Raw genomic sequence first — 288,358 nt, forward strand, 5'->3', positions numbered from 1 at the left:
CAAACGTCTGTACGTTCTTGAGAACGTTCTCATCCAGTGGCGAGCATCCAAGTCCGCTCAGAAGTTTATAATTTTCTTTGTTCTCCGATAGAAATAAAAACTACTCCAGTTCTTCGGCAACGGCTCGAATCGCCAACGGTTAGAATCAGTGATTTTCCTGCGGAAAGATGAATTATTTTGTGATCAAGCTGACTGCTTTATAAAAAGAATTTTAAGTCATGCATTTAAGTATTCAAAATTCAATAGATCTCGATGACGCTCCCCCAAATCAAGGCAAACCAAACCTTTCTGCGCCTTTTTATACCATGTATATATGAAATATACATAGTATATTAAGTTCAGTCCCAAGTTTGTAACGCTTAAAAATAATGATGCTAGGAAAAAAATTTTATCATAGGTGTTCATAAAATCGCCTAATGAGTCCATTTCCGGTTGTCCGTCAAATAACTCAAAAACGAAAAAGATATCGAGCTGAAATTTTTACAGCGTACTCAGGACGTAAAAAGTGAGGTGAAGTTCGTAAATGGGCATCATAGGTCAATTGGGTCTCGTAAATCTTGTAAACTCTTAGAGATAAAACAAAAGTTTAAATGTAAAAAATGTTCCTTATCAAAAATTAAACAACTTTTGTTTAAAACATTTTTTCGTAAACATCACTGTTTACCCGTAAGGGCGCCAATTAGGCGGAAATTTTATAATATGTACTATACTTGATTATCAGTTATGTATATATGTGTCACATGTTTGTATGTGTTATGTGATAAAGAAATCAACACTGACTATGCATGGCATTTCAACAATTAACTCAGTCAATTGTTTGTTTTCACTTGTTTTTCCAAAAATTAACTTGTATTTCAATAATCAACACTTAAAATGCAAATTTTTTTATCGCATTTGGTATTTTGCTCCCCTTGCAACCTAGAGCCTGGCGCCTGCTCCATACATCCACCCTTGGTCCGACGCTGTACGCATATATGCATTTTGAGAACTAAAAACAGCAAGATTTTGGTTGTCTGGTTGCACCGTTATATCTTTAGCAAAAATGTGAAGCCATAAGGAAATGAATTTCCCCAAACCTAACGTTTTACTAAAAATAAAATTAATTAAATATTAAAATGAAATTAATTTCCACAACAAAATTTTTCAATATATAAATTTACTATAGTTTATCGCTTGAAAACTATCTTGATTATGTTTAATATGATTTTTTTCGACATCGAAATTTATATGATTGATTTACCACATGCATAGTTTTCGGTTACTACAGGTAAAATGAAAGTATTTACATTTAGCAAAATTATTATTATAGAAAATTTTATTTACTTTGGCTAATTCTCTCAAATTTGAAATATTCCGATATTTATATGCATCATACATCATAAACCCTTAAATTTCGATTTTCACAAATTTCCTGGAATACAATTTACTAAATTTAATTGAACCGGTAATTTAATGTTTTAAAGTTTATACAAATAATAACGTAAAAATATGTTAAAAATATATCTATCACAGTGTGTAACTAATGAACACAAAGACAAAACTCAAATATAAAACTCAAGTACGCTCCGTCCAAATTTAATATTTTCAAAATTTTTTTGTATCGATTCGATTTTTCATGAAAAATGAATTGGCAATTATTACAAATATACATTTAAGTAATTTAAATAAGACTATTTTTTAATTTTTAAGAGCATTATTACAAACATTTTTGAATTATATGATCGTATCTAATTATCTGCACTAAAATTAATTTTTTGCTTTTATGGCATTGGGTAACCTTAGTCACAGCAGAGAGCGTCTCGTTTTAACTTTTATTTTTATATTTACCTATCTTATTCTAAACATGTTTTATACGTTATGATTAAGTGTTTTTTGTATGTGCTACATACTCTTATATATGTATATATATGCCTATCTCAACTAGAGTAACACTGTCTCGTTCTAAAATGTTACAACTTTGTGTGCTATTCGCGGAGTTAGTTTTATGAAATTTAGGGTATATAAGCATGTTTTTTACCGGCAGTAAGTATCGCTTCTCGGCTCTAATGAGCTAAGATCAAAGTGTAGTATCTGTTCTTATCACCCACTGAAAATCAAGTTCGGTGGCTTGCACTAATTAATAATGCCGCCAGCTGGGAAGAATTTGAAGAGGCTGTAGCTACAATTACTGCAGACTTTGCGAGAGGCAGTCCAGGCCATGTGGCTGAAAGACCACGACCACCACATCATGCGCAGCAATTCCAAAATAGACCTCGGCCTATTAGGAATCGCCCTCGTCGCGCGCAATACAACCCTGCGGACGCGGCGAAGATCCAGAAAATGTACCGCATAAATAAAAAAAAAGCCATGAACAGCATACTGAGTGAACCAGGTAGCTCACCATTCTGTCAGGTCGACACGGAAACGGTCCATGAACATTTCCGTGGAATATTTGCTTATAAGGATCAGGAACGATCACCAACCCCTGAGGAAATCCGGCAAATATTCGGGCCTGATCAAAATGATGGCGGAGATGGAGACGAACGCTTCACGTTCCTTCTGGACTCCATCTCAAAAGAATCAGTATGTGCGCGATTGGCCAAAACTTCTAACACCGCACCGGGTAAAGATGGTATAAGGTATTCGTGCCTTAAACGATCCGACCCCGGTTGCATCGTACTTTCTGCGATCTTCGACCGTTGTTTCCGTGAGGAAAAAACGCCACTGGCTTGGTCTGACTCCCGCACTGTTCTACTATACAAGAAGGGTAACCGTGATGAGTTGTCGAACTGGAGGCCTCTTACTTTGGGAGGGACAATCGCTAAATTATATGCCGGCGTATTAGCCGACCGCATCACCTGCTGGGCGAAGCTCTCCAACAATATCTCTCCAATGCAGAAAGGATTTCTGGAGTATGAGGGATGCTATGAGCATAACTTCATAGTCCAAAGTGCATTGGATGATGTGCGTCGAGATCGCAGACAGATCGCATTGGCGTGGCTTGACCTAGCCAATGCTTTCGGCTCTGTTCCACACGATCATATTCGGCGGGTATTGGAAGAGATGCGGCTGCCCAACAAGATGAAGAGTGTGATAGCTGAGCTTTACTCAAACTCAACAACCACCATCCGCACTAAAGACGGGGAAACCCGCCCAATTCCTATTCGTGCGGGAGTAAAGCAAGGCTGTCCACTCAGTCCTATCATTTTTAATTTAGCGATTGAGCCACTCATAAGGGTGGCCTCTGGATTGGCAACTGAGCATGGTTACAAACTTCATGACCACCACTTTTCAATACTTGCATACGCTGATGACATAGTTCTGCTCGGTAAAGATGCTGCATCCCTAAGAATTCTTTTGGATGCTGTAGGATCAACCGCTGAATGGATGGGCTTAAAGTTTCAACCACCGAAATGTGCCTCACTGCATGTAGACTGTAGACGACGTCGGGAAGTCTATCCCACAGAGTTTACTATTCAAGGAGGAGGACTGACGGTCCTAAAAGAGGGAGAAGAGTACCAACACCTAGGTGTACCCACGGGCTTCCGTGTTGCTCAGACCCCCTTTGATGCCATTCGGGCCATCAAAGTGGACGTTCAAAAGGTACACGAGTCTCTTCTCGCCCCCTGGCAAAAACTGGAAGCCACAAATATGTTCATCCTTTCTCGACTAGACTTTATACTGCGAGGCGGCAATGTCGCCAAAGGACCACTGACGGACGCAGACAAAACCATCAAAAGGCTAGCCAAGAAATGGATGAACCTACCACAACGTGGCTCTCCTGAGCTTCTATATATACCATCATACCAGGGTGGCGCAAATCTTTTACCGTTGGCCGATTCCGCGGATGTAAGCACTGTCGTACACGCATTTAGACTGCTGACCTGCAAAGACACCATTGTCAGGGAAACGGCGTGGTCGTGTTTGAAGCGAGCGGTGAGGCAACGTATCCGTGGCGATCCAACAGAGGATATGATAGCCGAATATCTGTCTGGCTCACTAGAAGGTCAATTGGCACGTGACCGCGGAGACATTTCTAGTCTGTGGACACAGGCTAGAAATGCATGTCGCCGTCTTAACAGCAAAATCGGAGTGGGTTTCCATTGGTGCGCCGAGAAACGTGATCTGTCTGTCACCATCAAACGACCTGGGCAAACACCTGAGCGTATCATTGTCCCAGAGACGGCGCGATCCATGATAGTCCGTATGCTTCGCTCAGCACTTCGGGCATACTACCTTTCTAAATTACTAGGAAAACCAGATCAGGGAAAGGCGTACTCATGTACTAATCTAAGGGAAGCGAGCAACCACTTCCTGTTGAATGGGCGGTACACTCGATTCTGCGATTATCGCTTTATCCACCGAGCTCGACTCGGCGTCGTTCCATTAAATGGAACACGGCGATTCGGGAACGGGGATAAACGATGCCGACGTTGTGGCTATGGCAATGAGACATTGCCACACGTACTGAATCATTGTACCATCCATTCAGCGGCGTGGCAACGGCGGCATAACGCCGTTCAAGACCGTCTTGCTCGCGGATCGCGTCTACCCCCGGGTGCTGTCTTAAACATCAACAGACAAGTACCCGGTGTACAGAGTACTCTTCGTCCTGATCTGGTGGTTCTGGATGAATCTAGCAAGGAAGTAAAGATCATCGACATTTGCATTCCATTTGAGGGTGCTCCAGATGCTCTAGAGGTTGCTCGGCAGCAAAAGCTCGAAAAATATAACCAACTTGCTGCTGAGTTAACCACGAAAGGCTACAGAGTCTCATTGGATGCATTTGTCGTTGGTTCGCTCGGGGCCTGGCTAGCTAATAACTATAGGATTGCGAAGTCTTTGGGAATAGCACCCAAATATACGCAGACCATGGCTCGATTGATGGTGTCGGACACGATCCGCTGGTCGCGCGACATCTACATCGAACACCTAACCAGACAGAGGCAGTACCATGATCAGCCCCCGTGACCAAGCACAAAGGTATTGGATGGCCCGAACATCTGAGCCACCCCCCCCCCATCATCAGTGCAAGTTAAGTGATGTGCATCTGTGATAAAATATGTTAATTTTTTTGTGATATTTTAAAACTGTGATATTGACACTTGCTATTTTGTTTGTAATTCCCTCTTTTTTTTTTTTTTTAATGTGTAAAATTCAGTGCTCTTTTTTAAATGTGTAGTCCTTTTATTTATTATATAAGTTTTAATTTATAACTATTTTTTTTTCAAATGTATTTTACTATATATTTTTTTAATCATACTACACTTACAATCGAATATTTCCTGTACACATTCAAATTTTAACTATGTATCTTTTAAAGATTATTTAAATAAAAAGCTTTAATCTGTTCTTATCAGCTTAATATCTGGTACGTCCTGCATTGCGGGACCAGTATATTAAACTGTTTTTTGGAACATGGCGGAGTGTTGGGGCTTGCTCCTCTTCTGCCGCGGGTTGGCCTGGTATTGCAGAGTCACTAGGATCGGCCCAATAAAATTAATCAAAAAAATTAATAAAACATTCGTGACAGAAATCGGTATTAGTTTTAATATGGATAACGACTTCGAACAGATAAAATACTATTCTGTAACTCCTCGCTCGATATGTTAAAGTATATAATATGTGGCACATGTTTACACCCCCAAATTAATTATAAGTTTGAAAATATTAAGCTCTTACTTTACTCTAACTTATGGAAATTTACGTGGGCACTATGTCGCAACAAGGTACCACCTGTTAAATAATTAATTAACACAGGTGGTTATATTTTGAAAATTTTCGAGTTTTTATTATTTTTACCCCTACTTATTGAAAATTACATGGGCACTTTGTCGCAACAAGTACCACATGTTCAATAATCAATTAACATACAATGATTATAATTAAAAAGTTTTCGAGTTTTTACTATTTTTACCTTTACTTATTTCAATGTACATGAACAACTATGTCTAAACAAGTATCGCATGTAAAATAATCAATTAACATACACAAATTATTAATTTGAAAATTTTGAAGTTTTTACTATTTTTACCCTTACTTATGGGCATTGGGAAACGTACATTTTTTTATCGAGTTAATTCACCAATTGGTTTTTTTTTTCTTCAAATCCGATTGTCTGCCCTACGCGCATCCTCCCATATTAAGGGCTAAGTTTTGTTGGAGGTACTAAGGAAGGTCCAAGGAACCACCCATATGTTAATCTGACTCGAGTTACTACCCCCTCTGGGGCTCATAATTTTTGGAAGAATTTTGGATCTATTTGTCTTATTTGATTATAATACTTAATACAAATTGTCAGTTTTTATAAGGTTTCGTATTTAAAATTAAAACAAGTGAAAACAAACAATTGACTCAATTAATTGTTGAAATACCATGTATAGACTGTATTCATTACGTACTCGTTTGTTTTTTTACCGTCATGTAAGTAAAGAAAGTATGTCACTAAGGTGGTGCAACGCACATAACTAATATTACCATATACTCGTGTCATTTTAGCATTTCAAAGAGAATTTTTTTATACTATCGTGCGTGCCAATTTTTTTTAAAAAATGTGCAGGATGGTACATATTTCAAAATTTACATCTAACTTCCGCTAGAAAGTTTGTTCATTGCTATGGGCCAAATAGGCCAATTATTAAAATCCATTTCTAAGGGGGTTTTTGAAAATTTTAACATCTTGAAATTATTTCACAAAATTGACCAGAAACGTATACTCGGCGGATTTTGGAGTTGCTGATCACTATCCCGAAGTCAGAATTTCGATATACTCCCCTCCCCCTTTTGGGGTAATTTGCCTCTCTGGTTCAAAATTGCAATATTCTGTAAATATTCAACAAAATGGACCAATAAAGTATACTCTGGGGTTTTTGGGGTCACTAATCACGATTACGAAGTTACAATGAGGATATACTCCTCTCTTCTGTAGTTATTCGTCCCCCCTTGCTGGTCCAAAACAACAGCATTCTGTAAATATTCTACAAAGTGTGCCAAAAAAGTATACTCGGGATTTTTTTTTGGGTCACAGAACACGATTCCGAAGTTGATCACTTCCACCGAATATGACTTTAACATTCGCCGCAACATCTTAAGTATTATTACCAGCGACGACGATAGCCAGCAACAACCACCCACCAACGGTGGATGCACCGGCGGATAACCAAACCGATTACGACCCACCGCCATCTAATAGGTTGGCTGGCATGGACTTTAGTCCACCAGGATCACTGTCCCAACCATTCAGCCGAACTCGATCGCCAATCGAACTGAACGATGGCATCAGCGAGATGCAACGTAGCCCTCCAACTGTAGTTGCACCTACTCAAACTCAACCAGACCTTGTCATCAACGATCCCAGTACTGCCTCGGTGGTTGCTGGAACCGATGATGACGATCTTACAACATCAACACAAGCCACTGAAAATCAAGTTCGGTGGCTTGCAATAATTAATAAGGCCGGCAGCTGGGAAGAATTTGAAGAGCCTGTAGCTATAATTTCCGCAGACTTTGCGAGAGGCATTCCAGGCCATGTGGCCGAAAGACCACGACCACCACATCATGCTCAGCAATTCTAAAATAGACCTCGGCCTACTAGGAATCGCCCTCGTCGCGCGCAATATTACCCTACGGACGCGGCGAAGATCCAGAAAATTTAATTTAATTTTTTATTTATTTATTAATAAAGGCCATGAAAATGATGGCGGAAATGGAGACGAATGCTTCACGTTCCTACTGAACTCCATCTCAAAAGAATCAGTATATGCGCGATTGGCCAAAACTTTTAACATCGCACCGGGTAACGATGGTATAAGGTACTCATGCCTTAAACGATCCGACCCCGGTAGCATCGTACTTTCTACGATCTTAGATCGTTGTTTCCGTGAGGAAAAAACGCCACTGACTTGGTCTGACTCCCGCACTGTTTTGCTATACAAGAAGGGTAACCGTGATTAGTTGTCGAACTGGAAGCCTCTTCCTTTTGGAGGAACAATCGCTAAGTTGTATGCTGGTGTATTAGCCGACCGCATCTCTTGTTGGGTGAAGCTCTCCAAAAATATCTCTCCAATGCAGAAGGAATTTCTCTAGTATGAGGGATGCTATGAGCATAACTTGATAGTCTAAAGTATATTGGATGATGTGCGTCGAGATCGCAGACAGATCGCATTGACGTGGCTTGACTTAGCCAATGCTTTCGGCTCTGTTCCATTCGATCATATTCAGAGGGTATTGGAAGAGATGCGGCTGCCCAACAAGATGAAGAGTGTGATAGCTGAGCTTTACACAAACTCAACAATTATTCGTGCAGGCGTAAAGCAAGGCTTTCCACTCAGTCCTATTATATTTAATTTAGCGATTGAGCCACTCATAAAGGTGGCCTTTAGATTGGCGACTGACCATGGTTACAAACTTCATGATCACCGCTTCTCAATAATTGCGTACGCTGATGACATAGTCCTGCTCGGGAAAGATGCTACATTCTTAAAAATTACTTTAGATGCTGTAGGATCAACCGCTGAATTGGTGGGCTTAAAGTTTCAACCACCAAACCAAATGTGCCTCACTACATGTAGGCTGTAGACGACGTCGGGAAGTCTATCCCACAGAGTTTACTATTCAAGCAGGAGGATTGACGGTCCTAAAAAATGAAAAAGAGTACCAACATCAGGTGTACCCACGGGCTTCCGTGTTGCTCAGACTCCCTTTGATGCCATTCGGTCCATCAAAACCATCAAAAGACTACCCAAGAAATGGATGAACCTACCGCAACGTGGCTCTCCTGAGCTTCTATATATACCATCATACCAGGGTGGCGCAAATCTTTTAGACTGCTGATCTGCAAGAACACCATTGTCAGGAAAACGGCATGATCGTGATTGGAAAGAGTGGTGAGGTAACGTATCCGTGGCGATCAAACAGAGGATATGATATATATATAGCCGAATATCTGTCTGGCTCACTAGAGGGTCAAATGGCATGTGACCGCGGTTACATTTCTAGTCTGTGGACACAAGCTAGAAATGCGTGTCGCCGTCTAAACAGCAAAATCGGAGTGGATTTCCATTGGTGCGCCAAGAAACGTGATCTGTTTGTCACCATCAAACGACCTGGACAAACACCTGAGCGTATCACTGTCCCAGAGAGGGCGCGATCCAAGATAGTCCGTATGCTACGCTCAGCACTTCTGGCATACTATCTTGCTAAATTACTATAAACATACAATGATTATAATTTAAAAAAATTAGAGTTTTTACTATTTTTACCTTTACTTATTTCAAAGTACATGGACAACTATGTCTAAACAACTATCGCATGGAAAATAATCAATTAACATAGACAAATTATTAATTTGAATATTTCGAAATTAAATCGAGCAGAATGCAAAAACACACGAACTGCAGCGTTCTTTTAGGCGGTAAATGAATAACGTCTTTGAGAAAGACTTCGTTTAAACAGCTGGGTTATACACTAATAGTATTGACTTCTTTTGCTGCAACTTATAGATCTTAAACCGAAGTTTAAAATTTAAAAAGTCTATGAATGCCTTGACGTGTTCAGTTAACATTTTTTTTTTTAATTTCTCTTAGAAATGAGAGAATAAATTAGAATCATTAAATTTGCTTAGTAAATGCGGTTCCACAATACTTTTTTGCGGGATGCGGTAAAAAAGAGATATTGAGAGTTCGGGAAATTCCCGTAAAAAGATTGGTACGGTAGGCAACTCTCGATGTCACGAAGTATTCGTACATTTACCGCCCGTCCAAGTAATTACCACAGAATTTGCTAGGATATAAAAAAATTAAATAAAATGACCAAGAAAATGAGATAAATGTAAACAAGCACTGGTATGAAAAACTAAATTGTATTTTCCGTAATATATAAAAACACAAACAACTAAATTACACTGTGGACCGTTGTGATGAAAAACTACTTTTATTTGAACGATTTGTAACTGAAGTGGCTGTAACAGATGATTTATATGTGGATCGATCTGTTGATACTCCACCATCAATATTGCAATGTTGAATTAAACGTGATGCTTTCTCAGCGACCCGTTTGTATGGTCGTATTGTTGGCATTCGTAATGGTTGTTTAAATTTTATTTCAAGCAAATCGTAAAGTTTTAACGCCGTGTATGGGGCACATTGTTGTACAGCTGGACGCATCTGAAAACAAAGCAGAAAATGTTCCTAAATTAGACGGGATTGACGCTTTGAAAACTTATTATAATAAAGACATTCCTTCCTAAAGTAAAAATTTTCAATAAGCAATTATATTTTCAATTACATCCAAAACAGAATAAAAATTTCTTGACATTTATAGTTTTGAAGGAGTTTCAAAATAAGCTTTTGAGGCAATTTGGAGCATTTGATTCAATCAAAATTTATATGATCGAGTCGCGGTATTTTAGTCAAAGGGTGGGTGCTAAATTTACAAAAATTAGTGCACCCAAGCCGTTTGGTGTCAATTTCAAGCTCAGGCATTTTTTGCAAGTGGAATGCAAATTTTAAAGTCATTTTTATTGAGAACAACATAGAAAAAAATTTGTTTAAAAATGTCAGTACTATATCCCTTTAACCCAAAAAAGATTGTCGATAGTGTAAAACATAAAGGTACTTTACTTTTAGGCAAAATATACATATTTTGAAAAACTCCGTATACGAATTGATGTCTGATTATTAACTTTTAGTTTTACATATTTCCGCGGTTTCAAGGCCGCAATATTCGAATCAAACCTTTTCAATGTGATGTTTGTTTATGTGTGTGTGTACGTATGTGCGTATGTTTGTTCGGATTCTTTCGCCTTGATTATTTCGCGAACCAATTATGACATTAAGACGTGGGCTTATTGGACACGTAATTGCGTATTTAAGAACTAAAAGAGGTTCCAGCAGAATTAGTTGAGCTGTTTTTTAATAGTAATAAAATAACTGGAATAAACAGAATCTGAAAAGTGGATAAAAATCATCATATATCTATGGAGATAATGATCGTGCCAGCATAAGCTGCAGTACATGTTCGAAGAATAATCTAGGAAGGCTAAGAAGCCCTTTTTTTAATGTTTTCCCTCTCTGGGAAGTTAGTCGTGTGGACTACAGGGGTCACACGACTTCAGTACCACACCGACTATTTATTTCATATTGCGTTCTAGACCATGCAGGACTTTTTATAAAAATAACTTTTTTCACAAAACATATAAAAAAGCCATTAAGATATATACCTACTAATTGAAGAAATTCAGTGTCAGAAATTCGATCAAAATTTGGCCGGCCTTATTCTAGGTATGGTACTATAGAACTCTAAGTCTACGAATTTTCAATTATTTATACTTACAGCCTCTTTTAAATCTTCTAATTTCGCTAATCGTTCATTCATTGAAAAATGAACATTTGATTTAATAAATTGTTTATTCATAATTTCATTAATATCTAACGTTTGAAAATTATTACAGACATCCGTTAGGCTCTTATCATTATCCAATTGTGGAGCGATTTGCACATCCTCATCGTCATCGTCATCATCATCTTCATCATTATTAGGATCTTCATCATCGATTCTTTGACTATTTTTATTCTCTTTTGATTTTTCCATTATTTCTCGCCATGATTGTGGTATCACAATTTCCTTATACATTGCAGGTGAATCAAATTGTGGTGAAGAGGTCTCATCCACATAGCCACTTGGTAATTTAAGGTCTAATAACGCTATATGATTATTGCATGATACAATAAAATTATTAAATGTCCATCCTGTTTGATTTTGAAAGTCACTTCCGTCACTTTCTACACTTTCTTTAGTAGACGTTTCTACACTGGGTTTAACACTTTCATTAAATGTTATATTTAACGATGGCTTGTAACATGAGATTTCATCCTGTTGTTTTAATAGATCCTTACTTTTTCCAGTTTCTAAGCCTGTTTGTGGAGGTAGAGGTGTAGTTGTGTAAATTAACATTGGTCCCGGATAAATACTTTTAACACCCCATTCAACAATGCGACCCAATATTGAAAATGATGGAAAATTTAAATGTATTGTTTGTAGACAAATATATTCAGTTAAGTGCCATGTTTTTAGTACCTAAAAACACAAAACAAATGGAATATTTGGATTTGAAAAAGGAATATTTCGAACCGTAAGTTTGAGATCAACGTTAAATCAAACTTCGGTTGCAATGCCAGTTTTGACACATGTTAACAAAAACGCGCTTCAAATGTGTTATCCATGTAGGAAATGTCAAGCTTGATAATATAATCGAGGTTGGGGCAGAATCGGTTTCTAAAGCATTGGTTTTCAAGCACTTGCCGAAGCCATATGGTTTACTAGCCATAGCCAAGGCCTGAACAAGGGTTGGCAAATCAAGGCTCGCCCAAGCTGTCACCAAGGTTAATGAACCAAGTTTGTTAATAAAGCATATTAACTTATTCGTTGTGTGCGTAGTCATGGTAGGGATAATAAAATCGATGCCAGCGCTTTAAGTGAAAAATTTTGGAGATAAAGTGGGCTGTTATGACTAATTTGCAATTATTTACATGTTAATGATATAGAAACTGTCAAATTAAAATGATTGAAAAACACTAATTAATTAAACTTAATGCATTAAAAATTGTGAAAATAAGAAATCAAATTGTACAAATATTATTTTTCAAATGTAAATTATCATAATTATTTATTTAAATTTGTGAAACAAGAATATTAAATTTTAAATGTAAGTTTTCAATGCAATCCATACAATTCTATATGCTACATTCTATATTCTATATAAAGTAGTGTATCGTTGTCATGGAAACGAAATTCACGCTCGGAGCGAATAGTACTAAATTGTAAATTTCGATTACTAATTATATTCCAATCATCTTATCTTAGGATTTCATCTCGGACTATAATGGAATAAGCTACATTTAAAAAATAAATTTAAATGTCAAGATTAATTTTTATGAAAACACAAAACAAATTTTTGGAAAAATTTGGTCGAAAACCGACTGCAAACGTATTTGAAAAGCGTATTTTACAAAATGGTACAACTAGTCTAGTTAACATCTACGATTTTTTCTAACTTTTTTGTATATTCTCCGAAAATTACGAAACAGGTGTCATTCGATTCGTAATTTTATGTAGAAAGTTTACTGAAAAATCCGAAATGGCGCTGAAAAAAATTGCAAAAGTTATAAACAATTAAGTGAAAAATAAAATAGGGGGCTCAGTTTTTTTTGAATAACTCTAAAAATTTTGAAAATTTTCAAAATCTAAAAAAAGATCCAAAAAGATGAAGAATTTCCTAAAATAAAGTTCCAACTGCCGAAATTGTATCTCCATATTTATAATTTTTACAGAGCCTTGAAAATAGCGCAAAATACGGCAAGTTTGGCTCTCGCGCGCGTTCTGTCTCTGAGACCTACTAACAAAAAAAATTATTTAAACATATAAAATTTGAATATTAATAAATAAAAAAATTAATGTAGTTTTAAGATACATGAATAAACAATAATCCGTGGTTTAAAAATTGTTTTCCCAATTTTTCCATTAGTTATGTAATTGTTAACTAACAATTTTTTCTATACAGAATGTTAACATAAAATCTCCGATAATTATTAAATTAAAACCCCATAATTTTTTTCCCTCCGTGAAGTTATTTTTATTAGGCTTACAAATAAATTATCGTTTTTAAAATTTTAAAATTTTGATTTTTCAATTTGTTATTAACATTTGAAAATTAACAAATGAAAAAAAGTAATGAAAAATAGATTTTTTTTTAAATTTTTTAATTGTTTTAATTTTTTATAGTTAAAAGCTACATAAAAATAATTTTTTCAAATTTTTTACAATTGTTGTTTAAAAAATTGTTATAAACAAATACATTGTTTATGACTATCGTAATTTTTTTTTTTTTGCAATATGTTCATTAACACTAATTATGATTTAAATTTAAAAAAATTTTTCTTAAAAAAATTTATTTGTTGCTTAAAAATGCGTTTGTTAATTAACAATCTTTTTTAGCTACTAATTATTAATATTAAGAAATATTAGATGTAAAAGGACTCTAATTGCGTTGGTATATAAAAATTCAAATTAGATTCATTTTCCTATTAAGAAATATTATTATTTTTTTAACTTTTTTAATTGTTTTAATTTTTTATAGTTAAGAGCTACATAAAAATAATTTTTTCAAATTTGTTACTCATAAACAATGTATTTGTTTATAACAATTTTTTAAAAAATAATTGTAAAAAATTTGAAAAAATTATTTTTATGTAGCTTTTAACTATAAAAAATTAAAACAATTAAAAAATTTAAAAAAATAATAATACAGTAGAATCTCGATAACTTAAACCTCGGTAACATAAAAACCTCTGTTACTTCAAAAAATACTATGTTCCCTTCCCATCAGAGCCCAAAACCTCTATAACTTAAAAGACGCAACCTCTATAACTTAAATAAATAATCTCTGAATAGGCCCTCAGTAACTACATAGAAACATGCACATACCTCTATATTAACTAGGGTACATAGAAACATGTACATACCTCTATATTAACCTTTACCTAACATAGACACTTGATAACTTAAAACCTCTATAACTTAAAATATTTTGTGTTTCCCTTGGACTTTAACTTATCGAGATTCTACTGTATTTCTTACGTGCGCAGGAATTATTCAAAGGAGGGGTTCAAACTTTTGTTCATCATGTTTGATCATATAGACAATAAAAACTCTTTTTTCGAATAAGAAGACTTTTTATAGGTCAAAATGTAGTATTCAGTCACTATTTTTCAATTAGTTATTCATCTTTATTACAAATATCGAGTGCTTCGAGTGAATTTCTGACGTCCCGTCCAGCAATGCGTTTTCACCAAAAAGTCGAGCACAAGAGTGTTTATCAAAATTTTTCATTTTTTTGAGAAAGAGAAAAGCAAAATTTGATAAAATATTCCAATGATTCAAAAATCGATCTATTCTTCTACTAAATCAGTCTGTATATTCGAGCGTTAATTTTGTTATGACTCGAGATTTGGCTTCCGCAATTCTATGTCATATTCATCGCAGATATCATTCGGGATTTTGAAAATGTTTCTAAATTTTTCTAATCCAGCGTTTCCTTTTCCTTCAATCAATGTCTTTTTCGCACCATCAACCAGTTCGGTGGCCTCGCCAAGAACCAGGTTTTTTGTTTGTAATCGATTCAAAGACAAAATCAAAGAAGTAGAAAGCTCAAAATATGCATTTATATATGACTAGTCAGTGGAAATGTGTCTCATAAATGGGTGGTGCATTTACAGGACTATATGGTTAATTCAATTTTATGTGGGGAAATTCTAAATGGGAGAGGTTTTGACTCCCCAAATCCCTCCCGTGCGCACGAGGCTGCAGGATCCCGTAACAAATATTTTTCAACGCTGCCTACATGACCACACGTAATTAAAACTGTATGGAGTGGGAGAAAAAATAGTGAATTTTTTTACGTAACTGCTTCTTCCGAAATACTGATAATTAATAAAAATGTCAGATTAATGCAAATATCAATTATGCGTCGCTTATGACCTTTTAACAATCCAATCGGTTGTTTATTAACATAACGATTCCACACACGTATAATACCATCATCACTCCCTGTTATTAGTAATTTAAGTTTGTCCTCCAAAAAGTAACAATTTACACCCTGGAACAAAATTATTTTAAGGGAATAAAGACAATTTTATTAGAATTCGAAACGGAAAAAAATTCATTAAAGATTTTTTGATAATTTGTTTTTAACTGAAATAATTTGTTTGTAACTAAAAAAGCTAGATATAATTTTAAAAACATTTTTTATGATTTTTGAACTAAATAGTTGAATAAATTCTATCGGATTGTCAAAAAGAATTCGATAAAGTTTTGCAAATGGTTAGTTTTTTTTATTTATTTTTTAATTGGTTTATTTTGTTGTAAAAAATACAGATCAGATAATAAAAAAAGAATCGTTTATTAAGAATTTCTGCATCGACCTTGATCTATGCTGCTATCGAATCCTGAACATAGTAAAACACCCTCAAAATCTTAAGAAAACCGCTGTAACTACATATTTTCAACTTTCTTTGATAACTTTTCGAAAAATGAAGGAATTGAGTTGAAATTCTGGAAAAGATGAAGCTTATGATCATAAAAAAGGGTGATAAATAAGCATGATACATAACATCAATTTTGAGAAAAACGAATTTTTCCCGAAAAAATCGAATTCTTTATCAAAATCCAGTAAATTTACTCAACTATAAAGCAATAAAATTTTCATTATTTAATAATCTGAAGTAATCCCCATATACTTGTATACATGGAGTTTTTTTAAATTGACATATGCTTGAAACTCTAAAAATAACTTTTATCGATATAAGTGTTTCAAGCAAAAAATGTTGGGTGTGTAGGCGCACATCTTACGCAGAAATTAAACTTTACCAGCGTTTTCAAGCTCAATGAAAAGATCACTCTATCCATGACTATTAATTTATAGATGAACACTTTAAATAAGAAAGTTTTTATTGATTAAAAAAGTAAAATTTTTTGTTTGAAACGTTTTTCCGCAAACCGTAGAGTTAAGTCAAAAACGGATTGAAAAGTTTTACCAAAATTGTTTTATCGTATCAAAATTGTTTTATCGTATCAAAATTGTTATTTCGTATAATTGTTTCTGCGAAATCTAGGCACTCTACGAAAAAAATTATCAAAGAAAAAAACAATAAAGTGGTAGCTTGTGTAATTTAAATAATTTTTGATATTACGATTAAAATGACGCATTTTTGAACAATAACACAACTGAATGCAATGAGTTTTGTACTATTAGATCATCTATTTTACTATTCAGGCCCATCGTGTACCAAGTGTGTACATTTTTGCTTCACAAAGAAAATTAACCAGGACAACAACACAATATTCAAACAGCTGACAGAGAAACACAATAACAGTGCATGGTATTCAATGAGCATGAACGTATTGACGGAAGTCAATTGCTTCAAAAGTTACTGTTTGTTTAATTAATTCTGTATAAAAGTTCTAAAAAAATGGTTAGATATTGTTATATTTGCAAGCAATATTTTATAGTAGACATGTATCACAGGTTAGTTATCTTTAATTATTAAATGGCAATTATTATGTTGTAAATACGCGCCAGCATATTATACCGTATTTTAAGACATGCGCATTAATAATCATGCTTCGTCATTTATTATCCTTCTAAATCTTCTTTGAAAAGTGGTTCTGACTCTGTCCCAATTCTTGTTAGTATATTTTCAAAGTTTGTATACTCACACGCGATATATTGAATGAATATGTATCAATACATCCAGCCAAATTCGTAAACATTATTGATTTAGGTGTTGCACGTGTTGATGTGATTAATGTGTCACTTGTATGTAAATAATTGATATAATTTATTCCACTTTCATGTAGACGTTGTGGCATTGAAACTAGAACATGTTCCGATTGTAAGTATAATTCCTAAAAATTTTTAAATAACTTTAAAAATATCCATTTTAATTATATTTACACATATTCTATAAGATGTGAAAAGTTTTCGATCAAAATTTTCGCTTCAGATTTTCTGGAGATATAAACTAAAACAAACAAGTGAAAACAAACAATTGACTGAGTTAATTGTTGAAATACCATGCTTGTTAGTGTTGATTTCTTTATACATTACACATACAAACATGTGACACATACATAACTGTTAATCAAGTATAGTACATATATTATTTATATATATGTTTACGAAAAAATGTTTCAAACAAAATTGTTTAATTTTTGATAAGGAACATTTTTTACATTTAAACTTTTGTTATATCTCTAACGGTTTACAAGATGGGTTCTACGGACCCAAGACCCAATTGACCTATGATGCTCATTTACGAACTTGACCTCACTTTTTACGTCCTGAGTACGCTGTAAATTTCAGCTCGATATCTTTTTTGTTTTTGAGTTATCGTGTTCACAGACGGACGGACGGACAACCGGAAATGGACTAATTAGGTGATTTTATGAACACCTATGACAAAATTTTTTTCCTCTAGCATCATTATTTTTAAGCGTTACAAACTTGGGACTACACTTAATATACTATGTATATTTCATATATACATGTTATAAAAACATTTTTGAAAAAATGAGTGATTTACAGATGTTTGGAACTAAGGCCAATTAAGTGTTTTTGTAAATTTTTTAAAATTCAAGCAAATGTCTATTTTCCAATGATGGCGTTTAATTTTTTTTAAACCTTTATTAGTTATTTATTGGCTGGCTATTGACACCTGAATAACAAACAACAGCAGGATACGTATTTTGTCCAGGCAAAATCCGTCATTGAGCATGGTTAATTTTCGCATGGAAAAATTTTGCAGGATCCTGTTTAAAACATGCTCCTGAACCTACAAGTGCAGGTTGCCCCAGATTTCGAGTAAAAATTCGTAAAATTTGAAAAAACGCAATTTTTACGATTTTCATCCCTAAAAAACTGTATGAAAAAATCACATTTTTAATATGTATAAAATTTTATTTGTAGCATAAAGCTTACTCAACAACATCCGGCAAAAATTTTTTGTTTAATTGTATTTTAAGTGCTTGATTGTTAAATGTTAAGTTAGCGCGCGAAAAAACACCCAACAATAACGATTTTGTAATCTATACATGCTAGAAAGATTAGATTTTCACCAATCGACTCGAAATAAAGTCAATTTTCAGAATATTTCATTTTCCATAACGCAACCCCACATTAAAGGGAAAAAACCGATTTTCCAGAAGGTTGCGTTGTGGAAAATTAAATTTTTCGAACTTTTTTGTTAATTTGACTTTATTTGGAGTCGATTGGTGAAAATGCCATCTTTCTAATATATAATGCCAAATGCATGAATAGAACAGAAAATCGTTACTGTTTAATCGTTATATAAAATTTAGGGATAACATTTCTCATAATTTCAACTCTCCGTGTAAAGCGGCAAGGGGTGATATAAATTTTTGAGCAATAGATTAAAAAACTACAAGTTTTCAAAGGAGCTATTGCAATTCGAAATTCGATGATTTTTCGCAGAGATGTTTAAAATTATGGTAAAATTTTGTGTTAAGCAAATTTTCCTTTTATACTTTAATTCTGTAAATAAACTTAGCGTATACAAAATTTAGTTGTGTTCAAAAATTGGTATACGTGCACTTAACATATTGTAAATGGCTAATAACGTATGTGTTTATAAACTTCGCTGGCCCCTCTAGAAAATCCAAAAGATAAATTTTGGTGTATAATATTTCGCATAATGTGACAATACGTGCAAAACTTAATAAACGAATGATTAAAATAATATTTACTCTCCAATAATAACAGGTTAATCGATCATTAATTTTTCGTGGTAGCAGAGCAATTTTTGCTTGTAACCATTGTAATTTATATATATTTCCAAAATCATCTCCAAAAAATAATAACGAATGTTTATCATCAAAATGGTATGCTAAGCACTAAAAAAAACAAATTCAAATTAAACAGCTGGGTTTTAAAATTACGGTCGAAGGGTGTCGAACAAATTAGCTGAGTTCTAACAACAAAGACAACTTGACCAATGTGTTTTGGTAATCTTAATCAATGTATAAATATTATCGAAGATAATAAATGAGAACTCTAGGATATGTCGAAATAAATTTCGATTTTTGCCCCAATTTCCTAGATCAGTTTCTTGTATTTTTAAAATACGTATTTTAATATTTTTTCGTTATTTATAAGAACATCGATTTGAAATTTTGCACAGTCATAAAGTGTGATTGGTTACATTTTTTAAACTCAGCCTGCTACAAATTGACAAATAGGGCAGATTCTTAATATTTTGACTAGCGTCAGAAATGGTTAGAGATATAAAAAAAAAAAAAATCATTAGAAAAAGTTGCTCATACTATTTTTTATACCCATATACCGATTTGCATGACAAAAAGATTCTGGTCTACACTCAAAATTATTACAAGTTTATTAAAATATTTGAATACAGAACAGTATTAAATTATCAATTTGTCCAGTTTTAACATTGCATAGCAAACTAGTTATAAAATTATAAACTTTTAAGTATTATTATTAATTTATTACTTAAATATATTGAAGAATATATAATTCAGACTAAATGTTGCTACTGCCTCTACGACCCGACTGGCATATTCTCCTTGCGTGTCTATAGATGTAGAAAAATCTACGGGCGATAAATCGGGAGATCGAGGTGGTCCTTTAATAGGACCAGAGATAGTGCCGTGCAATTTTGATTCATCTGTATATTTCTTTATGGCAAGCATTGATATTGTTATTATACTCCTTTTCTTTTACTCGTAGTATCTGTTTGTCAAAAATACTTTGCATCGCTTTTTAACACTTTTCCCGGGACCAAATCAAGTTTGTTTAAAAAAATTTAAACACAAAATGGGAGTATAATAAAAACTTGCTTTTCATGGGTTGATTTTTTTTATGACGACTTTATACGAAAAATAGTAATTAAATAAACGAAAATAATAATTATTCCCTACTTTTATATTTAATCCAATTTATTTATCGAAACATTGACTGTAGCATAAACATTGTCTCAATGCAGCCGAAGTTGTTTCTATTCTATTTGCGCTACAAGTACTATATTGCGTTAAACTCCTTACAATTCTTCGATAAAAAAAATTATGTCCGAGCTTGCAAATTGAAACATTGATCGTTCAATTATCCCAACAGGCAGATCAAAAAATGTAGGCTTATAATGCAATTTACCGCGGAATTTTTTTTCTTGTTGGAATATATTCAGAATTATCCCCCGAATGTAAACCCAAGGTTTCGAGATGAATAGGCCCAAGCTTCAGCCACTATCTTGGAAAACACAAATATTTATTATTATCAAATATTTCGTGAATCGCGCATCGTACGATAAAAATATTATTTATTATTTTATAAATAATATATAATAAGATATCATTTTTGTAAATAATAACATTTTCTATAACTTTTATTTGAAACTTTTTTCTGTAAAATGCATGTGTTTTTATTTACAGCGCAAGCGATCCGATACTTTAATGTATCATGAACCATTAACTGTATATTTACCAACAACCAAATTGAACATAGTTTGGAGCGCTATACATAAATATCCATGAATTATACAGAAAAAAGTTTCAAATAAAAGTTGTAGAAAATCTTACTATCTACAAAAATAATCCCAACTATTTTTGTCGTATGATGCATTCACGAGATATTGGATATAACGTGTTTTCCAAAATGGTGGATGAAGCTCGATCCAAGGTTATTGGCCTTAATGTAGCCGAAATCGTTTATATACTAATTACACTGATACGTATACGTACACAAATACGTATTTTAAAAATACAAAAAACTGATCTAGGAAATTGGGGCAAAAATCGAAATTTATTTCTTAATCAATGTGTTTTAAGCTGCAAACTCAGATATAGTTCTGTTTAATAAACTGTAAGAACGAGGATATCACAATCTAAAATTGCAGTGTAATTAGTATATAAACGATTTCGGCTACATTAAGGCCAATAACCTTGGATCGAGCTTCATCCACCATTTTGGAAAACACGTTATATCCAATATCTCGTGAATGCATCATACGACAAAAATAGTTGGGATTATTTTTGTAGATAGTAAGATTTTCTACAACTTTTATTTGAAACTTTTTTCTGTATAATTCATGGATATTTATGTATAGCGCTCCAAACTATGTTCAATTTGGTTGTTGGTAAATATACAGTTAATGGTTCATGATACATTAAAGTATCGGATCGCTTGCGCTGTAAATAAAAACACATGCATTTTACAGAAAAAAGTTTCAAATAAAAGTTATAGAAAATGTTATTATTTACAAAAATGATATCTTATTATATATTATTTATAAAATAATAAATAATATTTTTATCGTACGATGCGCGATTCACGAAATATTTGATAATAATAAATATTTGTGTTTTCCAAGATAGTGGCTGAAGCTTGGGCCTATTCATCTCGAAACCTTGGGTTTACATTCGGGGGATAATTCTGAATATATTCCAACAAGAAAAAAAATTCCGCGGTAAATTGCATTATAAGCCTACATTTTTTGATCTGCCTGTTGGGATAATTGAACGATCAATGTTTCAATTTGCAAGCTCGGACATAATTTTTTTTATCGAAGAATTGTAAGGAGTTTAACGCAATATAGTACTTGTAGCGCAAATAGAATAGAAACAACTTCGGCTGCATTGAGACAATGTTTATGCTACAGTCAATGTTTCGATAAATAAATTGGATTAAATATAAAAGTAGGGAATAATTATTATTTTCGTTTATTTAATTACTATTTTTCGTATAAAGTCGTCATAAAAAAAATCAACCCATGAAAAGCAAGTTTTTATTATACTCCCATTTTGTGTTTAAATTTTTTTAAACAAACTTGATTTGGTCCCGGGAAAAGGGTTAAAAAGCGATGCAAAGTATTTTTGACAAACAGATACTACGAGTAAAAGAAAAGGAGTATAATAACAATATCAATGCTTGCCATAAAGAAATATACAGATGAATCAAAATTGCACGGCACTATCTCTGGTCCTATTAAAGGACCACCTCGATCTCCCGATTTATCGCCCGTAGATTTTTCTACATCTATAGACACGCAAGGAGAATATGCCAGTCGGGTCGTAGAGGCAGTAGCAACATTTAGTCTGAATTATATATTCTTCAATATATTTAAGTAATAAATTAATAATAATACTTAAAAGTTTATAATTTTATAACTAGTTTGCTATGCAATGTTAAAACTGGACAAATTGATAATTTAATACTGTTCTGTATTCAAATATTTTAATAAACTTGTAATAATTTTGAGTGTAGACCAGAATCTTTTTGTCATGCAAATCGGTATATGGGTATAAAAAATAGTATGAGCAACTTTTTCTAATGATTTTTTTTTTTTTTATATCTCTAACCATTTCTGACGCTAGTCAAAATATTAAGAATCTGCCCTATTTGTCAATTTGTAGCAGGCTGAGTTTAAAAAATGTAACCAATCACACTTTATGACTGTGCAAAATTTCAAATCGATGTTCTTATAAATAACGAAAATATGAGGGCGTCTTCATCTTAAATGCAAGATGTGCAAGGGAACATCTACCTAAAATAGTACAGGAAAATTCTGAAACATCCTATATTGAAATTTTAGTGTAATCAATGAATGTTTGAGGTAGTAATTGACCCATTGAGACTTTTGTTGAGTATATAAAAAAGCACATTTGTCCAAAATATTATTTTTGACTGAAATTCATTTTCCATAAAGTTCGTTCATGGGTTAATAAAAATATGCTTACTTGTGGTGAATTCCGTATTCCAGATACAAACCAAATGGGTGTGTGATGCAATCTGGACGTATCATAAAATGTTAAGCATCGCGCTGAGGTGGCAATAACCAGAACATTTGCATTTGGCATATATAGTGCATCCGTTATCCATTTAATGTGTCGTCATTTATTTGAATAAAAACCTTTGGCACCAATTTCATCAAGTATTGCTGTATATTGCCATAATAAATTCCATTTACAATCATATACACCAACTTGACCATACTTAGAAATCACCACATAACAGAATGAATTATTTCTTGCAATTGTTATGATTTTAATAATTGCTTGATTCTAAAATATCAAATTTTAAGTCTTCAAAATTGGCCTTAAAAAGTAGAAGACTGTCAATTCGGTTTAAAGCATAGAATATTATACATAGAGAACGGGAGGGATCTGCTAGCCTGTAAGTGGATATGATGAATGAGAGAGAAGTCCGTCAGTGAGTTCCCCTGCGTCCATGTCATAATCATATGTACATGTATACTTATTATATGAATTAGTAAGTATAAGTATATGTATTAGACAAGGGCACAAGGGAACTTACCGACAGTCTTCTGTCTTGCTTCGCAAATCGCATCCACTTACAAGTTAACGTTCTCTATCTTCATATCTCTATGATTTAAAGTGTTTGTTTTCATAAAGCCTTGCTAACTCTGGTCGGTGGCTTGATGAGGTTGCTTATAAACATGTGATCTGTTGTTACATGTCATGGCTTGTTGAATTGCAACGTCGCGTCGAACCGTTCGAATTGCGCATGAAGGCTTATAGCTATGTAAATCTCAAGCGGCTCTAAACCACCAAAAGACATTTCAAAAAAACAAAATGACTTCAAAAAGCAGAACACAAACCAGAATAGATCGTGGGAAGGGATGCTCTAGCCCCACTGAAGCATCAGATAATACACGGGGAAGGTTGTGTCTCTACATGTTAAAAAAAAGTAACAAGTCTGAAAACATACTCGTCAAGAATAACGTTTACAGAACATCTTTTGCTTGAATTTGTTCGTAAACATCACTCTTTATTATAGGATAATAAAGCAAATTATAGGGTAAAACTTTGATGTCCATTTCCTCAAAAACTATAAGAGATAGGAAGTTGATAATTTGCAGATTGCTTCAACTAGCGGTCTTGTGAAACATTATCAGAAAACGAAAAAATTTTCTAGAAAATAACTTCGAAAAAATTTCAAAATTCTTGAAAATCAAATGTAATAAAAGACATTCAACAACTATTCAGGATATTTAAACAATTAATTCAATCAATTATTTGTTTTCACTTGTTTTATATATACCTTCATAGAATCTAACGTATACATTTTTTCCAATTCAATTTCAACACCATTTCGATCATAACTCGAATGTTCCAAAATAAATGATAATAATTGATCCCAAGTAATTTTATCATCGCATTCTTTATCGATTGCATTGAACATGCACAACGATTGAAATGAGTATTTACCCTTACCTAAAATATAAACAAAAGAATAGAATTAAATTTGTATTGCAAGAAGTAAGGATGAGTAAACAATATAATGCAAATCCTGAGGGATATAAGGACTACATCACAACAATTATATGAGTCGCTAATTGAATTAGGACCTTCAGAAATGATGAAAATGTTGCAGTTTATAATAATAAAACATACGAGGGATACCGCAAATGGGACTTTCTTAAGAATTTCTCCCTCCGCAAGAATTTCTCCCAGGATAGATGTATGCAAGGTTTAAGACTCAAACATTCTAATCCTGACGTGCAGGTTACAAAAGGAGCAAATAAAATGTATGGATCGTCCATACAGGGTGGGTCATTTTAATATATAATGGCTAGTAGCTAATTTTGTAGTTATCCAATCAAAACATAAATTTAAAAAAGTTGCAGAGTTTGATAGGGGACATCACTTTCTGACATCAGATTTGAACAAGTTCTTCGGGTATTTTTAATAGCCAATTTAGATCCTAAACGATAATAGATAGAATAACACTTTAAATTAGAAAGTTGATTCTCATAAAAAAACTAAAATTTTTTATCTAAAGCATTTTTTCGAAAAACGTTAGCTTTCAGAGGACATGCGATTATTGTATTTAATGGAAAGAAAAAAACGCTTAAAGTTGATCGATAATTGTAGGTCAAAGTCATGGACACTGACGAATGTACTCTATTGTCCTTGACAGCTTTTGGCTAAAGCGTTTTTCCCTAGTTAGCGTGTTTTCTTTCGATAAAATTCAATAATGCCATATTTTTTGTCGCATTTCCTCTGAAAGCTGACGATTTTCGAAAAAATGGTTTAAATGAAAAATGTTATTTTTTTTCTAAGTATCAATTTTGTAATTTAAAGTGTTATTCTATTTACCATTATCATTTAGGCTCAAAATTGGTACCAACTAGTAGCTTCAAACCGGCTCAGTGGTCGAGCGGTCTATAAGGCGCTAGTCTTTGACCGTCTGGCTACTGACTGGGAGGTTGCGGATTCGAGTTCAGGCAGCGGCAGTGTGAACAATAAATTGTTGGGGGCGGTAGAATTGGTCACATTGTCGTCGCTTGGATAAGAACGAAGTAACCGATTCCACCCAGATCATAAAATGTAATCACTACATATTATAAAACAAAGTGGCTTTTTCTGTCCCTATGTCCCTATGTCCCTATGTACGTTTAAATCTTTGAAACTACGCAACGGATTTTGATGCAATTTTTTTTAATAGATAGAGTGATTCAAGAGGAAGGTTTTTATGTATAATACATCCATATTATAGTAGAGTAAGGGGTTGAAATAGGGGTTGAAAGGGATATGCTTCAAAAAATAAAAAAGTTGTGCATTGATTAAGCTAAAATATTGACACGATATACAACCAGCTTAAAAGATCTATTGTTTTTATCTACTTTTAACCTTCGGAGGGTAGAAAGGTGTAGCGAGAAAGTGGGAAGGAATTATCGAATATTTACAAATATACCTAAGTGGGGTATCAAATAAAAGAGCATGACGTGTACATTACAAAACTGTTATCCCACGCAAGGAAATGTGGAGGGAGGGGTGCAAGTGGGGATGTTGCCCAGCAAAGCGGGTAGTTCACAGCTAGTTGTATATATACGGATGTAATTAAAATAAATAAAGATTAACAAATAATGATGTGGATAACCTCTGTTATAGTCGTATGTCACAAAAACGGAGGTTTAACCCCCTTTCTTCTAGTAGCTTCAACTAATGGTCTTATAAAACATTCTCGAAAAACGAAAAAAAATTCTAGAAAATACTTTATTTTCGAAAACCAAATAAATTTTTTAATTAATATTTAATTTAATTTGTTTAATTTTCATTTTTAATTCATTTAATACCTTAAAAGAATTACTAAAATGACGCAAAAGACCTATTTTTTGCATTAAATTAAAATTATAAATAATGGAGATAAACTTCCGAAAGTAGGAGTTTTTTATTGGAAGTTTCCTCCTCTTTAAGAATCTTTTCATAAATATGTTTTTTCATAAATAATAGTTTATGAAATATTGCCGAAAAATTTTATACCTTTTTTGATTTTGTTTTTGAATGAAGTTTTGCAATTTTTTTTTGTGTGATAAATTCTCTTCTGACACAACAATGTTTTAGATAAACCACAGTAGCTTCTCTGCGTTGCCTTTAACTTGTGCGCAAAACACTGCCTTTTTAGCCAAGGCGAAGGGAGGACAAGGAAGACAAAACAAGTATCATCTCCACTGTAGAGGAAGCTTTATACATTTATTGCTATACAAAATCTATGAAGTATCACTTACCAAAAATTGTATCAATTGCATTTAAAAAATCATCTTTTTTAATTGTATAAAATTCATAAGATATGTTATGCATTTCATTTTTCTTTTCCAATGTAAAATATTTTTGTAAAATTTCTAATTTTTTTACAGTTAAACTATTTAACAGTTCATTCCAAAATTCACCATATTCTTGTTCTTCAGTATCCAAACTATAAACCATATAATTTTATTAAAATTCTTAAAAAAAAAAAATATTATAGAATGTTTTTTTATGTAACAAACCTAAAACTTTCTTGGTAGATTAATGAAGTTCTATTTGAGTCCATTTTTGTTTGATTTGGAAGTAAAATATTCCAATATTATGTTTATTTTTAAGTAAACAACATGAATATATTCGTAAATATAATAATGTAAAATGTAAATTATATTACATTTTTGTACCAAGCAGGTATATTATATTGATTTAATAATAATAATAGTAACTATATATTTTAGTTTATTTTCATGGTTTAAATAAGTACACCGCTTAGATACGGAATTCATTAACTTTATTTAAATCAATAAATACATTTGTATTATCTTAGGGCAGGCATGGACAAACGGCACTTGGAGAAGTCCCTCGGACTTTTTACTTACTTTTTTTCTACCTATCTCATTACTATTAGAGAAACTGAAATAGGTAGCAGAGTCGTATACCCGTCTCGCTTGCTCCTAAGTTGGGGGGGGGGGGGGGTAGTCAAGAAAATTTCACCAAATCTCATTGGAACGAAGGGAGGGGGGGGGGGTTTAATCGAAAAATCTAAATAATTTTACAGATAATAAAAAAAAATGTTGTGTTGATTTTGCCCGCTTAAAAGAATCTCATGGCTATTACTAAAATTGCTTAATATCGAGAGTAGCAAAAAACGCAGCTTATAAACGTATGCATTCAATAAAAATTTCTGTAAATCTCAGCGTTATCTGAGCGGGGGAGGGGTCCCAATAAATCACACTAAATCTCACCTAAAAGGGATGGGGGTCTACATTGAATAAAAAACGTAATTTATTGATGTCCTCAAACGGTTTAATATTATTAACTCTAAAAAGTTATAAAATAGAGGACAGTGTCGCGTATACAGGCATAGGTGGGTCATTTTAATTTATAATGGCTAATAACACGTTTTGTAGCTAACAAATCAAAAAATAACTTGAGCGAAAGTTGCAGATGTTCTGATATAAGATTAGACCTAGTTCTTCGGGTTTCTTTACTCAATTTAGATCCTAAATGGTAAGAGATAGATAACGTTTTAAATTGGAAAGTTGATCTTCATAAAAAAAATAGCAATTTTAATTCAAAACATTTTTTCCAAAAATGTTATCTTTCGGAGGAAATGCGACTTAAAAATATGTCATTATTTAATCGAAACAAAACATGTTTTAACCAAAAGTTAAAGTTGACCTACAATTATCGATATACTTTAAGCGTATTTTCTTTCGATTAGATGCAATAATGACATATTTTTCAGTCGCATTTCCTCCGAAAGCTGACGATTTTCGAAAAAATGATTTAGATGAAAAATGTTAGTTTTTATACGAGGATCAACTTTCTAATTTAAAGTGTGATTCTATCTCTTATTATATCTAAATTGGCTATTGAAGGAACTCGAAGAACTAGATCTAATCTGATGTTCCCCCATCAAACTCTACAATCTTTGCATAAGTTATTTTTTAATTGCTTAGCAACAAAACGATCTGTAAGTTATTATATAACAATATGATCAATATATACACCAGGGTCGAAGCATTTGAAAATGGTAAAAAGTGAAACAAAATTATAGTAGGATGAAAACCATTGGAAAAGGAAGAATATATAACAAAAATGAAAGGAAAAATAAATTACGGGCGATCTGAGGTCGGGAAGTGGAAGGGGTGAGTTTTTAAGGGTACTGAACAGTTTATCTTGATTTTCGGCAAAACTACAAGTCCTATAAAAAAAATTAAATAGCAAAGTTGTAGGTAATGAAAACATCTACAACTTTTGTTCATACACTTTTTCACATAACCTCAAAATTTATGTGAAAAATTCAAATAACCAAGTTTTTGGTTTTTCATTTTTATCTTTTACAAAATAAATTTTGTTTTTCACGAAATTTGGTAAAAACTTTCCTTTTTATGTTTCAAAACACATTGTAATTTTGTTTATTTAAAATATTTATTTTTTCACCTTATTTTGAATTAATATCGAAAAAGTACCCCTAATTTTCAATCGAAAATTCTGGCGTCAAAATATTTCCTTTTTTAAAAAAGTTGATGGGCTTTTTGTTCGCTGAAATCTCTACTTTATAATGGTGTAAAAAAAATACATTACTATGGTAAATGTTCTCAGAAAATACAAAGAAACGAATTGTGGATAAAGAACCAATGCAGACTAGAAATAATATTGGAGACGAAGACGGCAATGGTCTTGAAGATTTAGAAGATCTACTAGAATCAGGGAGGTTTGTCGAATCTAACGTTGAAGAAATGTCATCAAAGTGACCAAAACTAATGGATAAGTGATAAGAATTCAAGATAAGGTATTTATAAATAACAAAATTGATGTATTTATGAATATTATAATGTTCTTCTGTTGTGTGCCTGTAGAGAGTGGGGCTCAACACATGTATATAATACTTCTCACTTAGATGCATTTTTTAACGCATGTATGTGTCAAGAACACGTCTTCATGCCATCAGTACTGCTAATGCCGCGGTCGTGTAATTTACCTCTCTCTGCAACGGTGTGAAGTCCAATTATTTTTGTTTCCGAGTGTTTTCGCTGAGATACAAAACAATCCTTCTGGAAAAAAATCAATCCTGGAACTCTCTCATATCTCTCACAATCTCTTCAGTACGAGGGCCAATTGTCTTTTTTTCATTAACCTTGGGCCTACTGTACAGATTTTTTGAACATATATCGTGGTATTGACAATCAGTATCCACCATATATGTTATCGGCTGGATCCTCTTGATAACTGCTGCACTGAAATCATCTCCGTAGTTGAGCCTGTTTCATTACTGTATCTTTCATTTCTATTTTCATCACCTGATGTACCAAATTACGTTTATTTTGAGGCAGTTGTTGTTGCGACCTTGTGTTATCTCCAGGAATACGGGTTCGACAGTCAAAACAATCTGTTTTGAAGTAAAAGTCAGAGAATGATCTTAGTTTTCCAGAAGATGTGCTTGGTTGAGCAGCCTTCTTCAGGTAGGCAGCTATCATTTTTGTGTTTTGTGACATGAAACATGTATGTATATAGATGTTTTACCCGCCAAAACAACTCCCTTCCTATCATTTTTTTACTAGCATCATGTAAAGCTTCTATTCCTTTTTCCTTTACAACTTTCACTGGACCCTCTCAAATATTTTACAAAAATAAACACTTATCACTGGACATTGTGAAGAGTTTTTCCTTTGTGAAAATATATCTGTTTTGGAACACTGGAGAAAAAAAATATGAGAAGTAAAAGTATCTCTGAAAAATTCTAAAAATATCAAATAGATTGAGACTCGAAAGAAATATTTTGAGTTCTCTTAAAATACTTTTTCAGAATTAATCAGAGATATTATGAAAATTTATTTAGAAAATAAAGTAATAGGTAGTAAGATTTTTTCTGAATTTGTCAGAATTAACCAGTAAAATTTAAAACATCTCCCATTTTCGAAAAATTCATTACTGCAGATTTTACTTTTATAATATTGAGTACTTCCTCTTAAAGAATATAAAAAATTTTCCAAGAAATTATTTTGAGTTTTTCTGACTCATTTATTAACTCTGAAGAGAAACGAGAGTGATATTCCATGTATATTCAATATACACATTATGTCGATATTTCTATTGTAATTATAATGACCATATATTTAATATAAAAACGAAATATTCAGTACATTCATTCATTCAAGGACCATAATTTCGAAAATGTAAGAAAGCTAAAATATTTTACCGTTACCTAAAAGGGCTCGTACAAGTGCATAGATAGATACTTATAAATTGATATTTTTCATATCTATTAAATAAATTGTTGAATATTTTGCAATTAAGTCAATGTCTTTAACCCGGTGTGTAAGTGGGCTCGTCTTAGGTCATAAATACTGAATTTTACTGAAATTTAACTAATTAATCTATCAAATAATGTTCACCTACATAAAATACTAATGATGAGTTCTACTATTTTTTTTAAATGCTAATTTCTCCCATATTTCGGCACTCTTTTGCGTGGAAACCATATGACATTCGAAAAAATGTTAAGTGACATAAATTAAAGGAAATTCTCTTCTTTATTTTACTACGCAAACACTTTTTGCATGAATTGTTTGCTTTGCAAGTCATAAAAACAAACCCCTAAAAGACATTATTTTTAGTGGTTTTTTGATGATTTCTCATATTTGCCGAGAAAATTTTTGTTGGACAACTTCAGATACGTGTTCAGCACCCCTAAAAACATAGAATAAACCAATCAAAATAATTACACCAAATCTTTCCACTTCAAACTACCGTTTTATTGGGCTATAACTATATATTTAGCAATATTAGCAATATCCATATTAAGAAAAGTTTGTAGCGGTATAAATATAAACCTATGTATTATACAGAAAAAAATTTTAAATAAAAGTTATAGAAAATATTATTCTCTATGAAAATGATCCCTACTATTTTTATTGATGCTCGGTTCACGAGATATTTGGTAAAACGTGTTTTCCAAGATGACGGCTTAAGCTCACATCCCTCCGTCCCGCCAACATTTATAAGGGGAAAGCCTAATAAGGAAACTTTGAAGAAATATTAGGTACTTAAATTTACTTAATCAGTGTGCCAGGAATATAAAGAAAATACTGTTGTATAATATTTGTAAAATATGAGTTCAAACATCAACCAAAATCACTGTTAATTTTTTGTTCACATCAATAAAATTCATACCACTTACATTTATGTATAGTTTAACCAAAAATGTATCTAAAACGCGTGTATGTAACATTAAAATGTGTATAACATTACTTTGGATAACATACATGCAATACAAATTGCCTAATTTTTTTAATCAATTCCGTATGGACTATTTCACTAAGAAACAATTTATTATTTATTAACAAATAGAAAAATTTGCGGTACTAAAGCTCAAGGCTTATTATTAGACGAATCATTTTAGAAGAAAAAAGTGTAAAATAAAGAATTTTTTTGTACCTCAACCTATCGGGCCATTTTATTTTTTTAAATCATAAATCAAAATCTACATCTGACTTGTTGCCGCTAGAAAGTTTGGCCATTGCTATGGGCCAAATAAGCCAATTATTAGAATTAGGTTATTTTTGAAAATTTTTTATAAATGAAAATATTCAACAAAACGGGTCAAAAATTTGTACTCGGAGGTTTTCGTGGTCGCTGATCACTTTTCCGAATTTAGAATGGGGATATAATCCCTCTCTTTGGGTTATTTGCCACTCGCTGGCCCAACACAGCAATGGGGATGAACAATCGAATTTTTTCAAGTCTGCTATCAAATAAAAGGGCATGATGTGTACATTAAAAAACTGTAAGTGAACTGAACATGAAAATTAGTTTAGCCGTTTAAAAGTTGTTTAAATTCTTTTAGCGAGAGTTTAACAAATTTCTTAAAATTTACTAGATACTTCATCATATACTCATGTACATCTAATAATCCAAAGCTACCCCAAAAACCCCCGAGTGTACTTTTTTTGGTCCATTTTGTTGAATATTTACAGAATATTGCTATTGGGCCAGCGAAGGTCGAAAAACCCCAGGAGGGAAGAGTATATCTTCATTCCAACTTCGGAATCGTGATCAGTGATTCCAAAAACCCCTGAGTATACTTTTTTGATCCATTTTGTTGAATATTACAGAATATTGCAATTTTGAACCAGCGCGCAGCGAGGTGAATTACCCCAGGAGGGGGGTAATATCATTAGGGGGTATACGTGTCTGGCCCATATTTTCAAGGTTTTAAATGTTACAAAAATCACCTCAGAAATGAATTCTAATGATTGGTCTATTTGGCGCCATAGCAATCACCAAACTTTCTAGCGGCAAAAAGTTAGATGTAGATTTAAAAAAAAAAAAAAACTGGCCCGATAGGTTACCTAAGAAAGACATTGCACCAGGTTTTAGCGAAAAGCTAGAGGGGGGTATGGGTCTTGGGTCCGTAGGAACCCATCTTGAAAACCGTTAGGAAAAAAATTTAAATGGAAAAAATGTTCCTGATAAAAAAATATAAAACAATTTTTGCCTGAAACATTTTTTCGTAAACGTCACTGTTTATCCTTGAGGGCGCAAATTAGGGCACAACTTTTGTGTCTATTTTCTCCAAACCCATAAAAGATAGAGAGTTGAAAATCTAGTGGTCTTGTAAAGCATTCGAAGGACCAAAAAAAATTTTTTAATAGAAAGAAAATGCTTTCGAAATTTTCGAAAACCAAATAAATGTACAGCAATTGTATTACAGCCCCTATAAAAATTTTCAGCTTTAGTAAATTTTTTTAATTATACCACGGAAATCATAACCGTTTCGATAGCATATATCCGACCCTTGTTCTATCGTACGCTTGACTGACGGCAGTATGTTTGTGTACACAAATACTAAAAGCCACCCTCAAATGATTAGCTTTAGTAAATTCAAAGAATTTCTTTTGGCCTGGCTCTTAATCCATGTAGCGACTTTCAAGTAGCTTTTTGACGTCAGATGAAACAGTGCGCGAAAATGACTTTTCTGGTCTAGGGCGAGAAATTTACTTTCACCAACTGTTATTTGTTTTATTTAAAATACCAGAAAAGCAGGTTTTTTGGCGTCAAAACGCTACTTGATAGTTGCCATTGTGTCACAATTTCAAAAAAAAAAAACAATTTTTTAAAGAATAGTATTGAATTATAAAATTAATAATCTTATATCTAATACTGTAGTTATTTGGTTCAAAAAATAGGGGTTACCTGGGAAGTTTTCCGGGAGTTTTCAAAATGAGTAATTTTATAGATTTTGAAGTGCTCTTTTTGAATTGCCTCTTTGCTAACTCGTATCCTTGCTGTATCCATATTGGAAAATGGCATCGAAAAGCAGTTTTTTAAAGGTATCTACTTTCCGAGCCCGAGAAAAAAGTTTCAAGGCATTTACACAATAATTAACGGACTTACAGTAAAAAGAAAGTTTCTCGTACCATTTTATGTTTTATTCAGCACAAAAACTGATGAATACACCACAGGAACTAAAATTAATGCTTGCCACTTTCCAATTTACTTTATTAAGGTACCTACTGACAACATGCTCAAAAATTTCTAGCAGTTTCGGAGCTTTTATGACGCCAGACGAACATCTGATATTTTAAACGGTTGTCCGGGCAATGTCTAAATTAATAATTAAATGTGGTAAGACAGTACGAGAAAATTACTGTTCTGGTTTAGGACGAAAAATTTACTTTCCCGTTCTGTTATTTGTTATTTGTTGTTGCCTGGTTTTCTGCCGTCAATACGCCACTTGAAAGTCGTTATTGATTAATAATTTCAACAACAAAATTTTTTTTAAATAAGTATTAAATTATAAAATTAATATAATCTTATCTAACTACAAAATCTATTTAATTATAATAGGATCAAATTATCGTATGCCACTAGATGTTCTTAGATTTTAATTTAGCTGAAAATTATTTTTAAAAAAAACATAGATACAGTTGGTCCGCGAACGAAGACTAATGACAAAATCCTAAAAAATAACACTGATCACCAAGCATTATGCATTAGATCTACCAAAATTTTGAAAAACGGATACCACTCTTTTTTAAGGACAAAATTTTGAAAATCTAAATAACTTCAAAAATCTTTAAGGTATAGAAAAAACTGAATTTCAAACAAAAATAATCGATATTATTTTATTGAATATTTATAAACGTTTAGTTTATTTCCGAAACAAATTTTTCATGAAAAACAAATGCTTTTTTTATCAGTTTTTATACCATGTATATGAAATATCCTAAGGTATACTTAGGGTCAATATTTATAAATATATGGTATTAAATAATTATGTAGAATTTAATGAATAATTAAGGAAAAAAACCGCATTTAATAGACTAGGATTCACGATTGACCCTGACTATTATGCGGTTTTTTCAGTTAATTATCGATTAAATACTATTTAAATAATTATTTAATACCTTATATTTATAAATATTGACTCTGCACTAAGGTAAGTATCGCTTAGATAATGTTTATCTGAAAGCTTTTTTTATACGTTGGACCTTTTTTTGAAATAGAGGGAGCAGAAGATGGAGTGCTGAGCTATACGTACCTTAGTGCAGGGTCAATATTTATATATATATATGGCATAAAAAAAATTATTTGAGTAATCGATAATTAAGTGAAAAAACCGTATAATAGATAAGGTCAATCGTGAATTCCAGTCTATTATGCGGTTTTTTTCCATAATTATTCATTAAATATTACTTAAATGATTATTTAATACCTTTTATTTGTAAATATTGACCAAGAACTAAAGTACGTTAAGCTGAGTGTAACACCTTCTGGACCCCTCTATTTCAAACGCAAAAGAAACGAGATATTTACAAAAAACTGATTTTCGATACCTTTGACCTTGAATATCTAACGACGCGAACGCGTTATCATTTGTGACTTTTGAGACAACATTTGTACCATCAAAATAAAGGTTTGTACAAATAATTAGCTTATTCCGTTAGATTCCGAGGCTGATTACTTATTTTGACTAAGATGATCGGGTTATTTTTCGTTTAAATTATTTTGTCTCGAGTGTTTTTTCCTAAGCGGTACATTTTTAGACCGTCAGTATATTTTTCGTCAAACCTAGACATAATAAGCTTGAAAATGAGGGATGAATCATGGAATTTGATAAGGGAAAAAGGAAGATAATTGTAGGACAGGTAAAACTTGCTAGAGTAATAATATAAGACTAGCCCGACCCGCGAGGAACTCTGCTCCTATATTTATCGTAACACGTGGCTACCCTTTACCTGTGGCTAAAAACAACCAACAACAAATTTTGTAGAAACGTGGTGAAAAAAATCAAAAGTTCTTAAAATAATATTAGGAGAACATGTATTAAAAAAAAATTATGTCTAGAGTACTAGGAGAGCATATGTAAAAACTATCATGCTTGTTTCATAATGTTTTGAGTATTATATATCGAATATTATTAGGTATTAAAAGAGCATCTGTAAAAACTAACATGTTTTCCTGATAAATTTATTATTTAAATTTACGTTATTTTTTCTTTCAAATTATTTTGTATAGCGTGTTTTTTCCTAAACGGTACATTTTTAGACCGTGAGTTCATTTTTCGATTGCTTCAAAACAGTTTCATTTCATTTCAATACAAATTCTCTTTCATTCTTAATTTTTATACCATGTATATATGAAATATACATAGTATATTAAGTTTAGTCCCAAGTTTGTAACGCTTAAAAATATTGATGCAACGAAAAAAATTTTGGTATAGGTGTTAATTTAATTATCTAATTAGTCCATAACGCGATAACTCCTAAACGAAAAAAAGATATCAAGCTTTTTACAGCCCACTGAGGACGTAAAAAGTGAGGTCGAGTTCGTAAATGAGCAACATAGGTCAATTAGGTCTTGGGTCCTACGGATCCATATATTGTAAACCGTTAGAGATAGAGCGAAAGTTTAATCGTAAAAAATGTTCCTTATTAAAAAATAAACAACTTTTGTTTGAAACATTTTTTTGTAAACATCACTGTTTACTCACGAGGGCACCCATTAGATGCAAATTTTATAGTATGTATTAATATGGGATTATCAGTTATGTATGTGTGACATGTATAGGTATGTGTAATATGATAGAGTAATCAACACCGTCTATACATGGTATTTCAACAATTAACTCAGTCAATTGTTTGTTTTCACTTGTTATTTTATACATATTTTAATTTGTAAACTTCTACCCATTCATTGATGGTTATTCTACCAATTGAATGTTAGTAAATTGTTTCTACATAATTATAATTTTTTATTTTACCAACGGATATAATTAGCGCTTACTTACTTTGACCTAAGTCAAAGTAAGTAAGCTCATTGCTTTATGATAAAAAGTGGGATTTTAATCACATTGCTTTGGTTTCAAAAATTTTAAAAGGTCGGCTAGGCACCAAAAGGTTTATAGCTACCGACTGGAGAGCTCCTCTGGCTTTATGTAGAATTGAGACAGGTGCGAGTTGGTCATGACTAGTTCAATATATAGATCGACAAAACAATGATATAAAATTGTAAAGATAACTTCTACAATTGAAGAAAAATCACAACTAATTTTTTACTACTTATTCCCTAAGAAATACGCCAGTCAAATCCTACATTAAAATCGCAAAGCGCGATGTGAGCTACTTTCTTGGTATGTTGTTTGGACCCCATAGGGTGCAAACAAAAAAAGTTGTGCTTTCTGCATAATACGTGAAAAGCTGCAAAATTTTCGGACTTTTTTCAGTTTTTGCATTTTAATTCAAAAATTATAAACTTTTGGCTTAAAATGCTGGTATAAGATGCTAGTGGCATAAGATGCTAACAGAAAAAGTATACTAAATATGTAACAATTGAAGTATACAGTTCCGTATGTCTAAAAGTTTTTGAGAAATGATGCTTGAAAAATTGCATAAATGCTAAAATTTTTAGTTTTGCTTATGTTAAACCGTTAGAGATAGAACGAAAATTTAAATGTAACAAATGTTCCTTATATACCAAAATAGAGAACTTTTGTTTAAAAAAATTTTTCGTAAACATCATTCTTTTCTTGTGCAAGGGCAAATTAGGGCAAAACTTCGGTGTCCATTTTCTCCGAAAATATAATAGATAGAGAAATGAAAATTTGAAGGTAGCTTCAACTTGCAAGCTTTATAAAAAAATCATAAATATAAAATCATAAAATAAAATTTTTCTGGAAAATACTTCGAAAATGTTCAAAATTTTAGACAACTAGTACAAATGGCAGCGTGATATAAAGTTGTTTTTTTTGGTATCTTATTTGGACACGTTAATACTAAAACTATCACTTTGTAGTCATTATGTGAAAAAAAAAAGCATAAAAATTTATTGAGTCTATTGACATTTATTGACACTCATTTACACAAAATAGTTGTTAGGTCACAAAAAAATTAAATTTACTCCTTTTTGAGGATCCCCGTTGGCCATCTTTTTGAGACAACTCTTCGTTAGATGACAATCCTTCTTCAATACGTTTGTCGATGTGTTCTTCTGACTTTAATAAGCTCCGTACTTTATCTTTTCGTTTGAAGCTAACTTTCTCAAACGAGTTTCCAACGACATGTTTCACTCCATGAGTCAACTATTTTCCCTTTTTTTTACATAATGCCCACAATTTCATGTCAAGTTTTTTTGTTTTTTACGATTACAAGAGAACTATGGTTTAGCCCCTTTTGCGCTTAAATGAAAGGTAATTACATTTTATATCAATTTTTCAAGCACCATAGCTCAAAAATGATTAGACATACGGAACTGTGGATTGGCTTCACTTGTTTCAAATTTCTTATACTTTCAAAATGACTAGTGTCAAAAGCCCATAGTTTTTGTATTAATCTGCAAAAACTGAAAAAAGTTAAAAAAAATTTGCAGTTTTTCACGTATTACGCAGGAAGCACAACTTTTTTTTGCTTGCAAAACGTGGTTTCATACTCTCATTAGGGGTGCAAATAACATATCAAATAAGTGGCTTAACATCGCGTTTTGTGATTTTAGCTGTTTTTTTTGTTTATGGTGTAAAATTTTACTGGTGTAAAAATATGTAAATTGTATATACAAGCAATAGGTAATCCCTGGACCAAAGATTACAAAATTGAGCAGATATTTAAACCAACAAAAACAAGTGAAAACAATCAATTGACTGAGTTAATTGTTGAAAAACCATGTATAGACAGTGTTGATTACACTGTGACATTACACATACATGCATGCCACACATACATAACTGATATTCCATAAAATTGATATAATGTTAATACAATACATACTATACAATTTGCGTCTAATTTGTGTCCCCACAGGAAAAAAGTAATGTTTAAGAAAAAAAGGTTTCAAACAAAAGTTTTTTATAAGGAACATTTTTTACATTTAAACTTTTGTTCTATCACTAACGGTTTACAAAATGGATTCTACTGACTCAAGACCCAATTGACCTATGTTGCTCATTTACGAACTCGACCTCACTTTTTACGTCCTAACCACGCTATAAAAATTTCAGCTTGATATTTTTTTTTTTGTGTTTGAGTTATCGTGTACACAGGCGGACAGACGGACAGACCGACAACCGGAAATGGACTAATTAGATGATTTTATGAACATCTATATCGAAATTTTTTTCGTGGCATCAGTATTTTTAAGCGTTACAAACTTGGGACTAAACTTAATATACCTTGATATATATTTCATATAAACATGGTATAAAAACCAGGCGAGTGAATCACCAGTTTGGTCAAATTGTCAACATGAACACATAGTTTATCCATAGAAAAACGAAAAATCAAATTCTTGAAACCTCTGTTGGATACAACTTTAATGTCTATGAAGTAGATTTGAGCATATCTATACGACAGAAAAATAAGAAAATAAAAAAGTCGATCTGCTTAAAAATCCAAGTGAAGTTTCTTCACCGAGATTATCTTTATTTGGTTGTAAGAAATGACCTATGAAAAGTCCTTTGCAGTATCATGTGCGAAAATAAATTCATGATTAAAGGTCGCGAAAGTAGTTTTTTTTAAAATATCTCATTAATTAAGTTTATTGCAGTTTAAGTGATTATAAAATATGTTCGTGAGTTAATTTTCCATAAAAAAAGGTACTTTACGTACAAAATATACGATAAGCTGGCTGAAAACAATGTCAAAAAAATATGTAAAAAATTAGATATTTTAAAAAATATTTATAATATTTTAAAAAATTACAAATTTTATTTATAGTTTTTTAAATATTTGAAATTTATGAAATATTTTTGTGTTGTGAGGTATGCGACTCTAACTTTTCTCAGTTAAATATCTCGAAAACTATTGCTTCTACGCAAATTTGTTACAGAACCTTTTTCGTGTAAAATTAACTCGCAAACAAATTTTGTAATAACTAAACTGCAATAAACTTAATACTATACGGGATAAGTATTTGAAAAAAGCCTATTTTTACGCACATGATTTTGCAATGGACTTTTCATAGGTCATTTTCTTGCATCCGAATAAAGGTAATCCCGGTGAAAAAACTTCACTTGGATTTTTTAAATAGGAAAACGTTTATTTTCCTGGGCTAGATGATTCAGAAATATGGGGTTTTTTGTCAAAGGTAGATAATCAACCAGAAAGAGAAACTTTTAAATACTGTGGCGATCTTCAGATTAAACCCATGGATAATTTCAAATTTGAGATTGGCGATATAAGTATTAAAGCTTTTCTTTCGTTATTTATTATAATATTCATAAATACATCAATCTTGTTATTTATAAATACCTTATCTTGAATTCTTATCACCTATCCATTAGTTTTGGTCCCTTTGATGACATTTCTTCAACGTTAGATTCGACAAACCACCCTGATTCTAGTAGATCTTCTAAATCTTCAAGAACATCGCCGTCTTCGTCTCCAATATTATTTCTAGTCTGCATTGGTTCTTTATCCACAATTCATTTCTTTGTATTTTCTGAGAACATTTACCATAGTAAGATTTTTTTACACCATTAGAAAGTATAGATTTAAGCGAACAAAAGCCCACCAACTTTTTTAAAAAGGGAAATATTTTGACGCCAGAATTTTCGATTGAAAATTAGGGGTACTTTTTCGATATTAATTCAAAGAAGGTGAAAAAATAAATATTTTAAATAAACAAAATTACAGTGTGTTTGAAACATAGAAAAGAAAGTTTTTACCAAGTTTCGTGAAAAAAAAATTTTTTTTGTAAAAGATACAAATGAAAAACCAAAAACTTTCACATTATTTGAATTTTTCACATAAATTTTGAGGTTATGTGAAAAAACTGTATGAACAAAAGTTGTAGATCTTTTCATTACCTAGAACTTTGCAATTTAACTTTTTTCTATAGGACTTGTAGTTTTGTCGAAAATCAAGATAAACTGTTTTGTACCCTTAAAAACTTACCCCCTTCCACTTCCCGACCTAAGATCGCCCGTAATTTATTTTTCCTTTCATTTTTGTTATATTTTCTTCCTTTTCCAATGGGTTTCGTCCTACTATAATTTTGTTTGGTCGTAAAAATTATCAACCCTGGACTATAACTGATATTCCCTTATTAATACTTAATATCAAATTTGCACCTATTAACGCCCTCGTGGATAAACAGTTATGTTAACAAAAAAATGTTTCAAACAAAAGTTGTTTATTTTTTTATAAGAAACATTTTTTATATTTAAACTTTTGTTCTATTTCTAACGGTTTACAAGACCCAAGTTACCTATATTGCTCATTTACGAACTCGACCACACTTCTTACGTCCTGAGTACGCTATAAAAGTTTCAGCTTAATGTATCTATTCATTTTTGAGTTATCGTGTTTCAGACAACCGCAAATAAACTAATTAGATAATTCTATAAACACCCATACCAAAATTTTTTTCGTAGCATCAATATTTTTAACCGTTACAACCTTGGGACTAAACTTCATATATTTCATATATACATGGTATAAAAATAGCCGAATTAGTGTAACTCTCAAATGAGACATGTTCTGTATGTTTAAAATATATAGGAATCTATGGGCTAACAGTTATAATTAGTTTGACATTCATTCATCCTCACAAAATTTCTCACAGTTATAATATATCAGGATTCCTGTAACAGTAACAAAGGCCAAAGTGAAAACGAAATTTTTCTAAACTAAACTGAATCAACAATCCAAATCTGCTATGTTTTCTTTTTCTAAGGACTTCGAAAATCTCCAAATTCTAAGTAAAATTGGCATTTTTAATTTTTAAAAGGGCGCGATGAAAATACCGACACAGTATTTACTGTAATCTCTGGAGATATTAGACCGAATTCGATAAATGTGGTGTTATTGAATTAGCCTTAGTGTCAAAAATAACAAAGAGTCAGGCCCGTTCGCAAGGGAGGGGTTTTGGGGGTCAAAACCCCTCCCATTGAAAATCTGTCTACATAAATTTAGAACTAACAATATAGTTCTGCAAATCCACCCATTTATGAGACGCATTTCCACAAACGAAACAGATATCCATGCATATTTTAAGCTCGGTAAATACTTTGTCTTTGAGTCGAGAACTTCAAACAGAAAGCCTGAATCTTGGCGAGGCTATCGAACCAGCTGATACTGCGAAATATATTTTGATTGAAAGAAGGAGAATAGTTGAAGAAAAATTCAGAAAAATTTCCAAAAACCATGAGCGATATCTGCGATGAATACGACATAGAAGTGCGGAAGCCAAAGTTCGCATAATAATAGACTCGAATATACAGACTGATTAAGTTCAAGATTATAGATCAAATTTTGAATAATCGCAATATTTTATCAAATTTTTTAATTTTTTCAATCTAATGAAATTTATTGCACGACTTTTTAAACTGGAATATTCAAGTTTGCACGATGATTTCCGTGACATCCGGGTCGATGGAGTTCAACTGTTCAAAAATTCACTCGAAGCACTCGATATTTGCAATAAAGATACGTTATCGAATGTCTATTAAATACTTCGCGTTATGGCAGTTTTGCCTGTGACAACAGCGATGGATAATTAGAAAATATAAAGAAATTGTCCATCGAGCAATGTTGCAAACTCTACCAGTTTTTAGGTAGATCTACCAACTTTGAGTATCTGTTTCAAATCTACTACCTCGCGAGGAAAATCTACCAACTTTAAAAGTATGTAAAAAAAAGTTATCCGTCCATCACGTGACTAGTCAACTAGTTAACTAGGCAATTTGTATGATGTAAATATAATCAAATGCTCTAGAAATATCGTAAACTAGGCAATTTATATGACGTAAATATATTAAAATGCTCTAAAAATATCGTAAATTAAGCACTTTGTATGACAATAATGTAATAAAATGTTTTAAAAATATTGTAAAAGCGTCAAAAAACAAAGTTTTTTATGTTTTCTTTTTTTAAAGCGCTGTAAGGTGAAGTTTTTTTTTTGCATAAACAGAATCTATGATAAATTTTCTTCATTATGAAAACTTTTTTGAAGCTCATTCGCCGATTACCTACTTCTTGTACAATTAACAATGTTCTTCCTCAAGGTACTGCGTTAAAAATCACAATTTTAAAATGAAATAATTAAAGGTTTTGCCCCGCAAGAGGGCCCAAAACTATGTTTATTGTAATCAAGGGACTTTGATCTATCATCTACCGCAAAAAAATGAAATTCATCGTACTTGCTCAAAGAGCCGGACTACCTTAATAAAATTCCGTGAAAATGCTTATAACTATGGCTTATAATATTAAGTTTCCTTGTTTTTTATCAACGTTGTTATAGCTCTTTCATTAATTAAACACTAACCGAAGAAAACAATTCTAAATTGTTTAATCTAAATATTAGGTGAAGAGATTTATTTTTGGTTCAGGGCAACCGAAACCGACAAAAGGACACAACGATGGATTGCGCAGAAAAAAAGAGAGATTAGATCTACTATCTTTTTTAAGCAATATTTTTCTGAAAACTACTAATCTACCACCTAGACAGATTTTCGGTTGGCAACACTGCCGTCCAGTGAAGCAGACCTTTGAAAATATACTAACTGGAGTTGGCAATAGAGTAAGAACCACCTTTCAAAGAAATTTTCAAACACAATATTCAAACAGCTGCCAGAGAAACACAATAACAGCGCATAGCATTCAATTATAATGGTCGTATTGACGGAAGTTAGTTGTTTCAATAGTTACTGTTTGTTTAATTAATTTTGTATAAAAGTTCTAAAAAATGGTTAGATAATGAGTGTGTTCCGTAATATTCACCAGTATACTGGCCAGTGCGCATGACGTCAGAAATCGGTGCCATATTGTACTGCAGTAAAACGGGCATCACAGTGTACATGTGTTTATCGGGTGTTTGTACAAGAAATTTATTTATTTATTGATCATTAAGAAGGAATAATGGCGTCTGAAAAAGACTTACTCGTAATTGGCGAATACAATGAGAATATATATTTAAGAATATATACACGTACTGGCCAGTATATTTCAGAACGATTCACCAGTATGGCGTCGGTTTATGACGTATTAAGCACTGACTAGTATACTGGAGAATATTACGGAAAACACTCATTATTATTTTATTTGCTAGGTTTATTTTAAAGTAGACATGTATCATAGGTTAGTAAGGTATAATTATTAAATAATATTTATTAAATAGCAATTATTATGTTGTAAACACGTGCTAGGATATTATATTGTATATTAAAACATACGCATGAATAATCATGATTCGTCATTTATTATCCTTCTCAATAATCTTGGAGAGGTGGTTCTCATTCTGTTGCCAAATCCAGTTGGTATATTTTCAAATGTAACGAGTAGTTAATAATAAAATAATATTTTCATTTAAATAAAATAAGTTTAAAAGTTTGCCTGCAGACACACTGAACATATTAATAATATAACAACAATCATATTAATGTCGTGACTTTCACTTAAGTCCAATGACTTAATAATCATTTTTATAAAAAAAAGTTTTTTACTTTATAAACAAGCATAGATGATATCAACAATACAACATGCAATCATTATTATTATTATTTCAAGTTTAATGAAAGTATTGGTATTAGTTATCAAATGATGAATCAGTAAATAACTTGTGATCATTTGGTTATTTATAAAATATTTCGATATAAATATTGAAAATATTTGTTTTAAAAAAAGTTACACAAATAAATAATCAAATAATAATCTTTTAAGTGTGTGTAAATTATGTTCTGTAACAAAGTGCTTCTAGCTTTATTAATAATATTTGTGTTTCGCAGTAAGTGATCAATTTGTATGAATGACATGCTAAAAATATTCGCAAAAATATCCAATTCCTATTTCTTTCTCAATTACAGAAGTTTGTAGAATTTAGGTTTAATTATCTTTCACGTAAAAGTAAATTTTTTGTTTAAATTAAGTAAACGGGTTAATTTTTTGTTTTAAATTATAATCCATTTTAAACCGGTATCAAACTTTTAATAAAACAAGTGAAAACAAACAATTGACAGAGTTAATTGTTGAAATACCATGCATAGTCAGTGTTGATTTCTTTATCACATTACATATACACACATGTCACACATACATAACTGATAAAATAGTATAGTACATATTTTAAAATTTCCGCCTAATTGGCGCCCTCACGGGTAAACAGTGATGTTTACGAAAAAATGTTTCAAACAAAAGTTGTAAAAGTTGTTTAATTTTTGATAAGGAACATTTTTTACATTTAAACTTTTAATTTTTATACCATGTGTATATATATATATATATATATATATATATATATATATATATATATATATATATATATATATATACATATATATATATATATATATATATATATATATATATATTTATATGAAATATATCAAGGTATACTAAGTCCGTAATGCTTAAAAATATTGATGCTGCGAATAAAATTTTGTCATAGATGTTCATAAAATCACCTAATTAGTCCATTTTCGGTTGTCTGTCCATCTGTCTGTCTTAAACACGATAACACAAAAACAAAAAAAGATATCTAGCTGAAATTATAGCGTGTCACGACATAAAAAGTTAGGTCGAGTTCGTAAATGAGTAACATTGGTCAATTGGGTTCATGAAAATGAGTATGCAGGGGTTTTTTGGGGCGAAAAGTCGATCAAGCTAGGTTTCATGTTTAAAAAACGTCATATTATCCGTCTTTTCATGAAAAACTGAAACATACACTGCAAAACATGACTCTTCCTGACATCTATTGGTGTATATCGTAGTTTATGAAATAAAATACACTATCGGGATATTCAAATTGGTATTTGTGTGGAGACATTTTAAACGGTCTTATATTAGTGATAAAATTTGTGTCTTTTTAACTCAAAAAATACTGAGTAAAGCTCGGGTATCCATATATTAAAAATAATACAAGAACTGATATTTAACACTGTCTATACCTATAGGGTATTTGAACAATTAACTCAGTAAATAGTTTATTTTCACTTGCTATTATATTAATTGATAAACCTTTTTCTTTTGCAGTTGAATTCAATGAAACAAAACACACAGAATGTTTACAAAAGTCATATGGTAAAAATAAATTAGTATGCGTATGTAATGCACAACAATGTGATACAATTGAACCAATTGAATATAAAGATGGTAAATTTTTAATTTATACAACAAGTAAAAGTGGACTACGTTTAAAACGTTCATATGGTGATGTGGAAAAACTGGCACAATCGGGAAATGATGAAGATGATGAATATTTAGTTGAACTATTACCTGATATTAAAATGCAACAGATTGTTGGATGGGGTGGTGCATTTACAGATTCAACTGGCATTAATATTAAATCGTTGTCCGAAGATGTTCAAGATAAATTATTACAGTAATTAGCTATTTAATATTTATTTTATAGCAAGGGATCTCGTGAGGTTAGAATAAAACTTTCAGAAGCTGCAGATTTGGATACACTTTTGTTCGCCATGTTAGTTAAAGACAATAAAACAAGAAATTCTTTTTTCACGTAAGAGAACATTTGAAGTAAAAATTTAATATTCAGTTAATTCTACAGGTACAGAAAAAAACTTACTCCGAAACTCTGTGCGCATCGACTTCTACACCGCGATATATATTGAGCGAAGACTAAACCGTTTAGCCGATCTTCAGACATTTTTGATCTAAGCTATGCTTTGGTAGACGCAAGGTTGCAAAGAAGCGTTCATTCGCTGTTGACAGAAAAAACTGCCAGAACTTGAAGCATTTGGTAGATATTTGGAAACGTATCTTTATTGCCAATATCGAGTGCTTTGAGTAAATTTTTGGCACCCCGTCCGGCAATACGTTTTCGCAAAAGTTGAACTTCGTGGACCCAAATGTCACTGAAATCATCGTGCAAAATTGAATATTCTAGTTCAAAAAGTCAAGCAAGAGTTTTGATCAAGCGTTGAGTCTGTTATGACATGAACCTTGGCTTCCGCGCTTCTATGTCGTATTCATCGCCGATATCGCTCAAGTTTTTGAAAATTTTCCTGAATTCTTCTCCTCCTTCAATCAAAATACATTTCGCAGTATCAATTAGTTCAATAGCCTAGCCAAGATCCAGGTTTCTGTTTGAAGTACTTGATTCAAAGACAAAGTAAAAAATGTATCGAGCTCAAAATGTGCATGGATATTTGATTCGTCAGTAGAAATACGTCTCTTAAGTGGATGCATTTACAGGACTGTATTGTTAGTTCAAAATTTATGTAGACAGATTCTCAATGGGAGGGATATAGTAGAATAATTTTGAGTAAAGATCATAATAATGAAAAAATTTTAAATGCGAATTTTGTCATGAAAATCGGTATATTGGTATATTCTAAGCAACTTTTTCGAATAATAATTTTTTTTGATATCTCTAATCATCTCGGCTCTATTTGTCAATTTGTAGTAGGCTGAGTTTAAAGTTCTGATTTCTGATTATTCAATTCAGTTTTTTATCCATTCTTTTTAAGCAATACAAAACATTGTACAGAACATGTCATAAAAAAGGAATAAGGAAAAATTAAAGAAAGGAGGAGGTATGCAGCTATGGCTGACTTAGTTAGAAACTATCCCGATATTAGCCTTAAGTAACTTAAAAATTGTACAGAACATGTCATAAAAAAAATAAGGAAAAATACAACAAAGAAGGACGTATGCAGCTAAGGCTGACTTCGTTAGGAACTATCTTGATTTTAACCTTAAGTATCTTAAAAAATGTAACCCATCATTCTGTATGACGGTGCAAAATTCCAAAACGATATTCCTATAAATAACGAAAATATGAGGTTGTCCTCATCGTAAATGGGGAACACAGTATGCATATACCGTGGCAAGGTAAAAAATATACACGATAACCAAAAAAGAATTTTTAAATGAAATAATTGGGCGTCAGCTCCCATGCGTTTTTTGATGGTTTAAAAATTTAAGATGGTTTTTTTGATGGAAATCGACTAATTGTACCGAAAATTGCATCAGCATCAGCCAGCACTGGTCAACAGAAAAAGACCGATTCTGCTTCACGACAACGCCCGTCCGCACGTTTCACAAATCACCGTCCGAAAATTAAACGAATTGGGCGTCGAAGTTGTGTTTCACCCATCACATTCCAGAATACCATCTTTTCAAGCACTACATCCCAGACCTCTCGCCAACCGAATACCATCTTTTCAAGCACTTCGATGAATTTTTCACCCGTAGAACCTTCGCCAATTAAGACTAGGCATAAACGGCCTTCGTGGACTTCATCGAAGCACCCAATTTGTATGCCCACGGAATTAATCGACTTGTGTTACGTTGGCAAAAGTGCACTGATTTAAATGGCGCTTATTTCGATTAAATTGAATAAGTATTCAGTAAGATATTACAGTTTAAAGTAGACTCATAAAAACGGACAAAACTTCTAAAATAACCTAAAACATGCTTCGTAAATAAGACATAGTTCATTACATGGTGTAGACATTTTGCTCTAAACTCTAAGACACATGGTTGTATTGAATACGTCCTTTCATTTTCCTCGATTTTGTGAACATTGCGCAAATATAACGCTAATTTGACGCTCGAAGCGAAATGACGTTATATCTTTAGAATTTTATATTCGCATTAAGTATTTTCGTTCATTCTAAAAAGACACCTTTCAATATGATTTTTAAGTCATCTAAATATATAGAGCGTTCTAAAAAACCTGGACAACGCCCTAACACGTAAGGGACACCTAAAAATGAGTCGATCTAGCTAAACTTACCTTAGTACAAAGTTTGGGAAATAGGCGGTCTTAAAATTCGAAAAAAGCTATATTTTAAATAATTGAAATCATGAGCCCATGTTTTTTCAATAATTTGGCACGGAGTCGCTATTTTTCCAGACACATTAAACCCATATAAAAATATAAATAAATAATAATAATAAAATATAAATAATGTCTATTCATTGCCGCAGAACTCGGAAATCTTTGTACTAGAATCCTCCAAATTTCTATATAAATAAAGCTACAATTTTAATAGGCATGCTGACTAAATTTTTTTCTCCACTTCAGTTGAAGAATTCTCACTGCACGGGCAAAAAAGTGAAGTTGGTTTTTGAAAATTTTTAGAAGGACGCAAAATATGAACGTTTAAAATTCCTAATTAAACAAAGAGGAAGATATAGGTTAGTGATGTCATTGTCCGATATCACCATAGAGATACATATAAAATCATAGACATATAAGAATAGACTGAAGAATTGGGCGTGATCTCAGACTCGATAAAAAGAGAACGATATAGCATATGCTCTAACGTACGTTTTCTTTATTTTTGGTTGAGTTTGCGCATTAACTGTCTTGGACAAGTGCTTACTGTAAGTGGACAAGTGCGACAGTAAGTCACGCCCAAAAAAAGAAACAAAACGTTCGTCATAGCATCTTTCTCTTTTTTACCGAGTCTGGAATCCCACTTACAAGATCGTCCGTTACTAGCGTGGTCTATTCTTAATACATATAAAACTTTGTTTTGCTAAAAGGAAATGTGCAACAATCTTTGAAAGCTTATAATTTCATTGTTTAATCAATTTTAATTTCACTTTCAAATTTTGTCATGGTATCAAGTCTAGTTTCATATTTTGATGGGTAATATGACAAATTCGATATCAGGAAACTACCGTATTATTGAAAGCAGTTAGAACACAAAAATAAAACTACCAAAAATAAGGTTTAATAGCAGATATTCTTTAAATATAAAAATTATATAATTGTTGTTACGGTACTTAAGAAACATACTCTGCCATAAACCAGTTTGAATCGTTTTTTTTTAACATCTTAACAAAACCACAAAAACCTTAGCGTTTTTCAAAAACGTGTGGTAACTGATTTATAGTATGGTCTTTGAGTACTCCAATAACGATATTTTTGATTTATTATAAAATAATTTAACATAATTTTTAGTTGTTTAATTTTTGGGTTGAAACTGTTTTTAATGGTTAAAAATTTGGAGTAAGCCATTAGAGTAAATTAAATCAACATGTCATACTTATAATTCTTTATTGTCATTGACTTAGAAATTTGAAGGGTTTAAATTAATCAAATTTAATAGTTTAAGTAAAAACATGGGCTACAGATTCAAGTATTTATTTAGGTCGCGGGACTCACGACAGAAAAAAATCTTCGCTCGCTTTATATTGAAACAAAATTTATATAAATTATAAATTTATATAAATTATAAATTTATAATGTAAAATGCAATAAATTTTCATCTGTGAATATGAAATAGAACTATTGTTAAATTTTAGGACACGAACGTTATCTATGAATGGGAAATAGAACTATTGTTAACTTTTACAATACGAGCGTTATCTGTGAATGGAAAATAGAACTATTATTAAATTTTAAACACAAAACTATCTTTTCCCAAGAGATAAAGTTTTATTAGCTCCGAGCTCCCTACTTATTATAATTTTTGTATTAGCATTTTATATTTGAGATGTCTCTCTATTTTTAAAGATCATATTTTGCAGCCGATGGTATAGAATATAATATTGGTCGAGTACCAATTGCTGGAACTGATTTTTCAACACGAGCATACGCTTATAATGAAGTACCAGGAGATATCCAATTAAAAAACTTCAACCTAACTAAAGAGGATTTTGTTTATAAAGTAAATGCAAATTATTTCCAAATATTTCTATGTATAACTACTATAAGTTTAATTTTTTGTAGATTCCTTTAATTAAAAAAGCTATAGCTTTACGAGATGGCTTAAAATTTATGGCTAGTGCGTGGAGTGCACCCGCTTGGATGAAAACAAATAATGCATTAACTGGACTTGGTTTTTTAAAAGATGAATTATATCAAACGTGGGCTAATTATCATAAGAAGTTTTTAGATATGTATAAAGAAAAGGGTATTGACTTTTGGGCGATAACAACGGGGAATGAGCCTGTCAATGGATTATTACCAGTTCAAGTATTTAACTCGATGGGTTGGACACCGGGAACAGTGGTACGTACACTACACCTAAGTTACAATTAAACTATTTTTGACATATTGATCCTACAAAAAACAAACAAGACAAGGTCAGCAAATTAATTTTCAACATCTAAATTTAGTGTACCAAAAAAATGATCTGCCTCGAAAAATTTTGATTGCAATTAAAAAAAAAAAAAAATCAAAAATTACTTATTAGCAGAGTATAGTTTCGATCTACGGACCTCTGAGTTGTGGGCCCAGCATGCTTCCATTGGGCTTTGCGTAATAATATAGTAATAACATGTACTGATTCTGTTTTAAATACAGTAGTATATATGGATACAAATACCAGATGGCATTCGCGCCTGTATACGTGACCTTCTCCTCTATCTTATAACTCTTTGGTTGATATGAGATAAATATCTGTCAAGAAAAAAGAAACTACCCGAGAATATATTTTAAAGATCTCAGCGCCGCGGTAATAAAAAAATTAACTTTTTATCGAATCATCCAGCTGTTCATTTTCATTGAATAAAAATATTATAGAATGCATTTATATATTTATTTATTTTGTAGGAATTTTTAAATTAAGGTAGTACCAGCATGAAATCACTTTTCGACAGATTTGGCCGAATTTTTTTTCTCGGGTTTATAATAGCTTTATTTATGAATTCCTAAAATTTCATAATTTTTGACCGTTTAGATCGCGAGATATTTAAAGACAAAGTTCGCGATTTTGAGGGTCATGTCCCATTTAAAGCATGTAAAATGTCCGGTCTCTCCAACTATTTTTTATGATATTATTATATATTGAAGAAAAAGTAGAAAAAAATGTTTATACAATACAATTCTAAAAAAAAAATTTAGAAATTAATTTTCACTTTCGAGATATTAATTTTGACGTAAATTGATCGAAATTGGGACGTTGGCATAATTATTTCCCATTTTAAACGGTCAAAATTTCTGAAACTTTGGGAATTAATAGTAAGCATTATTAAATTCTTAAATTTAATTTTTCGTTAAATTCTGTCGAAAAAAAACTTGTACCACTGCTTTAACATAGAAACTGCAAATACCATGCTGGAACATCCTTAAAGCGTGCTTTTGACAGCTGATTCTTTTCGTTACTTAAAAATATTGTTTTCCCGTGTTTTTTTTATTTGAAATTTTGGTAAAAGTTCAGTTTTAGCACTTTTTCTTATAAAACATCCTAGAACATCAGGAAAAAAAACATTTTCAAGCATTTTTCATGTAGATTCTGAATCTGTATGCGACGATACCGAAAATTCTTTAATTCAGGAAAATATGCTTTTTGAAAATATGAATTTTCTTGGTTAATACAAGTTATATTTTAAGCCTAAAATGGAATATATGGGTTAAGTTAATTAAACATATGTTTTTATGGTATTTTATTTACCTTATTTATTATTAAATATGTTAAAATTATACAAAAATCATAAAAATATATTCAATAAAATAATATTTTTAAATATTTAAGTATTGAGTAGGTATCAAAACAAATATGGCGTCAACAAGTGACATCTACCTTGTTTGTGTATACATTTATAAAATAGGGTTGACGACACAATTGATGGATAGTATGAAAGCCTAAAAACAACTATTAATCTACGATACTCATGCTAACTCGATCCCGTTAAAAGTATGATTGACATCAAATCGCAGAGTGAACGCACGGGCCAAAAAACCCGCAGACCCGTCCTAACTCGACCCCATTAAAGGCATGGCCAACCCGTAGATCGTAGGGTGAATTCAATCACAGAAAAATCTTGCGAGCTCGTGCTAACTAGACCTCCTTAAAGGCATGACCAACCTGTGGTACACAAGATGCGATTGCCATTTGCGAGTTGTTTGCCTCATGCGTTCACCATGTGATCTACGGGTTGGCTATGCCTTTAATGGGGTCGAGTTAGGACAGGTCTGCGGGTTTTTTGGCCCTTGCGTTCATTCTGTGATTGAATGATCAACAGGTTGGCCATGCCTTTAATGGGGTCGAGTTAGGACGGATCTGCGGGTTTTTTGGCCCTTGCGTTCACTCTGTGATTGAATTCACCCTGTGATCAACAGGTTGGCCATGCCTTTAATGGGGTCGAGTTAGGACGGGTGTGCGGGTTTTTGGCCCTTGCGTTCACTCTGTGATTGAATTCACCCTGTGATCAACAGGTTGGCCATGCCTTTAATGGGGTCGAGTTAGGACGGGTCTGCGGGTTTTGGCCCTTGCGTTCACTCTTCATTTGATGTCAATCATACTTTTAACGGGATCGAGTTAGCATGAGTATCGTAGATTAATAGTTGTTTTTAGGCTTTCATACTATCCATTAATTGTGTCGTCAACCCTATTTTTGCATGTTTACACAAACAAGATAGATGTCACATGTTGACGCCATATTCATTTTGAAACTTAATACTTAAATATTTAAAAATATTATTTTATTGAATATATTATTTTTGAAACTGATAGTGTTTTTCTTATAAATTTTGCACTTTATCGTGTTAACTTTTTCTTGTCAAATGGATTGAACAGACTCTCATTCTTGATGTGAATGAGAGTCTGTTTATTGCTAAATAAACCCTTTTCAAGCAATTTCTATTCGGGGGCATTTTATTTGATATTCAAAAGAAATTTTTGGTTGCCAAAGCAAACCGAAATAATACATCGAAATATCTAACCCAATCCAATAAACGCTACAGCCCGGGGTGGGCTTTGGCCTCTTCGACGACTCTCCTCCAGATTGCTCGGTCCTCGACAGCGGATTCCCATCCAGTGACTCGCATCACCTTAAGGTCGTCGATAACTTGATCCAACCATCTGAGCCGAGGCCTACCTCTTCTTCGTGTAGCGTACACTTTGGCATACAATATTTTCTTTAGCATCCTTCCTTCCTCCATTCTTTGCACATGTCCGAACTATCTGAGTCTCTGTGATTTGACAACTTCGCAATATCTTCTCCCTTCAGGACCTCTTGGATTTCTCTGTTGGTTCGACTGCGCCATTCTTCCTCGCTCACTCGAATTGCACCAAATCGGATACCCAAATATAGTCAACCTAAATTATTTAATTGCAGATAATCATTATAAATAGCATACAATTAACAATCATAATTATGGCGAAACATTACATTTGTATAACATTCTATGTCTATAAAGTGACCTGTAAAAAGGTTCCAATTTAAATCGGTAGATAGAGTCTTCCCTAGCAGGATTGTCGAATTATGCAAAAATTAGAATGGAAAGCTTGTGTGTAATCATTTACATAATTTTTTTCATTTCATTATACTTTTCTTTTTCTATTTTAGAGCAAATGGATTGCTGAAAATTTAGGACCTATTATTAATGAGTCACAACATTCTAATGTGAAAATTTTTGCATTAGATGATCAACGATATTTTTTACCATGGTGGATAGATATTGTTTTTGAAAGTACCTTAACGAAAGATTATGTTTCTGGAATCGGAGTGCATTGGTATGGAGATGGTTATACTCCAATTTCATTACTTGATTCCACAAATGAAAAATATCCTGATAAACTTTTATTGTATACAGAAGCTTGCATTGGTAAATATTGCTAAAGCGTCTCAATAAATACACTGGTCGACAAAATCTGATATTGATACTCTCATTAGAAATAACATTTCTCATACCCTTCATCCACACTCTCACGGAGTATCCTCGCCAAGTATACTCGCCAAAGTGTGACACTAACAACCACACTCTCGTATTACTATTCACAAGTATCTCATTGATATGGTTGATATCAAAATGGCAACAGCTTTTGTGACAGTTCTTTGTGCCTATAGTTAGTGCCTATAGGCCAATCAAATTAAACATTGAAGCCTACATCAAATCGGGAATTTTTGTTTTTTTGATATGTTGTTTGCCATGTAGAGACAATGTTAAACCCTAATTTTCGATCTGACCAGACTACCAGATTATGCCGAAAAAAAAGAAATTTTAACTTTACTTCAGTTTTTGCCGATTTTGACCAGAACGGACTGGTTTTTTCTCAAATATAGTAGTATTTATTTTTAAAGAAAGTTAAATTTTCAACAATTTGAGATCGGTTTATTGTTTCGGAAATACAGCTTTTCAAAGTCATGTTTCACAAGACCACTAGTTAAAGCTACCTGCAAATTTTCAACTCGCTATCTTTTATATTTTGGAGAAAATGGACACCAAAATGTTGTCCTAATTTACGCCTTCGGTAAACAGTGATTCAAACAAAAGTTTTTAAAAAAATGTTTCAAACAAAATGAAAAAATTTTTCAAACAAAAGTTGTTTATGTTTTATAAGAAACATTTTTTACATTTCAACTTTTGTTCTATCTCTAACGGTTTACAAGATTAAATTATGCGAAAAATCGTGTAACTTGAAAAAATAGACAAACTTTGAAAAGCTGTTTCTCCGAAACTATCGGTCCTATAAAACCCGGCTTGATCTCAAATTGTTGCAAATTTAACCTTCTTCAAAAATTTTTTGATAAAAACCATTCCTTTCAGGTCAAAATCGACAAAAACTGAAATAAGGTCTTCAAGAAAACTTGGATTCCACATTGCCTTTAAATTCTGAACAACATATCAAACTGAAATCTGAACAAAAATCTTTCAAAAAGTATACTTATATTTTTGTTCGTCCAGTGTTATTAGCGGTCATGCCAAAGTTCAAATACCATAGTCCAGTTCATATGTGCCTTTTTTAAGAATTTCAGTTCGCCTTCTTAGGAAATTATGACCAAGGTGTCATTCGATTCGTAAGTTTTAAAAAAACTTGAAGTAACGAAAAATAACTGAAAAAGATATTAACAAATGATTGTTAAAAAGAGAAGGGGGTTTGTTCTTTGCAAATATCTCTGAAACTATTACAGATAAGTTAAAAAAAATTTTTTTTTGCTTTTTTACCACATTTCTTCAAATAAATTTTGTTTAAACAAAGTTATTAATAAAGCAATAAAAAAATTTTTTCTTACCTCCTTGCAAGAAAATTAATTTTATTAGAAATATCCATGAACACTTTTCGGTAGAAAAACTATGATGGTAGTATTTAAAAATCAATAAATTTTATTAAAAATATGTCTTACCTGGTTATCAATCAGATGGTTGAAGATCGACCTTATACCGTATCTTATACTATAAATGTATATTTGATATAAGCACTGTTGTCTTCAGCCATTTTTAGTCCTACATTAAAATTATAAATATTGGTGGTATTGTTCCGGAAAGTAGTATAACTTTTGAAATTTTGTTTTTCGGGATTTCAACTTTTTCAAAAACTTTCTAAATGACATTACACTTCGTATGACACCTTGGTTGTAATTTTCTGAGAAGGCGAACTGGAATTCTTAAAAAAGACACATTTAAACTAGACTATCAAACCTAGTTCACTCTTCTGCACGGTAAATATAAGTAACCTTATTTTACAGGTAGTCATTTTTGGGAGAAAAAAGTTGATTTAGGTTCATGGAGTCGTGGTGAAACGTACCTTCAAAGTATTATTGAAGTAAGTATTTTTTAAAAGTCGATTCACACATATTCATAACGAGACGACACCGGTAAATTTCGTGGTGAATTTTCAAATTATTGCCAATTTAACCTACCTTAAAAATTAATCCACAATCTTTGATGAAAAAACAGTCCTTTTGGATCAAAATTGACAAAAAATGAAAAAAGGTAATAGTCCCGTCGCCTGCCGAGGTAGAAAATTTGAATTTAACATTGCCATTACATTAGAAACTATGTAAATGTCCTTTTCATGTTCAATTTGACTGAATTAAAACAACAGTGCTGTTCTCAGCTCAGTACTATCATTGACCACAAATAAAAAAAGCGTCACCAGCGATACTTTTTCTAATCTCAGATAAGAGATATCCACGTTGTGATCAATTCTTTTCCTTTTTTTGTTATTGAATTTTCTTTTTAGTTTTTGTTATCATGAAAGAAAAAATGACGCTAAACGGCGCCGACTCTTTATGGAAGTGTTATTTTGATCTTGAGTTTTCTTCGTTTAAATTCTATATACAGGGTAACCCATTGTAATCGATGAACCCAAATTATCTTCTAAAATACTTACACTACCAAAAAAATGTTTCGTACAAATATTATTCATATTAAAATGGGACATCATATTCTAGCGCCAGATTTGATCTACATCTTCTGTATCCTTTAATAGTTAACTCATATCCTTAACAATAAGGGATAGAAAAACACTTAAAGTTGAACCTCATAAAAAAACAAATTATCCCAAAAATGTTAGCTTTCGGAGGAAATGCGACTTAAAAATATGTCATTATTGCATTTAATCAAAAGAAAATACGCTTAAAGTTCGTCGATAATTGTGGGTCAAAGGCATGGACATAAGCTAGTGTCCTCTATTGCCCATGACAATTTTTGTCTAAAGCATTTTTCTTCGCAACTCTGAAAGCTAACGTTTTTGGAAAAATATTTTAAACAAATTTGTTAATGAGGTTCTACTTTCTAATTTAAAGTGTTATTGTATCTCCTACTGTTAAGGATTTGAGTTTTCTGTTGAAGTATCCAGAAGACGTAGATCAAATCTGACGCTAGAATATGATGTCCCACTTTAATCTGAATAATTTTTGTACGAAACATTTTTTTGTAGTGTAAGTTTTTTAGAAGATATTTGGGTCCATCGATAACAATGGGTGACCCTGTATATAAATTTAATATGTAAACTTATAATTCTACCTGTTTTTGTTTTAGACCGTGAATCACTGGGTAACTGGTTGGATTGATTGGAATTTAGCGTTAGACGAACAAGGTGGACCAAACTGGGTACAAAATTATGTCGATTCGCCTATTATAGTCAATAAAACTGGGAATGAGTTTTATAAACAACCGATGTTTTATGCAATGGGTCATGTATCCAAATTTATACCATCAAATTCATTTCGAATTGGAAATCGAGCGAAATTACCGAGAAATTTATTCGTTTTGACAGTAGAGCGGCCAGCGGAACAGCGCTATGTGGTTGTAATTCTAAATAAGTAATTAATTTTATTCATAATTTTTAACAGGTATTGGGCTAGTGGCAAAAACCTTAGAACGATTTCATTGTTCGGCAAATGATGATAATAAATGTGATTATAATAGATTTCAGTAAATCAAGTAAATCTGTCCTCCGTTTTGAAATACCATGACACCCCATCATATATGATCCGATAGATTTCTAGTTTTTGAATCAATATCTCAAACATTTTTATCATTCCTTAATATTTAATGAGCAGGGCTGCAACGCTAAGAAAATTTATTAATTAATTAGATATTAATTTTAAAAGCGTGCACGGTGTGCATAAGTATACAAGACATTGAGTATGTGCAATCGAAAGCTTTTTTATTTCACTTTAAAATGTGCTTGTACTGACTTTATACGAACTTCTAAGACTGTGTTACAAACTTAAGACAAAGCAAAATAGACATTTTTCACTTTAAACTGCCGCATTTTCTTAAATAATGACCTTGCAGAAATTAACCTCAACTCATTCGGCAGACTCAGACAAACAGACTGCCAACCGGGAATGGAGTAATTAATATATTTTATGAACATCTACACCAAAATTTTGTTCGTAGCATCAATATTTTTAAACGTTACAAACTTGGAACTAAAGTTAATATACCTTTTACTGGAGTAAATCTAAGCAAAAAAAGGCTGTTATATGGATTAAAAGTTCGAGCAACGAAACTTTGGGGTTTTTCTTTTCACATCAAAATAAGTATTTTTTGAAATTTTTTACTTTCCCGGAGTGGTGCAACATGTTTAAAAAACAAAATGGCGTCAAAAATGAAATTTTTTTCAGAAATTTTATCATTTTTATTTTATATTCGCAAAAGGAGGCATCGGTGCATATCCAAATTTGGTAGGTTTGTAGTACATGTTAAGAACTACTCCTCATAATTTTTTGGTGGGGTTTCGTCCCGTCCCCTCCCAGTTATATATATATGTATACATACATATGGTAAAACAGTTCATTTGACTATAACTTGAAAAATATTCGATTGACTTTAATGAAACTAATATCAATAGTAGGTTTTATTACTTACAACTTTCGGTTAAAATTTTAGCGAAATCCGTTAAATAGTTCGGCCAAAATTTCCAATTTAGGGAATTGTTTAAAATGGCTGCCATTTTATGCCATTTTGTCCTACGAGGTTAATTTTTTTTTTAAATTGTAGCATTTTTTATTATCTTTCGATTTTATAATAAGTGGCTTACCCGTAAAATGACTCCTTGATCCATATTTTTGCGAAAAACGGAAAATTTAGCACTTTCTGGAAATAATTGTTTGGGGGGTGTATGGACTGGCTTTGGGGGGTGTTTTTTGCTTTGGCATGAGAAAACTATTTTTAAAAGAGGTCTATATGGTTTAAAGCAAAATTTTTAAGTTTTAACCCCCGCGCTGTAAGGGGGAAGGGGTGTATGAAATAAATGTGTCTTAAAAGATTTTAAAAAGAGGTCAAAATAGTTTAAAATGCTAAAGTAACCCAAAATTTTAGATGCTTTTATTAATATAGCACTTTTTACAACATCCACCCCTTCCCCACCCGCTTTCATATTTTTTGCAAATTCAAAATTTTTATGACGTATAAAGAGGTTTTGGCCCAAATAAGTACACCCCCTAAAAATATTACAATTGTTTTTGATAATCTATTCCAAAATTCGAGATCAGCGACCCCAAAAACCCCTTTATACGTCATAAAAATTTTGAATTTGCAAAAAATATGAAAGCGGGTGGGGAAGGGGTGGATGTTGTAAAAAGTGCTATATTAATAAAAGCATCTAAAATTTTGGGTTACTTTAGCATTTTAAACTATTTTGACCTCTTTTTAAAATCTTTTAAGACACATTTATTTCATACACCCCTTCCCCCTTACAGCGCGGGGGTTAAAACTTAAAAATTTTGCTTTAAACCATATAGACCTCTTTTAAAAATAGTTTTCTTATGCCAAAGCAAAAAACACCCCCCAAAGCCAGTCCATACACCCCCCAAACAATTATTTCCAGAAAGTGCTAAATTTTCCGTTTTTCGCAAAAATATGGATCAAGGAGTCATTTTACGGGTAAGCCACTTATTATAAAATCGAAAGATAATAAAAAATGCTACAATTTAAAAAAAAAATTAACCTCGTAGGACAAAATGGCATAAAATGGCAGCCATTTTAAACAATTCCCTAAATTGGAAATTTTGGCCGAACTATTTAACGGATTTCGCTAAAATTTTAACCGAAAGTTGTAAGTAATAAAACCTACTATTGATATTAGTTTCATTAAAGTCAATCGAATATTTTTCAAGTTATAGTCAAATGAACTGTTTTACCATATGTATGTATACATATATATATAACTGGGAGGGGACGGGACGAAACCCCACCAAAAAATTATGAGGAGTAGTTCTTAACATGTACTACAAACCTACCAAATTTGGATATGCACCGATGCCTCCTTTTGCGAATATAAAATAAAAATGATAAAATTTCTGAAAAAAATTTCATTTTTGACGCCATTTTGTTTTTTAAACATGTTGCACCACTCCGGGAAAGTAAAAAATTTCAAAAAATACTTATTTTGATGTGAAAAGAAAAACCCCAAAGTTTCGTTGCTCGAACTTTTAATCCATACACAAGGCGTAATTTCACTCTACTATTTATATACATTACATATATACAGGATATACAAGTAGAAAAACTATCGCAATTATAAAAGACCCGGGGAGCGAATACGACACAGCACATTAAAATGTATAATAAAGTGGGCATCTTTTCCCTCTTCAATCAATGAAAAAATCAGCTGACTCTAAAAACTATGGTTTACATTTTTTTAACTCGTAGGGCTGAAATCTCAGCGTTAAAATCGAATCGCTTTGTGAAGAGGGTTTAAATTGTGGGAACAATTTTTTTAATTGTTTAATAACTTTAAACGAGAGCACGGGGTTCAAAAAGTTTTTTCAATCATAAATCCAATAAAAATATCCGAAGGCTTGTTCATTTCTGTTTAACATTCGCTACAATTCAACTTCGTACGACCTTTTTTGACTAAGTTATTCACTGTCAAATCAAAATTGCTACAAAAAACACTAAATCAATTTACCAACAAAAAAAAACATTTACAAGGATAAAAAATCTCTAATTATATAATATAAAAAGTGAAAACAAACAATTGACTGAGTTAATTGTTGAAAAACCATGTATAGACAGTATTTATTACTCTGTCACATTACACATACATACATGTCACACATATATAAATGATATTACCATATAATACATACTATACAATTTGCGAATAATTTGCGCTCTCACGGATAAACAGTGATGTTTACGAAAAAATGTTTCAAACAAAAGTTGTTTATTTTTTATAAGAAACTTTTTTTACATTTTAACTTTTGTTCTATCAATAATGAAGTGAAAAGTTTCTAATTTGTCAACGAATAACTAAGTCTTAGAAGTTCGTATAGAAATCAATATAAGCGCATTTTAAAGAGAAATAAACAAGCTTTCGATTGGACATACTCAATTTCTTGTATAAATACTTATACACCCCGTGCATAATTTTAAAATTTATATCAAAATAATTAATAAATTTTCTTTGCTTCAAATTAAATCGTTTTTCGCCAATATTTCATAAAATATTAATATTTAAGGAATTTAAAAAAAAAAAGATATAAAGAGGAGGAAATTTCTTTTTTTTTTTGTTTCATCTTTAATTGTTTATAACTTTTGCAATTTTTTATGTGCTGAAAAATGCTTCTTGCACATTTTTCTATATATCATTCCGAATCCAACTATCGCACGTATTTTTACGACCAATCTTTCTATATTTCACCAATTTGAACTTGTTAACTATACTAGTGTACGCAGAAGCAATTTAATGTAATCGGTGAACAACATAACAAATGATTTTCGAAAAATGATTAATTCATAAGCTAAATTCGTCAACAACCACAAAGTTATAAAGTACGTTATTACAGAAATATTTGTTCATTTCAGGAATAACAACGATTATAATATAAAATTCAAATATCGTAATTCAACCGATGTTCCATCGAAATATGCGACTGTTCTAATTGAAAAATATTCTATGAGTACACTTATATTTTAATAAATAAATAAAAATTTACACAGCCAATAAAAAAATTAAAACATTTACAATTTATATTTATATACATTTAATACATTGATCCTTTATCCTCCTTGTATAAAAAATATACCGTAACGGGTCCATTATTTGTATTCACAATTTCTGTATGGGTTATCAATTGCGTCGCTGCAATTCCGTACAGTAATAAAGGAATTCCTATAAAAAAAGGTTTAATTTATAAAAAATATTTAAAATGTGTAAAACAGAAAAACTTCGATAAGTAAGCGAGAATTTAAGTTTAAGGTAGTATAGCAGTATCGAGGCGAGAAACAATTTAGTCAAACTAGCAATCATTTTTTTAATAGTTTTTTTACAAGTAACGGTACAAAAAAAAATTTTAATTAATTAAAATAACACAAAATAATATTTTATTGATCAAATTTAAAACGTATAAACAATAATTAAAAATCATAAAAACATTTTAAAAAATCCAGTTGACTAAAATTTAACTGTCAAATAAAATGATCAGCGGTTGTTTACTTAAGGATGTATGAGTATGAAAACAATGTTTGATTTAAAGGCTCAAAATTTGTTTGTAGGTAGTCTTTTACTCAAAGAATATGTGGTTAAAATTTCAGCTTAGGTAACCGTGCAAATTTTTAAGAAAAAAGTCATTAAAAATCGATATAAAATACATTGGCTCTTATGGAGGAATCTCAAAAAACGAAATATTTTGGAAGTTTTTGATAATTTTCATTTGGAATGAATGAATGAAAACAAATTTAAAAAAAACTTTTTAATAGAAAGTAAACATATTAGCAATGAATTAGAAAAGAAAAAAACTAAGTGTCACCGTCCATATAAGGGATGTAAGAGCAGGGTAGATTAAGGGTTGAAATTATTTTTATCTTATTTTCAACTTTGATGATGAATTTTGTTATAACTTCATGAATGTAGACGAAAAATAAGAATAAAATTTTTCGATATGTGTCTTGGTTTTCGAAATATCGAAAGCTATATAATTAAACAAAATTTTCAATTTTCGATATTTTGAAAATTAAGCCAGATATCGAAAAATTTTATTCTTACTTTTCGTCTTATATCGTCAAGTAATAATATAAATTTATCATCAAAATTGAAAATATCTATTTTTAAATTTGTGCCCCCACTACCATGCTCATACATCCTTAAATTCGTAAACATAATCTTAAAATTTGGTTTTTTTCTACAAAAGGCAACGTAATTTTATTTTGCGTATTATTTTGATTATGAATAAAATAAAACCTATAATATACAGGGCGTCTACTTAAGTTGGCTAAATATAGAAAATTTTTTATTATAATGTTTACGAAAAATGTAATTCTTTATAAAAATCTCTGTTTTCGAAAATATTAACATTCAGCTATTCACTTTTGACATCAAATGTACAGGGTATACACAAATTGAAAAAGTTCGATAGGAATGTTAATGGTAGTTTAGAAATGTAGCCGATTTTGAACTGATAATAAGGGAAACGGTCCAAGAAATCACTCCCTAGATATGTAGAAGTGTATTTAAATAATTTTACAAAAGAACAATTACATGTATAGAACGCAAAGGTGCATACGCTGAGGCAAAAACGAAGATAACTGTTTTTATACTTACGTCAACAATATTGTAACGTAATGTATGAAAAACAAATGTTCTTTACTAATTATTTTGTTATAAATGTTTCAAATAAGGAAATAAACGTAACTGATTAATTATAATAACAGATAACGTGTTTTATAAGAAAAAATTTAATTTAAAATTTAAATGGTCAAAACATTTCCAATGTTAACAAATCATTCCGAAACAGTTATCTTCACTTCGTTTTTGCCTCAACGTATCCATCTTCACGTTCCATACATGAAATTGTTCTTTTACAAAATTGTCTAAAACACTCCTACATACCTAAGGAGTGATTTTTTGAACCGTGGTTTGGTTTTTCGTGAATTTTTCGCTAGTTGAAGCTACCATCAAAGTTTTGCCTTAATTTGCGCACTCGCGGGTAAACAGTGATATTTACAAAAAAATATTTCAAAAAAAAGTTGTTTATTTTTTATAAGGAATATTTTATACATTTAAACTTTTGTTCTATTTCAAACGATTTACAAGTTGGATCCTACGGACCAAGGACCCAAATGAGTTATGATACTCATTTACAAACTCAAACTCACTTTTTACGTCCTGAGCAATCTTCAGCTTGATATCTTTTTTCGTTTATGAGTTATCGTGTCGACAGACAGACGGACAGACAACCATAATGGACCTTGTAATTAGGTGATTTTATAAACACCTATACCAAAATTTTATTCGTAATATCAATATTTTTGAGTATTACAAACTTGGAACTAAACTTAGTATACTTTGATATATATTCCATTTATACAGGGTATAAAAATAATAAAAATCGAAACTGTTATTGAGGACTTCCGAGTAAAAACATTCACTGATGTTACTAATATAAATGACATAAAATTTAACTTTTAGAAATCATTATTAAAAATACAAGTAACATTTTTACAAGTTGAAAAAATAGACCGAATAAAATTCCTGTAATAGCGTCATATCTCGAAACACAAGAGCTAAAAACTTCAGAACCTAACCGACTCCTCTATAGTCGACAAACTCAACCCAACTAACTGGTAATTACAATAATACTCCGGGACTATAAAATTTTCGGTCTATTTTTTCCAGGTCTATTTTTTCCAATTACCAAGAGCAAATGTGTAAATCATAATATCTAAGTTGTATAATATTATAATAAAAATATTACCCAAGTTGAGTATTTTAAGATATCGAAAACATAAATCTTCCAACGATAAGTCCTGATACGGTCGTTTTGTACAATGATATTTAATATATGGATAACAACCAGTCCTCAATATATGATAATTTGAGTTACCCACTTTCCAATTGAAATGGCTAAAACCCCATTGATCATTTTGCACACTTTTATACTGTAATATTAATACAAAAAAAGTATAAGATAAATAACTTGTATTATGCAATTTTCATAACGTATACCTACTTTTAAGAAAAATGACGTCCATGGTGGTTCACCACACTGTTTTAAATATGTTGTTAATACTTCCGAAGCCTTTGGTTTAGCTTTATCTCTTGGAGTGGTCAAAGTATGATTGCGACGTTGACAATTATTGGTGTTTAAATTTAAATTTATCATTTTATACATGTTTATTCACAAATTATTTACTGTATTTTCATAAAAATGATAAATACTTTCCATCTTGTTTTGCGTAACAAGTGAAAAAAATATTTTGATTCGTCTCACTTTATCATAACAAAATAGTATTTTTTTAAAATCAGGTGTTAAAAACACCTGCTTATTAAATATCAAATGTCAATTTATTTTGTATATTTAAAGCCTTATTATTATTTCCCTCTGTTTATATTATTTGAATTAGTAGGTATATTTTTTTTAAATTTAGGTTAAACTATCACTCACAGACTTATAAAATATATGTCCTAAATCAATATAAATGTCAATTTTAAAAGACTTGCGCATTACATTTTTGATTTGATTCAGTATTGATGGAGAAAAAAAAAACAAATAGGCAAGACGCGGGATTCTGTTGTTTTATATAAAAGTTCAGACCTAAATCCTAAATGTCATTAACGCAAAGTTGTAGATAAAGAGTTCAGTAATAGGGTATTCTACTATGTTTGAAAAAGTATTTCAAAATGTTGATTATCTTAACAGTCGAAGTCACAAAAAATTATATTCTGGCAAAATTAACACGCTTTGTTGCAATAAAATTAAATTAAATTTTAAAGCTTTTTTATTCTGTCAAAAACGCTGTCATTCATTTTGGTAACGTAATATTGGTAAAATCACTCGTCATTACTTCAAATCATTTCGAAGCAGTAATTATCCCCATAGCGGAACTCGTACCATAATCCACTTCTATTTGTTTCCAAAATTCTTCTATCAAAAAAATCTTCTACCACACTTGTCACTGCATCAATACTTTTCTCTTCATCACTTTTTACCTTCTTTTTATTATGTCCTTAGTGGTTATTATTTGCATTTTAATAAATAAATTGGTATCAATGAAATGCACTGACGAGAGAAAACCGTTAAATTTGACAGATATGTACCCAGCTGTTTACACTGAACTGACAGTTTTTGCCTATAAGAAATCATATCAGGGCTCGTTCGTGTTTTAGGTCACATGATATACAGTTTAAAAATTACGATTTTTTATTTTAATATAATAAAACAATTATGTGATTATACGACTCAAAGTCAAAATATTTAAGTATATTTCTACATAAATGTTAATTTTTATCAAATTTCATAATTTGTTTTCCACTACCGAAAGTATTATATTCTGTATTAGTAAAATAAGGGATGTGTGGAACTCGTATGATTTATCTATTACTCACTCGAGTGGAGTACTTACATCATTCGAGTTTCTAACTCCGCTCTCATGTAATAGCAATGTTTTTATTATTTTATATCAATATAGAATAATAATAATAATAATAATAGTTTAATTACATTTTTTGACATTTATAGTATCAGTCTATAAAACTTGTACATCTCTGGTAACGTAAATAAAAATGAATTACGTCATCTCCTATTTAAAATGGCCGATGCGAAAGTGTCAAAGTACTAGTAAAATACAACAAAATACAAGTGAACAATGTTATTAATTAAAATAATTAATAAATTTGCATGAAATTAATAATAAATTTTTAATAAATAAAAAAATGCTTAAAATTAAAAAGTTCGTGTTTATTTCATAAACTAAAACAAAAAGTAGCGAGTAGTTTTAAAAATAAAAAGATGAGCACCACTACAGGTGAACGATTTGAAGAATACAGTTGTTCAATGGAAATACTGTTAATTAAACCAAATTGTAAATAAAACAGTTAAATCAATTGTACGATTGGATGTGCCACAGGTAAGATATGACTGTGTGGGCAGTTCAATCGAAATTGAACATTAGGTTAGGTCATAAGTAAAAATAATACTTTTTAATTACCAGAAAAAAATATTTTTTTTATTTTTAATAAAATTTTAAAAGCTTTTTATGATTATTGCTGCATATCCTGTTGTAATTTTTTCACGAAATGTTTAGTTTATGTTTGTAAAAAAAATTTAGTGGTAAAATATTTGCGTAAAACAGCAAAAATATGTTTTTGTAAGATTGTTGAGCTTTTTTTAATTTTGTTATTTAAAAAAGTTAGTGCATCTATTAATTTTCATTTGCCGATTTTATTTTTGTTTGGAACGAAAAGTCAATGTACTTTGATATGAACAGTTAATTTATTTATTGTGATTATAAGATATAGTATTTAATGTTTACTGTAAATTAGAACTAATTTATTTAAAAAAAAAATCAATCGATCAATGATCCAATGTGTGGTATTCGATAAATAATTTAAAAAAAAAATGGATAATAACGAATCATTGCTACCTTTATCGTCTGGTAAGTGTTTTAAAAAAATTGTAAACAAACACCTAACAAGAATTTTCTTACTAACTTTCTATTATCTTACCTTCTGGATGTTTCTGTGTTTAAATATAGAGGAGAATTTTTTGATTTATCGAGTTTCTAAAGATAGTAACAAAGAAGTTAAGGGGAACACACCTTTACAGGAAATATACTTACGATTGGAAGTCGCATAACTGCTGACTGTGTATTCGTTATCGTATTAAATTTAAATAAAGAATATAAATTTTATTTTAACTTTATTCATACACTTTTGTTAAATCGAATCATTGATTATGAGTAATAAAAATTTCCATCGGTCGTAATGTTTAAAATTATGAATTTTCATGGAATGACATCTGTGTGCATCTCTCTCTTTATTTTTCAACATAACTATGATTAATTATGCATTTTGAGATTTTAAACTACGGTTTTATAGAAATAGGACCTCGCATAAAAGCCATAAGGCTTGCAGTATGATTATCTTACAGACACGTCTTTCAAAGTAGATAATGCCCCTCAACTTGGTAATTTGCTTCTTATTTCAATCTAATTTTGTCAAGGCAGAAATCTACAAATATACAATAATTAGAATTTCGTAGTAGTTTCAAAAAGATGTCTTGCCTATTAATAAAAAATATTTTGGTAATTGTTTTGTAAACAATTAACAACAATACCGCAAATAAGTTGGAAAAAAGTATCGATAATGGAAAAGTTGGAAAAAGCACCGATTTTAATAAAACATTTTGCAATGTGTTTATAATATCCCGACTAACATTCAGCCAACTTAAATTAGTCATACGGGAACAATGGATTCGAGCGGAGGGGGGGGGGGGTATGTAGCTCAAACTCTTTTTGAAATTCATTGCTAATATGTTTACTTTCTATTAAAAAGTTTTTTTTTTAATTTGTTTTCATTCATTCCAAATGAAAATTATCAAAAACTTCCAAAATATGTCGTTTTTTGAGATTCCTCCATAAGAGCCAATGTATTTTATATCGATTTTTAATGACTTTTTTCTTAAAAATTTGCACGGATACCTAAGCTGAAATTTTAACCACATATTCTTTGAGTAAAAAACTACCTACAAACAATTTTTGAGCCTTTAAATCAAACATTGTTGTCATGCTCATACATCCTTAATATTATTTTGTAACAAATTTAAATAAGTAATTATGTTAATTTACATTTAAGAAATATTAATTATGCAATTTCGTATCTTATTTTGACAATTTCTAATGCAAAAAGTTTAATTAATTGTTATTTTTCAATAATTTTAATTTGCTTCAATTTACATGTAAAAATTTTAAAATTAGTTATAACAGCCCCCTTTTACTCCAAAATTATCCACTGGAAGCGCTGGTGTTGATTTAATTGCCCCTATCTTGACTACTCATCCAACGTATAATTTAAGTAGCGCGTTTTGATGTGTTTATTTAAATCGAGTATTTATATTTTTTGGAAAGATACATTAAATAATTTTATTGATTCTTGTTATTTTTCAATAAATTATTTTGATATTTACTTTACCATTTATATGTAAACAAATGAAAATTAGTCATATTTTAAATAAAATGCATGATTTATTGCAAAATTTATAAAATAACAGCGTTACGGCCGATTGAACTGGCCACCCACCTACCATGCTCCCTGCCAATATATATACAGGGTAATCCTTAATCGATGGATCCAAATATCTTCTAAAATATGTGTCTTCTGGATCTTTTTATAGTTAACTCAGATCCTTAACAGTAAGAGATAGAATAACACTTTGAATTAAAAAGTTGACAAAAAGTTGAACATCATAAAAAACTAACATTTTTTCGAAAATCGTAAGCTTTCGGAGCTAGTTCCGTTTCTAAAAAATAGAATCACCTTGACCTCACCTTTAACATTACTCAAAAACAACGATGCATGTTTAACGTGAATCTCCTTGCTTCACACTGGGGTGCTACTACGTCCACGTCGTTGTTTCTCAGTAATGGTAAAAGTAAGGTCAAGGTGACTCTGTTTTTTAGAAACGGAGCTACCTCCGAAAGCTAACTATTTTCGAAAAAATGTTTTAAATAAAAATGTTAGTTTTTTTATGAGGATCAACTTTCTAATTTAAAGTGTAATTCTATCTCCTACTGTTAAGAATCTGAGTTAACTATTAAAGGATCTAGAAGACGCAGGCCAAATCTGGCGCTAGAATATGATGCCCCACTTTAATCTGAATAATTTTTGTACGAAACATTTTTTTGTAGTGTATGTAAATCAGGGTTCGAGGATATATATCAATGGATATATATCCGATATATATCACGTGAATTTTTATGATATATATCAATACAAAAAGGATTTAAAAAAATTTAATATTATTTAGTAATTTTTGGCGTTTGTTACCGTATTTCTACTTCCCAAATTTTGATGGCATTCGAGTAGAGTTAAAACCTACTAATACTAAGCTCAAATCGTGCCGTATCAGAAAAAGTTCGTTACTAAAGAGTAAGTTTAAGTAAGATTCAGAATCGGAAGATAATCTAGCTTTATCTTCCTTGCAGTCAAACTAAGCACAATTATGAAACGACGTTTTTTTTTATTTGATAATTAACAGTTTATTACGAATGACTGATGACTGATTTGATAATTAAAAGACTGATTATACTCTAGAGTTATTATTTGTAATGTTTATTGTTTTGTTGCCTAAGTGTAGGTATGATCATTGACTGATAACAATTTATAAAATTGTTTTTTGTTTTAATTATTTTTAATTGATTTTGCCTGATCTAGAAGAATATTTTATGTTTTGGTTTCATTTGTCTGATTTGAAGTGCCTAAGTAAATAAAACCTCTAAAACATTTTAGTTTTTTTTAAATATCAAAATTTTGATATATATCGGATATATATCAAAAATATCCGATATTTTGATATTTATAATAAATATCGGATATTTTCGAACCCTGATGTAAATTAATAGGCCGTGTAATTGTTTTGCTATATAATTGTTATGGTAACATTTGATTGTATTAGTTATGGTAACATTTGATGTTTGTGTTTTTTTTAAATTTTTATGCCACGTATATATCAAGGTATACTAAGTTTAGTCCCAAGCTTATAACGCTTAAAAATATGTATTGATGTTATAAATAAAATTTTAGTAAAGGTATTCATAGAATCATCTAAGAAACGAAAAGAGATATGAAGATGAATTTTTTATAGCGTTCTTAGAACGTTAAACAGTAAGGTTGAGTTCGTTCATGAGCAACATAGGTCAATTGGGTCTTCGGTCCGTAGGACCCATCTTGTAAATCGTTAGAGATAGAACAAAAGTTTATATGTAAAAAAATTTCCATATACAAAAATAAACAACTTTTGTTTGAAACATTTATGTGAGGACGGAAATTAAAACAAAACTTTGGTGTCCATTTTCTCCAAAACGATAAAAAGTAGGTAGAAAATTGGCAGGTAGTTTCAACTAGTGGTAAACATTCTCGAAAAGCGATAATCTCTTCTAATTAATAAAAAATGTTGCAAATACTGACATTTAACACTTTCTATATAAAGGATATTTCAACAATTAACTCAGTCAATTGTTTATTTTCACTTGTTTATGGTAATTTTATTCTAATATCCATAAATAATATTAATTATAAAAACAAAGAAAGGTACCGCAAGTGGGTCTCTAACACCTAGTCCAAGAATCCTCTGTGCCCTCTTTAAGAACGACCTAGGCGCTATTAAAATCGAATGAAGCTAAAGGATTTTGTCAAGGCCAAACGCCACACAGAAAGCCCACAGCTTTTCCGCCGGGATCTCTCCCAGGATTGTTCAAATATACTTAATAAGTATACAATAAAAAAAACTTTTAACAACAAAAAAACCGACTAAAACTTTTCCAAAACAAATTAATATGCACTAAAATGTAAAAAAATAACGATAATACAATGTAGTTAAAAATTATTGTTATTTTTGGAGTTGGTGTCAGCCAAGGAAACAACTGTGACAGAACAGTTTGCTACATTAATTTGGTTGACACCGACTCCAAAAATAACAATATTTTTAACTATATTATATTATCGTTATTTTTTTACTTTTTAGTCCAAGTTAATTTGTTTTAAAATAGATTTTTTGGAAGTCGGTTTTTTTTTGTTTTTTATTATTTGATTTTTAGTGAATCTGAAGTTCAATAACTAATTTGTCACTAAAAAAAGATCCATCGAAACCGGTTGACGTGATATTGAATTATTTGTCCTTTTATGGTAAAAAAAAAATGGATGCCATTGTCAGAACTTTTCTCATGGATGCCAAATTGAAATGAGACCACACCAGCACCAGCTTTCAAATAGAAAAAGAATCAATAAAATCGGTTCACTCTGTTGAAAGTTCTGAAGTAACAAATATATAAACAAATTACAGTCGAATTGAGAACCTCTTCCTTTTTTGTCTGAAATCGGTAAAAAATTTAGAGTTTTCTGATACTATGCCCGTAGCGAATCAACAATAACATATCAATATATCATTGCCATCCCCATATATTCGCACTGTGTGTGAGTTTTATTAGAGGCGTTTCCATGATAACGATTCACTACTTTAATTATAGAATTGTATGGATGCATATATAATTGTATGGATTGCATTTATGACTTACATTGAAAATTTAATATTATTGTCTCACAAATTTAAATAAATAATTGTGATAATTTACATTTGAAAAATAATATTTGTGCATTTTGATTTCTTATTTTCACAATTTTTAATGCATTAAACTTAATTAATTAGTGTTTTTCAATAATTTTAATTTGACATTTTCTTTAACATTAACATGTAAAGAATTGCAAATTAGTAATAACAGCTTCCTTTATCGCCAAAATTCACTGGAAGTGCTGGCATCGATTTTATTGTCTCTACCATGACTACGCACACAACGAATAAGTAAAATTTTAAAATGTTATCTTTATAATATCATGTATATATGAAATATACATAGTATATTAAGTTTAGTCCCAAGTTTGTAACGCTTAAAAATAATGATGCTAGGAAAAAAATTTTGTCATAGGTGTTCACTAAATCACCTAATTAGTCCATTTCCGGTTGTCCGTCCGTCCGTCTGTGGACACAATAACTCAAAAACGAAAAAAGATATCGAACTGAAATTTTTACAGCGTACTCAGGGCGTAAAAAGTGAGGTCAAGTTCGTAAATGAGCATCATAGGTCAATTGGGTCTTGGGTCCGTAGGACCCATATTGTAAACCGTTAGAGATAGAACAAAAGTTTAAGTGTAAAAAATGTTCCTTATCAAAAATTAAACAACTTTTGTTTGAAACATTTTTTCGTAAACATCACTGTTTACCCGTGAGGGCGCCAATTAGGTAGAAGTTTTATAGTATGTACTATACTTGAATATCAGTTATGTATCTATGTGTCACATGGATGTATGTGTTATGTGATAAAGAAATCAACACTGACTATGCATGGTATTTCAACAATTAACTCAGTCAATTGTTTGTTATCACTTGTTTTCAAATGAATTTAACAAGGCCTTTAATCTCAGTCGCATGATATTTATTATGATAGTATCAACTATCAAGGAGTAATAATTTTTGAACCTAGAAAAATCTCAAAATTGAAACATTTATCTTAAAAATAATGGTGAATAAAATTGTTGATATAATTATTATCAATAACAAGTTGCCATGTATTATATTTGTTTGTATGTTTATAAAACTTGTTGTGTTTTCCGTTGTATATAAATGTATATATGTATTTTGATCCTGTTGCAGCAGCAGGAAAGCAGCGTGGTTTTCTATGTAATTTTCTCATTGTTATATATATTGGTTTGATATATGTATGTTAGTGTGTGTAAACACCAAACTAATACACTAACAGAACAAGGGTAAAATATTAAACAGATCGATGTGGTTGAGGCTTGCCTTGCTAAAAGTGTTAGCTGGAGTTTGCTTCGTTGCTCACACCAAACGGTTCATAAAAATGTCTTTTATTTTTATTTTAAATTCATTACTTTATTTTTTTTGTATCAAGTTTGCAAATTTAGATGACTAATCGATGTAGATAAGTTTGTGATTCAAATATTTATTGAGTTATGCTTTGCATGACTTAGAAATTAGATAACTGGCTGTTATCCGCCCGCTTCACTGGGCATGAACTAATAGGGTGTTGAATAGTAGTTTTTATACCATGTATATATGTTATATACAACGTATACTATGTTTTGTCCCAAGTTTATAACGCTTAAAAATATTGATGCTAAAAACAAAATTTTGTCATAGGTGTTCATAAAATCACCTAATTAGTCCATTTTAGGTTTTCAGCCCGTTTGTGAACACGATAACTCAAAAAAAAAAAATCAAGCTATTTTTATAGCGTACTCAGGACGTAGAAAGTGAAGTCGAGTTCGTAAATGAGCACCATAGGTCAATTGGGCCTTGGGTAGGACCCATTTTGTAAACCGTTCCAGATAGAACAAAAATTTAAATCTAAAAAATGTTCCTTATAAAAAAAATAAACAACTTTTGTTTGAAACATTTTTTGCTAAACATCACTGTTTACCAGTGAGGGTGCAAATTAGGCGCAAATTGTATAGTATGCATTAAATGGAATATCAGTTTTGTATGTGTGACATGAATGTACGTGTAATGTGATAAGAGTCATCAACTCTGTCTATACAGGTATTTCAACAATTAACTCCGTCAATTATTTGTTTTCACTTGTTGTTATAAAATATTTTTATTATAGACCGAATTTCTTCAAAAATAAATAACTTCACTAACATTTTTTTAATTTAAAACTTTTTAACCACAAATAAAGAAAGAAAAAGAAAACAAAATTATTCTAATAGTGTCTCCCCAAATCAGCGTAAACTTCAACCCTTCATCAATGTTACCCATTAATTGTTTTAATTTCTTCAATTGAAATATTCCGATTAATATTTGAAATTTTAATATTTAACTGCTCCTAAACCACTTGTTTTTTGTGCCTCCATAAATAATACCATGATTGTTACATCTGGACTTCGAGGTGGCCAACAAATCCAGCCATTGCTCCTAATCGTTTTTTCGTCTAACTGCTACGTTAACCAGACCCTCGCGGTTCAACCAAACAGTCCATTGAATATCTGCTTAACTGGTGAGTCTCATATAAAAGACCTCTCTGATACCATCCTGATATTAGCACCAGCATCCGCCTGCTTTCGATTCTGTTCAAATGTCATTTTTATTATTTTTTCAAATGAAATTTTATCATTTTTATTTTATATTCGCAAGAGGAGACATCGGTGCATATCAAAATTTGGTAGGTTTGTAGTCAATGTTAAGAACTACTCCTCATATTTTTTTGGCTGGGTTTCGTCCCTTCCCCTCCCAGCTATATATATATATATATATATATATATGTATACATACATATGGTAAAACAGTTCATTTGACTATAACTTGAAAAATATTGGATTGATTTTAATGAAACTAATATCAATAGTAGGTTTTATTACTAAAAACTTTCGGTCAAAATTTTAAGGAAATCCGTAAAATTCGTTCGTCCAAAATTTCCAATTTAATGAATTATTAAAAATGTCTGCCATTTTATGCCATTTTGTTCTACGGGGTTAAATTTTTTTGCGAAAAACGGAAATATAACACTTTCTGGAAATAATTGTTTGGGGGTGTATGGACTGGCTTTGGGGGGTATTTTTTGCTTTGGCTTCAGAAAACCATTTTTCAAAAAGGTCTGTACGGTTCAAAGCAAAATTTTTAAGTTTTAATCCCCGCGCTGTTAGGGGAAAGGCGTGTATGGAATAGATGTATTTTAAAAGATTTTAAAAAGAGGTCAAAATAGTTTAAAATGTTAAAGTAACCCAAAACTTTAGATGTTTGTATTAATATAGCTCTTTTTACAACATACACCCCCCCCCCCCTCAAGCTTTCATACTTTTTGCAAATTAAAAATTTTTATGACGTATAAAGGGGTTTTTGGGGTCGCTGATCTCGAATTTTGCAAAGGATTATCAAAAAAATGATAATATTTTTAGGGGGAGTACTTATTAGGGCCAAAAATTCGCGATCAGCTACCCCAAAAACACCTTTATACCTCATAAAAATTTTTAATTTGCAAAAGTATGAAAGCGTGAGGGGGGTGGATGTTGTAAAAAGGGCTATATTAATACAAACATCTAAAATTTTGGGTTACTTTAGCATTTTAAACTATTTTGACCTCTTTTTAAAATCTTTTAAAATACATCTATTCCATACACCCATTTCCCCTAATAGCGCGGGGGTTAAAACTTAAAAATTTTGCTTTGAACCGTACAAACTTTTTTGAAAAATAGTTTTCTGAAGCCAAAGCAAAAAACACCCCCCAAAGCCAGTCCATACACCCCCCAAACAATTATTTCCAGAAAGTGTTAAATTTTCCGTTTTTTGCAAAAATATGGATTAAGGAGTCATTTTTACGGGTAAATAACTTATTATAAAATCAAAAGATAATAAAAAATGCTACATTTTAAAAAATGCTACATTTTAAATTTAACCCCGTAGGACAAAATGGCATAAAATGGCAGCCATTTTAAACAATTCATTAAATTGGAAATTTTGGACGAACTATTTTACGGATTTCCCTAAAATTTTGACCGAAAGTTTTTAGTAATAAAACCTGCTATTGATATTAGTTTCATTAAAATCAATCTCAATATTTTTCAAGTTATAGTCAAATGAACTGTTTCACCATATATATATATATATATATATATATATATATATATATATATATATATATATATATATATATATATATATATATATATATATAACTGGACTGGGAGGGGAAGGGACGAAACCCAGCCAAAAAAACATGAGGAGTAGTTCTTAACATTGAATACAAACCTACCAAATTTTGATATGCACCGATGTCTCCTCTTGCGAATATAAAATTAAAATTTCTGAAAAAAATTTCATTTTTGACGCTATTTTGTTGGTTAGACATGTTGCACCACTCCGGGAAAGTAAAAAATTTCAAAAAATACTTATTTTGATGTGAAAAGAAAAACCCCAAAGTTTCGCTGCCCGAACTTTTAATCCATACACAAGGCGTAATTTCACTCTACTATATCCGAAATGGCTAGAACAATAATTTTAGTTTCCCGTGGTAAATTCATCATTTTTTGTGCTGAATAAAATATTTAAAAAAATACGATTAACTTTCTTTTCATTATAACTCCGTTAATTTTCGTGCAAATGACTTGAAACTCTTTTCATTTTCAAGGTTTTTTTTAGTATTTAAAAAAGTGTATGATATACTTTTGTCAAAAAGCTTCAAATTTTTAAGTTATTATCGTTAAATATTCCGAATTTCAATCGGCAATAACTCGGAAAGTACTGACTTTTCGAAATATACTTGAATAACACTTTTTGCTTAGATTTCATCGCTCTATCGATTTCCGTTTCCATTTTATTTTCCAACATATATTTTCCCATCTTCTAGAAGGGGTGGTTACCACTTTCTGAGAAAAAGCACCACTAGGCACCATACAACTTTTGATTTAAAAGTTGAGCAAAGCTTAATTCCAAATTTGCCGATTAATCGAAGCTATAGGTCAAAATTTAAAGATTTCGTTTTTTTGCCCTTGTTTATTGGAGTATTAATTAAAGTGCATTCATAAGCAAGCAAAATTTGCTAATTTGTTAATTTTTTCATTTGCTAAGTACAGACTTAACATTTTGTACAAACCACTCGGTGTATTACATGAAGGGTACATGTAATCGTATATAGACCGTCAATAGCGACGGACGGTGTATGGCGCCTGACGTGTAGCCTGGGACGCTCTAGACTTATCAGTAGTCACCTGCATGAGCGTCGCGGTGCCATTACTATTTATTAGTACCTACCATGTTTATAAAACATTTAAATAATAAAAACACTGAATAATTTTTAAATAATTTCATTTTTAAATTTTTTGTTTTTTAAACTAATTTTTAATTTAATAAAAATAATTTTCTTTTAAAATTATAATTATTTTCAGTGATGACAAATAAATATGTGTGTGATTCAAATTGAGAAAATAATGTTTTTTTGGAAGAAAAATTTGTGTGCCTGTGAAAATATTTCAATGATAAATTTTAGTTTTTCTTCTTGTAATAAAAATGATTAGTGTATAATTATGTGAGTATTAATTGAGATTTTATTTTGAGTGTGATTTATGATTAAAATGAAAGATTATTTACGAAAATATTGATTTTGAATAGAAAGTATCTAATCAGAAACCTCATGTCTCATAAAAAATCGAAAACTTTTTATTGCATCGTGAAAAAGAAAAATTTTAAATTATTAAACAATTTTTAATTTTCTTTTTTGAGATCTGAGGTTTTTATTCTAACCCAAAGCATACTTTTATAATGAAACATAAATAATTTTTTGGACTACAAGAAAAGTTTTGTGGAAGTATTTGTTTTGGAAATTTGATAGTACGCCACCATATTGACTCAGAGACAGAGAGAATTTGATGTTTTGATGCATTACATATTTGATTGTACAAGGTTGGGCCCGTGTTGGTTTAGTGTTGCAACAGGTACCCTTGTACATATCTTTTCTATGTTCAGCCTGCCGACCGTGACCTAATAATATTTACCATGATCTCTCATGCCAGCCTGGAGGTACTCAGGCCTATCGTCTAATGTGTATGTATGTATGTATGTATGTATGTATGTATGTATGTGTGTGTGTACCACTTCGAACAATAATTACACATATTTTCTAGTATTCGATTCTGTTTTAATAATAGAAAGTATGTTCTCCAATTTTTATTACGTAAGAAATCTTTTTCTAACTGAATTTCGATTAGGTAAATTGAAAATGGAAATAATAAATAATTCCATTAACTTAATTGTAATATGTAAATGTAATCTATTAGTTGCTTAGCAACATTTATCAGCCAGTTTAGAGCAATTGCTGATAAAGTGAAAATAGTGTAGGCGCCTGAGTGGGTTTCGTATGCATTTACAGATCTTACCAAATAAGGAGTGTATTTCGACGTATTTTGATCCGCGGAATCTGAATTTTCAACTTGCTCATCGCTCAGAGTAGGGGGGAAATTTGTTATAAACAAATTAATTGTTTACACGGCCAAAGCTTCTAAATAAATTGGAAATTTTAGTAAATAATTCGCGTTCGGTTGTGTAATAACTCAAGTTTTAATTTGAAAAAATAAAAAAGATTCTTAAACTAGAACAAATTTTCAATTTTCTCATATATAATTATGTGGGGTTTTCTTTCGCTAAGGGCTCGCTTTCGATTTAAAAACTAATAGCGGGCTGGAAAAATAATAAAACTTAATACTTACAATCGTGCTATCTTTGTTGCTATTACATAAAACGTATTTTGAAAATGGTACAAATTCCTTCCCACTCTGATCGATGAGTAACTTAAAAATTCGGATTTAGCGCGTCAAACTACGTCGAAAAACACGCCTTGTTCGGTCGGATTTGTAAATGCATAGGAAATCCAGTCAGCGCCTACACTAAAATGATAATGGTTCAATTTATGAACGTTTTAGTAAATCACTCCGAAACGAACAAATAAATAAGGATAAAATTTGGCATAGATGTAGTTTTGCCTATTTTTTACTTTACTCAACTTCAGGATAGGAAAGACGGGATAATCTTTTCGAGTGTAGCTTTATGAGTTTATATGTATCATTAACTATTTCTATGATACATTCTGTAGCGTAAATAATTGATTTTAAGGTATTTTCACCATCATATTTTTGCAGTTCCTATGGTAAAACCCAATTTTCGACAGAATTTCGAATTTAACGATTATTTTATTTCACATGTTAAGAATAGAGCCAACTATTAAATCCCAAAGTTTCAGAAATTTAGACCCTTTAAAACACTAGATAATGAATGCTTTAGTTCCAAATTTTGACAATTTACTCAAAATAAATATTTCGAAAACAACACAAACTATTCTTTCAACTCTCTTACTTCTTTTTTACAATTCTCTTACTACTCTCTTACAATTTTTGTTTCTTCGGGATATCATAGCTAACATTATTCTGAGTCTGTGAAAAAAATAGGCCAAATCTGTCGAAAAGTGCTTACATGCTGGAAATATCTTAACAAATAAGGCTCGCGAGTTTCATATTAACTATCTGAGTGGCATAGGCTAGCATTAATCTTACGATTTCAAGGAGAGGGATTTTAAGAACATTTGTTTATATGATAGTTTCAGAAGCAATCGTTTAACCCTCGTTTTCATCACTTCCAGCTGGAAGATTGTACTAGCGAGCAACAGTTCTAACAGTTTTTTACCGTATTATATTATAAATATAATAAAGTATTGTGATCGAAAAAAAAATCGATATCGGGGTTTCAACGGAAATACACGTTTTGAGGGTCCCTGATTCAAAAAAGTGGTTTTTAAAAAATGTTGCGTCCGTCGTTGCGTATGTCGGTATGTCTGTTACCAAGCTGGAGCCTTTAATTTTCAACCGATTTTTCTCAAACTCGGTACATAGGTTCAGTTTGGTCATAATTCCAGACGATTTTTTCATTTTTCCCTAGGCCTCTTTTTAAGGATACTTCCCTCTAGGCCAAAACAGGATTTTTGGGGTTTTCTCAAAAACGGCTCTAACGATTTCGATTAAACTTGACACAAGGCTAGACCTTAAGGTGTTCCTAGGATTGGTATAGGCTACATATCCAGGAAAATTCGAAAAAGCCCACACCCTTGGGAAAACCTTTTTTTTGCTTTTCTCAAAAATGGCTCCAATGATTTCAATTAAACTTGGCACAAGACTAAACCATAAGGTGTTCCTAGGATTGGTATAAGCCACATATCCGGGAAAATTCGAGAAGGCCACACCCTAGGGAAAACATTTCAAAATACAGGAAAATGGGATTTTCTAGGGAGAGGCTAATGGAACAGCAGTGGAACTTCGTTTAACGTAAAACTTAATTAAGCCCATTTTAGTGAAGTTAAGAAACTAAAGCTTTTCCTTGTTTTTAAATAATTCTTACAATTGGCTGCTTTCAATCAAAATATTACAAGAATAATATATCAATTTTATAATATTATAAAGTCTTGTCCGATGTTTCGGACCGTTTACTAAAACAAAATTCACTATTATTACTAAGTTTCCCGCTTCTTCATAATTGTTGCTGCCAATTATAGATTTGAAAAATCATTACCATAAAAAAATATTAAATTTTCATAGAATCCATTATTTATGCTCGTTAATAGTCAAAATATAATGGAAATTCGCCAATTTCATATTTGACATTTATTTATATTTTACTTGTTGCCATAATTCTGCAATTGTTTGAAAATAAAATTAAGAATTTTTAAATTGAATTAAATTACACAATGCGTATAGATATTTTCGTAATACATACAACAAATCGCGACGGTTAACGTATCTCTTCGAATAAACTTATGGGGCTAATCTTAAAATTATTAAAATGCTTATGGGGCTAATCTCTAATCGAAATGCGAGTAGGTATAATTCCAATATTTGGCCATGGTGATAAATTTGAATGTATTATTGTCTTTATCAGTACATGAAGGTACATACAAAGGATATTTTTATGACACTGCAAGAAAAATGGTTGTAACTTAAAATAATCAATAATATTTTCATGATATCAAACCAAAATTTACCAAGGTCGTCTACTAACCAAGTGGAATTTAATTAAATAAGAATTATGACTGAGTTTCTTTTATACCATGCATATACATATTCATAGATCCACCTAATTAGTCCATTTCCGGTTGTCCGTCCGTCCGTCTGTGGACTCGATAACTCAAAAACGAAAAAGATATCGAGCTGAAATTTTTACAGCATACTCAGGACGTAAAAAGTGAGGTCGAGTTCGTAAATGAGCATCATAGGTCAATTGGGTCTTGGGTCCGTAGGACCCATCTTGTAAACCGTTAGAGATAGAACATAAGTTCAAATGTAAAAAATTGTCCTTATCACAAAATAAACAACTTTTGTTTGAAACATTGTTTCGTAAACATCACTGTTTACCCGTGAGGGCGCCAATTAGGTAGAAGTTTTATAGTTTGTACTATACTTGAATATCAGTTATGTAAGTTATAAGAAATCAACACTGATTATGCATGGTATTTCAACAATTAACTCAGTCAATTGTTTGTTTTCACTTGTTTATTTTAACTTAAGTATCTACAGTAGGTAATTATTCGATTGAAAAATGAGTGATTTAAGATATTATTCTGGTCTAAAAATTTGAAAAATCGATTTTTTCTGTGCATATTTTTAAAATTTAAATCCTTAAGAATATGTTCTTAAAAGGATTTTATAAAATTGAATTTATTTTCGGAGATACCGCGGCTTTTGTGGTAGCGAAGTTCGAATTGATCGCTCTGAACTGCGAGCTTCTGCTGCTTCAAAATAAGGAAAAACAGCTTGGTTAGCAGAAATAACTTTGCAAGACATTGCATAAGTAGAAGAAGGCCCACTGTACGAATCTGGGATCACCGATTAATCCAAAGTAATTAATGTTATTATCCGAGCTACTTTGTCGGAATTGTCTATCAAACTTAAAACGCCTTTTTCTTGAAACCACATTTTTGGAGGTGTTTGACCTGATATTCTACTCGACCGATTCCTTTGAAATTTAATGGAAATCTTCTTTATAAATCTGTCTATCGCCTGAACCTGGGATATTAAAAAATTTCAATTTTGAGTATTTTTTAAAAATTTGAAACAGACACAAAAATTTTTTTTTTTTTCATTTTGATGCCATTTTGTGATTTTTTCTGCTAAGATCCAGAAGATAGCGTGTTTTTTTTATAACCCTCACTTCACCGGGCTGTAATTCGAAGGATTTTTAATTTTTTTTTTTACAATTTTGTTATTATATTTTCAAAATGTTAATAAACAACATATAAAAAATTGGCTAAAAAAATGTTTTTCATTTTTTTTTAAATTTTAGTTTGAAAAATACCTAAAATGTAGGCTTTTAGACCAGAATACCCCCTAAATCTTAGCCACAAGATGAAATAGGAATGTTTATTTAAATACACAAAAAATGAGTTTCTAAGATAAAGCCATGTTTTAAAGAACGACCGAAAAGAATCACTTGATTTATTTACAATATTTTGTTTAGTATGAAACTTGTACCAACGATAAATAAAATCTATGTAGAAATCAATCAACATTTTTCATAAAAAAACAAAAAAAAATGTATTTCTAAAGTAAAATCTGTTGTAATCTTACTTTAAAAGCTCTAGTTACAAACTTGGGACTAAACTTAGTATACCTTGCTATATTTCATATAATAATAATAATAATAATAATAATAATAAGCCTGATAAAACCCTACTGGGCAAAGGCCTCCTTCAACTTGTTCCCCTGCACAATTTACCAGTTTCTTTTTTATAGTTAGTTACAGTTATCAGGAGATTTTGTTTTCTCTTTTTAATTTCAAGATACGGCGTTCCATGTTGCGTTGATAGATTTTTAATTTATTGTGGTCGTTTGCGTTCAGTGCCAGTGTTTGCGTACCATATGTTAGAATCGGCAAGAGGCACGGGTCCATCACTTTGCCAATGGTCCCATTTATAGTAATATCCATTATTCTTATCTTCGTTGGACATAAGATTGGCTTTGTTAGCATTTATAGCTAGCCCTGATTTGGAGCAATAGTGATTAAGTTGATCAATCATATTTTTGAGTTGTGCCTTGCTAGATGCCACTAGAACTATGTCGTCGACAAAACGAAAGTTATAGAAAAATATTGCATATAATATGGTATGATAAAATATAAAGATTAAATTTTTAATCTCCAAAACTATTAATACTGTAGGATATGTATGACTTTTTTGCTAAAATTAAATAGCTGACCAAGAACATAAACATGACAATTATTTTTAACTAGCGTTTTTCATCCATAAATTATTATAAACTAGTGTACGTAGTAATTTAAGCGTAGGAGGGCACAGTAGTGGGTTCAATATTTTTTTCAATTGTAAATTTAATGCCAAAAAACATAGGATCACAGTCAAAACAGACTCTCTACGAGTTAACAAGTGAGGGTAACAAATGGCAAAATTTATTGTTTAAGGAGGATCCCTCACCAGTAATAGAAAAAAATAAATTAGTAAAAAATGATCCAAATTTTTAGTATGTTGTAGTTAACGATACATATTATTAAATCAAAAAAAAATTTTTGGTATCTTATCGATCAATTAAGAGAGTAATTAATTAATTAAAAATACACTAAATAACATAGCATGATATGAGGATGATTATGTTATTTAGTGTATTTGATCGATAAGATACCCAATTTTTTTTTTTGATTTAATAATATGTATCGTTAACTACAACATACTAAAAATTTGGATCATTTTCTACTGATTTATTTTTTTCTATTACTGGTGAGGGATCCTCCTTAAACACTTTATGTAAAGATTATTAATTTTTCATACAGATAATAATAGATGAATTATGGTAATAAATCAATGTTTTTACATCCAACCATATAATTTATGAAAAACTAGCGACACGGTTTGCGTAGATATCCCGTGCGATATTTCACATCCCCAAGTATGCATCCGGTTTACATTGAAGTAGACACATGGTCTCAGAAGTTTTTATTTACAAACAATTTTTTTTATTTCTAAAAATATGTATTTACGTATATAGGGTGGGCCATTTCAATCTATTATGATTAATAGCTCGTTTTGTAGTTAATCAATCAAAAAACAAAAATTTTAGAATTTCATGGGATGTTCTAACATCAGATTGGACATTTAAGCCATCGAAAGCGTTTTTTAATCGTTCATTAAATTAAAAATTTTATGTTAAAGTTCAAATTTTTGCAAGGTTGAAACCAAAAAGTTTATATACATAGAGAACGCAAGGGATCTGCCAGTATGTAAGTCGATATGATGAATGAGAGAGAAGACTGTTAGTGAGTTCTCCTGTATCACTGTCATAGTCATGTGTCATAATCATATGATGCATAGAGATTTTGTGTCTGCTACAATGAGGTTATATACATTTTGTAATTTTTTTTTCTGAAAAATGAAAAAGTGTTTAATATGCAGATTTGCATATTCTTATGTGGCCGCAGGTTATACTAAGTACACAATTTGTTTTTTCAGAAATATTGGAAGATGAAAGTGCACTTAAATTTAAATAATAATTAAACTCAATAAAACTTTTAGTTAATTTTATTCAAAATTAAACTGTTTATATTGTGTTTGCTATGTAAATAAAGTTTTTTTTTGAATAACTTTTCTACTTTTTGAATAACAATGTATTAAATAATATTCCATAAATCACTTTTAACTATTTACTTAATAGCTATAATGTATAGAATATGTAGCCAACGACATGTAGATTAGACAAGGACACAAGGGAACTCACTGTCAGTCATAACTCTCATCCATCATACTGCAAGTTTTGGGCTTTGGCGTTATCTAGTTGTAAACTCTTTGGTATACTATGAATTGTCATAACAGATGATGGTTCATGGCGCACGATTCTGAAGTGTTTTAATGTCACAATTTTTTTAAACGAGTATATATATTGCAAAACACTTTTAAATGTAAATATTTTATTATAGGAAACATTTTTTTTTTGGTCCCTACAATCGATTCGACGTGTTTTTGGCACATCGAAAAATTTACTAGAAGTGTCTATTTCAGAGTTTGATGGAATGTTCTGACATCAGATTGAATCTATTTCTAACTAGTATTTATAATTCAAAAAATTGATTAAGTAGCTATTGGATAAACTGTAAATTTGATTTAAAATAACTAGAGTTCTCATTAACTATCTTTGATAATTTTAATATATCCCTATTATGGTGAAAACAACAAAACACTCAATGCCACGTAATTCTGCATAACGTCAGTATATGTATATGTATGCAAATGCATTGAATGTGACCTTTTTATTTTATTAATAGCGAATAGATGTACCCATTTTTAGATAATCATAAAATAAAATAATTGTAAAGGATGATTTAATATCTATTAATAAAGACCTCATACACACACAACAAGTAATTTTCTTAATTAAAAAATAAAAATTCTTAAGTTTAACTGTAATTAAACAAATATAAATGATTTGATTTTAAATATATATATTTATTTAATTAATAATAAACTATTTATAAATTAAAATTAAACGTGTAGTAAGTATATTAAAAATAAAATACTGTGTTCTTCTTAATGACATTTAGAAAATAATAATAATAATAATAATAATAATATGATAAAATGAAAGAAAAACATAGAATAAAATAAAAATCAATTACAATTACTAGATTTAAATAAATTATTTCAATTGTTTTATTTTACTATTACTCTGGTCGACAGGTAGTTTCATTTGGAAATAGGTCGGAAGTTAATGACACTTTGGAAAGTTGTTCAGGGATGGCTAACTATCATTTTCTCAAGTTTTCGACCTCGAGTACCTTGTACGAAAAAAGAAGTGCGGGAGGTTTTTCCTTACGCCCTTTGGCAAATAATTCCCATACTTTTTCGTAGAACGTTAAATTTTCTACACTGAAAAAAAATTCTTAATACCAACCTATATGAGGTTCTCTCAATGGTGCCACGAATGTGATACAGGGTTGAATACACCGTACAGCGTTGAATGGTGAATGGTGACACAAATGCGTGAGTTGTTTGTATGAAAGTAATTTACTGTCTAACAAATTTCAAGTATTGTGGTTTTGAAATGCAACATAGTTTTAAAAAATCTTTTTATACCATGTATATATGAAATATACATAGTATATTAAGTTTAGTCTCAAGTTTGTAACGCCTAAAAATATTGATGCTACGAAAAAAATTTGTGTATAGGTGTTCATAGAATCACCTAATTAGTCCATTTTCGGTTGTCTGTCCGTCTGTCTGTCAACACGATAACTCAAAAACGAAGAGATATCAAGCTGAAATTTTTATAGCGTACTCAGGACGTAAAAAGTGAGATCGAGTTCGTAAATGAGCAAAATAGGTCAATTGGGTCTTAGGTCCGTAGGACCCATCTTGTAAACCGTTAGAGATAGAACAAAAAATAAACAACTTTTGTTTGAAACATTTTTTTTTTTGTAAACATCACTGTTTACCCACGAAGACGCTTATAAGATACAAATTTTATAGTATGCATTAATATGGGATGCATTAAAAGTGGATATCTTTTTTTATTTACGTGACGTCAAAATACAAACGATTGCGTCATCAACACTATCTATACATGGTATTTCAACAATTAACTCAGTCAATTGGTTGTTTTCACTTGTTTGGATTTACCACTTAATAAATATTATAACAAAATAGTGACGTGATTGTCACAACTACATGAGCAGGTAAAAAAAATAAAAGGTTTATACCTGCTAATAGGTGTATTAAAAACAGTTAGATTTCTTCTAGTCAGATTTGAACCAGCGACATATGGATTACCTCAATTTTTTTTTTTTCAAAGTTCTTTTGCAAGCATCTTGCAGGGTTAAAATCCCTCACCAATGGTCTGGCTTGTCTACTTTCTTCATTTTTCAATATTTAAGTTTACTTTTTTTTTTTAAATTTTTTAAGTGGCCTCAAAGATATTTTTGGGAAAAAACAAATTTATGTTTGATAATATAGGGGATATAATGATACCGCTATTCCTCCAGCCAGGTCTGCATTTTTGTACTAAGATATTAAGAGAAATGTATCTGACGAATTTTCAGAATGCCTCAAACACCTATCCAAAAATGTTTACCAGTTCTACTACTATTTCTGCTGATTCACTGTTTACAAAATATTAAACAAGAGATGGCGCAGAGGTCACCCGTCAAAAATACTTTACTAGTGTATTAATAACAATTAGTAAAACTGTACTGAACATAGAAGTAATAACATAGAACCGTAATGACGCCATTCAAACGATTGATCTTTATAGCGAAAGGCCTAAAAAAATTACGAGTCCTTCGTCTGTCATTGTCTTATATTATCTTTATGAAATACATAGTCATGTACGTGTTTATACAATAATTCAAAATATTAATAAAGCGCTTTGTCAGGCTTAGAGACAAAGAGGGATGACGGTCCCTTTTTTCGGTCTCTTTTTTAACGGTCAATAATTCACTTACGTTTCCCATGTTTTTAAGCCTCTATGTTATAACCTCTTTGGTACTGAATGAGCAACAGATAGAATATGGTTAGGAAATAAAAGTTTTTATTTTTTTGCAGTCAGTTGATCGTTCTTGCTGTCTTAATATGGTACTAATTTACGCACAAAAGACAGAGAGAGAGAGAGTTCATTTTCATGAGGGCATTACTTAGTTCATTCTCTATATCGATGGTAGTTAGTTTTCTCGATATTTTGCAGGTAATTTGCATAAATCAAATAAAAGAAGCACTTTATATAATAGCACATCGAATATAAATATCTAAAACAGTTTTCTATGCAACAAATAAATAAGATAAAGTCTCTCTGCACCATTAATGAGGGTTAGCCTGTCTGTCTCCAAAAGATTTCTTTTGTATATTATAAAACTACAAAAGTACTAACATAGACATAAGTACCCTTACATTGTCATATATACTATAATATTTAGACTAATGTGTATTTAATATTACTTATTTAAGGTAGTTCCTCCGCGACAGTCCAGTCAAAAAGTTTTGGGCTAATACTATCATTCAGCGCATTAACTGTGCTATGACTACTATGACTATACCATATATTATTTTCACAAGACTGTAGTTCCTCACTACTGTATCTCCTATACGTATAAACACACACACTATGTTAAGTTTTTTATCGAAACTATATGGTAAATAATTTTTATTTTTTTTAATATATTTTCTAAATATAGTATTCTACATTATATTAGTTTTTCATAGAGATGGTGAACGTCATTCATTGATAAATAAATATAATATTTGTAAATTTGTGTATTTTTATACGCTTCTCCCATGTACACGTATAAATTGCGTCACTTTTAATTGCTAATATCTCATGTATGACATGGTAAATCATCTTCTAATTTTAACAGCATGTGTATTATGAATTAAATATTTTATATTCTGAGTTTTGAGAAATTCTTGAAATATCACTTTCGTGTAGGTACTACCTTAAGTGAGAAATTATTTGTGAAATTTCTATTTTTATTTTGTTGCGTAATTATTATTATTCCCTATGGCCCGCTAAATTAATATTAACTTAGCAAACCACTACTTTAAGAAATTGAAATTTCCAAACTCTATTATACTGCGAATTTGCGCATTTTTATACCATGTATATATGAAATATATCAAGGTATGTTTATAGGTTACATATATTATGTATGTGTGTGTTTGCTTATCTTTCTTTACTTACTTTAACGTAAAAAAAAACAAACAAATACTTAATCAACACTGTCTTTAAATGATATTTCACCAATTAACTCAGTCAATTGTTTGTTTTCACTTGTTTAATCGTAAATTATTCGTAAAATTTTACCGTTCAATTACTTTCGCTGTAAAGTAACTTTAAAAAAAAAGTCGTATTATTAAATTAACAGACCACTAATCTAAGTTTATATTTCTCAACTATCCTCGACAAAGAAAGGTTGGCAGAAGTGAGTATGGCTAGAGCTGGACAGTATCAGAGAAGATGAGACATAGCAAAAGTCGTGTTCACTTTTAAGCCAAGACGTTCAGCGTACCAGTCGTCTAGCCAGTTCCTCTTTCTCTTACCAATAACGAAAACGATTCGACATTTAATTGACCTTGAAGGAACAACTTTTGTTTGAAATATTTTTCTGTATCTGAATTAACTTAAGGTATTTCTATCGGAGTGAGTAAGAGTCTGATATCTTAGAAAGAGAAAAAATATAATTATCTAAAAATAGTTGTATTAGCGCAGTAAATCGGTCCTCACTACAACGAATACTCTCACATATTTCTCATGTACACACAACATAGATAAATTGAACAACGTTGCCGCTTGTAAATTTCACTTCTAAATTAAACTAAATATTCGTCAAAATTCATATTCGTAAAGAGCGCGATGAAAACGACATCTGGCAACATTAAATCATGTTCTAGAACGTTAGTTAATATGTGTTGGAAACCAATTATTTTTTTACAAGATTTTATTTAGTTTCACCTGTCTCGTTGTCTGTCTGTAATCTGCAAATCTTGCAAGTCAAATTTGATCCACTGTACTGTAAAGTAGAAAATATTTTATCTATGAGTCACTCATACTCATATATATTTATAAACTATTTATAAAAGCTGGAGGCGCTTAATTTAAAATATCAAGAATGAATCGGAACGCCTCATCTACTCCACATGCCTAATTATTTTTCGATTCTTTCTTGATATTAAGCACCTCAAGCTTTTACAAATAGTCGGGTATGAGTGACTCATAGCTACAATTATTTTCTACTTTTTAGTAAATAAAAGCTTGTCCCTTAAAAAGGATTTTGTATTAAAATTTAAAAAAAAATTCGATTTTAAAGTAAAAAATATATTCTTCCTGCATAAAAGTTACAATATAAGTTAATTATAAAAACAAGAACAGAAAGAAATGTTATGTGAACTATCAAATTGGCAGATTTCATCTGCCAAAAACTGTTATTGTTAAATTTATTAAATATTCCAAATATTATTCTTAAATATTAATTATTGTTATTAAATATTCTGAACGTAAGCATGATTTAACGAAATTTTGTCCGCATTGAGCGCTATGATCGACTCAGTTGATCGACCATATGGTGTGCTCTCTGCCAATAAGAGGCGCCCGATATGAGAAGACTATGAGGAGTACAAATCTAGTAATCAGATTACCTCTTTACGTTTTTAGTGCGCACCTTTCAATTTTTAGTAATGCGTGTTTATAACTTGTATACTTGTGTGTTGTCGACAAAGCTCTTTTGTTTAAAACTGACTATAACCTGACAAACAAAGCACACTATGTAGTTGTTACTCATCGATACAGAATATCTACATAAACGCATTGGTGGGTACTCAGCCAAGCAACGAACAACATTGTACGTCTTCAGGTTTTTTCAGATTACCATATATAAATATAAATTGACAGTACATAATCGGTGTGGTACAGAAGTCGTGTGAGTGCGACCTCTGTACTCCACGCGACTAACTTCCCAGAGGAGGAAAAAATATTAAAAAAAAAAAGTCTTGTTAGCCTTCATAGATTATTCTTCGAACGTGTCTGATCGTTCCAGCTTATGCTGCTTTATTACCATTAAAAAGTGGCTCAACTAATTCTGCTGAAAACTAATTCTCTTTCAATTCTTAAATACGCGAGATAATCGACGCGAAAGACTCCAAACAAACATACGCCACATAACACACACACACACACACACACACACACACATATATATATATATATATATATATATATATATATATATATATATATATATATATATATATATATATATATATATATATATATATATATATATATATATATATATACATCACATTGAAAAGGTTTGATTCGGATATTGCGGCCTTGAAACCGCGGAAATATGAAAATATGTAAAACTGGAGATTTTCAAAATTGACTCAATTACATTAACTTCCTCTGGGAAGTTAATTATACTACATTGTACGTATAATAGACAAAGTGTCTATTGTTAGAAACTGACAATGACCTAATGGACACAGGACGCTAGGCAACACTTAAGGGGTAAACTCCAGTTGTGCGAACTAACTGGAGCATTCCTATCCTTTACGTGTTAAATATCGACCAAAGTTGACATTTAACAATTTACGACAGCCAACAGAGACAGTCAATGCTTCTAGAATGCAATGCGTTAGGAATATCTTTAAAAAAAGGTTTCTTTAGAGAACTTCTGATACGTACTGTATCTAGCTTACTAATATAGAATATAGAAGAATGGCGATGTCACCACATTTACATTAACTTAGAATACTTACTACGAAATGTATTTAATAATAATAATAATAATAGAAATGCCACAAACAACATCCTTTGTGTTATGTTGTGAATTGTTACATTATCTCTAAATATTTATATTTTATCTGTTTAGTCTTTACTATTCAAGTATTCACTCACTTATACTTGTGTTTAAATAGCTATAAATATATAACAATTTACTATTTTGTGCCTATTACTTTTACTATTACTACTTACAAGTACGTGTGTAAAACCGCTTTTGTTGAGTACATGCTGGAACAGAGAAGTGTGAAATTTTAATCGTTGTTAAAAGAAATCATAGCAATTTTTTCAAATTATCTGTTTTTTCATTTTAAGGTAGTCCGGCTATTTTTGCACAATCAATACAGTTTTGGGGCCCCTTGCGGGGCAAAATTTTGAGTTTAAAATTGTAATTTTTAACATAGTACCTTAAGGAAGAACTCACATTAACGTTAATTGTACAAAAATTAATCGGTGATTGAAGTTTTCATCATAAAGAAAGTTTATCACAGATTCTGTTTATGCAAAAATTAAAAAAAAACAAAAAAAAAAAAAACATAAAAAAACTTTGGTTTTTGACGCTTTCACGATATTTTTAGAGCATTTTATTACATCTTCGTCATGCAAATTGCCTCACGTGATGGACGAACTACTTTAAAACTATATAAAACAAGGGAAAAGAAACAATTGCTTGCCTGAGTTAATAGTTGAAATACCATGTTATAAAAAGGGTTGAGGGCTTGCATTATTTTATAAATTAGAAGAGTTTAAATAATTAACACAATTATGGCGGCTTTCGGCCGCGATTTATTTAGTTTTCAAAAAATTGAAAAGTATTTTCTAGAATTTTTTTCGTTCTTCGAGAATGTTTCACAAGATCATTATTGAAGCTACCTGCAAATTTCCAACTTACTGTCTTTTATAATTTTGAAGAAAATGGACAAAAAAGTTTTGTCCTAATTTGCACCCTCACAGTGAAGAGTAAACAGTGATGTTTACGAAAAAATGTTTTAAACAAAAGTTGTTTATTGTTTTATAAGGAGCATTTTTTACATTTAAACTTTTTTTATTTTTATTTCTAACCCCCTTTCACCTGAGTCTGTCATTCCCGTATCAAAGTGCTCTGTAAATTATCAAATCAAAGAAAAGCTACGACAAGCCCATCTTGATTACTGGACCTTGCGCAGGGCATGCGACAGGCCAAACTGTGTATAACCACAGTTAGGACATTCGACTGGGCTCGCCTGAAACTTACTAGAGCACAGTTGAGAAGGGTGGCGGGACTCTTCACAGGATACTGTCGATTGAACTATCTCCTTCACAATATGGGGTTCGCTAATGATCCCACTTGTAAAATCTATATGGAGGATGACGAAACCTCCATACGTGTTATTGGCACCTGCAGAAATCTGAACGGCATTAGATTCAAAATGTTCGGACCGAACCTTGAATCCATCTATTCTGGGAGAGATCCCGACGGATAAGCTGTGGGCTTCCTGTGTGGCGCCTGGCCTCGACAGAATCCTATAGCTTCATCTGATTTTAATAGCGCTTCCTACCCGAAGACGCTTCGTCTTCGGGTGGCAGGTCGTTCTCAAGGAGGACACAGAGGACTGTTGGTATAAGTGCTAAGAACACACTTTCGATACACCTCTTTTGTCTTATTATTTATCTCTAACGATTTACAAAATTTTGGACTCAAATCCCAACTGACCTTTGTTTCTCTATTACGAACTCAAACTCATTTTTTACGTCCTGCGCACTTATAAAAAAGTCAACTTGATATCGTTTTTAATTTAGCATGATCACGGACGGACGGGCAACGGGAAATGAACTGGGTGATTTTATGAACTCCTAAGCGTTACAAACTTGGGACTAAAATTAGTATACCTTGCTATGTATTTCATATACCCTATCCTTAAATACTGTTTATACCCTGTATACATATAAAAAGTATTGAAGGTAATAATTTTTATAAATTTTCACCACATTTTAAAGAATAATTATTCTTGAAAATGAATGTGAAAATTATAATTGAGTCTTTCAAAGCCTTATTTTATTTATCATAAAAATTTCATACGAAAATAATTTCTGAATTTGAACGATAAATTCCAACCTTAAGGGAAAGGGACGCAAGGTTTCGAATTTTTGTAACTTCGGTCATTTAGATATACTAAAGTGCAAAATAAAAACTTTTTTTATAAAAAATATAACCGGTACTGAAGAAAATTAATAAAAAAGTAAAAAATTATTTTAAAGTGAATACTTCGATCATTATTTTCCTTGTTGCATTCGTTTTAAGGTCGATGCCAACCATATCCTTAGCTGGACACCGATTCATCGGCGTCGATTTCAGAATTTAATTACTTAAAAGGAAAATATTGATGGAAGTATTTATTTCAAAATTATTAAATTTTTTTTTACATTCTCAAATCTTTATGTACCCCCAAAATACCAGCCAAAAGTATTTTTAGCTGTTTTGTGATCCAACCTTTCCATTTGCATGTTTGACTGATAAAGAACAAGGCATGGAAAAAACACAAAAATACCTATTCCAGCGAAAGACTATCACCGTACACAGTGAGTGAATTACTAAGCATGGTTGGTAACTGCTTTTTGTACTAGTTTTTAATATTAGATAATAAAAAGCATGACAAGACAATTTTCACGGTCATATGCCGTACTTATTAAGTAGGCTAAAAATACAATAGAATATAGCGTAGCGACGGACTAGGCTATCACCAATTAGTTATAGCTAAAATTAGTAGAAGAGCTAGCGTTCCACCCGACTAACCAGTTTGCCACAAAGCTAAAAATTTTTTTAATAAAGTTTTATTATCAGTCAATTAAGAATGTACCGTTCTGAAGGCGTTCGTTGCGTCATTTAAAGATCTACTCCCACAAACTGAGATTTTGTTTTTTTTTTAAGTTTACATGTTTAAGCGTAATAAAAATTGACAACCCATTTTGAGGGTTGCAAGTTTGAGTTAGACGATAGTAAAAATTTCATAGGGATAATAATTCAGAACAATTCCACGAGCCTATTCCATTTTATGAGACTATCCAACTTTACTCCCATCTGCCACATACAACTTTCAAAATGGATTATCAATATATGTTTCTTATGCTTTTTCTTCGACTCCGTCGGAATAAAATCTGTCCAATTTTTTTTAAATACATTTCTAGAAGTTAACCCACTCGCTTCGCTGGGCAACTGCAATTTTAAATACAAAAACTATTATTTTGTAAAATTTCATTTAGCCCCGCTATTTCATCACCTTAAGAGATTTTCAAAAATTCTACCTTAGGCTCATCTATAGTGTAAAAAAAACTCACATGCTATTTTACATGGTCCTAGCCCCAATATTTTTGGCTGTGCGTTGATATGTCAATTAGTCTGTTATTCCTTTATATAAATTAAGAACATTTTCACACCCGCTTCACTGGACGTACAGATATTGTATATAACAACTGGAATGACTGATTGATTTTCGTTTTTTAATTAGTAATATTTATTTTTATGAAAAAAAAAATTGGAAACCATAATTTGGATTAAAATATAAATAGGAGATCATAGTGTCCTTGAGAGGAAAGAAAAAATGTGATAGATATTTTATCGAATCGTAAGTATCAGTAGTTCTCTATCAAATATTCATTCTATGATATTTGATTTTGTAAGAAAATCTTTTATACTGTGCTTCCTTTAGAAATCTGTTAAAAAAATTCACGTTTTTATCATTAATGGTTTACCCTCGAATTTTTCTGCCAGTTCGAACTTTATATATATAATAGCGAATTTTATATCTATATAGCTTTAAAACCATTGTTTCAAATTTTTCGTACAGCGATAAAAATAGTTTCAGATTTTCAATTTATAAAGAAGCATTTCTAACTACTGCTTGTGAGAATAAAAATTAAAAATCTCTTTGTAAATATTATAAACCTCATGGAATTTAAAAAAAAACCTTTCTAACATGACATTATAGCAAAATTTGACCTATATTTGTATATAAAATTATTTACTTGGGTTTTCTATATAAAAAAGTTCATCCCTTTAGGAAATGAACTTCAAAAATCCCTTCTTAGTGCACACGTACTTTTGAGGAACGTATGTACAAATCTTTGTGTTGTTCGATCTGTTAGTCAGGCAGTTTCTTCTTTTATATATATATATATATATATATAGATAGAAATTGAAAAAATATTCATGTTTACTACAATAGTAAATTAGAAATATTATTTAATCTTTAGATGTTTTCTACATGGTACTTTGATTTACACATCGACTTGCACGCACATAAACATAATGATTTTTAACTGACGATAACGCAATCCGTGTTAAGGAACTTCATTCCAAAAATTGTTTAACATTTGAAAAAATTTGAGGGATGATGACGCAACTGCGAGATACTTTTCAGAACGGTATTTTCTTAATTTATCGATAAAACTTTTTTTTTGTTTGTTTTAATATTATACTGCGTGTTTAACTACTACTATGGTCATATACGCAGTGTGATAAAACTTTATTTTAATTATTATTTCTAGCTTTGTGGGAAACATGTTAGTTAGTTGGACCGCTAGCTCTTAGTCTATGTAGTTAGTTTTAGTTTTTAGTGTACAATTTCAAATATTTTTGTTTTAAAATTTATTGCTTATATAATATACGATGACCTTGATATATGATATCTGTTTACAGCAAAAAAATATATACAAAACCTACCTATATACAAAACAAAAACGGTAACGAACGTGTGTTATGTTATATTTATATTACTAGAGGAATCCCGTTGAAAAATCAGCGTTACACCTCGATGCATGTGCTGCAATTTTATTTTTGCATAATATTTGGTCTAGTACTTACCGATTTAGAAATAATATTAATGTATTAGTTGACAAAAGCTTGTAATTAATAGTTTTTATATACACAACTATGTACTTTTTATACCATGTATATATGAAATATATAATAAGGTATACTAAGTTTAGTCCCAAGTTTCTAACGCTTAAAAATATTGACGTTACGAACAAAATTTTGGTAAAGGTGTTTCTCATAAAATCCCCTTACTTGTCTGCCCGTAAGCACGAAAACTCAAAAACGAAAAGTGATATCAAGCTGAAACTTTTATAGCGTGCTTAGGACGTAAAAATTCAGGTAGAGATCTTAAATGAGCAACATAGTTCTACTGGATCTGGATCCGTAGGACCCATCTTGTAAACCTTAGAGATAGAACAAAAGTTTAAACATGAAAAAAATTAACTTTTGCTGTCTATGTAAGAGTGACTATCTTTCTTTACTTTTTTTTTTATGATGTAGTAATGACAGACACACATCGGAGTCTTTGTAATAGGGTCTCGATGGTTTCCCTTCGGTTGCGGAACCCTAAAAAGAGCGTGAGGAGAAGCCAGAAGTGTATACTTTCGCTTGTTTCAAAAGTCAAATGTTAGTTTTAAATATTCCATTTATAATATGAATCGTTTAACTAACGCTCAATTCGTTCTCTGTCGAAATAACAATTCTGTAAGAACTATGTATAAACTTTTATGGGAGATTTAGTGAGCGAACGATTCGCAGCAATGTGCAAAAGTTCGAGAAAACGGTAAGCATTGGTGATAGGGTAAGGTGTGCGCATCATCGTAGCAGGTTCAGTCAAGAATACGGAAATGAATTTCTTTTTGTGTGATTTTATTAAAAATCGCGTCTATATCAGCAAATCTGCAACTACCGCTAAAACCAAACATCCGAAAAGCCGAAATAACCTCCCAAAACTTGAGTCAGAGAAAATTACCTCGAACGTAGACTGCTGCAGAAGATCCAGAGGTGTCCATTTGGCTCCCATCATTTTTATACCGTATATATATGAAATATATCAAGGTATACTAAGTTTAGTCCCAAGTTTGTAATACTTAAAAATATTGATACTGCGAACAAAACTTTGGTAAAGGTGATCACATAATTAGTCCATTTCCGATTGTTTGTCTGCCTGTCTATCCGTAAACATGATAACTCAAAAACGAAAGGATATATCAATCTTTAATTTATATAGCGTGCTTAAAACGTAAAAAGTGAGGTTAAGGTCGTAAATCAGTGAGGTTGAAATTAAAAAGTGAGGTTGAGGTCAAGGTCTTGTAAACCGTTAGAGATAGAACAAAAGTTTGAATGTAAAAAAATTTTGCTTATAAAAAAAGAAATAACTTTTCCTTTAAATATTTTTTCGTAAACTTCACTGGTACCCGTAAGGGTGCAAATTAGGTTCGAACATTATATAGTATTGTGTATAGTATTATATTGTATCAACTATCAAGTATACATGTTTTGTATCTATGTATGTTTATTTCAGGTCGATATGTCTTTTAATTTTTGAGAAACGTGTTTCCAAACAGGCGGACAGCCGGAAATAAATTAAGTAGGTGATTTTATGAGCACATGTGTCAAAACTTTGTTTATATCATCAATATTTTTTAGCGTTACAAACTTGGATTAAAATTAATATACTATGTTATATTTCGTATATACCAAAGTATATCATATAAAAACGATAATTAAGCTTAATCGTTAGCTAGTCAAAAAATGCCAAATGAATCTAGTTTTAGATTTTTGTAAGGAATTTATGGTTTCTATTTTTTTCGCTAACTTAAGAACATCTTGTGTAATTCAAAAACGATTTTAACAACAAGTTAAATTTTCAAAATTTAAAAAAAAAACCCCGACAAATGCGATTTATTCCTTGTAAACCGATTTTTGAAAACTTAGCTATAAAATGTTCGCAATCAAGTCGTTTCGACCGTTTAGGGGTTACGATGCCCCTGAGAAACACATAGACGCATAGATATACGCTTTAAACTTATTCGTTGTGTGCGTAGTGATGGTAAGGACAATAAAATTGATGCCAGCGCTTCCAGTGAAAAATTTTGGCGATAAAGGAGGCTGCTATGACTAATTTGCAATTCTTTACATGTTAATGTTATAATGAATGTCAAATTAAAATTATTGTAAAACACGAATTAATTAAACTTAATGCATAAAAAATTGTGAAAATAAGAAATCAAATTGCATAAATATTATTTTTATACCATGCATATATGAAATATACATAGTATATTAAGTTTAGTCCCAAGTTTGTAACGCTTAAAAATAATGATGCTAGAGGAAAAAAATTTTGTCATAGGTGTTCATAAAATCACCTAATTAGTCCATTTCCGGTTGTCCGCCCGTCCATCTGTGGACACGATAACTCAAAAACGAAAAAATATATCGAGCTGAAATTTTTAGCGTACGTAAAAAGTGAGGTCAAGTTCGTAAATGAGCATCATAGGTCAATTGGGTCTTGGGTCCGTAGGACTCATCTTGTAAACCGTTAGTGGTAGAACAAAAGTTTAAATTTAAAAAATGTTCCTTATCAAAAATTAAACAACTTTTGTTTGAAACATTTTTTCGTAAACATCACTGTTTACCGGTGAGGGCGCCAATTAGGCGGAAATTTTATAATAAGTACTATACTTGATTATCAGTTATGTATGTGTCACATGTTTGTATGTGTAATATGATAAAGAAATCAACACTGACTATGCATGGTATTTCAACAAGTAACTCAGTCAATTGTTTGTTTTCACTTGTTTAAATGTAAATTATCATTATTATTTATTTAAAGTGAGACAATAATATTAAATTTCACATAGTAAGTCATAAATGCATTCCATACAATTATATATGCATCCATACAATTCTATAATTAAAGTAGTGTATCGTTACTATGGAAACGCCTCCAATAAAATCCACACACGGTGCGAATAGCACTGTTTCTTAAATCAATATCAAAATGATGGTCAAGGGCATCAAATGAGATGAAAGGATATTTAGAAAGCTATCATTTTTTGGGAAAAATTTTTGGAAATATTTTAATTGAAATTGAAATATTTGAAATGACTTTGTTCTTTTGAATTATTGTTTTGAATTACCTAATTATTTTATCATATCACTTTTCGAAATAAATTGAGCCAGGTTTACTTGCCCATTCATTTCCATAGTAATTATTTATATGTTAAAATTATTTATGTTTTTTCCAAACTGAATTGATTTTGAACGGAACGGAACTCTAAGCTCGCACTTGAAACATAGCTAAGAACGCATTGCCATAGACAGACAAACCCACAGATACACACACATAGCGGTCAAACTTATAACATTCCTTTTTTTAGTTCGGGGGTAAAAATGAATTGATTCAGGTTTATTTGACCATTTATTTTCATAGTAATTTTTTATATGTTAAAATTATTCGTCATGCTTTTTCCAAACTGAATCGATATTGAAGATCATCGCTAATTTTTTAATTTTTTCGAAAACGGAATGAAACCAAAAAAATTGAAATCGGTTTATCCGTTTAGGCACTACGATGCCACAGACAGACAAACACACAGACACACATACATAGCGGTCAAACTTGTAACACCCCTTTTTTTAAGTCGGGGGTAATAAACAGTTTGAACTAGATTTGCAACATTCATCTGACAAACTATTGATCCTTTTTAAATCCATGGGACATCTGTCTCAAGAGAGGGTCCAGGATCAAAACATAGATCTGAAAATAATTATTTACCGCGATACAGAAAATTAAAAATTAATTTTTGTCAAGTCGAATGTTAATCAGTTTCAAAATCAAAAAGCCGTTTCCGGCTTAATAAACCTTTAAAACCATAATTGAATATTATTACTTATTTGGAGGTGATAAGAGAGAAGGTCTAAAAAATTCGATTATTTTATATTTGCTATTAAAAATAATCGAAAAGTTTTACAAATGAAAAAAAGTTTCTCTAAATTAACTTGTGTATCCAAAATATTAATCTCCACAATCTTAAAAATTTGGCTGTTAAATCAAGTGTCAAATAATTCTTAAAGTGAGGTTAATGGTCATAAGGTTCTCAGAAACAATTTTTTAAAGTGAGACTTTTTATGGGACGTTTTGTCATGAGAGTTAACTCGTAGAGCTAACAAAACTGTTAAACTCCTTGTCTCTTTCTTATTACCATTTACTCCAGCAGAGTGAGAGAGGCCGTGGGACTTGATAACTGTACATATACCATTTATTTATTAAACAAGGATAGTTCAAACCTACTTACATTTAAATCTTATATGTCGATCTTTATTTATTAAATGTTATTAAAGTGAAACTTTTTATGGGACACTAGCGTTTTTATTAAACAAGGATAGTTCAAACCTACTTACATTTAAATCTTATATGTCGATCTTTATTTATTTATTAAATGTTATCTGTATATATTGTTTTCTGTATATTGTTTTTATTCTCTATTATTTGTTGTTATCTGTATATCTATTATTTGTTGTTATCTGTATATTGTTTTTATTCTCAGTTATTGTCAATGAAGATACAAAAAATGTATGCGTCAGTCCAAAACTAACAGCGTCAAAAGTGAAACTTTTTATGTAATTCAAAAACTGTCAATGAGTGTACAAAAAAATACATTGCAGCGAAGAAAAATTGACTGGAAATTATAATAAAAACGATTTATAATAAAAATCAAGAAAAATCTACAGACTATCCCGAATTAATTACTACGGAAGTTTCACTTGTACGTATATGTATATAGTTTTATGTATATGTAAATAATAGTACGTACGAGTGAAACTTCCGTAGTAATTAATTCGGGATAGTCTGTAGATTTTTCTTGATTTTTATTATAAATCATTTTTATTATAATTTCCAGTCAATTTTTCTTTGCTGCAATGTATTTTTTTGTACACTCATTGACAGTTTTTGAATTACATAAAAAGTTTCACTTTTGACGCTGTTAGTTTTGGACTGACGCATACATTTTTTTTATATTTATCAAATATTTATCCCTATCCCTATATATTATAAATGTGAAAATAAGGAAACTACTGAATGAATTGGAATGAAACTTGACAATAATATAGCTCATACATCAGAATAACACATGAGCTTTAATTTATTAAAATACAACTAAACAAATAAATTAATTAATGAAATCTATTTTTTTTGACATTTCATAAAACAGGGTGAAGGAGATACAGTTTTTGGAAATCTCTTCAATCAAGGTTATCAGACATACTTTTTACATAAAAAAAAAAAATGAAAACTGTTTATTTGATGTCTATAATTTCGATCACACATAATTTGGGGAGAAATTACTTGTTGACACTATTTTAACGAATTACAATAGGCTTTTGTCCACTAAGAATAAATGGGTTGAATAAAAGTTTCTATTGATTAAACATGATATGTAGTTAACAAAACACAAAATTAATTTTAATAAAATTTTAGGATCATTAATATTTTTAGATAAGGTACTACGTCACATCATATGAAAGACTATGTAAGCGTACAAATACAAACACATATAACTTGCAAATACTTGTCATGAAGTGACATCATACAGGACGCCATTACACTTTACTTTTAGTACTTTTTAGTACTAAAACTTTTGTTTTAGTACTAAATTTGAATTTGGTTTTTTAAAATGTAAAATACATAAGGTAAATAGTTTTGTTTCTTTTTAAATAATACTTTCTTGGTGTAAATCAGATACTAATGTAACACATAAAACAATTTTTCAAATTTAGAACAAAAGCTTATTATCCCCACTGAACTACCGTTTCAATTCAAACGAGTTAAATTTCCAATCAAGCTTAGTTTTGCAGTTACCATTAGCAAAGCGCAAGGACAAACATTGCAAGTAAGAGATGCATTTGGAAAAACCATGCTTTTCTCATAGCCAACTATATGTAGCCTGTTCGCGTGTGTCCAATGCCCAAAATCTTCAAATTTTTGCATCGTACGAAAGCATGTATAATATAGTATGGAGTAGCATCCTAGAATAATATTCTGTTTTGGGCAAGAATAGAGTTGAGCAGATATAGATGTAGTATGAAATGTAGATTAGTCAATTATTCCATAGTTAATTCTGTCCACACTTTTGTGAATTGTTTCTTGCAAAAATAAAAATAATCTTAAGAAAAATTTATTAAAGCATTTTTCTGTAGCTATAGCGTGTTTTCTTTCGATTAAATGCAATGATGACATTTTTTTAAGTCGCATTTCTTCGCAAACTTTCGATTTTCAAACAAATGTTAGTTTTTTTGAGGATCAACTTTCTATCAAACTCTGCATTTTTTGTACAAGTTATTTTTTGATTGTTCAATAACAAAAAGAGCTATTTGGCCATAATAGATTAAAATGGCCCACCCTGTATGCCGTTCTCCCGCGGCAATAGTGATAATATTATCGTAGTTGTGTATCGGTATCCCAGTGTAATGCCTTTAATCGAGACGAGTTAGCACAGATCTACGAGGTTTTGATCTTTGCATTAACTGTGATTAATATTCATAGGCATTTTATGGGTTGGTCATGCCTCTAATGGAATCCCGATTTGATTTGTGGGTAAATTGACCTGCGAGTGATTGGTCGCGATTGAAATGGTTTGCAGGAAAATTCAGGAGGCACCACAATTTTTCCACTTATATGTTTTAACCAATGGGACGGAATATAGAAATAATGAGGCTTTTTGACGATAATGTGAAAACTACAAGAAATCGAATCATGGAAGCTACCACAGATCCGACCATTTAGAAACAACTTATTAGAAGTAATTGTTCTGAATGTCGAACGGCTATTTTGAACAAGTTTTTAGAATATTAGGGATGTATGCCTACATATACATCAGTATATTGACCAGTTTATAGGTTATGTGAAACACTGGTCAATATACCGATGTATATTTCGGAATTCACACAAATTATTGTTGAATAAACATCTTTTTGTTACAAAATCTAAACTTTGATATAGATAAACCGCAGCTAAAATAGTGCCGTGCAATTTTAAATCACTCTATATGTTGGCCAGCTGGCCAGGTATTATAATAATAGGTAAACATTTCATATATATATTTTTTATTATTTTCTGTTGATTCAGTGGAAATGAATAAAAAAAAAGATTAGACAAGCAAAGCAGAACACTAGCTTAGCATAGGACGCCTAGCTAGCCTAGCTCTATTAACTACACTTTTGTTATTCATGTCAAAAAAAAAATTATTTTCATATCTTTTCTCACTATTTTTAATATAAAACACATCAGCAGTTTATTTGTCTTCCAACATAAAACCAACCATGTGAATACGATCTTCAGGTCAGACCAATAACTTCATGATATATCTAATCACACAGAAAATTTGTTGAAATATGAAGTTAGAAAACTTTAGATTTACTTCTAAAATCCAAATCCAGGAATCATGTTAAAAAAGATGCTTCTATATGTAAAAGTAAGTATCATGGCGTCAGTTTTGCGCGGTACAAGTGAGTATAGGTGAGAATATAAATGTCACCCCCCCTTGGTTTCTCACCCCTGCCCTAGAAAATATGTACGATGTTGCTGGATTCTCACTCTGCATAAGTATTCAAAACGAATCACATAAATGTCTTACAGAAATAAATCCGGTAACTTCGATAAAGGAAGTTAAAAAAATTTTTGATCTCCCGTCAATTTTGTACGGCAATTATGTTATTCGCTTCGACTATTTATGGAGAGTTAATATCCAGAAACGCTGTACATATTTGCTGATAGGGAGTAAGACACTAAGAGGTGTGACATTCATATTCTCACCTGTACTGCGTAAAATTGACGCCATGGTGCTTAAACTAACTTTAACATATAAGAGAATCTTTTTCAAAATTCCTGGTGGGTCGTTTCAAAAATAGCTTTCTGTGAAACTTTTTCAAACCGCCCCTGAAATATTCTTCGGATCGTTCTGTACAAAAGGTGTGACTTTTATATTCTCACTGTGGAAGCTTTTGATCATAACGATCCGAAGATTTATTTAGAGGCGGTATGAAAAAGTTTCAAAGAAAGCCATTTTCCTATCTTATCTTGCTTATAAAAATTCTCTAAGAACTGTGTATAGATTTTTCCGGGAAGATTACGGCCAATTTAATCGTCTTATTGGCCGAAGAGTTAGCATCATTATGCAAAAGTTCGAGAAAACTGTAGCATTGGAGAATGAAATTTTCGATGTCGTTTTTCAAAGTGAAACAAGAATTTCCTATCAGGATGTTAAAGATATGTTATAAAAATGTAATGTGTTGTATTCAAATTTTTTAATGAGTGTATGAATAATTTGTGATTTGAAAATACTTTATCTAGGTAATATTATTGTTCATTTCAAATAAATTGAACCTTTACAACTGGGTAAAGTACTTAAAGTCAGTTGAATATGGATTAAACCATATACGAGGCTTAAAATTATAGAAAATGGATTAAATTATTTTCGCAGGATCATACATTTATAACCACACCCAAAAGATGGAAAATTTGTATAAAGGATCTCGTAAAAAATATTTGCATACAAATGTCCTTTGAAAAATTCACTGAAAACACAATTTTTTGGTTTTTTTAATTTAAATAACAAACTTTTTAAGGAACAACCTTTAATTGTACTAAAAAGTAAAAAATAATTTTTTCTATGAATCAGTCATACTTAACTTGTAAAAACTTGAGGCGCAAGTATGATTCATAGGAAAAATTATCTTCAACTTTTTGACACAATGTTCCTTGAACGCTTGTTCTTTGAAAAGTATTTTTTTTTTAAATTTTTAATTTAAAACTATAAAATTATAGTGAAAGCGATTGGGAAATCAGTTCATGTTTACCATAAGTATGCATATTCCCATCCGATTCACATATACATGTAAAATTTCTGCTCAATCGGAAGCTGGAAAGGAGGTTAAAGGACCCCGACTGTTGTATATAGAGAATGGCTTTCGGTCAAATGTCACCAGAATTTGGGAAAATATTCTTCTTGCCATTGCCAACAAATGTCTCAATAGGTACAAATCTCGCCAACGTTTTCGAGATATTCCATGTACAAGTTCCCCATTTTCATTGAATTTCAAGTAAGTGCTATATCATAAAATCGCAGAATTTTACACCTGAAACGATAAAAGGAATTTGGTTTTTGCCGAAGTTACAGATGAGGTTATTCAAAACTGTTCAAGCTATCTTCACGACAATTGATATCTATCAACGACAAATAAAATGGACTTTAATAGAGTAAATGTTAAAAATTTTTGAGTTAAGCCCAATATGATGTTCATACTCGCTATCCATCAATCAGAAAATTGAATGAAGTTAGAAATACCCGAAACCATAAAAGTTGGTTTGTCCATCCCTGAACTCCATGAACCATTTGGAGCAGTTTAAGAACAGCAAGTGTGCTTTGACGTAAGCAGACTTCAGGTCGGAGAAGTCCTTAAAGAAAGGCTAACTCAGATGAGTCCATCTCCTCATAGCAAGAGCTGGACTGTGACATCGTTTCCTCCTCCTCACTCAAACTATGCAACTGTTGTTTAAGTCCCTTTTTGATTGGTTAACTACAAAACGAGCTATTAGACATAATACATTAAAATGGTTCGCCATGGATATACCAAAACTTTTGAAATAATTTCTTTTTTGAATGTTAACGCTAAAATAGACCGCACCTAAATTTTTTCCGAGTATTTAGTCTACCAAAGCAACTGCCTACACTAAATGTTCGAAAACTAGCGTTTAATTCTAAAAACAAAAAATGAAAACACCGGACATAAATTTTTTGCTTTTTCAAAACTACTTGCTTTTAATTGACCGTTTAATTTGAGACGCTGTAAAAAAAAACGTTATTTTCATATCTGTTCCGGATTTTCCCGTGATTAAACTTCATGATTTGATTTATAATTTACATGAATAGTAGTTTTTTTTTTCTAGAAACTTGTCAGACTTTTTTATATTAATAAAAAAAAATACAAAAAATAATGGACAACGGAAAATAATTGTTGCTAATTGAATTATATTTAAAACAAGAAACAATTATCAATTAAAATTCTGTGGGTGTTAAAGTTAACCCAAAATACAAAATAGTTTAAAAATAAAATCTAATTAAAAACTTTAGTATTGTAATTATAATTGTTTAACAAATCCGGCACGCGAGAGCTTCGTATATTAAGTGAACTACTTATTGTTCATTTAATATACGAAGCTTCCGCGTGCCGGATTTGTTAAACAATTAAAACAAAACTATCACATCCTGAAATGACTCAAAATAAAATTTGTAATACAATCGATTATTAATCGTAGGTTAGGTTAGGTTGCATTGGTTGTCTACGAAGGATACACTTAGGCTATAGAGCCCATTGTGATATTTTTATCAGGTCCTCAATTATTTTCAGACGCTGGGTGCACTTCCTTCATGCATATACCACATCACAACTATTAATTAAATTAATTTTTGTTGTGATGGCGGGAATCGAACCCGATACCCTCGATATACCGCGAACGGAATTGGTACTAAAAATTTTCTTTAAAGTTATTTCGTGATGTGACAGTTTTATTTTTCTCATTCTTAACATTTAGACTATGCAGCTGCCGTGGTAGACTACATACTCGGCAAAAATTTAGAGACGGCCAATTTTAGCGTTCACATTCAAAAAATAAATAATTAAAAAAATAAAAAATCGGACTGCGTTAAATAAAATCTGAAAAGAAAGAAACAAGTTCAGTAGTTTACATAGCGACTTTAAACATGATTGGGGGGATTTGAATCGGTCTATATTTTAACGGGCCCCGATTGTAATTAAACTAACGATTTATTTTTATTAGCAAACAAAAGCCCAGATGATAACTAAGTAAAATTGATTATCTTTAACACGGTACAAAAGCAATAGTTCATTTACCTTGAAGAAGAAATTTGCTACAATTTAAAAGTAAATGTATAGTGTGATCAAATAAAAAAAAAATGGCGTCAATTTTTAGATAATTCTGAGTTCGGAGAAAAAAATTGAATTTAGTAGATCATTATGATACAAATTGAGGAAACTAAAATCTAACATTTTTTGATGGTCGGAAGGGGTTCAAAAAAATGGTAAAGTGGCCTAATCTGGTCTTTCGCGTCAGACACCGTTGGATTGAGTTAAAAATGAAAAAGTGTGTGTGGGAGCAATTATTAAGACTATAATGTCACATAACTTCTGTCTCTTAATAATTGCTCCCATTACTTCCATCCTGTTTTTAATGTTATAATTTAAAATAATAGTAATTTAAAATTAATATTTTAGTAACTTTTACTTAAGATGAGAGGTTGACACTTTAGTAGGTATTACTTTAACTATTGAAGCATATGATCGCGTAAAAAATTAGCGCATTACAGCACCACAACTTTTTTAGGGCCATTTTACAAAAGCCCTGTTTTTTGCATTTAGCTGCGGTTTGCAAAAAGTATATATTCGATCTTGCTGAAATTGTGTGTGATACTTCATGGGTACAAAAGCTACAATCCATTTAAATCTCAGCTTTGAATCTTTAAAACAACAAGAGCTATGAAGTTTTGAAATTTTGAGCAAAATCAATGGTTTTTTGCAATTTGTGGGGACATCGATGGACCAATCGGGTTCATTCTCAGCTCATTCTTTTCGCCTTTTTACGGCGCGTAAGCTTATTAAACACTTTTTTATTTTTAAATCAATCCGACGGGGTCTGACGCGAAAGACCGGATTAGGCCACTTTACCATTTTTTTTGGACCCCTTCCGACCATCAAAAAATGTTAGATTTTAGTTTCTTCAATTTGTATCATAATGATCTACTAAAATCAATTTTTTTCTCCGAACTCAGAATTAAATTATTCAAAAAGTTAATTTGATCACACTAGTAAGAATTTTTGAAAAGCATGCAGATTTCATGAATCGTAATTTTTGTCCTGTCAGTATGTTATACTAATCGCTAATTTGTTGACACTTTCACCGTATTGATGATGGAGTATATTGTAATCGAAATACTTAAATATTTAAGATGAAAAGTTAACCTAAAAATCGGGAAGAATTTATAATTTTATTCCATAATAGGGATAATTAACATAGCATTGTTAGGGTCACTATCACGTTTTTGGGTGGTAAACCATTAAATTTAGATTTTTCCCTAATTCTCTATTAAATTAAGATTTTTCCCTAATTTCCTAAATAAATTTGTTTATTATATTGGGTCATTCGGACGTTAAAGAGAATGAAGTAGCAGACTCATTTGTATGAGAGGAATCGTGCCAAACTCCACTTTCACCTAAGCGTGTAAGGCCAAACAAACCACAGCTAAGCCATTCGACTGTGCTCGCCTGAAAATTACTAGAGCACAGTTGAGAAAGGTGGTGGGACTCTTGACAGGGCACTGTCGATTGAACTATCACCTTCACAATATGCGGATCTCTAATGATTCCACTTGTAGAGCCTGTATGGAGGATGACTAAATCTCCATACATGTTATTTGCAACTGCGAAAATCTGCAGGACGTAAGATTCAGAATGTTTGGGTCCGAAACCTTGGATCCATCTATCCTGGGAGATATCGCGGTGGAGAAGTAGCTTCCTCCGATTTTTAAAGTGTCTCCTACTCGAAGACGTCTCATCTTCGGGTGACAGGTCATTCTCAAGGAGGGGACAAAAGACTCTTGGTATAGGTGCTAGAGTACCCGTCTTTTGTTTTATTATTATTTTTAATACAACCAAATTATCAGTATAAATTAGCTAATCGTTGCTCGTTGCTAATTTGGTTACGGCCTACACATTGGCGTTTTGGTGCATGCACAATTATACATTCCTAGTTCCCAGTATCTACCAAATTATGACGTCGACCAATCGGCCAAATTATGACGTTTAGCCAATGAGTGTGGATCACGTGATACTTTTATTACAATGATATTCGAGTATTTTATAACCTGATTTTAACACTTAAAATATTAAAATTACAAGTAAAAAATTAAAACGTGTTCAATAATTAACACGCTTATGCCTGCTTGTATGTTAGTGTGTAACCGAAACTTTTGTACAATTTTGATCCCCTTCAAAACGTCGGATGAACTCGAAAGGCATACTTATCCAGGACCGATTGCAATACAATAATTCAATAAGCTTATTTGATTATTCTTATCAGCATTTTCAGGAATAACGATTTCCATATCTGAAAAATATACATTTATTTGCGCTCCCACCGTATTTATACTGAATTTTTCTAAAAAACTTATAAAAAAAAACACAATATAATTAATGATACTTTAAAAAACTAAAAAACATGCTTTTGTAACTAGCTGAAATAAAAAATAGAAAATAATTTTTGTAAATTCAAAAAATCATTTTATCATAAGAAAGCGTGGGGTGCTTTTTAAGATATTTTATAACGGCTTTACTTTTACCAATATCTGTCTATAAAATATTTACAATAATTGAAATTTAGCACCCCACGCTTTTCTGCGATAAAATGATTTTTTTGAATTTACAGAAATTATTTTCTACCTTTTAGTTCAGCTTGTTACAAAAGCGTATTTTTTAGTTTTTTAAACTGTTATTTATTTTTCAATTTCAATATCTATTATTAAAATTCGAATCATTGAATTTAATTTATTTACAATGTTTACAAAAATAGAAATTTAATTCAAAAGAGTTCTTATTTATTCTTTTGAGAATACTTGCATTCATTACCTCTATATTACTACGTATACAGAGGAAAAAATTGCAAAGAAGTAAATCTTGGTTAAATAAGAAGAAATACAATAAACAGTTAACTCCCACGACCGATTATTACTGACACGATTATTATACAAAACTTGATGTACTATGTATCTTGAATGAATTATTATACAGGATGATTTTTTTTTAAGTTTCCGACCTTATATTTAGGAAACGTTATGAGAAATTATAATACGCGAAAATACGTATCTGCTCATTTTTAAGAGGAATGAAAATACATTATTAAATGTTCTTATACGAGGACGTTTTCATAGTCAAACAGGTGTCACTTGTGTTTTTTTTAAGGATATACCAGTGCAATTTTCGATAAAAGATTTTACTTTTTTATATGACGTAGGACTAAGTCTAAATCAATTCTGAAAATTGCAGGAGGGGGGGGGGGGGGGGGGGTTAACACCAAGACAATATAAGACGAAAAGTAATAATAAAATTTTTCGATATATGGAGTAGGTTTCAAAATATCGAAAATTAAAAATTTTGATTATTTAGCTTTCGATATTTCGAAAACCAAAGCAGATATTGAAAAATTGTATTCTTATTTTTCGTCAACATTCATGAAATTATAAGAAATTGCATTATCAAAGTTGAAAATAAGGTACAAATAATTTCAACCGTAAGTTTAAAATTGTCTTAGCACTCGAATCGTACTACTTTAAAAGAAACTACATATTTTGTTATTTGCAAAAAACGCAACTTATGTTTGAAAAATTTTTTTCCTAGGGCTTAATTTTCGATACTTGATTTTACGATTTTTGAAGATTAGAAATTGAAACAATAGTTCTTAGACAAAAGTTGAAAATTTGATGAAATGAAAAAAAAGAATCAGTAAAAGAAATTATTATTTTGAGAATTTGATTGTTTAAAATTTTCTTGGTGGTAAGTTATCCGATAAATACTAGAAATCCGAAGCAACTTTTATTTGAAAAAAATTTTCAATTTAAAGTTGCTTTATTGCGGCAAACAACATAAATCAGATATAAAAATGTTTGTTGTATATTAAAAAAATGTTAGTTAACCCTTGTTTGAGTAAAAGGCGTCCCCGTATAAAAAAGTAAATATGTATTATGTTTTCATTCCCCCTAAAAATTACTCAACACATGTTTTTCCATTTACGAAATATAAGCGTGGAAACTATTTAAAAATAACCCTGTATATTATATAGCTTAGCGTGATATTTAAATCAAATTATATTGTTATTTCATGATACAATAAACATTCACAGATCTTAAAAATACTTTTATTAGACTTTCGATCAAGTGTCGTTACATTTTCTGCGAATTTGCTCCGTACAGGATCATGTGTCCATTTAATAATTTTAGTTTTATGTGCAACCTGAATGTTTAAAAATACAGTCGAGTTGAGAACATGCTCCTTTTTTTTGAAGTCGGTTAAAAAAGCTTCTATGTTTACACTCAAGGTCCGAAACAAGAATACTAGACAGAGAAGATATTCAAGTTAGTGTATTTCTAAATATATTTATTGGAATATAGATTATCATTATCTGGGAAAAAATTTTCACGAAAAAATTCTTATCAAAAAATTTGTCCATCTTAAAATAATCTATATGGCCGTAGTTGAGATCATTATTGGATTCTGGAATACATATATTATCTATCCATTATTTTTTCTGCTATCGTCTTTTAAGCTGGATTTTAAACACTATACTCGCCAACGCAACGGTAGCCGAGGTAAAGCAACCACTATCACACCCTCACCTTACTTTACAATTTCAAGTGTCACATTGATATTTCTGACATCGAAAATGGCAATCGCTGCTGCAGTAGCTTTCTCCGTCTGGATGCCTCATGTTACTCGAGTACAAAAAACTGTCTTTTTTCGGGTCGGATAAGACGATGAGAGGTGAGACACCATAAGTATCACCTCCGCATTCTCCTTCCTTTGAAAGAATCTTTAACAATATGTTTTGTTAGCTATTTATTCTTGTAAATTACTACAGCATCCTAAACTTGAATAAAAGAAGTATCGTAATTATTAAAACACAAAAGTTAAATAGCAAATAGATAAAAATCTTTCTAATAGAATAAATATTTAAATTAATTTCGAATTGTTTATTACACACAGCGAGCGAAAATTTATTATATTTTAATTGAGCAGTAAAAAAAAAGTAGGCGTTTCCTATTCAGATTCTTTACGTCAAAAAAAAAACGTTACGTGGTATATCACGTGTAATAACTGCATCGTCATTACTTATTACTTACATTTTTTAACCGACTTCAAACAAAAAAGGAGGAGGTTATCAATTCGACTGTATTTTTTTATATGTGTTACCTCAGAACTTTCGACTAGGGTAACCGATTTTGATGATTCTTTATCTATTTGAAAGCTAATGCTTCCCGTGTTGTCCCATTTTTGGTCCAGTTCTGACAACGGCATCCATGAGAAAACCATAAAAGTCTTAAATTTGCATTCTTTTTTTAGTGACAAATTAGTTAGTGTACTTCAGATTCACTAAAAATCACAAAATAAAAAATTTGTAACAAAAAGAAAACCGACTTCAAAAGAAGAGCCTTTCCAAAACAAATTAATATGCACTACAAAGTACAAAAATAACGATAATATAATGTAGTTAAAATTATTGTTATTTTTGAAGTCGGTGTCAGCCAAGCTAATTTAGCAAACTGTTCTGAGCAAACTGAGTTGTTTCCTTGGCTGACACCGACTCCAAAAATAACAATAATTTTAACTACATTATATTATCGTTATTTTTTTACTTTTTAGTGCATATTAATTTGTTTTGGAAAAGTTTTTCTTTTGAAGTAGGTTTTCTTTTTGTTAAAATTTTTTTTTACAGTTTGTTTTAATTGTACTATGCTGTTTCTCATCCTTTATTATTTTAATTTTTATAAATTATTCGATAATAATGTTTAGATGTCAGCCGTGGTAGCAATACATTTATAAATATATACAGAGTGGCCATTTTATTCTAGGCATCTGAATATCTCGCCAGTGAAAAATGACCTGCAAAAATATGTCATTATTGCATTTAATCGAAAGAAAATACTTTTTAAGTTTGTCGATAATTGTAGGTCAAATTCATGGATAAAACGTGGATGAAGCTAAAGCATTTTGCCGTAGTTAGCGTGTTTTTTTTTTCGATTAAATGCAATATTGACATATTTTTAAGTCGCATTTGAAAGCTGACGATTTCCAAAAAAATTGTTTAGATGAAAAATGTTAGTATCAGCTTTCTAATTTAAAGTGTTATTCTATCTCTTACCTAACTTGGCTATTAAAGAAATCTGAAGAACTAGATCCAATCTGATGTCAGAACATGATGTCCCCCATCAAACTCTTCAATTTTTGTTGAGATCATTTTTTAATAGGTGATGTCTCCTGCGAGATATTGAAATAGATTAAAATGGCCCCACGTGTAAATAAATTTGTATATGTCACAGTCAAAAGTATTTTTATCTGGAAAAAAACAGACAAAAGTACTTTTGATTTCACAAGTTGGTCAATAGTAGTTTTGCCTGAAAATCACTGGTTAATAGTGCTTTAGACTGTAAATTTGCAGTCACAAGTGGTTTTGACTGACACTTCTAGTCAAAACTAGTTTTAACCAATAGAGAGGAACCTTCTTGAATAACTCGTTATTTCATAACTCTGGCCAAAACAACTCCGTCATTACAATTCTAATTCAGATCCACGGGTTGGCTATGCCTTTAATGGGGTCGAGTTGGAGTTGGCACGGGTCTACGGGTTTTTTAGACTTTCGATGAACACTGTGATTGCGTTCATTTACTAAACCAAGCAGGAGTCGTTTTTGTAATGATTTTTTGTACCAAATTGTTTTACCGGAGTTGTAATGGCCGAGTTGTTTTGGTATGTAGCCTCGCTAGAGAGTCAGTTAAATTTGATTTTAATTGTTTCGAATGGAAATAAAACTACTTACTTATTTAATATCGCGAAATTGTTTATTAGAAAGGTTTGGTATTATAACTGATAGAATGAAACTGATACTTAAAAATTGACAGTAAAATAACGAAAAAGATAATTACGTTATAGTTTTTTAATGAATATTAACTTTAATTAGTTAAAATAATTGAAATAAAAGTGAGCAAAGGTCAGTTATTTAAAACCGCTTTTAACCAGCTTCATTGGGCAAAAATATTTTTGATTGATATTTCAGTAGTAAAAAAATCGCCGTTCTATGTATGCAGTGGTTTTGATACACTCCGTAAACTAAAAATTACAAAATACTATACCTATACCAAAAACTCAAAAATCTAAAAATTCTCCTCGTATGCATGAAATGTTACATTAATTAAAGGATTAATTTAATTAATAACTTCTTTTTTTTGTAAATACAGATGAGTGTGGCGCAGATAGCGAAGAAGACGTCATCACTGATTACCTATCAGGTGGTGGTGACGGTCAACAAGCACCCAACACAATTAACAATAACCATCATCCACCACAAATTAATATACTGGAAGCTAGTGATTTGGTGGCTGACTCACCAAATACTACAACTCTCAATAATCATACCAATCACATTATTAACAATTCATACAACAATATGCAACAATCACAGCAACAGCCACAACGATGTCCATCGATCAGTGGATCGGTTGGAAGTGGACCAGGTGGTGGAGGCGTTGGAGTTAACGCACAACCCTTAGTACCAACAATCAGTGTTACACCACATTCACCAGCCGCCAAACATTATCCTGTCTTAGAGGATACATTACGGCAGCTCCATGAAATTCATGATACTATTCAACAGATGCGTGATCAATCGGTGCAAGCCTTAAATCCAGACGTTTTAAGGTAAATAAATCTAATATAAACAGTTCATAAATTTAGGAATTTATTCTTGATATCTAGGATTTGGAAGTTATTCGAGCAGTTTTTCGAATATTTTTATTCAGGATGGGCCATTTTAATATATTATGGCTAATAGTTCGTTTTGTAGTTAACCAATAAAAAAATAAGTTAGTAAAATAGTAGGGTTTGATGGAGGACATCATGTTCTGACATCAAATTGGGCCTAGTTCTCCGAGTTGCTTTAATACTCAATTTAAATCCTAAAAGGTAAGAAATAGAATAACACTTCAAATTAGAATTTTGATCCTCATAAAAAAATAACTTTTTTTTTTAAATCGTTAGCTTTCTGAGGAAGTGCGACTTATATGTCATTATTTCATTTAATCAAAAGAAAACGCGCTAGCTGCACAAAAATCCTTCAGCCAAAAGTCGCAAGGGCAATAATAAAGAGAGGACATTCGCCTGTGTCCATGACTTTGACCTACAATTCTGGTTTCAAAGTCATTTGACCTTGATCTTCAAATAATCTTGAAAATTTACCTGAGCTTACAAGTTATAACTTTTGTGTAAAACATTTTTCTAAAGCTAGCGTATTTTCTTTCTATTAAATGCAATAAAGACATATTTTTAAGTCGTATTTCCTCCGAAAGCTAACGATTTTAGATAAAATATAGTTTTTTTATCAATATCAACTTTCTAATTTAAAGTGTTATTCTATTTCTTACCCTTTATAATCTAGGTTGACTAGATCCTAGTGGGGCCTATTGGAGTAGCAAGGGGGGCAAGGCAGTGTATCATGCCTCGAGCTCTACTAACAAAGAGCGCCAAATGATCCACAAAATAAAAAAATTGCTGAATAATTTTTATAATAATTAATTTCTGGAAAATATATTTTAAATTTAGTGCCAGTGTAATGTAGTAAATGTTAATACGTAAATAAAAAGAAAAAAAAGGAACACTAATAGTCTAAATCATAAATCAAACTGTAATAATTTATTCATAATAGAAATGGCACATCTTTTCTACTGACAGGAGTGACTCGACCTGTGTCTGTCAGCACTTCTTTATGCCATTTACGTTGTGTGGTTACATAAATTATCTCCTTTCTTGATTTGTCTGATAAAATAATATGTTAGATATGATCGTGAATCATTAGCGACTAAACTAGCCAAAATTCGAGACAAGCTCTGTGAAGAGGCAATTGAAAAAGCGAACTCTCTTTGTGAAAAATGGGATATTGATACAACAATACGTGTAAGTAGACGCCGCAAAATGCCCGGAGAATTGTCTAGAGATAAATAATAGGTATCTTTTGAACTAATTCTAAATGAACATATACATTTCAAAATCTAGCCTTGTTTTCTCAACTACATTTTTGTCTCAAATTTAAAGCCTAGATTGAGCCTATAACTTTTTTATTTTACTTTATTAATTTGCGAGTATATTTTACATATAATATGATATGGTTTTCAAATGGGAGGGGCGCTAAAAAGGTATTGTGCCCCGGGTGCGAGTTAAGCTCGGTACGCCGCTGGATCCAATCTGATGTCAGAACATGATGTTAGTTACTAGCTATAATAGATTAAAAGGGTCCACCCTGTATACATTCGAGTATTATAAAAATAGAGCAAAATTTTAAAGGATTAAAATAATTCTAATAAATATACCAAGAATTTTTTCGAAAACTCAACGGATCTGAACTCGTAGTTTTTGAGTCTGAACCTTCCAAGGGTAACGTTTTTAGACTTCACAATTCACTGGAATGTCCCTGTGTACCGATACCCATATCAGGTTTACATTCATTTGTTCCGCCAGCTCATTTTAGGATATTCGTGTATTATAAAAGACTATTTCAGAATTTCACTTTTTGAATCTACTACCTCTAGAAACTAAATTTTCTTACGGCTACAATAGTTTCTATTCTACCATTTTTGCAAATAAGAAGAAGTTAAAATTTGTCATAATCTAAGTACATATTACATATAGTTATAAACAACGCAATAACTTACCCTTAAATATTTGAATTGTTTAAAATAAGAAAGAGATCTTTAATTTATAATTTTCCCTAGGCTTGCAGCATGTTCACGTATGAGTGCATCATGTCCGTCGTTAAATGAAGCATTTGGAGATATTGACTTAAATCATCAAGGTAGTTTAGGATCATCTCCATCACATCATACCGCTTCTCGAAAGGGTAGTGCCGAATGGATGTTATATCATGGTTTAGAAGCAGATACTGTACGGAGGAGATCATGGACTGCATTAGAAGATCTGACAGGAAAAGATAAGAAACATGAAAGAACTAGAAGGTAATAATGATTCTCATGTGTGTTAATCATCAGAATTAGGATATGATTATTTAGTTTATTCGATGTCCTTTTCCCCATGTTTATTTTTACCATAGTATATATACATTGTCTTAGAAAGCATTGCTAATTGAGAATCGATGTATTTATCGATGATTTTATTTACTATAATAAAAATACGTACATGGATTTTTACATCTTTAGTGTGTGAATGAATTCAACATACGTAATAATTAATATTAATATATAGTCAGTAGCTGAATATTTTAAAGACGATTATGTTTAACTCGCACGACCACTGAGCCGATTCAGTGCCGGACAGATGTATGTATAGTGTTATAGTAAATAATATTTAACATTGATTCTCTATTAGAAACTTTTTTGAACACTAGCTGTATAGTCGTGCCATTTTAACATTTCAATAAGAATTTTTTTGTACCTCGACTTATCAGGCCAATTTTTGTTTAATGTTCAGGAAGGTGCAAAGATCAAAATCTACATCTAACTTTTGAAAAGAAAGTTTGGTCATTGCTGAGCAATTAATTTCCGAGGTGATACTTAAAAATTTTAAAACTAAAATATTTAAAAAAATGGGCCCTAAAAGTAAACTCGGAGATATTCGGGGACTGATTACGATTCCGAAGCCAGAATTCTGATATTCTATCACTTCCTGGGGTAATTCGCCCTCTGCTTATCCAAATCAGCAGCATGATGTAAATATTCGAAAAATGAACCAAAAAGGTATACTAGGGGTTTTTGAGGTCGCTGATTACGATTCCGAAGCAAGGATTCTAATATACTCCCCCCATCCTGGAGTAATTCGAGTCCCGCAGATCCAAAACAGCAATATTCTCTAAACATTATACAAAATGGGCTGATCACTATTCCGAAGTCAGAATTCCGATTTAATACCTCTTCTTGAAGTAATTCACTCCCGCTGATCCAAAACAACAAAATTCCGTAAATATTCAACAAAATCGTCCAAAAAAGAATACTCGGGAGTTTTTGGGGTCACTGATCACAGTTTCGAAGTCGGAATTTCGATATACTCCTCCTCTCTTAGGATAACTTGCCCCGCAGGTCCAAAACAGCAATGTTTGGAAAAGAGGAGTATATCGTAATTCTAACTTCGGAAACATGATCAGTGACGTCGAAAACCCCCGAGGAAACTTTTTTGGCTTATTTTGTTGAAAGGTTTAATATTTTCAAATATCACCTCAGAAATAGATTCCAATAATTATCTTATTTGGCCAATAGCAATGGCCAAACTTTCTAGCGGCACCAAGTTAAATGTAAATTTTGATCTATGCACCTTTTAATTCTAGTATTATGTTTGAATATAATATAAGATATTGTGCTTATTATACCATGTATATATGAAATATACATAGTATATTAAGTTTAGTCCCAAGTTTGTAACGCTTAAAAATAATGATGCTAGGAAAAAAATTTTGTCATAGGTGTTCATTAAATCACCTAATTAGTCCATTTCCGGTTGTCCGTCCGTCCGTCCGCCTGTGGACACGATAACTCAAAAACGAAAAAAGATATCGAGCTGAAAATTTTACAGCGTTCTCAGGACGTAAAAAGTGAGGTCAAGTTCGTAAATGAGCAACATAAGTCAATTGGGTCTTGGGTTCGTAGAACCCATCTTGTAAACCGTTAGAGATAGAACAAAAGTTTGAATGTAAAAAATGTTCCTTATCAGAAATTAAACAACTTTTGTTTGAAACATTTTTTCGTAAACATCACTGTTTACCCGTGAGGGCGCCATTTAGGCGAAAATTTTATAATATGTACTATACTTAATAATCAGTTATGTATGTGTCACATGTTTGTATGTGTAATGTGATAAAGAAATCAACACTGACTATGCATGGTATTTCAACAATTAACTCAGTCAATTGTTTGTTTTCACTTGTCTTTAAAATTAAAATTATTACTCAAAAATTAATTAATTCCCTTATTAGGCTACTAATTAAAATTAGATTTGTAACAATGTAAAAAAAATATATTACGGACTATTTGATCAATCTCATCAATCAGAAATCAATAAATTTTAATTGATTCATTTTCGATGTAGATGCTCTTCAATGAGTTTAAGCAGTATGGAATCAGAGGCGGATGAATCATCAATAATTGATGTGGCGGATGGAACAACACGGTTATTAGGTACGCATCATCATCATCAATCACGAACACGTGGTGTACGTGTCTCAGCTGGTGGAGCATCAACACACTCCTTAAACGAGGCCGATCTACAAGCTGATTGTAATAAACTAAAGGCACGTCGTGAAGCGGAAGCATTACGTTTAATACCCACACGATTACCATTACAAAAATCTGTATCAACACCCTCTATAATTGCTGTACGCGATTTAGCTGTTGACATACCACCAATATTAGCTGGTGCACAACCCACGTTACCTGTGTAAGTTTTTACCTCAAAATTATGTGTTCTTTCATTTTTTTGTTTTTGCATAAAAAATATTGTTTATTATGATTTTCATTTGAGAAATAATTTTTTAAATGTGCTATATTTTATTTTATTTTTTTGAATTAAATTTATATATACAGAATGTTTCAAAAGTAATGAACGGCAGAACAGTGGTGGAGAAGAGGAAGGAATTCTTAGAAACAAAGTCCTTTGGATTTTTTTATCTAACGACCTAGGTTTTCGTTAATATGATTTTTGATTTTAAGAACTTCTCGACTAATATAATAAAAATTAGTCCAGTATCCAAGGGAAGTTGAAAAAATATGGTAAAAATGTATTTTTATTCAAATTTTCGCTTTATATCTCTGCTTCTAGAGATCATAGAGTACTCAATTAAGGCTCAAATTGTTTTTTATGAAATTTGCTCTAAATTTAAAAGTGCTTAATAATAACATGAACTTTATTAATTATAATGAAAATATTGAAAAATTTTAGTTCTATGGAAAATAAGCCTGGTTCCATTGCAAAATAATAACTATTTTTTATACGCTGTATATATGTAATATGTATGTATCAAGATATACTAAGTTTACGTTAATGTTAGTAAGTTTGTAACGCTTAAAAATATTGACGCTACGAATAAAATTTTGGTATAGGTGTTCATAAAATCTCTTAATTAGTGCATTTCCGGTTGTCTGTCTGTCTGCCTGTTAACGCGATAACTTAAAGATGAAAAGAGAGATATTCAGCTGAAATTTTTTTTATAGCGTGTTCAGTACGTAAAAAGTTAGGCCGAGTTCGAAAATGAGCAACCTAGTCAATTGGGTCTTGTCAATTGAGCAACCTAGGTCTAGACCCATCTTGTAAACAAAAGTTTAAATCTAAAAAATGTTCCTATTAAAAAATTAAACATCTTTTTTTGAAACATTTTTTCGTAAACATCACTGTTTACCCGTGAGGATGGAAACTGGGCGCAAATTATATAGTATGTATTTATGTTAATATGTATCAATTATGTATGTCTGGCTATGTAAGAGTGGCTATCTTTCTTTACTTACATGACGTAAAAATACAAATGATTGTGTAATCAACACTATCTATACATGGCATTTCAACAATTAACTCAGTCAACTGTTTGTTTTCACTTGTTTTCTAATTGTTTTGCAACCTAAAAAAATGGAAATATCTCAATATAATCGCATAAAATCGCAATAAACGGCATCGAAATCCGCACAAAAAAACACAAATCAAAAAAAAAGTTTGTTGTAGGTCTATTTAGTAAAATCGAAGAGAATAAAATTTAGCGTTAGATTTTTTTTTTAGTGAAAAAAATATTTACAGAAAAATTAACTTTCAACGTTCAAAATATAAGTATTTGAATTTTTTTCAAAACTTGGAATTTTCGAAAAAATGGTTGATGGTATATTGTAAAATTCATTTCCTACAACTTTGTTTCTTTTACTAATTTCGGTTTTTTCTTATTAATCGAAAAATTCTTAAAATTAAAAACGATATAAACAAAACCGCCAACTAGTTGACGTTGCGTCAAAACGTAAAATGCCAAACAACTTTTCGTCTTATCATTCAATCCTATAACCATCATTTGCCTGCTGTTCTTTACTTTTAGCATATCCTGTATTTTTTAATTATATTATAAAATTTATGCTGATCGTAGTATTATGTGCACTTTTATTTTTTAATTATTTATATTTTTTTAGTTTTTTTTTTTTTTTTTTTTTTTTTTTTTAAATAATATTTACACTTTTTAAATATTGTTTGAACAACCTTCGCATTTTTTTAAATAATAATGAAGTGTAGAGTGGATATTTTACAATTTGCAATTTTTTTGCTAAATCAAGCATAGGCAGATATGCGCACAATAATAATTGTTGGTACAAACTGGAAACCTTCGTTAGACATATAAAAATTGAATATTCGATAGAGTGGAGTGCGCAAAATTCGAAGACCGCATTTTGTCAATTGATTCTTATTCAGAAAAACTTATAAATTAATATTCCGAATGTTGCCAGAAACCCTATTGGTCCAATTTTTGTATATCCCTACAACAGCCCCCTCTATCAGAAAAGTTAAATGTCAATTTTTTTAACTAAATAAAGCTATCCGAGATTTTTTGGATAATTTTACGTTAAAAAGGTTCCTTGTGATTTTTATACCATGCATATATGTAATATGCAAGGTGTACTAAGTTTAGTCCCAAGTTTGTAACGCTTAAAAATATTGATGCTATGAACAAAATTTTGGTATAGGTGTTTATAAAATCATCTTTATAGTCCATTTTCGGTTGTCTGTCCGTCTATCGGTCAACACGATAAATCAAAAACGAAAAAAGATATCAAGCTGAATTCTGACAGCGTACTCAGGACGTAAAAAGTGAGATCGAGTTTGTAAATGAGCCACATAGTTCAATTGGGTCTTGGGTCCGTAGGACCCATCTTGTAAACCGTTAGAGATAGAACAAAAGTTTAAATGTAAAAAATATTCCTTATAAAAAAATAACCAATTTTTGTTTGAATATTTTTTCGTAAACATCACTGTTTACCCGTGAGGGCGCAAACTAGGCGTAAATTGTATTGTATGAATTAGGTACATGTGCTACAGGGATATCATTTATGTATGTGTGACATGTGTGTTTGTGTAATGTGATAGAGTAATCACCACTGTCTATTCATGGTATTTCAACAGTTAACTCAGTCAATTGTTTGTTTTCACTTATTTCCTAAAGTTCATCGCTTTTGAGTTATAAACAGTTTAATGTTTGGAAAAATTCCAGAAAGGTTATTTTCAAAGATGAAAATTAATTCAAATAAATTAAATCTTTGAGCTTTTTAAAATCTTAAACAACATCTTATATAAAGTTCTGAAGAGTAATTATAAAATGTTTGATTCTAAAGCCTCAATTTTTAATTGTTATAAATTGTTTAACTATTAAAAAGTTATTCCTTGTAGCGTCCACGCTTTTGTTTAAACAAAACACTCCAATAAAACTCAAATATATTATCTAAAAAATAATATATTATTTAATTATATAAAAAAACTTCTCCATATTATAACATTTTTATGAATTAATAATTATTTTTAACAATTAAAAATTGAGGCTTTAGAATCACACAATCTGTAATTATTCTTCAGAACTTTATAAAAGATGTTCAAAGATTAATTTAAGATTTTGAAAAGCTCAAAAATTTAAATTATTTGCATTAAATTTCAGCTTTGAAAATAACCTTTCTGAATTTTTCCCAAACATTAAACTGTTAATAATTTAAAAACGGTGAACTTTAGGAAAAAATCACAAGGAGTCTTTTTGACGTAAAATTACCTAAAAATCTCGAGTAGCTTGATTTGGTTCAAAAAATTGACATTAAACTGTTTCTGGGGGAGGGTCGGTTTTAGGGATATACAAAAATTGGACCAATAAGGTTTCTGGCAACATCTGGAATATTAATCTATCAGCTTTTCTGAACAAGAATCAATTGACAAAATGCGGTCTTCGAATTTTGCACACTCAACTCTATCTAGCGCTTGCTCAATATTGAATTTTGTTGCTGTTATTTTGAACTATACAAAAACAATGAGATTACTTTAAAAAAATATTAAATTAAAAATTTTAATAAACCTTCGACAAAATCAGGTATGTTCGCATTCGTAGCATCGTACCTACTAATCGGATAAATCGATTTTGATTTTTTTTTAAGGGAATTTGATCGAAATTTTCTACTATGTTTCAAGAAAATCTGCTCAGTCTTTTGAAAATCATCACCTCTTTTCCGGTTGTTATCGCGTACGTAACCCTTAACTTGAACTTGGAACGTAGCTAAGAAGACCCTCGTTCAAATTATCTTTCAAACAAACAAAAAATCAAAATCGGTTCAACCGGTTACGATGCCACAGACAAAACACATAGATACACAGACACGTTCGACTTATAACACCCACCTTTGCTATTCGGGGGTTAACAAAAACCGTTCAGATTCAACTGTTTATAATAAACTAGTAAAAAAATAATTATCATCAGACAATAACAAAATTTACCTAAAATTATGTCATTTTGAATTCAAAATGTGTTCGATATTAAAATTAAGACAACAAAAACAAATAAAAATCATGAGATCGATAAATAAGGGAGATCTTTCTAACACACAAAAATACTATTAGGTTGATTCAAAAGTTTTATCCGTTTTTATGAATCTTATTTAGACTGAAATATCTCAGTGAATACTCATTCACGTTGTGCACTTTTGCCAACGTAATTAATTCCGTCGGCATAAAAATTGGATGCTCGGGATTCGATGCAGTTGACGAAGTCCGTTTTTGCCTGGCGCAGGTTCTACCCGTGAGAAAGTTATCGATGTGCTTGAAAAGGTGGTAGTCGGTTGGCGAGGGGTCGAGACTGGTGTGAGGCAAAATATCGACGGTCAATTCGTTTAATTTTCGGACGGTGATTTGAGAAACTTGCGGACGGGCGTCGTCGTGTAACAGGATCGGACTTCTTTTGTTGGCTAGTGCCGACTGCTGCTGACGCAATTTTCGATACATTTCATTGATTTGTTCACAATAGGACTCTGGTGTGATGATTTAGCCCGGTTGCAGAAAGTTATAGTGAATCACTTCTCGAGATTTTTGACCTTTCCAATACGTTTTAAACCATCAAAAATCGCATGGGAGCTATCAAGTCCAGTTTTTTCGCCATCTCACGTACTGTTTGTGACACCCATCACAAACAGTGCGTGAGATGACGAAAGAACCGGGCTTGAGGAAGTACCTTCAATGTCCTTTACAAAAAAAAAATGCTGCAATTGCAAATAATCGGATCCATCAATTATACTGTAATAAGAAAAAAGTTCGCAGATATAAAATCAATAAATCGTCAATTTTTAGGAGTAATGGGTTCGCTCTAGGACTCGCACGGAGCGAGAATTACTATCGAATATTTTTAGGTTAAAATAATTACTGCTGATTTCAAAAGTAAATTATCCACTCTACAAAATGTTTTTCAGTACCATAAAATTTACTTCTAAAATGCACTAATGCACCACTAATTTTGTTGTTTTATTTTTTATACTAAGCAGTTTTTTTGAGCTAGTTTTTGATCATAAGTATTACGTGCATGTGATGCTACACACACGCTAGCATAAAATTTAATAAAAATATTGCGCTGCTTCTTTTTTTTTTAAAATTGTTACTTTAGTGTTGTGTTCTTGTGTTGAATGTTTGTGTTTTTGGGGGGGGTGGTGATATAATCAGATGCAGACCTAGTGGCACTGAAAGTGAAACTGAAGAGGAAGGCATCATAACATCTGGTCATCATCATCACACTTCTGAAGATCATATCCATAATACTGAAACATTTTTGCACGATTTCTTACAGAAGTAAGTAATTTTGAGGACTGTGATATACAAAAAAAATTAAACAAATGCAACAACTACAACAAAATGTGCTCTTCTTCTATTCAGGGTGTTTGTTTTTTTTTTGGTACACTCTCAAAAATTTAAGGGGTTTTTTTATTATGGAAAGTATCACTTATCACCTTTCACATTCACTCACCTACCCTCTTTTAGAAATTACAAAATACAGTTTTTCTTTTCAATTTTTTTTTTTATTTAATGTTTTCTTTCACTCATTTTAAATGTATTTGTAAAAATTTTAAGAAGTGATTTCTTCGATAATTTTCGAATTTTGTTTTGGTTAGGCTAATGTCCACGGGCATTTAATTTATCATGTGTTGCAAAAAGTGCTGAAAATAGAACTCTCAATGCTCTACAAAAGCAATTTAAAAATTTGTATGCCAACTGACTGGGAAAGGCGATAACGAACGAAATCTTCGTCTAATAACTTAAATATCAATAAATATTATTGTATAGTGGCTTAAAGTTGTTGTTGTGCTTACTATCATTCACCACAAACACCTAGAATTAACAAAATTTGAATTTATAACTTTGTGCAGAGGCGGATTAAGAAATTTTGAGCCTGTAAGAGATTTTAAAACTTAGCACCCCCGTAATAAAAATCCATCAATAAAGACCTTTTTTTTATTCGTCGTGAATCTACAGTCTTTAATCGTTTATGCTCAAATAGATCAAATTATAAAAATGAAATATTACTGTATTTTACTGCAAATTATAAAAAACGAAAATATTCTGTAAAATTCTTGTCTGTCTGAAATTCAAGCACAAGTCTGTCTAAAATTACTAGATATGCTGCCACTCTGAATATTTTCCGGCTAGATAATCAAGAAGTTATATCTTCAACAGATTAATCTGCTGTGCGCTTCCGTATCCTCTTTGAGTCATTTACGTATTCTTTAACTATTGAGAGTTCAAACGTTTATACAAAAAATGTTTATACATAAAATATCATTTTTTTGACGGCATAAGTATTTTGTGAACACCTTCGTTCATTATCTTGACAATTGGTCCGGGCACTTGACACTTGTTAGTCGTTAGCAGACTGCAATGACGTCTACACAACTGCGTTCTTGATTATCGAATTATCCAGTATTCGCAATTATTGATTTTCATTGATTACTTCAATAATATTGATAGAATCAGAGTTTTGACAACACACTCTTGTATTTTCGAAGTTTCACCGTCGATTGATACTAATATTATCTCGAAAATATATGAATTAACAAAAGAAAATGATGCTCAAAAAATCAAGGAATGGACGCAAAATAATTTTGCCAAGAATTTTGGAATGTAGCATCCTTGCAAAATTATTTTTATTACGAAACAGATTTTATTGTTTACGGGTACCCCACAATGCGTTTATAGCTAAAATATTAGGGCAGGTAATTTATAAAATTGAATTTAGTTTTTAATGAAATCATTTTTTTAAATTTTGCGCATATATTAAAAAACACTTATACATTTTTACACCATGCATGAGTTGAGTTTTTTTTAAATAATTTATAATTGTTTAATATTTTTAATTCAGGAATTCTTTTTAGAAATCTTTAAAGTATGTATTCGAAAGATGAAAGAAACCAATCCAGAGATTTTAATTATCTTGTTGATAATAATATATTTGCTATTCAATGAGATTTCTCAAAAGTAGAGACTTGTTTGAGAATGATATAATTTTGTCATCAAAATCTTGAGTGAAAATTTGCATATTCAAGCATTCATTTTTATAGCTTGCTGTGGCTTGAAATATGTTGCAACTGTGTTTGCTTTGGCTGTCGCCAGCATTTGCTTATTTTATTTTCTTGTTAAGTTTTTAGGATAATCTGCAAATATAGTGTGTCCACGGATGAAAAAAGTGGTTATTAAATTTAGAATAAACATTTATTCCTTCCATTATTCGATACTTTACCTAAATAAGCAACGATTAAATTACAATTTAACTTAACTAACGAATGTTCATAAAGTCTAGAAACAGTTTAATTACTCAAGAAGAGAAAGTTGTTTTGAAAAACGAAAAGTATAGTCTAGTCATCTGGTTGTTTTATCTGGAAAAATTTCCAGAAGTTTTGAAAATGGGTGATTTTATAGATTTTGAGGTGCTCTTGTCGAATTTATACTTTGTTACCTCGTATCGCGCCGCCAAATTGGAAAAATGGCGTCAAGCAGTTTTTTGACAAAATCTCCTTTCCGAGTCATTTATACAAAATTAAACTTTGCAAATAAAACATTTTCCTTTATTAGAAGCCGTGGGTCAATGAACGCAAACTAATTATTCTATTGAGTTCTGACAGACAATTTTTTTAATATTATTTTTTTTAATGCTTTATCGAATATTAGGCGATAAACATATTATACCTTATGAGGTACCGATAAAAACTTAAATGAAAAATGACTTTCATTTTAATGAAGGAAACATACACCTTTTGAGAGGTATGTTAGAGAGGTATTAGTTTGTTTAATCAAGTTATTCAGCATAACCAACATAACCATAACACCACACTTTGCGGCACTCGTACCTACGCCGAAACTATTGCATTTATTAAAAAAAGTTCTTAAGGAAATTGTAGGGAATTTTCTCGAATTTTGTATATAGATATTTTGCTCGCAAAATGATTCGGTAAGAAGATATCGTCAAAAAATTGCTTTTCGACGCCAAAGATACGAGGTAGCAAAGTGGAAACTCGAAAAGAGTACCTCTAAAACTTCCCGAAAAAATTCCAGATTATCCTTTTTATAAACCAAATGACTATAGTACACTTGGAAAAAATCCTTAAATGTTGGTAAAAGACAATCTTGCCTTTATGAGTGGAACGTAGAGTTCGGGCTAGTTTGAAATTCCTGAATGAAAACCTCAATTTTTACTACTGATTTGGATCCATGAACACATAGTTTTTTGTAAATTGTACATAAATATCATCTATATGGTTTCTTTCATGCTTAATAAATGATATCTTTGATTATTAACGATCTCAAACGATGAAGTTTTTAACTAGTGCAAAATACATTCTAAATATTTCATAAATTTTAGTTTATTTCAATAATACACAGGATTTTCTCGAAAATGAATTTTCTTAGTTTAGTATTTATTGTTAAAAATTGTTATTTACAGCCTCTTTTTAATGATATAAAAAAGTACATAGAATACAGGGTAGACCATTTTAATCTATTATAGCTAATAATTTCTTTTGTAGTTAACCAATTAAAAAATAAACAAAAGTTACAGAGTTTGATTGGGGATATCATGTTCTGGCATCAGATTGGATCTAGTTCCTCGGGTTGCTTGTATAGTAAATATAGATCCTAAAAGGGAAAAAATAGAATAATACTATTAATTATAACGTTGATCCACAGTTAAAAAAACTAAAATTTTTTCGAAAATCGTTACCTTGCAGTGGAAATACAACTTTAAAATATATCATTCTTGCATCGAAAGAAAATACGCAAGCTTTAGAAAAGTTTTTTAGACAAAAGTTATCAAGAAAAATAAAGGTTATTCGTTTGGGTTAATAATTTTGAAGCCCAGGTAAAATTTTAAGATCATTTGAAGATCAAGGTCAAATGAACTTGAAACTAGAATTTCAGGTCAGTCATGGACACAGGCGAATGTCCTCTATTAGCGTTGAGAACTTTTTGCTAAAGCATTTTTTTTTTTGTAGCTAGCCTGTTTTCTTTCGAATAAATGCAATAATGACATTTTTAATTTTATAGGTACCAACTTTCTAATTTAAATAGTTATTCTATCTCTTACCTTTTAGGATCTAAATTGACTACTAAAGCAACCCGGAAACTGGGTCCATGATATCAGAACATGATGTCCTCCATGAAACTCTGTAACTTTTATTTAAGTTATATTTTAATTGCTTAACTATAAAACAAGCTATTGGCCATAAGATATTAAAATGGTACACCCTATAAAATCAAAATCGCTCTACCCGTTCTAAAGTTATGGATGAAAAACGATTTCAAAATTGCAACTTCAAGAGAGTATAGCACCGAAACCGATCAACTTTTACTAGGAGATGTTTAGCTAAATCGACTTATTTTGAGCTAAGCTGTATGTGGTAGACCGTTATAAAGACGTATTAGGGACACCCTGTATAAAATAGGTGATGTAGAATGATACATCTTTTGCCTTTATATTCAATTAAAAAAATCAGTTGACATCTTAGCGTTAAAATCATATATGTAATATTCATGTATTGCCAGTAGAGGTACGGGCAAAAACATCACGTTGCAGACGACATATTTCTCTCACTCTATCGATGCATGATCATAACTGTTTTGCGCATGCTTCACTTCATGGCCAATAGTAAAAGAAGGCGCTATTCTGGTGTACGCGCATAACGTACAAAGTACTTTTACTCTGTCTCGCTTGTTTTCGTTGGGACCTCTCATAGACAAACATAGGGCGGTGATAAATGATTTAAATCCCTGTATAATTTCATTTTGACCTGTGTAATCGTTTGAGATCATGAATTAAAATGGACTAATTATTTACATTAAAGTATTTCCGCGGATAAAATCTCTTTGACGTTTTTCAAGTGTTAGTAATATAAATACTAAAGCATTTTTTGTACAACTTATAGTCCATATTCAGTTTTTAATCAAAGGAATAAATTAACTGGTAAATTTTGATCAATTTTTTGATTAACCAAAAAATTAGAGTGAAATATCTATTTAGGCATATCAAATATTTGTTCTAAAAGTCATTTATTATTGTTTAGTACGGCTTATGATCATCATTCAGAGAAATCAAGAAGAAAACGTGGTAGTTTATTCTTTCGAAAGAAAAAGGTAAAATTTTCAATCAATATTACATAATTATATTTTATTCCAAATACCCTTTTGGAATTCAATGAGGAAAGAGGAGGATTTCAATGTTCACCAGTTTTATTGGAGCCATACACCTCTAAAACTAGTACTCGATTTTTAGTTTTCGCAACAACCTAATTTAAAAAACTTTGACATCGTTGAAAAGTTAGTCAGACCATAAGTCATTGCGCATAAAATATAAGTTTGGTAAACTAGAAAGTATGCTTTCTAGTCTTCTTTATCTTTTTTTGGGTAAAATATGATAAGGTTTTTTAGTTATTTTTTCTCCGAAAATAAAGGAGGGGCTGTATAGTTCCTCTAAATTAATCTAAGGGGTTGAAAATCGCTAAGGAAGTTCTTTTTGGGGAGTGTAAACTGTCCTTTCCCCCCTTTATGCCAAAATATCATAAAATGGGATATACGCATTCCAAAAGCTACTAAAATTGAGCTTAGCGGTTGAAAATCTGTTTATGAGTTCAGTTAGTGTCAAAGAAATGCTTTTTTGGGGTGTCAACTGCCCAGCTCATCCTTTCGCGGGATAGGGGGTTTCGCAGGAAGTAAAACCGGAATGAGTAGACAACGTTTTCTGAAGGTTTTTAGGTCAATACGAATATGTGCGTCGATTTTACGTAAAGTGGTGCAAACAAAAGTTATTAACAATTTAATTGTTTAAATCGCTGTAACTCGGAAATTATCCATTACCATATTTGACTCGTTTTTTTGAAAATTGGTAAAAAAATGAAAATTTTGATGTTGAACAAGTTTTGTCAACAACTTTTTTGCTATAATCGATAGTTTCTGAGTTACAGCGATTTAAACAATTAAATTGTTAATAACTTTTGCTTGCCCCACTTTACGTAAATCGACGAACAACTAAAAACCTTCAGAAAACACTGCGTCTACTCATTTCGGTTTTACTTCCTATGAAACTCTCTATCCCGCGTATGGACTACCTAAGCCATTTCCCCTCTATTTATGTCAAAATATCATAGATTTTCACTTTTTTTTTTTTTTGGAATTTACTCATCTCAACAGCTTCTTAAATTTGAACTAGGCGGTTTAAATCTATATATGAGTTCAGCTAGTGTCAAGAAAATTCCTCTTTTTTTAAATCACGGTTTTTCGCTGTTATTAAGAAATTTGGTACCTATACAATTACACCAAATTGAATTAGACGACATCTAATGAGGGGGAAAGTATGACCTAAGTGATTGAGCCCTGTTGCCACGGGTTTTTTTTTTTTTTTTGTAGATTGATGTTGCAAATTTTGATCTTTGCAAATGCGAATAACTTACTGTACATGTACGTTTGCGGTGACTTTTAGGGGTGTAACGCTTTAATAAAATTGCGGAACGCTATATATTATTAAAAATCCATTTTCCTTATCGAATCCTTAAATGGAAATTTTTTTGATTATTTCCATTAATAGAAATTTCTCATGGAAATGTTTATGGATAAAATTTGAAATATTGATTTTTGTTTTATTTAAAGGATAAAAATAAGAAAGCCATTCATCAGTGGGTATCTGCAAGTTATGCTACGACGAATATTTGTGATTGGTGTACAACTCCATTAGCCAATAAACCATCATTATATTGTGAAAGTAAGTTCTGTACTAATTAAATCAACAACATAGCTGTCGCCACGGAGGCAATTAAATGAGAGGCCACGCCATCAATGACCCTCAAAATTTTTGAAAGACAATCAAGAAGCTTGCTATCGCTGAGCCAGTCCCCGGCTCCACAATAATTTTATCCTGCCAACATTTTCTTTTGTATCATGGGTTTTCAAAGAAATACTTCAATGTTATCTTTACATTTATATAACTTAATTCTTATTTACGTATTTTTTCTGTCGGTACATTTACCTATAGAAATTCCGACGTCAGTCGCGTAAACTCTTAAAAAATTGAAAATTTAATAACCACTTCTCTATCTTGCAATAAACTCGGTAGTTCTGATTTTAATATTGTTAAGTTGTATAAATGATTTTCTCTCTTACTACTATTATTTTTCTAATAATCGCATTGAAAAATCGAACGGTATAATTTTCTTTAATCCTGAGGTATTTTGCGTCGCATATACGGCAGTAAGAGGCCTCTAGCTTGATAAATCCTTATTATTATTTTTTTTTTTTCAACAGTGCATACATATTTCTAAAAATATTTTGTGTGTTTCAGATTGCAATACAACAGTACATCAAAATAATTGTAAAGATAATTTTATCGAATGCCACAAACCAAAAAATAGTAAGGTAAGGTACCGCAATTATGAAGAGATCTTATAGAATTCTTATAGAAAATAACTTTCTGCCACATTGAGTGCTCTGGTATTTTGCGTTCTCATTGCTTATGACATTTTTACATACTTACAACATATCGGAGCACACTGCCAGTGTTTCGGATAAATATTTTTTTGAAATTGGGAACTGGCATGGAGGCGTGACTTAAAAAACATGTCGGAAAATAACTTACACTTTTAAATGTTTAACCCATTTGATAGTTAAAAAAACGTTAAAAAAATTTTTCGTTTTCTATTCGTCGTTTGTTGATGAAAATTTATTTATAATTAATGTGGAATTTAATGAAAATTACGTAAAAATAATGCTCAAAGCTTTAAAGTTGGGGTTTTTTGAACGATTATTACATGAGGCGTGTTTACTCAAAAACAAAGATCAATCAACTTCAGAATAATTATGATAACCAGATAATACCTGGCAGTCACATTGAATGTTATGGAAGCGGCAGACAGAATTTCTAGCGAAATAAAATATAATTTTATGATCTTATCACAAACTAAAGTGTTTAAAGTCTGGAAACTGGAAAAACAAAGATTTTTATAAATCTTACTAATGGGTATATAAAATATATTTTAATTAAAAGTTATTATTATTTAAAGAATGTCCAAAGTATTACACTGTTGATAAAATATTTTATTAATTTATTATTATTATACAAATTTAACTTCAAAATAATTATTATAATATTTGAAGTAACAAAAAATTGTTATTAAAAAAATTTTCTAATATCACTGTACGACCGCTTGCTTTTGGAAATTTATGGAAAACTACGTTTAAATTTTTATTTGCTTTACTCTTACAATCTCTAACTGCACAAGTTACTGTATTTTTTGATTTAACACGTTCTGTAAATTTCCAACTTCCATTTTTTATTTTATTTATCGATAATTTATTATAAACAATTTATTGCTAATATAAACAGTATGTATTTACTCGATAGTTGTAACCCATTAATAGTTGTTTTTTCTACCACCAGACTGCGTGCATCGATTTGTCAGTTCCTAATATTGCAATTTATTTACAAACAGTTTTTTCGAAAATAATATGAAAAAATGTCTTTATTGCTAAATAACTCTAAAAATAATAAAGTTACAAAAAAAAAGTTTAGAAGCAAAAAATTAGCTCTTTTTCCGCAGAATAATTTACCTTCTTAACTTTTTTTGTAACTATTATTTTTCAAGTTATTTAAAGACAAAGGCATTTTTTTCGAAAATTTTTTCCATTTAAATTTCAATATTTCAAAAAATAATTATCCGGAACTGCTAGAATTTTTTGACCATTTTGTCACTTAAATTAAGTAAATTGGAAATCGGCAGGCACTAAATATAGTTCCCGTGATATATTCATCAGTTTTTGTGCTGAATAAAACACAAAAAAAAAGGCACGAGCACTTTACTTTTCATTATAACTCCGTTAATTTTCGTGCAAAGGACTTGAAACTTGTAGTTATTTGACGTTAAATACTCCGAATTTCAATCGCCAATAACTCGGAAAGTAATGACATTTGGAAATATGCTTGAATGACACTTTTTTTGCTTATAATTCACCCCTCTATCGATTCCCGTTATCATTTTCATTTTTTATTTAACCATCCCTTGAACAAAAACACCACTCGGCACCATATACTTTTGATCGTGAACTTAGCTTAATCCCAAATTTTCGAAATCGAAATCGGTGCTATAGATCAAAATTTAAAGATTTCGAAATTTTTTCTCCTCGTATAGTAGAGTTTTAATAACACTCAAACAATTTTAAAATATTATTTCAGAATGTATCCAAGACATCAGCATTCGGTGTACAAATAACAAACTCAAAAAGTTCATCGAATAAACGAAATTCGGGATCGTCACAAGGTCAAAATTCATCAAATAGGTATGATTTATATACAATTTTACAATTTAATTTTTTTAAATTTTTATATAATAATATAAGGATGATGCTTGTCCAAAATTAAGGAGAAAAGTTTTTTAATTTTATGTTGCAATGCAAAGAAAAACAAATAAATTATTTATTTTTTTTATATAAATCAATATATATATTTTTTTTTTGGGTTTCTTTTAATAAATTTTAAATTTTATTTTGCTTTTCATTTATTAATAATTTGCATGCATTAAAATTTTTTTTATTTTTTGTTTTTCGTGGTGAAATACGATGATTTTTTTTTTTTTTTGACAAAAATTGTTGGAATATTTTAGAATAGAGATATTTTTGAAATGAATGTGTTTTTTTGCATGTTCAATAATATAATTAATAACCATGAAAATATCAAATTTATTCAGTTTATTTAAAAATTTTTTTTTAAATTTTATTTTTAATTATTTAATTTTTATTTTTAAATATTTAAAAGTTAACAAAAAATATCTTAGTTATTAATCTAAATAGTTTAAGTATTGGGATCTAACATAATTACAATTCAATTTAGATTCATTTTTTCGTAGATAAATTATTATTTCAGGGAGATCAATAAAAGTTCCGAAAAGTTTGGGCACCAGACCTGGGCACTATATTTCATCAAGACTGAATTCAGAAAGCTTGGATTTGTGTCCCTTTAGTACCTAATGTACGTAGAAACATGTCTATTATACATCCACACTTCTATCGACGAAATAGGACCAAATATTAACTTAATCGGTTTTTCACTATTCAAATTAAGGTGAGCATTTCTGTGGTCTGACACTTAATTGTGGCTCCTGAGGGTTTTCACAGTTCTGCTTCATCGGAAAACTGATTTCAGAAACATGTATATACATGTTTCGACAAGTACTGGACATGTTTCCACGTACATTGAGTACTAAACAGACACAAATCCAAGCTTTCTGGGTTGAGCATTGATGTAATATAGTTTATAGTTTTTTCTGAATGTGGACTTACTAAAGCTTTGCTCATACATTGCGGGTGATATGATTTTTGCCGCTTCAGTCTAAGTTCAAATTTGTTGAAATATAAAAATAATGATCGCAAAAATACGTATGATAGCTCGTATGATTCGGAATGATGTCTAGAAACTTGTACCAGAAGCATTTTTCAGCTCATAAAAACTTGCAAAAGTTACTAACAATTAAAGATAAATAAAGGTATTTCATTTTTCATCAATATTTCATAATATTTAAGAAATTTAAAAAAAGATTTCTTAAAGAGGAGTAAATTTCCAATAAAAAATAGGCCTTTTTGCGGCATTTTTAGATTTTTTTTATATCGTCAAAAACTCGTATCTTACACTAAATAATTTTTTTAAGGTACTAAATGTTAATTTTAAAATTTGAAAAATTATGGTGTATTCTGAAAACTCTATAGAATTGATTATCATTGGATAATCTGAAAGTTATTTTTTAGACAAGTTAGAAGACAATTGTTTATTAAGAAAATTTTCTGGAAATTTTGGACGTGAAATTTTTCAGCTTCGTGGAATTTTAATAAATAACCTTAACAAAATCACATCATAAAAGTTTTTAAAATTAGTCTTTTTAAACTTTTTTGACGTAATCTTGTTAAGGTTATATATAATAAGAAAGGCTCCACGAAGCCAAAAAATTTTACAACTTGCTAACTTGTTGGAAAATTAACTTTAAGATAAATTTCCAACGGTAATAACTTCTTTAAAATGTTCAAAACACACAATAATTTTTTCAAATTTTTAATTGAATATTTAATACCTTAAAAAAATTATTAAGCTTGACGTACTCATTTTTTTCGCTATTACAACAATCTAAAAATGATGCAAAAAGACCTATATTCAGTGTTAAATTTAAATTATAAACAAGTGAAAACAAACAATTGGCTGAGTTAATTGTTGAAATACCATGTATAGACAGTGTTGATGAAGGAATCGTTTGTTTTTTGACGTCACGTTAATAAAAAAAGATATTCTCTTTTAAATAGCTACACACACACTGATATTCCCATATTAATGCATACTATAAAATTTGCACCTAATAAGCGCCCTCGTGGGTAAACAGTGAAGTTTACAAAAAAATTTTTCAAAGTTGTTTATTATTTTATAAAGAACATTTTTTACATTTAAACTTTTGTTTTATCTCTAACGGTTTACAAGATGGGTCCTACGGACCCAAGACCCAATTGACCCATATTGCTCATTTACGAACTTGACCTCAGTTTTTAGGTCCTGAGTACGCTATAAAAATTTCATCTTGATATCCCTTTTCGTTTTTGAGTTATCGTGTCCACAGACGGACGGACGGACAACCGGAAATGGACTAATTAGGTGATTCTATGAACACCTATACCAAAATTTTTTTCGTAGCATGAATATTTTTAGGCGTTACAAACTTTGGACTAAACTTAATATACTATGTATATTTCATATATACATGGTATAATAATGGAGATAGAGTTCCGGCAGTAGAGTATTTATATTTTATGAAATGTTGATGAAAATCAAAATCTTTAATTGTTTATAACTTTTGAATTTTTTTAAGTGCTTAAAATCGTTTCTGGGACTTTTTGAGACATTTATTTCCATATTTCATTAATTTGAACTTGTTGACAAGACTATTTTGAAATTCCTCCCCACACTGCTATTGTGGACAATCTCACAACGACTATATTTTTTTGGAATGCCTGTCGATTAAAACTAATTCTACCCATACATCTTTGGCACTCTATTGAAGCCAAAGCCCTTCGCATTGAAAACGCAAAAGAAGTTTACGATTGAAGACTTTTCAAAGAATTTTTAGTCTTTCTGAAATCTAAAATTTGTTCAGGCGTTTTGAAGTAGACAGCAAAACAGTTAAACTTTATAAATAGGTATTGTGTTAGATCCCAATATATTTCTACTTGCATAGCATTGAAATATAATAAACTAAGGAAATTTTTGGATAGCATGGTTTATTTTTATAAAAGAAAATAATAATAATAAATCAGGATTATGAAATTATATTTTTGGTTTACCAAATCATAATTTCATGATCCTAAACGGAAAAAAAACACAAATTATTAAAAAATAAAATTATCTAGAAATATATTAAAAAATTTTATTCATATTTTTATAAATATAGTATTATAAAAAATATAATTTTTCGGGTTGCTTTTTTGGCTAAATATAGTTCAGTTGCTTGCTTTATAGCACTTATTTATGTTTATTTCTATACATGAGAGTTGATATTTAATGACTTTATTACGCTCATGGCTTTTACTAAATAATACACAATTAACAAATGGCGCTAAATATTCTAAACGAACTGAAAATTAGAACAAAAAAAAGTACTAGAACATACATTTATTAAAAAATCAATCAATTTCAAAAAAATTTATAATAAATTTAATTATTTTATTAATATTGGGAAAGTAAGAATATTTCAATTTTCTTATTTTCAATTTTACATTTATTTTAAAACAATCTGGTTATGTGAGCTTATGCGCTCATGGAAAATTTTCCTCCAAACATGTTTGAAAGATATCCTAAGGAGTATTTCCCTCTGGAATGTCAAATTTTCATTTAATATGATTTTCGGCTATGGTGAAATCGGAATAGTGAATAAGAATAATCTTATTCAAATTTTATTTTTACACAAAAACAAAATCATTATCAATCACAAGTTTAAGTGTGCATACATAGTCAACTTCAAACATATGTTTGAAGCAAGAAACGTTTTAACCCATGAAAGAAACAGAAATATTTTAATAACAATTTCGTATTCTGCTGAGTAAAGATCTACACGGAAAGTGTCAATAATTTTAATTATAAATATCATGTTTAATTATTGGTATATAAAAATTTGCACGGTAAACGACATTAAATTTAAATTAAATGATTACTAAAATTTTCGTATTCCGGGGATAAAAGATCCAATCGGAAAGTGTAAATAATTTCAAAAATAAATAAATAAATATTAAATTACGTATTCCGTTACGTATTTATGTGTATATAAAAGATCTACACGAAAAGGGTCTCATTTTGACTTGACTAAGTTACTATTAATTGGATTAATAGGTTAGGTTTGGTTCGTGTGGCTGTCCAGGGGTGGGATACACTTAGACCAAAAATTCCGTTGTGTTATCGAAAATGGTTGGCCCATCCCCGGCCACTGACGTCAATCGATTTGAGAATTATATTAAAAAATCAAAAAAATTATATTCTACAATATTACATGGCATCTTCGTCGCTTTTCGCATTTCACAGTGAAACGGCTATGAATTCGCTCTTTTTGCTTATGTGCTACGTTGCAAAAAGAACGAAAACAGAGCTCGTAGTATCTTCATCTCCACTTTTCTAATTTTTAAAAATTCCGGTAAACTGAATAAAGTTGAACTACGAGAATGAAATAAAAAGTCTTCAAGGAAGCTATCATGTGGTTCTAAAATCTCATGTTACTCAATACTAATACTTACTTTTAACAAAATTGTTTCGTAAATTAAAACGTAAATTGGAAGGGGTGGGGATGGAGGAGTTGATTTGTCGCATATTAAAAACTACCATAAAAAATTTCTATTTTCAAACTCCATATTACACAGATCTTTATAAATTAAGAAGTCAAATGACTTTTTCGTATTTGAATTTTTGAACACCCAGGACATGTCAACCATCTCTTTTCTAAAATTTTCGAAATCTTAAGGTTTCATCGTGCACAGGGTGACGCGAAAACTACACGTTGAAGTTAGTTACAAATTTATTAACAATATAAAGTTAATTGATAAACGAAATGTCACTTACAATAGGCAAGGGTAGATAGACGACAGATTAAATATCATCTATGAACTATGTATTATTTCTTTTCATTATTTATAAATTATTATATTTGTTATTACCGAAGGAGTATAAACTGTTACGTGCGCGCATATAAGTATATACATCGTTTTTTTGTGTAGTATTGTATGAAGAATATTTTTGCCTTTAGGTATACTAAAAATTCAAAGAATTCATTGTACTAGACGAAAGTTTCACTTTCGAGTGAAAAATACTCTTTGGCGTACATTTTAAACATTTCTGAAGAATTCTCCACATTAAACTTTCTTACAGAACCGTATTTATATTCTAGTTGAATAAGATCGATCCTACATCAATATTAAAAGCGATACTGGCTTTATTTAAGAATACTGTATTTATTACTATGATTGTAGAAGGATTTTTTTTTAAATTTAATAATAATGTATAATTAAGAAAGTTCTAGAACTTTTTTTTTTAAACAAAAAAATTAGTTATGATATAAGACGTGTGTGTTGGGTTTTGTTTGGCTCTAATCTGTTGCTTGATTGATGCCTGTCTTACCCTGCGCGCTCGCACGACTCCTAGGAGGAGCCAGCTGTGCTACTCACCCTGGAGACGCGTCGCTACCAAGTTGGGAGTGAAGTAAGTCCATCCCGTCCACACAACCACACAAGTCACCACAGTCTTGTCTCATTCTGCTCTATTTATTTGCCATCTATTTATTAACAAATCTATAATTTTTTTTATTATGCAAAATCTATTTTCATTTTTTAATTTCTTTGTATTCATATAATTTATTTAGTATCTTATAATTTGCCCGTTCAAATTTAATACATTGGCGCTGACTTATACAGTATGTAAAGAGAGCAGTATTTTGAGAACCAGCAGCAAAAAAATTTTAAAATTTTATATTAAAATCTACCGTAATGGTATTCTTTCCAAGATACTATCATCAATTAATTTATAATAGGGAATATTCATGTATTTTTTTAATATTTTTAATTCATTGTTTACACCGTTATAACATAGAAAAAATTTAAATACTGCTTAAAAATGCTGTATTTAAGTGTACAAAAATATTTAAAATACATTATAATTTTGAGATATTTAAACGCAGTTTTTTGGCGCTTTCTGTTGATAACGTATAAGTATGTGATCTGTCAATTGGGGACAGTTCAATGTATGATTTACACTTAAAAAAAATGAATTTACAACACAGAATTTACACTCGTTATTATTAAGTTTTCTAATAAAAAGCCGTAGAATAGTATAATTTAATGAAATACCATATAAAATGTAAGTAATTATGTCAACAAATACAGTAATCAACAGTAATCATACAGTATGTCAACAAATTTGACAAGCCCGTACTATGATGTCACGTCCGTATAAAAATTTGAATTTCCGTTTTAGAAATTTTAAATGCCCTCACTGAATTTGTACTTTTATTAATTAATTTTAAGTAATTAAAAAGATATTAATAACTAAAATAATGGTTTAGTTGAAATGTCCAGTCATTAAAGTTACAGAAGAAAAATATTTGAGCCAAATTTAAAGTTCATGAATATTCCCTATTAATATACAATTTGTTTTTTAAATCATTTTCCATAGTACATCAATGAGTGTGAGAAAGTACATATATATTTAATAATGTGTATAAGAAAGATATTTTTATATTGGTTGGGTAAATATACCGAATTTCGATAATAAATTCGGACAACTTTGGGAGAAGTCTAATTTTTTTTAAATAGGTGTTTGTCGTTGTCATAAATACAGAAAAGGATTTTTCCGGTGAACGATCCGCACGACATTCTGCACGCGGTTTTGGGACAATTTATCGCTATACTGCTTTCTTTGATAACGTTTTCTTGAATATCTCTGTTTCTATTGATCGGATTGAAGCGAATAATAATAAAAAGGCGAAAGAATTGTTTGTTATAAATTTCTGCATCGACCTTGCATACTATCGAATCCAGAATATAGCAAAATAATCTTAAAATCTTAAGAAAAGCGCAGTAACGTCATATTTTCAACTTTCTCTAATGATTTTTCGAAAAATGAAGGAATTGAAATTCTGGTTAACAAAATATGATTATAAGTTACATCTTTTTCGAGAATTTCAACTCAATTCCTTCATTTTTCGAAAAGTTGTCAGATAAAGTTGAAAATATGAAGTTACTGCAGTTTTCTTGACATTTTGAGATTATTTTCTTAGATTTAATTCATAACAAACAATTTTTTTTTTTATTTGCCTCAATCCGATCAATAGAAGCAGAAATATACAAGAAAACAATGTAGAGATAAATTTCTCAAAACTGCGTGCAGAAGGTCGTACGGATCAACGAAAGAAACCTATTTTTAAAAAATTAGCCTTATCCCGAAATTTTCCGAATTTATTATCAAAATCCGATAGATTTATCCAACTAATTAAAAAAAATCACAGGGGAACTTTGATGATCTATAACTGCATAGGATCGCGAAGTCGCTTTTGAGTAATTTTGATATTATTTTATACAAAAATAATAAATGAATTACCAAATACACTTGAGTTTTTTTAGATGCTGGTTATCAATAGATGAATTTGTGTTAACACTTAAGGGGATTTTGTAAAGACAGATAGAGGATCTTTTAAGGATTCGAAAAAGTCATCCAAGTTTTATCACTGCTGAAGAACAGGAACAGTACTTTAAATTAGTTTAAATTTGTTTGAAAATAATTTATTTAAAACGTCTTTTAAACAATCAGAATGGCTTCATCGTTCAAGTGCTAAAAATCAAAAAGACGATATGCAGAATTGGAGTTATCCAAATCGAATTAATTATAAAATTTTCTGCACTAAATGTTGTTGAAAATAGTTTCATTTTAAGTGTTCTGCTAAACTTCTAATCAAGTCAGCGCTTTTGTATTCAACAAAGCAAATTTTGTTGATTTAATGCTAAAAAATAAGATTTTTATGAATTTTTGAATGCAACGAATATTTGTAATGTATCTTTTTATTATTTTGTATAATAAAACAAACAAAAAAATTAAATTAAAAATTTTTTTTTCAAAACTGAATGCTTCTTTAAAAAAAATATAATAATAAAAAAAGTATGAACAAATATTACCGAATCAATTGAAGAAAAATTGTTAATTTTATTCAGAACTATTTTTTAGTAATTCTTTTAAGTTTTATAATTTCAAAAAAACCATAAGATAAAAACATATTCTAGGACTAGGATACATTTTAGAAATTCATAGAGACCAGAAAATGATGAAATTCAATGAGAAAATTCACGGAAAAAGATTAGGAAAATTTTTTTTTTATTATCAAAGTATGTATTCCCAATATTATTGCAAATAATCCTATCGGTTCCCATGGTGAGATTAACTTCCAAGCGAAAGTGATTTCAGGAATACGGATCTCGAGGAGAGTAAAACTACATGAGAGTAAAGCGAAACATCGGCATTGTACCGGGTGTTTTATTTAACTTGACATAAACGTGAAACTCGAAACTTAAGTTTGAGGAAAATGCTTCAAGCGAAAAATGTTACTTTCAAATGGACATCTTATACAGGTATTGAAATCGATCTAAGTTTTCAGGTTCAATTAAAACCTCACTAACAAACATTAGACGAGCACATTGAATTAAAAATTGTTCTTTATAAAAACGTATATATTTTTTTTTGCGCGTTTCTTCATACAATTTGAACAAAAATAGTTTTTAAACTTTTATTGGGAAATTTCTTTCAAAGGCTAAATTCTGCAGAAACAATGACACGGAATAACAATTTCGACACAAAAAAAATTTTTGGGTTAAACTTTTCAACCGTTTGCGGAAAAATATTTCGAAAAAAAATGTTACTTTTTTAATCAATAACAACTTTCTAATTTAAAGTTTTTATCTATCGATTTATTTATTGAGCTTTTTATTGAGCTTGAAAACCTGGATCAAGTTTTAAACCTGCGTAAAATGTGCGCCTTTACACCAAATTTTTTTTGCTTGAAGCATTTTTATCGATAAAATTTATTTTTTGAGTATATGACAACTTAAAAAAAACATCCTATAACTTAAATCTTCATAAGATCGAAATTCGAAAGAGCATAAATAAAGGATGATTAAATAAGAGTTAGATGGTGGTTCATGGATGGCATATTTATTTAAAGCAAGAGACTGTAAATTTTATAACTCGCATTCAATAAAACATAAAAATGAATTACAATGTTTTAAAACTAAGACAAAATAGAAAAACTATTTACAGTCGATTCGGACACGATATTGTTGATCGGCGAAGGGAAAAAGAGAAAAGGGGTCGAGGATACCATTAGGACAAGTATTACCCTTGGCTCGGTGTTTTTGAAGCTTTTAAAGATGTAATAAGCTTCAAATACAATTTGTCTTAGAACCATGCACCATGCCTTTTCAGTTATCACAAGTATTTATCGCGATTCGAATAATTATTTCCTTTAAAAACATCTTAAGTATATATTGAAAACAAGCAAATTTTCGCCACTGTAGCACATAAATATTTATAAAATATGATTTGAAAGAAATTTACTCTTTGAAAATTCTTGAGAATCTATAAATTTTTTAGAGCGATCGATATTATATTATCCGATGAAGATTCTACTTACTGTAAGACTGTTGAAATTTTTTACCTAACCTCACCGTTTTCGAAATATAAGCAATTGAAAACAAAAAATGCTTAAATTTGGCCGAAAAATCGTCATTGGAGAAACTAAAGATTATTTTGTGGTTCCGAGCAAAAATTTAATTTGAAAGCCATTAGATATTATATTTTCTACAATTCTAGGTATTTTTTTTGCTTAAGCCTAAATGGCCGAGCGGTCTAAGGCGTTAGTCTTAGAACGTTGGACTATTAAGACTTAGGTTGCGGGTTCGAATTCAGGCAGTGGCAGTGTGAACAATTTATAATTAATGGGAGTGCAGAATTGATCACATTGTCGTCGCTTGGATAAGAACGAAGTGTTTGTAATTGAATAAATAAAGATTAACAAATAATGATGTGGGTGGCCTCTGTGATAAGGCGTATGTCATAAGAACGAATAATAATTTTTTTACTTTTGGCAATTTCCAACAAACCTCACCGTTTTCGATATATAAACCGTGAAACTGAAAATTCCGTGGTCCAATATCTAAAATTTGATATATCGGGTAACATTTTTTGTTTAAGCGAATTTTCATTTCGATGCCCCATCACAATATTTACTTCCATTAATTTTAAGAATATTGTATTATTTCGTCTTTTTCTTTGCTTAGAAACATAAATACGTCTTGATATATAATAAATATATCTTGAATTTCCAGTAATAAATAAAGTTGCAAGGTTTGATATTTGTTCATATTTGAAATAAATTAAAAGCTAGTTCTTAATGCATTTATTTTTTCAGCATTCTTTTCATTTCTAGTACTGCTACACTAAACAGCTCTATTTTCTATTTATTTATCGCCGTTCTAAACTGCATATAATTAATATAAATATTACATGGCCGTGCTTTTCTGCTAATTATTTTTTAATTACTTCAATAATTTTTGCATCTAAAGTGCTGTTGTTTATTTTTTTTAAAAGATTGCTCACTTTACTCATTAATTTATTTATACTTAATATTAAAACTGTCATAGTGTGAATTTTTTTTATTACTTACTTTATTGATCAATTAATTAAATATTGACCGAATAGATTTTTCATGTGTTAAGCCTATTTAACTGCCGCTATATCTCAGAGAAAAATTTTCGAATCGGGAGCATTTATAACTCATTCGAAAACATCCACTTTCTAGTATTTAAATCAGAAACTAACAAATTTTTATCATCCCCTACCATTTTGTGTCGTAAATCCGTTTTATAACCCCCAGAATACGATTTATGAGATTTTAGCGGTTCCCTTTAGTTTAAATAATATTCCCATCAAATTAAATGAAATTCACCGAAGTTTTAGAGCGAGCAATCCTACATATGCCAAGTTTTAGCTTTTTACCTGTAGAATCAATGATTTTCCACGTTTTTCCACAATTTTTTGCAATTTACTCGAAAACTATGCATTTTAGAAGAACAATAGGTTATCGGGCTAGAACTATAGATTATTATAACTTTTGTTAAAGTTATTTTTTGATTGGTTAACTACAAAACGAGCTATTACCCATAATAGATTAAAATGGTCCACCTTGTATACAAATCAATCGAAAATTTTACGCCCTTTATTTTATTTTTCTGAAATGCATATTGAAAAAAATTGTGGAAAAACGTGAAAAATCGTTGATTTTTTCCGAAATCATCCTTTTTTCTGCGCATTTGAATTTTTTTTTCTACAGGTAAAAAGTTAAAAGTTGGCATAAGTGGCATTGCTGCCTCCAAAAATTCAGTAAATCATATGAAATTTCATCTAACTTGACGGGAGTATAACCTGAAATGAATGGCGTTGGAAAAATTTGGAGAGATTTCCTCTTCAAATTTAGGTATAGGGTTAAAAGATTGTATGTAGATTGAATCAGTGTCAAGGATGTACCTTTTGAGTGTATCCATTTCCTAGCTCCCATTTGTCTCCTTTTTATATCAACATATCATGTTTTTTCGCAGTTTAATAAGACTTCACATCTTTGAACATTTAGGTAGCTCCTTGCTACCTAAATTGAATTAAGGAGGGCTAAATTTCATGTTAAAATTGAGTTAGTATGTCTATTATGTTTCTTTTTTCAAAAACATGTAGAGATGGAAATTTAACAAGGGAAAGTTTTACCTTCGCGATCCCTCAGCTAGTAACAAGTCTTTTTACTTTTAAATAAAAATAATGATGATTTAATGCTCTCCCCGACTTTAAAATGTATTTAGTTCTCAGAATATTTCATACTAAAGTTTTAAAAATAAAACAAGGATCTTTCTCTTCCGTAGAATGAATCACTGATTTGCATATAATTGGATGGAGGATTCCATGTATTGAAATTGAGGAAATTTGAAATATAAACTAGCGCCTCCAAAAAATAATTATCCAGTTATATAGAGATCATTGAAGAATGCATGTTTCAAAACCTTAGTTTTCTAATAGAGGCGCTTCACATGAGAACCTAAACGTTGTCAATATTTATTATTTTCATAATTGTTACATAAATTTTTGAGAATGATTTTTTAAATAATTATTTTAGTTTTGATTGAATGTGTCGATTTTTAATGTGTATTTTAAAAATTTTTCAGTCAAATAATAAATGAAGAAAAAGAGGCTGATCATTCACATCCTATTCCACATCATGATTCAACAAAGTAAGTTTTATTGCAAAAATGATGAATTCAAAAAGAGAATCTTACAAACGTTTAAAAAACACATCATTTTTGAAGTTATACTTCTTTACTCGCGTTATGAAAATATGATGACAGTGAATTTTTATGATGCGCGTGCACCAGGTGACGTGAAAACTACATGTTGAAGATAGTTACAATTTTTCAGCACCAAGAAGTTAGTCGATAAACGAAATGTCACTTACAATAGACAAAGATAGATAGATGGCAGATTTTCCATATGTTTTAGTGATCAAACCTATGTCAAATTGTAAACTTTAAAGTGTTATTCAAGGGAAAAAAATGATTGCCTGCATAAAAAATGGCTCAATTTGTGGCACTTTTCTTCGCTCTCGGACTATATAACGCTGCCCTTAATGAAGTAACGGTAGTCAACTTGATAGCTATCAGATGTTTTATATTCCTTATACTTTTTCGTTTCACCATGAACATCTATATACGACGGAAGAAAAATTTGTGTAATATTTTTGCACAGTTTATGTTATCCTTATACTGACCGAATCGATAAACCACAGACATTGATCTATTGAAAGTCGCATTATTATCAATAAGTTCGATAACTGGCCTTCAAGGTCATTCTTCATTCGAACCAGTCGCGACATCCACCTGCCCGAAATCGATAACTTTAAACACAAATAGTTTAAATTTATCTGTCTTTATCTTAAAAATAGTTAAAGAAGTTGTTCAGACATTAGTTGAAACAGAAGTTGTCACCTCCGTTGATAAAGGGAAAATCTTGCAGGAACCATTTACTAACAATGGATGGATAGATGTTAATTGATGAAAAGATTAAGAATATGTATACAAGTTGAAAACAAAAGAGTAAAATATAAAGATATTTGAGTTGCACACTAGTTACCGTATACCTTGGTAGCTACGTTTGAAAAGAGCTATCCCGACAAATCAGAAATTATTAGCCCCGTGAAAATAGCACCCGTAAATACGAATTTTCATAAATTGCTGATTGGATTCGTTTGTCCACCATTTGCCCAGCCAAAATATTCGTTTGTCCACCCTCTAATTGGAAGTTATAGCACGATTAAAAATTTTTACATCAGCACCCCCAGGTGCAAATTTTCATAAAATGCAGATGCCATTCGTTTGAAAATTATTTGTCCACGTTTGTCCACTCAAAATTTTTATTTGTCCACCTTTCAATGTTAAGTTATGAGTTATGAATGTTAATGTTAAGTTATGAATATTATATTAAATTTTCTTCAGCACCCTCAAAGCGAATTTTTACAAAATACAGATGTCATTCGTTTGACAACGATTTGTACACGTTTGTCTACCCAAAATTTTTGTTTACCAACCCCTCAAATAAAATTATGACAAAAATAAAGATTTGCATCTGGGGGTGCTAATGTGAAAATTTTTAATTGTGCCATAACTTCCAGTTAGAGGGTGGACAAATGATGGACAATCGAATCTAATCAACAGTTTATGAAAATTCGTATTTGGGGGTGCTATTTTCACGGGGCTGAAATAGTGGATTCGATTTGCCACACTTCACTAAATCTACCGCAAATTCCACTTTCAGAACAAAATTTTTGTTTAGAACTACAGAATCACATCTATACCATGTAGAACTTTTTTCCATTTTGTGTGGTTATCTATAAATGAATTTTACACACTTTTCATTTATAAAATACGTCACGACTTTGCATCAGTTTAACAAAGTTTTCTCTGTTTGTATCTTCCCTAATCTTCCATCCCAAAAAAGACTCTGGATACTTGTTATTTTTAGGCGTATAGAAGAATTACGCGCAACTTACGTTGAAAAAAAAACTTCCAGTAAATTTCAATTTAAAAAAAGCTCTTTTTGTATATCTTTATGAGAGGAATAACAGTTCTTATAGTTTTAAACTCCTATAATGAACAGATTTTTCATTATCTGCGCTTGAAAATCAGAAAATCTTTAAATTTGAATGTTTATTAAACCGTAACAGATACAAGACAAGTTCAAATTAAAAAATCACTTTTATTTTTCCCGCATTTTACATAAAAAAAGAATGTAGATAATATGATAAAAACCTTCACTGATTAAATTAAGTAGTATTCATATCGATTTTATCGATTTAAAATTTTACACAGTCATGCAGGGTGATGGGTTACATTTTTTAAGATACTTAACCGAAATCAGAACTAAACTCAGTCTACTAAAACTTGACAAATAGGGCCCATTCTTAAAATTTTGTCTAGCGTCAGAGATGGTTAGAGAAATCGAAAAAAAAATTATTAGAAAAAGTTGTTGAAAATTTTTGTTCCTCTTATAAAGATCTATAAGATGAATCTAATTTCAATGTAATTTTTGCGTGATGTTTTACCGTTAAAGTTTTTGAAGACTTCAAATACATATAGCAAAACCGACTCTTCCCTTAATTGAAATATTCGAATTAAGTCGTGTAATGAAATAAAATTCAAAATTTTTTTGTTATTCAGCTTTCCAGACGATGTTCCATTAGTTGCATTAGAATTTTTATCGGATAGTCCTGTAACTTCAGTTGATTTGGGAGCAGATCCAGCATTAGGGCTACATGATACTGAACCCGATTCATGGACTCCATATGTAGGAAAAGATATCGCCAAAAAATTGAAAGAAAAAGAAGTGAAACGACAAGAACACATTTATGAATTTATTTTAACAGAGAAACATCATTGTTTAACACTACTAGTGATGCAAAAGGTAATTTTATTATGTGTTGCATGTATGTATTATTAATATCTATTGTGGAAACAAAATGTTGAAACAGGCATAACCATAAATTTAGGCTGGCGTTCATATATAAGTAGCCTTTTCTCCCCACAGATTATTTTCTCCCTCTGAAATATTTCTGATTTTAAATAATATATAAAAAGAAACATTTTTTTTTAAATCATCAAAATTGGAGCTGTTATTGAGGGCTTCCGAGTAAAAACACTCATTGATGCGACTACTATTGATTTCGTAATCGATTTGATGAAGAAATTTTTAGCTGGGTTGATTAAAATGGAGTACCCATATGAATATTGTGGACACAATCTGTAAATTGTGTAAAAAAGTAAAACATAATGTAAAATAAGCCACGAGTTTTGGTATAATTTTTCAACTTGGTAAAATAAAACTTTGGCTCCAAAACAAAGTATAAAAATGGCTGTTTCTCTTTTTAAAATGGATTTAAACTAATTTTTTTGAAAATAAAATACAGCCCATGTTATTTGCCAATATCCTCTCAAAATTAATAGGGGATGAAAGTTTGTATGAAAATATATACAAACCGTCATTTTTGAATTCACTACTTAACCGATTTTAATAATTCCTTCACCTACAGAATGCTACATTATCAGAAAGTAACATGAGCTGTATTTTATTTCACTAAGAATTAGGATTTCGCACCGAAAGTTAAAATTCATTTTTATGGTTATTAAGTTAAAATAGATTTTTTATATAAGTTGCACTTTGTTTTATTGTTTAAATAATATAAATAACAAGCAGTTATTCACGTTATAGCCTTCAATTCCCTTATCTTCACTTTTGTTCAGTAATTAATGGATTTTAACTTTTAGTGCTAATACGGTCATGTCAATTGCTGATAAGAGATTGTATTTTCATACAATCTTTCATCCCCTATTTCACTACTTTAGAGGATGAATTTCGAAAAATCATTTCTTAAATGACACCTACAGTATAAAATGGATATGCTCTCGAAACAAACTTCTATCATTAGCGATTTACGCTGGGCGTTGATATACCAGGCAGGACTAGTATTGCCTTTCCCCCTCCAAATTATTCTCCCCCTTCCCCCCACCCCGCTGAAAGGTTTCTGATTTTAAATAATATACAAAAAGAAACATTTTTTTTTAAATCAACAAAATCGGAGCTGTTATTGAGGACTTACGAGTAAAAACATTCATTGATGCGACTATTTAATTAATTAATGCAATTATTTATATATTTTAGATTTTTGTGGAAGGATTACAAAAGTATTTTCAATTAGGACCAAATTTAGAACGAATGTTTCCCAGACTACTAGATTTAACAGAATTACATTTACAATTGTTACATAAATTACGACAGCGTCAAAGGGAAGACGCAATTGTTTCATCAATTGCTGATATTTTACTGGAACAATTTTCTCAAATGAATGCAGTTAAATTAAAATCGGCTTATGGTACGTATGTTTAAATTGTGTATTTCAGTAATTTTATTATTATTGTCTCATATCCTTAAACATATACAGGGTGGACTATTTTAATCTATTATGGCCAATAGCTCGTTTTATAATTCATTAATAAAAAATAACTTAAAAGTTTCAGAGTTTTGATTGGAAATAAAAATTTTTTTATTTAAGACATTTTTTCGAAAATCGTTAGCTTTCAGAAAAATATGCTATTATTGCTTTTAATCGAATAAAAAACACGCTAGCTACAGAAAAATGCTTTAGCCAAAATTTGTCATGGGCAATAGAGGACATTCGCCTGTCTCCATGAATTTAACCTTAAATTTTAGTTTCAAGATCATTGACCTTGATTTTCAAATGACCTTGAAAATTAAAACCTGTCCTTAAAAGTTATTAACACAAACGAAGGTAATGACCTTTATTTTCCTTGATAACTATTATTTTAAAAAAAATTCTAAAGCTAGCTTATTTCCTTTCGATTAAATGCAATAATGGCATATTTTTGTGTCCCATTTCCTTCGAAAGCTAACGATTTTCGAAATAATGTTAGTTTTTTATTAGGATCAACTTTCTAAATTAAAGTATTTAGTATGTTATTCTTACCTTTTAGGATCTAAATTGACTATTAAAGCAATCCGGAGAACTAGGTTCAATCTGATGACAGAACAAGACACCCACCATCAAACTCTACAACTTTTGTTTAAATTATTTTTCGATTGGTTTACTACAAAACGAGCTATTTGTTATAATAGATTAAAATGGTCCACCTTGTATATATATTCTTAATATCCTTCCTCCTTTATTAAAAACTTGTTATTCACCTTTAGTTTAGCAGGTGGTCTTGCATCAATAGTAGGAAATTTATCTTAGCGAATATTTATCATTAAATTATTCTATATAGAATTCAATTATAGTGGACAAATGAATAATTTTTTCGTTTCTATGCTCAAAGATGAAAAAGTAAAAAAAAATACTGTTTTTGTCTAACATCGAAAGATGAACTGAATCCTCTAAACGGGGGCAAATTCGAATATATAATTTCGATTTTTCACAAAAAGTGTGGAATTTTCGAATAGTTATCTATAATTGTACGTAATGTATGAAGCGGCAAAGTGGGTTATAATTAATCGGTCGCCAAACAATGGAAATGAGGTGAAATGTGCTTGTCTGTACATATTGACACTACTTCATCGTCGACATGTCAAACTACAATCGTGATCAATGTGGTAAAGGATTGCGTTCTAATTATTCAAATTTAAACTTACCTTTCACATTTCTATCCGTATCCAAGAATATTTCTCCCTCTAAAATAATAAACGAATTTAGGTTAGGTTAAGTTAGAGTGGTTGCCCTGGGGTGGGACACATTTAGACCAAAGAATCATTTGTAATATAGAAAAAAAAAATGGGCCATCTCCGGCCACTATTCCATGAACCATTTGGAATTGTTTAAAAACAGTAGGAGATCATTGACGTCAACGGACGAAAGATCATCAAGAAAAGGCTGGATCAAGTGAATCCATCTCTTCATAGCAAGAGCTGGACAATGACAGAGAAGATAGTTTCTTCGTAGTGCACTGATAGACCCAACCGTTCAGCGTGACAGCCGCCTAGCCAGTATTCTGTAATAGCCGCAACAATTTTGCTTAAAGAGGTCCTTTGAAGCGATATAAAATCTTCGAAACGCCTACGATTGTACTTAGACCATTTCTGTCTTGTAGTACCACAATTGCGTTCCTCCTTCCATATAAGATTATCCTTTTTTAAGATATCCTCATTCAGGAGCAACTTGCAGTACGTAGTTCGCCGGCTTCATAATCTCCTAGAATGTCACTGTGAACAGACGAACTTAAAAGATTAATTTGTATGATTTTAGGTGAATTTTGTAGTCGACATCGTGACGCCGTCGATATTTACAAATATTATTTACAACATGACGTAAGATTCGGACAATTTGTACGACATTGTCAATCGAATCCATTATTAAAAAAGAAAGGAATACCTGAATGTATATTATTTGTTACACAACGATTAACAAAGTATCCATTATTAATTGAACCATTAATAAAAACATCCAAAGAGAATAAAATTGAACAAGAAAAATTACAAAAAGCATTAACATTAGTCAAAGAGATACTAGTGGAGGTTGATGCTCAAGTGGCTGAGAAGGAGAAAGAAGATCGTAAATTAGAAATATACAATCGTATTGATGCTAAATCATATACAACACATCGTGGTACGAAATTCAAAAAATCTGATATATTACAAGGGAATCGTGCATTACGTTTTGAAGGTTTTGCCATGTTAATGCAAGGACGTGGTAAAATGCAAGCCGTCATGGTTATTGTATTATCTGATGTATTATTTTTTCTACAAGAGAATTCTCATAAATATTCATTTTTTACACCAGAAAATAAGGTCAGTAGATGTTCATATACATAATTTATTCAAATTAGATAATAAATTTTAAAAGAAATAAGTCCAAAAAATTAACCTTATTTCAACGGAAATTTCAATCATGGAAAATGATGGGTTTCAATCATGTACGGAATGTGTTAGGCAGCATTGCTAATAGAAAATCAATGTTAACTTTTATTTATTATAATAATTATACGTGCTAGCGATGTGCCGAATATTCGCATTCACAATAAAAAATCTTCATTTTTGTGTATCATAAATCGCAAAATAACCCCAAACTTCACTAATAACTTCTTTACTCATATTTTTATATTACTTTTTAATACCATTGTTAAATTTGACAAAATGAGTTGGACAAATACAATTACCTATAGCAAACTAACATCAAATAAAAACAAGTGAAAACAAACAATTGACTGAGTTAATTGTTGAAATACCATGCATAGTCAGTGTTGGTTTCTTTATCACATTACACATACAAACATGTGGCACATACATAACTGATAATCAAGTATAGTACTTATTATAAAATTTCCGCCTAATTGGCGCCCTCACCGGTAAACAGTGATGTTTACGAAAAAATATTTCAAACAAAAGTTGTTTAATTTTTGATAAGGAACATTTTTTACATTTAAACTTTTGTTCTATCTCTAACGGTTTACAAGATGGGTCCTACGGACCCAAGACCCAATTGACCTATGATGCTCATTTACAAACTTGGCCTCACTTTTTACGGTCTGAGTACGCTGTAAAAATTTCAGCTCGATATCTTTTTTCGTTTTTGAGTTATCGTGTCCACAGACGGACGGACGGACAACCGGAAATGGGCTAATTAGGTGATTTTATGAACACCTATGACAAAATTTTTTCCTAGCATCATTATTTTTAAGCGTTACAAACTTGGGACTAAACTTAATATACTATGTATATTTCATATATACATGGTATAAAAACTGTATTTTGCTTTTAATTGACTTATACAATTTGTTTTTAATGGACTATTTTAGGCTAAAAGCCCGGGTACTGGGAAAAGTTGGGAAACTCTAATTTTAATGAAACTTTTTGTAACGTGTTTATAGGATCTCGAGGAACATTTACCCAACTAAACCTAGCCATAGGGCCCCAGCGGAGGGCATATGTAGTCCAAATTATTTTTGAAATGTTTATTTTGGCTTTAAATTATCATCTAGTAGGTATTTATGGCCACTAAATATGAATCTGATGTCATATTACAAGGATTCTGTCACGTATTCCGAAAATTCTACCACTTATGCCAGTTACATAACATAATCTCTAGAAACTACTAATTAAATACTAAATACCTTGGTATAATTGTGTAAATGTAAAATTTAGTATTTCCAACGTCAATTTTTAACATGTCTTTTGTGCCAGAATAATATTGTGTGTGTTATTTTGTGCAAAAAAAGTTGAATACTACGTGACAGAATCCGTGTAATCTGATATCAGATTCATATTCAGCGATGAAAAATTCTTATTTTAGCTAAAGTTAACATTTCAAAAAAATGTTAGGTTACTTATGCTCCCCGCTGGGGCCCTATGCCCCTCTAAGACTAGTTTAAGTTGGCTGAGCTGAATATTCCTTGGGGTCCTATCAACACTTTACAAAAATTTTCTTTAAAATCGGTACTGTTTCCCAGCTTTTCCACTATCGACACTTTTTTCCGGCTTATTTACTGTATTAATATTAATTTGCGAGCGCTTCATTTGAAAGTTAACATTCGCATTCGCAATTTGAAATTGTACCGCTTTCAAATGTTAAAAATGTTGATAGGCCCAGTTCTACACCAAATTCATTTGTCGATTATTATTTCCTTTTTTTGTGGAGATTCATCACTTTTATCATTGTGACAGTCTTTGCAACCATATACAACCCCATTTTTCAAAACAGCTAATCTAATGAGTAACTATTCGAAAGCTTGGCGATTACCTATCTTCAAATGTCACAATAAATAAATTGAACCATTCCTGTGCAGAATGTCCCCCAAAGTACAATTTAATAGTTTTCACTTTTTCTAGTAATATGCAATAACCCATTGTTGAAATACGGTAATACCATTAAAACACAACAAAATATTACCAATGCATCCGAATTCAGTTCTATTCTACTTACCATTTTTAAGGTCAATAAAAAAATTTATTTATTTTATACAAATCAGATCCCGCCAACTGGCGATAAAAATTTGTACTATTAAACAGGAAGTGGACCGCTTTTTGTTACAATTTAGACCACCTAATCACTTACCACTTATCAATAGCCAAATTATGTATGTTTGTATGTATAGTTTTATAGTAAATATTTTATTTATTTATTTAACATTGATTCTCTATTAGAAATGCTTTAGAACACTATCTGTATAGCGTCCTACGATTTTATTAGAGCCTGGTATCCCTATACAAAAATAATACCCATAAACACAATAGAGATATTCCACTCTTTCGAGTTCCTAGGCAAAGTTGCAACTTACTACTTAAAAAATTTTAGCAAGTAGTTCTTTATAAACAATTTGAGCCAACATTGTTGCTAGCACGATCACTTAACTAGAGGAGGAATGAAATAAGTTATTAACGACTACTCAAATTTTTACTTTCACGCCCCCGTTTTTGGTTTTGATTGGCAAATCTTTAAAAATAAAACAAAAGATTTCGAATTACTACGCTCCTCAGGTGAATATTGCACGAGATTTAATTCTCAAAGATTCTAAAAATTAAGTAACATAGCGAATTTAGATTGAAACTTGATTTTTTTACTTTTGAACGCTTTAATTGACTAAATGGTCTAACTGTGTACGAGATGTTTCTTTATACTCTGGTAATCTTCAAGTCGTTTTTAAGTTGTTCATTTTTAAAAATTTTGATTTCAAATACTCTTGATACAGCTCTGATTTTTTCTTCCAAATTGATGTGATTTTTATAACTGAACGATTTTTTACTCCCTAGATAAGAATGTTTTTGTAAGCGGTGATTAAATATGCCATTAAATTCAAATATCGCCTAAAATATGGTAAAAGTATAAAAGTATGGGAAACCCTCTAATATAAGAAATTGAGGACTTTGGAAAAATAAACAAGTAAAAGTTGTTTGACTTGAAGGGAAATAATGATTCTGGTCTTTTGACCTTTGACCTTCAAGTTTTTAAAAAAAAAATCAAATCATGTTCAAAATTGAAAAGAGATAAAAAACAATTTTGAAATAGAAAAATTTTTTAGGAACATTTTTTTTTAAATCAATTGAATTCCACAGAAATTGAACGCACAGTTTCGTCTATAATTGTCTTGTCCTTCCATTGTCTTGTCCTTCGTGGACCTCGTCGTGAAACAATATTCTGCTTTCAAATTTTCCTCTATCTCCTATTTTAGTTTCTTATATCAGAGAGAGGATCAAAATTTTTAAAACCCGTGTAAGTTTCTGCACGTACTCAAATCTTGAAAACGAAAAATCATAGAGTTAAAACACTAATCAGATTAAAGGAAAAGTAGACATTTTTTTAATTGTTTAACAATTTTCATTAAACGGGATTGATACGGGCATCATGGCAAACATTGAAATTTTTTTCTAATGCCCGTGAAATTCCGTTCCAAGATAATATTGGAGGAGCATATTTTCAAGTTCACTTCTTTACCTTTAAAGTATTATTTTGAAAGGCCAGCGACAAAAAATTGCAAGCATTTTCTAAAGGCTGATTTTGCAATATTTACGTTATATTGATGAAGTAGAGAAATAGCCTGTCGTCAGTCAGCCGGTTTCTGTAGCGCGGGAGCGACTTTAACTTTGCAAAAAATGTGCACGTATTTTTTATCTAATCTGAAAGTTTGTATATTGTTCATAATATTTTTATAAACATAAAAAATATAGTCAGTCAGTATATTTTTGCAACAGACAGTGTCAGTGCCCGGCTACAGAAATATACCGACTGACTAAATCTTTTAAGTTTATAATAATATTCTGCACCAATATACAAACTTTCAGATTAGATAAAATACTTGCCTATTTTTTGCAAATTTAAAGACGCCGCCGCGCTAAGCGCTACAGAAATCGGCTGACTGACGGCAGGCTTTTTCTTTAATCCACCAATATATCGTAAATATTACAAAATCAGGCTTTTGAAAATGGCTCTCATACTATATGAAGTGTTATTTTTTACAATCCTTACTGTAAAATAAACCCCGAACGAGTCCCAAAAGAGCAATAACAACAAAGTTACATGCATGCAAAACGAAAAACATACATCGCGCTTTTTTTTTAAACAAAATATGGCACGTGTTTTCTTTTCCGGCTAAATGTATATATTAATATCAAATTCTAAGCTTTGAGATTGTTGAATAAAAACTTTTCTATCTTATTTGTAGGCTGGTGTAGTGTCATTACAAAAATTATTAGTGAGAGAAAAAGCTGGTCAAGAATCTCGTAGTATTTATTTAATATCATCAAATCCTGCTGATCCAGAAATGTTTGAATTAAAAGTGCACAAACCAAAAGATAAACAAATATGGATACAAGCAATTCGTTCAGCAGTCAAAAATTGCCCAGAGGATGAAGAGGATACAACAACGCTTAGTGTTGAAGAGAAACAGAAAATTTTAAATGCAAAACAATCACAAATACGACAACTTGTAGGTCAGTTCGATTTTATCGTTTATGTTAAATTAATGTTCTTATTATTGAAAGTCTTATGAAACATACAAACAAATTATACCAATTATTTTTTATCAGCCAATAAATATAAAGGATCAGCCAGTTAAGATGCAGTAAAGTAAATGTCAGTCAACAATGCTCCCGTAACAATGACGTCATATCAATTTTTTTGTCATATAAAGGGTGTTTCGATAAGAAGTATTTTCAGTTATTTGAAATACTCCAAATTTCAATCGCCAATAACAAGGAAAGTATTGGCTTTTCGGAATATACTTGATGGCACTTTTTGCTTAGAATTCATCATTCTATCGATTCTCGTTGTCATTTTCAACCTATATTTCCCCATCTCCTAGAAGGGATGGTTACCAACCCCAGGACAAAAGCAATACTCGACATCAAATAATTTTTAATCTAGAGGATGAACATAGCTTAATCGCAAATTTTCATCAAAATTGGTGCTATAGGTTAAAATTTAGAGATTTCGTTTTTTTTTCATCTCGTATACACAAATACTGATACAAAATATGTATGTACATTTACTTTTCTACGCCTTAATTGGTGGACTCTATATGAATACAAAATGGCATGGTTCTCCACAATATTTATAAATGTTTTTAGCATATCGAATGTATCTGGATTTATCCTTAATAAAATGTGAATATTGTCTCAAAATGATGTTGTAATTACCAAACTTCTTAGTACTTTAGATTTATTTCAAAGTCAATATTTAAACAATATATTTGGATATTTCTAATCAGTAATTTTTTACATTTATCTAGAGTCATTCACATTTTAAATCGTTTTTAATATGTATATGTCACAGCCAACTAGCTTAATTAGCCATTTAATTAACAGACTTGTCCTTAAACGGCGCCGTTCAATTAGCGGCCTGAACTTTATTTAGCCATTCAATCATAAAGCTTCGAATCGCGAAATAATCACTAAATGAAAAACGATCCAAAATGTGGGTCACACTTTATGCCGCTTTTATAATAATTTTTATAGCTTAAAAATAAATTAGAAGCAAAGTATTAAAAGCAAATAGGGGTCGAATATTATCTTTCCGATTATTTAATTGCCAGCTGATATCCGCACGCTTCACCGGGTAATTCTAGCTTTTTCAAAAAATACCTCTACCTAATAATATACACAACCAAATTATTAAAGCAACAAAATTTTAACACATAATTTTATCTAAAATTCATACAGAACTCTGCGAAAAATCATCGATTTTGAATTAGCAATAGCTCCTTTGAACATTTGTACTTTCTAAATGTGTGAGGTTGAAAGGGTGAGAAATGTTGTCCCTAAATTTTAGATGAAGTTTAGAAGCGTATCAAAATATTAAAAACTTGTTAAAACCACTCGAAAGCTTGTTTATTTTCTTAAAAATGAGCTATAAAAAATTACCGTACGAGCTCTTTGAGACAAGATATTCGCCTTCCAAGCAAAATTGACACTTCTGAATTTAAAATCTTGTATCTTCTGAAATAATCATCGCACTGAAATTTTTTTCTTATCGTTGGAAAACTTAAATTGCTCTCTTTTAAGCCCTGACATATTGTTTGGTAAAAAACTATGATCACTCTCCCACTTTTCGTTTTTAAAATATGCTAAAAAACTTTTCCAGTTGTTTGAAATTAAGATATTATTTTATGTTAAATTTTTGTTCCTATAATAATTTGATTGTGTGTATAAAATATTTGACCTCCCCCATTTTTCCACTGAACTCTTCACTTAAGGGCAATGCATCGTTTCAAAAATTCATTTTGATTAATTTTACAAAGCTTAAAGTTGTTAAGATTAGAAACTTTTATCCCGTATTTCAACACTATAAAATTGAAATTTATAGAATATACTGGATGCTTATATTATTTGCCATAAAGCGTACCTCCAAACTTTACTATTGGGAAAAATGAGCTTTGAAAGTCTTTATCTCGGAAACTATTGGGTTTACATTGACAATTCTAGTCTCATATTGTAGCAAATTTAGTCTAATAAAAAAAAAAATCTTGAAAAAGTACTGAAAATCATAAAAAAAGCTGAAACTCTCATGTTTGGGCCAACATCATAAACAAGTTTACTAAAAATCAGAATTACCGGATTTGACGCAAACTACACCGTACTTTCAGGCGACAAAGTTACTGGATTATTAAACTACTCTGTAGCTCAACGGTACAACTGTTTACTAAAATACTTTACATAAAATTTTTTCATAATAAACATTTTAAAATGGTTTAAAACAAGTGAAAAGAAACAGTTGACTGAGTTAATTGTTGAAATACCATGTATAGATAGTGTTGATTACGGAATCGTTTGTTTTTTCACGCCATGTACATAAAGAGAGATAGCCACACATACATGTCTGATATTCCCATATAATAAATATTATATAATTTGCGCCCTCACGGGTCGGGTAAACAGTGATGTTTACGAAAAAATGTTTGAAACAAAAGTTGCTTATTTCTTTTATAAGTAACATTTTTTACATTTAAACTGTTGTTCTATCTCTAACGATTTACAAGATGAGTACTACGGACCTAAGATTCAATTGACCTAAGTTGCTCATTTACGAACTCGATCTCACTTTTAACTTAGCGTGTTGTCAGACAGACAGACAGACAGACAGATAGAGATACAGACAACCGAAAATGGATCAATTAGGTGACTTTATGAACACCTATAGCAAAATTTTGTTTGTAGCATCAATTTTTTTAAGCGTTACAAACATGGAACTAAACTTAGTATACTTTGATATATTTCATATATACATGGTATAATTAGTCGGTAATTGGTTATTGAAACAAAAATATCCAAATGTATTTTACCCACCTGAAATGTAGTTTTTATAAATCAACCCAAAGTTTTAAAAATGTTAAATATATCATCAAAAAACAAACCTAAAAAATATACCTTTGTGCAACCTTATGCTTCCTGACAGACGATGCCAGTGGACTTGAAGGTAAAAAGTTATTCCCTAAAATTCTCGATTTGTTTTCAAAAAAAAATTTTTTTTTGCTATTTATATTTCAGTTTTATATCAAATTGTGTTGCATGAATTTTTTTCGCATGTTTAATTGATTTCAGTGAACTTATTTTCTTATTTTGTTTGTGGTGAAATTCTTAAGCTTATTTCAGAATTTTACTTTTTTTCTAACAGCGTCTTCGTTTTTGAAAGACAAATCAATGCCAACTTACTGTGAGCGTTTTTTATTTTTATTTTTTTAATAGCTTGAAGCTTTGGAGTTTTTTTAAAGATTTTTATTCCATGAAATTTAAAAGTTATCAAACTAAAACATTGTGTTGTTAACTCTTCCAGGTTTATTAAGACAAAAGGATGTTGAACAAGCATTACTATTGCAAGAAAAAATGGCATTACAGTTGAAGTTATTGGCTACTGCTGGTTTAGGACCACCGTCATCACCACCTTCATATCGACACTTGGTTAGCGAAAATACTGACACGGGTGTAATGTGGAAAGAAGTTTTGAATGCCGTACAGGTAAGAAGTTGAACATGATATCTGAGACATTCTTTACACTATATTGACGCCTAGTCTAATCGAATTGAATTAAATATCGATCAATCAGAAAATAGAAACTGTTTGATCAGTCGATTCGTAAGAGATCGATACTAGTTAGTTTTTGTAAATACATTTTGTGTTATTTTGTATGTTCAAAAAACTTAAAATATAAAATTAGTTTAGAATATTCAATTAAATTCAGTAAGTTGAGTTTAGTGAAAATGTAATAATGAAAGATTTTAGTGATTCGATTTTTGTATTTTTTGATCAGTTTAAAGCAAAAAAGTACTCTTGTGATTTTTTCTTCATTCATCATTCCTGCTGGTTTTCATCAATATAACATTTCCCTGGCAATTTTGCAGTCGCATCTTGGCTCATACAGCTCTAAATACCTAATGTTACGTGTTCTTAGAAAACCACATCCCTATTTCAATTTTGATGCTGTTTTCCGATACCAGTGTTCTATCATAAAATTAATTCATTCAGTAAATATGACACAGCCGACAAAATTTTAGCAAAACTTTAAACTTTAGCTATCACTAATATACTTTCCAACCCCTACCGAGATAGAAGTGAGAAAATGGTTTAATACTATTAGTATCTCAATATCCAGTACACGAGGATTAAACCTCGAACTTCTTTCCTATAACTCCGATTGATCTGAAAATTTGACGGTAAGTAGATAAGACTCCACGAAACAAAAATTGTATAGTATCATTTGAGCAGGGGGTGGTAACCACACCTTCTAGGGATGGAAAAATATATGTTGAAAATGACAACGGGAATCAATAGAGCGATGAAATCTAATTAAAAAGTGTCATTTAAATATATTTTGAAGAGTCAATACTTGCCGAGCTATTGGCGATTAAAGTTTGGAGTATTTAACGTTAAATAAACGGCTTAGTGATCGTGCGATCTAAATCAACTCCACCCACATCATAAAAATTTTATTGTATATTGGATGTAGTTTAAAATAAAATAAATAGAGATTAAAAGAATAATGATATGGATTGCCTCTGTTATAGATAGATATCTGAAAAACGGTGGTTAAACCCCATTATTATTATTAAATAACTGAAAAATTGGACGTTTTTGAAAAAAGTATTATATACACTTTTTAAAATACTATAATAAACTTTGAAAATGAAAAAATTTTCAAGTCATTTGCACGAATGTTTTTCGTACTTTTTTTTATGATTTTTGAGCACAAAAACTGTTGAATTTACCACGGGAACTAAAATTAATGCTTACCACTTTAAAATTTTGTTTTCGAAGTAAGAAATTTTCATACAAAAATTCTCTTTATCGTTAAATTATTCGAAAAATAATAAAATTACAAAAAAAGTTTCGAGAGAAAAAACTTACCTCTTTTTCTGCAGAATATTTTATCTTCTAAAACTTTATTTTGTAACTTTATTATTTTTCGAAATTGTTAGAACTTTTAGAGCATGTTGTCAGTACCTTAATAAAGTAAATTAAAAAGCGGCAAGCATTCATTTTAGTATCCGTGGTAAATTAATGAGTTTTTGTGCTGAATAAAACATAAAAAACAAGAAAAGAGAAACTTTCTTTTCAATATAACTTAATTCATTTTCAAGGTTTTTTATATTATTTAGAAAAAGTGTATATAATACTTTTTTCAAAAAACGTCCAATTTTTCTTTTATTGATGGTTAAATATTCCGAATTTCAATCGCCAATAACTCGGAAAGTATTGACTTTTCAAAATATACTAGAATGATACTTTTTACTTAGATCTCATCGCTCTACCGATTTCATTTTCAATATATATTTTTCCACCTCCAAGAAGGGATGATTTTTATGTTTATTGGAGTATTGGAGTTTATTACTGTATTTAAAAAAATAACTTATAAAGATTTATTATTAATATTTATAGGAAGTAAGTCAACTTGCCAGTTCGTTATATGCTTCCGGAACAAATCTATCAAGAAGTGTTAGTTCTGTTGGTGAACATCAAAGTGAGGCATATGTGTCCCCAACATTACCAAAAAGAGCTGAAACATTTGGTGGTTTTGATAATGCACAACCTGGACCTGGACCACCATTAAAACTACTGAATAAGAAATTACAACCTGCATTTAGTGCTGCAAGTGCAACTTCCACAAATAGCACTGAATCATGTGACAGAGTTTCTCTTAATGTGAGTGTTTATCAAGAGACATTATGTCTGTAGATATGTGTTTTTTTCCTGGATAGTATTCCGAACTTAATGAAATTTCTACAGGTTATTTGGGGGTACTCTAGAATGTCTATCATAAGTTTTCGACCGAGTATCCTGTGCTAATTTGAGGGGGGGGGGGGGTCCAAAATTTTAGGATTTCTTTCAATTTTTCGCTTATATCTCGTTACTTAAGCACATTTTGTATTCTTTAGTTTGTTACAAAGTTGTAGAACAATGAATTTGCTAAAATATGGTATGGAAAACGAATTTCTAGATTCAATAATAACCAAGATATAGCCGATCAAAGTTAGACATAATTTCTCGAAATATAAAAATGTATCCAAAAAATGAAAATTTTGGCCCGAAAATTATTTATTACCATCATTTCCATGTTAATTATGTTAATCACACAATCAATTTTCGATATTTTAAAAATTACTCCAGATATCGAAAAATTTTATTCTTACTTTTTGTTTTATATTGTCAAGTTATAACATAATTCACAATCAAAATTGAAAGAATATATTTTTTTTAAATTTGTGTCCCCACTACAGTGGCTCATACAACCTTAATTAATCGGATACAACAAGTTTTTTTTGTTTTCAATAATTTATTAACTTTAGCTTTAATTTAAATAGTTTTTTTTTTAATTTCCACCGACTAATTTTTGAAAAATCTATGAAAACATATCATCCATCTACCGTTTTACTATAAAACCAATGTTAAATATGTCTACTTTTGAAGTCATTTATTTATTTAAATAATCGGACAACCCCCTCTAAAATTTTCAGAATTGATTTAGACTTACAATTAGCCCAATTTCATATAAAAATGATATTCGCACATCCTTAATTGCTATTTTCGTATTATCAGGTTAAATTATATTAAAAATAGCTATTTTGATCAAAGACCCAAAAAAAAAGTTCAAATTTCTAAAACAACATAATCATTTTCAGGATAAATTACCGTGGCGTAATGCTATGTTGGCAACAGTTCCGCCGGGATTGTTAAATGCAAATACATCAAATAATTCATCGAATTCAACAGATGATCCACAAGCAGCTTCATCTGGACCACCAGATTTACCTGCATTACTGACATTGGGACGTGAACAACAAGTGGCCGCTGTTCAACTATCTCATTACGTATATCGACTGTTATGTATAATTTCACAACAAATGACAAGTATTGATAGTTTACAAGCACAATTATTAGCATACAAATCAGTTGGTGTAGGCGGTTCAGACAAATCTGGCTACCGACATAATCAACAACTAGAAGAATTACGTAATCTTCAAGATAAATTTAGTGGGGAGAAAGCTGCGTGGCAACAAATGCGTGATAATGAACAACGAGAATTAGAAGAGAAACGACAAGAATTAATGCGATTGCAGGTAATGTTCATTTGGAGGAAATATAGATCGTATTCGGACACTTAGTGATATAAAGAATCAAGTTCATCCATTAACAACCAAAAAGTACCTTGCATAAAGTATGTTCAAACGTACCTATCCATAATAACTCTTGACCTGATGTAATTATTTTGAAAACAAGTCGATTTTGATATCGAGAGGGAAGTTCAAAAATGGTAGCTAGAAAATTTTAAGTTTCAGGCCAATATTGTATACCTTTTGTGCGGTCGTTATGGAAGTTATTTGCCAAGTAGTAGAAATTTTTTTTAGTTTTTACTTACTTTGTTTTACACCAGTATTCGGGAATTCTCCCACGCTTAAAAATGGCCGTTCTGCCATATATATGTCCAATAAGAGAAAATGTTCCACATCATGGATTTTTTTTTACGTGCCATATCCTAGAATAAAAGAAACAAACATCCAGTACTAAAACTTTTGTAATTATAAAAAATTAAGAGTCTTTGTTACTTTCTGTCTAATATTGGGTTTCTTTTTACTTTTTGATTTTTTTTATTTTCAAGTTTTAGTCCAATTTAGTTTTTCCTAATAAAAATTCCCTTTTGCCGTAGAATCGTTAATCTTTAAAATAACTAAAAACAATATTTTTAATTGTTAAAACTATAAATTATAAAAATAAATATTTTAACTTATAGGAACAAATTCGTGCCGAAGAAAATGATATAAAACAACAACGTGATCAATTATATCGAAAAATGGAAGTATTATCGAATCGAGGTTTATTAATATCACCAAATGTAGTGTTACCTGTTGTTCCTCCACACGATGAGACAAATTTAAATTTAGAGAGTGACGGGCAAAATATAAATAATAATGGTAACACTCCAACTATGGATACATCACCACCAGGAAACACTGGAAATGACACAAATCGACGAAAACCTGATTTAAATAAATGGGCTAACAAAAGTAAGTCAACTAATTTATTCATTAGTCATTTATTATTTAAATCTCCGTATATAATGGTCGTAAAAATTCGTGTAATAGTTCGTTGGACTCGGAATGATGGCTAGAAAAATGTACCGGAAGCGTTTTTTAGCATATAAAAAATTGCAAAAATTTTAATACTTTGTTTATAGTAATTTTTTGAACTCTTTTGACGTGATCTTGTTAAGTATATATATAAGAAGGGGTCCTCGAAGCCAATTATTTAAACATTTTTTTTAGTTTACAATGAATGCGAAAATTCGAGAAAGTTTTGTTAATTAACAATTGGGTTTTTGAACAAAATTTTTCTTTTCTTTTGACAAAAATGGAAAGATCGCATATAATTTTTATAAAAAAACTTTTTTAATTTTTTTCCTAATAATTTTAAAATTACAAACAGTTTTAAAAGAACTTTTCAAAAGAGAAACGAAAACGTCCGAAGAAAAAATTTGTAGTAAAAGATTGTGTAACGTCATAATTTTAATTAATAATAGGAGATAATCCTGATGTCGAATTGGCCAGTATTACCCATAAAAATATAAAATTAGACTTGATACCATGACCAAATTTTAAAGTAAAATTAAAATTGATTAAATAACGAAGAAGTTATAAGCAATCAAAGAATATATTCAAAGGTTGCCCATCTTCTTTTAGCAAAACAAATATTTATATGTAATCTCTATGGCGATACCCAAGTATGACGTCACTAGTAGGTATCTTCCTCTTTGTTTAATTAGGAATTTTAAATCTAAAAATGACGCAAAAAAATTTATGTTCAGCGTTAAATTAAAATTATAAATAATGGAGATAGACTTCTGGGAGTAAGAGATTTTTATTGGAAATTTCCTCTTCTTTAAATTTCTTAAATATTAATAGTTTATCAACTATTGCCGAAAAACGAAATACCTTTTTTCCATCTTTATTTGTTTATAACTTTTGCAATTTTTTATGTTCTAAAAAACGCTAATATTATTCTGAGCCTGTGAAAAAAATAGACCAAAACTGTTGACAAGTCAATTCATGCCGGAAATAACTTAAAATGTTTTTTTCCGTTTTTATTTTGCAATTTTCCGATTTGTCGATGAATTTTTGATCTCCAAAGTATTTTCCTTAAAAAATAACTATTTTTCTCCTAATCATCGCGTGGAAAAACCAAATGGGTTAATTATTTTTTAAATGGAGTATTTTGCGCCATTCATATTGCACTATAGTTGATATCTGAAGGAGTATCTCACGAGGCCACCAGTTTCTTGATCAATGTTTTAACTTCTTTTCTATTTTTGTAAAATCTGACAAATGTAATTGTAATTGAGTCAGGGGAAAACATTGCCCAGACATACAAATTTTGGTCAATAACCGAAAGCGTACTGAACAATTTTTGTAAAACTTGATCAAAGGAAAAAAAATTGATCTCAAAACGTTTAGCAAAGATCAGAAAAATAGAAATTTCTATTAGAAAGAGAAGATGTAAACTGAGGATAGAAATTTGTGAGGAATCATTTGCATTGTTATTTTTTTCTTGAAAATATTACATGATGAATGTGATTAAATTAATTATGATAATTAATTTGCAGGTATGTCCAATAAATCAACATTACCATTAAATTTAATAAGTGCAACAAATCAAGTGAAAGTATCCCAAAGTTTACCAATCAAACAACAATTGCCATTAAAATTAGCATCTAAACTTAGTTCGAACTCAAGTAGTACACAATTATCTTCAGCTACATCGCACACATCGGCCACTGCCTCATCTGGACCCCAACAAATGTTACCATTAAAATTATCACAAGAAGAAAAATCACGACGATCATCAAGTTCTGGTGGTTATCAACGATTAAGTTCAGGCAGTTTTAGTCCTCCAAGTGATGTAAGTTATGTACTCCATTACTAAAATCATAATACTTTATAATGAATACAAACAAGGTGGAAGTTATGGCAATGGAATATGGAAGTTTAATAGATAGAATCCAGTAAAAGTTATAATCTATAAACCATAACACCAGGTATTCCATACAAGTTTTCGGAAGTTTTGTATTCAGAAAAACTACGATATATCTTCGAAAATGAAAAAAATACGAATAAAATTTATAGATAATCGATTTGAAGAACATAAAATTTTCGACAAGAGTAATGTTTTTGAAGAAGACTTCGGCCTGGGTTTGGTGTTCAGTATCAGACCTTTATACTAAAGAGGGCAAAAAAGGGTTAGGAATCATTGAAGCCTACAAACTCTGAGCTCCCTTTGCTTGCCATTTAGTAAAGTTATTTTTGTGTATTCTATTAAACAGTTAACGGTTTTTTTAGTTTTTCACCCCTGGACAGGTATAAAAGGGGGAAGCTTGATGTTATTATGACAGGAATTTCACGGAACTGCAGATAAAAGACAAACATACAGACAGGCCCAGGCAAACAGATATAAAAATATTAATTTTCATAGTAGATGAAAACTTTTTTATTAAAATGCTAATACAATATTTAATAAAAATATACTGCCCCGCAAACAAAATGACACACTTAAAAAATTTTTAGATTTTTTCGAAATTTCAAACAGTTATAAATTTTATTTATGCGCAAGGCTGAAACGTTGAGAAAATTTATTCATTAATTTGGCATGAATTTTAAAAGCGTGCACAGGATACATAAGTATTTGTACAAGAAATTGAGCACGTGCAATTGAAAGCTTGTTTATTTCTCGTTAAAATGCGCTTATACCAGAGTTATTCGTCGACAAACCAAAAAAACACTTTGAACATTAAACTGCCGCATTACCTTAAAAACTTTTTTAATAAAAAATTTAATAAAAATATTCAACCTTGTTCGAGCGTTCTTGGCTGAGTTATTCACTATTAAAACTGTCACAAAAAACAATAAATCTAAAAAATAAACATAAAACAATGATAAAAAGTCTCTAATTACAAAAAGTTCAGTGAGTTCAGTTTTATTTCCGTCATTATTTGAGAAAATACGGCAGTTTTAATTAAAAAATTGTCATTGAAATTAAGATGAGCATTTCTGTGGGCTGTATTATGCATTTTGTTAAAATATATCCCCTTAAGGACCCACAATAATATAATCTAGCTAAATATTTTTATTGTGGGTCCTTAAGGGGATATATTTTAACAAAATGAAAAAATTGTCTATTTTGCTTTGTCGGCAAATAACTCGGTCTTAGACTTGAGTGAAGATCACGCATAAAGATCAATATAAGCGTATTTTAAAGAGAAATAAACAAGCTTTCGATTGCACATACTTAATTTCTGGCATAAATACTTATGCACCCCGTGAAAGCTTTTAAGAATCAACTAGAATTAATAAATAAATTTTCTCAGCGTTTCAGCCCTAGAAAATAAAAGGCTATAGGATAATATACATATATTTTTCATTCACATCAAATCAGATTTTTTTTGCGCGCAGTATATAAGCACATTTTTATGAACTTTACTATAATGGACATTCTACCTTAATCTTATTTCGAAGAGAGTTAATATTTTATTGCCCCCCTATGCTAACATAATACACAGCTTTTACAGTTTCAGTCGATATGTGAGTATCATTTTCCCCAATTTAATTTTAACTAAGGATAAAATCTTTTACATTGAATCATTAATCAAGGTTTAAATATCTTGGATCGAATTTTCAGTTACGGTTATAATTTCGAACATACTTGAACCATAATTGTCGAACCAGTCCTGCATTTTATTTAATTGGAAACGTTGTAAAACTTGCATACACATAACACACGATCTGCTAAAGGAAAATGATTCATAATGTCTGAAACTGTAAAAGCTGTAAAATATTCATCACGCCCACGCGTCTTTTAGGTGTGCTCTGTTGGAGCAGGGAGGCAATAAAATATGAAATATCTTTCAAAAAAGAAAAATTTAAATAGTTAAATGATTACTTTTATAATAGACTGTCAGCTCGTGACAGAAAAACATAACCAACTTTTTACAGTCTGCAAAAGATAGAGGGCATGTACAGTGTGGGCCATTTTAATCTATAATAGCCCGTTTTGTAGTTAACCAATCAAAAAATAACTTTAAAAAAGTTATAGAGTTTGATGGGGCATCATGTTCTGACTTTCAGATTGGACCAAGTTCTTCGGGTTTCTTTAATAACCAATTTATATTCTAAAAGGTAAGCGATAGAATAACACTTTAAATAAGAAAGTTGACACTCATAAAAAACTAACATTCTTTATTAAAAACATTTTTTCCAAAATCATTCGCTTTAGATACGATAGCTACAGAAGTCTACAATTATCGATAAACTTTATGCGTATTTTCTTTCGATTAAATGGAATAATGACATTTTTATGTCGAATTTCCTCCGAAAGCTAACGTTTTTCGAAAATATATTTTAAACAAAAATTTAGAGTTTTTTTGTATGAAGATCAACTTTCTAATTTAAAGTGTTATTCTATCTCTTACCGTTTAGAATAAATTTTCTATTAAAACCATACTCATAGATCCAATCTGATGTCAGAACATGATGTCCTCCATCAAACTCTACAATTTTTGTTTAAGCTATTTTTTGATTGGTTAACTATAAAACGAGCCATTAGATATTATAGATTAAATTGACCCACCCTGTATATAGCCACAAACAACATAAAAATAACATTTATAACGAGTTAATACATAGTTAAAAATTAATATTTTTTTGTCAATCAAAGAGAAAAACCTTTTACAGTCTGCCATTCATTTGAATAAAAGCTGAGAGTGTTCAATACACTATAAATTTATTGACAGACGGTTTTTTCGTATACAAACTTGAACATATCCAATATTAGTATTGGATATGTTAAAGTTTGTACACGAGAAAAGCGTCTGTCAATAAATTTTTAGTGTATTGAACAGTCTTGCCTTTTATTCAAATGAATAGCACACTGTAAAAAGATTTTCTCTTTGATTTACACACAAATATTAATTTTTAACTACGTATTTATTCGTTACAAATGTTATTTTATATATTTTTCTGTTTCTCGTTTCTGTATATCAGTTTGGCAACCATCTCGTCAGCCATTTAAAATATATAAAGTAAGAAGAGTTTTTATGGACGTTCTTATGTATAAGACAAGAAAACAGTCTTCAGACAATGTATTGTGTGTGATCATATCATTTATTAGTTGTTTGTGTATATATGTGACTACAGCCAACTTAAGTCGGGCAGTCGTCTTTGTCCAAGTGTCCCATCACACACTCAATACATTGTCTGAAGACTCTTTCCTTGTGTTTATACATTAGGACGTCCATAAAAGCTCTTAATATATTTTAAATGGCTAACGAGATTGTTGCCAAACTGTATATTTTCTATCATTGGCAAACTGTAAAAAATTGATTATGTTTTTCTGGCTCGAGCTGACTGTCTATAAAAGTTAAATACAAGACCTGGCTATCGATTGATACCAGTGCATCAGATTTTAAAATGATTGCAAATATCAGTCTCATGTCGTGAGACTCAATTGATTTGCAACCTTAATTTTACTTGGCCTAACAAATTACTGCAAATTGTATGTTTTACAGATACCAATAACTCCAAGTCATTCTCGAGCTGGTTCCAGCCCAGCCATTATGCCCGATAGTACATCGATACAACAAGTTTCAAACCAAATAACCAACATACCCCCAACAAGTAGTGGTGCAAAAGCTGCACGTACTCATACATACCCCAAACTACCAGAACGGTTTCGTGTACGTAGTCCAGAACAACCGCAAGCACCGCCACCACCAGCCCCAGAAGAGGACGTTATATTCTTCTGACGTTTATCGGGGAAAACAAAAAATTTCTTATATTCTTTAATAAACGCTAAGGTTTAGTGATTATATAATTTCTTATCTCCATATTTATCTATATAATTAAGACATTAATTATCCAGTAAGGAGAGGTGAGAAATGAAAATGATTTTAAACAAATGTTTTATCTTTAAATAGTTTTGAAAGTGATAATAAAAATCGTGCTCATTTGTATAGATCGCTGCTCCCACCCCACCCTAAATCATTTCATTTTTAATCCAAAAAAATCAGTCAATAAACTACATTTGGTTTCCATCGTTGGAAACTATTTTAAATTTAAAATGAGTTTGACTCCCAGTAGTACAGCCGACCTGGTAATATGACCCATATAAAGTTTAGTTTTAGATGTGTATGTTCTAAAAGATCTGGTTTTTTGTAAATAACTTCCTAAATAAACATTTTTCGATTTTCAGAGTTAATCCAAAAAAATAACAAAATTTCTTATCAAATTAGTCGAAACGAATTCCTTAACTAAATTGAAAATTAAACAATTTTTTAATTTCAAACATTCTTTAACAAAGCTATGGGACTTTAATGCTAAGAAAGACAAAAAGCCAATTACCAAATTTCTTAAGCAAAATTTTTTGCTGTCAAGAATTATTACGTTAACCTATTTTATACAAGGTGTTCTATAATGACTGCAGAACTTTTATAAAGACGAACGAAAAAGTTTTTTACCAAATTTCGATCTGAGGCCTAATTTCCGAAATAATTAACCAAATCAATTAATTAATTTATCCAATGGCAGAGCACTTGGAAATAGAAGGATGTCTTTATTGTGATTGGGTGGGGTTAAATAAAATGTAAAAGTGAGATAGATAAATTGATAATTAAATGCAACGATAAAGACATCTTTATATTTCTAAGTTCTTTGTCATTGGATAAATTTATAAATTGATTTGGTTAATTATCTTGGAAATTAGGTCGCCGATCGATTTGGTAAAGAACTTTTTCGTTCGTTTTTAAAAGAGTTCTGCAGTCATTATAGAACACCTTGTATAAAATAGGTTAACGTTATAATTCTTAACAACGAAAAATTTTGCTTAAGAATTATATAAAATATTAAAAGAATTGTTTTTATGTGTCGTTTAAATATCGTTATGGTGTACCAAGGTATCTTGCGGACAATAAAATTGCGACAAAGCTGTATATCAGATATGTTTGGTCGCATTAAAACACATTATTATTAATGTGTATTTTTCAACCACCATAAGTATATCTGATGTACAGCAAAGTGTCGCTTTTTTTTGTCCACAAGTATACAAATCTTCAAAAAATTTAACTGCCAATTAAAGCTTTCATAAATTTCTAAATTGAAAAATAAAATGCTTAACAGAAAACAAGTTTAAAAACTTCAAATTTAAAAATGTGTGTATCAGAAAGTGTTTCCTTCAGTTTTAAAAAGTTTTTTTTTCAAAGATATTGTAACATACAATTACATGTACTTACATATGATACATCTTTTGTTTTTTCATTCAATGAAAAAAATGAGAGTCTTACAAGTATGGTTTAAATAAAAATACTAAATGAAAAAACTTGAAGGGGAAATTTCATGAGAAATTTTTTCAACTTTTATTTTTATAAATAACTTAAGAAAAATCAAAAAAAACTTAATTTAGCGAGTTATTTTTCAAAAACTAGTTATCTTGAACTTTGACGTCCTCGCCACCTCTTTTATCTTTTAAATATCATGAGGCAAGTAAAGCTACCGACATTTCAAAAATTTCAGCTGAATTTTAATTTTAAGTTTTAGTCTATCCAGGGAGATTGCACTACAGGAATGTTGACTGATATTAACTTAATTAACCAAATATATCGTTCAATACATTTTTAGATTTTTCTCCCAATTTCATGCAATTTTTTGAATACTTTAATTCGTTGTTTCTTAAAAAAATGTAAAAAAAAAACTGAAAAAAGTATAAAAAAAATCGATAAGCATATTTTAAACAAGATTTCTTCTACAAAATAAAAAAAGACAAAAACTGTTATTGTTACAAAAATTGTTGAATTGTATTTAAAGAAAAAAAAATTGTTGACTAAAAAAATAATTTTAAATATTTTTAGTGCCAATATATAATGCAAATGCAAGCAAAAGATGCTATTTTACCTTCCACAATTTGATTAGACCACTTTCTATTCATGCTTCCTTTTGTTTTTCATAGAATCTGAAACATCTACGGTCAATTTGTTAAACAAAAAGTTTTAATACAAACAGAGAAATACTAAGTATTTTACATTCGTGTAAAAACATTTTTAGACAATTTTATGGAATGATTTATCTTTATGTATTTATTATTTCTTAATAGTCGCCTCAATGAATCCATAAAAGAGGAAATAATTTTTAGGTTCTCGACAATAGCTCCGACTTTGATGATTTTTTTAAATGTTTGTTTTTTATATTACATATAAAATTATAAACCTTTCAGAGGGGGGGGGGGTAATTATTTATTCGACAATCCTACTAAGGAAGACTATCTATCGATTTTAATTCAACCCTTATTACAGGTTACTTTATAGACATAGAATGTTAAACAGATGTAAGGATTCGCCATAATTATGATTGTTAATTATATAAAATTTATAGTGATTACCTACGATTAAATATTTTGATTGGCTATACTTGGATATATTATTTTTAAATATTACTGTGTAGCTGAATGTAATTCAGTGAATGTTATTTTATACGAATTTCTTAAAGCAGAATAAAAAATACAAAGGAAAAAATTAAATAGACGGAAATGGGAAATAAATAAACCGAAGGGAAATTTGGGTGGCTAAACTAGGAATTTCGGCAACAATGCTCACATCAAGACTGAAAGTCTGCTAAATCCATTTTACAAGAAAAAGATAATACGATAAAGTACATAATTTACAAGAAAATTACTTAATAAAAATTACAAATATCAACAACACAGGATAGTAATTTTTTTAAATAACGAAAGAAATCAGCTGTCAAAAGCACGTTTTAAACTCAATCATACAAAATTTCTACAAATAAATAAATATACCAAAGCATTCTATAATCGTTCTATAATCTTTTTATTCAATGAAAATGATTAGCTGGAGACCTGATAAAAAGTTCATTTTTTAACTACCACGACGCTGAGATCTTAAAAATATTCTCGGATATTATTTGAACCATATTCTTTTTATCTAGAAATATTGCTCACCGACTTGCCCAAAAACTGTTTTGAAAAAAACGCGTTTAAAGTTTCAAACTACGTCTACACTAAGTTAAAATTTTCTGTTTTGATGCGTTTATCTTCGTGAATTTTTCTCGAATCAACCTTAAATTTTCAGAGAATATACTTAAATATATGTACATTCCGGAAATGCAAAAATCGATTCTTTGAAAATTCTAACGGGATATAAATAACCCCTTCAATCAAGAGAGGAATTTGAAGATCTTTTTAATTTCAACTTCGGTGGAATGAGAGATAATTTTTCACACAGTTCAATTAGTAGTTACATTAAAATTAATAAATGAAAAATTTTTTTGGAAAGAAATATCACGCAAAATTAATTTTTGTGTATATAAGTTGCATAATTATTGTTTAGACAATATAAATAATTATTTCCCACGTCTAAAAGGTAAAAAAACAAACAAACAAACAAAAATTAAAAAAAAATAACTATCAAAATCGGAACTGTTTTCTCAAGGGCTTCCGCGAAAAACATTCATTTACGCGACTATAACTAATTAATTCCTTCGCGCTGTAATCCGTATATACAGCTCTGACATCAGTTTTGAAATGAACCAAAGATGTTTCTGTTATCCCGTGCGATAATTACATTTTGTAAGTAATTTTTTAAATTTTATCTATGTTCATACAAAACTCAACAAAATGACTATAATAGCTAAAACAAATTTTTGGCGTATATTCGAGAAAATTTTTATGCAATTTACAGTTTCAAGTTTGACAATTTCTTACATTTATTATACCTGGCAAAAAAAGTTATTTTTCGTTAAAAATAGACAAAAATTACATATATGTAACTTAATTATCTGCTTTTGAGATATAATAGGGCTCATTTTAAAGGTAAAGAAGTGAGTTTTAAGATACATCGCATTAATATCCCGTGTTTTTAAGTACGAAAAGTCCGTGTATCGTCTGTGATATTCTTTAGAAAGTTTTTTTCAGATAAAATTTACAAAATATGAAAAAAGATAATTGATTTGAAGAATGTGCCATTCTCTAGAAATGATGATTACAAAATGTTTCGTATTTTTTACAGAAATCCAATAAACAAAGTTTTGTAATAGTCTAAAAGGTGAGCGACAAAAAAATGTAAGGATTTTCTTAAGACTGATTTCGCAATATTTACGTTATATTGGGTGAGTAGAGAAATAGCCTGCCGTCATAGAGCCGGTTTCTGTAGTGTTTGGTGCGGGGCGGCTTTACTTTTTCAAAAAATGTGTAAGTATATTCTAAAATCTGAAAAATTGTACATTGGTGTAGAATATTATTATAAACATAAAAAATATAGTCAGTCAGTATATTTCTGTAACCGAGCGTGTCAGTAACGCGTTAAACGGTAACTGATACTCTCTGTTACGGAAATATACTGACTGAACATATTTTTTATATTTTTAATAAATTTTGCACCAATATACAAATTTTCATATTTTAGAAATTGCACATTTTTGTCAATCACCTCGCATACTATAAGTGATTTTACTAAAATTTTACAATTGTCGCTTACAAATATACTCTTATCTAAATATAATTGAGCTTTCTAAAGAGCATAACAGTTTACAATAAAGAGGTATGTTACGAGCGGTACGTCATACGTTTTTAGAAATTATCCTGAACCCCCGATTGCTTTAACGATACTTGAAGTTCAAGAAGATATTGATGCATCTTCAAGTTTACTTCTTTACCTTTAAAACGAACCTCGTTAGAGCTGAAAAGGACCAAGGACATCAAAGTTACATATAAGCAAGTATTTATTTATGACATTTTTTTTTTTAAAAAAAAAAGGTAGCATTTTATTTTATTAAGTGTATATAGGTAACAAAAAACATTTTTGTTCCATAAATACGTTTTGTAAAATGTTTATTTAAAAAGTAGTGACTCATTTTCTTCTACTATATGAAATAGTTTCGTTTTTATTCGAATTTCATCGTAATTAAAATTCGAAAAAAATTACGCCGATTCAGAAAGAAATAACATAAAGTAAAAATAATTTATTTTAAATTAAATTGCCATTTATATAATAATAATAATAAATAAGAGGGGTAATGCAAATAGGTCCCTAGCATCTAGATCAATGAGTCCTATGTGCCCTACTTGAGAACAACTTGTCACCGGAAGGCGAGACGTCTACAGGTAAAAGATATCTGCTATTTTAAGCAGATGAAGCTGTCGAATTTTGTTGAGGATTTCTCCCAGGATTGATGGATCCAAGGTTTCGAACCCAAACATTCTAAACCTGACGCCCTACAGGTGCAAATAATATGTATGGTGGTTTCATTGTCCTCAATACAGGCCCTAGGGAACATCCATAAATTACGTAACACATTTTAAGGGGGGGGGGTATTTCAATTTGTTATGCATTGTTACGTTAAGGGGGGGTGTCAATCTAACATATGTTACGTAACAAAAATTTAATTATATTGCTTGGATTAAAAAATTAAAAAAAAATTTCTAATCATACTTTTATAATTATATTTAATTATTGAGATATAATTCAAATATTCGCGCCATGTACAGAAGCGCTGCTATTGGCATGATACCGCACTGCTGCTATATATACGCGCGAAGTCATTTGTTTTTCCTTGCTATAGAGATACGCAAAAATGTTCATCAACAACTGGACTTAATAATTCAACATTTGACTTTAATTTGCTTTATAAAAAATGACACCAAATATCGGGATTCTTTATCAAGATTTATTCAGAGCTTATAAAAAAGCTCATCCTACAATTTCTTCGCAGCAAGCACAACTTGAAACAAATAAAATTTGGAATGACTTTAAAAAAATTAAAAATAAAGATGAAATGAAAAACAAACAAACAGAAAACACTAAGACTAACAATACTTTATTTTGTATTCTTTTAGATTCTATGTATGATTAATAATAATGAATTTGATGACGTGGAATGGATAGATGTTGATGATATAGAGGAAGACGACAAAGAAACGACACCACTTCTTGAATTAGATAATTCAAAAATTCCTGTAATTGACTCGATAACCGACTAGTTCAAACCCAGTTGGGAAGATGATTTTGCTCAAAAAAAATGAACGTTAATTTTTCATATTACTTCTTTAATTAATAAACTAAATATGTAGCAATTGTTTTGTGCAATAAATTTAAATTTAAATAATTCAAGAACTTTTTCTGTTGAGACAAAATGATTATGTTACGTAACAAATCCTTCAGGGGTAGGGGGGTCTGGTAATTTGTTACGATCTGTTACATACCAGGGGGGGGGAGTCTAAAAAATCTTCAAAATGTGTTACGTAATTTATGGATGTCCCCCTACAAGTAGGATCACCACAGTCGAATGGTCTAACTGTGTTTATACACAGTTTGGCTTGTCGCAAGCCCTGCGCAAATTCTCAGTTATCAAGATGGACTTGTCGTATCCATTCCTTGATTCGATAAATTACGGAATATCTTGTGAATGGCAGTCTTAGGTGAAAGATGCGTTTGAGTCCGTTTGAGGTCCGCTGCTTCATTTCTTTTAACGCCAAAGTGGCCCGGTACACAGATCAATCTGACTATGTTATTCATTTCTTCGAAGCATTCATCGACTATCCTCGATTGGAATCTTGACGCCTCAAGGGTCTGAATTATGGCCTGACTGTCTAAAAATATGCTGATACGTACCCCACCGTAACCTTTCGTGTTACAGGTCTGGGTACCTCTCAGCATGTCGAATATTTGTGATTGATAAACCGTGGGATTTATATACTTAGCTAGAACTACACTTACTTAGCGATGAAATTATTGAGAACAGTATATAATTTATAATTATTTTAAAAATCGGTATTCATTTTTAAACCATTAATAACAATATTACAAGAAGAAAAACTTGTTAATCGTATCGTATTCAGCAACATTAAGCAATTAATTTACTAATTGACTTCTTCCTTAAAAATTTTTGTGTTCCCTGATGAAGTTTGAATGAGGAACGAAACGTTAGTTTAATAGAAAAATAAATCATCTTGTATGAACGTAGATATTTGTCAAATTTTTACTTAAAAATGTAACTTTGTATATGTAGAAATTCAACAGTGAAAATATTAACTCCTTTTTATAAAATACATCTTTTAATTTTTACAAAAGCTCCTATTTAAGTAAAAAAAAGACTTTTCTTTTATCTGGAACGTTGATCTCAATACGTATTTTTTGTGTCAAGAAAGATTAAGAACAAATTTTGTATCTTTATTCGAAAATAGATACAGTAAAGTATTTTGAATAGTGAAATTCGATATTGAGTAAGAGATGTTTTTTTTAAATGTGGCATAATTAATAATTTACCATTACTTTTTTGAGTGTGAAATGGGCCTCGCCGGTCTACAAAATTTGCTTCAAGTAAAGTGGACGATCGGCATTATTCCTTGTGTTAATTACACTTTATATGGAAATAGAAGGAAATCATCCTTCAAAATGCGCCGCAAAGTGGTTTCACTGACGTCAAATTGCTGAGCTCGGCGACGATACTACACCTTTGGGTTCTGGGCAAAGCTCTCTCTGACCGCTTCAACCAGTTGATTGGAACGTCCTCGTCGCTGATGAGCGACATGTTGATGATCTCCCACAGGCTCGTGCTCAACAAAATTTTACAGTAAGCGACGAATAGTGTTATCAGGCGGTATCGGTTGGCCACGATATTTATGCACATTAAGTTAACATAACTGAAAGACTATATCTGTGTTTACAGATTTGGAATTGTCCAGTAAAGCTGGTTGGCTCCGACTAGTAACTAATAAAGATACCATAGAAAGTAATTCGAATATGTAGAAAAAGATACAATTGAAAGGTTTCTCAAAATAAAATGGATAGTTAACATTATTTTTCTTGTGAAAATATTAGTTATGTCACCTTAAAGGAAACGTTTAGTTCACAATACGTTTCTTGATTCATAAAACAATACGTATTCCTTCCTATTTTTAAATAACCCACATAAGTTTTCCACTATTTTTCATACTAACTATTTAAAAAAAATCTGTTAAACGTTTACTGACTGAATTTGTTAAAAAAAATTGTAGTGTACTTAAAATTATTTTTAATTTATTATTTATATTAATAAAAAAAACAGTATTTAAAGTGTATATTTTGAATATAAAAAGTAAAATTTTATTATTTTGAATTTTAAATCGAAAAAACTAAAAATACATTTCAATTTATATAAAAAAAAAAAGATGTGGATAAAGATATCGTATTCGTTTTAAATTTATTTCTTAAAGATATCTTATGACGTATGACTGTGAAATATAACGTATATTTACGAAAATATTGAAAAGGTACATATTCATATTTGTACATTAAAACCTTAAAATACGAACGGCTTAATGACATATAATGTGTTGAACTGAACTCGAAGCAATATTTAACCCACGAAGTATAGAAACAAGGAGTCCGAACGTAATATTGAACGAATGGTTTCAATTTAGTGTACAGATAATAATAGCATTTGGTACGTCCTGAATTCTTGCGCAGCCAGTAGCAGAAAACAGAACTATGATCCGTGTTTATTATTGTGTACATGAATACCATGGAAAAGCCTATACCATTTGGACTCCTTGTATCTATACTTCGTGATTTAACCTTTTAGACTGGTAGCTTTCGTACCACAATCATTTTTCTTGTGGTTACTTATGTTTACGATTTTTTTGTTGCATATGTTTACGAGTGAAAATACATTAATTTATATTATGGTAGAATTTGACAAATTATGTTCAAATGTTGTAAAAAGCATGAATACGTTTGTGTGAATAATCCTTGATTTTAGTAGTGAAAAAAAAAGTTCCTTACAAAGAGATTACCGAGAGTGAAAGAATGCCCTCACTCTACCACTACCTGCGCAAGAGCATACCTTGTTTAATTCTACCATGATTCATATGAAATAAAAGTATATTAAATATATTTAATAATTATTTATCAAATTTTATTTATCTGTCATTTCGAAAATGTGGTTTTAAATCCTGCCTCGAGTTCAATTGATGAGCTAACACATTATGTCATTAAACCGTTCGTTTTAAGATATACGTCATAACGTATTTTTAAGAAATGAATTTAAATATACGAATTTGTATCTTTATCCATAGCGTAAATATATATATATACATATTATAATGCAAAAAGTACTTTTATCTCAATCACAAGACAATAGTAAATTTTAAGGAAAAAAAAAATTATTGATTCTTAATCTTAGTAATTTAGTAAAAATTTAATTTTATTATTAATGCATTAATTTTCTGTGTTCAGAGCAATATTCTATACAGAGTGTCCTAAAACTACCTCGCTAGAAAAACAAAGCGATACAAAGGATTCTAAGCAGAAAGTATCTTTATAGTTTTTGAATCCGATATTCATAAGGTTTCGTTATATTAATCGGGATTTTCTCAAGATTACAAATAATTTTTAACGAAGTCTTTTCGTTGATAGTACGTGGGATAAAAAAGCTGCAAAGGAACTTTCGGTTTAGAATTTTATCGCTCTGTCCTTTTAATCCGATTGTTTTGGGACACCCTGTTTATATGATTTTAAAAGTTAAATGTTTTATAATACTTTGTTAAGTTGTTTTTTTCGAAATAGGAAATTTACATAAAATGTATATTTTCAGGTTGAAGTGAAATTTCACCAGTGACCGAAGATAAAAAAAATTTATTAAAAAAATGGAAGATTGTTAATTACAATATTGATTATGATTTTAAGCAGGAATTCATTAAATTTTTTTTGTCGAATTTTATATTAGTTAAGGCATATCAGGATATCGGGATAAAATTTAAATTTTTGTAATATATGAAAAATCTTATTTGGAATTTTGAATTATTCGTCGGTGTCCAAAACAATTACGATTCCTTTGATAGCGTTATTTCTACAAATTTATCTTGTAGGGAATTTAAAAGAAAATACGAATAGAGACAAGATGGAAGTTATTTGAACAATTCTTTATTCCGAAAAATATTCCGGCGGATATTTTTGACACTTAAGCGGTCACCTTAAGATTTAATAGGTTTGTTAATTTTAATATTTAATACAATCGGACACCCCATTTTTGAAAAGAATATAGTTCAATTCAAAGCATTGCTCTATTCTTACGTAATAATACGAATATGCGGCAAGTAATTATTACGAAGCAGAGCCAAAGGACAAATTGGAACAACAAGAGACCGAACTTTCACATTTCCTTGGAAAAGAGCGATTTTTAGTGAAAGAGTTACAAAATTACCTCCTATTTACATTTCTCTCTGGAAGATAATTATTCTAAATGTACGATTCCGACAATGTTGTTGGGGTGCCCAAACCAGTTACAACGACATTGAAGGGACTCATCACGTCAGAATCACCAGTAGGTGGGTGTTAGCATAATTATTTAATAAATCAAACTTTATATTTTAATAATTTTATTTAAGCAAAATAATTACATTCTGATGTACACTCTAAGTCAAAATAAACGCAAAAATTGAACCATTTTCAGTGATTTTACTGTAACAGTACATGTAATTCACATATAATGTTATAGCTATAGCACTTAGAATGGTAAGCACGTGCATTTTTTGTGACACAGAGTGTACATTACATTAATAAATGATTTGAATGCATATTAACACAATTCAGTTGTTTAATAATGGACAAAATTCTTATGTTGTTTTTGATGACGTCTACTTCTTGTTTCTAATTTTTTTTGGCGTTGCTTCGTAATTCTTGTTTCCCACATGTTCGTATTATTTCGTAAGTATGCCGAGCAATTGCAAACACACGAACACTCACCATAGGGTTTGTACCGTGGACGGTGGTTAAAGTCGATAGTCAAAATGAATGGTCGTATGGCTGAAGCTCTAAGTTATCAGCAAAGATTTTGATCCCAATATTATCATTTTTTGTTTCAAATAAATTTTACGTGTTTTATCAATTAGTTGAAAATATTTTAGGCTTTGACATAACACCTAATTAATGATGAACGAATGACAACGAATATTTTAATAATGTGCAAAGTATGGTATAGTTTTAGAAATTAATTTTTTATTATTTTTGTTGTAAATAGCGAGGTTACATCAAAAAGGGGAAATGTTAACCTACCCTGACCAATTGAAGGCTGGTTTGAAGGCGATTTATTTGATTCCTATTTTTTTTAAGTCCATGTCCTGAAAAAGGGCATTAAATCATTCCTACGAATTGAATTTTCACTCTTTCTAAGTAAGTTTTTTCGTACAACGACAAATAGCTAATTGTTCATTGAGTGCGAGCAACATTTCTTACGGAAAACAGTGCGGAAAGAGAGTACTTATCTTCCATATGTAAAAAAATGGTGGTCACAATATTGTGGTAGATTTACACAAATTTAGCCTTTTTTGTGAAAGATCTTGGTCACATTGTGAGTTTTTGTTGGAAAACTGTCAATTTAAATCCATAACTTCTGAACGTAACTTTGTAAAGGTACAAGTACATACGTATAGAACGATAGTTTTACATCAGATGATCAAAATTTCACTTCAACCGTGTGATATTCGTAGAATAGATTAATATTTTTATCTAGTAGTTTCTGCTGTAAAATTTTTAGAAAACAGCACCAACTGAAGAAAAAATAGAAGATGTTTTTGTATAATATGAAAATTCCCTATTTTCTCTATAAGTACACATTGTATAAAGATTTTTCTACTACACGAATCTATTGCGCATATTTTTCTATGGCTTTTTTCATTCCAAAAAAAAAAAAACAAATTTTTAATGACTTTATTGTGACGCTAACGTGTGATATTAATTAGCAAAGCAACATAAAATAAATGCTTCTCCGTTCAAACTTATAAATACTATTTATTATGAATGCTAAAAAATTAATGCTAATAATAAATTTTTTTTTTCAACAAAATGAGAAAAAAATTATTTGGGCAATTTTGGGCAATTTGTAAATAAACAAAAAATAAATAAATAATTATGTATATTCCAGTTATAAATAAATACAAAAAACAAATTTTTATTTTTTGCTTTTAACGCATTTTAAAATGCTATTGTTATAAATTATTATGTATCAAAAATAAAAGAAAAACAACAAAAATAGAAGTGTAATTCAAAAATCACTCTTTTGGCAATAATTAAATTTAAAAAGAAAATGTCTCAAAAATATTTAAATTTAATAAAACTTGATATTTTAATCATAATTTTTGACTGAATACACAAACTATAATATTATATATTTATTCAAGAGTTAAAAATCAAATAAACTACGATTGTAATTTTATAGTTAAGAATTAAAAAACAAATTGATGAATTCAATAAATATTTAAAACTTTCCTTCATCTTATTTTATATAAACATTCCTTGTGCAACATATTTAGTGTACAGTTTCACTATTATTTCTCAAAATCATTTTTAACAGTATTTAAATCACTAAAATAATTTGTTAAAAAATTATGCCATTTCGTGAAGTGCCATAAGAGGGTCATCCATAAAGTATCACCATTATATAATTTGTAATACCTTTACCGAAAGTTTAATTTTCTAACTTAATAAATATGCAAAATGAGCAATTACTCAGGATTATAATTTATGATTATACTTATCGTGAGTTCTTACAGCACTTTACTCTGCGCAATAGTGCGTAAAGCACATAATCCGTGGCTCAAAGATTGTGTTGGAAATCATAGCTAATAGAGAATCAATGTTAAATATTATTTATTATAAAACTACTAGCTCGACCCGCACGGAATTCCGCTCCTGTAGTTATCGTAATCCGTGGCTAAAAACAACAAACAACAAATTTCGAAGAAAAGTGATGAAAAAATCAAAAGTTCTTAAATTAATATTAGGAGAATATGTATTAAAAAATAGTAATTAATAATTATACGTCTAGAGTGTTAGGAGAGCATCTTTAAAAACTAATAACATGTTTGCGTAATAAACTTATTTAAATTTATGATACTTTTTCGTTCAAATTATTTGTCTAGCGTGTTTTTTCTAAGCGGTACATTTTTAGATCATGAGTATATTTTTCCTCAAACCTAGACATAATAAGCTTGAAAATGAGGGGTGAATCATGGAATTTGATAAAGAAATAAGGAAGATAAGAGCAGGACAGAAAAAAAACTTGCTAGAGTGATAATATACAAGATACACAGTACTTAATAAAGAAATAATAAGTGAAAAAAAACTATTGATTGAGTTAATTGTTGAAATATCATATATAGTTTTGATTACGCAACCGTTTGTTTTTTAACGTCATGTAAGTAAAGATAGACAGTCACTCTTAGACACAAAGTTATAAGAGTGTCTTTCCTCTCACTTCCTCAGTATACAGGTACCTGTATACAACAGGTACCAAATGTTTCGTAAACAATGATGTTAACGATAAAATGTTTCAAACAAAAGTTGTTTATTTTTTATAAGGAACATTTTTTATACTTATACTTTTGTTTTACGGTTTATAAGATGGGTCCTACGGATTCAAGATCCAATTGACCTATGCCCGCGTGATTACTTAGTTCGAAACCAGCAACAGTCACATATTTTTTTTTTTTTTTATTATCATATGCAATACTATTGGATTTTTTAGCTATTTCATTTTTGTTGTCTTGAACATTACTTCTTTTATTTTTTGATAACTCTGTATTGTTGTAATTACGAGTTTGTTAGGTTGAGTTTGTTGACTAAAGAGGAGTTGGTTGGTTACTGTTTAGTACTGCATTTGCATTAACATGTAATGAGAGTGGGTTAAATATGTTCGTTGTTGTTTTCTTAAGTTTAGCATTTTTTCTGACAATTGATAATTCTTTCTTGAGAATCCCTGTGGAATGTTTGTATTCTGTTAACGATAGAACATATAACAATAATCCACCTAAATTAAAAGTAAAATAAAACCACAAAAAGAGAAAAAAATTGAATGTCGACAAAAAAAAAATTAAACTAAAAGTTCGAATATTCTTATTATTCCATTATTCACTAAACAATATTCGGTAATTGTTGCATATTTTAAGGCCTATTCCGCGAATAGATCTGTGTTTGAAAAGAAAACCCACAAAAAAGTAGTTAGGAGATAGATCTGACAATATGGCTGGCCACTTGAAGGTTCCAAAACCATTAAAATAAGATGTTTCTAGAAAGTTTGTTCCAGGAACAGCCTGACTATCATGGCATTGTGTTTAGGATATCCATCTTGTAGGAACCATACAGATTTCATGTTTAAATTAGGAAGAGCTCTAACAATTGGCCATATATTATTTTGTAACAAACTCAAAATATTTTTGAGAATCTAAAGATCCGCCAATGAAAAATGGTTCTGTAATATTGTCACTCACTGTTCCAGTCCAGGCATTCAGTTTCTTTGGAAACTGAGTTCGGGTCCTGATATATCGATTTGTCTGAGACCAGTATCGCGTGATAGATGGATTATATTTTCCAAGTAATGGAAAAGATGATTCATCGCAGTAAATAAAATATTCCTGATGAAATTATCTTCTCAATTCGCGTTTTCCATCATAGCTTAACAAAACTACAACCTGCGATAAGCGTTTTCAGCCAAAATCTCTTGGATTTTTCGAAATTCCAAATCTCCGAGCATTCCAAATTCTTTTGGAATGCTTGGCGATTCTCCAAATGCAACAATAAATAAATTGACACATTCCTGTGCCGGATATCTCCCAAATTACCATTTAATAATTTCCAAAATATTACCAATGCATTCCACATACATAATAGGCCTTTTCATCATGTCATAAGCGCAAGTGCAGAGTTTATTTTTTCGTACTGACAGCAATAAGTAGGACTAAGATAGAAGATATCTGTTATTCATTTGATCACATTGGTTATAAATCATTTAGTACGAAACAAATGTGAATCGTGATTTTAAAATGAAAAGCCCTATGATTAATCTTATCAATTATACTGTGCATCAACACCCACTTTTATATGACAGTTTATTTTTATACCATGTATATATGAAATATACATAGTATATTAAGTTTAGTCCCAGGTTTGAAACGCCTAAAAATATTGATGCTACGAAAAAAATTTTGGTATAGGTGTTCATAGAATCTAAGGTGTTCTAGAACCTAATTAGTCCATTTCCTGTTGTCTGTCCGTGTGCCCGTCTGTCTGTCAACACGATAACTCAAAATCGAAAAAATATATCAAGCTGAAATTTTTACAGCGTACTCAGGACGTAAAAAGTGAGGTCAAGTTCGTAAATAAGCAATATAGATCAATTGAATCCTGGGTCCGTAGGACCCATCTTGTAAACCGTTAGAGTTAAAACAAAAGTTTTAATGTAAAACAAGTGAAAACAAACAATTGACTGAGTTAATTGTTGAAATACCATGCATAGTCAGTGTTGATTTCTTTATCACATTACAACTTTTGTTTGAAACCTTTTTTTTGTAAACATCACTGTTTACCCACGGGGGCGCTAATTAGGTGCACATTTTATAGTATGTATTAATATTGGAATATCAGTTATGTGTGTGTGGCTATTTAAAAGTGGATATCTTTTTTTATTTATGTGACGTCAAAAAACAAACGATTGGGTCATTAACACTGTCTCTACATGGCATTTCAACAATTTACTCAGTCAATTGTTTGTTTTCACTTGTTATTAAAATATTCAATTATGCATTAATCAATTATATTATTAGTAAAAATATACTTTTTTCAGTCCATGTATTAGAACACCAAATTGACTTTCCACTTCCTGTTAAATTTGTCACAAATCTTAAATGATACTCTTCTTTCTTGAAGTAGGGCGTAATTTATGGATGACCCTAATCCTTTTTGAAAAGTTTGTTTCTTGTGTGGCAAAAATATATGGGATACTGTTGTACCTTTGATCGCAATATACATTTGTATGCTTTTTAAAGTCATTTTTTTAAATGTGACAATAGATATATTACCTCTCCTGGTTGAACCGTTATTTTGAAATATTAAACTTATGCCTAGTAAATTAAAATTATAATTTTTAAGGGATACAGTACTTAATTTTGAAGAAATAACAAATATTGGAAAATATATAAATGTCATTGGAAACAAAAATTAATAAACTCTAAAATTAGAAAAGTCTCGATAGTGAAATTCAGTATCATGACATCTTATGACATTTTTTGAAATATTCATGAAGTGTTGAAGAATATATATATACAAATTAAACTCTCGCACAAATTTGCCATATTGGTTACATTTAGATTATTATATCATTTGATATTTGAAGGCAAAATTCCACTTCATTTCCTAATTATCTTAAATTAAAACGTGCTTCATTAAAAGTTTTGATAGCATTAAAATTTCGTATAAGTGTATTAATGTGACATTAAAAATACTCTGCGGATCAGGTAACAAATTTAACCGTTTTTATCATACTCCCAGAGTACCCAGGACTTATTATTTTCTTCTAGAACATAAGAAAAAACAGTTATAACATTATAGGACGTTGTTTTAAGAATCAAAAACAAAACCACTCTATCGGTTGTGTAAAACAAAACCACTCATTTTGGTAATAAGTAAATAAAGTTGCTGTTTCGTAGATAGCAATATTTTTCAAGAAACTGAAGGATGATTCAAAGCTAATAAGGCCAATGTACAAAAGTCTCCCATACTGCCCAAAGAAATAATTATGTAGATAATATTCGATTGTTAATGTAAGTTTTGATAATTTCCACCAAGTTAGAACACAAAACTCTTTCATGGCACAAGATCGATATTCGATTTTGCAAATTTGATTTTTTCAAACTACCAACATTTACTGACACAGAATTTGGTCCATGTTTATTTGATATCGCGTATGTAACTCAAGACGTATTTACTTACATAAAAAACAATATATCAAAATTACTCCTAGGAAATGAATAACCACCCATAAAATTTTCTAAAAATGCTGTTATTTTTTCTTGCATTAGAAATGTTAAAGCTATGCCTGAAGAACCTCTCAATTTTAATTCAACTCGATTACGTTAATTCTGCGGAATTTGAAGTATTTGAACTCTCTATACAATAAAAAAAAAGTGTGTTATATTTAAAACTCACGGCGACACGAGCTCTCGGTTTATCCCAGATTGAGAGGTTTCTCCAGTTTAAGAACGCTTTTTGAATGCTTGTTAAGGTGTAGTACACTTCGCGTAGATAGTAAATCTCTAATGAAATCTTTTACTATCTACAGTAACAATAAGTGTAGTACATCATGACAAAAAATCTTTAGACATGGAGACTACATCAAGTAAAATACACACCAAAATTTGTCAACGTAATGGTATAAATTATTTGAACCATTAGCATCGCTAGTGTTCCTTGTTTACCGAAGTGCGTGGCACAAAATAAATCCCAACATACAAACGAAATACTATATAAATGCGTTATGCTTTTTAAATCAAACTCACGCATTACACTCGCTTCACTATCCCGGTGCCAAAGGAACACTACTGACATCTTATTTGTGGCCCTCTGTTTACATGGAGTTCGGTCTCATCATCTGGTCTCCATGCCTTTAGACTTGACTTTTTTAATTTTTAACAGTTAAAGAATTATAATCGTTCTTAAAAAGTACCTTTTACAAAGCAAAATGTTTTAAAAAAAATAGTGAATAGTTCTTGTTAATAGAGTGATATCATTATTCATGTTATATAAAATTAAATTTAGTGAACAAATAAAGTTTTAATCGTATGAATTTTATTAAAAATATAAATAAATAAAAATAAAAAAATGAAGAGAAAAATTCAATATTATATATAGTCGCATTTTTTATAAAGTATCTCTAATTAATTAATTTATATTATTTATTCAGTTTTAACTTTGAACAAATATTTTTCTAATTGTTCGTGAATGTTGTAAAGTCTGACCAATTATAGTAAAGCAGTCAATTATCCATGACAATTATTTGCTTCCGTTTCACTTAAGTACAGGAATTAAAAAAATTTCCCTCAATTTGTATGTTACTGATTGCAAAACTCATGTATTTGCAAATGGTAACAGTTTTCAAGGACGCAGCAATACATTGGTTAGAGCGCTGATCTGGGTTGCCAGAATTTGTGAATTTGATCGTAGTTCAAAGTATATTTCTCCACGCAGATTGATTAACTTTAAATTGACTTGCTTATGTCCTTTAATCACGAAGGGGCGTACTGCCTCTTCAAATTAAGTAAAAGTTAAAATTAAATAATTGTTCGTCCTGTCGGTAAACGTCGTTTGAATTTTAGGAATCATTTCCTAAAAATGGGTGGATAGACGTAAGCTTTCAAAAATAATGAAAAATAGTTGAAAACAAAATCGAAGGACATAAGACATACAAGACATCAATATATGGATAATTTATACTCAACTACCTTACAGTTCTAAGCTTCTTAAACTCTAGTCACCTGCATTGTTAAAGGTATCCTTGTTGAACCAAAAAGCACGACCCGATCCATGGGGGGCGAGCTAGGCAACCGCCCGGACCGGCAACAATGTGTGGCGCCAAATCCTGAAAATCACTACATAGTATAAAACAAAGTCGCTTTTTCTGTCCCTATGTCCCTATGTCCCTTTGTACGCTTAAATCTTTGAAACTACGCAACGGATTTTGATGCGGTTTTTTTTTTAATAGATAGAGTGATTCAAGAGGAAGGTTTTTATGTATAATACATCCATATTATAGTAGAGTAAGGGGTTGAAATAGGGATTGAAAGGGATATGCTTCAAAAAATAAAAAAGTTGTGCATCGATTGAGCTCAAATATTGACACGATATACAACCAGATTCAAAGATCTATTGTTTTTATCTACTTTTAACCTTCGGAGGGTAGAAAGGTGTAGCGAGAAAGTGGGAAGGAATTATCGAATATTTACAAATATACCTAAGTGGGGTATCAAATAAAAGAACATGACGTGTACATTACAAAACTGTTATCCCACGCAAGGAAATGTGCAGGGAGGGGTGAAAGTGGGGATGTTGTCCAGCAAAGCGGGTAGTTCACAGCTAGTATGATATACAATAATCTCGATGGTTAGGTTAGGTTATATTGGCTGCCCACGAAGGACACACTTAGGCTATAGACTATAGAGCCCATTGTGATACCATATATGTGTTTGACCTCCTTTCCGCTGATAATTTCATTCAATATCAGAGGCTGAGTGCACCTCCTTCATGCATATTAATGCACTACACCAGCCCATCACAACTAATAATTAAATTAATTTTGTTGCGGCGGCGGAAATCGAACCCGCTACCCTAAGCATACCGCGGACGGAATTGGTTACGCCTAAACCAACTGAGCTAATAGGGCGACTAATCTAGATAAACGGGACTCAATATAAGACGACTGTTCCGAAAACTGGGATTGTTTGGAAAAATTAATTATAATTTATAAATAAAATAAAACACTGGCAAAATACCATTGGAATCTGTATACAGGGTGCTTTTTTAAGTTGATATATGCTTGAAACTCAAAAAATAAGTTTTATCAGGCATTAAACGTGACTAGGTTTTCAAGCTCACACTACTCCATAACTGGCAATCGATAGAGGAGCAATTTAAATTAGAAAGTTGTTATTGATTAAAAAAGTAACTTTTTTGTCCGTATCCTTTTTCCGCAAACTGTACAGTTTAGGCAAAAAGAGATTGAAAAATTTTACTCTAAGTTGTTTTTTCGTATCCAAGTTGTTACTTTGTATAATTGTTTCTGCGAAGTCCATGGCACTCTTCGAAAAAAAATTTTCAAATAAATCCAATAAAAGTGGTGCGTTTTTCTATAAAGACCATTTTAGTTCAAATTAAATGAACAAATTGCACAAAAAGCTAGATTTTTGCTATCAATTACTGTTTAAACTATTCGGTCTACAAAAAAAATGTTTCAAACACAAAATGTTTGCGTATTTATAAAGAATAACTTTGTAATTTAAAGCGTTCGTCTCATGTTTGTCAGCTATGAATCAGAGTGAGGTTTTAATTTAACCTCAAAACTTAGATCGAATTCGATGCCGGCATAAGATTTGCCCCTTTGAAACTAATATTTTTCGTTTGAAGAATTTTTCTCGATTAAATTTATTTATCGAGTTTCAAGCATATGTCCATTTAAAACTCCCCGTATATGTTGTGTAAAGGACGGCACATATAATTTTTGCCCGGAGCTAGATAGCTAGATCGGGCCCTTCAAAAATGGATGGGTACAGTAAACTGAAATGTGATTATAAGATTAATGTGCTGACTAAACAGAGATCTTGTTACTATGTTGATGGTGACTACTTTAATTTATCTCTGTACATTGTAAATAAAAATGCTTCAGTATTCATCAAAGAGGTTATGTTACATAGAGGCTGAAAAGCATAGGAAACGCAATAAGTGAATTATTGACCGCTAAAAAAGAGACCGAAAAAGGGACCGTCTTCCCTCTTTGTTCGTATTCCTCTTTGACCGTTTTCCCTCGAATATTAATATTTTGCATTATTGTATAAACAGGTGCATGTCTGTGTATTTAATAGAGGTAATATAAGACAAACGAAGACAGCCATACGCGTCCTTTTTAAGATCTCTCTCTATAATGATCAACCGTTGAATGGCCACATTACGGTTCTATGTTACAACGCCGGGAATTGATGGTTTGTAGAAAATTGAACATCCACTGAAAAAAATATTCTAAATGATTTACCGTATAGTTTTGATTTAATTTAATTTTTGTTATCATAATTAAAAAAGATATATATTGTAAATTTTGGGAAATTTTGAGGTTATATTTATTCAAGATTTTTTTAAAAAGTTTTTTTATACATTTTATTGTGTTATTTTAATTTATTAATTTAGTGTCCGACCGAAGGTCGATTTTTGGCCGAAGCCGATTAATCGGCTATCGCCACAACCTTCGGCCGAAGCCGAAGCCGAAGGTTTAAAAACATGATTTTAAAACTTTAATTTTAAAGTTGATCTAGAAGTCAATGTAAAGATGATTAAAAAAATGACCTTGAAATTTATTTCAAAATAATAACATTTAGTACAGTTCGTTCAATTCCTATGTTTGCTAGGAACCTTACGGCCTGAGTTCAGGCCGAAGCCGAATGTTTGACCGAAGGTGGTTTTTTTGGCCGGAGGTTGCCGAAGCCGAAGCCGAAGCTTCGGTCGAACACTATATAAACTTGTTTGTATCATTAGTTGAAAAAAAAAATTCAAAAATGATTGCTGATTTGACTAAAGACTAAACTGTTTGCTGTTTCAATACTGCTATACTACTTAATTAAGTATTTTGCATTCAAATAACTGAATAAATTTTATAAAATACGTGATTTATATTGTTTTATGCATTTTTTTTCAAAAAGATATATTTAAAATAAGAAAAAAAAAATGGAGTTTCAAAAAATAAGATACGATAAATTATATTAAAATGTGACATTTATTTTTACTATAATGGCCTATTGTCTTTGTCTTTCCAAATTCCGTAGTGTGAAATAATATTTTTATATACAATTACATAAAACATATTTCTATATAATTATTGATTACGTACATATTTATGTATTTTTATGAAAAGCACTTACACAATATTTTTATCTTTGTAATGTTTAATTATATTTTCAATTTATCTTCCATATGTGTTCGTTAATTTTTTTGTTTAAAAAAAAAAAAAAACTTATTAGTTAATGCGGATTATTTCAACAAAACTTTTTGTGAAAGTTTTAATTATAGCCAAAAAGTTTCACTTCGCTAAGATTCCTTCCAGTTTAGGGCCTGATATTTATCCTTGTGTAAAAAATCCAAATTGTCTGATGGTTGGTACATTGATAGTTGGTGATAAGACAATTTTTTAATTTTCTCTACGTAAAGTCATTTCATCAGTCCTAAGCTCTCTAACGTGTGAGATTCAGGCCCGTAAAGTTACAAATCTTTAAAAAACTTTTCATTAAATGTATCGTGTTGGGTATTAAATCCTTATCCTCGAACAATCTCACATTTTCAAAGGTCTGAAAATTGCCTAGATTTGTGTAAAATAACTATAAGCTGGCTTTTGTTCACGTACAGTCAAAGGTCAAAGTCGCTGCTACCTATCAAAATCCGTGAATGTAGCTTTAAGAACCGTTGAAAAAAAAAGGAATTTAAAACCATTTCTAGAATTGCTACCATCTTCTAAGTACGTATGCATTTGGATAAAATTTCTTAGGTATATATTTAATCTAAATCGATCTTGAAATCGATTCAGTGCCCGGTGATACTGAAAAAAACGACTGTAAATGAAAATTTTAGCTATAAATTAAACTTGGAAGAAATTTTTGTGTTTTTATTTATAACTAAATTGATATACTGTTTATTATTATTAAAAAATATTATTACAAGTACAGACATTTAGAAAGTTAGCTATTGTCTACTTATAAAAATTTATGCGTCCATACGAATAAGTGAGAACTGAGGAATAATAAGAATGAAGGAAGATTGGCAGCTTCAAATTTATATTTCTTCAACAAGAAAATCTTTTAAAAATTGTCTAAATTTAATTTCAAAGAAATGCCTTAATAAAAACGCTATACTTTTTACTTTAACAATAAAATCGCACATATTTTTACAACACTTTCTAGATGTCGTACATAACCTTTTAAATGGGTTCCCCATTTTTATGGTGTTTTTATGTACAATTAAAATTTCTTCAAGTAATACCATACATATTTTTTAAAAAAACTCAATAACTATGTAGTCCCAAGATTTTGTATTTGAAAAAAAATCGCAATAATTATGTAAACTTTATAAACAAAAAAAATTTCACTTTTTCCAATTCTTCGACTGATGTAGATTTTAGAAGAAAGAAAAGAAAGAGTAATGAAAAATATTTTAAATTTATTTCGATGACTTTTCATCTTTTATAGCACAAGCAATGGAGATAAAAATTAACTTTCAACTCAAAAATTTTAGAGATTCGCTGAAAATTTGGCCCTAGTTACTAGGCTAGTTAACATGTACGATTTTTTCTAACTTTTTTGTATATTCTTCGAAAATTACGAAACAGGTGTCATTCGATTCGTAATTTTATGTAGAAAGTTTACTGAAAAATCCGAAATGGCGCTGAAAAAAATTGCAAAAGTTATAAACAATTAAGTGAAAAATAAAATAGGGGGTTCATATAACAATTTTTTAAACAACAATTGTAAAAAATTTGAAAAAATTATTTTTATGTAGCTTTTAACCATAGAAAATTAAAACAATTAAAAAGTTTTAAAAAAAAATTTTTTTCATTACTTTTTTTAATTTGTTAATTTTCAAATGTTAATAACAAATTGAAAAATCAAAATTTTAAAATTTGCCGTATTTTGCGCTATTTTCAAGGCTCTGTAAAAATTATAAATATTAGAGATACAATTTCGGCAGTCGGAACTTTATTTTAGGAAATTTCTTCATCTTTTTGGATCTTTTTTCAGATTTTGAAAATTTTCAATATTTTTTGAGTTATTCAAAAAACACTGAACCCCCTATTTTATTTTTCACTTAATTGTTTATAACTTTTGCAATTTTTTTCAGCACCATTTCGGATTTTTCAGTAAACTTTCTACATAAAATTACGAATCGAATGACACCTGTTTCGTAATTTTCGGAGAATATACAAAAAAGTTAGAAAAAATCGTACATGTTAACTAACTAGACTATACTTGAAAGGATTTAAAATAAATTGGCAAAATTTTTGTCGGGTGGAGCTTCAGGAAAATTGGAGAAAATTAAAAAATGTTTCACTTCTAACAACTTGAAAGCAATATATTAACTGAAAATAAGTTAGATGCAAAGGTTTGACAGGCGCAAACTTTTAAATTTAAACCTTTTTCTCGTGAATAACTCAAAAATCGCACATTCAAGCCCACTTTTCGTTCTGGTAAATAATTCCTGAGCTATGGCTTATTGAATGTTGTAGTATTTTGTCTCTGAAAAATCGAATAGGTAGTTTTACTTTCGTCATAGCTCTGAACACTATTTTTACTTTTGATTTCATTTTGAATATCTTTACGAAAGAGACGAATGTTAAACGTTGAATGTTCGACCCTATAGTAGTGCTGCATAATAATTTAAATTAACGATTTATTTATTTGATTTTTATTAAAAATAATTAATTTTATTCCACAATACATTGATTAGTTTCATTATATAAAAATAATAAAACTCGGTTTTAACATTTATTATTAAAATGTAGACAATAGATGGCAGTAAGAGTAACATTTTTCAGTTTTTCCTGAAAACAGGGATAAAACGACATTTTCTAAAAATGAAACCAAGCTAGATCGATTTTTCGCCTCAAAAACCCTTGCATACTTATTTTCATGAAAATCGTTGCAGCCGTTTCCGAGATTAAAGATACATATACAACAATTGCTCGTTTAAATAAATAAGATAAAATGCATTAGGAACGTATATTTTCTCATTGATGTACGAGTTAGTTCCCAAAACTGCTACATAGCAATGCCACCAGTATCGAATCCAAACCACTGTCTAATAATTAATTAATTTTTATTTTAACAAATATTACTGTCAATTAATTAAAATTATTTATTAATTTAATGCAAGTATGAATAGAATTTATACAAAATTAAAATTTGTTTATTTATTTTAAATTTTCTACTAATACCGCTATTTGGATTCGACATATGTGGCATTGTCTAGTGTTTAATAATGTAACTAAAACATTTTCATTAAGAGACCCATGGTTTTGTCAAAAGTAAAATGACTTGTATATATTATATAACTGTTCAAAACAGAGCTGTCCTGGGTCACCACAATTGTTATTAATCTATATATATATAAAGAGAGTGTTTGTTTGTATGTCCCCGATTTTCCCTAAAACTAACCATTGACCTTCGGTAGGGGATTATGTCATTGGGTAGCCCTTAGGCTCCCATTGTGAATAAGGGAGTTTGGTGAGGGTGGAATTAAAAATGATCTAGGAATTCATAGAAAATAGATTAAAAAATAGTTCTAATAATTTTCAATAGATGGCGCCACCGTCAATAGTACAATTTTCACTAGATGGCGCTACTGGCGCAAATGTCTATCGATTTTTCTCGAAAATTCTGGAATGTTCTATGGATTTCTATCGAATTTTCTAGAACTTTCTCGAATATTCTGGAATGTTCCATGGGTTTCTATCGATCTTTCCCTTACTTTTCCGTACACACAGAGAGTGTAGACATAATATTGGGATCGGCCAAAAAAATCTTACTGTTCCGTACACACAGAGAGAATTAAAAAAAAAGTCTTTCATTTAACAATTTTGATATTTAAATGTGCAAAAACAACCCAGCGAAGCGGGTTTAACGGCTAGTTTTTTTTATTAACTTTATTTTTTTAGTATTTTTAATTGATGGTTTTCGAGTTATTCTCAAAATAGATATAGCTAAAATGTCGTATAAAAAAAGATAATGTTCAAAATTATATTAGCTACAACTTTTACACTTTTTTCAGATAATATATAGTTTTCAAGTTATAGGAGAAATACGATTTTTTTAATTTTCTTTTTCCATTACATGACAGCAACCTTGGCAGCCCTCTAACTACGTATAACAAAATCTTTAGGAGCGTGTTAAAATTTAGAATTCAAAATTTCTATTTCTTGTACTATTCATTGCATATTGAACATAATTGAGGTATTGAAAATAATCTATTTTTATATTCAAATTATGTCTTATATTTGCAACAAGATATTTTGATGTTTTCTTTGGGTAAAAATTAGATGAATGCAAATAAAATTATGTATAAATTATTTATTAAAAAATTTGTGTATATTTCTTTAAAACAATAATGTAGATAACAATTTTAAAATGAAAATAAAAACTTCCTACTTTATTAGAATGAATAAGAATTCTGTAAATATTTGGTTTTATTTATTATTTATCTAGACCAGTTTCAATTTTCAAACGTTACACAATAAGGCAGATATCATACTAGTAGAATAAAATTACGCCTTGTGTATGGATTAAAGGTTCAGGCAGCGAAACTTTGGAGTTTTTTTTTCACATCAAAATAAGTATTTTTTAAAAATTTTTTACTTTCCCGTAGTGGTGCAACATGTCTAACCAACAAAATGGCGTCAAAAATGGAACTTTTTTCAGAAATTTTATAATTTTCATTTAATATTCGCAAGAGGAGACATCGGTGCATATCCAAATTTGGTAGGTTTGTAGTCAATGTTAAGAACTACTCCTCATATTTTTTTGGGGAGGTTTCGTCCCTTCCCCTTCATATAAAATCAAGTAAAATTTTATTTATAAGGAATTAATTTTTTTTCTTATAAAAATGATCAAAAATCGAAGAGTATACTTCGAAAACCAGAGACCGGAGAAACGCTTCGGAAACCGGAGACTCTAGTCCAAAATCGGAGAGTTGGCAGCCCTAATAATATATGTTTACATTAACAACTACTAACTTCTATTCAAGAACATATATTTATAATGACGTGAAACTCGAGTGGATGGTCGTTGCAAATCCCCGATATGTTGTTTAACCTGTGATTCTAAAAACCCGACCTTCATAACATAAATCACACGAGCAGGGTATTTTATACACAAGTAAAAAAATCTATATAGTGAGTATTTTATAGTTTATTTTATACATAATAGACTAGTTATAATATTTAAAAAAGGCATCAGAAAAACTTGTAGAAGTAAATCATATTACTTTTGGGAAAAATGTCTTTTCCCTCTATTTTGACCCTACTGAATCCGAATATGCCGGCTACCCAACCGAAATCTTGACCGGAAGTGAGATATTAAGATGGCGGCCAGATTTTTGCCCCTTTTTTTAGTTTTCTCAATATAAGTCCAAAACTATGCGTTTTTTCAGCAAATATTTTCTTAAAGTTTGTTAAAAAAAAAGAAAATTGCTACATTTTGAGCTCTGTTTGGAATTTGAACTAGCTCTGTAGGTTTAATACTAACTGAGATACAGTTCTCCAAAAATTGGCAATTTTTACGAAAAAAGTGAAATTTTCATACTTGGTCTATTTTTGATTCAGATATCGGGGAAAATACTCATTTTATGGGTGAAACCATAGGGAAAGATGTTAAAGCAAATGTAATTAGCTTTAATATAAGAAAAGAACGATGTCTGTAGGCCATATCGTTCACTCACAAATTTTAAAAAATCCAAAAAAAGAGAAAACTGCATTTGCCAATTTGCTTTGCTTAGGTCTTATAATGGTTTGAAGGTATGTAGGTAGAAAGGATAAATCATGTAAATCCACAATAGTCCGGAAGCGAATCGCAAAATAATCGGTAATAGAGGTGTTGTGGCACACCCGGTAGGAACTATGTTTGTTTCGTTTTAAATTATGCATTATTTAATTATGTATCATACTTTCGTTTATCAAGTTCTGAAAATAGACATTTTCTTATTAATAACAGAATAATCAGAAATTACCAAAGATCAGAATCAATCACCTAATTATTATTACATAGGTTTCGTTTTTTGTTACATTTTATTTTGTTTCCATAGATATAATATATATTTAAGTTTCACAAAAAGTTGTTACGTTTTTTTTTTTTATCTGGCTTCTCCGCCTGCAAACAAATCAGAAACATTCCAAAAATATGGTTGCCAGCCCAAATCGGTTGGAAAATTTAGACAACCACCTTCCATAGTATGAATCAATTTAGCGATTCTATTAATTAGAATTAGTATAAATATTATCGAAGATAATAAATGAGAACTCTAGGATATATCGAAATAAATTTCGATTTTTGCCCCAATTTCCTAGATCAGTTTTTTGTATTTTTAAAATACGTATTTTCAACTACCAAGTAGTCATCATCAGTCATTCAGTCGCGTTGTTTATATGCCATCGGCGGCGCCAATGTTTTTATATTTGAAATTTTATATTTTTGTTTTGGTCTGTAAAATTAATATTCTTCTAAGATAATTACAAATTCCGCAAAGAGTTTTACACGTCTAAAATTATTAAAATATCTATTTTAAATAAATTAAAAATATATACAAATTTCAGATTTTATAACAGGTCAAAAAAATTGGAGCATTACTTATTTTCATAAAATAAATGATAATTATTGCTTTATCAAATCATACAGAACGGAATTTTGTTTAAAAAAATATGATGTCAAAGAAAGAAAATCCAAAATAACTTGTAACATCATAATAGTTAATAATAGGTAGGGTATTCCACTATTTTTGAAAAAGTACTTCAAAATGTTGATTCTGCTAATAAAAAACCACCAAAAATTTATTTCGGAAAAATACACATGCTTTCTTGCCAAAACTAAAATTAAATTTGAAACCTTTTTTAAACTGTCAAAAACGCGGGCATCCAATTTGATGACGTAATATGGGTAACACTATACGAAATAACACAAATTTTTGTGTTATTTCGTATAGTGATACCCATATTGTTTCTTTGACAAATATATGCATAGACCATAGACAACTGATTATAATAAATATAAATAATTATTGGGTGCGCTTAGCAGAAAAAAGCGCTGCTTGTAAGCAAAATGACGATTGTTAAGCGGTAAGCGCTGTCAAATAGTAAACAGCTATATTCCTTTTACTATTTTTTGGACTGAAATTATTGTTTATTTTAATATTACTTGAAACTAATTGCACAAAACAACTTATGAACTCTACTTCAAAACAAACAAAATAAATAAGCAAAATGGCGGATTGTGTCAGCGCAACTGCAAACATGTCCGGGCCGAAAACTGTACAGTTTGTTTTTCAGCGCTAGTAAGCGCTCTCAAGCGCTTTTTTCTACCAAACGCACCCATTATCTATGTATATATTATACCCAACTGTCTACACTGAACTAATTGATGGTCTATGCCTCATACCGCTATGACATCACAGCAGGGCTTACCCGTATTTTAAGTCACGTGATATACAGTTTAAAAATTACGATTTTTAATTTTAATATTTTACAAGAAAAATGTGCTTTTATGACTCGAAATCAGAATATTTAAGTATATTTATACATTAAGTTTAACTTTTTTCTAATTTCATGATTTATTTTTGACTAACGATCTCAAAGATGAACTATAATTTCCAAGAGTATGTGTCATAGTCATAGTCGGCAGTCTAAAACCTATGTTCCTATCGTGAGACGTTCTACAGATGCTAACAAATTCATAATCTAATTTATATTTTTGCAGCCATTTCCACTTACACAGCGACCTATGGTTTGCATCTGCTTCCTTTGGTGATTTATGAATGGTAAGAAATTTTTATTATTTTTTATATTATATTTAAAAGGTTATCATATTATATTTACAATATTTATGTTCATGGTGAAAATAGGTTTTGTTAATTAATTATACCGAAATGTCAAAAGAATTTTACTCAAATAATGATGAAATGGATGAGGATATTGATGAAACACAAATAGTTGAAAATGACAAAACAAAAATTGAAATAGAGTTACAAACAGGACTAATTTTAATTGATGGACTAACAAGTATTGAAAATGGTGAACAAATATTGAAAAAAGAAAAAATTCAAATTGAACAAGAGTTAAATTTACAATTAATTGATTGCAATGACGAAGAAATATCAAAAGAATTTTATTCAAACCATGATGAAATGGATGAGAATATTGATGAGATGTTGAAGAAATCAAAAATTAAAATTGAACAAGCTTTACATTCGGAATTAATTATAAAAGATGAAGATTTCGACGAAATGTTTAACAGATGTGAATCAGAAAATGATGAAATGTTAAAAGAAATTCACACAAATACACAAGAAGAGCTTTTTTCGTGTGATGTTTGTAACCAAAAATTCAACAAAAAAACTAGCTTGAAAATACATAGACGAGTTCATTCTGGAGAGAAACCTTATTCTTGTAATATTTGTAATAAAACATTCAAAGAAAAAGGTAATCTTGCTGTACATGAACGAAGACATACCGGCGAAAAACCCTATTCATGTGAAATTTGTGATAAAACATTCGTTGCTGTTGGTGATCTATGTAACCATAAAAAAATTCATACAGGAAAAAAGCCGCATGCATGTGATGTTTGTGACCAAAAGTTCAGAACTAGTACCAAATTAACTTATCATAAACGAACTCATACAGGAGAAAAACCTTACGTATGTGATGTATGTGATAACGCATTCACCAGCAACGGCAATTTAGTTAGACATAAAAGAAGCCATACAGGAGAAAAACCTTATTCTTGTAATGTTTGTAATAAAAAATTCACTCATCCTGAGAGTGTGGTTAAACATAAACTTGTTCATTCTGAAGAAAAACCTTATTCTTGTAATATTTGTAATAAAACATTCAGAGATAAATGTTATGCTGCTAGACATATGCTAGGGCATACCGGAGAAAAACGATATTCTTGTAATATTTGTAATAAAACATTCAGAGAAAAATGTAATCTTGCTGTACATGAACGTAGACATACCGGCGAAAAACCCTATTCATGTGAAATTTGTGATAAAACATTCGCTACTACTGGTGATCTAATTAAACATAAAAAAATTCATACAGGAAAAAAGGCGCATGCATGTGATGTTTGTGATAAAAAATTCAAATCCATTTACAATTTAAGTAGTCACAAACGGACTCATACCGGAGAAACACCTTACTCATGTGATGTTTGTAATAAATCATACAGATATAGTGGTGATTTAGTTAAACATAAACGAACACATACTCAAGAAAAACCTTTTAAATGTGAAATTTGTGATCAAAAATTTACTTCTAATTTACTTTTATTGAGACACAAACGAATTCATACAGCAGAAGAATATTTTGATTGTAATGTTTGTGGTAAAATATTCTACCGTAAAGAACATTTAGATACTCATAAAAGAACTCATACGGGAGAAAGACCTCATTCATGCAATGTTTGTAATAAAACATTTACTCAGCACAGCAGCCTAAATGCACACAAACGAACTCATACAGGAGAGAAGCCATATACATGTGATGTTTGTGATAAAGCATTCAGTCTGAAGCATCCTTTAACTAGGCATAAACGAACACATTTAGGAGACAAGCCATATTGTTGTTATGTTTGTTATAGAACATTTAGCATGAAAATAAACTTTGTAAAACATAGAAGAATTCATAGTGATCAAACTCCATATGCGTGTGAAGATTGCGACAGAATATTTACAAATAAAAACGAATTGAATGATCATAAACATCTAAATGTTATTATTTTAATTAACAAATAAAAAAAATTTTTAAATCAAGGGAAAAGTTTAAAATTGATTTCATAGAACCTGAGAGTGAAATCTTTAAAAATCAACATCTCCATAACTTTTAGTAGACGCTCGTTACTCTTGGCCATAATGCATAATCCATGAAAAAAAATGTGAGCCGTCACGGGACGCCTGACAGATGTGAAACATCGACATTATTTTGTAAAAGTAATATGCAGAAAAGAACAGATTGTGATAGGAAGTAAATATGTCATAATGATAAAATAATATATTACGATTTTTTTTCCAGATAACGATGACTATTGAACAAACATTTATTTTCACTAAATACAAACTCTTATAGTCCAAGAGCCCGCTTTGGCTAGACGCACATCATTTCATAAAACCCTCAAGTTTATCTGCGCACGTCACCAACACAGGTAAGAACGATGAGCGACTATGTAGTTTAGGTAGTGGTTACCTTGACAGGTAACAGGTAACAAAGGTGTAAAAAACAGCACCTCAAGTACATTAAGATATAAAGCTCGTTTTTTTTTACATTTTCTTCAGAATAATATTTAAAATGACGCCATCCATTGCCGGACACCCCCAAACTCTAAAAAATTGTGATTACACTTACATTGTAGTATAAAAGCTGAATTTTATATATGTTTCTTGGAGGGCTATGAAAAGAAGTTTCCCCAGTAGCCGGACACTTTTCAAGGTTTTTTCCATCTTGCCAGAGGCCTTGAGAGTCCGTTGTCAGTGCGAGCGCGAGGCAATATATATTCAGGCGGGTTTGAGTGAGATGGTGAGTTTAATAAAAAAACAAATCTAAAAAAGTAATCCATAAATTTTTAGAGTTTTGTTAATATTTTTGAGAAATTCAAGTTTTGACTGTGTGAGGTAATAATATTGTTTATCGTATGAAATCCAATGAACAAATATTTTTATTACATTCATTGCCATATTATAGAAAGTAAAAAATATTCTTATAATTATTACAGAGTTTAAAAAAATATTATTGTATACAAAAAATGATTTAGTAATGCTCAGAATTTTCATCGTTGTCGTCAATATTTTCACAATCATCGTCACTACTACTCCAGTCCTCTTGATTGATGTCAATATCACCTTCTTCGTCAGTTTCTGTAAAAATTTAATCGAGTTAATACAATTATGAATAATAATAAAATCATGTACATAATCTGACATAGTAATTACATACCTGATATAATTTCTAACGAATCACTGACATAATTTGGTAGCTGATCCCCTTCAAACCATTTGAAATGGTATTGGTTATTTTCTTGTACCCAACCATTATTTTCTGGCTTATAGTCATGGTTGGACTCTTTAGGTGATCATTGTTCCAAATACAACATATATAATTTGCTCGTAAAAATTGTTGTAACAGTTCGCTTTTACATGGTGGTAGATTGCTGGCGTCGAAATTCCGCAATTTTTTTCGATCAAAAGCTTCGTCCACATCAGAGACCGTATATGAATCAATGAACATTTGAAGGCAACGAAATAGAGCAAACTCACCATCTCACTCAAACCCGCCTGAATATATATTGCCTCGCATAGCCCCCCAAGAAACATATATAAAATTCAGCTCCTATACTACAATGTAAGTGTAATCACAATTTTTTAGAGTTTGGGGGTGTCCGGCAGGAGGTTGAAACTATACTAAGTGTCCGGCAATGGATGACGTCATTTTAAATATTATTCTGAAGAAAATGTAAAAAAAAACGAGCTTTATATCTTAATGTACTTGAGGTGCTGCTCGCACCGTCGGCGGACTCTCAAGGCATCTGGCAAGATGGAAAAAACCTTGAAAACTGTCCGGCTACTGGGGTAACTTCTTTTCATAGCCCCCCAAGAAACGTATATAAAATTCAGCTTTTATGCTACAATGTAAGTATAATCACAATTTTTTAGAGTTTGGGGGTGTCCGGCAGGGGGTTGAAACTATACTAAGTGTCCGGCAATGGATGACGTCATTTTAAATATTATTCTGAAGAAAATGTAAAAAAAAACGAGCTTTATATCTTAATGTACTTGAGGTGCTGTTTTTTACACCTTTGTTACCTGTTACCTGTCAAGGTAACCACTACCTAAACTACATAGTCGCTCATCGTTCTTACCTGTATTGGTGACGTGCGCAGATAAACTTGAGGGTTTTATGAAATGATGTGCGTCTAGCCGATGCGGGCTCTTGCTCTATTAATATTTATTTAAATCACCGTACACACTACTGCATATAGACTGTATATAGTGTGTGTATAGTAATAATAATATAGTAGTGTGTATATAATAAATAATATACACACTACTGCATGTAGACTGTATATATATACCATCATATAGCGTGGCGCCACGCCAGAAATCGGTTTTACGAGTGGCTATAGATGTTTCACATCAAAAATCATTTAGATACTCATAAAAGAACAGAAAGACCTCACTCATGTGATGTTTGTAATAAAACATTTACTCAGCACGGCAGCCTAAATTTACACAAACGAATTCATACGGGAGAAAAACCTTATTCGTATAATATTTGTAATAAAAAATTCACACGTAAGGACATCAGTTAAGCATGAAAAAAATCATTCAGGGCAAAAAATATATTTATGTGATATTTGTAATAAAAAATTTAGCAAACCAATTAATTTAATGAAACAAACAATTTCATAACGGACAAACTCCATTTGCATGTGAAGATTGCGACAGAATATTTGCAAATAAAAACGAATTGAATGATCATAAACATAAAAATGTGGTTATTTTAATTAACAAATTTTTTTTTTTAATTCAGGATGTAAGTCTTTTGTGTAGAAAGAGGGTACAGCCCCAACAAAATATTTTTATCGTCACGGAAGTTTTTGTTGTATATTCAAATGTTGGAATGTTGTAATAAAAATATGTAAATTATTTGATTTTGAAATTAATACATGTTTAAAAAAAAATTGTTCTTTAAATTTATGGAGTGTAGAAGAACATGGGAGAACAACCCGTTTAAAAGAAAAAACTAAAAAAATGAGTAAAATTAAGGTGGTACTGGTGTACTGAAATACCAATTAAAAAGAGTAAGATGGATATCTAAACAAGTTAGAGTAGTCCCCATTCTCACGAGCGCCATTGTGGACATTCAATGAAACCTCATTTTACGATTTTTGGTGGACTTATTTTAATAGTCATACAAGATTATCTTTTACCACTACCATTCATATTTCAATTGTTTATTTTGAAGCCTGTCACGACACAAACGTCTCGCAACAGGATGAACTAGGTTGCCGACACCCACTGCAATTTAATCAAATTTTACTAGATTAAAATTTTATATTATGTATTTAATTTTACTGCACATTATAATCTTTTGGTATAAACGATTGAATCAAAACAATTATTAATGTTGATCAAATAGTTTATTCATTAACGCAACCACATAATAATAATAGGCCTTTTCATGTCATAAGCGCAAGTGCATTGTTCGTACTGACAGCAATAAGTAGAACTAAGATAGAAGATATTCGTTACTCATTTTATCACATTGGTTATAAATCATTTAGTACGAAACAAAAGTGAATCGTGATTTTAAAATGAAAAGCCCTATTCATACAAGGTCTAGGACTTGATCAGTAGGGTGTAGTGATTGGTCAGTGTTCACTTGTCAGTTATATTGTAAAGTTTAGTTTACACTATGACACACATTGTTCATGACCATGGATATAGGAATATTTTAAAAGGGATGGATTATAACCGAGTGTGGTGAATCTCACTCAGGGGGGAGAGTCAGGGTATCATTGAGCCTGCTTTCTATTGGCTGTTAATCTGGTGGTCGCCTTATTGAATTTTCATTACTGTTATATCTTCAATAGCACTTACAAGGTTAAGAAAAATCGAATGACGTCAGAATCATCAAAAACGGATCACACGTGTGATCCCAATTGCGCTACATGCATTCTTTTCACATTATGACGTCTGCTGGTTGCCATATGGAAGTTGTCATGACTTCCATATCTTCGGTAGCACTCACAAGGTTAAAACAAATCGATTGATTTCAAAATCGGAACACGCGTTTAGTCTCTAGTGGGCCACATAGGAACACACATTTCACAATATGGCGTCTGGTGGTCGCCACATTGAATTTTCATGACTGTCATATCTTCAGTAGCACTTCCAAGGTTAAGACAAATCAATTGACGTCTGAATCATCAATCGGCCCACGCATTTCGTCTCTAGTGAGGCAGATAAGAACACACATACATAGCTGATAAACAAGTTACCACTCCTTTGCGTTGCTCAGTCGGGTAATTAAGTTTTATTCAAAGAATAGTAAAATTTGTAAAGAAAAATAAATATATGAAGTATTTATGCTTGTTTTAAATCAATTTTTTCAACGATATAAGTCACCTAAATGCAACAATATTCTATTCAATTTAGTGAATATTCAATTTTCAACCCTAGTGTTACGACCATTATAAGTTAACTAACATAATTCTTAAGAATGTCTCGAAAATACGTCGATTAATTTTCAATACTAAATTTCAACGTACTATAGAATTTTTTAAATATGAAAATTTATTTGAGAAAATTATTACTTATTTAGGTATTTAATTATGTAATCGTTAACCTAATCTAAATTTAAATAAGTGAAGTTATATTTTTCTTATTTTACGAATTATTTGCGATATATTCTTTAGGTAATTAGTCGGTCATAGGAATATTAAAGGTACATTCCTTCATCCAAGGGTAATTAGTTAAAAATATTATATTTGTAATTAATTTCTAAATTGTATTTAAAAAAAAAAAACAATTTTTTCTTTAGGGTAAAAGATTTTACTTTAAGTAAAAAGATTTTTTGCTCGGTGCAATTTACAACACACGCAGAATTCGTGAAACATTTAAATTTTCCCGCAATTGAGAGTGCGAACAGCCGCAGCCAATCAACAAAAGCAGGCATATTGCTTGAGGCATTCAAAACCATGGATATAGGAATATTAAAATCTAAAACACACACAGTATTCTATTTGGATTTTCCCGCAAGTGAGAGCCGCAGCCAATCAAAAGCAAGCACATGAGTTGAACACCCCCCTCGCCTAAAGTAGGACTTTATACTACATCTCTAAGCTATAATTACTAGCTAAAAGTATAACTTTGTAATGGCTAGCGAATGGTATCATATAAAATATATATTTCTAAAATAAAATTATACTTCAATTATTGACAAATATATATATTTTTTATTTAATTGTTCCTCAACAAACGTTTATTTCTTTAAAACATCATGTTGTAAACCAGGATCCATGTTATTATCCGCTGTGAAAATATTCAATTCATTTTTTATTTTAAATTGATGAGAAATACAACAAAACCCATCTTTATTAATTTGTAAATCAAACCAACGACGATGACATACATTACATACTTCAAAATTCAAATTCTTTTTAGCAATCTCAAAATTTTCTGCATACATTTTAAAATTAATATCATCTCGATAAAGATATAATTGTTCTTGATCTTGTTTTCGTCGTTTACGATCATCACCCATTAATGATCGATTACGATCACCCTCTTTACGACCCGTCAACGTACGACGTCGTGTCATTTTATTGCTTTAATAACAATTAATTAATAACTATAAAATTATAATAACTATAATTAAAATTTTTTCATTACTAGTATTAATATCACTTAAATTTTTAAGTTATTCTACTGTAGAATTGCAAAAATTAATTGTTTATGTTTGTTATCACGTTTTTTGTATTTTTGTATTTTTCATTATGGCGTTTTTTAATACTTGAAAGAATCTACAGATGGCCATTCAATTAAAATTAATATTAAATGTAGCCAATTATATATTAGTATTAGATGTAGCTCATAGATAGTGCCACTGTCTCTGCGTATATATTGATATATACATTGTAATAAATAAAAAATACTGTTGTTTTTTATTATTTATTATTTATATAATTTTTTCTAAAAATAATGATTGATAACACATCTAGACATAAATATGGAACTACAACATTTCATTTCATGTCTAAATCTTTTGTATTTTTTTTGTAAAGTTTACCACCAACAAGTTACATTTTAAAGTAGTACCAGCATGAAATCACTTTTCGACAGAAAATCACTTTTTTTTTTCTCGGGTTTATAATAGCTTTATTTATGAATTCCTAAAATTTCATAATTTTTGACCGTTTAGATCGCGAGATATTTAAAGACAAAGTTCGCGATTTTGAGGGTCATGTCCCATTTAAAGCATGTAAAATGTCCGGTATCTCCAACTATTTTTTATGATATTATTATATATTGAAGAAAAAGTAGAAAAAAATGTTTATACAATAAAATTCTAAAAAAAAAATTTAGAAATTAATTTTCACTTTCGAGATATTAATTTTGACGTAAATTGATCGAAATTGGGACGTTGGCATAATTATTTCCCATTTTAAACGGTCAAAATTTCTGAAACTTTGGGAATTAATAGTAAGCATTATTAAATTCTTAAATTTAATTTTTCGTTAAATTCTGTCGAAAAAAAAATTGTACCATTGCTTTAAAATAGAAACTGCAAATACCATGCTGGAACTACGTTAAGCTAGTAGGCCTCTACTTTAAGCCTCTACTAGCTTAAAATGTAACTTGTTGGTGGTAAACTTTACAAAAAAAATACAAAAGATTTAGACATGAAATGAAATGTTGTAGTTCCATATTTATGTCTAGATGTGTTATCAATCATTATTTTTAGAAAAAATTATATAAATAATAAATAATAAAAAACAACAGTATTTTTTATTTATTACAATGTATATATCAATATATACGCAGAGACAGTGGCACTATCTATGAGCTACATCTAATACTAATATATAATTAAAATCTAACTAGATCCATGGATGGTACAATTTGGAATCTAGGTGTTCATAAAATCACCTAATTGAACCATTTCCGGTTGACTGTCTGTTTGTAAACACGATAAAACAAACAGAGATATCGAGCTGGAATTTTTATAGCTAGGACGTAAGAAGTGAGGTCGAGTTTTTAAATGAGCAAAATAGGTCAATTAATTCTTGGGTCCGTAGGGTCCATCTTGTAAACCGTTAAAGATAGAACAAAAGTGTAAAATGTAAAAAATATTTCTTATTAAAATTAACAACTTTTGTTTGAAACATTTATTCGTAAACCAGGGCCGGATTTAAAATTTTGCCGCCCTTGGGCAGTCGAATAATTGTCGCCCCATCACTGAAATTTCACTCAAAGTTATATAGATTTGATATCTTATTTAAAAAAAATTAAAATATTTAATGAATTGCAAATAATTTATTATGCTTATTATATACTCAATATAATGTAAGAAAATATGTTTTTGATCTTAGAACTACAAATTTTGCACTAAGCTTGACTCATAATTATATAACAATAATTTTTTTCACAGACAAACACGTCTGACTTTTTGATTTGCAAATTGGTCGATTAAATCATCACAATTCAAACGTTGAAGTACGTCCGATTCGATGCATAGAATAGCTAAGCTATTGAGTCTATTTGCACTCATTGTAGAACGCAAGTAGTTTTTAACTCTTTTTAAACAAGAAAAAGGTCGTTCTGCGCTACAGTTTGTATATATATATATATATATAACGATCTTGGAAATGGCTCCAACGATTTTCATGAAAATGAGTATGTAGGGGTTTTTTGGGGCGATAAGTCGATCTAGCTAGGTTTCATTTATCAGAAATGTCGTTTTATCCGTCTTTTCATGAAAAATTGAAACATACAATGTAAAATAGGACTGTGCCTGACATCTATTGGTGTATAACGTAGTTAATGAAATACAATGCAAATTATAACATAACAAAAAGGAGGCGTTTGAGTAGTCTAAAGTGAAAAATATGACTCTTGCTGACATCTATTGGCGAATAACCGAGCAAAGCTCGGTTTACCAGATATTTTTTTTCTTAAATATAGAATAACCCAAAAACGTCGTTAATTTTTCAAAAAGAAAATCCGAATTAAAATTTTTAGATTCCAAAAAAAGAAAAAATCAAATATTACTATATCAAATCTTCAAGAAAATAAATTAATTCAATTATTTCGAAGATTAATTTTTACTTAAGGTGCCAAAATTATAATTTACCCACTTTCGATTTGACAAATAATGTATAAGTTGAATTTCTTAAATTATCCCCTAAATAATAAATGATTAATTGAAAGAATAAAAAATTCCTATAGAGAACTTTTGATGACTATAAAAGAAATTTTTTTCCACTTTCCAAATTTTGCCGCCCTAGAAAATTTGCCGCCCTGGGCACTAGCCCCGAAAGCCCCTAGTGTAAATCCACCACTGTCGTAAACATCACTGTTTATCCGCGAAGACGCAAATTAGGTTAGAAACATATAGTATTTATAACATTATTTTAAGTAAGTATGGTGTGTAAACAAATAAACGATTGCGTAATCAATACTGTCTATACATGGTATTCCAATTATTAACTCAAATGTCAAATGTTCTCACTTGTTTTACCATGTATATATGAAATATATCAAGTATACTATCTTTAGTCCCAAGTTTGTAACGCTTAAAAATATTGATGCTGCGAACAATATTTTTAGTCATTACAAACTTTGGTCTTTTTAATAGTTTTCCAAGAATTTCGATTTTTTGGTACAAAAACGACAAACTAAGTGTTTATCAAAAATGACACGATTTTCGGAAGACACCATAGAATCCGTGTAATCTGACATCGGATTCGTAATCAGCAACCAAAAATTTATCTCAGATCACATTTTGGACGATAATTAATTTGCAGTTTTTTTGTAAAAAAGTTGAACTTATTGACAAAAAATGGCACGATTCTCAGAAGGTGGGTAGAATCTATGTAATTTGACATCGGGTTCGTTATCAGCAGCCAAAAATACCTGCTTGAGCAAAGTTTGGGTGATAAATACTTAGTTCCAAAAGTACCTCATAGATAACAGTTTGGACGATAAATAGTTTTGTTTTTTTTGTTTTTTTTGCCAAAAACTGGAATTTCGGGATAATATAATGGCACGGTTTTTGTATTCTGTGAAAGAGTTCGTGTAATCTGATATCGTATTTGTATTCAGCGGTCAAAGATACCTACAAGATGACAATTTTAAGCCAAAATAAGCATTTTAAAGAAATTTGGATTACACATGCCCCCCGCGGGGCCCTAATATCCCCTTATGATTAGGTTAAGTTGGACGAATGTCCCTTAGGGTCCTATAAACACGTTACAAAAAGTTTCATTAAAATCGTCGGTGCTCTTTCGGGTTTCCTTACTTTTCCAATTAGATACTTTTTCCGGCTTATTATTCATTGTATTAAATTTATTAATAGAGCTTTTTCATTTGATATATCACAAGTTATACTTTGGGTAGTTTTTTTTTAGCTTTCTTAAACAGAACAAGTCAAAATAAAAAATTGGCTGAGTTAATTGTTGAAATACCCTGAGTGTTGAGTGATAGAGTGTTGAATATCAGTGCTTGCATTATTTTTTAAAAATTAGAAGAGTTTAAAAAATTAACACAATTATGGTGGCCTTTTGGTCGCCATTTATTTGATTAGTTTGTATTAGTTGACAAATATTTTCTAATTTTAGTAGGAATTTTTTTTCGTTTTTCGATAATGTTTCACAAGACGACTAGTTGAAGCAATCTGCAAATTTTCAACTCCCTATCTTATATAGTTTTTGGAGAAAATGGACGACCAAAGTTTTGTTTAAATAGTGATGTTTACGAGAAAATGTGTGAAACAAAAGTTTTTTTTTTATATAAATTTTTGTTTTATCTCTATCGGTTTACAAGATGGGTCGTACGATTAATCATGATGTGTAGATAACAATTTTTTTATCTTGGAAAAACCTAACTTAACCCGCCGAAACTAGCCCCCAAAATCAAAACTTGATTGTTTAAACTATAAGTGGGTCACCAAACTTTATATAAGTACCAAAGCCCGCACGATTAGATAGTAAAATATTTCTGTGAAAATTTTTCGAACCGCCCTCAAAATGTTCTTTGGATCGTTTTTTTCAAAAGCTCTCACGGCCACAATATTTTTTAACGAGTATTTTTCGAGCTACGGATGATCAAAGCCACGAATATATTATGGTTTTAGTATATGACTAGGCTAATAATGGCTTCCTGTGAAACTTTTTCAAACCACCTCCAAAATACTTTTCAGCTCGTTCTGAACAAAAAGTCTCAAGACGACAGAAGTTTTTAACGATTAGTTGTCGAGCTACGGGCGCTGAAAGCTACACATATATTTATAGTGTATGACTACCGTCTCAATAATGATACAATGTATAACAACTATACAGAAACACACACGCATACATACTACACACGGTAGTCATATACTATAACTCTATAATATATGTGTAGTTTTTATTGGTTTTATAATCGGACACTAATAATTAATTTTATATTCAGTTTATTTAAATTAATTATTATAAAGAAAAATTACATCCATTACGCAAAAGTACATATTACAAAATCATACATACATTCTGTCATAAAGAACTACGTCTACTACTTTTCATTTATCAACTACTCATAGTAGCAAAACATCGTACTACAGTACTACAGTTCATAATATATGAACTAAGCAAAATATCGCTAAACATGATAACTGTGATGTTACGATGTTAATAATTCCAACACTCCCCTTTAACATCACAATTGTCAACATTAATATTACATAAATACATAGCAATACATAAATTCAATTTTCAATGCTATTCTCAATACATGTAATACAATAAAACATTACAAAATTAAATATCTTAATTTTAATTGAAACATTAGGCCAATCCTAAATATTCACAGCACAATTCATGCTTAGGTGCAGGTAAAGCTTTAGTGCAAATGTCAGCACACATTTCATCAGTTGATTGATACTTTAATATTATTTCTTTATTCTCAACCAATTCTCGAATAAAATGATATTTAACATCTATATGCTTTGTTCGACGCGAAAATTCTGGATTGGAAGCAATCCTTTGTGCACTTTGATTATCATTATATATGATAACAGCTTGTCCTGGAATCATAATTTCTGATCCTTTCAGCAAATCAGATAAAAATGCTTTTACATAAATGCCTTCTTTAGCGGCTTCACATATAGCCATATACTCACTGTGAGCTGAAGCTAAAGCAATACAAGATTGTTTCTTACTTTCCCACGAAAATAGACATTTACCCATTTTATATACGTAACCAGTATACGATTTTCTATCGCGTATATCATTTGCCCAATCGGCATCTGCGAAACCAATTAATTTAAAATCATCAGATTTTTCAAACACAAGTCCTTTGGTTTTTGTCCCTTTTAAATAACGCAGAATGCGTTTAGCAGCAATCCAATTTTCATGAGATGGATTTTGATTAAATTGACTAAGAAAATGAACAGAATAAGATATATCAGGTCGCGTACCTACACTTAAATACATAAGAGAACCAATCAATTGCTGATAAGGAACATCAGCATGCTGCTCTTCAAGTGTGAATTTCTTATTAATGTCCATAGGGGACTTTACAGGATTTGCATCTACCATATTAAATTTTTTGAGTAATTTATCAATGTAAACTGTCTGATTTATCTTGAGCTTACCATTATTTTTATCTCTTTCAAATTGCCAACCTAACAAATTTTGCACACTACCCAAATCTTTCATAACAAAATGTTTGTTTAATTCTGTTTTTACACTTTTTGCTTCTGAAGCATCATTATAGAATAATACAAAATCATCAACATAAAGAGCAATAATTGTGATTTTTTGTTTATTAATCTTTGTAAAAACACAAGGTTCCAAATTACAAGCTTTAAAACCTAATTTGAGTAATATTTCTTTCGCTTTAAAAAACCATAAACGAGAACTTTGTTTCAGGCCATAAATGCCCTTTTTTAATTTACAAACTTTATTTGTTAGATTACCTTTCAGACCTTCTGGTGGTTTCATATAAATTGTTTCAGATATACAACCATTTAAGAATGCTGTTTCCGCATCTAAGTGATCACATTCAAGGTCTAACTGAACAGCAAGACTAAACAGAAGTCTTAAAGTACTAAATTTAACTACAGGTGAAAAGGTTTCGTTATAATCTACGCCATAAGTTTGCGTAAAACCTTTTGCAACTAAACGGGCACGGTATTTTGCAATATTACCATTAGAATCGCGTTTTATCTTAAAAACCCATTTACAATCTACAATCTTTTGATTTGGAGGGCAATCAACCAGTTCCCATGTATCATTTTTATGCATACATTGAAGTTCACTTTCAATAGCATTACGCCATTGTTTAGCATGAATACCCTGTAGGGCTTCTTTGACAGTAACTGGTTCATTCTCCTCACCAATATGTACATGAAAATTAGTTTCGTAATCAAATAATTTAATTTTTCTGTCTCTAAGAGGATACCTACGATCTTCATTTAATTCACAAACTGATTCATTTACACTATTTGATTCATCTGTGGTATTAGAAGTATTCTGTACACTAGTATCTTCTTGCTCAATTATATCTTCCTCAACGTTATAATCTTCATCTTCTGTTTCTACGATGGCTTCCACGGAGTCATCAGTAATATACTCAGTTGTAGATTCATTTAACATTTGCGTTTCACTAACATCAGCGATGTTATCAACAACAGGCATTGACAGTTTAACAGTTGTTTCAGTCAAATCGGGAATAGGTGTTGTCGTTTCTTGATTGTTTATTCGTTCTAAAACTTCACTTTCACAAAACACTACATCCCTTGCAAGTTTTATTGCACCATTTGACGGATCATATAGTCGATAAGCTTTGCTAGTATCACTATAACCGACAAATATATATTTATGTGCTTTCGGATCCAACTTTTTTCTTTTAGCATCAGGAATATGCGCATATGCATCAACTCCAAAAATCCTTAGATGAGAAATATCGACCTTTTTCTTATACCAAACCTCAAATGGAGTTGCATTTTTCAGTCTTTTTGTCGGAGCTCGATTTAGAAGGTAAACAGCCGTGTTCGCAGCTTCTGCCCAAAGGTTCATGTTTGCATTAGCGTGATGCAACATACAGCGAACTCGCTCAGTAATTTTTCGATTAATATTTTCGCTTACTCCATTTTGTTCCGGAACGTACGGAACGGATAGCTCATGTTTAATACCTTCATTTTTTAAATATTGTTCAAATTCAGCACTAATATATTCACCTCCGCCATCACTGCGAAGAATTTTTATAGAACGTTCACATTCTTTTTCTACACGTGCTTTAAATTCTTTAAATTTTTCTGGAACTTCACATTTATTTCTTAGAAAATAAATAAAAATCATTCTGCTATGGTCATCACAGAATGTAACAAAATATCTATATTGACTTACAGATTCAACTTGAAACGGTCCACACACGTCAGAGTGAATTAAATCCAATTTATTTGCGGCTAATTCTTTCTCTTTGTTAATTTTAAATGGAAGTTTATGTTGCTTACCCATTATACAAGATACACACTTCCGAGGATCATCAACAGTAGTTGGTGCAATTCCAGTCACCAAATCTTTCATTCTTTTCATATATTGTTGATTAAGATGTCCAAGTCTCAAGTGCCACAAACGGGTTTCATCAACTTTTGATATTAATCCATGATTTTCAAATATCAAGTTACTTTTCTTTATGATATTTTTAGTTTCATGTTTCAAAACATTTAACCGATAAATACCATCAAAAATATCAGCTGAAGCTATAACATTACCTTTTAAAGTAATTGTGTCGTACACTGAACATTTATTTTTATCAAAAACAACAGTGTAACCTTTTTCTGCCATGGCACTCACAGATAATAAATTTGTTGAAAGTCCAGGTACACGAACTACATCTTTGATTTCATAATTTCCATTTGGTAATGATATGGGAGCATTCCCACTACCCAAACTTGTGAGTTTGTCACCATTTGCTACAGTTATGGTCATTCCATTATTTTTCTTGGTAAAGTTTGACAGTTTTACCTCTTCACAACACATGTGTCTACTAGCAGCTGAATCCACGTACCATTCATGCTGATTTGCAAGTACGTTAGTCGCCTTAAAAGCAGAAAATAAAACGTTACTTTTCTTTCGATTATTTTCCTTTTTGGATTCATCTTGTTCCAATTTCAGCTTCGGACACTGTGGTCTTAAATGACCTGTATTTTTACAATGCCAGCAAGTGGGGTTTTTCTTTTCTTTGTCCTTTTTATGAATGAATTTTTTCTTCTGATGAGATGCAAGGGCTGATTCCTCACGAATTATTTGTCGTTGTGAATTTGAATTCCAATCAGCATCTTGAAGTAGTTTGCTTTTAACAAAATCACTTGTGATTTCCACTTCCACATTTTCAAGAGCCATTACCATTGGACGATACATTTTTGGAAGTCCTTTCAATAAAATTACTCCTATAAATTCGTCATCAACTGGTTTGCCTAAACTAGACAATTGCATTGAAATATCCATCACAGTGTTGATGTATTCATCCATTGTCGAATAATCAACTAATTTTACAGAAAATAGTTTTTGTAAAAGTATCAACCTTTTGTTCAACCCTTTATCTTCAAAAGCTTTGGATAAGGCCTGCCAGGCCTGTTTTGCTGTTGTACAATTCATAACATATGGAAAACAACACTTATCAACCATCAAGTTGATTCTACATAAAGCTTTTTCGTCTCTACGTAATTTTGTAGACTCATCAGTTTTGTCCGATTCAGGGTAACCTTTCACTGAGTTCCATAAATTATCATGAAGTAGACTATTCTTCATTTGAAACTGCCAGTCCAGAAAGTTTGACCTACCCTTCAGTTTCTCAAACGATGGTAATGTAGAATTTCCAATTTCGTTTATCATGATCAATCCACGTGTTCACAATTTTTCAAACTTAAAGAAGTTTTTGGAAAAAACAATCACTCAACGTTTATATTTACGAAGACACTGGGATCTGGGATCTGGGCCCATAACCTATTGGTTTTATAATCGGACACTAATAATTAATTTTATATTCAGTTTATTTAAATTAATTATTATAAAGAAAAATTACATCCATTACGCAAAAGTACATATTACAAAATCATACATACATTCTGTCATAAAGAACTACGTCTACTACTTTTCATTTATCAACTACTCATAGTAGCAAAACATCGTACTACAGTACTACAGTTCATAATATATGAACTAAGCAAAATATCGCTAAACATGATAACTGTGATGTTACGATGTTAATAATTCCAACAGTTTTGACCGCCCGTAGTTCGAAAACTACTCGTTAAATATTTGATCAGACTATCTGAAGAACATTTTGGGGGCGGTTCGGTTTGAAAAAGTTTCACAGAAAGCCATTTTCCTATCAAGTGGAGAGCCATTAGATTTATACCTTGAAATCCAGGGACAGTCAATGAATCTTTATAAAAACTGTTCGACTGCTTTGTTTAAAGCTTACGCAAAGAAGTTAAAAACAAAAATATGTGCGATCTTGTACAGCGAATGGGAGCCAATCCTTCTCGGGGGTGGAAAAGTTTATGCCGAAAATGGGTACGGGAATCGATATAGGAAAAAATTCTAAGCAAAATGTGTCATTGAAACATATTTCGAAAAGTCCATACTTTCCAAGTTATTGTCGATTGAAATTCAGAGTATTAAACGTCAAATAACTGAAAAATTTGGCTTTTTTTAAACCATGAAAATGAAAAAGTTTCAAATCATTTGCATAAAAATTGACAGAGTTATAATGAAAACAAAGCTTCTCAAACCGTTCTTTTTATATTTTAATCAGCACAAAAAATGATGAATTTTATTTAGGAACTGGCAACATGCTCAAAAAATTCTAGTGGTTTCGGATACTAATTTTTATCGAAAAATACAACAACAAAAAATGTCTTTATTGTTAAACAATTCGAAAAATAGTTAAGTTACAGAAAAAAAGTTCAGGGGAAAAATTTAGCTTTTTTTCAGCAAACTATGTTACCTTCTAAACTTTTTTTGTAACCTTATTTTTTTTCGAATTATATCACGATAAAGACTAAAAATATTTTGTATTTTTCTAAAAAAAAATTTGCATTCAAATGGCAATATTTCAAAAAATATAAATCCGTAAAACCAGAACCATTTGAGCATGTTGCCATTACCTAAATAAAGTAAATTGGCAAGTCAAGCATCAATTTTAGTTCCCGTGGTAAATTCATTAGTGTTTGTGCTGAATAAAACATAAAAAGAAAGGTACGAGAAACTTTGTTTTCATTATAACTCCGTTAATTTTCGTGCAAATGACTTGACCCTTTTTTTATTTTCATGGTTTTTTAAAGTATTTTAAAAAGTGTACGATATGCTTTATTAAAAAAACTGCAAAATTCTCAGTTATTTGACTCCGAATTTCAATCGCCGATCGAAATACTCCGAATTTCAATCGCCAGTAACTCGGAATGTATTGACTTTTTTAAATATCTTTGAATGTTTTTTTTTTTTTTTTTTTTTTTTTTTTTTTTTAGTATTCATCCTTCTATCGGTTTCTGTTGTCATTTTCAAAATAAATTTTTCCATCCCCGAGAAGAGGTGGCTTCCAACCCCTCCGCAAAGTCGCACAAAGTTTTGTATGAGCATGAAAATGAAAACAATGTTTGATTTAAAGGCTCAAAATTTGTTTGTAGGTAGTCTTTTACTCAAAGAATATGTGGTTAAAATTTCAGCTTAGGTAACCGTGCAAATTTTTAAGAAAAAAGTCGTTAAAAATCGATATAAAATACATTGGCTCTTATGGAGGAATCTCAAAAAACGACATATTTTGGAAGTTTTTGATAATTTTCATTTGGAATGAATGAAAACAAATTTAAAAAAAACTTTTTAATAGAAAGTAAACATATTAGCAATGAATTAGAAAAGAAAAAAACTAAGTGTCACCGTCCATATAAGGGATGTAAGAGCAGGGTAGATTAAGGGTTGAAATTATTTTTATCTTATTTTCAACTTTGATGATGAATTTTGTTATAACTTCATGAATGTAGACGAAAAATTAGAATAAAATTTTTCGATATGTGTCTTGGTTTTCGAAATATCGAAAGCTAAATAATTAAACAAAATTTTCAATTTTCGTTATTTTGAAAATTAAGCCAGAAATCGAAAAATTTTATTCTTACTTTTCGTCTTATATCGTCAAGTAATAATATAAATTTATCATCAAAATTGAAAATATCTATTTTTAAATTTGTGCCCCCACTACCATGCTCATACATCCTTAAGTAAGCTTTAAACAATGTAGTCGAACAGTTTTATAAAGATTCATTGATTGGTCCTGGATTCCGAAATTTTGAGATATAACTTATTGTTTATTTAGTCGTGTGGGGTCCTTTCAATTGTTTTCGTCAAATTGATTGAGAGAAAATAGGCTATGGCAGTCGGACACAAAAGTGATCCAATAAAATGATAAATTTTTGATAGAAAACTATTTATTTATAAAATGTAAGTACACATAAATTATAAGAATAAAATAAAATAAAATAAATTATTCATTACTTAATGCTTCTACATCACGAATTTGAAATACAGAAACTGAATGATTATTGTCATCAAATTTACACGATACATGTAATTCACAAATTCTAAATGTATAAAATTGATTACTCCATCGTGTTCGTAAATATACTGAACGTGGGTCTTCTCTTAGCACATTGCAGATTACTGTTTTTGTCTGTTCCGCCTGTAAAAATAAAGCAAAATTGATCAATATAATTAATTCACCACGTTTAAACTGCTTTCTTGTTGATGCAAATCAATGAAATGGAAGTTCATGAAATTTACTTCCTATTTCTTACCATGATACACGATTATATAAACTTTTACAAAAGTAGCTACACGAAACGATTTTTATTTTAAACTTAATAGACCTTTTTCACATTCTTTGTTCTTTTTTTTAAATGAAAGTATTTGTCTTGATAAATGGGCTAATTTTTTTCCCCGATTTTTTTGGAGCCATATAACCGAGAAAACAGACAATCAAAATCATTCAAATTAAATTTGGCGAAAACGATCTGGAAACACACGAAGTTATACGAATGGCGCTGTGACGTCAGTTCGTCAGTTGAGTTTTATTAATTATCATAAATATATGAATTGCGAATGAAATAAACCGACAATGACAGGTAAATCGATCCATATTGACGATGAAAAATCGCGCATAAAAATATATTGGGCGTATTTTGTGCCTCTGTGCTCAAATACTACTTCAAAACAGCCAGAAAAACTTTATTTTTCCGTTTCCAATGGTTATGGCTATTAGAAAAAAGTGGTTTGATCGTGCTCATTTCATTATTATTGTTGCGAAGATCATTTTGTAGTAAATACAGTACGAATATTATCATTGTCATGATGAACATTTCTTTTACTATACATGATGAAATTTACCAAAATTCAACATGCTGCAAAAGTCTCTATAGCTCTCCCTCGAATACCTAACAATTTTTTCATGAAATTTTATTTATCACATTTTGTTTTCTAGAATGTTACGCTTTTTCTTATTAAAATTAGCACTCACAAAGTTGCTTTTTCTTAACGAACTTCGGGTGCATTGAACCTGTCATCTTGCACTAAAAACTCCCATACCATAAAAATAGTTATTTTTGGTGGCATTTTATTCTTCACTTTCAGAAATGATATAATATAGACAATAATCCTAAAAAGTTGATATTAACGATATATTAATACGACTGTTGACACTGTCATTGCTTGTCGAATTGACGCCACAGATCACGTGTGCGGTGGAAACAAAAAAATCGTTTTAGATTATTTCAAATATTGTGACTTTTTTACAATTTTTTCATAGTTTTTATTGTTAAAAATGCGTAATTTTCGAGTTACAGGCTCTGCTCGACCTATATTTTCTTAAAAAATTAACAAAAAGTATTTCTGTTTTCATGAAAAAGGTCTATTAGAACACAAAGATAAATTTAGTACTTCTTGGATTTTATTATTTTAGTCCAAGCTATAGACGATTTATAAGCTAAGTAATTATTGAAAAGCTTTAATTAGGTTTAATTTCTCCATTTTGCACCGATGTTCTGCTTGTAACGGGTGCGCCATCTTTTATGTCGGTATGTAAACATTGAATAACTTTGAAAAAAAGCAACCGATTTCAGTACATGAGGTATTTTTATTTGGATTAGTTTTAATGTAGGAAACTAAACCGAAAAATCAAACTAACCTAGGAAAAAACTTCGCGCCGGTAGTACATTTTTATAGGAGCTGGTGGAAAATATCTGCCTGAGTGTTCTCATCAAAATATACATGTGAACTTGTGCGTTTTCGATTTACTCCCATACGGTAGGACAGAAATTTCCTACTTTCGGATACCACATTCTCTTTATTAAACATTAAAAAAAAACTACTGGATTTTATATTTTGGACGATTCTAAGCATTTTTGATCCGTGGCATTTTTTACCTAATCTCAACGTTTTCGAGATATAAGCTTTTAAAAAAAAGTACGGGTTTTTGCCGAAAATTCGTTATTGACGAAACTTAAATTTTTTTGTTGTGGTCAAAAATGTGATTTAAAAACAATATGATTTTACATTTTGGACTATTCTAAACACTTTTTAGCTCCTGGCATTTTTTTAACTAACCTCACCGTTTTCAAGATATAAGCAATTGAAAGAATAAAAATGCGGAAAATACAGATTGTCTTACGTGGTTTTGGTCAAAAGTTTGATTTTGAAATCATTTGCCATTCTAAAGAGTTTTTAATAGACAACATAATAATAATAATAGGGTTTAACCTCTGTTTCTCTGGCGTATACACCTATAACAGAGGCCACCCACATCATTATTTGTAAATCTTTATTTATTAAATTACATCCATATATACAATTACATTTTACGATGTGGGTTTAATTGGTTACTTCATTACTTCATTCTTATCCAAGCGACGACAATGTGATCAATTCTACCGCCCCATTAATTATAATTGCTTACACTGTCGCTGCCTGGATTCGAACCCTCTTCCTAAGTCTAAATAGACAAACGGATAGTATATCGCCTTAGACCGCTCGGCTACTTAGGCTTTTCTCACAACCACAATATAATCTTGAGTTTCCTTTATAACGAATTTTCGTCAAAAACCCGTATTTTTTTTTAAACGCTTATATATCGAAAACAGTGAGATTTTATAAAAATTGACGTAAGTTAAAAAATACTTAGAAATGTCCAAAATATAATATATCTAATGGCTTTCAAATTAAATTTTTGACCGAAACCACAAAATAACCTCTAGCCTCTTCAATAATTAATGAGTCCGGAAGTAGGGAACTTTTGCCTTGCCGTATAGGCGTAAATAAAAAATGGACAAGTTCGCATGAATATGATTTTGTTGAAAACACTCAGACAAAACTTTTCCACCAGCTTCTATAAAAATCTACCGGCGTGGATTTTTTTCCTTGGTCAAATGCTTCGTTTCCTACAATATTTTTGGACTTTGCAATTGCAATTTATTTGGACTAGTTTCTGAGTTACAACATCATTCAAGTGGCCGGCTCTATTGACCTTAATCGAATGCTACCAATTTGCTTTTAAAAATCTGTTTCAGTGTCAATCATGCGAGCGACAATATTTTTTTCACCGTATGTTTTAACCATTGAGAAAATCATTAATGACGTAAAGCACTCAATATGACTGTCATAAGCAGGCTTAAATCTTAAAAAAGCTGCAGTGTTATTTGGAATAACTAAACCATTAGAAGAGTGGGCTATGAATGAAAACTAATTTCATACATTTATCTACGTCCGTGAGTTAAAAATAACTTTTATCACATTTTTTATTACCTCACTCATTTTCAACCAATCAAATTAGCTTAAAAAACTAATCCATATCGTTAAAATTTGGAAAAATCCAAAATTATATTATAATTAAATTTGTTTAATCACGGAATAAAAAGGAGATCATTTTTTAATTTTCGTGCAATTGACTTGAAACTTTTTTCATTTTCAAGGTTTTTTATAGTTCAATAAAAAGTGTATGATACAATTTTTTCTAAAAACGTTTCAAATTTTTTCAGTTATTTGACGTTAAATACTCCAATAGTTGTTGCCGGCGAAAAGGCGGATGTTTTCAACTATGCTGTATCTCAACAAATATCGCACGAAAGCGAATAAAATAGTACAGTAATATTTTCTTCAATTTTTAAGCTAGATTTTCTGTACAAATTTTTTTTCGTGAGATGTCAATTTTCTAGTTATTTGAGAAAAATTTATGAAAAACGTGATTTTTTCAATAAAAAACACCGAATTTCAATCGTCAATACCTCGGAGGTTATTGACTTTTCAAAATATGCTTTTATGACACTTTTTTCTTAGAGATCGCGTCATTTTGGATCTTCATTGTCATTTTCACTTTTCTCCAACTTTTTCCACCCTCTAGAAGGGAGAGTTTTCCACTCCTTGGGGAAAAGTACCAATCGAAATCATAAAATTATTAGTTCTTGAAGCCTTATCTACTTACCGTCAAATTTTCAAATTAATAGGAGCTATAGAAAAGAATTTAGGGGTTTAATCCTCGTTTACTGGATGGAGTATATACCAGGTTATACATTTACCAACGTAGGTGACGTTCGCTAATATACCAGATTTAGATAAGATCACATGACATTGATACCTTACCTCTTGATTTTTAATTGTTTGAAGTTGAGATAAAGCTCGTTCATTAAATACGACTCGTAATTGTTGTACTGGAGGTTCATTAATCCAGTTAGGAACTCGTATATCAGGGTTTTCAGGAATACTCTGTTGTAATAAACCAGATGCACCTCCACTTACACCTGAAAACTCAACATCTTCTTCCCCGTCAGGTGCTTCACGTTCACCCATACGACTTTCTGGTCGAATTGTAAGTCTTTCTAAACGTGGAGAAGTATCTGTCACCGATCCATCACCTAATTCATTGAAATTAGAGGAAAAATGTTCTATTAAGAACGTATGAACACCAAGGCAATTTTAAATAAAAAGCATGAGTTTTTTTTATATGAAGTTGGACTAAGTCTAAATTTATTCTGAAAATTTAAGGGTGGCTTGCCCGATTATTTAAATAAAAAAATGACTTCAAAAGTAGGCATATTATTAACATTGGTTTTATGGTAGAACGGTAGAGGGATGATATGTTTTCATAGATTTCTCCAAAACTATAGTCGGTGAAAATTAAAAAAAAAAAATATTTAAATTAAAATTAAAACCTTAATAAATTATTGAAAACAAAAAACCCGTTGTGCCCTACTAATTAAGGACATATGAGCAAAGTAGTGGGGACACAAATTAAAAAATATATATTTTTTCAATTTTGACGGTGAATTCTGTTATAAATTGACAATATATATAAGACGAAGAGTAAGAGTAAAATTTTTCGATATCTAGAGTACTTTTCAAAATATTGAAAACTTAAAAATTTTGTTTATTATTTTACTTTCGATATTTCGAAAACCAAGACAGATATCGAAAAATTGTATTCTTATTTTTCGTTTACATTCATGAAGTAAAACAAGATTGAAGAAAAGTAGAAAATAAAGTAGAAATAATTTCAACCCTAAATCTAAAATTGCCTTGGTGCTGGTACTACCTTAACTGAAATAAATCCAAAAAACTTCGGTCATTTCGGAAATAACATGGGCATTCTAAAAATTTAACTATTTATAAAAATAATCCTCCTAAAATTCTTAACAAAAATGTACAGCATTTCTTAGGTTCATTGCAAAATGGCAAAAGTGAAAGTTAAATCGGTTTATACGTTCGTTCAATTCTAAAAAAATTGAAATCGCTGGATCTTTAAAAATGAAATAAATAGTCTTAGAAATAGAAATAATAGAGCCGGAAAAAATAGACCGAAAATTTTATAGACCTGGTGTATTGTTCTAATTACGAATTGGTTGAGTTGAGTTTGTCGACTATAGAGAAGTTGGATGGGTTCTGAAGTTTTTAGCCCTTGCGTTCAAAAATGGGACACTATTACAGAAACTTTTTTCGGTATATTTTTCCGGATCTATTTTTTCTAAGTCCCAGACAAACAGATTTTCTAAATATTACAGTAACTTTTTACATTAAGTATGCATCAAATCCGGTAGTTCCGATTTTTCGCAGACTTGTTTATGATGTAGATCTAATGAATAATCCAAGTTTGTGACCTCGAGCGCCGAACGCAAAAATCGAAAAACCCGTGAAAAATTCGGATTTTGGCGATTATAACCCTAAAGGACTAGTTTTTTGATAGAACCTTTTCTGAACGTTTTTAAAGTAGACTAAATTTGCTACAATATGAGACTAGAGTGGACTCTGTAGACCCAATACTTTCCGAGGTAAAGCATTCCCAAATTTATCGACATAACTTTATACATCATTGTTAACGTCAAATCCGATAGTTCTGATTTTTCGCACGACGAACGAAAATTCGTTAAAAATCGGAAAGATTCAATAGTTTCTGAGATCAAGCTATTCAAAATTTTTCATTTATTTTAACTTCGCAATATTTGGAATATTTCAGACATCACTCGAACTACTCTAGCTGGAGGTAGTCCCACTTACCTCTGATGGAGTGTGCTAGTGTTGTTCTGTGATGTCTGAAATATTGCAAAATATTGCGAAGTTAGAATAAATGATGAATTTTGAATAGCTTTATCTCGGAAACTACAGGGACGATTCTAGTTTCATATTAAAGGAAATATAGTCTTTTAAAAGGTACTTCAAAAACTACACTTTTAGGGCTACAATATTCAAAGTCTGGAAAAAACTGAAATTTTTACGGATTTTTTCGATTTTTAACGAAGTTGCGTTCGTCGCTCGAGGTCACAAACTTGGATTATTCATTGCGCCAACATCAAAAACAAGTCTGCGAAACATCAGAACCATCGGATTTGACGTTAACAATGATGTATAAAGTTACGTCGATAAATTCGGGAAAGCTTTATCTCGGAAGGTATTAAAGCCCATTCTGGTCTCATATTGTAGCAAATTTAGTCTACTTTAAAAATGTTTTGAAAAAGTTTCATCAAAAAAATAGTCCTTTAGGGTTATAATCGCCAAAATCCAAAATTTTGCACGAACTTTTCGATTTTTGACAAAGTTACGTTCGGCGCTCGAGATCACAAACTTGGATTATTCAATAGCTACCAACATCGTAAACAAGTCTACAAAAAATCGGAACTACCGGATTTGATGCATGCTACCCCGTACTTTCAAATGACAAGGTTACTGTATTAAAAACTTTTATGTTCAATTATTTCGATTTCTAAATTGAAACAATGATTTTTCTATTCTATGTTTTATGTTATCGATTTGAAAGCATTGAGATTACATATTTGGAAGGATGGAATATATATTTTTGTGCAGACGCGGATTCAGCCCTCAAAAAAGGTTGTAGTCACTGTCAAGCAAAAACTTGGAAAATGCGAGTCGGCTCGCTCATGATCGAGATAGTGCATTCCTACAAAGGAGATGTTTACAAAATATATGAAGTCCTGGCCAAGATTTTGTACAGTGCATAGTTCCAGAACGGTTTATATGGAAACGATAGTTTCGGAGATACAGTTAATTTTTCAATTTACACAATTACTCGTCCACTGGTGACATGTCATAGGCCTAGAAATTTGCGGGATGTCGGTGAGTTAGCTTTACACTAAAAATAAAAATTTTATATATAATTAAAATCTGATTTTTTAATACACTTTTCCGAAGTGATTCTGTCAATATTACTTATTTGTTAAAAAACAAATTGTTTAAACACAATATTAAAACAACTAATTAAAAACAATTATTTACCTATGTAAGTGTGTATCCCGGAATTCTGTACTTCTATTCCCAGAATCAGGTTCAAAGCCAAATTTTATCACGGAATTAGAGACAAACTTGAAGTACAGAAAATGAACGTTTAATACTTAAAAATAAAGATTTAGACGTGAAAAAATGATCAAAACTAATTGCCAATAAATCATTTTGTACGACAAACCAATTTTCATAGTGGAAATCAATAATCAGCTTCAAAGTGCGTTATGCCCAAGCATCCCGTAACATGGTACATTTACCTTATTAAAAAAGAAATAAATGTGTAAACAAATCGATGAAAATATCTGAAAATCTGATATTAGTTTTGAAAATTGAATTTATTTTATAATCAAACTATGCCCTCCTTGATGGACCTGATTGGTCCAAGACGTCGTCTTTTGAGATGTCAGGAGAATTTTTAAGAATACCCATTTCTCCATTTATTTCATTCTCGCCTGACATATCATCTATGGATAAACAATCTTGTAACTTGAAAAATTGTTCAAATTTGGAAAGGGTGTATCTTCGAAACTATCGAACCTATAAAAACAGTTCTTGCATCAAATTATTGCAAATTTAGCCTACTGTAAAAATGGATCCACAATATTTGATGAAAAACCAGCCCTTCCGGATCAAAACGAATAAAAACTGAATTAAGATCAACATTTTTTGTTTGTTAATCTTTGAGAATGACCCGGGTGCCTGCCGACGCCGAAAACATGGATTTACCATTACCTTTACATTACAAACAATATATCAAAAATAAATCAAAATACCTGATTTAATACAGCGTTCACGTTCTTTTTATGTTTAATTTGATTGAATTAAAATGCTACTTTTTTTCAGAAAATAACGGCTCTATAGTTTTCCAAACGGGTAAGTTTTATAGATTTATTTATCTATTTTTGCTTATATCAAACAACTTACCATCAAATTGTGGTAAAGAATCATAATTTGTTTCACGACCATCTAATCTTCGTGATGTTGAAGAACTTGGACTTTGGGTCCATGACGGATTATGACATGGAGAATCGTACAGTGGAATATATGGTTTAATATCGATAACTGGAGTTTCGTGAATCATATCAACGCCAGAAAAGTATATAATATTATTTTCAATACTTTCAATTTTCACTAAAGATAAGCCTATCGGTGATGGTCTATGTGGTGATCGTGATGCAAATACACCAGTCCGTAATCCATTTAAACGAGGCGGTGCTACTTTTGCTCGAATATGTGTGGAATCGTTTTTATGAAAATAGAAAATTATCCTACAAAAATTGTTTAGTCAGCAAATTTATATCAAAACAGACTTTTGTCTTATGGGTGAATAATTCAGTTAGAACTAACATGTTTGCCTAAGAAACTTATTATTTAAATTTATGATATTTTTTCGTTCAAGTTATTTGTCTAGCGTGTTTTTTCCTAAGTGATAAATTGGACCGTGAGCATATTTTTCGTCAAACCTAGACATAATAAGCTTAAAAATGAAAGTTGAATCATTGAATTTGATAAAGAAATAGGGAATATAGGGGTAGGACAGAAAAAAACTTGCTAGAGTAATAATATACAGGGTGTCTAGCTAAGTTGGCTACATGTAAAAAATTTTTTTATTATAAGGTTTACGAAAAAAAAAAAATTTTTCTTTATAAAAAGCTCTCTTTCAAAAATTTTAACATTCAGCTATTCACTTTTGACATCGAATATACAGGGTGTCACAAATTGAGAAAGTTTGATGGCAATGTTAATGGTCATTTAAAAATGTAGACCAATTTGGAACAGATAATAAGGGAAAAGGTTCAAGAAATCACTCCCGCGATATGTAGGAGTGTATTTAAACAATTTTATAAAAAAACAAGTGAAAAGAAACAATTGACTAAGTTAATTGTTGAAATACCATGCATAGTCAGAGTTGATTTCTTTATCACATAACACATACAAACATGTATAGACAGTGTTGATGCGCAATCGTTTTTCTTTTGACGTCACGTAAATAACAAAAGATATTCACTTTTAAATAGACACACACACAACTGATATTCCTATATTAATACATACTATAAAATTTGCACCTAATTAACGCCCTCGTGGGTAAATAGTGATGTTTACAAAAAAATGTTTCAAACAAAATTTTTTTATTTTTTTATAAGGAACATTTTTTACATTTAAACTTTTGTTCTATCTCTAACGGTTTACAAGATGGGTCCTACGGACCCAAGACCCGATTGACCTATGATGCTCATTTACGAACTTGACCTCACTTTTTACGTCCTGAGTACGCTGTAAAAATTTCAGCTCGATATCTTTTTTCGTTTTTGAGTTATCGTGTCCACAGACGGACGGACGGACGGACAACCGGAAATGGACTAATTAGGTGATTTTATGAAGAGCTATGACAAAATTTTTTTTCTAGCATCATTATTTTTAAGCGTTACAAACTTGGGACTAAACTTAATATACTATGTATATTTCATATATGCATGGTATAACAATTACATTTATGGAACATGAAGGTGGATACGTTGAAGCAAAAATGAACTGAAAATAACTGTTCAGGAATGAATTGTTAAAGAAAGAAATGTTTTGATCACTTCAATTTTAAATTAAATTTTGCAACCTTCATATAAAACACGTTATCTGTTATCCAAATTAACCAGGCATCATACTTAAAATGTTTATTTGCTAATTTGAATCATTTATAACAAATAATTAATACACAACATTTATTTTACATACATTACGTTTCTATATTATTGTTGACATAAGTAAAAACAGTTATCTGCAGTTCGTTTTTACCTCAATCTATTCACCTTCGTGTTCCATGCATGCAATTGTTCTTTTATAAAATTGTTTAAATACACTCCTACATATCTCGGGAGTAGTTTCTTGAATCGTTTTCGTTATTTATTATCTATTCAAAATGGTCTACATTTCTAAACGACCATTCACATTCCTATCGAACTTTCTCAATTTGTGGCACCCTGTATATTCGATGTCAAAAGTTAATAGCTGAATGTTAATATTTTTGAAAGCAGAGCTTAATATAAAGAATAAATTTTTTTCGTATACCTTATATTAAAAAAAGTTTTCCATTTGTAGCTAACTTAGCTAGACACGCTGTTATAAGATTTACAATAATTACTCGTTTCAAGTATTATAGTAGTGTCGAAGTCATATCACTCTATACAAATCAGCTATCTTTTTTTTTTCAACCTATTCTATAATTTTTCTCATAATATGTGTTTATAATTTATAAGTTGAACCCAATAGCTATTTTTAAGAAATTAAAAAAAAAAACACAGTGAAAACAAACAATTGAATGAGTTAATTGTTGAAACCCTGTAAAGAAAGTGTTGAATATCAGTGCTTCCATGATTTTTTTTATAAATTAAAAGAGTATAGAAACTAACATAATAGGATATTCCACTATTTTTGAAAAAGTACTTCAAAATGTTGATTTTGCTAATAAAAAGCCACCAAAAATTTGTTTCGGAAAAATACGCACGCTTTCTTGCCAAAAACTTAAATTTTAAACCTTTTTTAAACTGTCAAAACGCGGGCATCCAATTTGATGACGTAATACGGATATCACTATACGAAATAACACAAATAAGTTTGACAGATATATTCATAGACACCTGATTGTAATAAATATGAATACTTATTATCTATGTATATATTATACCCAACTGTCTACACTGAACTAACTTATGGTCTATGACTCATACCGCTATGAAATCACAGCAGGGCTTACTCGCGTTTTAGGCCACGTGATATACAGTTTAAAAATTACGATTTTTAATTTAAATATTTTAAAAGAAAAATGTGCTTTTATAACTCGACATCAGAATATTTAAGTATATTTTTACACAAATTTTAACTTTTTTCAAATTCCATGATTTATTTTTGACTAACGATAATATCCTATATTATGGAGGCTTTTTGGCCGCTATTTATTTGATTTTCGAAAGTATTTTCTAGAAGATAAAGAGTTCATTTTATTGCTACAGCGGCGCTGAAATCTTAACTATATTCTCGAATTATTCAGCGGCGTGTATGATGTATTATGGAGTCGAGCCCTTCAGCATGTTCTATCAAAATTCGGCGTGCAGCATTACCAGCAAGAGCTCTTTAATTCATAAAGGTCGCAGTTGAATAATTTGTATACCCTGTATACATGAAATATATATCAGGGTATACTAATTTTAGTCCCAAGTTTGTAAAGCTCAGAAATATTGACGATACGAAAAAAATTTTGGTAAAGGTTCATAAAATTATTAAAATGCATTTCCGTTTGTCCGCCTGTCATCACTATAACTCAAAAACGAACAGAGATATCGATCTGATTTTTATAGCATGCTCAGCTCATAAATATTGAGTTTGAGTTCGTAAATGAGCAATATAGGTCTACTAGGTCTTGAGTACGCAGGACCCATTTTTTAAACCGTAAAGAGAATTTAAATGTAAGGTTGTTCCTTATAAAAAATAAAATAAAACTTTTGTGTGAAAGAATTTTTCGTAAATATCATTGTTTTCCCGTGGCAGTGTAAATTAAAACAAAACTTTGATATCCAAAACTGTAAAAAGAGGAAATTGAAAACGTGTTGGTAGCTTCAACTTGAAATCTTGAGAAAGATTTTCGTAGAACGTCAAAAAATTCTAGAAATTATTTTCGAAAACGACCGAAAGGCCGCCATAATTGTGTTGGTTTTTTAAACTTCTTTAATTTATTAAATATTATGCAAGCAACTGGCATTCAACACTTTCTATACAGAGTATTTCAACAACTAACTCAGTCAATTGTTTGTTTTCACTTGTTTTAATACTTTTTATGACAGCAGCTACAATTAGAAAAAAAATTGGCATATTTGATCGCATAGCTGAAGTATTTTCGCCCTTTTAACGCATTTGGAGCATTTAATTTGTAGAGTTTACTAGCATCCCAAATTAAGAAGTCTTCGATTATATTTTAATAGGACCAACCTGTGTTACCCTTTTATCTTTTTAACATGCTAAAAAGACTATGAGTTGTAACAGTATTATCGTTCCCAATCGTACTAAACAACATTTTAATTACACGGTACATACCACATATGTGAAAATTCTTCTAATCCCTCAAGAGCATGATTTGGATTTGTTAAAATATCATTTTTAATAGTCAACTTTGCAATTGAATCAGCACTAATACCCGGCTGTCGAGGTGTCCCTCGTTTTTCTGGAAATTGTGTAGATATTACACCAATTGTTTTCAATGTAATATCATCCGATATTGATTCAATAGCTTCTGTAGCCGGTTCAGGTGGTTCATTGACTTTCAATCGGCAATCATTACATTTCCAATCGGTCACAATTTGTCGTAATGAATCACATTCTTTTTGATGAATATGTCCCAAGGACTTGATTTGTTGTCTAAACATAAAACATAATAATATATTATAATAAATACAAGTTAATTACTAAATTAAATACGTACCTTAAATTTGATATTTCTCGTCGTGCTACAGCTAACTGTTCATGCAAATGATTCATATCCTGAGTTTTATTTGTATTTTCAGTCATGTTTTAATGCAATATTTTTAATTTATTTTTCAAATTTGACAACTCTGTCATCACACTATGCAACCATTTAAAAGTTTGTACATGCGCATTCAACTTTTATTAAACGTAACCAAATGTAATTTTTATTTGCACGCTGTACTGTATACAAATTTAAAAAAATTATTCACACGTTAATTTTGTTATTTCGATTATGTTATATATTATATAGTGCAATAAATAAGCCGGAAAATACCATAAAATGTGGACAAGTGGTGGAACAGCTCCGATTTTAAAAATTTTTTTTGTACGTATTCCTTAGACCTTTAGGAACATTTAGCCGCACTAACCTTGGCATTACAGAAAAAACTGAGGGTAGTTTTCCCATCCCCAAAGCTACCCCAAATAGTAACAATGAAATCAAAACAATATTTCAACTTGATAATCGTCTCCTGAGGGTTTTTGAGATCGCTGATCATGAATTCAAGGTTAAAAAGCAACTGAATACAGTTGCAACCTCATTAAAACCATCCCTAGGGCAGTGATAGACAAAAACTTCATTATATTCAAAATTTTGCTTCAGAAATCGTCTCTTGTGGAGCTTTTAGGTTCGCTGTTTATTAATTTAAGGTCAACTGCATGTAGTTCCCAGCCACCTCTAAAAGCCACCCCTTGAAGTGACAAATAAATTTTTTAAATCGGAGCTGTTCCACCACTTTTCCACATTTTCCGGCTAATTTATTGTATTAATATACATGCAATTGTTTTATATTATGTTTTTAAGGTATTAAAAAAAAAAAAAAAAATGAAACGATCCAAAAAATTTGAAATTTTATTTATCGATTAATCATCCTTTTATACGCTTTTTGTGAGAAATTCATATCGATTCTCTGCGAACGGTTTAGGAGAAATTAACTGTCTAAGTCAGTTTTTTTTTTTTACCAAAAAAGGGCCCATTTTTTATAAACAGAGAATCCATATGAATTTTTCAGTATAAAAGGGTGATTAATTGATAAATAAAATTTTAAATTTTTGTTATCATTTTCATTTTAAGTGTTATAAGTTTAACCGCTATGTGTGTGTGTCTGTCTGTCTGTGGCATCATAGCGCCTAAACGTATGAACCGATTTTGATTATTTTGTTTGGTTTGAAAGGTAATTCAATGGCGAATGTTCTTAGCTATGCTTCAAGTATGAGTTTAGGGTACCGTACCCGAAAAAAATTATCGGCGATTATCATCAAAATCGGCTCAGATTGTAAAAGGCTTAGAGGAAAAAGATAACTTAATGGAGAGTGTTCTTACATATGTTTCAAGTGCTTAGGGTTCCATTGCCGAAATTGGAATTGCACTTGTATATACTTCTTTTGTGAAAAATTCATATCGATTCTTTGTACGGTTTATGAAAAATTAACTGTCAGGGTCAGTGTTTTTAACAAAAAAAAGCTTTTCATTTTTGTACACAGTTCTTAATTTTGATATAATTTTAAAGCTTATAAAACTTGAAGAATATTGATAAATGTTTTTTATGTAAATGGTAAAACATTTTTAAAAGCACTTATTGGCTAAAATAAAATCAACATTTATTACTACTACTAATCTGTAGGTACAGAGAATCGAATTGAAATTTATACAGAAGACGTATTAAATACTTATTAATTGACACACAAAATTTTAGACTTTTGGTAACACTTTCGTTTTGGTATCTACTACCCTAAAAGTGATTGTATTTCAAATATTAAAAACAAAATTAATAATCATGCAAAAAAAAAAAGATTCTTGTAATAAATATAAAGTATGTAAAAATTGATCCAGAGTTTGTAACGCTTAGTATTATTGGTATACACAAAGTTTTGGAATTGATGTTTATAAAATAACCCAATTAGTTCAACTACATTTGCCCAAATCAACACTACCATTTATAGTTCTTTTAACCCATTACTGGTATCGATATTTTTGTTACGTAGTTGGTATAGGAAGTTCAAAGTGACCCCAATTTAAAAAAATGGAAATTTTTCATGTCTAACTCAAAAATTTTGGATAAAGTGGGTGAATTATAAAATAATAGTCCTTTTGAAATATAGAAATAAAACTGTTCACTTTTCACTTTGTAACAATCGAAACTTATTTTAATCCCTGATTTCTAACAGTCCCTAATTTTAAGTAACATTTTTCTGTGTACTTTGAAAATAAAAAAAAACAAGTGAAAACAAACAATTGGCTGAGTTAATTGTTGAAATACCATGCATAGTCAGTGTTGATTTCTTTATCACATTACACATACAAACATGTGACACATACATAACTGATAATCAAGTATAGTACATATTATAAAATTTCCGCCTAATTGTCGCCCTCACGGGTAAACAGTGATGTTTACGAAAAAATGTTTCAAACAAAAGTTGTTTAATTTTTGATAAGGAACATTTTTTACATTTAAACTTTTGTTCTATATCTAACGGTTTACAAGATGGGTCCTACGGACCCAAGACCCAATTGACCTATGATGCTCGTTTACGAACTTGACCTCACTTTTTACGTCCTGAGTACGCTGTAAAAATCAGCTCGATATCTTTTTTCGTTTTATGAACACCTAAGACAAAATTTTTTTCCTAGCATCATTATTTTTAAGCGTTACAAACTTGGGACTAAACTTAATATACTATGTATATTTCATATATACATGATATAAAAATATAAAAAAACAAAAAAAAATTTAACTAAATCACTGTTTCATGCTTCAATATACTCTAAACTAAAAAAAAAATAGGAACTTTTCCTGAGATCGATGGAATAAAAAAAATGGCACACCCGTGCGCAAGGGAGGGGTTTTGGGACTTAAAACCCCTCCCATTAAGAATCTGACCACATAAATTTTGAACTAACAATATAGTCTTGTAAATGCACCCCTTTATGAGACGCATTTCCACTGACGGATCAGAAATCCATTCATATTTTGATTTCTGTACATTCTTTGCTCTATCTTTGAGTTGAGTACTTCAAACAGAAAACCTGAATCTTGGCGAGGCTATAGAACTGGCTGATGCTGCGAAACATATTTTGAAAGAAGAGGAAACGCAATTCAAAAATTAATAAAAAAATTTTCAAAACCATAAGCGATATCTGCGATGAATACGACATAAAATTACGACAGACAAGGTTCGCATCATTACAGACTCAACGCTCGAATATACAAACTGATTTAGTTGAAGATTTAAGATTGATTTTTGAATCATCACAATATTTTATCAAATTTAGCTTGCCTCTTTGTCAATAAAATGAAAATTTTTGATGAATACTTTTCCTTGACTTTTTGAACTAGAATATTCAATTTTGAACAATGTTTCCTGTAACATCTGGGTCGACAAAATTCAACTGTAGCGAAAACGCCATGCTGGGCAGCAAAATTCAATCAAAGCACTCGATATTTTCAATAAAGATGCGTTTCCGAATGTCACGAAATGCTTCGCGGTCTGGTAGTTTTGCCGAACAGCGACGAATGAACGCTCATTTTCAACTTTGTGTCATCTTAAAACATATCTTAAAAAATAATTTTTGTCTATAACTCGCAGAATTAACTAATTAAATGTTCTCTCACTCGAAAAAAGAATTTATTGTTTTTATTGACTTTATGACCTAACATGGCGAATAAGTTTGAACCCCTCCCTTGGGTAATTCCTGCGCGCGGGCCTGGTGGCATCATAATTATAACATGTAACATAGCGAGTTTCCAACAACATCGTAAATGATTCTTACAGATATTAATTTCAATATTTTTTACATTGCAGATATTGTTTTTGGTGTTTTTTTCAGTTACATAAATAGCAATGCCCCTCTTGATGTTCCAGCGTTGCCAGCAGTTGGATTTTCTCTTTGTGATTTGTTGCTTGTAGGATCTGTGTTAAAGTTCTCTACCTTGAATAGTATTTATAGGACCCCAAGGAACATTCAGCCAACTTAGTCAGAAAGGGGCATAGGGCCCCAGCGAGGGACACATGAAGCCCAAATTTTTTTGAATATATATTACGGGATGTTTAGGCATAATGCCCTTTGAAGTTGATTATTGAAATAAACATAAATATTTCCGCTATAAAAATTGATTTGTCGTACAAAATGATTTATTGAGAAATAACTAGCTTTGATCATTTTTTCACACCTAAATCTTTATTGTATTGAACGTTAATTTTCTGGACTTCGAGTTTGTCTCTAATTCCGTGATAAAATTTGGCTTTGAATCTGATTCCGGGAATGGATGTACATAATTCCGAGATACACACTTAACATAAGTAAATTAAAAATTTTTTTGTTTAATGTAATTAAGTTTATTGAGTATTTTCATATAAAATTTGACTGAAAAATAAAAAATTTAAATTTTTAAATTCGTTTAAAAAAAATCATAACATATTACATTGCAGAATACTAATGGTAAGAAATCAAAGGTGTTATAAATATTATCGTTATTAAATTAAATAAGTTAATAGAATTGTTATTTTCTTATTCTTTTAATAATAGTAAAAGTTATTTTAACTTAATGATAATCGAAAACTAATTTAAATAACAAAATATAAGTCAAGTTTCAATTTTCTCCTTTACAATGTGAAACTCCCGGAATTATCTGACAAAAATCTGCGGTATCTACTGCTTCTATTGGTATAAAATATTTTAATAATTATAACACCAATTTAAAAATAAATAATTCTTATTTCCCCTAATTACGGTAGCCTCCCGTAATATGGTTTACTATCACTGATTTAAGAACATAATTACGGGAATCATAATTTAAATTTAAAGAAAATAATTAATTAAAATAATTTGAAAAAGCTTTAAAATGATTTATTTATTCATTCCAATCAATATTTTTACATATTTAAATATGATAAACTTACCAATAAATTAAAAAAACCCTTAAAAATGTAGCACCTTTCGTATATAGACAACATATTTGTAATAAAGCTAGATGTTAACTTATCGCTCAGTTTTTGAGATCGATATGAGTATTTAATTGATTATTTTGATCAAAATAAAAAACTCCCGAAATAATGTACTACCCCGTAATAATGTACATTTACATTATTAATTGACAAATTTATATCCATGTATTAAACAAGATACTCGGATCGTCTACTACCTAGCCCTTATAATATAGAAGGTTCAGTTATCCAAATTTATTCAAATTTGACATGCACAATCTTAACATGAAAACAAACATTTTGATTCAGATGTTTTTCCAGATATTTGCCTAAAACTTTTTTCCCGTAATTTGGCTTTCTATTCTTTCTAATTTTTACAGTTTGCCAGAAAAAAATGCAAATTTTATTTCCTATAACTTCGTTTGTTATAAAAATTACAGTTTTCCTTCGTCTAAATAATAATGAAAACTTAATCGATAACGGTTAGATCAAAAAACAGTAAAGGATTTGTTGTCTTTTCGTACGGAACTTATATTTTTATATTTTCAGTGCGATCCGTTGTTTTAAGAGTACCATGTAAATATTAAACTGAGAGAAAAAGTGCAAACAGTGTAAATTGTTGAAAATTTTATTTTATGTAACTTCTTCACCATAAAAATTTTAACTTGACCAATATTAATAATAACAAGTGAAAACAAACAATTGACTGAGTTAATTGTTGAAATACCATGTACAGACAGTGTTGATGCGCAGTCGTTTGTTTTTTGACGTCACGTAAATAACAAAAGATATTCACTTTTAAATAGACACACACACAACTGATATTCCTATATTAATACATACTATAAATTTGCACCTAATTAACGCCCTCGTGGGTAAACAGTGATGTTTACAAAAAAATGTTTCAAACAAAAGTTTTTTATTTTTTTATAAGGAACATTTTTTACATTTAAACTTTTGTTCTATCTCTAACGGTTTACAAGATCGGTCCTACGGACCCAAGACCCAATTAACCTATGATGCTAATTTACGAACTTGACCTCACTTTTTACGTCCTGAGTACGCTGTAAATTTCAGCTCGATATCTTTTTTCGTTTTTGAGTTATCGTGTCCACAGACGGACGGACGGACGGACGAACGGACAACCGGAAATGGACTAATTAGGTGATTTAATGAACACCTATGACAAAATTTTTTTCGTAGCATCAATATTTTTAAGCGTTACAAACTTGGGACGAAACTTAATATACTATGTATATTTCATATACATGGTATAATAATAACAATATTTTTATTTCCGTTCGTACATAGAAAATAGAAAAGGTCAATTTACAGATTGGTTTTTATTAACAAATTCTCTTAGCGTATAATGGTTCTTATTCAATATAGCAAAATTAAAGTAAATATTTAAACTAACGGAAAAAATTAATGCACCTTTGAAATTTTCCAGTTGTTTATTAGGGTGTAAGCACTTCGTAAAAAATGGCCGAACTCTCAGGAGCATACCTATCGGTAGTTGGAGGTTTTAATCGGTTTTTTACAAATTACAAAAAAACTATGCATCAAATAAAAAAAATTCTATTAAAAGTTCTAGTTTAACTATTTGTGTAAATTTTCGTTTTTTCGACTTTCTAGTTTCAAAGGTGACCGAGATACGCCAATTTTAAAATATATACCAAATTTAAACTTTTGTTCTATCTCTAACGGTTTACAAGGTGGATATTTTTTCATTTGATTGAATGAGCAAAAAACTTCCATTTTAAATAAAATTGGTATGTCTCGATCAATTTTGATACTAGAAAATCGAAAACAAAAAGAAAATGTGCAGAAATACTTTAGCTAGAACTTTTAATTGAACTTTTTTTTATTTGATGTATAGTTTTCTTGTAATTTCTAAAAAGCTGATTAAAACCCCCAACTATCCCACAAAAAAGGGGGGTAGGTACGCCCCTGGGAAGTCGATTTTTTTTGCAAAGTGTTTCCAACCTAATAAACAACTGTGGAAAATTTCAATGAAGCATTAATTTTTTCTTCATTAGACTAATATATCTATCGTTTACAAAAAGTACAGGTGGGATCCTAGCACAGAACCTTATGAAAGTCTCCGTGAACAGTGTTTGAAACTTGGCTTGATTTCTATGATTTCTTTGTTTATTTGACAGTTAATTTTCACACATTGCTCACGCATTGTGAAATACGATCTTGTTACTTTCAATTGTAGGCCTCTAATTCCATAGAATATCTAATTTGTGAATTAACAAATCTGTGTCTACACAATCAAAAGCTTTGCTTAAGTTTAGAAAGGTAGCTACAGCCAATTCTTTATACAGCCAAGTCTTTATTTAGTGCTTGGAAAAACTCCACAAACGCTTTGAAAACAGCTTGATAGATTGAACGCCCTCGTACAAAATCATGCTGTTCAGAGGCGATCAAGTTGAACTTTTCCAGAAAGCTTATTAATCTGTTGTAAATTACATGTTCGAAAATTTTTTAAAAGTTGGTAAAATAAATACGGGTCTTTAGCTATCTAAATCTAATAATTTAATCTTTTTATGTATGAGGCACACTGCAGCCTTTTTTTAATTAGTAGGGAAAGTACCCTGTAGGAGCATTTATTAACTATATCCAATAAGGAATGCAAAATTGAACTTATAAACAATATTTAATGGAATTTCGTCCCAACCAGATGATTTTTTGTTTTTTAAATTCATAATCCGAATCTTGACACGGAATTAATAAAGCTCTAGATAATTAACAAAGCTCTAATTCATTTATTTTTTCCTCAGTATTTTGAGCACCCAGCTTGTAATAGCATGGGACTTTCATGATAAGATAGATATAAGTGCCACAAGTAAAAAAATGTAAACAAATATTGTTAGGTTCAGTTGATTTTTTTCATTGAATGAAAAGGCAAAAGAAGTACCTCTCATATTTGTACGTTCGTATGTTATCATATTAAGTACAAATTATTATATTACAATACCTTTGAATAAATTACTTTCTTTAAAATAAAGAAAACATATTCTGGTACACACACTTCCAGTGCCGTAACGAGGGTACATAGCGCCGGTGGCAAGTATTTAGATTGTGCCTTATATGTATATCGGGATCGGCTCTAACGATTTTGATGAAAATTCGTATACTGATAGCATTTAACCTAAGAAATTTAATTAGATTGCAGAAACGCGGAAAACGCGAAAAATAAAATTTTCCCACAATATTTACGTAGTCATATCGTAAAATTATAAGATTATTGTCAATCATTTTTTTTTTTGGACAATTTGACAGTTACATATAGCACTTGTAGCTCCACTAAATATTAAATATTATATAAATGGTATTGGTGCATACACAGCATACTTTTTGAAGAGGCTCTTTATGCGAAACAAATTATGTCTTTCCTATCTCCAACATATTATACAAAGGTAAAGGTCTTTTAAATTTTAAAGGCATAATGTTTATGCCGTCAGCGCCAAATAATAGCTAAACGAGCCAGAATCATTATAAATTTCCGAAATTTCATTTCAACATTTTTATTAGGCCCAAAATTATTTTGAAATAAATCATAATAATTTTAAAGAATAACTTCATTCCCATTTTTAATGAAAGCAATGTATTTAAATAATAAATATTTTTATTAAATTTAGAAAATCCGCCCTTTATTTCGCAATAACTTAGGAGCCAATCAATCTTTTTGCGGAATTAAAATTTAAATAGCAAAACCGGAAATACGAAATAATTGCATTTTTTTTTTTATAAAACTTTGTTTTAAATTGTTACCACATTTTTTATTTCTTAAATTTTATTGCCCAAATGTTCATGGATACAAAATTTAGCAAACCACCTTAAATTATTGTGTGTTAAAGCTTGGGCAGGTACTTTTCCGAAAAATATTAGTTTAAGGGTGGTAAAAAATAAATGCCATTGATGCGACCAAAAGCGTTTGTATAAGACAAAGGCGCGCTATTATAATCATCATTATGCGTTTATTACTATATACCAGGCATGGGCAAATGTGACTCAGAGAAGTCCCTCAGACTTCTGTAACTAAATAACGAGCAAGACAGCGACTGCCAAACCAGTGTCAACTTAAAATAAAAGTAAGACAGAGAGACAACATTTTTTTTCTACCTATCTCATAACTATTAGAGAAACTGAGATAGGTGGAAGAGTCGTATACCCGTCTCGCTTCCTCCTCTATGAGCAATGCAGGCTTGGATAAAGAGACACACATTAGAGTTTATGGCACACAATAAAGTTATAGCAATGGTGACTTCGACTTAAAATAACGCTATATACCTACACACATAATATAACATGCAAGATGCTATAGACATATATATAACAAATTAAATCATATACCACGGTTTACTGTCGGCTCAGAGTGTTAGCTTTTATTTTATTTTTTAAATGTTTATGACTTTATATTAAAAGTTAATTCGGAGTTCGGAGAATTCTCTATAGTATTTTTTTCTACAAAATTATGCTATTTATAATATTGTAAATTAATGAGAGCCTTTTTGATATTTATAATATTGTAAATTGATGAGAGCTGGTTTAATTACAAGTGCTTTTTACATGATTCTTTACTATTTTTTTTTTACGTATAAAACATACTTTTTTACCGACATACCCTAGTTACGGACCTGCACATTTTACAATTTTAAGATTTTTAATCCAAACATTCCTTCTGCTAAGCATTTCATTTTCCATTTTTTTACTTTCTGACTATCCTTTGGGAATTTATGAAAATTTTTTGAAGATTTGCACATACGATATTTATACGACATTGCTGCCCAAATTAAACTTAAACAAATTGTTTTAATGTTTTATATAATTCTTATTGTAAAATATTATTACTTTCTTCACTCCTCACTTTTTTCGTCATGAGCACGCTGTAAAAATTTCAACTTGATATCTTTTTTCGTATTTGAGTTATCGTGATGACAGACGGACGACAGACAGACGACAGACAGACAGATATAAAAATCTGTAACGTTGTATGCAAAAATTATGCAGGCTGCAATTGTTTCAACATAGAGAGTTTCAAAATAAAAGAGATAACATCGATCGTGCCATATGGAGAGGGAAGTGGGGATGAACAATCAATTATTATCAAAGATACACAAGTAAGGTATCGAATAAAAGAGCATGACGTGTACATTACTTCCATTACTATAACCCTCGACGCAAGGGGAAATGGGAGTGGAATGAAAGTAGGGATGAACAATCTGAATTCTTTTATCGGGACGTCGTCAAATTTTATAAAATTTACAAGCTATTAAACTTCTCATCTATTTCCATGCGACCATAATGTGCCCAGTGCCGGATTTACCTCTGACGGGGCCCCAAGCAACCTCAGGTTTTTGGGGCCCACATTGTAAAATACACCCCCCCCACCCCCCGATATTTCAAAATAATGAATAACTAGTTAATTTTGCATAATCAATATATTTTACAGTTACCTTACTATCTAAATTACAACTTTTTTCTAAAACTAGCCTGTCTACTTGTCTGCAAAAACATTATTGAGGTTATGCGATAACAATGAAGTAAAAGTGTTTTCATTTTTTAATCAATCATAGTACAATTCTGGTCGTTGAACTAGTTTTGATTCAAAGTTGAAGTGAGTTTTTTTGTGTTATTGTTATCTGAGGTACAATATAATTACCTATTACTATACGCGGGAAATACAGATTTAAACTAATTTCAAATCGTTTGGGGACAATGAATGATCGATATTGTTGACATGGATTTTTTCTTTTTTTCATGTGTTATTTTTTTTTTTTTTTCAAATTTTCGAATGTGTTTTCAAAATTTTCCATTTTTTGAGGCCCCTGTCCAAGCGAGGCCCCAAGCAATTGCTTCCTTTGCTTCCCGGTAAATCCGCCACTGAATGTGCCACAGCGAAGCGTGAAAGGGTACAGCTAGTAACAAATAAATTTTAAGTTTTCGAAACATACCAATCGATTTATTGTTTGAAAGTACACGTTTCTTATAGTATGGAAATTCATAATTAAGAAACATGCACAAAGGTATGATAAAAACCACGTAATAATAACATAAATTCACGTGGACAGTGAGAATATCATTCACTCTGGTCGCCAGGTACCTCCGAGATCGATTCTGTCGCAATATTCGTGTTCAGCGAACCCAAAAAGCCCCGAATAACGAGTTTGGGCCGATTATAAAACGAATGTCCTGAAAATTCCAGGATAATAATTTGGACTGATTATATAATAAATTTCTCGAAAACTCTAGAAGGCTACGAAGCTACTGTTCATCCTGGGCACCAAGGTCTCTGAGACCAATTCTGTCACGATATTCGTGTTCAGCGACCCCAAAAACCTCCGTGTAACCAGTTTGAAATCATGTTCATCATTATTAACCGAATTGTGAATTTAATATTTACGGTCAATTTAGAATGCAATTATAAAATGCATATTCTTATAAATCAAATTAGGTCATAAAATTTCCTGACGCTCTAACGAATCGAATGCCGAAAGCCGCATTCAAATCCGACTTACTGCTCAAATTTTCCGAATATTGATTCGTTCTTTCGTCTATCAGATGATTTTATCAGGATTTTTGTGTTTGTGCAATGTTCAAAAACAATTTTGATTTTATATGAAATGTTTGAAATATAAGGTCAGTAAAACTACCCATTTTAAGAGATATTCAAATAATCCAAGTTTGTGGCCTCGAGCATCGAACGAAACTTTTCCAAAAATCGAAAAACCCGTAAAAATTTCAAATTTTGGCTACGTCCTAGAGGGGTAGTTTTTGAAGTACCTTTTCAACATGTTTTTCAGTAAATTAAATTTGTTATTATACAATATGAGACTAAAATCGTCTCTGTAGACCCAATAGCTTCCGAGAAAAAACTATTCAAAATTCATCATTTATTTTAACTTCGCAATTTTTTGCATTTCAGTAAATCATTCAAATTATTCTAGCTGGAGGTAGTTCCACTTACTTCTGATGGAGTGTGCTAGTGTTGTTCTTTGTCAAAATTATTAATTCAAAAACACATAATATTGCAAAAAATTACGAAGTTTGAAAAAATGATACACTTTGAAAGGATTTGTCTCCGAAACTATTTGGTCTACAGGGACGATTCTAGTTTCATATTGTAGCAAATTTAGTCTACTTTAAAAAAAAATCTTGAAAAAATACTTCAAAAACAACCCGTTTAGTGTTATATTCGCCAAAATCTGAAAAATTTTTGAAAATGTACTTCAAAAACTACCCATTTAGGGCGTAGCCAAAATCTGAAATTTTCACGGGTTTTTTCGATTTTTGACAAAGTTGTGTTCATCGCTCAAGGTCACAAACTTGGATTATTCATTGGGACAACATCATAAACAAGTCTACTAACAATCAGAACTACCGGATTTGACGTTAGCTCTGATGTATAAAGTTGCGTCGATAAATTTTGAAAGGCTTTCTCGGAAAGTATTGGGTCTATAGAGTCCTCTCACGTCTCACATTGTAGCAAATTTAGTCTACTTTAAAAACTTTCCAAAAAGGTTTCATCAAAAAATTATTACTTTAGGGTTATAATCGCCAAAATCCAAAACTTTCACGGATATTTCGATTTTTGACAAAGTTGCGTTCAGCGCTCGAGGTCACAAGCTTTTATTATTCATTAGACCAACATCATAACCAAGTATTTTCAAACGACAAGGTTACTTTATTATATCCTACAAGTCATTATTTCAACAATTTAACGTGTAAATAATTCACGTTATCTTGCAACTAAACAATATGTGAACGCGTTGTAACAATTGACATCTATACATTCAAAATTATCTTCATAAATCAAAACTAAAAAATTACATTTATAATTTAATTTAAACGTTTCAAAACTTTTCGATATAATTTCGAATAAATAAAAAAAAATTGAAAACACATAAAAATAATTATCCTAAAAATTATTTGAATGATTTTTTGATTGAAATAATAATTCATTGAAAAAAAACTGTATATGATAAATTTGTTATTCAACAATCGTATAGGTAAAAATGAAAAATGCGCATGTGTAGAAACCAAAACACATATCGGTTACTCGAAACTAACTTTTTGCGAGAATTCACGTGTTTAAAGTGTTAGCGAACGTTAGTTGTACCTAGAACATTCATTGTAACATGTAAAATTAGTATCGTGTTGCGGCCGGTGTTTATTATTGTTGTCTACTTCGAAAGTCTTATTATTGTGTAATTCGAAAAACACAGTTTAGTGTATTTGTTGTGTATGTGTGTCATATAATAAAATTTATTAAAAATATATTAAAAAAACAAAAAAACAAAGCGTACATAAAAGCTTTTGGAATAATTATGTGTAATTTAATTTAAATTTAATTAGTTTTAATAAAAAAAATGTGATAATTAAATGTGTAGTTTAATTGTGTATTAATTAATATTAAATAGTAATTATGTTTATAAACATATGTGTTTTAAACAATTTCGTTTGTTTTTCAATGTTTATAATTATTTTTAGTAAGTACATAAATTTTCTTTTATTTAAATACCGGGGGATACCTTAAACTTGACATATTCTTGAAAATTTTTTTTTGATTTCGAGTTGAGGTATAGTTATTGAAATAAATACCACGATACTCGAAATAAAATTGTATATTAAGAAATTCTATTTAAAAAACAAGCAACAGACTTACATGTCACTAAATACCGATATTTCGATTACAACGCAATCATCGTCAGTAGCTAAATTTATTCATATAAAACCTTACAAATATTTTTCACAAGATTAAAAATAAATATGCAAAACATTACCCACAATTACAGTAACGATTTACAAAAATAAAAATACAAAATTTATCACAAATTTGAAGAAAAAATTTCCCAAGACCACCAAACTTTTTGTAAAAATTTCACAACAAATCTTTTAGTGGGTTATCATTTTTGTTTTTCTAAATCGTTACTGTAATTGTTGGTAATGTTTTGCATATTTATTTTTAATTTTTTAATTTTGTGAAAAATGTTTGTAAGGTGTTGGTATCATGAATAAATTTAGCTACTTACGATGATTGCGTTGCAATCAAAATATCGATATTTAGCGACATGTAAGTCTGTTATATGTATTTTAATTGTATTTTTTTAATAGAATGTCTTAATATACATTTTTATTTCGAGTATCGTGGTATTAATTTCAACAACTATCTATTATCTAGAAAAATGCTTCAAATAAAAAATTTTCGGTTCATCTTAAGCGTACATAAATTCAACGGAAACTTTTGGTCTTCATTAAAAGTTCCCTTTGATTAAAAACTGGGAAGAACTGGAACAACATCATAAATTAGAAAGTTGATCTCCTCATTTAGAAGGTTGCATTTATTCGAAACACTTTTTCGAAAACTACTTATGGTAGTACGATCATCGAAGCAATTTTAAATTTAGGGTTGAAATTATGTGTACCTTATTTTCAACTTTGATGATGAATTTTGTTATAACTTTATGAATGTAGACTAAAAATAAGGATAAAACTTTTCAATAAATAAATAGTTAGTACATAAATAATTAAACAAAATTTTCAATTTTCTATATTTTGAATATTACGCCAGATATCGAAAAATTGTACTCTTACTTTTCGTCTTATATTGCCAAGTTATAACATAATTCGCTATCAAAATTGAAAAAATATATTTTTTTAAATTTGGGTCGTTACTACCGTGTTACATACATCCTTAATTAGATATACATCAATAATTTAATATACTATGTATATATGAAATATACATAGTATATTAAGTTTAGTCCCAAGTTTGTAACGCTTAAAAATAATGATGCTAAGAAAAAAATTTTGTCATAGGTGTTCATAAAATCACCTAATTAGTCCATTTTCGGTTGTCCGTCCGCCCGTCTGTGGACACGATAACTCAAAAACGAAAAAAGATATCAAGCTGAAATTTTTACAGCGTATTCAATACGTAAAAAGTGAGGTCAAGTTCGTAAATGAGCATCATAGGTCAATTGTTTGTTTTCACTTGTTATGGTTTTAAATTTAATTTAAATAGTTATTTTTTAAATTTTCACGGACTAGTTTTGGAGAAATCTATGAAAACATATCATCCATCTAAAGTTTTACCATAAAACCAATGGTAAATATACTTTTTAAGTTATTTATTTATTTAAATAATCATTCTTTTTAAAATTGCCTTGGTGCTCGTACATCCTTAAGAAATTGAATGCAAAGTTTTACCAAAAATTGTTTTTTGCATATTTTTTTGTCGAATACAGTTGCTTTTCGCAAAATTGTTAACAAATCAATCAATTAGTTTTTTCAACAATTTAATCAAAAAAATGCTTTTATGCAGAAAATAGAGTAGATTTTTGCATTCAATTTTTGTATAAATTCAGCTTTCGAAAAAAATCTTTTTATAACAATTTTCAAATTTAACGGTTCTGTTTCTTATCAGTTATAAATCAGAGTGCGCTTTTGATTAAATTTAATGCTCGATAGAACTTATTTCGTGAATTTCAAGCATATGTCATGTTATCAAAAAAAACACTATTAATTATAATTTTTTTATAAGTGCAATAAAATATGGTAATTCTAGAAATTTGCTGTTGTTGTTTGTTTTACTTCCTTAAATGATTTAAAAAAAATTCATAAATTTTATTTTAAATTCAAATAAGTTTTTCAATTCGACGAAAAAACGAGATAAGCCTTAATTTTTAAATATTTAATTTTACGATTTTGTCGATAAATTTTAGAAAAATTTTATAGTATAAGCATATTTATGAAAAATTTTGACCACAATTTATTCTGTTGTCCATTTTTTCCCTAAGTTGGATATTTGCGTTTAATGTTCTAAAATTCAAAATTTGAAAAAAATTTTATTTTTGTGTTTTATAATTTTGAACGTAACATATACAAATCTCCAAAAATATTAAATTTAGAGAAAGGGTAATATAAGTTGAAATAAAATTTATTTTCTTAACGTGAATCGAAGAATTTAAAAAAATTAAATATTATAATTAACCCTTATGTGAGTGACAAAAAAAATCAACTTTTTCAAGCACCCGGATACCTTCATACAGTTGATGACGTAATATAAATAATTCTGTTCATTAATAGTATAGTATTGAAATGAAAGCACCCGGGTACCTTGCCACTCTATTATGGGGATAAAATTTTTTAGCTTCTTCAAAATATTGTGAATGAGCTGGTGGAGTTAAACAATAAAAAAATATGGTTTCTAAAATGTGTCGATATACTTTTACTTACCAGAGTGCTTCGTCACTCACATAAGGGTTAATGAAAACTGATATAGCTTGTGTCCTTGGCACATTAGGTAAACTATTTTTTAAGGACTTTTTTGACTCGAAGCATTAATACACTCTATAGAGATGTGGTATGATTTATTACACATGGCGTATATTTTAGAAGCAATTTGATTACCTATATCGTGGTGATTTCGAGAAATTTAAGTAGGCATTATGCTTTTGTATAGAAAGAATTGTATGCAACAATATTTTGTAGAAAGCATATAGAAACGCGTTTAGAAACGATTTGATTATATCGTGGTGATTTCGATAAATTTTAGTAGATAGTATAGCTATTGTATAGAATTGTATATTATGTAGAATTGTATGCAACTATTTTTTGTACAAAGCGTCCCATTTCCTAAAAAATTAATTTAAAACTTAAACCAGAGATAGCAAAAAATAATTAAATAGTTAATTTTGAAAACTTGGTGTGATTTATGGTTATATTTCTTGAAGAATGTATGGGGACACAAATTTAAAAAAAATATTTGTTTTCAACTTTGATGGTGAATTATGTTATAACTTGACAATATAAGATGAAAAGTAAGAATAAAATTTTTCGATATCTGGCGTAATTTTCAAAATATAGAAAATTGAAAATTTTGTTTAATTATTTAGCTTTCGATATTTCGAAAACCAAGGTAAATATTTAAAAATTGTATTCTTATTTTTCGTTTATATTCATGAAGTTATAACAAAAGTTCTCATTCAAGTTTTTTTTTAAAGCTGTTTTTTTTTCATTCCGTGAAAATTATCAAAAATTTGCAAAATATGTCGTTTTTTGAGATTTCTCCATAAGAGCAATGTATTTTATATCGATTTTCAATGATCTTTTCTTAAAAATTTACATGGATACTTATACTGAAATTTTAACCACACATTCTTTGAGTAAAAGTATACCAATAAAAAAAATTTTGTGCCTTTAAATAAAACATAGTTGTTATGCTCATTTATCCGTTTTAGTAGAGTATGATGATTTACTTTTAACATAACGACTTCCACGATTTTTTTAAATTAGTTAGTTTTTTAAACGCTACTTTTGCAAGTGCCTACATGTAATGTGCTGTAATTTTTTTTGAGTCTAGGTTATTGTAGTATTACTATTTTGAATGAGCTGGAATCGAAAAGCGCTTTGGCCCTAAAAGAAATAACGGATAGTTTCTGCCAAATAAAAGAATGGTTCTGATGCGGTTCTGGTTCTAAAGATTTTCATGCGGTACTGCCTTAATGGGTTCCGAACTGGTTCCGGTGCTGTGAATTTTTTGTTCGGTTATACACAAATTATTTTGATTCTCAATATTTTACATTAGAGCTATAAATACTACATCTAGAGTACCCGTATGTATTCGTTACTAAAATAATCAGTACCCGTTACGTTACCCCTTACTTTTGAACATATATTACTTAACTAGAGTGATACCCACCTACTTCGCTGGGTTTAAAAGTGAAGATTGATAAAGATTGCTCTCGCTTATCCCCCTTCTGTAACACTCGAAATAATGGTAAGGATTGTTTTACACAGGTAAAATATATGTATGGTTTTCTATTTTTTTAAATGTATAATAGTCGTAATTATTCATTGAGTATGTCAGAAAAGATGGCCGTGAAATATTTTATATTGACTATTTTTACAGAAATCTGTAATTTATGGTAATGTCAAGTGACTACTTTTACAGAAATCTGTAATTTATGTTAATGTCAAATTAAATTAATTTTTATTTTTTATTAATATATCTTTAGAAATTATATCTTATGTGTTATTCTGAAGTATGAGCTATATTAGTTATGAACTCTTTTATCGAGGGTTTCTCATATCCCAACAGCGAAGCGTAACAGGGTTCAGCAAGTAATATTTTATATTTTTGAATTAATTCAGTATTTACAGCACTATAAAATATAAGATTCAGGAAATCGGCTTATTAATAATATTTAGTTTTCGCCTTGTAATAATTTTTTTATATTTATTCTTGGCTGTGATGCTACCTTTAATCAATTTACAATTTCTCAAACAATGTTATGCTCAACAAGTGAAAACAAACAAATGATTGAGTTAATTGTTGATACCCTGTATGGACAGTGTTGATTATGGAACCGTTTGTTTTTTTACGTCATGTATGTAAAGAAAGATGATCACGCTTATACACACAGTAATAAGAGTATCTTTCTTCCCCCCTTCCTAAGTGTAAATCGTAATAAACAAACACATACATATATACTAAACGTGTACACTTGATACAATATAATACTCGTAGGTGTACATACAATATTTGTTCTACATTTATTTTGCGCCCTTATGGATAAACAGTGATATTTACGAAAAATGTTTCAAACAAAAGTTGTTTATTTTTTTTATAAGAAACGTGTTTTCTTTTAACTTCTTCTATCTCTAACGGTTTACAAGATGGTCTTAAGGAACCAAGACCCAATTGATTTATGTTACTTATTTACAAACTTATCCTCACTTTTTACTGCCTGAGCACGCAATAAAAAATTTCAAATTGATAGCCCTTTTCGTTTTTGAGTTATCGTGTCAACAGACAGACAGACGGACATACAATCAGACGGACAACCGAAAATGGATTTTATGAATACCTTTATAAAAATTTTGTTCGCAACATCAATATTTTTAAGCGTTACAAACTTGGGACTAAACTTAGTATACCTTGATATATTTCATAAATATAGGTAAATTTTTCGGAATCTAACGAACGCACGGGCTTGTCCTGTCAGCACTTGATGTTTGTTGTACAGAAAATATACAGCTTCATAACACTTCCAACTGTATTTAGGTATATGTATATTTCTGAAGATACGCCAGTCGAATTCTACATTAAACTCGCTAAACGCGATTTAAAGCTGCTATTTCTGTTATTTGAAACCCTCAGAAGTGTGTGAAACAACGTTTTGCCTGCAAAAAAAGTTGCAACTCAAATTTTCGGACATTTTTCGGTTTTTATTGATTACGCTTCATTTATTTTAATTGTTTCAAATTTAATAAACTTTCAAAATGATAGTAGCAACCAATTTCAAAAGCTGATAGTTTTTGAATTGCAAAAACTGTAAAAAGTCAGAAAAGTTTTTCACTGATAAGCACAAGGTAGCAGGTAGTACAACTGTTATTGTTTGCAAAACGATGTTTGACACTCCCCTAAGGTACCAAAATGTATAAATAACATACCAAACAAGTGAAAAGAAACAACTGACTGACTTAATTGTTGAAATACCATGCATAGTCAGTGTTGATTTCTTTATCACATAACACATACAAAAATGTATAGACAGTGTTGATGCGCAATCGTTTGTTTTTTTGACGTCACGTAAATAACAAAAGATATTCACTTTTAAATAGACACACACACAACTGATATTCCTATATTAATACATACTATAAAATTTGCACCTAATTAACGCCCTCGTGGGTAAACAGTGATGTTTACAAAAAAATGTTTCAAACAATTTTTATTTTTTCATAAGGAACATTTTTTACATTTAAACTTTTGTTCTATCTCTAACGGTTTACAAGATGGGTCCTACGGACCCAAGACCCAATTGACCTATGCTGCTCATTTACGAACTTGACCTCACTTTTTACGTCCTGAGTACGCTGTAAAAATTTCAGCTCGATATCTTTTTTCGTTTTTGAGTTATCGTGTCCACAGACGGACGGACGGACGGACGAACGGACAACCGGAAATGGACTAATTAGGTGATTTAATGAACACCTATGACAAAATTTTTTTTCCTAGCATCATTATTTTTAAGCGTTACAAACTTGGGACTAAACTTAATATACTATGTATATTTCATATATGCATGGTATAAAAAGCAGCTTTATACCGCGTTTTACGATTTTAGTTGTTTCTTAGTAAGATTTAATTTTTTTTTTATAGTAATTGTCGAATTGGGGAGGAAAATTTTCGAGAATATTTGTATTTAGGTTTGGTAGTTTCTGAATAACCTTTTAAAACATAAAAATTCACTTTTCATTTAAATATGTTAAAATATTTTTGTTGTTGATAATTTTTATCTTTAGTAGGTATATGTTTACGCAAACTATTTACTTATGGGTTACACAAGTTGCCTAAGTTAATTAAAAGTAGTGTAAAGTTTATTTTGTATTTACATAATTTTGTGTGTTTACTTTGTCTAATTTGGACACTTGAAAACAAACACAGGAACAATCTTAGTTTTATTTTTAAATAAAATCAAATTTGTTCACATAAACGTGCCTTTTAATTGAAAATGAATTTTGTAAGTTTAATATTGAAATTATTAAAAAGTTATAATTAATTAATGAAAAAGGTGGTTTATTAAATTTAATTAAAGTCAGTATTATTTTATTATTATGATTAAACATATTTATTCATTTTCTTGTTTCTCCTTATTTTTATATTTAGAATGAAAATAAAATTATTTTGTTTTGTGATAAGTATCGTAAAGTAATAAGCTTTTAAGCACAATGTTGGAGCTTAATATAAAAGAAGCTTATTGCAAAGAGACGATGTTATTGAAAGTTGAATGTTGAAAATCGATTTTATGATAGCTATGAACATAAGATGCTATAAACTTTTAGATTATTTGTTTGACGTTTGATATTTTCCAACAATGTCCTCAATTTAATTTAACCAGTGGGCGGATTAGAGTTCCGTCTTCTAATTTGTCCTACCGATTTAAAAAAAAAGTTTATTCAGAAACAAGTAAATAAAAAGTTTAAAAAATAATTTTACTAAAGGATATACACGGTTAGAAATTTTTTAGGAATATCACTGTGTCAGAATCGAGGTGAACGCCATACTGATTTATGGCGTACTGACAAAATGTATGAAATTTATTACATGTGAGTATGTAACGCTTGGCAACGTTGGACTCAGGTCCAACCAGGTTTGATCGGGAGACTCCCAAACTCCCGATATCAACATAAATTCAGCAAAAAAAAGTTATTTTTTAGTTAATTATTTCATATCTAGGAAAATTCGACAATTATGAGCAGCTTTTAATTTAAATTATTTGAGGCATATTTATTACAATATTTAACTATGGAAAAACTGAGTAAACAAAACATCTAAAAATATCGAGCAGTTTTATAATTTGATTAATTAAATATCCCGACTTTCTGGTTTATCTCTCGACTTCCTGGGACGTTGCACATGTGTTGAAGAAAGGAATTTGAAGATATATGATCGTTTTGTTAAAAAATAAAATTATTAAATAATGATATAATTGTAATTTTTTATTAATTTAAATAAAAAAAATTAATAATAAAATAATTATGTCTAAATACAATTGAACTTTTCACGAAAGTTTAATTTTCAAATACTTTTTTGAAAACCGAATGTAAAATGTTGCCAAATGTCAACATAAATATTTCAGTATTGTCAGACTTTATACGTCACAATGTAACGCTTTTTAAATACTTTAAATATAGTTTTAATCATTAAAACTCTTCGAAATTTATTAAATATAGAAATTGATAATAGACTAACTGAATTGCATTTTGTTAAGGAAACAATGTTATGTATAACTCAGGAAACAAACTTAAAACAGCTGGATTTAGCCGGAAAGGGGTGCGCCGGGGGTGAAAAGGGGGTAACAAATGGTTTTTAGCGATTTGTGGCTAAAGTATTTATTTTTTTAGAAAAAAGTTAAATTGGAAAGTTCTTGGTAATAAAAAAATCTATAACTTTTGTATTTACCATTTTTTTACATAACCTCAAATTGAACGAATAAAATTTAAAAAACTAATTTTTTTGTTTTTGTCTTCTATTTTTTAGAAAAAAAAATCGGAACATTTTGAAATTTTCAGGAAACGTTCTTTCTTTTATTACCAATAAGTGGAATTTTGCTTTTTTTAAAATAGTTGAACAGTTTTTGAGATATTCAATTTTTAGCAAAAACCACCCCTTTCTTGAGCTGGATGAACAATTTATTTTTTTTCATCGTAAAGAGTTGAACATGGTCTCATTTTCTTCGTAAAGATGTATATTTTAATTTAAAAAAATAAAAAATATGATTTTTCTTTCAATTTTTTTTTAAAACCAAATATTCCATTCCTAGCAATAAAAATGAAATTTTTTTAGAAATATATATATGAAATGACAGGTAACAAATAGGGAACGCAAAAATATTAATTATGAAAACGTTTTTAATGTTTAATGGTTTAATTTAATTATCATAGGCCTTATACATTGAAAATGTATACATGAAATAATTGAATTTTAGTTTTTGGCGATTTCAACAATGTTTTTCCATTGCAATGATACGTTTTTATTTTTTTAAATTAAAATATACATCCTTACGAAGAAAATGAGACCATGTTCAACTCTTTACGATGAAAAAAAAATAGATTGTTCATCCAGCTCAAGAAAGGGGTGGTTTTTGCTAAAAAATTGAATATCTCAAAAACTTTTCAATTTTTTTTAAAAAAAGCAAAATTCCACTTATTGGTAATAAAAAAAGGAACGTTTCCTGAAAATTTCAAAATTTTCCGATTTTTTTTCTAAAAAATAGAAGCTAAAAACAAAAAAATTAGTTTTTTAAATTTTACTCGTTCAATTTGTGGTTATGTAAAAAAATGGTAAATACAAAAGTTATAGATTTTTTTATTACCAATTTAACTTTTTTCTAAAAAATAAATACTTTAGCCACAAATCGCTAAAAACTATTTGTTACCTCTTTTCACCCCCGGCGCACCCCTTTCCGGCTATATTCAGTTGTTTTAAGTTAAGGCAATAATTGATAGCAAAAATCTAGCATTTTATGCATTTGTTCATTCAATTGGAACTAAAATGACCTTTATAGAAAAACGAACCACTTTTATTGAAAACGAACCAATTATACAAAATAACAATTTTGATACAAAAAAAAACTTCGGTAAAAATTTTCAGTCCGTTTTTGAATACACTATACAATTTACGAAAAATGTTTTGAACAAAAAATGTAACCTTTTTTAATCAATAACAACTTTCTAATTTAATTGTGTTCATCCCTCGATTTCCACTTATGGAGTAGAGTAAGCCAGGCCACCTTTAATATCTGCGTAAGATGTGTGCCTACACCAACATTTTTTGCTTTAAGCTTTTTTTTTCGATAAAACTTCTTTTTCGAGATTCAAGCATCTATAAACTTAAAAAAGACGTATACGACATTTAATATCAGCGTGATGCAATAGCAATGCAAAAGGTAGAAGTAGGACATTTTGAGGCAGATCTTACATTTCATAAAGGTAATCAAAGTATGAATTTTGTTGCACTGGTGGATAAAAAGAGTCAAAAGATTATTTAAGTGCTGAATAACTCCAAGAGCAGTATACGGGGAACGTGTATTATATGCACAGTTTCGTTTAAACACATAAATTTTTCCAATTGTGTTTTTTTCAGTGTTTTATTTAATTTATAAATTATAATGAATTTTTCTATAGAATTCAAGTTTTCGTAATAGCCCTGGTGTTATTGAATCCCGAATATCGAGAATATCATATTTTAAGGATTTGCCGCCACAAATTTTTGCCGCTCCGGGCGGTTGCCCGGCTCTATCCGTCTGAATCGGGCACTGATTATACGAACTTTAATTAAGTTTATCTCGAATTAGAGACGGTCAATCAACCTCAAATTTTCATGGTAACTGTATTATTATATATTCCTAATAAGCACAAAAAAAAATTTTCTGTCGATATATTCTTTAACAATATGTTATTGTTGTTGTCAAAAATTATAATATTCATCTCTTTTGTACGCATATGGCATGGTATCTTTAGAGAAGCTGCGTAAAGACTAGTGGCGCCTTTTTTACGGGTACCTATGTTACTTAAATTACTACATCTATTACATTTTTTAAGAAATTACAATCAGTGTTTGATCCACGCAACGTGATGTTTTGAAAGTATGCGTATTCAAGGGTTTCTGTGTAATGGGTGTCGGAAAGGAAATGCGACAGCCGACAATTCAATTTTAAATTAATTTTACATTCTTAAATAGAGTAAATAAAAAAACGTTTTCTGTAATATTTCCATGACTTAAGTCAAGCTTGCTTTTTGTTACTTTTTATACCATGTATATATGAAATATACATAGTATATTAAGTTTAGTCCCAAGTTTGTAACGCTTAAAAATAATGATGTAAGAAAAAAAAAGTTTGCCATAGGTGTTCATAAAATCACCTAATTAGTCCATTTCCGGTTGTCCGTCCGTCCGTCCGTCTGTGGACACGATAACTCAAAAACGAAAAAAGATATCGAGCTGAAATTTTTACAGCGTACTCAGGACGTAAAAAGTGAGGTCAAGTTCGTAAATGAGCATCATAGGTCAATTGGGTCTTGGGTCCGTAGGACCCATCTTGTAAACAGTTAGAGATAGAACAAAAGTTTAAATGTGAAAATGTTCCTTATCAAAAATTAAACAACTTTTGTTTGAAACATTTTTTCGTAAACATCACTGTTTACCCGTGAGGGCGCCAATTAGGCGGAAATTTTATAATATGTACTATACTTGATTATCAGTTATGTATGTGTCACATGTTTGTATGTGTTATGTGATAAAGAAATCAACACTGACTATGCATGGTATTTCAACAATTAACTCAGTCAATTGTTTGTTTTCACTTGTTAAACTTAAAATTTAACGAAATTAATTCGATAACAGTATATTTTTTCTTTCTTAAACAAATCTTTTAAACTTTTATATTATCATAATTTTTGTATGTATCTATTAACAAGTTTTTTGAATGTACGTCCTTAAAATAACTCTAAATTGCAAATAGTTTTTATACTCATATTGATTTTCTGAAAAAATATACATTTAAATAAATTAAAATAAAAAAAGATGTATTAACAATTTTTTTATTTAGGTTCACAGATAAAAACTATATGTAAAGTTAATAGAATTTTAACAGTTTTTTAAAAATCGGAATTGAATTGGTACTCTGCAAAAATCTTCAAAATTCAATATGCAATACATTTTTTGATATTTTTCCATAATATATTATTAGAGAGGATAAAAAAAAGTATCGTGATGAATTATACTAATAGAATAATATAACAAAACTTAATTTTCCATATTTTTATCCATTATTTTTAAATAATTTTAACCAATTTTGACACTACTTTATTAAAGTTTGATGATCATATTTATTTTAAGATTTATTAACCGACTTCAAACAAAAAAGGAGGAGGCTATCAATTCGACTGTGTTTTTTTTATGTGTGTTACCTCTGAACTTTTGACTGGGTGAACCGATTTTGATGATTCTTTATCTATTTAAAAGTTGGTCCTTCCCGTGTGGTCCCATTAGTCCAGTTCTGAAAACGACATGTATGAAAAAACTATAAAAGTCTTAAATTTGCTTTAAGTATGCACGACAAGAGGACGAATAACTCAATATCACGCCAACCGATTTCGATGATTCTTTTTTAGTGACAAATTAGTTAGTGTACTTCATATTTACTAAAAATAAAAAAATAAAAAAAATTTTTAACAAAATGAAAACTGACTTCAAAAGAAAACAACAAATTAATGTGCACTAAAAAGTGAAAAAATAACGATAATATAATGTAGTTAAAATTATTGTTATCTTTGGAGTCGGTATCAGCCAAGCAAGTTTAGTAAACTGTTCTGTCAGTTTTGTCTTTGGCTGACACCAACTCCAAAAATAACAATAATTTTAACTACATTATAGTATCGAAGTCGGTTTACTTTTTGTTTTTTTTAACTTATTTGTGTCAAAATACGCTCTATGGAAAAGAATATTTGCTAAAATTAATTTTTTTTCGTGTGATATTATCCATGGCAATAATATTTAGTAGAGACACCATCCAGTATACCTGAAACATTTTAATTTTCGCAACCATGGACGCTAGTATCGTCCAGCTAGTTCATGCAGCTTCTCTATATGGTTTACTAGATTCTATACAACATTTTCGTTAAAAATTATATATCTATGCGAGCTAACACGTAGGTATAATTCTTTTTTCTAAGGTAGAGTCTTCTTTAGCATATGTCACTTTTTATCTATATCTTTTATTGATAGATTCAAGAGTGAAAATAATGGAGACGAAGCGTGCTTTTGAATAACACTTCGCGTTATATTATCCGCATGACGTTACAAATCGAATGTGTTCTATAAGCGAAAAGGCGCACCTCGTCCTTCAATAACCATTCGCTTTTTACAAGTTATCTAAATAGCGCGTTTTTTGTGCTATACCTAATATAATTCTCATTGTCCCATAAAATAGCGCGCTTCGCGCGTCCTTAGATAACATTTCACGTTATTTCCTATTCAAGAATAATGAATAGATGCAAGAATAATAATAAATATTGATTAATCCAACAATGAAATAATGCAGAAAACGGACGCTGAGAGCGCTTATCAATAACGCTTCGCATAGTATCAAATACTCTAATTGGTTCCCTAATAGTTGTATTATCTAAGAATAATGATAAGTCAAAATGGATCCAAGAATAATCGTGTTTTCTTAGATAAATAAAAAAACTTTTAAAAAAAAGAAAACCGACTTCAAAAGAAAAACTTTTCCAAAAGAAATTAACATGCACTAAAAAGTAAAAAAATAACGATAATATGATGTAGTTAAAATTATTGTTACTTTTGGAGTCGGTGTCAGCCAAGGAAACAACTCTGACAGAACAGTTTGCTACATTAGCTTGGCTGACACCGACTCCAAAAATAACAATAATTAAACTACATCATATTATCGTTATTTTTTTACTTTTTAGTGCAATTTATTAGCAACTCTATTGATGTAAATCTATATTAACTTATCACATTTATGAAAAATAATACAAACACTGATAATAAACACTGCCTATACAGGGTATTTCAACAATTAATTCAGTCAATTGTTTTTTCAAAAATTGTTATTATGCAAAAATCTAATACACTAATTTTTTTTTAAAGATCAGAATCATATGCAAGCAAGAAATATTACCTAACTAGAATGCACAATCAGTTGTTAAAAGTTCTTTTTTTTTTTTTTTTCTTTTTTTTGTAAATGGATAATATTTTAAGACCATTTGGTATTTTTATTATGATAAGGTAAATTGGGTAATTTAAATGTATGAAATTATAATAATAATAATAATAATACTTAACTGAAAATAACATTTAATAAACTGTGGCTTTCCTTCTTGGTAGGTATTTAGATACCTAAAAGGAGTTGAAAGTGTGTAGGTTTAAAGATACAACAATAACAACAAAGAGACCCTTATACAATATTATTTTATTTTTTTTAATATAATTTTTGTGTGTCATATATACCAACCTACCCCCTTCTTAATGTGTATGTTTTCGTATTTTTATATTAATTTTTTTATTTTTTTAAAATGGGTTGTTATTGTTTTAATCTCGAAAATTGGAATACATTTTTTACAAAATGTACGATTTTAGATAACAAAATGTTAAAACACCATTTAAAAAACATGTATCACTCCCTCAAGAAGTATAAACCTTCCGACTTTGAAGTATGCAGGGTGGAATATTTAAATATATTATGGCTAATAGCTCGTTTTGTACTTAATCAATAAAAAAATAAAGTTGCAGCGAGTTTGATGGGGGACATGGTGTTCTGACATCAGATTCGACCTAGTTCTCCGGGTTGCTTAAATTGTCAATTTAGAACCTACAAGATAAGAGGTAGCAAAACACTTTAATTTAGAAAGTTGATCCTTATAAAAAAACTAACATTTTTTACCCAAAACTTCATTTCGAAAATCGTTACCTTTCAGGGGAAATGCGACTTAAAAATATGTCATTATTGCATTTAATCGAAAGAAAAAAGCTAGCTACAGAAAAATTCTTTTGCCAATAGTTGTCAAAGGCAATGGATAGCAAAGTCATTTGACGTTGATCTTCAAACGATATTGAAACTTTACCTGGGCTTAAAAAATCTTTACATAGATGAATGACCTTTATTGTCCTTGATAACTTTTGTCTCACAAAATTTTTCTAGCTAGCGAATTTTCTTTCGATTAATTGCAATAATGACATATTTTTAAGACGCACTTCCTCCGGACGCTAACTTTTTTCTAAAAAATGTTTTAAATAAAAAATGTTAGTATTTTTATGAGAATCTACTTTCTAATTTAGTGTTATTAACTTTACTTAACCCTTTGTTCTCTTACCTTTTGGAATCTAAAGACAATTAAAGCAACCTGGAGAACTAGGTTCAATCTGATGTCAAAACATTGTGTACTCCATTAAACTCTGCAACTTTTGTTGAAGTTATTTTTCGATTGGTTAAGTACAAAAAAACTTTTAACAAAAAGAAAACCGACTTCAAAAGGAAAACTTTTCCAAAATATATTAAAATGCACTAAAAAGTAAAAAACTAACGATAATATAATGTAGTTAAAATTATTGTTATTTTTGTAGTCGGTGTCAGCCAAGCTAATGTAGAAAACTGTTCTGTCAGAGTTGTTTCCTTGGCTGACACCGACTCCAAAAATAACAATAATTTTAACTACATTATATTATCGCTAGTTTTTTACTTTTTAGTGCATTTTAATATATTTTGGAAAAGTTTTCCTTTTAAGTCGGTTTTCTTTAAGTTTTTTTATTTAGTGATTTTTATTGAATCTGAAGTACACTCACTAACTTGTCACTAAAAAAAGAATCATCGAAGTGATATTGAGTTATTCGTCCTCTTGTCGTGCATAATTAATGAAAATTTAAGACTTTTATGATTTTCTCATGGATACCGTTGTCAGAACTGTACCAAAATGAAATGGGACCAAACGGGAAGCACAGGCTTTCAAACAGATAAAGAATCATCAAAATCGGTTCACCCAGTCGAAAGTTCTGAGGTAACAAACAAAAAAAAAAATACAGTCGAATTGATAACCTCCTCTGTTTTTGTTTGAAGTCGGTTAAAAAAAAATACAGTCGAATTGATAACCTCCTCCGTTTTTGTTTGAAGTCGGTTAAAAACGAGAGAAGTTCCAATGACTGTTTTCTCAAGTTTCATGATTTTTCAGCAGAATTAGCTTTGGCGAACTTCTAGGCGCGCGTGGGCTTGCGCATAGTAAAAGCACACTTTCTACTCAATATTACTTTTGTTCAACACACTCATACGAACATTTTGAGCTGGGTCCCATTAGAAGTCATATTGTTCTATAGAATTGCAACCTTACGACCTTTTTCCGGCTTTATTTATTACATTACAGTAATAATAGGATATCGCTTCTTTATATTATATTTCGCAAAAAATCCGATAAAATATTTATTTTTTGGTCTTCTCATAGCCCATTTGTTGATGTTTGTTCTAACGGAACATTTACATGCGTGTGCTACACATACTTCTCCCATTTTTAACCGACTTCAAAAAAGGAGAAGGTTCTCAATTCGACTGTATTTTTTTAATATTTGTTACTTTCGACTTTGTAAATCGAGTTTGATGATTCTTTTTTAATTTGAAAGCTGATGCTTCCCGTGTGGTCCCATTTCAATTTGGCCTAGTTCTGACAATGGCAAACACAATAGAACTATATAAGTTTTTAATTTGTAATAAAACCATATAAGTATGTGCGTAACAAATGGGCTAATAACTCAATATCACCTCAACCGATTTTGATGATTCTGTTTTAAGTAAAAAATTAGTTAGGGTACTTAATAATAATAATAATGGGGTTTAACCTCCGTTTCTCTGACATATACGCCTATAACAGAGGCCACCCACATCATTATTTGTGAATCTTTATTTATTTAATTACAAATTATATATACAATTACATTTTTTGATGTGGGTGGAGTCGGTTACTACGTTCTTAGGGTACTTGAGATTCACTAAAAATCACAAAATAAAAAACTTTTAACAAAAAAGAAACCGATTTCAAAGAAAAAACTATTCTAAAACAAATTAATATGCACTAAAAAGTAAAAAAAATAACGATAATATAATGTAGTTATAAATATTGTTATTTTCGGTTTCAGCCAAGTTAATGTACAAACTGTTCTGTCAGAGTTGTTTCCTTGGATGACACCCGGCTCCTCCAAAAATAACAATAATTGTAACTACATTATATTATCGTTATTTCTTTAATTTTTAATGCATATTTATTTGTTTTAGAATAGTTTTTAAGTCGTTTTAAGTCGTAGAATATTTTTTAAGTTTTAGAAGTCGGTTTTTTTTTAAAGTTTTTTATTTAAGGTTTTTAAGATTACATTTTTTTTGCACTAATATATATTGTACGACTTTTTTTTGACAGATTGTAGATACTTTCAAGAAGTCGCACAAAGATTAAGGTCAATAGGTCAAATAGTATTTTCAGAAAATTTCCAGGAAAGAACGTTTAAAGTTTTTATGTATATTATCAATATCAATACACTGATCAATCAATAGTCAACGTTTCCTGGACCATATAAAACTCCAAAAAATTCCTCATTAGTTTTTTACTCAATTTCCTGTCTTTTAGCTTTTTGGAGTGTATTCTAAAAACATTAAATAATACAAAAATGAGCCAAAAAAATGATTTTTTTTAAACTAAATTTTTCTTTAGCTACAAATAAATAAGCTATAAGAAAGTTACTGGCCTCGACTCCAAGAACAATTATCATTACAGGTATTTGTACAACTTTCTACACATTATGTGTAATTCTCGATAAATAAATTTTATTAAAGGTGATAAGTTTTTATCACATACTTTCTACGAAATTTTATTAAATATTAAAAGAATTTTTTGCTATTTAAGTTTGTGTATTATTCTTTGATAGTAGGATTCCGTAGGTATGCCAAGATTAGTCAAACCCTTTCGTTGAAAAATTTACTGTGTAGGGTTTACGAAAAAATGTTTTCAACAAAAGTTGCTTGTTATAAAAAATTACTTTCTATAATTTAAAATTTTCCTCTAGTTCTTATCAGTTATGAGAATCAGTTTTTAAGTCAAGATCACATTTAAGGTTTCATTAAGAAGCTTTTCCCGCTGAGTAGATTAACACAAGAAGTAATTGTTTTGGATTGTTTTATAAAAGGTGTTTGATAAGAAATATAAATTTTGATAGAAAAAACAGTTTTTTAATTAAAACTTGTAAATTTTTTATTATTTCATAAAGTTGGCAATATACGACTATGAATAGCATATCGGGTAAAATTCTACGAAAGATTTTAATGACACATAGAAGATTTTTGTCGAAATTTTCTCCGACCATTTTGCATAAATGTTAAAACACATGATTTGGGAGGTTTATCATGGGCTTTCTAAATTTTTTAAAATTTGTCCTTTCACATTTCTTGAAGTTAAATTAATATTTCAACTATAGTTTATACAAAAATCGCAGGCTGCAGCTGCTTAAACTTTATTATTTAAAAAAAATGAGGTCCCGATTTTAGAAAAACCTAAACTGCCAGCTGTCACGCTGTCTTTGCTATTTTATTGTCAACACTTGGGAAAACAAACTAATCTTGTCTTAATTTAAGGAACTTGTATTATTTTTTCAAAATACCCTATTACAGAAGTTCAACATCGATATTGGTTGAAATTGATTGATTTATTTTGACACAAAAACAAGGCTACATATCATTGTTAAAACTTTCTGGTAAGCACCTGTGTAATTTTTTACACCTCGTATATATGAAATATACAGTATATATCATAAATCAAATATATCAAGGTATAATAATTTTAGTCTCAAGTTTGTAACGCTTAGAAATATTGATACGAACCAAATTTTGGTATAATTGTTTATAAAATCATTGAATTAGTCCATTTTCGTTTGTCCGTCTGTCAGTCAACACGATAACTCAAAAGGAAGAGAGATCAAGCTAAAATTTTTATAGCATGCTTAGGGCGGAAGAAGTGAGTTTGAGTTCGTAAATGAGCAACGTAAGGCGAATTAGGAGATAGAACAAAAGTATAAATCTAAAAGTTGCTTATAAAAAAATAAACAACTTTTATTTGAAACATTTTTCGTAAACATCATTGTTTACCCGTGAGGGAGAAAATTATTACAAACTTTGGAGTTAATTTTCTTCAAAACTATAAAAGATAGGCAGAAAATTTTCGAAAACCAAAACAAATGGACGCCGAAAATCCGCCATTATTGTGTTGGTTTTTTAATCTTATTACAAATAGTGTAAAACATTCAACACTTTCTATGTATGGTATTTCAACAACTAACTCAGTCAACTGCTTGTATTCACCTTTTTAGTTCCTATTATTTCATTTATGCAATTAGCACAAGAAATTAAATAAAATATCATGGTAATAATGAAAAAATTAATGCATCTTTGAAATTTTCCGCAATTGTTTATTAGATTATAAAAAATTTGTAAAAAAAAGTCGATCTCTCAGTACCTAACCCTCTTTTTTGGGGAGTAGTTGGGGGTTTTAATCAGTTTTTTTAGGATTAAAAAAAATTAAACATTCCTTTTTACCCGTAAGGGGGTCTTCAAACTACGTTCAAAATTTCTGGTTCAAGTATTTTTTGGATTTTTTTTTTCTAGAATATTTTACAAAACCACTAGTTAAAGTTAACCTGAAAAAAATCAACACATTTTTTTTTATAGTTTTGGGGAAAATGGTCATAAATTTTTTTCCTAAGTTGCACTCTTACGAGTAAACAGTGATGTTTACGAAAGAATGATTCAAATAAAAGTTGTTAATTTTTATATAAGGAAAAACTTTTGAACTTAAACTTTTGTTCTATCTCTAACGGTTTAGAAGATGAATACTTTTTCATTTGATTGAATGAGCAAAAAAATTCCATTTTAAAATTGGTAGGTATATCTCGGTCAATTTTGAAGCTAGCAAGTCGAAAATGAAAATGTGCACAAATACCTCAGCTAGAACTTTTAATTGAACTTTTTTTTTATTTGATGCCTTGGTTTTTTGTATTTTGTAAAAAACTGATTAATACCCCCAACTATTTTTCCAAAAAATGGGGTTAGGTAAGCCTCTGATAGGATCTTTCCGAAGTTCTTACAATCTAATAAACTATTGTGAAAAATATCAAAGATGCATTCATTTCATTTTAGATATTTAGTTTCATTGTACTAAATTAGAATTCCATTATTTATAAATTAGAATATAGATTAAAATCGTAAATGTGTATTAAAATATCGTATTACCAAAATAGTTAACGTGTTATAAATTGTTTTAAATTTACCCTTATCGATAAATATTTACGTATTGAAGACCTTTTGTTTGACAACATTATTAATGTAATTTTTTGTCATTTAAACAAATTTATTAAATGATAGGGTAAATACTTTTTATTAAGTATACACGGTGTCTCGCGAATAACTGTTGTATCCCTATAGTAATTTAATCCAAAAATGGGTCTGACACCCAGATTATAACTTTATTAAATAAATAGAGAGGCAACTCTACTGAATGTGAAATGTCGTCAAAAAAGCCCCCTGGAGTAAGGTAATGGAGAGTGTTCTTAGATATGTTCTTAAGTCCGTGCTTAGAGTTCCTTACCCGAAAAATTTGTCTTTTTTTTTAAATATTTTGTATTACCTAACTTAATTATTATTTAATAGTTTGATGTAAGTTAAGTGCAATGTGTTTCAACCATTTTAGTTCGTTAATAGTCAATAATAATCACAAATAAACACGACCTAGGTAATCAACACGATTTACAAGACCTATACACTAAAATAAACTCAGTACATACCATAAAAAAAAGAGAAAATAATATAAACACACCTAAACAAAATTACACTAAGTAAGCAATAGTAGAATAATAGTTAATAAACACGATTAAAATGATCTAAACACTAAAATATAGTCACAAGTAATTACAATATAAGTTAAAAAACACGATTAAAACCTAAGCACTAAAATATAGTCACAAGTAATTAGAATAATAGTTAATGAAAACGGCCTAAACACTTAATTACTGTCACTCACTACACAAATGGTTCAAAAAAAGTGAATAAACGTAATCATTTGAGAATACACACAAAGAAACTTATTGAATTTTAATTATATGCAAAGTTTGAAAGGCGTATTATTTATTTATTTAGAATATTAAAGATACTGTTTCCCCAACAATCATTGAAATACGTAAATATTCTCAAAACTTAAAGATTGAGACCATTTAATCGTGTAGAGAGCCATCTGGAGTAAGGCCCCATCTTGGAACTAAAAATAGTAAAAATATCTCTTTACTAATCATTTATAACAGACTTTTACGAAAGTTATCATACCTTACGGTTTTACAACAGTTTCAAAATTTTCTTTTGGTTTTGCGGCGATATGTCCTCTGTTTGGAGCCGTTGGCATGCTTGTTTTAGTGATTGACAGAAGGAAAATGATCAGTTTAACGCAAAAATAGCCAATAGTAAATAAAATAAAACCTGTAACATACTCTTTTAGTCGATTTCGATTACGCCATGACGCTCAGCGCTGTGACCATCATTTTCATTTCAATAATCACGTAATTTGGCATATTAACGAGTAGTTATAGTGTAACTTATGGTTTAAATTTTATGTCATAGTGTCCAAGTCTAAAAGCACAATGCACAGTTAATTCAATATAAAAACAAGTGAAAACAAACAATAGGGTGAATACCGTTAGTCAAAAATAAATTATGAAATTTGAAAAATTAAAATTTATGTTAAAATATACTTAAATATTCTGATTTCGAGTCATAAAAGCACTTTTTTCTTTTAAATTTTAAATTTTAAAATTAAAAATCCTAATTTTTAAACTGTATATCACGCGACCTAAAACGCGGGTAAGCGCTGATGTGATGTCATAGCGGTATGAGTCATAGACCATCAGTTAGTTCAGTGTAGGCAGTTGGGTATAATATATACATAGATAAGTATTTATATTTATATTATAATCAGATGTCTATGAATATATCTGTCAAAATTATTTGTGTTATTTCGTATAGTGATATTACGTCATCAAATTGGATGCCTGCGTTTTTGACAGTTTAAAAAAGGTTTAAAATTTAATATAAGTTTTTGGCAAGAAAGCGTGTGTATTTTTCCGAAATAAATTTTTGGTGGCTTTTTATTAGCAAAATCAACATTTTGAAGTACTTTTTCAAAAATAGTAGAATACCCTTTTGACTAAGTTAATTGTTGAAATATCATGTATAGACAGTGTTGATTACGGAATCATTTATTTTTTTCACGTCATGCAAGTAAAGAGAGATAGCCATACATACATGTTACATACACATGACTGATATTCCCATATAATACATACTATACAATTTTTTAATCTAATTTGCGCCCGCACGGGTAAACAGTGATGTTTTCGAAAAAATTTAAGATTTATAAAGAACATTTCTTACATTTAAACTTTTGTTAAATCTTCTAACGGTTTACAAGATGGGTCCTGCGGACCCAAGAAGCAATTGACCTATGTTGCTTATTTACGAACCCGACCTCACTTTTTACGTTCTGAGCACCTTATAATTTCAGCTTTTGTTTTTGATTTATTATATCTGTTTTTGTTTTTGATTTATCGTGGCGGCAGACAGACGAGCGGACCACCGGAAATGAACTAATTAGGTGATTTAATGAGCGGTAATTAGAAAAAATAGACCGAAAATTTTATAGGTTCGGTTTTTGTTGTAATTACGAGTTATATAGATTAGTTTCCTGGGTTCTGATGTTTTTAGACCTTGCTTTCAAAAATGGTATACTATTACAGAAATTTTTTCCGTATCTATTTTTTCCTAAGTCTTTTATGAATACCTATATCATATTTTTGTTCGTAGCACTAATATTTTTAAGCGTTACAAACTTGGGACTAAACTTAATATACCTAGATGTATTACTTAGTATACCTTGATGTATTTCATATTGGCTGTCCAAGAAGGACACACTTAGGCTATAGAGCCCATTGTGATACCATATATGTGTTTTACCAGTTTTCCGCTGATAATTTCATTTATCAGCTTCCTCATTTTCAGAGGCTGAGTGCACCTCCTTCATGCATATACCATGCACTACACAAGCCTATCACAACTATTAATTAAATTAATTTTGTTGCGATGGGGAATCGAACCCGCTACACTAAGCATAACGCGGACGGAAATGGCCACGCCTTAACCAACTGAGCTAATAGGGCGACTATTTCATATATACATGGTATCTTAATTTATAAATTATTTTTTTCGTAATATTAATGCAGTGTTCTTAATTAGTTGAAACTCCTTCTCCATTCTAAATTATGCAGCAATTAATTATTTATTAATTATAAATCATTAACGCAAGTTATTTTTTATTTTTACATTTGTTTCAAGTTCTTGTGTACTTTATACAGGGTGTACCATTTTAATTTGTTATGGCGAATAGTTCGTTTTGTAGTTAACCAATCAAAAAGTAACAAAAGTGGCAGAGTTTGGTGGGGGATATCATGTTTTGATATCTGATTAAGCCTAGTTCTCCCGGCTGCTTTGATATTAAATTTACAACCTAAACGGTAAGAGATAGAATAACATTTTAAATTAGAAAGTTGATCCTCAAAAATAAACTAACTTTCTTTTTTTTAATATTCTTTCGAAAATCTTAAGCTTTCGGAAGAAATGCTTCTCAAAAATACGTTATTATTGTATTTAATCGAAAGAAAACACGCTAACTACAGAAGAATGCTTGGTTTTTGAATCTTCTAAACGAATAAGGTAAATAAAATAAGGATCGTCATCAGATTTAAAAAAGAAAATTGTTTTCTAATCCCTAATGTAAATTTGATAATTTCACAATCGAATCCATAAAGTATAATTTCCTCACACGCTTGATCGATTATTTTCCCCTTAACTATCGTTTTTTCTAACCCTTAAATGGTTTTTTTTTAACAAGGTGACAAGAGTGTTTGTTATATGATTGTGTATGACGTGTTTGCATGTTGGGTTTTATTATGTAAGCTAATATCATACATGTACTGTGTGTGTCAAGTTGTACTAATGTGCGACTGGGCATGGAGGCGAACACCAAACAACAACGAAAATAGGCAAATACCAAACAGTTTTATAACATCGCAATGTGGGAACAATCGATTCATTATACGATGTTATACTAGGTGAAGCGTTTTAATATATTGTGACTTAATAGCTTGTTTTGTAGTTAACCAATCAAAAAATGACATCATATTGGAGACCTAGTTTAGATCCTTAACGGTAAGAGAAGGAACACTAAATTAGAAAATTGGTCTTTATTAAAAAAAAATTTTTTTTAAAAACATTTTTTTGAAAATCATTGGCTTTCGGAGTAAATGCGACTGAAAAATTTGTCATTATTGCATTTAAGCGGAAGAACCCGAAAGCTACCGAGTTTTTTATGAGAATTAACTTTTTAATTTAAAATGTTATTCTGTCTCTTATCTTTTAGGATCTAAAATGACTATTACATCAATTCGGAAAAATAGGTCGTGCCATAAATAGCCTTTTCTGTGCCCTGTTCGAGCTTCTATACCTGCGCCCTTTTTTTTTTAGATATTATAGGTAGGTACTCTAGAGCATTGCTATGTATTGGCCTACTTTATTTCATTCAGGGTGTTAAAATAAAGCACAAGAAACTTGATGTTTTTGGACCAATTACCTAATATTTTTAAAGAAAAATCTACTTTTTTAAAGAACCGATGTGGATAACAAGCAGACGAGCCATCTTATGTTAAGTGTATCCTTCACCTAATATACTACCCACTGTGTCTCATCCACTAAAACTCAAACGCAAGTTCATTAGTACTGATACTTAAGATTTAATTTTGTGGCCTCAATGGCTTTCATACCTCCATATTAAAATAACACCCTGCAAAGTTTCAGTAAACTGTAAACTAATTTAATTTTAAGTACTTGGTATGGTAGAGTTTTACATTTTTCTGTAAGTATCTGTATCTATATCTAGATACATTTTAAAAGTATCTACGACAGCACTGCTAATAACATAATGCTATACTTGTGTTTGAATGTTATTAACACGAAGAGTTTAAACTTTTTAGTAAAACTAAATACAAACCAACTTATCCAAACGAATCCGTCAACTACAATTAAACAATGAATACGTTGCGAGACGAACACCAGCGGACACCTATCAGCACAGGCCGCGGCACCTACACGTACCCGCCGTCCGCTAAATCTCCGAGCCACCGCACAGCCGACTGGCCGTTGGAAGTTTTTTTGGATTGGTTAACTACGAAACGAGCTATTAGTTATAATATATTAAAATGGCCCACCCTATATATCCATTGAACTGGCCTATTTTCGTTACTATTTGGACTTTTCCTCTATGCTTGACGGCAACTTAATATGATTTTCAATGTTAAAATGTTTTACGTGCTGTGATAATTTTATACGTGAAAATTCTTACCTAACGTATTGTATTTTTAGAAACTCAGATGTATAAGCTTTTGGTACAAAGTTTCCTTGGGCGGTTATATACATAAAAGTTTAGCTTTACCGGCTAAGTGGTCAGGCGAGTAAAGGAGTACTTGCCTTTAACCGTTTGACTACTAAGACAGGGAGGTTGTGAGTTCGAAACCAAGCAGCGACACTCTGATCAATTATGGGCCGATAAATTCATCTCACTGTTGTTGCTAGGATAAGAACGAAGTTACCAACTCTACCCACAACATCGAAGGTTAAAATAATGATGTGAGTGTCCTCTGTTATAGACGTATATGTCTGAGGGACGGAGGTTAAACTCCATTATTATTATTATTCTGTTTCGGTAACTTAGAAATCCCGATTTTTCAATGCGAAAAGTTGGATGTGCTAACAATTTTTATTATTATTAACTCTGTATTAATAAAGAGCTTTGACGATATGCCAGTTTGAAGTTTATAAAATATTTCCGAGTTTCGTAATAATGTTTTTTTTTTTTTTTTTTTCAAACTTTTAAAATTTTGCGATTGAAAAATCTATTGGGCAAATTCACCTACGTGTGAATTTGAAGCCAACCGAAAAAATAAACTTTTTACTGTGGATTATTTTAAGATCTGAATGTCTTCTATCCGACAGAAGATTGCAGGCAGTAAAATTTCCAATAAGAAGGTGATTTAAGATATACCTTCTGATTGAGATGTCTCTAAAAGTAAAAAGCCTGACCTGACCTGAAGGAAGAAACTGTTAGATCAAAAAAATAATGCAACGAACTAAACCATATAACCATTTTCGCCTTATTTGCTATAGATCGAATCGAAAAATAGTTAAAAAATCGTCCTTTCGTAACTATAAATGCCTTTAAGTCGGTCAGACGTACGAACTGAATGTGTTCCACAGCAAAATTTATGTTTGGGTTGTTTACAATTTCTTTCTCTTGGTTGCATGATGTTACTCACAAACATTAAACATTTGAAATTTACTAAATTAAAAAAATCCCCGATTAAATTTCCGAGTGCGGAACCATAAATTCGCACTTGAAAAATTTCTAAGAACACTAATTAATTACCATTAATTTACCTTTTTTCGTTAGAGCCTTCTCCAAATTTAACTGATTTTGAGGATAATGGCCGAATTTTTAGGTGTTAACATAGCTAGAACACTCTCCATTAAATTACCTTTCAAACGAACAAAAAAATCGATTCATCCGTTTAGGCGCTACGATGTCACAGACAGACAGACAGACAGACACACACACACATTGCGGTCAAACACCTTTTTTTTGGTTTGGGGGTTAAATATTTTTGAATTCATACCGGAATTAATAAGCTATTACATGCCTGAGAAAATTTTACACTAAGAGACCAAAGATCCATTTAACTGAATTACATAAGTTTTCTTACTGTGTAAGGAAACTTCTTCTCTTCTTTCCTCCCCCGCTAGTTTTTCACAATATCTGTATCTATCTATGTACATAGCCGTAGTGTGTAATACTTAAATGATAGATGTTGTGGTTTCATTTTGATACAAATTGTTGCGTGCGAAACCAAATTTAGCGCTGCACAGTCTCCACTGTGCATATTTATACCAAATTTCCAAACAAAATATAATGAAGGGATTTTTATGCTCAAAATTGATTCAAAAGATTATTTAGATGCAAAAGTACATTTTATTTGTCAATACAATTCAAACCTAATTATTTCTTTTTCTTATTCAATTTTTTTATTTTTTTTACTTCAGAGGCACTTTTTAAAGTTACAAATTTTCACTGGAAATTTTACTGGACAACAAGGTTCACACAAACAAAAAGCTTTGAGTTTGTTACATTTAATGAAAAAATGTTTCCTTTTTAGCAGCAAATATGAATTACAAATATTTAATTATATAAATAGAAACAGTACCTAACATTAAATACTATTAAATAAAGCACATAACTTGTTTTCAATTTTTTTTTAAAACCTGACTTAATTGAACTAACGAACACAGTAAACGTAAATTGAATGACACGGTAAATCGAGAACAACAACAACAATAACATGCATTCGTAAGAGCAGGTAGATCGTGGCTTAAAAAACAGGCGGGGGCGAGCTTAAGGTAACACAAGTGACCTGTTTGTGTTGGTGTGGTTATCTGACTACATCAAAAAACAACGTTCAATGCAAAACAACTGTGCGCTGTTTCGTAAAAATATGTGTCTTGCGCACAGTAAAATAGGGTATTATCGTTAGTAAAAAATAAATCATGAAATTTGAAAAAAGTTACAATTTATATAAAAATATACTTAAATATTCTGATTTCGAGTCATAAAAGCACTTTTTTCTTTTAAAATATTAAAATTAAAAATCGTAATTTTTTTAACTGTATATCACGTGACCTAAAAAGCGGGTAATCCCTGCTGTGATGTCATATCAGTATGAGTCATAGACCGAAGTATTTATTTATTGTATAGTGATACTTATATTACGTCATCAAATTAGATGCCCGCGTTTGTGACAGTTTAAAAAAGGTTAAAAAATTTTTTGGCAAGAAAGCGTGTGTATTTTTCCGAAATAAATTTTTGGTGGCTTTTTATTAGCAAAATCAACATTTTGAAGTACTATTTCAAAAATAGTGGAATACCCTATTGCAACAAAGCTGTATATCAGATATATTTAGTGGCATTAAAACACATATTAATTATTGTGTATATTTCAACCACCAAATAAATCTGATGTACAACAAAGTGTTGCAATTCATTGTTCCCAAGTATGAAACGTGTTCTGCCTATTCATTACTTTATTAAGATTCCCAAATTTTCATCCCATTACCATTACAAATGTATTATTTAAAATGGATTTGTAAGATTTTTTTCAACGTTTATATACTTAATTGTAATTCTTACAGCGAAAAAATCAATAAAATTATTTTAATCTCCGACTAACAAAGAAGTTTAACATGCTTGTGAACCTCGTGTGTCGTGATTGAGGTCGATTGTAAGAAATCGATTCATTTGATTTAATTATCGTCATTTAATTAATTAAAATTAATTTTTTTTTGTATTGTCCAAATTTTTTAAATTGTTTTTAGCCTGCCTTCCTGTGCATCTCTTGTGGTTGAAATTATTTGTACCCTATTTTTAACTTTGATGATGAATTTTATTATAACTTCATGAATGTAGACGAAAAATAAGAATAAAAATTTTCGATATCTGCCTTGGATTTAGAAAAATTGAAAGTTAAAATAATTAACTTAAATTTTTAATATTCGATATTTTGAAAAAAATATCCAGATATCGAAAAATGTTATTTTTAATTGTTAAACATATACATAAACTTAAAGTTTAAAATAACATAATTCATCATCAAAATTGAAAAAAAAAATTTTTGTAATTTGTGTCCCCACTACCGTGTTTATACGTCCTTAATTAGTCGGACACACGGGTTGTTTTTGTTCTCAATTAACAGTTTTTTTTTTTTTTTAAATTTCCACCGACTAATTTTTGAGAAATCTATAAAAACCTATCATCCTTCTACCGGTTTCCCACACTGAAAAAATTTTTTAATACCAATCGATATGAGGTTGTCTCAACCTCATCACGAGATCAAATATGGCGAATGGTACCACGAATGTGATACAACTACCGTACGAGGTTGAGTGGTGAAGTTGACACAAGCGCATGAGTTGTTTGTATGAAAATAATATACTATCTAACAAATTTCAAATATTGTTGTTTTGAAGTGCAACATAGTTTTAAACAATCTTTTTTTGATTGGTTCTACCAATTATAAATATTATAACAAAATACCTATGCGATTGATTGAAAAACAAAAGGTTTATTTTTTAAATTAGATTTCTTCTAGTCGGATTTGAACCAGCGTATGGATTACTATTGATTTTAGTGTCCTACTAAAAATAATCAATAAATTTATTTCAAACTTTCTATAAGTTAGTAACAATAATCTTCATGTAGTTGACACAATTACATATAAACTAGAAGTCCTCTATTTAAAGCAAACGCAAAGAAATTTTCTTTTAAATCATCGATTCGCTTTATTTACACGATTATACATTCAAACTAAGAACAATTTTATTTTCCATGAATAAAATGCATGACTTAAATCAATAAAACTAAAATCTCTTTCACAGAAGTAATGATTTTGTTTATTTAACTTCAGTGATTTTGTATCAATGAATTCATATTTTAAATTCAATCCCATTCTATTGTAAATACAAATATTTAGCTGTACTTGTTCCAATCATTAGGAAATTGTTTGAAAATATTTTTACTTTATTTCAACATGAAATGGCCAACTTCGGGATGAGGTTGTAAGAGCAACCTCTTACAGTGTCCTCTGTCTACTAAAAAATCCACCAAAAACAGAAAATTCAAATCAGATACTAAATTAGTAACTGATTCAAATATTTCGCGACAAAAATCACTTTCTCAGAATAACTCGAAATATACTTTTCGACATCGTATTGTCACGAGTTCAGGTACGATAATTTCGAACTTTTGTAATCTCGGACGCGACGAACTCATCGCTGCAAAAAATTATTTCTCGAACCTCTTGGATTTGGGAATTTGTAGGCAATCGTTCAAAGAAATGGTCTTCACCTTTGTATATAAAAAAAAACAATGATGGTTCTTTTCATATATCTGGTGATTATCGTAAACTGAATTCGATAACATTACCTGACAAATCCCCAATTTCAAATAATTTAAACGATTTACGAGCTAAATTACATGGTAAAAAGGTCTTTACAAAATTGAATTTGCAGAGTCCTTCTTACCATATACCTATCTTAGAAAGTGATATCGAAGAAACTGCCATAAATACCAGTTTTGGAAATTTTGAATTTTTATTTGTTCCCCCTAATTTACAAAATTTTCCACAATCAAACTTCAAATTTATGGCAGAACTTTTTAAAGATTTCGATTTTGTTCTCATCTCACGCGACACTTTACTGATTTTTAGCGAAACTGATGCTCACCACAAGCAACACCTTAAAACTGTATTTGAAATTCTCAAGGGAGCGAAAATTCAAATAAATTCATCGAAATCTATTTTTAGCGTTTCAAAACTAAATTATTTGAGTTATCAAATTGATTCTGAAGGAATTTCTCCATCTCCTTCTATCGTTGAATCAATTTCAAATTCCCCAACTCCGAACACCCCTAAATCTCTTCAAAATTTTTTGGGGAAAATTAATCTGTTCAATCGGTTTATTCCGAATTGTTGGGAAATTTTGGCTCCATTGAATCAACTTCTCAAATACAGTCAAAACTCAGCGAAGTATTTTTCCTTGAATGCACGACAACTTTCGGCTTTTAATTTAATTAAACAAAAGTTATTAAATGCGCCGAAATTAGCGCATCCAATTTCGAATGCTGAAACTTGTTTAGTAACAAATTCCTCGCCTGCAGGACTGTATGTTACTTTGAAACAAAAAATTGAAGGTATTTGGAAACCTTTATCGTTCGCATTAAGGAAAATGACTGATACTGAACATAGAGGTTTGATAAATGTTCTCAAGAATTATTAGCGATGGTCTTTGGAATCAAAAAATTTCATAGTTTCGTTTCGAATCGAAATTTTTATATTCAGACCAATTTAAATTCTTTATCCAATGCTATTAATTCTAAAAATGAAGATTTATTAAATCGAAATTTTCATTATTTGAATTTCATAGACGAATATACAATTGATATTCGTTGTAACGAAGACAGTGAAAACTTTTCGCATAATTTTACCGAAAATTACTAAAATTTCACTATCTTCAAAAGATGATTCAAATTCGATCTATAAATTTAATTCAAATGATGAACTGAATCCCTCCCTTAAAACTAGACTAGTTAAGCTTAACATCCATAAAGAGCTTTTTACGTAGCACCCATCTTTTCGTCTAGGTTTGGTGAGTTGTTTCATGACTTCTGTGGCTCTTTCAACTCCTGTCAACATACATTGCCATTATCATTTCAATTTGTTCTTCATCATCATCAAGTCATCAATGAAGTACAAAAGTGAAGAATTTACAGACTCTTAAGTATTTCTTCATTGTAATTAGAAAGTGATTAAAATTGGTTTTCAAAATTTTTGATATTTTTGAAAATATCACCATATTTTTAGCAAACCAATTTCTAACATTTTCTATTGTCAGAACTTGTACTTCACCGCAAGGCCATTTTTTTGTGTGTGGGTTTTCCCTAACTACGAATAATCGCACAAATTAAAATCAAAATTTTCTTTTTTAATTTGTTGCTTTCATTCAGAAAAAATGTCTGGAAACAAAAATTCATATTATTCTTAGTTCGTTCCCACACATTTTTTTTTCTGGCCCGGGGAGGTAATGTAATGACATTGTAATTGCGTTTCTATCGAATGTATGTACATTCGATGTTGTTTGTACTCCAGATAATTACGGAATAAATTCTCAAATATAGTTCTTTTGGTTTTATTTCGTATTTTATTTCAGTATTTTGAGATGTAAGAGCAACCTCTTACAAGGTTGTCATTAATTTAATTTTGTATTCAGTACATAAGACCAATGTTAAATATGTATTCTTTTGAAGTCATTTATTTATTTCAATAATCGGGCAATAACCCCTACCTCTCCCCTAAAATTTTAAAAATTGATTGTCCAACTTCATTTAAAAATAAATTAGCCCTTGGCGCTCGTACACCTTTCTGAAATTTACATAAATGTTTTATTAATTTTTTCATGAGTAATTATTGCAAATAAAATTATGTTGAAAAGAAATCTTACAAATCTTTTATAAATAATAAGCTAATAATTAAATATAATACTTAATAGGAACATAATAATAATAATAATAATAATAAGCTAATAATTAAATATAATTCTTAATTCGGTTCTGCACACAACGAATATATGTATGTATTGAGCGTACTTACTTTATATCTTTTACCTAGAGAGGGTAATTAGTTTTTAGTTACCTGTGGTGTATGTTTTATGCGTGTTAAATATTTAACAATTCGATAAACACTTCCTTTTACACTCCAGCTATTATTTATTAAAAATAAAAATATGTAACCGTTTAAAGTTGATTATTTTAATTTTAAAGTTTAATTTTTTATTTTTTTTACGTGGGGTAATAAGCTCTAACTCGTTAAGTGAGACAAATTTGCTGGTCTCTTGATGACAAGATCATGTCATAAAGTTTAAAAAATTTTAATATTTTGTTTACAATAATGTTTTAAGTAAACAAAAAAGCTTGATTTTCCATTTTTGAAGTGAAACTTTTTATGGGACACTAGCGTTTTGTCATGAGAGTTAACTCGTAGAGCTAACAAGCTAGCAAACTGTTAAACTCCTTGTCTCTTTCTTATTACCATTTACTCCAGCAGAGTGAGAGAGGCCGTGGGACTTGATAACTGTACATATACCATTTATTTATTAAACAAGGATAGTTCAAACCTACTTACATTTAAATCTTATATGTCGATCTTTATTTATTAAATGTTATTAAAGTACATATACCATTATAAAGTACTGTACATATACCATTTATTTATTAAACAAGGATAGTTCAAACCTACTTACATTTAAATCTTATATGTCGATCTTTATTTATTAAATGTTATTAAAGTGAAACTTTTTATGGGACACTAGCGTTTTTATTAAACAAGGATAGTTCAAACCTACTTACATTTAAATCTTATATGTCGATCTTTATTTATTTATTAAATGTTATCTGTATATATTGTTTTCTGTATATTGTTTTTATTCTCTATTATTTGTTGTTATCTGTATATCTATTATTTGTTGTTATCTGTATATTGTTTTTATTCTCAGTTATTGTCAATGAAGATACAAAAAATGTATGCGTCAGTCCAAAACTAACAGCGTCAAAAGTGAAACTTTTTATGTAATTCAAAAACTGTCAATGAGTGTACAAAAAAATACATTGCAGCAAAGAAAAATTGACTGGAAATTATAATAAAAATGATTTATAATAAAAATCAAGATAAATCTACAGACTATCCCGAATTAATTACTACGGAAGTTTCACTTGTACGTATATGTATATAGTTTTATATGTATATGTAAATAATAGTACGTACGAGTGAAACTTCCGTAGTAATTAATTCGGGATAGTCTGTAGATTTATCTTGATTTTTATTATAAATCATTTTTATTATAATTTCCAGTAAATTTTTCTTTGCTGCAATGTATTTTTTTGTACACTCATTGACAGTTTTTGAATTACATAAAAAGTTTCACTTTTGACGCTGTTAGTTTTGGACTGACGCATACATTTTTTATACGTTTTTTTGTTAACTTAAAAAAATTATTCTAAACAAAGTATTAAAATTTTTAAGACATTAATGACATGATCTTGTTAATTAAGTATATGTATATATAAAAAAGGCTCCACGAATCCAAAAAATTTTACGCCTATGAAATTTAAAATCTTGTTTATAAACAATTGTCTAACTTGTTGAAAAATTAACTTCAAGATTTTCCAACGGTAATAAATTATTTAAAGTGTTTAGAATACACGATAGCTTTTACCAATTTTTTAATTAATATTTACATACATTAAAAAAATTATTTAGTTTGAGATACTCGTGTACTATTAACGATGAAATAATATTTATGAAATATTGGCGAAAAACGAAATGCCTTTTTTCATCTTTAATTGCTTATAACTTTTGGCTTTTTTTCAATTTGAACTTGTTGAATACACTAACCCTGTTCAATGCAATTTCTACTATAAAAATCGTCAATTAGCTAGCTTGCTTGTTAAGCTAGATTCGTTTGTGGTATCACATCCGAAAGGAAAGAACCGATTTTGATTTTTTTTTTACCAAGACAACTTGACCGAGAGTGTTCTTACCTATGCTTCAAATTTGCTCATGCATCCGTTAGAAGATCATTACCTGTTTTCAGGCCCGGATTTACCATGTAGGCATTGTAGGCAGTCGCCTACAGCGGCAAGAATTGAGGGGCGGCAAATTTTAGCGAAAACTTCGAAAACTTGTTCAATTCGCGGGAATTGAATTTCCCGCCTGGTTTGTTGGCACGCGTACCAACATCAAAAGTGGAATTCTAAAAACAAGACGTAAAAATTTGGGCCAATAAGCAATAATTTTTGTACAAAAGACAATAGCATAAATAATGGTATTGTTGAATGACATTAAGTCATATACCTCATTATTATAAGGCTACTGATTATAATTAAATAAAATATTTGTTTTCAGAAAAATGCATTCTATTGAATAAAACAAACTAATTCCACCATTTAAGAAATTTCAAGGGTGGTGGAGGGGCGGCAATTTTGGCAACTGCCTAGGGGCGGCAAATTTCTAAATCCGGGCCTGCCTGTTTTCAAATCGTTATCATATACGGGACCCTAAACTTGGATTTGAAACAAAGCTAAACCCCTCTCATCAAATTACCTTTCGACACACAGATACGTTAAACTTATAACAACATCTTTTTTTTTAATCGGGGGTTAAAAAGTTTCCATTTCTGGCTAATTTAGGATATGTCCTGATATACACTGAGACCACTGTAAGATATTCATTCAGTATACTACGAAGCCGTTCCTTTTTAACACGCTTGTATTAACTTGGGCTGTATGTTTGTATGTATGTATGTAACTATGTAACGGAATCTTTGAGCACGATTTTCACCGGTTTCTAAACATCTGATTAACTTGAAACTTTGCATACGTCTCAAGAACCGGTGACAATGCAATAATTCGTTAATAATTTCCCATTATCCTTGTTAGAGCCGCCAGGATAAATATATTCTTTTCATATATCCTCTATGAGAGTGAACACGATAACTCAAAAACGAAAAGAGATATCGAAATGAAATTTTTATAGCGTACTCAGGACCTAAAAACTGAGGTCAAGTTCGTAAATGAGCAATATGGGTCAATTGGGTCTTGGGTCCGTAGGACCCATCTTGTAAACCGTTAGAGATAGAACAAAAGTTCAAATGTAAAAAATAATCTTTATAAAAAAATAAACAACTTTCGTTTGAAAAATTTTTTTGTAAACTTCACTGTTAACCACGAGGGCGTAGCTATGAAACTGCTGAAAGACGAATGTTGCCACTAATCCTGAGTTGGGCTTCGACTGTTCACAAAATGCAAGGTTGTACAGTTGATCATGCCGTCATTTATCTAGGCTCATGACTGTTTGCTGCTGGACAAGCTTATGTGGCACTTAGTCGTGTAAGAACCTTAGACGGTATTCGCATTGAAGAACTTGATTGCTCTAAGTTAACAGGAAAAACCCCGTGCAATAGTGATGCTTTAAATGAGATGAATAGATTACGAAACGATTCGTAATACATTTTAATACCACATATCCACAAAAAACTAATTGATAAATCGTACTAAAAAGTATAAAATAAATAATAGTTTAAAAAAACTAAAAAAACACGCTTTTATAGCAAATCGAACTAAAAACTTAAAAATAATTTTTAATAACAAAGAGTTTATATTACCGTAGCAGAAGGTTATACAATCAATCATAATTAATTACTTAAAAATAAAAATATAATAAAATTTAAGTTACAAACAGAATTATTAAATTCAGAGTGAAAAGCGTGGGGTGCATTTCACTACATTTCCATAACTCTCCACTCATAGATAGTTGCCAATAGAATGATTGTATAACCTTTAATATGTCAAGCACCCCACGACTTTTCACTCTGAATTTAATAATTCTGTTTGTAACTTAAATTTTATTATATTTTTATTTTTTAGTAATTAATTATGATTGATTGTATAACCTTCTGCTACGGTAATATAAACTCTTTGTTATTAAAAATTATTTTTAGGTTTTTAGTTCGATTTGCTATAAAAGCGTGTTTTTTTAGTTTTTTTAAACTATTATTTATTAGCTAGCTATACTAGTTACTGGTTAAAACGGAAAGCAGAAGAAGCAGAAGAAAGCAGAAGAAACGGAATACTGTTACCCCTTTTTTTTACACCGTTGTCAAACGATAATAATTCACATTAAAAAGTTCTCTGTTCAACGAAATAAATTATTTTTATAATTAAATATTTGATAAATATTTATAATATATTCAAGATTAGTTGAAAAAGTTAAATGTTTTTTACTTATAATAAAAATATATGCATTTTTATTTAGTTAAAATGTTATATTTTCATTTAACATGAATGTAATGCCTATAATTTTTATTAATCAAACAATTTTATTTAACATTTTATAATTATGATGAATATTTTATTTATATTAATAAAATTGGTACTATTTGAATTTGTTTACGTGACCAAAGCACTGAGAGTACTTTACCTCTAAAACGCTAGTGCTTGCAGTACAAAAATGGCGATGATTCATGACGTTTCATGACGTCATTAATTTCCTTAGCGTACTTTCTCTCCATTAAGAGCACTGAAATGTGTATATCGAAACGCAGCTTTAGTTGACGCGAAAGTTTATAAAACTGTTGCTTTTTAACTGCACGTATGACATGACAAATGATTTAACTTTGAACTAATTATCATGATGTATAGTAAATTTGATTTTCATAATAAAAATTATAAATTAATTTCACTTTTTTAATGATGACTTCATAACAATTGAATGAATGGAAACAATATAAAACCTCCGCCAATAAATGTGTCCACAAATATTCATAACAATTTAATATAATAATAAAATGAAAAAAAATGTAGCCTGTGCTACCCACATCACAGGAATGTTATCACATTTGTGTGTATAACAATTTGTATTATGTAATGTTTTGTATACCATAGGAATTCAATTAGGATTTTTATAACATATTATGTATAATTTAGGTTTGGAATTTGGAAAATTTAATCGATTTTAATAGATTTATGTATGTGTTATTCGTTTCTTAGACAGTGTGAAGCACCGAAAATTCAGAGTTGATAGTTTTTTTTAACGAATTTCCGAAGGAATTGGAGAATAAAATTTTTCAAATATCGAAAGTTGAAAATTTTGGTTTAATTATTTAGCTTTCAATATTTCGAAAACCAAGGACAATTTTGGATAAAAGCCGTCATTTTTTTATATGAAGTCGGACTAAGTATAAATCAATTCTGAAAATTTTAGGAGGGTTGCCCGATTATTTAAATAAATAAATAACTTCAAAAGTAGGCATATTTAACATTCATCTTATGGGAAAACGGTAGATGGATGATATCATATCATTGATATGTTTTCATAGATTTCTCCAAAACTAGTCGGTGGAAGTTAAAAAAAAACTACTTAAATCAAAGCTTAAACCTTTATAAATTATTGAAAACAAAAAAACCTTTCGTGGCCGACTAATTAAAGATGTATAAACATGGTAGTGGGGGCACAAATAAAAAAAAAAAATATTTTTTCAATATTTTCAATTTTGATGGTGAATTATATTAAAACTTGACAAAATAATAGAAAAGTAAGAATAAAATTTTTCTATACCTGGTGTAATTTTTAAAATATCGAAAATTGAAAATTTCGTTTAGTTATTTAACTTTCGATTTTTCGAAAACCAAGGCAGATATCGAAAAACTTTATTCTTATTTTTCGTCTACATTCATGAAGTTATAGCAAAATTCACCATCAAAGTTGTAAATAAGGTACAAATAATTTCAATCCTAAGTCGAAAATTCCCTTGGGACTCGTACTACCTTAAGCAGATTTTTATGTACTTTTTCTGTTTAGTCAAATAAAAATACTAGTACTTAATTTTGTATAACTATTGACCTGAAGTGATTCTTTGTTGTTTTGAGTAAAAATACGTCGATTTTATTATCGAAAGGGAAGTTAAAGTTTTGACCGGTTAAGAGTTTTTACTGTAACATATACAGTGCCGTAAATAGTAGTAAATAGAATTTTCTGCGCCGAGTGCGAGCTTCTATAACTGCGCCCTTGTTTTTTTATCGATATTATACGTACCTTTGAGCAATGCAGTATATAGGCCTACTTTGTTTCATTCAGGGTGATAAAATGAAGCACAAGGAACTTGATGTTGGTGGCCCAATAAATAATATTTCGGAAGAAAAATCTATTGTTTTTAAGAACCGATGTGGGCAAACAAGCAGACAAGCCATCTGATTTTAAGTGGACCCTCCGTTTATTATACCACCCACTGTGTCTCACTCACTAAAACTAAAACGCAAGTTCACTTGTGTAAATGCGTTATCCACCCTGATGCTTAAGATTTAATTTTTCAAAATTAATTAAACTGTAAGTTAATTTAATTTTAAGTACTTGGTATGGTAGAGTTTTGAATAAGGAAGGAAACATAATATAAATTGAAATACACAAATGAATGAGTTCAGATAGTAAAGATTTATTAAAGCAAGCCATAAACTTTTTTAAAGATTTACTTTTCGCGCTTACTTCATTGCGAAATCGTTGATAACTTTTTCATACAATAGGCACTGTCTTATGTTTCGTTCAATTGACAAAATCGCTAGACCGGTCAACCTTTCTTGGCCAATCGTCGATCGCAAGTAAATTTTTATTAATTTGACCTTACTGAATGATCTTTCGGAGGAGGCTACAGTCACTCATATTATTAAAAAAATCTTTATAGTGAAGACCCATACTTGAACTACGGTCATCATTTATGAAATAATATAGTCGTTTCAACTTGACTCTTTAAAGTGTCTAATTCTCGCCGCTTGACTCCGATAAACATAAATACGCTCGTGTGCTGCCAAAAAAATGAGCGCGATGTTTTTGTTTTGTCTAATTTAATAGACGTTTTTGATGATATTGGCATGTAGGTACGTATGTGTTGGAATCGAGCACTAGGGGCAGAGCAGGAACTTATCAGGAGCAAACCAAAAATTAGTAGTCTCTCTTGGTCTGGCCATTCTTGCGCTTCCCATAGTCTACACCCTGTGCCTGGGCACGATGGCACCGCCCTATTTACGGCACTGAACATATACATGGAAATATAAACACTTTACATCGTTTCTTGAATAGAAAAATCTTATATGAAAAAGCATTGATATCAGTTAATTGTTATTTTCACTTGTTGGTTTAGTAGTCAGCAATAAAGAGAAAAAAATTATATCGTTTTGATATCTAGTGGATTTGTTGCATCACTATGCCTAGTATTTTTTGTATAAAATAAAGCTATTGCTAAAAGAAAAATGATATTTTTTATTTTTTCCCATTTAATATAGATTTAATTCTTTGAATAATAATATTCTAATAAAAAACTAATTTAAACACATTTAATGGTGATCCAGTTACCAAATTGATTGCCTTCTTACAGTTATTACTGATTGTGCAATATATGGTATTGTGTATGTGTTCTATTATTACTTTAGAGATTATAATAATGCTTCTCTTATTCCTCCAAATACTCCAATCAAAATAGATGAAACAGAACTCTGAAATACTCTACAGAAATTAAATTTGAAAAGTAATATCACCTATGCTAAGTTTTAGCTTTTCCCTTGTAGAATGCAAATTTTGTTATATGTAGAAAAAAAGTTGATTTTGTAAAAATTAACGATTATCCACGTTCTCTTTAGGAGTTTTTGGCAATTTTCTCTAAAAATATGCGTTATACAGGAAAAAAGATCAATCCAAACTTGTCAAAGTATACAAGGTAGACCATTTTAATTTATTATGGCTAACAATAGGTCGTTGTGTAGTTAACCAATAAAAGAATAACTTAAACAAAAGTTGCAGCCTATGATGGGGGACATCATGTTCTAACATCAAATAAGATCTAATAGACAATTTATCTGTTTTAATAGACAATTTAGATCCTAAAAGGTAAGAGATAGAATAACTAATAAGAAAGTTGATCCTCAACATTTTTTTCGAAAATCGTTAGCCTTCGGAGGATATACGACTTAAAAATATGTCATTATATTGCAGTTATTCGAAAGTCGTCAACTTTAGACTTAGTTGGTTTTTCACTAAGCTGCATAATTTTTAACTAAATTCGAAACGATTACGGGAAACGGAAACTGTAGAAAAGGTTTTTTTTTAAAGATTTATCTAGTTTGATTGGAGTAATAAGGAACATAATACATAAAGAGGACACATTTATTCTACTGTATGTGTTAAGAAGTACACACTGGCAGTAATAAACTTATAATCTGTTTAGATTATTCGGTTATTATCATAAATTTGAATATATTGGAAATAGCAAATGAAAAATCGACTTCATATCGAGGAAATAAAACCTAAAAAAGCCAGTGTAAACCAGGAATCGACTCCTCGTTAGTTGATTTTTATGAGGACCCGTGGAAAATGTTTGTCTGAGTGTACTCAACAACCCATGTACACTTGTGATTTTTCGATTTACGCCCATGCGGAAGGACAGAAGTACCCTACTTACGGACATCACATTCTCTTTAATTAACATTTAAAAAAATTCTTAGTGTAGAAGCTGCGTTAGCTAAGCGAATTCCCTCAGTGATTGAAAAAATAACACATTTTTCTTAAAATCGAATATTGCATTTTTAGTTTTTCAAGAATTTCCAAAACTAAGCGCCTAGAAAAAAAAATCACATGAGTATTTTTTTGCTTAAAACTGGTCAAAAAATACAAAGAAATTTTTATTTAAAAAAAAATTTTGTATTTAGCGTAAATAAAATATTGAGCTACATATGGGGGCAGGGGCCTTACGCCCTGTATCAGTAGATTAAGTTGGCTGAATGTACCTTAGGGTCTTATTAATACGTTACACAAAGTTAAAACTAAAATCTGTGGTGTTTTCCAACTTAACACATTAATAGCTATTTATACGCAATGATTTTGTAAAAAAATTATAAAGCGCAATCAGCATATTTGATTCTTAGATCATATATTTTAAATGGATGAGCCCAGTGTATACCAAGTATATGTATTTTGGCGTCACAGAGTAGATTAACAAAGATGAGAGTAGATAAACAAAGATGAAAATAGTTGGAGGCCTGTTTAAAATATATGATCTAAGGAGGCATGATCGTATAACCGGAATCAGCTGTTTCAATGATGTGTTTATATTTCAAATTGACATTTCATATGATCATATGATCATATGATCGTATGATCATGTATTTTAAAATGTAGTGTATTTTCAAAGGGTATAATCTTATTTAAAATACGCGCCAGGATATTACGTTGTATATTAAAACATGCGTATTATGACCAGGCCCTGATATTTACTATCCTTGTCAATCTACTTTGAGAGGTGGTTCTCACTCTGTTGGCAATTCCAGTAGTGAATTTTCAAAGATTTGATTTAATATGCTTGTTGACTAAATTTTTTTTCTGCACGGGCAGAAAAGTGAAGTTGGTTTGAAAATCTTTAGAAGTACGAAAAATATGAACGCTTAAAATTCCTAATTAAAAAAAGGAAGATATAGATTACTGACGTCATTGTCCGATATCACGATAGAGAATCATATAAAATACGTATAAAACTTTGTTTTGCTAAAAGGAGATGGGCAAAAATCTTTGAACTTTTATAATTTCTTCCTTTATTTTATCGAAATCAAAAATATTGAATCTCGATTTCTCTGTGTCGGAGATGTTTTACTGAATCAATCTGTTGCTTAAGAACTCCACTGTTTTAAACGTATACAACCAATTTAAGAGGTATAGTAAGTGTAAATCGAAGAATAATCAAATTATTTATATTAATGTGTATGATACCCAAATTAGAATTGATTTTAATGATTTTCCTTATATGTTCGTTAAATTGAATTCAAGAAACGGATCGGTTCATGAATACTGTTTTTAATCGATTGTAATAAAGTTTTATGTCCTAATTTGTAACATACTTACTGGCTTAGTGGAAAGCTTAATAAAATACTTACTTGTGCATTTCTGATCATTTGATTTTGGTATATATATATTAAATGATTTGATGAAATTTTTATTTGCTTTTTTTATCTGAGTGGTTCGTAGAAAAAAGGCAAAATACCTATAGAGGTGAGTTTTTTAATG

At 30.3% G+C, this 288,358-nt stretch overlaps 5 protein-coding genes, 1 long non-coding RNA gene and 1 other non-coding gene across 10 annotated transcripts; 4 read left to right on the top strand and 3 right to left on the bottom strand.

The window, feature by feature from the left end:
• Positions 1–5,289: 5,289 nt before the first annotated feature.
• Positions 5,290–5,478, top strand: LOC123301893. The gene has a single exon (XR_006535454.1). It is a non-coding gene; the product is annotated as a U2 spliceosomal RNA (small nuclear RNA).
• A 39,481-nt stretch (positions 5,479–44,959) lies between these two features.
• LOC123300793 (lysosomal acid glucosylceramidase-like) lies at positions 44,960–62,395 on the top strand. The gene is made up of 8 exons (XM_044883444.1): positions 44,960–45,051; positions 46,296–46,644; positions 50,755–50,908; positions 50,971–51,252; positions 54,534–54,792; positions 56,655–56,731; positions 57,952–58,235; positions 62,233–62,395. Exons 1-8 carry the CDS (start codon positions 45,000–45,002, stop codon positions 62,342–62,344), a joined length of 1,569 nt encoding a protein of 522 aa, XP_044739379.1. The 5' UTR covers positions 44,960–44,999; the 3' UTR covers positions 62,345–62,395.
• A 1-nt stretch (position 62,396) lies between these two features.
• On the bottom strand, positions 62,397–65,546 carry LOC123300804 (uncharacterized protein C15orf61). The gene is made up of 3 exons (XM_044883457.1): positions 65,376–65,546; positions 65,121–65,304; positions 62,397–62,539 (listed from the first exon to the last, which is right to left on the bottom strand). The coding sequence occupies exons 1-3, from the start codon at positions 65,535–65,537 to the stop codon at positions 62,412–62,414; spliced, it is 474 nt and encodes a 157-aa protein (XP_044739392.1). The 5' UTR covers positions 65,538–65,546; the 3' UTR covers positions 62,397–62,411.
• A 1,593-nt stretch (positions 65,547–67,139) lies between these two features.
• On the top strand, positions 67,140–171,759 carry LOC123300790 (rho guanine nucleotide exchange factor 18). 4 transcript variants are annotated; one of them, XM_044883439.1, is made up of 21 exons: positions 67,140–67,272; positions 67,688–67,800; positions 114,605–115,064; positions 117,131–117,370; positions 119,451–119,798; positions 125,067–125,192; positions 129,950–130,019; positions 131,529–131,640; positions 132,217–132,290; positions 134,104–134,207; positions 146,190–146,255; positions 148,734–148,977; positions 150,232–150,442; positions 152,327–152,868; positions 157,236–157,503; positions 160,841–161,022; positions 162,940–163,203; positions 164,181–164,618; positions 165,290–165,563; positions 167,156–167,451; positions 171,110–171,759. In XM_044883439.1, the coding sequence occupies exons 2-21, from the start codon at positions 67,764–67,766 to the stop codon at positions 171,344–171,346; spliced, it is 4,593 nt and encodes a 1,530-aa protein (XP_044739374.1). In that variant the 5' UTR covers positions 67,140–67,272; positions 67,688–67,763; the 3' UTR covers positions 171,347–171,759. The 4 variants fall into 4 exon arrangements, with proteins under 4 accessions (XP_044739374.1, XP_044739376.1, XP_044739372.1 ...); XM_044883441.1 differs by lacking the exon at positions 67,688–67,800; XM_044883437.1 differs by lacking the exon at positions 67,140–67,272 and having other exon boundaries at positions 67,621–67,800.
• Positions 171,760–177,444: 5,685 nt separating this feature from the next.
• Positions 177,445–180,701, bottom strand: LOC123300807. The gene is made up of 3 exons (XR_006535398.1): positions 180,639–180,701; positions 179,541–179,543; positions 177,445–177,865 (listed from the first exon to the last, which is right to left on the bottom strand). It is a non-coding gene; the product is annotated as an uncharacterized LOC123300807 (long non-coding RNA).
• Positions 180,702–200,547: 19,846 nt separating this feature from the next.
• Positions 200,548–203,166, top strand: LOC123300792 (zinc finger protein 260-like). The gene is made up of 2 exons (XM_044883443.1): positions 200,548–200,680; positions 200,765–203,166. The coding sequence occupies exons 1-2, from the start codon at positions 200,678–200,680 to the stop codon at positions 202,652–202,654; spliced, it is 1,893 nt and encodes a 630-aa protein (XP_044739378.1). The 5' UTR covers positions 200,548–200,677; the 3' UTR covers positions 202,655–203,166.
• Positions 203,167–220,138: 16,972 nt separating this feature from the next.
• Positions 220,139–233,062, bottom strand: LOC123300800 (tRNA (adenine(37)-N6)-methyltransferase). The gene is made up of 5 exons (XM_044883452.1): positions 232,919–233,062; positions 232,534–232,854; positions 228,373–228,716; positions 224,302–224,573; positions 220,139–220,354 (listed from the first exon to the last, which is right to left on the bottom strand). Exons 1-5 carry the CDS (start codon positions 233,002–233,004, stop codon positions 220,160–220,162), a joined length of 1,218 nt encoding a protein of 405 aa, XP_044739387.1. The 5' UTR covers positions 233,005–233,062; the 3' UTR covers positions 220,139–220,159.
• Positions 233,063–288,358: the final 55,296 nt, after the last annotated feature.

This window comes from Chrysoperla carnea, chromosome 5 (assembly GCF_905475395.1).
Source record: "Chrysoperla carnea chromosome 5, inChrCarn1.1, whole genome shotgun sequence".
Classification (NCBI taxonomy): domain Eukaryota; kingdom Metazoa; phylum Arthropoda; class Insecta; order Neuroptera; family Chrysopidae; genus Chrysoperla; species Chrysoperla carnea.

Excerpts from the sequence above, each read along its gene's own strand:
- LOC123300793 (XM_044883444.1), top strand. The coding sequence starts at position 45,000 with ATGTTCTGTAACAAAGTGCTTCTAGCTTTATTAATAATATTTGTGTTT. Across the intron at positions 45,052-46,295 it reads AATAATATTTGTGTTTCGCA|TTGAATTCAATGAAACAAAA; the intron begins GTAAGTGATCAA and ends TTTCTTTTGCAG. Across the intron at positions 56,732-57,951 it reads ACCTTCAAAGTATTATTGAA|ACCGTGAATCACTGGGTAAC; the intron begins GTAAGTATTTTT and ends TTTTTGTTTTAG.
- LOC123300804 (XM_044883457.1), bottom strand. The coding sequence starts at position 65,537 with ATGTATAAAATGATAAATTTAAATTTAAACACCAATAATTGTCAACGT. Across the intron at positions 65,305-65,375 it reads GGACGTCATTTTTCTTAAAA|TATAAAAGTGTGCAAAATGA; the intron begins GTAGGTATACGT and ends TTAATATTACAG. Across the intron at positions 62,540-65,120 it reads TCTTAAAATACTCAACTTGG|GAATTCCTTTATTACTGTAC; the intron begins GTAATATTTTTA and ends CTTTTTTTATAG.
- LOC123300790 (XM_044883439.1), top strand. The coding sequence starts at position 67,764 with ATGGATAATAACGAATCATTGCTACCTTTATCGTCTG. Across the intron at positions 146,256-148,733 it reads CCACATCATGATTCAACAAA|CTTTCCAGACGATGTTCCAT; the intron begins GTAAGTTTTATT and ends TTTGTTATTCAG. Across the intron at positions 167,452-171,109 it reads GTTTTAGTCCTCCAAGTGAT|ATACCAATAACTCCAAGTCA; the intron begins GTAAGTTATGTA and ends TATGTTTTACAG.
- LOC123300800 (XM_044883452.1), bottom strand. The coding sequence starts at position 233,004 with ATGACTGAAAATACAAATAAAACTCAGGATATGAATCATTTGCATGAA. Across the intron at positions 232,855-232,918 it reads CGAGAAATATCAAATTTAAG|ACAACAAATCAAGTCCTTGG; the intron begins GTACGTATTTAA and ends TTTTATGTTTAG. Across the intron at positions 224,574-228,372 it reads TTCTTTACCACAATTTGATG|GTGATGGATCGGTGACAGAT; the intron begins GTAAGTTGTTTG and ends TCAATGAATTAG.